This window comes from Pseudonaja textilis, chromosome 6, assembly GCF_049901715.1.
Source record: "Pseudonaja textilis isolate UNSWEBS1 chromosome 6, rPseTex1.2, whole genome shotgun sequence".
In the NCBI taxonomy this organism is placed as follows: domain Eukaryota; kingdom Metazoa; phylum Chordata; class Lepidosauria; order Squamata; family Elapidae; genus Pseudonaja; species Pseudonaja textilis.
Window position 1 is genome coordinate 6,192,489 of NC_141995.1, and position 270,314 is coordinate 6,462,802.

General features: G+C 55.1%; 17 protein-coding genes, 2 non-coding genes and 1 pseudogene across 30 annotated transcripts; 7 read left to right on the forward strand and 13 right to left on the reverse strand.

The window, feature by feature from the left end:
* Positions 1-17,399: 17,399 nt before the first annotated feature.
* Positions 17,400-22,117, forward strand: IDH3B (isocitrate dehydrogenase (NAD(+)) 3 non-catalytic subunit beta). Its single transcript, XM_026717166.2, has 12 exons — positions 17,400-17,550; positions 17,633-17,686; positions 17,769-17,852; positions 17,961-18,081; positions 18,179-18,239; positions 18,335-18,467; positions 18,967-19,100; positions 19,721-19,823; positions 20,849-20,995; positions 21,123-21,217; positions 21,351-21,411; positions 21,602-22,117. Exons 1-12 carry the CDS (start codon positions 17,500-17,502, stop codon positions 21,689-21,691), a joined length of 1,134 nt encoding a protein of 377 aa, XP_026572951.1. The 5' UTR covers positions 17,400-17,499; the 3' UTR covers positions 21,692-22,117.
* Positions 22,118-25,309: 3,192 nt separating this feature from the next.
* NOP56 (NOP56 ribonucleoprotein) lies at positions 25,310-31,814 on the reverse strand. Its single transcript, XM_026717160.2, has 12 exons — positions 31,810-31,814; positions 30,569-30,893; positions 30,233-30,437; positions 29,989-30,150; positions 29,704-29,902; positions 29,161-29,348; positions 28,595-28,746; positions 27,996-28,096; positions 27,651-27,799; positions 27,248-27,369; positions 26,896-27,045; positions 25,310-25,926 (listed from the first exon to the last, which is right to left on the reverse strand). The coding sequence occupies exons 1-12, from the start codon at positions 31,812-31,814 to the stop codon at positions 25,717-25,719; spliced, it is 1,968 nt and encodes a 655-aa protein (XP_026572945.2). The 3' UTR covers positions 25,310-25,716.
* On the reverse strand, positions 27,132-27,205 carry LOC113447185 (small nucleolar RNA SNORD57). The gene has a single exon (XR_003375581.1). It is a non-coding gene; the product is annotated as a small nucleolar RNA SNORD57 (small nucleolar RNA).
* On the reverse strand, positions 29,437-29,574 carry LOC113447186 (small nucleolar RNA SNORA51). The gene has a single exon (XR_003375582.1). It is a non-coding gene; the product is annotated as a small nucleolar RNA SNORA51 (small nucleolar RNA).
* Positions 31,815-33,670: 1,856 nt separating the features above from the next.
* Positions 33,671-33,769, reverse strand: LOC113447184 (U6 spliceosomal RNA; annotated as a pseudogene).
* A 553-nt stretch (positions 33,770-34,322) lies between these two features.
* Positions 34,323-77,981, reverse strand: DCTN1 (dynactin subunit 1). The gene is given in 31 exon segments (XM_087935741.1): positions 34,323-34,776; positions 34,877-34,966; positions 35,262-35,338; positions 35,439-35,628; positions 35,849-35,982; positions 36,371-36,385; positions 36,874-37,037; positions 38,254-38,396; positions 38,489-38,617; positions 38,842-38,973; positions 39,429-39,590; positions 39,698-39,847; positions 39,926-39,988; positions 40,173-40,241; positions 40,333-40,501; positions 40,602-40,762; positions 42,439-42,591; positions 43,491-43,607; positions 43,893-44,023; positions 44,026-44,083; positions 44,257-44,361; positions 44,471-44,630; positions 44,845-44,923; positions 45,529-45,733; positions 45,956-46,153; positions 47,338-47,529; positions 50,684-50,704; positions 67,256-67,287; positions 69,943-70,021; positions 71,820-72,068; positions 77,934-77,981. Coding segments are annotated over 31 exon segments (3,798 nt in total). The 5' UTR covers positions 77,967-77,981; the 3' UTR covers positions 34,323-34,638.
* A 9,369-nt stretch (positions 77,982-87,350) lies between these two features.
* On the forward strand, positions 87,351-94,345 carry LOC113453492 (uncharacterized). The gene is made up of 4 exons (XM_087935742.1): positions 87,351-87,705; positions 88,065-88,217; positions 89,101-89,267; positions 92,980-94,345. The coding sequence occupies exons 2-4, from the start codon at positions 88,067-88,069 to the stop codon at positions 94,264-94,266; spliced, it is 1,605 nt and encodes a 534-aa protein (XP_087791868.1). The 5' UTR covers positions 87,351-87,705; positions 88,065-88,066; the 3' UTR covers positions 94,267-94,345.
* A 3,181-nt stretch (positions 94,346-97,526) lies between these two features.
* LOC113447158 (retinol dehydrogenase 11-like) lies at positions 97,527-109,000 on the reverse strand. The gene is made up of 6 exons (XM_087935743.1): positions 108,736-109,000; positions 106,056-106,295; positions 105,331-105,420; positions 101,417-101,608; positions 99,827-99,933; positions 97,527-98,059 (listed from the first exon to the last, which is right to left on the reverse strand). The coding sequence occupies exons 1-6, from the start codon at positions 108,890-108,892 to the stop codon at positions 97,766-97,768; spliced, it is 1,080 nt and encodes a 359-aa protein (XP_087791869.1). The 5' UTR covers positions 108,893-109,000; the 3' UTR covers positions 97,527-97,765.
* Positions 109,001-117,151: 8,151 nt separating this feature from the next.
* On the reverse strand, positions 117,152-118,929 carry C6H2orf81 (chromosome 6 C2orf81 homolog). Its single transcript, XM_087936832.1, is given in 4 exon segments — positions 117,152-117,495; positions 117,498-118,161; positions 118,330-118,533; positions 118,686-118,929. Coding segments are annotated over 4 exon segments (1,374 nt in total). The 5' UTR covers positions 118,911-118,929; the 3' UTR covers positions 117,152-117,214.
* A 135-nt stretch (positions 118,930-119,064) lies between these two features.
* On the forward strand, positions 119,065-122,899 carry WDR54 (WD repeat domain 54). The gene is made up of 9 exons (XM_087935740.1): positions 119,065-119,329; positions 119,416-119,478; positions 119,565-119,631; positions 119,823-119,879; positions 119,993-120,120; positions 120,331-120,431; positions 120,616-120,778; positions 121,798-121,872; positions 122,182-122,899. The coding sequence occupies exons 1-9, from the start codon at positions 119,111-119,113 to the stop codon at positions 122,311-122,313; spliced, it is 1,005 nt and encodes a 334-aa protein (XP_087791866.1). The 5' UTR covers positions 119,065-119,110; the 3' UTR covers positions 122,314-122,899.
* Positions 122,900-123,203: 304 nt separating this feature from the next.
* Positions 123,204-130,534, reverse strand: LOC113447134 (rho-related BTB domain-containing protein 2-like). Of its 6 annotated transcripts, none has more exons than XM_087935736.1 (11): positions 130,153-130,534; positions 129,833-130,011; positions 129,130-129,340; positions 128,949-129,052; positions 127,870-128,055; positions 126,745-127,661; positions 126,518-126,636; positions 125,241-125,391; positions 125,027-125,110; positions 124,495-124,600; positions 123,204-124,291 (listed from the first exon to the last, which is right to left on the reverse strand). In XM_087935736.1, exons 3-11 carry the CDS (start codon positions 129,319-129,321, stop codon positions 123,841-123,843), a joined length of 2,310 nt encoding a protein of 769 aa, XP_087791862.1. In that variant the 5' UTR covers positions 129,322-129,340; positions 129,833-130,011; positions 130,153-130,534; the 3' UTR covers positions 123,204-123,840. The 6 variants fall into 6 exon arrangements, with proteins under 6 accessions (XP_087791862.1, XP_087791865.1, XP_087791860.1 ...); XM_087935739.1 differs by having other exon boundaries at positions 125,027-125,115; XM_087935734.1 differs by having other exon boundaries at positions 126,509-126,636.
* Positions 130,535-148,659: 18,125 nt separating this feature from the next.
* LOC113447138 (drebrin-like protein) lies at positions 148,660-157,919 on the forward strand. Of its 4 annotated transcripts, none has more exons than XR_015744029.1 (13): positions 148,988-149,318; positions 151,242-151,294; positions 151,534-151,646; positions 152,490-152,564; positions 153,133-153,285; positions 153,711-153,788; positions 153,875-154,026; positions 155,263-155,317; positions 155,561-155,623; positions 155,947-156,046; positions 156,366-156,892; positions 157,318-157,409; positions 157,666-157,919. XR_015744029.1 is itself a non-coding variant. In XM_087935749.1 (12 exons), exons 1-12 carry the CDS (start codon positions 149,227-149,229, stop codon positions 157,696-157,698), a joined length of 1,059 nt encoding a protein of 352 aa, XP_087791875.1. In that variant the 5' UTR covers positions 148,660-149,226; the 3' UTR covers positions 157,699-157,919. The 4 variants fall into 4 exon arrangements, 2 of the variants coding, with proteins under 2 accessions (XP_087791875.1, XP_087791876.1); XR_015744030.1 differs by having other exon boundaries at positions 149,012-149,318; positions 155,950-156,046; XM_087935749.1 differs by lacking the exon at positions 156,366-156,892 and having other exon boundaries at positions 148,660-149,318.
* Positions 157,920-158,341: 422 nt separating this feature from the next.
* On the reverse strand, positions 158,342-178,158 carry RTKN (rhotekin). The gene is given in 14 exon segments (XM_026717154.2): positions 158,342-158,745; positions 158,748-158,819; positions 158,822-158,956; positions 159,628-159,732; positions 160,694-160,859; positions 161,248-161,373; positions 161,578-161,684; positions 161,829-161,923; positions 162,009-162,230; positions 162,581-162,698; positions 165,224-165,277; positions 167,239-167,300; positions 168,025-168,224; positions 177,909-178,158. Coding segments are annotated over 14 exon segments (1,749 nt in total). The 5' UTR covers positions 178,020-178,158; the 3' UTR covers positions 158,342-158,569.
* Positions 178,159-186,380: 8,222 nt separating this feature from the next.
* On the forward strand, positions 186,381-189,741 carry INO80B (INO80 complex subunit B). Its single transcript, XM_026717200.2, has 5 exons — positions 186,381-186,761; positions 186,838-187,024; positions 187,179-187,297; positions 188,154-188,329; positions 188,810-189,741. Exons 1-5 carry the CDS (start codon positions 186,701-186,703, stop codon positions 189,272-189,274), a joined length of 1,008 nt encoding a protein of 335 aa, XP_026572985.2. The 5' UTR covers positions 186,381-186,700; the 3' UTR covers positions 189,275-189,741.
* Positions 189,742-191,087: 1,346 nt separating this feature from the next.
* On the forward strand, positions 191,088-192,947 carry WBP1 (WW domain binding protein 1). The gene is made up of 4 exons (XM_026717170.2): positions 191,088-191,321; positions 191,399-191,501; positions 191,603-191,764; positions 191,861-192,947. Exons 1-4 carry the CDS (start codon positions 191,121-191,123, stop codon positions 192,457-192,459), a joined length of 1,065 nt encoding a protein of 354 aa, XP_026572955.2. The 5' UTR covers positions 191,088-191,120; the 3' UTR covers positions 192,460-192,947.
* Positions 192,948-195,525: 2,578 nt separating this feature from the next.
* MOGS (mannosyl-oligosaccharide glucosidase) lies at positions 195,526-198,978 on the reverse strand. The gene is made up of 4 exons (XM_026717149.2): positions 198,574-198,978; positions 198,222-198,442; positions 197,514-197,704; positions 195,526-197,433 (listed from the first exon to the last, which is right to left on the reverse strand). The coding sequence occupies exons 1-4, from the start codon at positions 198,605-198,607 to the stop codon at positions 195,717-195,719; spliced, it is 2,163 nt and encodes a 720-aa protein (XP_026572934.2). The 5' UTR covers positions 198,608-198,978; the 3' UTR covers positions 195,526-195,716.
* Positions 198,979-200,632: 1,654 nt separating this feature from the next.
* On the reverse strand, positions 200,633-206,990 carry LOC113447139 (programmed cell death protein 4-like). The gene is made up of 11 exons (XM_026717163.2): positions 206,875-206,990; positions 206,273-206,564; positions 206,075-206,172; positions 205,536-205,649; positions 204,173-204,394; positions 203,977-204,074; positions 203,741-203,855; positions 202,985-203,092; positions 202,673-202,783; positions 202,400-202,539; positions 200,633-201,473 (listed from the first exon to the last, which is right to left on the reverse strand). The coding sequence occupies exons 1-11, from the start codon at positions 206,962-206,964 to the stop codon at positions 201,422-201,424; spliced, it is 1,440 nt and encodes a 479-aa protein (XP_026572948.1). The 5' UTR covers positions 206,965-206,990; the 3' UTR covers positions 200,633-201,421.
* A 2,439-nt stretch (positions 206,991-209,429) lies between these two features.
* CCDC142 (coiled-coil domain containing 142) lies at positions 209,430-216,945 on the reverse strand. The gene is made up of 11 exons (XM_026717147.2): positions 216,917-216,945; positions 215,900-216,174; positions 214,222-215,520; positions 213,365-213,451; positions 213,077-213,235; positions 212,817-212,974; positions 212,394-212,534; positions 211,741-211,855; positions 211,278-211,455; positions 210,995-211,203; positions 209,430-210,728 (listed from the first exon to the last, which is right to left on the reverse strand). Exons 1-11 carry the CDS (start codon positions 216,943-216,945, stop codon positions 210,466-210,468), a joined length of 2,913 nt encoding a protein of 970 aa, XP_026572932.2. The 3' UTR covers positions 209,430-210,465.
* A 519-nt stretch (positions 216,946-217,464) lies between these two features.
* On the forward strand, positions 217,465-234,494 carry TTC31 (tetratricopeptide repeat domain 31). 3 transcript variants are annotated; one of them, XM_087935746.1, is made up of 15 exons: positions 217,465-217,680; positions 218,899-219,149; positions 219,539-219,622; positions 219,708-219,770; positions 220,040-220,182; positions 220,486-220,624; positions 222,331-222,382; positions 224,720-224,810; positions 230,137-230,278; positions 230,385-230,489; positions 231,359-231,428; positions 231,603-231,696; positions 232,866-232,940; positions 233,111-233,213; positions 233,779-234,494. In XM_087935746.1, exons 1-15 carry the CDS (start codon positions 217,626-217,628, stop codon positions 233,887-233,889), a joined length of 1,578 nt encoding a protein of 525 aa, XP_087791872.1. In that variant the 5' UTR covers positions 217,465-217,625; the 3' UTR covers positions 233,890-234,494. The 3 variants fall into 3 exon arrangements, with proteins under 3 accessions (XP_087791872.1, XP_087791871.1, XP_087791873.1); XM_087935745.1 differs by having other exon boundaries at positions 231,359-231,427; positions 231,596-231,696; XM_087935747.1 differs by lacking the exon at positions 217,465-217,680 and adding an exon at positions 218,573-218,612 and having other exon boundaries at positions 231,359-231,427; positions 231,596-231,696.
* Positions 234,495-250,625: 16,131 nt separating this feature from the next.
* Positions 250,626-255,825, reverse strand: LBX2 (ladybird homeobox 2). 2 transcript variants are annotated; one of them, XM_026717171.2, is made up of 3 exons: positions 254,743-255,825; positions 251,359-251,837; positions 250,626-250,977 (listed from the first exon to the last, which is right to left on the reverse strand). In XM_026717171.2, exons 1-2 carry the CDS (start codon positions 255,062-255,064, stop codon positions 251,365-251,367), a joined length of 795 nt encoding a protein of 264 aa, XP_026572956.2. In that variant the 5' UTR covers positions 255,065-255,825; the 3' UTR covers positions 250,626-250,977; positions 251,359-251,364. The 2 variants fall into 2 exon arrangements, with proteins under 2 accessions (XP_026572956.2, XP_087791877.1); XM_087935751.1 differs by having other exon boundaries at positions 250,626-251,837; positions 254,743-254,834; positions 254,868-255,300.
* Positions 255,826-270,314: the final 14,489 nt, after the last annotated feature.

Here is a 270,314-nt window from a genome sequence, read left to right on the forward strand (position 1 = left end):
AAGAGGCGCCTGCTCCTTGAGTGAACTCTGGCCTGTTGATTTCCACATAAAATGGGAAGGTGAGGTTTTCCAGCTTCCCTGCCTAGCCTACAACCCTGGGATCTCCTAGTGGTCTCCAGTCCTGCCTAGCTTTTCTGAGAACTGCCAGGGTCTGCTGGTTGTGCGCAGTGTGGAGCCCATCCACCCTACAGAAGTTGGAGGGCCAGCATGGCAGGAATGCAGCGCGAGGGTGTCAGTCTCACAAACTGCCTTCTGCGTGGCCTGGAGGGGATGTCCTTGTGTCCAGCCAAAGCAGGGGCTTTCTTTAGGCCCAGTCCGTCTGTGGTTAAGCTGGGAGCCTCTCTCCGGAGATGTGGGGGCTTCGGGACGGCAAGGACCCAGGAGGAGGGCAGTGGGACAACCATCCTGGCAAGAGTCTCCTCTTTTCACAAACATCTGGTGTGTGTGTGGGGGGGGATGTTTACCTCCCTCTGGAAGTGAGATGTAGGTGTTGCCAGTCCTTTCCTTTGCGGGGGGGCGGGGGGCGGAGAAAGGGGGCACTGAAGGTGTGAAATTTCTCAGGGCTAAAGAAGTGAAATGAACCTGCAGGATGTCTTGTGCAAAAGGGGGGGGGGAACCATAGGAGGGCCCCCTTTTTCTCAAAAGCCCGGCGGGAGAAGGATGGAGGAAGGAGTCCTTTGTGTGGAGCGGGGGACCGTAAAAGCCGCGCCCCCACCCCCACCCCCACTCCAAAAGAAGGCCCCGTTCCATCTAATAGTCATTAGCATCAATTAGGAGCCTTTGAAGTGGCCCGGAGCTTTGTCCAGCCCGCAGAAAAAGGAACCCTCCTTTCGGGCAGCCCATAATAATCACATCTGCTTTCATCTCTTCGCAAGGTGCTTGGAATGTTAATGGGGGGCGCGGGGAGGGGGGAGGAAGAATGGAGAACCAGGAAATGCTTTTCCCTCCTGGAGACCTGGGGGGGTGGAGTGGGGGGGTGGGGACGACTCCAAAAGCTCCCCCCTCCCCACAGAGACGCCGTTCCTCCGCCGAGGGCGAGCTTAGAATCTCCGCTTTCCCACGCAGCCCACGAAATCAGCGCCGTGGCTAACGGGTCCCGAAAGGGCAGCGCAACCGCCTGCCCGGGCGCCGAGCCAGATTGGCCGCAGCACCGGAGCCAGCCGCCAAAGGCTGCCCCGCAACACCGCCCCCGCCCCGGGTTAGGGCAAGGGAGTCTGGCCAGCCTGCCAGGGCTTTCCCAGCGAAGAGCTCCGACTGAAGCGAGAGGATCGGTGGGGCGCTCGGGATTCCTCAAGTCCCGGAATCTAACCGGGGTGGCTTTGAACCGTTTTCCCTCTGCCCGGCCTGCTTCACAGGGTTGTTGTTAGCATACAATTGGAGGGAAGGCCGCCTACCCCGCCTTGAGTTCTAGGGGCCAAATGGGGTTCTAACGACCAGGGAATAAAGATCCCAGCTGACCCCAGATCCAGCCATGGATCCCCCTGGAGCCGATTGCGATCATTGGGTCTCAGAGGATGTGGACAGACCGGATCCACTGATCTCATGAAATCAGGAGGTTCCCAATTTGGTTCGGCAATAGAGCCTTTTATCTTTTTTTTACTAAGTGTCTTACTTATTTACAGTAAGATAGGAAGTTGAATGTAAAAAAATGAATAAATAACTATTGCCATATTTACACGTAAAAGTGGTGACTGGGAAATATGTTGTCCACTAAAAAGAGCCTTTTTGTTTTGTAATTCATGTGAAATACTGAATAAAACTTGTTTTTTTAAAAAAAAGAGTTGGAGGGGACCTTGTAGGTCATCTAGTCCAACCCCCACCCCCACCGCCCAAGCAAGAGACCCTACACTATTTCTTCAATAAACTGTTTATCAAGCCACGATTTCAACTGTGGTTTGATTTCTCCTGCATATGGTTTTCCTCTGCGTTAAGCCACTTTCTGGCTGGGTTTTAAGCGACCAGGTTATCCAAGATGCTTGGTAGTGCACAAGGCAGGAGGATGGGTGCGTTCTGGCTGAGGAGATGGGATCAGCATGCTGGGACCACCTTCCCAAAGTGGAGGAGACCTTCCTTTGGGGCCAGCCAGGAGAGCTCTGGGCCAGCAGCGTGGCCTCTGTGGAGGGCTGAGTTGGAGGTCCAGTGTGTAGAGAAAAGTGGTGCCTTCTGCCCACTGGCTGGCACCTCTTCTCCTTGGGGGAGGCAGAGGGGGTGCTTGGGAGTGGAAGGCCAAAGCTTCAGCCAAGCCACAGACCCCTGAAAGCTCCCCGTTGGGAACTTCAGGTTTGCAGGGCTTTGGCGACAGGCAGGAATCCACGATCGTGCGCGGTTTCTGCCTGGGCTCACCGCTGGAGCGCCCCGAGCCACCTGGCTTTGGGGCTAAGCCACCCCGTAGAGGTGGTCAAGAGGGGGGAGATTCCAGCAGGGTCGAGGAAAGCCGCATCTTTCCTCCTCAGCTGGCTAAACTCCCTTTCCCGAAGGCGGTAAGAGCGGCGGTCCAAAATGGCCGCCTCAAAGAAGCCTTCATCCGGAAAAGAAAGTGCAAGAGGAAGTTAAGAAGTAAAAGTTTGGGCTGACCGGGATAAGAAGCAACGACTAAGGTATCCTGGAATTTAAATTTCAAAAAGAAACCTCCCGGTTGGTCCACTTTACGCAGCAAGAAGAGACTGGACTACCATCTGTCAGAAATGGTGTAGGGTCTCCTGCTTGGGCGTGGGGCGTGGGTTGGACTAGATGACCTACAAGGTCCCTTCCAACTCTTAATCTGTAAGCAAGTAAGGAAGCAGCCCAGGAAGAGGAGTGCTTCACAAGACACACACACACACACACACACACACACACACACACACACACACACACGAAGGTGGGGGCCACCAAGAGAGCACCTGGCATAGCTGGGGACCCTAAGGCTGAACACTGATCGGCCTCTCCTGCCAGGGGGGAAGAAAGGAAAGTGCTACTCACAACCACCAAGAGTAGGCCTCACACACACACACACCCAGCGCCCAGGTGGCCCTTGGGGATAGCAGCTCCCACTTGCCCCCAAGCATGTCCAGAGAGGCCCCAGTGATGTTTGCCGCTTTGGGTGGGGGGGGCTCCTCTCTTGATCCAAGAACCATGTGGTCTGCACCCCCAGATTTTTTCCACTGGAGAGTTAGCCAAAGGAGGCAGTGCAGTGGGCCTCAAACTTGGCCACTTTAAGACTTGTGGACTTCAACTCCCAGAATTCTCCAGCTCAGCTGGCTGGAGAATTCTGGGAGTTGAAGTCCACAAGTCTTAAAGTGGTCGAGTTTGGGGAACCCTGAGGTAGTGCCTGGTTTTTTGGGAGGGTCAGATTGATGGGTGAGGGGGTAGCCCCTCTAGAGGAGGAGAAAGCAGCCTTGAGTTCTGCGGGAGAAGGAATGATCTGACTTCCCTGACCTCCAAGGCCGGCTGTCTTTGGGCCAGAAGACCGTGTGTGTGTGTGAGAGAGGAATGGCTGCCATCTTGCTGCCAAAGGGAGCCCTTCCAAGAACCAGGAGAGCATCGGGAGGGGGTTCCCCCCGCCCCAATTGCCCTACCTTGGTGTATTAAGTTGCATTTCCCCTTCTGCATTCCCCACCATTGTGGGGGGGAGTGGAGGGGAGAGGAATCTTCCTGCAGCACCAGAAAAGGATTTAGGAGGGCTAACAGAATCCACTTGGGGTGTATTTTGACGCTGCTTTTGTTTCTTCGTGTTGATCTTTTAAATGATCTGTTTTAATCATCGTTACAGTCAGGCGTCATTCATTCATTGAAAAAAAAATGGATGGGATTGATTGGTTATGCTACCTTCTTCCCCCAGGATGCTTATCCGGCTTGTAAAGAAAACTGAAATTCTACAGGCCACTCAGAATGTGTGTGTGTGTGTGAGAGAGAGAGAGAGGTGTCTCCATGCCCCGGAGGGCAGCAATTAGCATGGACAATGACCTTCATCATCAAGCCTGGACTTGCCCAGCTTTGTGGATTGCCATGTCTGGGCCTACAGGGCTCCAAGCCGATGCCTCCCCTCCCCCACAGGCCGGCATCACCCTCCCCAAAATTTGGCTGCCATTCCTCCCCGCACACCCTTCCTGCTTATGGTGGCTCTTCTGAAAGTGGCCTGCAGAAGCTGGCCTCCAGCCCCTCCCCTCCCCAGCTTCTCCGTGGCTGCAGGTCCCTTCCCCATTTGGGAGGGGGTCCGGTCGGGGGCTATAGAAAAGAAAATTGTTTCATCCATGCCCTGCTGATGACCAGCTCAGACTCCCTAACTCAGGAGTCCCCCAACTTGTCAACTTGGAGAGTTATGGACTTCGACTCCCAGAATTCTATGGGAGAATTCTATGCTGGCTGGAGAATTCTGGGAGTTGAAGTCCACAAGTCTTAAAGTGGCCAAGTTTTAGAGACCTCTGGCCTAGATATTAAATATTTTTCACAGCCCTCTTTTTAGACTCGTGCAGGATGCAGGTCCTTGATGGAAGGCCGGTTGGTAGCCATTGTTTCTTCTGCAGTCCTCATTACTCTCTGAGTGACTTTATATACCTCAGTAATGTCCCCTCTTCCCCCACCCAATCGCCTCCCCCCGCCCCCGGCTTCAGTGCAAGTAATGAGGATGAGAGGGATCCTCACACACCAACGGGGTTCCCCCTTGGGAAATGGAAGGCCTGCAAGCGAACATGCCAGCTCAGACAGCCCCAAGGACTCCCTCCCTCCACTGTCCGGATTCTCCCAGGGTGACCCTTGGCCACAGAGGGCTTGCTTGTGCTCAGACCTTTCAGCCAGGGGTGGGCTTCAAAAGTTTTAGCAATGGGTTCTCTGCCCGGTCGCTGGGGGGGCGTGGCCATGGTGGGCGTGGCCTAGTCGGCCTCCTGCACCATGGCAAGGGGGGCCATTTTTGTCCTCCCTGGGCTCCGGAGGCTTTCCTTGAGCCTCCAGGAAGGCGAAAACGGCCTCCCGGGCTTCAGAGGCTCTTTGGAAGCCTAGAAATGGGCCAATTTCTGGCCTTCACGAACCTTCCAGGAGGCCTGTTTTTCACCCCACCGACCCCCGAGACTCCCCGCGCGCCCTGCACTTACCTGGCATCCAAAACAGGCTTCGTGGGGACTCCTGGGAGGGGAAGGGTGGGTGCGGCCAGCCAGGAGTGGGATTTGGGGGTCATCCAGGGAATGGGATCCGACTGGTGTAACTACCGGGTTTGGTGATTTATGTTTTGCGTGCGTATGTGAAACATCATCAGCTTGCAGCCTGGACAGTTGAGCAGCACTGCACACAGGTGTAAAGCATTTGAAACGGCACTTTTCCCCTGCTTTTTCCACTGCAGCTGTGCCCGCCCAAAGCAGCCGAAGTTGAAAAAAACAGGAAATAAAGGACAGGTAAGAGCCTGGGTGGGCAGGTGGGCCAAAACAGCAGCAGACATAGAAATGGTTCTATGTCTGCTGCTCCTCGGAGCTACTGGTTCTACAGAGCCGGGCAGAACCGGTAGAATCCCACCCCTGGGGTCATCCAAACTGCGCAGAATCTTAGCTAGGGGATCTCGAGAACCCCCAACAGCCCAGCCCTGTTTTCAGCCCTTGGCTGAAGACGCAAGGGGTGTCTTTGTGTGAACAGCGTGAGGGTGTCTCTCTCTCTCTGCAGTCCCTCTTCCTGTTCTACCCCAGCCCCTCCCTTGGAATACATGATGGATTTCACTTTACGCCTAAGGAATGAAAGGCGGTTCAGAATGTGAGGGCTTGGACAGGGGTTTCCATGGCGCACTGCCCACATTCAGGGTGGGGGCAAAACTGCTGATCCCATTGTGGAAAGAGCAGATGGGATCTGCCTGGCTCCCTCGGTGTGCAGTGGGATCTTCCAGTCAGGAATTAAGAAGCGGAACTGATTAAGCCTGAAACAAGATTACCTGTCAAAGGGATGGAGCGGGGGAAGTGGCTGGGATGAGCTCCTGGCGCTTCCTTGGAGAAGAATAGAATAGAATAGAATTCTTTATTGGCCAAGTGTGATTGGATACACAAGGAATTTGTCTTGGTGCAAATATTCTCAGTATACATAAAAGGAAAAATGCATTCGTCAAGAGTCAAGAAACATCAGATACAACGCTTAATGATAGTCATAGGGTACAATAAGCAATCAAATCATACTAGGAAACAGTCAATAAAAACGTTAGGATACAAGCAACAAAGTTACAGTTCACATAGTCACAAGTGGGAGGGGATGGGTGATGAGGAGTGATGAGAAGATTAATAGTAATAGTAATGCAGACTTTGTAAATAGTTGAACGGTGTTGAGGGAATTATTTGTTTAGCAGAGTGATGGCGTTCGGGAAAAAACTGTCCTTGTGTCTAGATGTTCTGGTGTGCAGGGCTCTATAGTGTTGTTCTGAGGGTAGGAGTTGAAACAGTTTATGTCCGGGATGTGAGGGGTCTGTAAATATTTTCACAGCCCTCTTTTTGATTTGTGCAGTATACAGGTCCTCCGTGGAAGGCAGGTTGGTAGCAACTGTTTTTTCTGCGGTCCTAATTACTCTCTGAAGTCTGTGTCTGTCCAGTTGGGTTGCAGAACCAAACCAGACAGTTATATAGGTGCAGATGATAGACTCAATAATTCCTCTGTAGAACTGGATCACCAGCTCCTTGACCAGTTTGAGCTTCCTGAGTTGGCGCAGAAAGAACATTCTTTGTTGTGCTTTTTAGATGACGTTTTTGATGTTAGGTGTCCATTTTAGGTCTTGTGATATAATGGAACCTAGAAATTTGAAGGTCTCTCCTGTTGATATGGTGTTGTCTAGTACTGTAAGAGGTGGTTGTATGGGAAGGTTTCTTCTAAAGTCCACCCCCATTTCTAAGGTGATTCTCGGGGCTCCCCCATCACACCTCTCTCCTTCCCAAATGGAATGCAAAACCAAATTCCCGAAACAAATCCAACTGGAGCCGCTCTGTGTGCGTGTGTTTATGTGTGGGGAGCGACGAAGGGCAAATCCATTAAAAGACAGCATTTTCCCTTCCGGTCCAATTCACTTGTGGCATCTGGAGATAAGGGGGTTGGTCGGGGATGGTGGGGAGAGGCATTTCCTAAACCTGTCCCTCCCAAGTTACAAGCCGGGAAGGATCTAGGTTCACTCTTGTTTTATCTGCTACAACAACAGAACAACACGTGGGAAATGACCTCCATTCCCGAGAGATATTTTATAAAACCCAAAGTCGGAAGCCACATCCCGGGGCTGCAGTGAAATTTATTTGTCCGCTCAGTTCTGTGTTGTCCTAGCTTGGCTGCTGAAAGCCCATGTGATGTGAGAATAACCTTGGGAGGCGGGAGGAAGCTGGGACAATGGCTTGATCAATGGAATCTGGGATCTGAGAATCTGGGATCTGGGATCCAGGGGATCTGCGTTTTCCAGAGTCGAAGGAGCGGAGTCCTTTGGGACAGGGGTCTCCAACCTTGGCAACTTTAAGCCTGGCGGACTTCAACTCCCAGAATTCCCCAGCCAGATTTGAAGTTTGGGAGTCGAAGTCTGCCAGGCTTAAAGTTGCCAAGGTTGGAGACCCCTGTTTTGGGAGGAATCTGCTGCTGGAACCTTGCAACAAAGGCAGCCACAGAGATGGGCCTCCCGTGACCTCTGGAGGTGCAGAAAAGTCAGAGAGGGGAGAACTGGGTCCCTTCTCCCATCATTTTGCTCTTTAACAACAACAACGAAAATAAACCATCCATGTTGCTGGAGGAGAGCCTGAGTGAGGATGCGAGAAGCAAAAGGAGGTTTCTGGAGAGACAGACCCCGAGAAGAGGTTGAGTAGCAGGCCTCGGTTTGCCCTTCGGGAGGGTTCAAAAACGGGACATACAACCTGCCCACCCCCAGAAGGAAGGAGAGGAAGAGAAGCACGCCTGGCTGGGCCAGGACAGCAGAGCCCCCTCCATGCTGAGCTCTTGGGTGGGTCTTTCCACGCAGCCCCCGCTCCCCCGAGGTTTCCCCTCTCCGACATGGCTGCTACTGCTGGAGCTGAGCCCCGGGGTTCTATCTAGAGGGTCCTTCCCCCCCGCTTGGTGGGTTTGGCATGTAGGACTCTGCTAATCCTGAAGCGAGAGGAAGTGCCCGGCCCCAGCAGGACGAGGCCTGGGCAGTGTAATCCCCCTCATCAAAGTGGCAGAGAAGGAGGCCAATGGGATTAGCTGAGGGAGGGGGGGACAGAGCGGGGGGACCGGCAGCAGCCTCAGCCCAGCTGCCCTTTGTCCCTCCCGCCCTCCCAGCTGGGATTAGCAGCGGCCTGAAAGGGCCGAAAGGCGCTTCCTTCTTTCAGGGGGATGATGGCATGCTGGGAGCCCAATTTGGGGGAACAGGCAGCCCGGGAGCCACCGGAAGGGCTCAGCTGAGCTGATAAGGCTCAGAGGGACAGGGTGACACAGAATGCTTGCACAACATTCAGGCAGGGGTGGGGGCAGTCGAAGGCCGGCTTCCACTGCCAGGGGGTCTAACCAAGGCCCCACCTCTGGAGAAAGATGCTGGCTTTGAAGAGCACAGGGGAGGGGGCAATGCCCACCCTGGAGGGGCCTTTCACGGCCAGTGCAACTCTAGATTCTGTCAGTGAGGCAGAGATCTCCAAACTTGGCCACTTTAAGACTTGTGGACTTCAACTCCCAGAATTACTCAGCTAGCACGACAGCCATGTTGTGGCCTCAAGCAGGGGTCTCCAAACTTGGCCACTTTAAGACTTGTGGACTTCAACTCCCAGAATTCCTCAGCCAGCTTGACAGCCATGTTGTGGCCTCAAGCAGGGGGTCTCCAAACTTGACCACTTTAAGACTTGTGGACTTCAACTCCCAGAATTCCTCAGCCAGCTTGACAGCCATGTTGTGGCCTCAAGCAGGGGTCTCAAACTGGCCACTTTAAGACTTGTGGACTTCAACTCCCAGAATTCCTCAGCCAGCATGACAGCATGTTGTGGCTCAAGCAGGGTCTCACTTGGCACTTTACTTGTGGACTTCAACTCCCAGAATTCCCCAGAAAGCTATGCTGGCTGAGGAATTCTGGGAGTTGAAGTCCACAAGTCTTAAAGTGGCCAAGTTTAGGGACCCCCTGAGTGAGGGATCGAAGCAGCTCTGGCTCCAGAACTGGGGGGCAGACCCCTTTTCTGAGCAGAGACCATTATCCTTAGGGGGTAGGCACACACATGCCAGGGGAGGAATTCCTGGTTGGTCCCCTGTGCCCCAGATCTGGGCCAACATACCCTTATGCTGGTGTTAGTGTTGGTGGCTGCCTTGGTCTGACCCAGATGGACTCCTTGGGAGCATTACAAGCTGCAGCTCCTTTGGCCTGTGGTCTGGAAAAGCCCCCAACACCTATCAGAGGCTGGCTAGGCTTATTCTAAGAGGAAGCTGCAGCCAGCCTGGCTCTGATCGAGGCCCACAGCAACTCAGAAAGGCTAGCTGAGTGCCCCACCCCCACCCCCACCCCAGGCTTGTATCCCAGAGAGCAGGTTGGGGAGCAGCTGCAGAGCCTCCCCCACCCTCCAGCCCATTTCAAAGGAGCCCGCAGAGGCAGCTCTGCAAATAAGACCCCTATAAAGTGGTTAAACATGCTTGCCCAAAGAACGCCTCCTCCCCTAGAAAGCAAACAGATTTGTTTGTCCCAGGATGGGGCCCAGCACAGCTGCCCCCCACCACCACCTCACACCTATCAAAGGGCCGAAGACAACCGTTGCCCTCCATGTATCTGTGGGGTGGGGGGTGGGGAGATTGCTTCCTTCCATCCTGGTTTGTTTGTGGAGGACACCCACATGCTAGCGGTTTCTCCCACACACCCCAATCTCAACTGAGGCTGCCAGGGAGGGAGGGTGGCCAGCTGCCTCGGAGTGACCAGCACACCGATACATACAAGCCCAGGCAGCCCGCCAAGCCCAGCTGAGCAGAGATGGAATTTGCCCACCTGCTGATGCCCACCTGGGCAAGAGGGGGCTGGGGGCCCTATTCCAAGCTCCTTGACTAACTCAGGGTTCCCTCCCTGGGGACTTTGGGCTTAGGTGGCCTGGCCCACTTGCCATACACCCCAGGGACCGAATCCAAGGCGGAGACCGACCCTACGGAGGGTCCCCGGGAGCATCATTCAGGCAAGGACAGGCTGCTTCCTGGACCAGCTCAGCTTCTCTGCTGCTGCCAGTGCTCCAAAAGGCCTCTGACCAGGGGGAAGGACAACCCCCCCCCTCACCTCTTCAGGCTCCCTTTTGGTCCAGGGAGGCCTGGGGGGAGGGGCTGAGCCCCGGCTGAGCATTCTCTGGAAGGCAGTGGGTCTTGAGGTAGCTGGCTTCAGGTGTTTTCCTGGTCCTTTTCACTGCAAAACCATAAATTGGGAACCATGTCTAGTTGTTCTGCCATGCCACCTTTAAAGCACAGAGGGCCTAGTTAGAAGAAAACCCGTCCTCCCGGGTGGGAATGTCTGCATTTCGTTTTGGCTAGCTTGCCACTGCCAGGACAGGAGTCTTGGGGAGTAAGCAGGCAAGTATTTGACTCAACTGCCCCCCCTTCTATATCCGCATAAAATTCTGAGTAGGTTGATCTCCAACCTTGGCCACTTTAAGACTTTAAACCTTGGCCACTTTAATTCCTCAGCCAGCTTTTCTGGGAGTTGAAGTCCACAAGTCTGAAAGTGGCCAAGGTTGGAGACCCCTGATCTAAATGCTCAGCAACCCTTTAACTGCTGCCTTGGATGAAGGGGTGGTGGGAGGAAAACAGACAATTAAGTCTTTCGAAAGGCAAGAACAAAATTCTGAATGCTGGAAAAATAACTTTGCAAAGTTCCCACTTGGAAGGAGCACTGACTTGAAAATAGAATAGAATAGAATAGAATAGAATTCTTTATTGGCCAAATGTGATTGGACACACAAGGAATTTGTCTTGGTGCAAATGCTCTAGGTGTGCATAAAAGAAAAGATACATTCATCAAGAGTCAAGAATCATAACACTTAATAATATTCATAGGGTACAGTAAGCAATCAAATCATACTAGGAAACAGTCAATATAACTCGTTAGGATACAAGTGACAAAGTTACAGTCATACAGTCACAAGTGGGAGGGGATGGGCGCTAAGGAGTGATGAGAAGATAGTAATGCAGACTTGTAGATAGTCGGACAGTGTCGAGGGAATTATTTGTTTAGCAGAGTGATGGCATTTGGGGAAAAACTATCCTTGTGTCTAGTCGTTTTGAGGGTAGGAGTTGAAACAATTTATGTCCGGGAAGTGAGTGGTCTAGATATTTCCACAACCCTCTTTTTGACTCGTGCAGTGTACAGGTCCTCGATGGAAGGCAGGTTGGTACCAATTGTTTTTTCTGCAGTCCTAATTATCCTCTGAAGTCTGTGTCGGTCCTGTTGGGTTGCAGAACCAAACCAGACAGTTATAGAGGTTTAGTGATTCCCCATTTATTCTTACCTTTTTTCTGTATCCTTACTCATGCTTATACTTACACCTATTATCTTGTAAGCGATTGACAAATCAAATCAAATTAAATTAAAATTACATTAAATTCTGCTGCGGCTGAAGGCCCAGGATGGCCCTTGACCATAATTACATCAGACTAGCAATCACCTTAAAGACAAGCTTATCTCACGGTCATGAAGCATAGATAATCTTTGCTGAAGTGGGAAGGTTCCTCATTGCCTTGTTAGTTTTTGCAAAAAGCTTTTCCAGAATTTGCATTGCAAGGCATCACTTAATTACTCAGGGTAATTAGGAGGCCAGTGTAAAGTAAGGAGTCATATTGTAACTTATGAAATCTCTGGATTTGATTGCACATTGCATGCATTGCCGGAAGAAAGTTTTCTGAAGTAATTATTTCTTGCATTGTTGCAATCAGTCCCTCATCTTTGTCCTTTAGATAATTATCTACTTTTCCGTGAATGGGCCAGTAAATGTAATCATCAATGTTGCCTCCTCATCAAAGGTAGCGTGTGAAGTACCCCTAAGAATCCAGGGGCCATTAAGCTTCCCTGGAGGGAGGGCAGAGGGGTGGGGGCTGCCAGGCCCGGAGAGAGCTGCTCAAGGCCATGGGGATTCTGGCTAAAAGTGGCCCATTCAAGACTTGAGGCTCTGTCCCTTTGGGGGTGGGGTGGGGGAGGAATCAAAGCCCTCTCCAACAATGGAGGTCATTAACAGCGGAATCCCCTTTGGCTCAAGCCCTGTGTGGATTCCCAGTCTGGGGAAAATGCACAGCCAGCCAGGCAAATTTCCGGAAGGGACCCAACCTTCTTCAGCCTCCCTGGAGAGGGAGGGGGTCTGCCCAAAGAGCCCCTCCTGGGACCCAGCAGGTAGCAATTCTCCAGGGAAAGCTGGAGCTTTCATCCTGTTAAAATACCTGCTGGACCCCCGAGTGAAACCTGCCATCTTAAGGCCCAGGATGGGTGTGTGGGGGGTGAGGGTGCATTGGGGGGTGGGGTAGGGGGTCTCTCCTCCCTGTGAGAGACAATGCCAAGCCCCTCTCGGCACCTTCAGATGCTCAGGGACACTTGGCTCCCAAGATGCGGCTGATGGAAAGGGGTTTTATTGGCTTATTTTATAAGGTATTTATGTTATTTATTTTATATTTTATTTTATTAAGACTGCCAAAGCCAAATCTGAGGTGTATTTTAATTTGGCCACAGTGGTAGGGAATGTAATAGAAACAAATAGAATAGAATAGAATAGAATAGAATAGAATAGAACAGAACAGAACAGAACAGAACAGAACAGAACAGAACAGAATAGAATTCTTTATTGGCCAAGTGTGATTAGACACACAGGAATTTGTCTTGGTGCAAGTGCTCTCAGTGTACATAAAAGAAAAAATAAATAAATTCATCAGGAATCATAAGATACAACACTTAGTGATAGTATAGGTTACTAATAAGCAATCAAACAGGATAAAATAGGTAGAATAGAATAGAATACTTTATTGGTCAGGTGTGATTGGACACACAAGGAATTTGTCTTAGTGCAAATGCTCTCAGTGTGCATAAAAGAAAAGATGCATTTGTCAAGAATCATAAAGTGCAACACTTAATAATAGCCATAGGGTATATAAATAAAAATTAGATTTTTTTTCTAAAATGGAAGGTTTCTATGATAAATTGACTGCTTTAGATAAGACTTTGACAGGTACTGATGAAAAGGTGATTTAAAAATTGTATGGATATTTATTAGAAATTAAATTAGAAGAAGAACAAGTTAAAGAAACTATGATTGCTTGGGGGAAGAATTTTGGATATGGGATTGATTTAGAGAAATGGCAAAAATTGTGGTCCCAAAATTATAAAATGACAATGTTAACAGCATATAAGGAAAATACGTATAAGATGTTTTACAGGTGGCATTTCCCCCTGACAAGAATAGCAAGAATGTTCAAGAATAAATCCGAAAAAAGTTGGAAATGTCATCAGACACCTGGCTCATATTACCATATGTGGTGGATTTGTGCGGATGCTAAAAAATACTTGACTAAAATCCACACATGGTTGGGAAAAATGACAAAAAAACATATAGACTTGAAACCAGAGTTATTTTTATTGGGAATTTTACCTGAAATATATAGTAAAGACTTGAAATATCTGATTGTAAATGTATTAACAGCGACTAGGATTGTATTTGCCAAAAACTGGAAAAATGAGAAAACACCATCACAGGAGGAAATCATTAAGAAAATCTTGGAATGTGCTGAAATGAGTAGATTGACATTTGAAATGAGAGAACAAGAGGATAAACAATTTTATAAAATTGGGAATCTGTTCTATAAATGGTTAGACAATAAAATACAGTAATGAAATATGTAGACTTTTAGAAAATAATAAATATATAAAGATGTACTTATTTCTTATTATATCTACAAAATGATTTTAGGATAGATTTGGGATGATAATATGAACTGTTATAAAACAAACTAAGTAAATTATGATTATCTTGTAAAACATGAATGAATAAAAGTATAGTTAAATGATTGACTAATAATGATACTAAGGTATTTAATTTTTGATTGAAAATACGAGATTATATGCAATGTAATTGTAATTGAAGACTACGAAATGGAAGCACAAACAATTTGTAAACCAACTGGCACACTGTATGTATACATATGGAAGATGGCTTGACGTTTTTATGTTCTGTTTGTTTATGTTTGTTTTTAAAAACCAATAAAAACTTTTTTTAAAAAGAAAGAAAGTTCAAAACATCCTCAAAGATCCATATCATCCTGGGCACCCTTTTTTTAAAAAAATATTACCATCTGGGAGATGGTACAGAATAATAAAAACAAGGACAAATAGGCTGAAAAACAGCTTCTATCCCAGGGCAGTAATTCTACTGTAATTCTAATGTATAGTGCAATATTAATGCAATACCAGGGGTTTTCAATTCAATGTGTGGAGTGTGAAGGATGTGTGTTTGTGTTTATTTTCATAGTCATGATGTACACTGAAGATGGCATTTAATTTTGTTGTAGTGACAATAAAGTAAACTAAAAACAACAACTATGGCACCCCTCTGTGCTAGGTACAAAGGCAGCCATTAGTCTTATGGGAGACTGGCTTAATGAGATGCAGGACAGCCAGGAAGTGGCATCATCATAATCATCATTTCTCAGATTGAAAGCCCATCTGGGGGTAGGCTGAATGATGCATAAGCTACTTCTGAACGTTAAGACTTGTGGACTTCAACTCCCAGAATTCCCCACCCAGCCAACTGCCTTTAAAATGCACTAAAATAGAGAGCCCAAGGCGGAGTCCTCCGCTGACGGATCTCTTTCAGTGACCATCAACACGTTTTGCAGGAATTAATTCCACAGGTCAGCAATGAAAGTCCACAGTCCACAGGTTTGCAAAGAAAGGCTTTTTCTGGGCTCAGGTCTCAATCTGCTAGCAACTGGCTTTCTTGGATGACCTCCTTCCCAGGAGTTTGAGTGGGGTGGGTGGGCAACAAGACTGCTCTTTTGACATGCTGTGCCAGCTGCCTGGTTCAGTCTGGGTCCCAAGGGGAGCTGTTCTCTTTGCTCGAGCGGGAACGACTTTCCTGCTGCCACAGCCCTCTTCTCAGTCTTCCTTTAGACCAGAGGCCTCCAAACGTGGCAACTTTAAGACTTGTGGACTTCAACTCCCAGAATTCTCCAGCTAGCTATGCTGGCTGGAGAATTCTGGGAGTTGAAGTCCACAAGTCTTAAAGTTGCCAAGTTTGGGGACTCTTGCTTGAGTCCTCTCGAAGACCTGACCGACATACAACTGCATTACCTTTTCTGGCCGGGGAGATTAAACCTCACAATCTGGTCTACAGCCTGGGGATTATTTCTTCTTCTTCAACCACATCAGGCCAGCCTTTCCCGAATTCAGCAAGGATGGAGAGGTGCAGGAAGCTGCTTGGGAACAGCATGGTACTATCGGCCTTTGGCTGTGCAAAGGGCCTGCATGGGCTGGTAGAGCCCAGCACAACCTGCTCTCTGGGCCTCCTGTGGAGCCTCCCGGAGAGACCTCACTGGCCCTGTTGAGTGAGGGCTCCATTGCTGAGGCGGAACGGGGCTGCCACCTTTCCTCTGGCCAAGGAGAGGCGCTTCCTTCAAATAGGAAGACAGGCCAGCTTTTTCCTAGGTGTGTGTGTATGTGTATGTGGAGCAAAGACCCAAAGATCCTCAAGCCCCTGTCTCCCAGGCAGCCTGTCCAATGGGAAGGCACCGCTTCTCCTTCACCTCTCTCCACCCATTAACACCTCTTCAGGCTCAGCTCATTAGCACCCCCAGGGCTGCTAATGGGAACTGGGGGGAGGGAGATGTGTTGACCTTGGGCCTCTCCACCTGCGGAAGGAAGGAGCCACATCAATAAATCTGTTTCCCAGCCGTCAACTTCTTTGGCAGCTTCCATTTCTGGATGGAATGTTTTAGTGTTCCAGAACAGGGGTCTCCAACCTTGGCAGCTTTAAGACCTGTGAACTTCAACTCCCAGAATTCCTCAGCCAGCTGGGAGAATTCTGGGAGTTGAAGTCCACAGGTCTTAAAGTTGCCAAGGTTGGAGACCCCCTGTTCCAGAAGGTTCTGGGTGAGAAGGCTGCAGCCATTTGGGCAAACTGGTCGTTTCCTAAAAGTTGCTTTGCAAAAGTTGTCCCTGGATGGAGGCTGGATGACCACCAGCAACCTGGCTGGAGTGAGCTGCTGTAGAAATGGAAATAGTCTGCATAGGGACAGATGAACCGGACAGAGCACCTTAAAGTAGCACTGAGCCCCCCCGACCGGCCCCTCACCCCGAGGCCGAGGGTGCCCCTGCCGCCCCACTGCTCCTCCACAGCTTGCAACTTCAGGGTTAGGTGGCGTCCCTGGGTGGAAGCGAAAGCCTAGCTGGCCACAGGAGTAACTGCAGCAAAGGCCACCCCTGCCCAAGTGGCGCCTGGCCGGCAGCCACAGTGCCAGGAAAGGGGCTTTCCAGAAAAGCCCAGGCCGAGACGAGGCCTTTGCCTTCTCCCCAGTCACTGGAGGAATATTTTCATTTTCTGAGTCAAAATGTCCCTGTAGGGCTAAAATGGGGGGCTCGTGAGAGCTTAATTGCAACACCCTAAAGCTGAGCTTTATTCACGGTTTATTTATTGTTTATTATTGTGTTTATTTACCGTAACTGCATCCAGACGACCCTTGCAGTCTGACCACATCCAAGTCAGCTCTCTGCAGCCGAGACCAGCTCAGAAGCCGCTGGGGATTCTGGGAGTTGAAGTCACTACCTGATTCTGTTGTTACATCCTCAAACCCCCAAAACTTTAATCTTAAACTGTCTCCCATGGACCTCACTCCATTCCTAAGAGGCCTGTAAGGGGGCGTGCATAAGCGCACCAGGGTGTGTACCGTCTCTGTCCTACAGTGCTGGCATTTTCTGGTTCCACATCTTGACTTTTCCTTCTGTGTGGAATGACATTGGTAATAGGGAAGGAAGAGGAAGAGGAAGAGGAGGAGGAGGAGAAGGAGAAGGAGAAGGAGAAGAAGAAAGAAGAAGAAGAAAATCATCTCCCATGGACCTCACTCCATTCCTAAGAGGTCTGTAAGGGGGCATTCACAAGCGTACCAGCATGCCTACCGTCCCTGTCCTACTATTCCCATTTATTCGTACTCGTACTTTGTTATGTATATACTTAAACCTGTTTATACTTATATGTTTATAGGTTATGTTCATACTTAGACTTGTTTTCTCATACATGCTTGACAAACTAAATAAAAATAAAATAGATAAATAAGTCAGCCCTCTGCAGCTCAGAAACCGCTGGGGATTCTGGGAGTTGAAGTCCTCCCTCTTAAAAACACAAATAAATCTGGGTTTGGCCCCTCCTCCTCCGAGTGCACTGAAGCCCGGAAGTGCCGCATCCCCCCCACCATCCAGTGCCCACTGAAGGTGCAGGGTGGGGCTGTGAGACCGGCAAGGGCCAATCAGAACAGCCGCCCGTGGAAGCTGAGAGCCAGCCCCTTCCGGTCGCGTAACCGGAACACCGGACGCCGCTCTTCCCCTACGGTGCCCGGAGAACTACCGGGACTGCGATGGCGCTGGCGGGAGCGCTGAAGGGCGTCCGGGCGGCCTCCGCCGGCGGGGTGAGCGGACGGGTCTCGCTGTGCCGGGGTGGGGGGGCGGGGGGCGGGGGCGGCGGCTCACTCGGCCCTCCCTGTCTTGCAGCGGTTCCTGCGGGGCCTCTCGAGCTCGGCGGCGCTTCTGCAGAAGCCGGCGCAGGTGAGGCTCCCGTCGGGGCGGGGGGGGGGAAGAGGAGGGGTTCTCGCGGGGAGCCCTTCCGACCCTCCCGCTCCCGTTGCAGGCGGACGGCGCTTTCCCGGTGACGCTGCTGCCGGGGGACGGCGTGGGCCCGGAGCTGATGCACTCCGTCAAGGAGGTCTTCAAGGTGAGCGTGTGTGTGTGTGTGTGTGTGTGTGTGAAGGGGCGAGGCAGGATTGGGGGGTCGCGGGGTCAAACTCACCCCCTCCCCTCCGTCACCGGCTGTCCCGTGCAGGTGGCGGGCGTGCCGGTGCAGTTCGACGAGCACCACCTGAGCGAGGTGCAGAACCTGGCCTCGGAGGAGATCCTGGACCAGGTGCTGGAGTCCATGCAGAAGAGCAAGGTGGCCCTTATCGGTGAGGCTTCTGCCCGGGACCCCCAGGAGGGGGGTAGGGGGCTGGGAGCTCGCTGCCCTCCAGCCCCCTCACTGCCTGGGCTCTCTCGGCCTTGCAGGGAAGATCCACACCCCCATGGAGTACAAAGGGGAGCTGGCCTCCTATGACATGAGGCTCAGGTATGTTTCCACCTCCTGCAGCCCTTTGGTTGGGGTGGGGGGGTCAGCAGGAGGGATGCAGGATGGAACCCTCCCACCCCGTCTCCTCCTTGCAGGCGCAAGCTCGACCTCTTTGCCAACGTGGTCCACGTGAGCAGCCTGCCTGGCTATAAAACCCGGCACAACAACCTGGACCTGGTCATCATCCGTGAGCAGACGGAGGGCGAGTACAGCTCCCTGGAGCACGAGGTGAGCGTCATGGTCCCTCTGACTAGCAGCAGTTACTGGGCTTCCAAAGCGGGGTGGCGGGTGGGGGGGCATCTCCAGTGAACCTGGAGTGTGGCTGCAGCAGCCCAAAGGGACCACTGAGGACCTATAGATTGGGTGCAGGGCGAGGGGGTGTCAGGTCAGTTTTCCAGCAGGGTAAACGTCAACCAGCTTAACACCTGCCATAGGCTGAAGGGAAACCTGGGAGTGTCCTTTCAGATCTGCAGGTGAGCAGGAGGGCTTTGCTTCAGGCTTTAAACCAAGGGTATCCAAACTTGGCAAGTTTAAGACTTGTGGACTTCAACTCCCAGAATGCAGTACCGAGCAAAGCCTTCCCTGGGTTTTTCTTCTGGGCCACGCTGCAGTTGGAGGGAAAGCAGACTCCTGATCCAAAATGTGGCTCTCTGGAGCGGTTGAGCTTTGCTCCTTTTAATGGCCAGCCGAAGCGAGTCGGACAGCTTGTGCTTCTTTCTGTGTTCAGAGTGCAAAGGGGGTCATCGAATGCCTGAAGATCATCACGCGGGCCAAATCTCAGCGCATTGCCAAATTTGCCTTTGATTTTGCCACCAAGAAGGGGAGAAACAAGGTCACTGCTGTGCACAAGGCCAATATCATGTGAGTAAGCCTCCCTCCCTCGGTGGGTCGGGGTGGAGTGAGGGGTGAGGATCTTCCTATGACCTCTTCGGAGCTTTGGGGAGCCAATGGAAGCACCTGCTTTGCAGCAAAATTGACACAAGCCCAAGAACCTGCTGTAGGCCACTATATGTTAAAAAACAAAAATGTGTGTTGTGATTGAAGAAGTTGGGGTGGACTGGATGAAGCCCCCCCCTTTCTCTTCCTTTACCTTGGTACAGAAAGGCCTTGGAAAGTTGGACAGGCCTTGTTCCATCTGCTTAATTTTGGGCCTGGGAAGAAGCACCAACCATGGGGCACGAGGTGGTCAGAAGCTGCCCTTCATGGTCCTTTCTAGGACCATTTGTGTCCATGCTGCTGCCCAGGAGAGCCACCGCGGCAGCTTCCAAGGCCTTCCGATTCCTTCTGATTCTGCTGCTTGCCAAGAAGCCGCTGTGCTCTGGGACTCTTCAGCCCCTTTGATTCAGGCTGCGGCTGGGTCATTCTTGCCTGGAGGTGGCGGGGAGGGAGAGAAGGCTTGGCCGTCTCATGGAGCACACCTGGCTCTACAGGCCATCCAGGTCATTGTGAGAACTTGTCCCTCTCGTCCGTGGTCCTTCCAGGAAGCTGGGGGATGGGCTCTTCCTCCGCTGCTGCGAGGAGGTGGCCGAGCTGTACCCCAAGATCACCTTTGACACCATGATCATCGACAACTGCTGCATGCAGGTAGGGCTGCCCCGCTTCAGGCCTGGCTGAGGGAGGGGGCCTGGGAGGGAGGGGCTCTGCAGGGTGCCTGCACCAGCGAGGCCAGGACCTCTTCCACAGAGGCCAACCTGGGCAGCTGCCAGCAGTTGGGGGGGGCGGGGCGGAATATAAGACAGTCTGTTTAGAATCCCAAATTACATTGGATAATTTGTGGTTTGGGTGCCAGCCCTTCTTGCTCCGGTTGGATCTGGAAGTCAGAACGGGGTCTCTGCAGACTCAGCAACGGTGGCTTATCATCCTGGCTCAATATTAGCCCTAGTTAGTTGGGGCTTTGAGCAGAAGCAGAGGAGCCCCTTCTCTGAGAGGCTTTGGCAAAGGGCCGGAGTCCCAACTCTTTAATTTTATGTGAAGGGAGCCCAGATAATTTTTCAGAAAGAAGGAAACGGCGTTTTTGGTTCTTGCAGAAGAAAAGAACAAATCCAGGCCCCCAATTGGTCAGCTGCCCCCCCATTTCCCCACATGTGGGGCCTTCTCAGGCCTTTTAAGCAGCCACTGCAGATCCATCCTTTAGCCCCCTCCCCCAATGGGGCTGCTTAGGGAGGGCCTGAAGACCGTGGAAGTCCAGGATTGGGGTGGGGCCCCTTTCCTTGGATACCCAGCACACAGCATCCTGGGCTGGCGACAAGGCCACAGCTTCCTGGGGGCTGCTCTTTGGAGGCCACGCCCGGGCTGTGGCTGAGCAACATGGGTAACCGGATTGGATCCTCCCTGCAAAGGAGAGATTGGAAACTGACAAAAAACTGAATTGCTGTGGCACGCAGGCCTTTGGGGAGCCCAGGGGGGCTTTGTTGTTAAGATGCTTCCTAGGGGTGGGTGGGAGAGGGAGGAAGGGAGCTGGACTTCTTCCAGGGGCTTCAGAGCGGAGCCCCCCCTCCTCTTCTCCAACGGCCCCTCAGGGGAGAGCTCTGCCCAGGTGGGGATGCCCCTGGCCTGATTGGGCCCAGGCAGGCTCTGGAGCCTGAGGGATATGTGGGTGTGTCTTCCAGCTGGTGCAGAACCCTTACCAGTTTGACGTCTTGGTCATGCCCAACTTGTACGGCAACATCATCGACAACCTGGCAGCCGGCCTGGTGGGAGGGGCTGGCGTGGTCCCAGGGGAGAGCTACAGCGCCGACTTCGCTGTGTTCGAGATGGTGAGGACCAGGCTGGGCCTGCCCCTTCCCCTCCCTGGGGGGGCGGGATGGCCAGGGCCAGCGGGGGGTTCAGGAGGAAGAGGAGGAGGAGGCGGCCTCTGCAGGGACCTTTCGGCTGCTTTTGCAGGGCGCCCGTCACCCCTTTGCCCAGGCGGTCGGAAGGAACATTGCCAACCCCACGGCCATGCTGCTGTCCTCGGCCAACATGCTGCGCCATCTGAAGTAGGTGCCCACGCCAGGGCCGCTGGGCTTGAGTCGGGCGTCCCAGAGGCTGCTCCCTGCCCATCCCTGCTGTCCTTCCCCCCCCTCCACCCCTTGCTGAGATTGCATCCCCTCCTCTCTCTCTCCCGACCAGCCTGGAGCACCACTCGGCCATGATTTCAGACGCGGTGAAGAAGGTGATCAAAATGGGCAAGGTGAGAGGCCTGGGAAAAGAGGGAGGGGGCGGAGTTGGGGTGGGTCCCAGGGCATCTGGAGGCAGGCTGGAGCGGTTTCTCCTGGCCAGGTTGACCGCTGCGGGCGGAAGGCCTGCCTGGGCTGCCCGGGTGCTTCTGGCGTCCTGCTCCTGTCCCGTCTGTGATGGCTGTTTCTCTCCCTCCCCTGTAGGTGCGGACACAGGACATGGGCGGTTATTCCACCACCTCGGACTTCATCAAGTCTGTCATTGACCACCTGCATCCCCACTATGGCATCTAGCTGGCCCCCCACACACACACCCCCTGCAGCCCTGGCCCCTCCCCAAGAAGGGAGAAGAAAGCACCTTCCTCCTCCTCCTCCTCCTCCTCCTGCCCCTTGACCCCTCCAGGCCCTCCGGAGGTCTGGTCGTCTCCAGCTGGAAGAGACTGGGGCAGGGGTGGGGGAAAGGAAGGGCCTGCCTGGGGCCTGGTGCTCTGGGGTGCCCCCTTGGAAGCTGGCCTCCGTGGCGGGAAGGGTGTGTCAAAGGGAAAGTGCCTCCAGGAAGAGCTGGCTGGGGAGCATGGGCCTCGTGGGAAAGTCCGGAAAAGCAGCAGGACTTTGGGGAAGAGTCTTCCAGGGCTTGTTGGGGGTGCTGGGGGCTTGTGGGTGTGACGTGTAACCTAGGACTCCACTCCGTTTCCTGAATAAAAGGGTTTTTTTTTTTTTAGCCGGTTCTCCTTCCGGCTTGTCTGCATTAGCCGGTTCGTGGCAGCTGCCATGAGGCTCCCAGAAGGATCCAGGCTGGAGGGTTTGTGACGGAGAGAACCGGCCTGGATCCCCTGAGCAGCCACCGTTCCCCCCTGTCTTTGGTGGGGGGGGCTGCACTCTAACCCACCCCCAAAGCAACCCCTCCATTAGCCCCATCATCTCTGGACCGGAAAAGAGGCTTCCCCCAAGTGGCAGAGGAGCCACCGAAAGCCTCTCCCAGCCTTTCCCCCCCCCCAGCTCCTCCCGTGGTCTGCCTTGGAGGAGCCCCGTGTCCACGGCGTGGCTGGCGATCTCCTCTTTCATTGCCTTCTGGAACTTGGCAGAGCTGAGCCACTTAAAATTATTAGATTTATTCTCAAGAAGCCGGAGGAAGATCTATCTCCCCTTGCCATCTGCGATGGGAAGCCGAGGTGGAAAACAGAGACAGGGGACTCCTGGAGCTTCTGTTGGTCTCCGGCAAAACATCTGGCATGGTTTCCCCTAAGCTCCCCTCCCCTGGGGTGTCTCTTGGCTGTGCCAAGGGAAGGAGTGGCTCCTTTAAGGCAGGGGGGTCTCCAACCTTGACAACTTTAAGCCTTGGGGGACTTCAACTCCCAGAATTCCCCAGCCAGCAAAGCCGAAGTCCACCAAGGCTTCAAGTTGCCAAGGATGGAGACCCCTCTGCTTTAAGGCAGGGGTCCCCAACCACCTGTCCCTGGACCGGTACCGGTCCGTGGAACAATTTCTACCGGGCCGCCGGTTTGCTGGGCACCGCCATCTTGTTTTGATGGAAAAATGTTTCCGGTGAGCTTTTCCGGGTAGAAAGCGGCGTTTGGGTGCTGAAGGAATCCTCGCGCCTTAGTTTCATCGAGGGGTGGCGGCTTCCAACAAAACTAAGGCGCGGGGATTCTTTCAGCACGCATGGCAAGGCGAGCCGAGCGACCGTCCCGAAGCCGTCGCGAAGCCCATCGACACAGGTACAAAGGAGGAGTTGAAGGTGGCGGGGAGAAGCGGGGGACGGCTGGCTGGCCGGTCGCTCGGCTTGCCTTGCCATGCGCGCTGATGCCGGTACCGGGCCATGGATCATTTTGTGATGCTGGTACCGGGCCGTGGCACAAAAAAGGTTGGGGGCCACTGGTAAGGCACAGGGAGGATGCCGCATACGCTGAGGGGCCTAATAGGGAAGGAAGAGGCGGCTTGCAAGGGGCCTTGGTGCTTTGGACGGCCAAGGTGGGCAGCAGGCGGAGAATCCGCCCAGGGTGAGAAATGCTAGCAGAAACGACGCTGCCTCATTTGAAGGCAGAAGCGGCTCTGGGTGTCACATGTGGGCTAGATTGGCCACTAAAGGGAGTCCTTGAGTTAAGAGCTGCCGTGGAGGGGGGGTGGTGTGTCTCCCTGTTATGGTTGCAAGCCACGACAGCCCTCCTGGGACCGACCCAATTTCGGAAGCTTATTCAGGGTGGCCACAAAGCAACTGCTGCCGTTAAGCGGCCCTTGGGTCGGCTCTGGGCCGCTTGTGCTGTTTGTTCCTCACTGGAAGTCGGCCAGGCAAGAAAAGTTGTCACGGCCACAATTGCAGCTGGGTTGCCCAGCGCCTGGAACTGTGTGTGTGTGTCAACCCATCGGAATTTCAAAAGAAATATCCCCCCCTCCCCCCCCCCAGGTAGGTCACCATTGGAAAGGTGACTCAGTTGTAAGTTGAGGACTAGCTGTAATGGAAACAGCAGGTGGTTTTGACAGGTGCCTGTCTCTTCTCTCCTCCCACCCCACCCAAATATCTTTTATCCATTCTGGGCAAGGCTGATGGGTCTGTGGGGCACTGGCTTCTTCGTAAACCTGAAGCAGCTCCAGTGGCCTAGAGGTGGAGCTCTTCCCTCACAATCAGGAGGCTGGGAGTTTGAGGCTAGTATTTAGAATATTGACTCCTGCTCGAGCAGGGGGTTGGAGTAGATGACCTCCAAGATCCCTTCCAATTCTTGTCATTCTAAAGTTGCCCCATGTTAGCCTTTGCCAGCCCCTGAGGTTACTGGCAGCCCCCGGGTGCCCTCCCACTCTGCTTGGGGAGTTTTCCCAGAGGGGGGGCTCGACCAGGCGCCTCCCATCTCCCAACCGCCTTCAGGCTGCCTTGACCAGCTCATAAAAAGGGGCTTGCAACGTGCATCGCACAGGATGGCTCTGCTTTGAAAAGGCCGGTGTGGGAGCAAAGCCATTTCCAGCCCCACCTCCTCCTGGAGTCCCCTTTGAAAGCGGGAGGTATTTTTCTCAGCTGAGATTTGGGCAGCTCCCCCACCCCCTCCCCGGCTGTGGGAAGACCCCTTCAGGGTCCCGTTGCTCTCCATGCTCAGAGGCCGGTCCCTGCTCCGCCAATGGCAGCCTCCCAATCTTTGGCAAGGCCTCCGAGGCACAGAAAAGTTTACGGCAACTGAACCGCCGCGATGGGAACGCCGGAGCGGATCAGCCCAGGGGTTTCCTGCACCTGTGCTTTTTTTTTATCTTGGCAGGTGCGGACGGGCAGACATGGGGGGCTACGCCACGTCCGACGACTTCACCCACGCCGTGATTGCAGCTCTGGCGGAATGAAAGGGGATTCTTGCTCGCCGTGGCAGTTCCGGCTGCTTGGCTTTTTCTTCCTTTATTTCTTCCTAATTTATGGTATAATTTATTGCATGTAATAAAAAGGAGCCACTGGCTCTCTTGTGAAAAGATCGCCTGTGCAGCTGCTGGGAGTAAAAAACGAGAGAGAAACGATGCCACGCCTGGGGCTGACCGCAAGCAGGAGCATCTTGGCACAAAAAGGCGGGGGGGGGGCAGGGAGTTTTCTGGAGTGATGCAGCACCGCGCTGCCCAGGGCTGTGCAAGCTGCCACAACCCGCAGCCTAGTATTTGCTGAGGCGCAGAAGCCAAGACCAACCGCGGCTGAGAAAAAGGGTGGGGAGAGAAGGAGCAAACGGCTTCCACCATCTTGTTCTTCCGGGCAAGGGTCGGGAGGTGTCGAGTCGGCCACCCCTTTTGGCTCAACGGAGCAGCACTTCTGGTTCTTGGGGCAGCCATTTCGGGTGAGCCGAAAGCTACCAGCTCAGCCCTCCCTCCCCGGATCCCAAATTAGGGCTGCCTGAGAAAGCCGACGTTCCCTTCTGGTGCCCCGTCCCCAAAGAGCCCATGGAAGGGAAATGCTGTACAAAAAAGTAGCGCATTTTATTACTACATCACGTGAGTTAAAGACCATTTGGGTTTCCAGTCCTGCAGCAGGCGCTCCTGCTAGAGCCCCATATCCCCACTGATGGGACAAGCGCAGGGACCTCGTGGGCGGTCTCGGCCCGACCCGCTTCTCCTCCTCCTCCTCCCTCTGCCAGAAGCCCAGAGCATTCCTGTCTGCCTTTGGGGAGAAGCCTGGCCGTCCATAGCTGCCTTGTCTGGTCTCCCTCAGAGCAGCCTTCCTTCCACACGTCAGAGATGCCCAGTGGGCTGCCGTCTCGTTGCTTTAAAAGTTCTGGGTTGTGGGGAAAAAAATACCCCAAAGCTTTGCTTGAAGAAGCGAAATTGGACGGACTTTGCATCGGCTGGATTCCCTGTGTGCTCTAGTTGTTGTCCTCTTCCACCCTGGCTTTCTTCTTCGTCTTCTTCCCCTGGGGGGCTGGGGACTCCTCTGCCACCGCTACCACCGGAGGCTGCCGGTGCTTCTTCTTCTTGGGCAAAGGCGCTTCTTCGTCTCCCAGGCCGTTGTTGGTGGGTTCTGGCTCCACCTCTTGGGACTTCCTTTTCTTCCTCTTGGCCTTCCCCTCGTTCTCCTGTGAAAAAGGAAGGCAACCTCAGTGCAGCCTCACACTCACCACAACCACCACACTACAAAACACTGATTTTGTAGCTTTTGGGACGGCCTTCCCAGAGGAGGAGGAGGCTGGCTCCCCTGGGCCTCTTCAACGCTGGCAGCACTCGCAAGCTGCAACCAGGAGTGGTGGGAGTCATCTCGGGAGGGGGATGAGTCTGCCTATGAGGTGGACCGGTTGCTTTCATAGTGTGGAGACAATAACTTGGTCCTCAACATCAATAAGACCAAGGAGCTGATAGTGGACTATAGAAGGAACAGATCAGACATCCAGCCCTGGCTTATCAATGGAGACTGAGTGGAGCAAGTGGCTGGTTTTAAGTTTCTGGATGTTACCCTAAAAGAGGACCTGACCTGAGGTGCTCACCTTGCAGCCCTGGTCAAAAGGGGCCAGCAGAGATTATACAACCTGAGACTTCTCAGGAAACAACTGGATGAAAAACTGCTGGTGACCTTCTACCGCTGCACCATAGAGTATCTTAATTTACTGCACCTCTGTATGGTTTGCCAATTGCACAGGGGCAGATAGGACAGCACTCCAGAGGGTTAACGTCATTGCCCAGAGGATCATGGGTTGCCCTCTCCCCTCTTTGGAAGAGCTTTATAGCTCCTGCTGCTTTAAGAAAGTTCAAAACATTCTCAAAGATCCATCTCATCCTGGGCACCCCCTTTTTTTGAACTATCTGGCAGACGGTACAGGATAATAATAAAAACGAGGGCAAATAGGCTGAAAACAGCTTTTATCCCAGGGCAGGAGCTCTGTTGAATTCTGCTGTATAGTGCAGTATTGGGGGTTTTCAGTTCCATGTGTGGAGGGTGAAGGTTTGTGTGTTTATGTTTGTTTTCGTGGTCATGACGTGCACTAAAGACGGCGTTGTGATTTCCTTCTACGAGGCGCAACGACAATCAAGCAAACTAAGATCCTCCCCACCTGTTCGGGAGACTCCAGGAGCGAGGAGTTCTGCATCTCGGCTGCTTCTGCAGCCGCCGCCAAAGCCTCCAGGCGCTTCTTCTCCTGCTTCAGTTTCTTCTTTTGCTTTTTCTCCAGCTTCCTTTTGATGGCAGCTGCTACTTCCGAAGCCTGTGGAGCGAGAGGACGGTCACTGGGGCTGGGCTCCACCACCCTCGCCAGGAAGGCCCTCAGCATTGTGCGAAGGGCGCTTGGTTGGATCAGGCTCATTAAATCAGCTTTGGCCTCCACGCATAAGGTTGGTCAGGCTCTTGAGTTTTCATCACTCCCAACAGCGCAAGTCCACCCCCCGCATGCCCCCCACGGCCCTCACCTCCTCCACAGCCTCCTTCATGACCTCCAGGTTCTTGCGAGGAACCTCCCCGGTTTCATAGAAGGCCAGGCGCTCCTCCACTTGTTCCCGCAGCTTGTCCCCAAAGACAGAGGTTGGCACTTCTGGAAAGGGAAGAGAGAAGAACGGCCGACTGAGCTAAAGCTGCTCACAGTATATCCGGAAGTGCCGCCACTGGGAATTCCCTCCAGCTGCTGCCTCGGCTCAGATATTTCTGATGTCAACATTCGCTCGGTGCGCGAAATGCTGATGACGAAAAATGTAACCATCATGGCCAAGGCAGAAAGCTTCTTGGTGGGTTGCACCCGTCCTGGCTCCCTTCCCCTCTCTAGCCAAGGGGAGAAGGCGAGGGGGTGGGCGGGCTCTGGAAGCTCCTGCAGCCCACCTGAGAAGCAGTCGATGCGAGAGGCGATGGTGCACTTGTTGGCCAGGTAGCGAGAGATGCGCCCTTTGTTCTTGGCCGCTGCTCGCCCAATGAAGGTGGAGTGAAATATCAGGCCGTACTTGGGGGTGTTTCCCCGGGTCTTCAGGGCCCTGCAGGGCAGGAGACAACCATGCAGACAACCTCCTTGGCACCAGGTTGGCCATCCCCATGGGAGGAGGGAGGGAGGGAGGGAGGGGTCTGGCTGCAGGCCAGGAGGGGCCTGGCCAGCAGCAGTTCTGGGTCCCTGTTAAGCTCAAATGCTTTGGGGGGGGGGCAGGCTGTGCGCCGGCCCACCCAGCGGATTACCTGAAGAGGGCCTTCTCTGCCCCCAGGATCTGAACTGTCGAGGCTGGGTACTTGGCCAGGTTGGTCAAGCTGCCTGCATGGGAGATGAGACGAGCCCCCACCTGTGCAGGGTACAGACCGTAGATTTATTTCTTTAGCGCAATTTGCTAGTGCCCATCTTGCACTAGTCAATCTAAGTGGCTGGCTACAAAAAATTAAACTCTTGATCAAAGCAATATGAAAAAACCTGCGAGTGCAGAGGCAAACAGCCAATCAAAAAGAACTGCAGCCACCGCTCTGCCCACCCACTCCCCAAGCCTTCTGTATCCTAAACCCCCAAATAACCCCCTTCTCCCTTCTGTCCAGCCAGCCTGGGCTGGGAGCAGAAGTGAGGCTTGTTCCTTCTGCCTGCCTGTCTTCATCCAACCCCAAGGAGCAGCCTGCCTCAGCCCTGGCCCAGATCAGTATTTATAAGTTTCAGCACTGAGATTCAGTGGATTGACAGATTCAAATGCACATCATGTCTGCGGCCAGAGCAGCCCACTCCACACAACGTAGGTACACGAAAACTGCCCCATTCACCCCTTACTTACAAGCCCAAAGGCCCCCAAACCACTCACCACTTCTCCAATTAAGGCCGAGAGGCTGGGAGCCACCTGGTTCATTTTGGAGCGGAGATACTCCTGCAAACCTTTGCGATACTCGGAGAGGGAGATGACTCGGCTGGAGAAGCTCTCGATGTTGATGAGGTCAATGGGCGAGATGTCCATTCCTGTAGGGAACCCAGCATTGGGGAGAGGGGATAAGGGCCCTGACCGGGAGCAAGCAACTGTCGTCTGGTCTTTTAGCCGGGATGTAGCACATGGCCTGCCAAGAAGGACCCAGGACTGTGACTTATATTACAGCTGAAGTTGGAAATGGCCACGGAGAACTCTAACTCTTGGTCTGTGTGTGTGGTGTGTGTGTTCAAATAGGCAGGCAACTGAGTCCTTTATAGGACAACCTGCATGCTTTTCTACACACAGCAAAAAGTCTTTAAAATTCGTATCACAACATGCTGACCAACCACACGGTCGTGTAAATTACTGACCACTCTTCTAAGGTTTATTCTGGAATGGCCTCCCTCTGACAAGCCCCAGTGAAATGCCACCTCCAGCCTTCTCTCCTCCCCCCTCTTGCCACTGACCCATGGAGGAGCGGGAGGCATCCAGAATGGCTTGAGCCTTGGCAGAGTCCATGACAACTTCCTCCAAGGCCTCCAGGCTCTCCTCGCTCAGTTCCTTGCGATTCCCGATTAGCTTGGCCAAGCGGCAGTAGGTGTAGTTGTCGCTCACGATCTTGATCAGCTCTGGGAAGTGATAGCCGTACCACTCTCTGCGCCGCCACAAAGAGAGACAAAGCACGTGAACCAAAAGGGAGCCACTCCTGGCTCCGCCTTTTCCTCCCCTGTTGCGCAAGGGAAGGCTGTGCCCGCACAAACCAAACAGCTCAGGCACGGGGGTGGCCCGACTGGGGTGCACGGAGGGCCTTTTGCTGTGCCTCCTCTTTCTATACAGCCAGCGGTGGGGTCCCAGCTGCCTGTGGTAAGCTGAAGGAGGCAGGAAAGCCCAGCCTACCCCACAACCACAGGGACCAAGGGTGCCTGGAGGGCAGGTTCAAGTCCAGCCAGACACACTGCAGAAACACACACACACCCCCACAACCTCCAAAGGGAGGGCAGCCGGCTCACCTGACCCGCATGGAGAAGGTGTTGATATCCTTGTCCAGCTGGTCCAGGAGGCTGATGGACTGGATGATCATGTTGTCCACCCGGTTGACGTTGAACTTCACCTTGGCGCGGGAGTAGCTGTGTCCGAGCCCGAGCTGGGCCTTGGAGGCCGCCTGGGCGGTCAGGCCCTTGATCAGGCTGTGGAAATGCAGGCGGATCCCTGCGGGGGAGAGAAGGGCGTCAGAGCTCGGGCCATGCAGCCCTTCCTCCCCCGCGCGACCCCCTCCCAGTCCGCTACCCGCTCACCTCGCAAGAGCTCGGCCACCACGCCGCCCGTCTGGCACGGGTAGCCCAGCTCCTCCTGGATGGCGGCGCCAATCTTGGGGTCGCCCACGCCCAGCAGGACCTTCTTCTTCTTGGCCGGCAGGCTCGTCTCCAGCAGCAGCCGCAGGTCTTCGTGCAGCAGCCCTGCGGGATGGGCAGTCGGTCAAGCGCGGAATATCCCCACACACGCCCGGCCCCAGCCCAGCCCTCCGCCCACCGCTCTCACCCTCCGAGACGGCGTTCATGTTCTCCAGCGCAGCCTGGGCGGAGCGGAAGGGCGAGAAGGCCTCGAGGCGCACCAGGGTCAGGAAGCGGCCCAGGCTCAGCGCGCTCTCCTCCACCTGCGGCTGCAGCAGCTGCACCTCCTCCGTCGGCCGCACCGCCAGCAGCGCGTAGCCCGCCGCGTGCTCGAACAGCACGTGCAGCTGCACCTGCGGGACGCCGGGGAGGGTGGGGGGAGAGTCAGGCGTTGGAAGCGGGGAAGGGAAAGGGAAGGGTCGGGGAGAGACCCGCTAGGCCCGGCCACGCCGCCCGCCCTCCCTCCCTCCGACCCTCCGCTCACCATGGCGGCTGCCGAAGAAAAGGCCGCACGCGCCCGTCCCACGCAGCCGGAAACGCTCCCCGACGGGCCGCCCGCCCCTTCCGGCCTGTCTCGGGCGCGCCTGCGCTGAGCCAGCCGGGGTGCGGGTGGGCGGAGACAAAGGTGCTTCGCCGGCCAATGGACGCCGGCCTCCTCCGCGCGCTGGGGTGAGGTGCGGGGGGTGGCAGCTCCTGCCGGGAAACCCCGTGCCTCGTGAGGCCTTTCGGGAATCAGCCCGGGGAGCGAGGGGGTACTTGGGAAAACCTCCTGGCGCTGCGGAGCCTGATCTTGACGGAAGGGCCCGGTCCTGCTTGGGCGAGGGAGAAAAGGCCGCAGGGGGAACGCCTCAATAGATGCGCAGAGACTTGAGCCACTGGCTGAATTCTCGGCCTAGGACGGAGGCCTCCAAACTTGGCCACTTTAAGACTTGCAGACTTCAACTCCCAGAATTCCTCAGCCAGCTTTGCTGGCTGAGGAATTCTGGGAGTTGAAGTCCACAAGTCTTAAAGTGGCCAAGTTTGAGGACCCCTGGCCTAGGAGACACTGGAGTGTTGCTCCAGTGGCTGAAGGGCTTCTGAGAAGGTGCAGAGTGTCTCTCCCCTCCTCCCTCCCCCGTGGCACAGTCTCTGCACCTGCAAGTGGTGCCCAGCCAGGCAAAGGGAGGGAGGGCAGTTTGGGTCTCTGGGCATTTTCACATCCACCCCAGGTTGAGAGAGAGCAGCTGTTCAGTTATTAACAGAATAAAGGAGTTGGAAGGGACCTTGGAGGTCTTCTAGTCCAGCCTCCTGCTCGGAGGGGGAAAAAAAAAACACCCTTTTCAGGCAAATAGCAATAGCACTTTACTGCTTTATAGTGCCTTACAGCCCCTCTCTAAGCCGTTCACAGAGTCAGCCTCCTGCCCCCAACAATCTGGGTCCTCAGTGGACTGTCCTGGGAAGGACCGAAGGCTGAGTCAACCTTGAGCCCTGTGAGATTCAAATTGCAGTCAGCTGGCAGTTAGCAGAAGTAGCCTGCGGTGCTGCACTCTAACCCAGTGGTCGCCAACTCGTGGTCCGCAGAGAAATGTCACCCCCCGACACCCCAAAGCAACTAATCCAGGTTGTGTGGGAACACAAGGCTGTGCCGCCCACATGGCCCACGGGAACACAGGGCTTGCGTCGCTTGCATTGCAAACAAGATGAGGTAGTGAGGGGAGGGGGGAAGGGCGGAGGAGGGGAACTTGCCCCATGCATCCCAAGCGCTTGGCCTGGCCACCGGGCTGCTTCTTTCCGCTTCTTTCTTCTGCTTTTGGCTGCATGCAAGGAAAGCAGCAAAAGTCTTTCTTTTCCCCCAAACTCTGCCAGAAATGAGTCTTTCTGGGACCCTGCAAGGCATCCTGCTCCACAAGGCTGCGCTGGCAAAAGACTCATTTCTGGCAGAGTCTGGGGGAGTGAAAGAAAGACTTCTGCTGCTTTCCTTGCATGAAGCCAAAAATCTCTTTCCCCCCAATGAAAACGGAGCTGGAGACGGTATCCTGCAATCCCAAATAAAGAACGATTGATCGGTAGGAAAACGGGGTGGGATTTAAAAGGATGAGTTTGGTGGTCCAAAAGGTTGGTGACCCCTGATCTAACCACTGCTCCACTGAGGCTCGTATCTGTCTGTTCTTGTAAACCAGTGACGGAGCACCCACAAGTCCCGGAGCTTCAGCTCCGAGAAGCTTCTTAGATGAGAAACGAAACATCTTGAAGGAAAAAAACCAAGAAAGTCCAGTTGCCCCTCCCAAAAAAAGCACCTCTGGGACAACCGTGACCTGGATGGCTGAGAATCTCCAGGATGGGTGGTCACCAGCTTGGCCAATGCGCAGGAAGGAGATCCAGGGGTCAAACCCCACAGCCGGCAGCGGGGTGGAACTGCCCAGAAAAGCCAGTTGGGTCTGGGGTGCAGATTAGGGTCCTGCATCCGGTTCTTGGCCCTGCTGTCCAGTGAGGGTTTGCTCCATAGGTGGACCAGTCAGGGTGCTGAATGAAGGGATTCCCTCTGCTCTTCCAAAGCTTTGAGCAAAAGCGGCTGAGAGGTGAGATATGGGACCAAGCTTCAAAAGCCAACTGCTCCTCCTGAAGCAGTGGTGGGATTCAAGTTTTTTTACTACCAGTTCTATGGGCGTGGCTTGGTGGGTGTGGCTTAGGCATTCCCACTAACCTGCTTTCCAGCTCCGTTCTCCTGTGCAGGGCAACCAAAGGAGACCCAGCCGATCAGCTGGGACTCGATGGGAGGCAGAGAAGAGATGGGGGTTGGCGGGGCCAGTCAGAGGTGGGATAGGCCAGTTCTCCGGACTACTCAAAATATCCGCTACTGGTTCTCCAGAACCGGTCAGAACTGGCTGAATACCACCACTGGGGTAAGCCCTAACTATTTCTGCATTATTATGCTGGTCAGTGAGTGCCGCAATTACTACAGCGGAGATAAAAACATTTCGAAAAGCAAGGTTTCTTGGTGGTTTATTTTCCAATCATGGTAGCAAAACCTGACACCCACGTGACCAGTTGGGGTTTTTTTTTAGGGTAAATTATAACTCCTGCTACTACACCATTGTGTCTTGGCAGCGTAAGCAATGCAGAAAAGCCAATTGACCCTGGCGCTGGATGATGGAACCAGGCAAAGTGGAATGAGGTGGGTGGGCCTGGGGTACAGGACCTACAGCTCCATTCAGGTCCTGGGTGGGGGCCTCGGTGACTCAGGAACAAGGGCCCCCTCCCCTCCAAGGCAAATGGCAGCCAGCCAGGCACCAAAAGCGCTTATACACTCAGTGGTATAGAAAGCAGCTGAAAAGAGCCGCTGGCTTCACCCTGGAGAGACTTTGAGGGCCCCTGGAATGAGGGCGACCACAGAGCCGTTTCCAGCAGCCTTAATTGGGGCCCGGCTGCCTCCATTTCCTCCCCCACCCACAAAAAATTCAACATAGGAAGACATCTCTTTGGAGCAGCTCTTGCTGGAATTGAGGTGGGCTTAGGAATGGCAAAATGCCTGGCTGCCTTCTGTGGTTGGCATAAAGAAGTGGCCCTAAAGCAGCTTGAGGTCAGTTCAACACAACTCCCCCCTCCCCAAAACCAGTTGTGTATAAAGAAGAGCTACTTGCGCAGGGGCCACGCTAATCTTCTCTGTATCGTTCCAATTTTAGTATGTGTGCTGCCGAAGACCTACTTGCTAAATTATAGCTATCTCGTTAAAGTGCGAATTAACAAAATTATAGTCAAATGATTGCCTAGTAATGATATCAGGTTATATAATTGTTGATTGATAATATGAGTTATTATGTAATATAACTATAATGGCGACTAGGAAATGGATGCACAAAAAAAAGTGGTAAACCAACCGATACACTGTTTGTAAATCTATGAAGGAGGATGATGCTTTTATGTTTGATGTGTTTTTGTTTGTTGTTAAAATCAATAAAACTTTTTTTTTTAAAAAAAGACGACCTTGCAAGTACCGCCCCCACCCTCAGCAAAGCCATAAACTGGGCCAGGCCACCCTTGGCCAGGGTTAATTGCAGCTGTGTTTTCAGGTGCACCAAGACGCTTTACTGAATGAAATGTGGGGGCTGCCACCCCCAGCAGACCTCCAGAGCAGCGGCCCCCTACCAAGGCCCCTTCCCCAGAGGGCCCAGCTGTGGCCTGGAGGAGTCAAAGCAGCCAAGGGGGAGAGCGAGGGAGAGCCTCTGCAGTCCAGCGCCTGAATGAAGCCACGGCTCAGGTTGGGTTGCAGAGAGCTTTATTGATTCACCTCCAATCTCCTCCAAGGAAGTCAACATGCAAGTAAGGACCCGTTCTTGTAGTGCTTGTGGATCCCTGGGCTCTTCCCCCCAGGGACCCCCGTTTGGGATCCTTAACCGAAACGGCAGAGGAAAAGGAAGGCCGTGAAGAGAAGGCACAAGGAAGCATCCCTTCTCCGTCAAAGCCGCCCTCCCGTCTCACCACGAAGACCGACTCCCCCTCTGGCCTCTGGGAAGGGGAGCCGTGGTGGGGCAGCGGGCGGGTACAGGCAGGGCACCGCAGAGGCAGGCGGCTCTCCTAGGAGTTCAGGCGGCTGTGGAGTTTGTGCAGCTGTTCTGGTGTCAGCACCAGCTTGTACCGCTGCCCATGGCCCGGCTGGCAGGGGAAGGTCACGCGGCCCACGTAGATGGCGCTGTCCTTCTCCTCCTCTTTGGCCTGGGGGGAGGGAGGAGAGGAAGAAGAGCGGGTGGAGGAATGCTGGAAGGGCTGGCAGCAGCTCACCCCACCGCTTCTCTTCCTGGCAGGAGAAACCCACCTTCAGGAAAGGCACGGAGGGGAACGTGCCGAAGTCGGTAGGGATGCTGGCCCCGGGGTGCTGCAGGATCGTCTCCTTCCTGACTTCATCCTGGAGCAGAGGGGAAGCACAGCGGTCGCTCTGGAGCAGCCTAAGGCCTAAAACTGGGGGTGGGGCTTCCAAGGAAGCCTTGTGGACTTCAGCTCCCAGAATTCCTCAGCCAGCTAGGCTGGGCACTGAAGTCCACAAGGCTTAAAAAGTGGCCATGTTTGGAGGCTTCTGATCTAAAGCATTGGGTGGGTGGGGCCTCCCGCAGAGCGAGAAGTGACCCTCTCTCCCAGACCCCCTTAGGAAGAACCGCACCCACAGATACACACACGCCCCACACCCCCACGGCAGGCACTACCTTCAGCTTCTCGATGTCTTCGCTCAGGGATGCCAGGCGGGTGGTCTGCTTCAGGAGCTGAGCTGCTGGACTGCCCACTGCAGGAGGGAGGGGAGACCGTTGAAAGAGAGGAAGGAGGAGAGTCCCACCCACCCAACCCCCCAACCCCATCTGCTGCTCCCAGCCCCCGTGGCGCACCTGCCTTACGCCGTGTTACGTCCACCACCTGGGCATTGGCACTCATGTGGTAGAGGGTCTCCAGCAGCTCGCTGGTCTTGTGATACAGCGAGCTGGACACCACCTCCTCCCCTTGCCTGTCCTTGGGCAGCGAGAGCTTGGGGACGTGCAGGGGGGGCAGCGAGGCCAACTCCCTCCTCATCTGGGCTCCCTGAGAAACAAGGTTGGGGGCAGGGACGTCTGGGTGCAGCTCAAGGGGACGACTTGGCCGTCCTCCTCCTCCTCCCCCCACCACCATTTCCGAGAAGACGGCGAAGGAAGGGAAGGGGAGTCAGAGTCGGGGGGGTGGGTGGGTGGCCGGAGAACCAAGGCCACCCTGGGGGGGAAGCTTTTGCTCCGGGCATCTCGGGGGGCCACCCAGGGCTGCTCACTTTCAGGCGGTTATTCTCGTTTTTCAGGTGCTTGATGGAGAGCTGCATGGCCTCGATCTGCTGGAGCAGGAGAGGGGAGTCCTTCACCTGAACGGGGCCGGAGCCCCCGGCCATCACCTGGCTGGCACCCACACCTGCAGGAGAGACGGGCAGGCGGAGGTGGCCGTCAGCAGGGGTGGCCTCCCGGCAGAGGCCGCCTGGGCCTTGCCGGAAGAGACTCGGCCAAGGGGAGAGCCTTCGGGGGGGACCAAACACCGCCCTCGGCCCGTATTAGGCCCCCGCTTCCTAGGGGAGTCTCCCAGATTGGGGGCTGCCCTTCAGAGCCCGGGTTTCTCCGATCCCAAGGACAGGTGGTCAGGCTGGGGAAAACATTGGCCAAGGGGACGGAGGCAGCTCATAAGACTGAACTCCCTGGCCGGGACAGGGGGGAGGTTGTTTCGCAGGGCTCCTGACAGCCTGACCCGGAAGCCCCCTCGCCACCCCCCCTCCGCCTTTGCCCTGCCCCCTCTCAGCCCCGTGTACCTCTCTGCTGTTCCTCTGCAGCCCAAGCATGAAAGAGACCAGAAGGAGCACCGTTAGAGAAAAGCCCAGAAATGGCCCCACAAGCAGGAAGAGGGGACAGCAGGGGAGGGAGGGAGGGAGGGAGGGAGGCGGCCGGGAGCTCCTTTCACAGCCTGTTTTGTGCCTGGGGAGTGTTTATTGTGCAATGGGTGTGTGTGTGGGGGAGTCTGCCCCCTGTCTTGGCGCTGTGTGGAGGCATTAAGCACGGGTGAAGTCGGGACCGGTCCCAAACGGGTGTGCCTTCGTCCAAAAGGGCCTCCATCTGATGCTCCGTGTCCAGCAGGGCTTCCGAGGGCACCCAAGAAGCCCCCCTGAAGCGGCACTGCCCTTTCTCCGTGGCCCCCTGCCCGCCCCCACCTGATGCCGGGGCCTGAACAAGCAAGCAGCCAACGGAAGGCGCCCCGGCCTGAGCGGCTGGCTTCCCAGCCCCAAGGAGGCTCTGGATCAGGCTGCCCCGGACCCACCTCCTGCGATGCTGGAGATGACCGAGGCGATGCCCGAGGGGGGCGCCCCACGCAGGCCCTCGGTGCGCTTGGGCTGGTTGTTGAGCCGCTGCTTCAGTTCCCCCTTCTCCGACTCCAGCTGGTCGATGTCCGCCTGCAGGGCGTCCATCGTCTCCTCAAACTCCCTACGTGAGAAAGAGACCGGCTGATCCCTGGGCCTCCCCCTGCCCTCTCGGGCCCTGGGATTTGGGAGGGGGGAGCTTGAAAGACCGGCTGATCCCTGGGCCTCCCCCTGCCCTCTCGGGCCCTGGGATTTGGGAGGGGGGAGCTTGAAAGACCGGCTGATCCCTGGGCCTCCCCCTGCCTCTCGGGCCCTGGGATTTGGGAGTGGGGGAGCTTAACACTCTAAATTTTTACGGTTTCTTCCCAGGTGACGGACAAGGGTGGCAGGGACAGATCCCCAAATCGCTCCTGCCCTGTTTCCCTGCCCCCCAGGGGAAGGCTGGGGATGCAGCCGGTGCCTGAGCTGAGGGACACGGAGTGTGAGGCGCCTGCAGGGCTCCGGGTGCGGCTGGATGGCCGGGCTCCAGCCTTGTTTGCAGAGTGGGCTGCCCAGACTGGGAGGGGCTGTCGTTGTGCACCAGTTGCCCTGCTGCATAGCGACACCCCCCACAACCGCCTGAGCTGCTTGAATTATTGGACTGCCAGGTGGCAGAGTCCCCCAGATTTAGGGTTCCTGGGTCCTCAATCTAGAGCCCCCAGGTGTGGACTGGGAGGGGGCCCAGGATGCACTGCCACAACCCAGACCCCAGCCCAGTTTTTTAGAGGAGGCGGTTGGTCTGCCGAGCCCAACCCGAAAAAGCAGCTTATCTGGAAGCCCCCTCAGGCCAGATTCCTCCCTGGTGACAGCCCCAAGATGGCGCCGAGCGTGGCCTCTGGAGGAGGGGTCCTCAACCTCGGGCCACTTCAACGCCCAGAATTCCACAAGTCTTAAAGTGGCCAAGTTTGGAGACCTTTGCCTGGAAGGCTGCCTCACCTCTACTGCAGAGAAAAGGCCCTCTGACCCAGAGATGCTGCCCAGGATGCCATCGGAGGAAAGAGGCGGGATCTCCCCCCACCCCCCGGTGCTCATCGGACAGAGAAAGAAACTGAGGAATTCTGGGAGTTGAAGTCCACAAGTCTTAAAGTGGACACGGTTGGAGACCTCTGCCTCTGGAGGGCTTGGGATGTTGGGTGGGGGGGGGGACAGATCTGCTCGCTTGATTGCTACTTCAGGTCGGCCTCGGTTTCCGTCTCCTGGGTTCTCCCTCCTCCCATTGGTCATTTTAGGCAGTTAAGTCTGAAATGCTTCAGGGATGGATGCCCCCGCCCCACCCGAGCTTCCAGAGGCCCCTCGCTTACTTCTCCTTCTTCTTCAGCAGCGCCTGGGTGTCGCTCAGCTTGCTCTGGATCTTCTCCACCCGCTCGTCAGCATCTTTGGAGGCGCTGTCCAGCTTCTTCTCCAGGAGGCTGAGGCGCACGTTGGCTTCGCTGAGCTCCTCGCCCTGGACGGCAGGGAGGAGAGATAGGCGTGCGGCCAGGGGGATGAGGCTCCCCTGGCGCAGGCCGAGGTGGCGGACGGGCTGGCCAAGCGTACCTTGATTTTAAGAGACTTCTTCAGCTCTTTGATGACGGTCTCTCGATCCTCCAGCTTGAGCCCCAGGCCCTCGGCGTCCGTGATCTCGGCCCGAAGCGCGGCTGCCCGCAGCTCAACCGGAGGAGGGGGCTGCCAAAAGAACGGACCGGCCGTTCACTCAGGAGATCCGGAGATGACCTCTCCAACTCAGAGCTGCCAACGGTGACCCTCCCTCTCCAAGCTCTAAGGGCAGCTCTTAAGTGGGAAGGCAAATGCGGACAGGCTCGTCGGAGCTCCGTCTCCCGTCTCCCAGCCCATTCCTAGCGCCAGCCGGGAGCTGCCGGCAAACGCTCGGCAGCCGGCGTGGGGCTCACCTTGGTCTGGGGCTTGTCTGCGTCGTATTCGCCCTCCTGCATGGCGGTGGCCATCTTGTTCATGGTGGCGATGAGGATGTTGCAGGACTGGCGCAGGCACTCGTAAGGGCTGATGCCCTGCGCGCCATAGATCTGGGAAGGAATCTTGGACTCAGTCCTTGCCTGACCTCCCGGAAGGTCTGCAGCCACGAGAGAAGGGTGCCATGCCCACTTCCCGGGAAGCTTTGGAGGACCGTGGACAACGTGGCCTTTCTTATGAGTGCCCCACCTCCCAGGACCATGGCAGCAGCAGAAGAGGCATGAACCGAAGCGGCCTTGGCCACTCCAAACTGCTGGCAGCCCTTTCCCTCACCCCCTTCTCAGAGGTACAAAACGAGGTCAGGAATCCCACCCCCGCGGCCAGATATTCTGCTCAGGATCCCAGGCCCGAGTAAGCAACCAAGGCCTGCAGCCGCATCTCTGCAAACCGATCGGTTCCAGCCCTGTCCGGGGAGCCGAGATCCTATCCCATCTGCACTGGAATGAATCCACTGAGCGGATGAGGGGGGAGGGAAGGGAGGGGCAAGCCTGGATCAGCTCCTGCTAACCTGCTCACTGGCCTTGAAGGCCAGGTCCTCCAGTTTCACGGCCTGCAAGCCCTCGTTCTCGGTCAAGGGGGCGATCATCTGAGCCCCTGCAGCCGCCACCTCCTGCAGCACCGCCACCACCCAGGTCAGGTGTTTGCGGCAGTCCAGCAGGGTCTCTGAGACCTAGGAGAGCGAAAAGCAAAGCGCAGCGTCAAGTTCTCAGCAGAGGGAGGCAGGGGAGGCTTACTCCCCACCGGTTTGGGGTGGGGGAGGCTGGACGGGCCGCTCACCTGTTGCCCAAAGCCCAGGGCTGCAGGGATGCCGGGAGCCTCGGTGCCCGGCATGCGCCGCCTGATCTTCTTGCAGAACTGGCGGATGTCGCTGCACGAAGTCTCCAGGTCCTTCAGGAGGATGGCGAAGTCGGAGGCCTCCTGTCCGGTCTGCAGAAGAGGAGAGGGAGGCTCAGCCGGGTTCGGCCCTCCGGGGTACTGGCCGGTCGAGTCAGGCAAGACTCTTACCTGGAGAAAGGAGCGCAGCCGGCAGACCTCCACGCCCATACAGTCCAAGGCACTCTGCGTGAACTGCAAGGGAAGACGGCCGTGCTCAGAGCAGGGCGAAGCCAGCGCCACCATGCAGCCCTCTTCTCTCTGCCCCCCCGGGGGGTGGGGTGGGGGTGTCAGCCAAGAGAAGAGAAGCCTGACACCTCCCCCTCCCATATAGCAGCCCTCCCTGCAGGGGCTCACGCGGGAACCTGGCTCCCCTCACCTTGATGTGGTCAGCCAATTGCACCGTGCAGTCCTCGGCCTGGTCAGCCAGGTGGATGCTGTACAGGTGCTGAGAGGGGAAGGAAAGACCTTCTCAGCTCTGCTGAGCTGCGCTCCCGCCTCGCCCTGGCCTCGCCCTCCCTACCCCGCCCGGGCTGCACCTGGTAGTACTTGATGGCCTTGGTCAAGGGCTCCACGTTGACCGTCTCGTCCAGCTGGTCCTTGTGCAGCAGCTCAATCAGGAAGTCCAGGGACCTCTCGTGCACGCACATCTCCGGATAGAGCAAGCCCACTTTTCGGTAGACTTCCACGCTGCACTTACTCAAGGCCCTGGGAGGGCAGGGCAGGGCGTCAGGGGAGGAGGCCATTGGGCCAAGCCCCGGGCCTCCCCCAAGACTCCCCAGGCCCGGCCATGCCCCCCCCCACTCACTGTTCGTATTTGTGGAGCGTGGCTTGCAGAAGGAGCAGAGAATAGACCAGCCCAGCAGCGAAGCTCAGCTGCTCCCCCGGTGCTCCCCGGAGACCGGCTCTCTCGGCACAGTTCTCGCTCAGCTCAAACTTCTCTTGCGCTTGTCTGCTGATCAGCTCGGCCTGTTTCAGAGAGGAAGGAGCTGCTGCGGTGGTTGGATTCAGCCGGTTCACACTGGATCAGGCGAACCGGGAGCAAGAATTTGGCGTGGGTCGCCGAACCGGTAGTAAGTTCTGGCTAGCCACGCCCCCCCAACCCCAGCCCCGGTCGCCCTCCCGCCCGATGCTCGCTCACCCGCCTGCCTGCCTGACATTCGCTTAAGGCAGGGGTGGGCAAACTACGGCCCGGGGGCCGCATCCGGCCCGTTGGTCTTTTTAATCCGGCCCGCCGAAGATTGGTACAGAATTCAGGTTTGATGTGAATGATTGAATGATTGCATTCATTTGAGTTTGACTTGTAATGACAGGCATTTCGACACCGGGTGGCGGCCCGTCTGTCAAATTTTAAAAGTCAATGAGCCCCCCCCACCACCACCACCACCAGCCAAAAAGTTTGCCCACCCGTGGCCTAAGGTATTTCTTTCGTGTTTTTTTTCCCTCCCAACAATCAGCTGTAGATAAGACCAGCTGTGCTGGGATTCCTCTTGCTGAGGCCCAGGAAGGCAAAAAATGGAGAGAGGAGCTCAGCCCCCCCCCCCTCCATTTTTTGCCTTCCAGAGCCCCGGAGGACCCTTAAGGGAGCAAAAACACACACCCCGAGGCTCCTCTGAGGCTAGGAAGCTCCCAAAACGGAGCTTGGGGGGGTGCTACATGCCTCTCCCATGCTCTGTGCCTTTTCTTCCAGAGCCCCAGAGGAGCCTTAGGGCAGGGGTCTCCAATCTTGGCAACGTTAAGCCTGGAGGACTTCAACTCCCAGAATTCCCCAGCCAGCAAGGAATTCTGGGAGTTGAAGTCCTCCAGGCTTAACGCTGCCAAGGTTGGAGACCCCTGCCTTAGGGGAGCAAAACGCCTCCCTAGAGGCTCCTTTGTGGCTAAGAAGCTCCCAAAACGGGTGGGTGGGTGGGCCTGCAAAAAAAAGCCACACCCACCCAGTCACATGGCCACACCCACTAAGCCACGCCCACAGAAGTGGTAGTAAAAGTTTTTGAATCCCACCCCTGGGCTGTCGGGGCCTCAGCAGACGGGCCCCCATTTCCACCCTCTGCCTGGGGGAAGGGGGCTAGAGGCGACCCTGCCCTCCAGAAGCCCCCCCTGCACCTCCAGATCTCGGTGCTGCTGTAGCCAGATCCTGGGTGCTGGAGGGAGACCTGATCCGACTCACTCGATCTCTCCCTCCTAAAAGAGCTGCTGCCTCTGACTGGGGGGGGTGGGTTGGGTTGGGGGGGGCTGTCAGCCCTAAATCACAGCTACAAGAAGTCGCTGGGCATAATTTACTACCGGGCTATTCATAATCTTCTTCTGCCTTACGAAAATGTCAATTTTTGCACAGGGAAAGGATATTCTTTTGCCTGTTCAAAGCAGGTGGAAACCTCACTGATTGTGATTTTTAAAAAAAAAACAGGGTTCTCCGCTAAGCGGAGTCCGAGTTTGATCGCAGACGGGAGTTCAAACGAGAAGAAAGCAGGCCAGCGATCGGAAGCGGAGGATTTTTGAAGGTGAACTCGGCGCTCAGGGACTTCTCCAACCGCTTCCAGGAGGAGGAAGAAGGGGGAACGCTTGAATGGCAAAGACCGCCTCTCGCGCCACACAAGCCGGGATCCCAAAGGGAGGGAAAGTTAGCGCCAGGCGCCCTCGGGTACCTTGCCCACCAGCCGGGGAAGCAGCAGCAGCACCAGGACGCAGTCGTGGTCCCCGCCGTGCCGCAGGAAACTGTCGGGCAGGAAGGAAGTGAGCAAGGAGACGTGCCGGTTGGCCTGTTGCACTTCCATCTGGCGCAGCTCCATTTCGATGGCCTGCAAGGCAAGAGTGCTCCGATGGGGCCCAGCCTGGGGGATCCCCCTCAGCCCCGGGGATGGCCAGGAGGAGGGGGTCCCTGGCCCCCAGGGGAAGGCCTTCGGGCGTTCCCTCTCCGTTCAAATGCCCCACGTAGGTCCCAGCCTACCTGCTTGGGCTTCTTGGCCTCACCCTCCCTCATTTAAAACGGGCTTTTCCCCACAGCAGCAGATCCGGGTAAAGAAATGCCCCACCGGGTGACCGGAAAGGGCGGAGGGGGGCCATGAGGCAGGAGAGGGACGGGGAAGAGGGCCAGAGCTCAAGGCCAGGAGCAGAACAGGGGCCGCCTTGGCTCCAGACTTAATGCACCTGGGCATCCGCCACAGAAAGGGAAGCAACAGAAGAAAGAAAGTCGGAGGACAGGAGGCGGGACTGGAACGATCGTGGAGGCTCACAGCCTGCATTAAGACACGTTACCGGGGGGGGGGCTGAGGGCCCCCCCTGAGCTGTGGGCGCTGCTTGCAGGCGCTTCATGTCCCAACTGCCTCACCCCTTCAGTGCAGGGGAGTGTGAGGTTTTCAGGGCCGCTACTCGCACTGATAGCCTGACCTAGGTGGGCAGGGAAATGTCGGCCAGCAGGCCAGCGGCTCAGGGGGCATCGGAGAGTTCAGCCCTGAGCTGTGGAGAGTCTCTTTGGCTGGAGAACTGGACCAAGAGAAAGGAGGAGTTGTTTTGACCAGAGCAGAAGGAACGCTGCGGCCCCATCAGGGTCACAGGTCAAGCCTGGAGCATGTTTTGGGGTGCCTTAGCCCCCCAGTTGAACAGTTATAATGGAATCCTTCTGGCCCCTTCCGCCCAGCGACCGCTACGTGAGCCGCCAGGAACAAGAGGGCAGCTGCTGAGGCTGAGGCCGTCCTACCTTGGCGTGAGCTTTTGTCTCGGCAAATTTAATCTTGAAATCAAACATTTCGGGCGGCGGCTGCTGCTGCCTCTCCGCAGAGGCCTCTTGCTGGCTCATCAGGTCTCGGTTAACGTCCTGCGGAGCGGAAAGGCAGCGTCAGCGAAAAGCGGGGCCAGGGCCGAGACCCTCAGACCGTCCCAGGCGAAGGGCTGTTCCCCCTTGGCTAGGAGACCCCTGACGGGGTGGGCTTAAAGCTGGCGTTCTGTGTGCGGCACCCTCAGCCTCCCTTATTTGGGCCACGTCAAAACGTGGGGGGGCAGCTGATGGGCAGAAACCAACCCTGGATCCGGGCACCTCTTCCTGGGGGCTCTCTCCCTCTGGGTCACCCCGGCTTGCAGCCGCCTCTGCAGCCGCCGGTACCTGCAGGTGGGCCGTCAGCTCTCGGTATTTCTTGATGGTCTGCTGGTAGTCGGCCACCGTCTCCTGCGCTGCCTCCACCCGCTTCTCCGACTCGCGGACTCGAGCCGTGGCCATGTCCAGCTGCTCCCGAGCTCCAACTCCGTCTCCCGGGCGTTCTCCTGCAGCTCGTCATTCATCTCGTTCATGGCTTCCTAAGGGGGAGAAGGGGGTAGAAAGGGGGCCGCCCAAAGAGCAGATAGCGAGGCGTCCCGAGCAAGACCCCACCCCTTTTCTCAAGGGAGACCAAACGTGGCGCGCTCCCTCTGGCGCCCAAGCCCCCTATGGGCACCGCCCTCAAGCCGGGCTCCGTCCTCCTTGCTCTCACCAGATCGCCCACCGTCTCGCGGAGCTCGCGGACCTTCTCCTCCAGATCAAGGTTCCTCTCGGTCAGCGTCTCCACCATCTCCTCGGCCCCCAGAGCAGCATCCACCTGGAACGGGAAGGAGGGTTAAGGGGGCGGTGCGGGAGAACCACCGCTAGTCTCTGGAGCACCGAGGGAGCCGGAGCTGGCCCGACGACGCCCCTGGCCGGCGACTTGCCTGCTCCTTCAGCTCATCGATGGTCCCCTCGGTCTGCTTCAGCTCCTCCTGCAACTTGTCCTTCTGCTGACGCAGGGCCTCCAGCTCCGTGTTCTTCTTCTCCATGTGTTTCTGGAGCTTCACGTGTTCCTGCTTCTCCGAGGCAGACAGGTCCCGCATCCTTCCAGGGCACGAAGAGGGGGGAGGGAGCTGGAATCAGCCCCCCCAGGCCAGAGAGGGGAGCAGACTCTGCCTCCCCCGCGAAGCCAAAGGAGTGGAGGGGGGCAGCTACTACTTGCCCCGGCGCCTGGGCACCCCACCCGGCCCCCTCCACCCAGGCAGCTTCTCTGCGACCCCCCCTTCCTGCTGTCCTCGCCAGCGGCCGGTGCGCCTACCTCACAAGGGCCTCCTTCAGGCGGCCGTTCTGCTCCTCAAGCTGCTTGACGTGGTAACTGGAGGCAGCTCCTTCAGAACCTGCAGAATTGGAAACCACACACAGACACACACACGCAGAGGGTTCACAGAGAACGTATGAAGTGGTGGATGAAACAAAAATGTGGTGTCCCTGCCCTGTCTGTCTGTCTGTCTGTCTGTCCACCTATTTAAATTTCAGAGTCTGGATCGTTTTGATGTCCGCCGTTAGTCTGTCGCCAGCTCTGGAATACGCCTTCCTCTAGGGCCACGTGAGGCAGAATCCATAGATTTGTGCAAAACGTTTGTGATTTTGGAATTTTCTTTTGAATCCTTTGGTATTTTCATCAAATTTCTCTCCTCCCGTGACCCTTCCACCCGCTCCTAGCTGTGGGTCAGGCGGTCCGGAGCCCCCAGGCCACGTCAGCTGCCCTCATTGCCTAGGTGCTTCCAGATGGCCCACAAGGGGGAGAAGGGGAGAGAAGCCCCCCCCCGCCCCCCGAAAACACCCCAATTGGGGAAAGGAGCTCCTGGAGGCATAGCAGGGACCGTTTCTGAGGCTGCAGCCCAGAGGTCAGGTGGTGGCTCTGCCCTCAAGGCACTCGCCATTCCAGTCCCCACACAGCCTGCCTGTCGGTGTGTGTGTGTGTGGGTGGGTGGGGGCTCACCCTTCTCTTCGATCTCATGCTTCAGGATCTCCAGGTCCATGGTGAGATCCTCCACCTTCTCCTTCAAGGAATCCACCTCCTGCTGCAGGGACTCCGCCCGCTCCTCGGCCATCTCCTTGTCCAGGGTCGCCATCTCGATGGCGTCGGCCGTGTCGGCCATCTCCTCCATGTAGCGCTCTTTGGCCTCCAGGGCCTCTTTGGCTTCCTGCAGGGGCCGGGAGGAAGCAGACGGGGCTTGCAACGTGGTTGATACCCTGGGGCCCGATCCCCGACTGGCGGCTATCAATCAGGGCGATGTGGGGAGAGAAGGCCGCCAAGCAAAAGGAGAGCCGGGCGGCGCGTCCCAAGGTGGCTCCGTCAAGGGGAAAGTCCGGCGGGGTCTCCTCCCTGCCTGCCTGCCCTCCCCTCCCGAAGCGGAGCAGCCCACCTTCTTGGCCTCCTTCAGGCGCTTCTGGAGCTCCGCCTGCTGCTCCTGCATTTTGCTCTTCCACTCCTGGACCTGCTCCAGCTGGATCTTGTACTTCTCCAGCTCCTTCAGCTTGGCCTTGTCCTCGTTCCGCTTCATCTTGAGGGTCTCCAGCTTCTCTTCCAGGTCTCGCACCTGCCCTCGCAGAGACTCCTCCTCCTGCCGGGCAGAGGGAGGGGCCCTCTGAATCACCCTGGCCTCCCTTGGGAGGAAGGGCTCCCTCCACCCCCTGGCTACATTCCCCACCCACCCCCTCCCCCCGGCAGCTCCAGATCATCCACTCTTGTCCAATTCCTGGTTCTAGCGAGGGGTGGGATCGTTTCTCAAATGAAACCAATGCCACGAGCAAAATGAAATGCATTCATTTTTGTGGGGAGGGGGAATGCCATCTTGCCCCCTGAACTGCCATCCTGGCACGGTCGGTCACAGGATTAACGGGCCCACCAAACGGTGCAACCACCTTTAGTCGCCAAGTGACGTGTGATTCTTCTTCGCAGCAAACCTGTCGCCGTCCTTCTGTCCCGGCTGTGGGTTGTGCTTAATGCAGGGGGTCCCCAAACTTGGCCACTTTTAAGACTGGTGGAATTCGACACCCAGAATTCCTCAGACAGGCATTGGGTGTCGTGCTGGCTGAGGAATTCTGGGAGTTGAAGTCCACGAATCTTAAAGTGGCCAAGTTTGGAGACCTTCTGGCTTCGTGCTTCCTTTGGCGTGGATTCTGGACTTCCGGGGTGGGGCAGGCCAAGAGCTGAACTGAGCTTGAAAGCAAAGGGAGGGCAAAAGGCCTGCTCACAGGAGCCAGAGTCTGCCTCGGAGGAAGGAAGGGAGCTTAAGGAACGAAGGGCGGCCTAGGCAGCCTTTCGACTTGCAGGACCCTCAGAGGGGCCAATGCTGGGATTTGGGGATTCTGTGGGAGGGTCCCATCCTGACTGGTGGAGCCTTGGATTTCACTGCAAGGATAGTCTGTAAGAAAAGGCCGCAATTCCGTGGGAAGAGATCCTCTTCTTTCCACCCTTTGGCCACAGAGAAGACGTGGGGGGGGTGTCTCTTGAGGCTGCTACCTGTGGCCTGGCTTGGCTCGACCTTAGGAAAGAGGGCTGTGTTCCCATAATGCTGAGCCCCAGTTCAGGCCCTTGGCCTCGGCTGCCCCCCTTGCAAGCCGCCTGACTCCACAGGAAGCAGCCCTTCCGCACCCAGGATCTCACCAGCAATACCCAACACCTGCAACCAGGGCATCTGGAGGTTGCAGCCCGTCCCAGGTTCCCCAGATGCCTGTTGCAAATGTGCAACCGGACACACACACACACACACACACACACACTCTTCCTCCTCCCCCTCCTCACCTTTGTTGGCGACAGGATTGCTGGAGGAGCCACTGGGGATGCCAGAGCCGGGACGGGCACCATGGGGGCAGCCAAAGGGGTCTGTGCCGGGGTGCTTGGTTCACTGCTGCTCATTTCCCCGGCCGAGGCTGAGGCCGAGCCAGAGAGCCCCGCCGTGCTGCTGGATGTGGCCGAACTGCCGGTTCGGGTAGGCTGCAACGACAGAGGATGGGTGAGAGAAGAGCATTTTCACCCGAAGAGATCTTGCCAGGCCTGACGTCTGCCTCGGCCTTTGTAAGTGGCACCCATGTAAGATGCACAACCGCTCACGGCTCCTGGAAGAAATGCCAAGGAAGTGAGGAGTCCGGCTATCTGCAAAAGGCAAAACTTTTTAAATTTTACAGCTGGCCGCTCAAAAGGAGGCAGCAGAACAGCCTGCAGAAAGACCTGTGTGGCCACCGGGGAAGTGGGGGGGGGGGAGCTGGCAAAATGCCTACAATTCCCAAAGGGGGCTGCTCTCCCCCGCTTTGAAGCATCATCTCGCCCAGACTGACAGGGATGCTCTGGGGGGGGCCCAGGAGGGTCCCACTTCACACTTTGAGGCATTTCCCTCTTCCATAGTTTTTGGTGGGGCAGGGGCAAGGTGGTCTTAAACTGAGCCTTCAGGTTGGTCCTTCTGCTCAGAGCTCTCATCTCCTCAGACCCCAGCATCCGTCCACCCTCCCACCCCACACCTATCCACTCCGGTATAGCAGGAGGAAATTATACAATATAAGGAGAGTAATCGTATCAGCTGTATTATGTAAGAGCACGAACCCTAAATCAAAGGTCACTGCTCCCTTCTGTGTCCTTACTAAGGGCTTGGAGGAAAAGACGGAAGGAACGCTTATCAAATTTGCAGATGACAACCTGGGTAGGGCAGTTTAACCCCCAAAAGAGAATAACATTTAAAATTGCTCTTCGAGGTTATAAAAAAATAGACTGAATACAATGGGAAGAAACTGAGAATGCAAATCATTTCACCGAGGGAAAAAAAAGAATCCAAAGTCCAGGAGAAGGAGAAGAGCAGCCGCACCGAAAATAGTCGGGGTGGGGAACGGAGGCAGAGCAAGGACCATTTGCCTGCAAATTGGGATTATGAGGCCACGGGGTTGGTGGGGTGGAAAGGGAAGGTAAACACAATTTTAGGCTGTCTTTTCCAAACTGGGGGAGTTAAATCCTTCCAACTTTATTTACTTTGCTCAGCCCCCCCCCCCCCCTCAAGGGCCAGTTCCAGATCAGGGCCTCACCCTGCATGTATAGAGAAAGCGGAAGAGGGCAGAAACCAGATCCTAGAGAAAGTGGTTCTGGGCATGTTTGGCCCTGAGAAAAGAGGGCAGGCTGAGGTGGGATGTGATAGGACTCCGGTGGGGGGAAGAGGAGGGGAGGAGGGTCCTAAAGGCAGAGGCAGTCTTCCCTCACAGGCCCCACGGGGAGGTGAGGACACAACCTGGACTGAAATTCCTCAGGAGATGCCGGGCCCTGGTCCCCAAGGAGGGAGGAGTGCAGCAGAAATAGCTGATTCCTGCAACAAGGAAGTGGACACTGGCCTGGCCAACTGCCCGATGCGGAGGCCATTTATTTTCCTCCCTTTCCCCCAAATAGATCTAGTTTCCCTCTAGAACGGGGGTCCTCAAACTTGGCCACTTTAAGACTTTGTGGACTTCAATTCCCAGAATTCTGGGTGTTGAAGTCTACAAGTCTTAAAGTGGCCAAGTTTGGAGAACCCCTGCTTGAGGGCCACAACATGGCTGTCATGCTGGCTGAGGAATTCTGGGAGTTGAAGTCCACAAGTCTTAAAGTGGCCAAGTTTGAGGACCCCCTGCTTGAGGGCCACAACATGGCTGTCGTGCTGGCTGAGGAATTCTGGGAGTTGAAGTCCACAAGTCCTAAAGTGGCCAAGTTTGGAGACCCCCTGCTTGAGGGCCACAACATGGCTGTCATGCTGGCTGAGGAATTCTGGGAGTTGAAGTCCACAAGTCTTAAAGTGGCCAAGTTTGGAGTACCTCTGCCCTGGAAAGCTGCCTCACCTCCACTGCCGAGAAAAGGCCTTCTGACCCAGAGAGGCTGCCCAGGAAGCCACCGGAGGAAAGAATTCAGGATCCCACCCACCCATCCATGCCCATCGGACAGAGAAAGAAACTGAGGAAAGGCCCACCCTCAGGGATCAGAGAGTGACGAGTGGTAGCGGGGAGGTTGGGACTTGCACGCTTGAAAGGCTCTCTTACTGCAACCCTACAATAAAGTTGTTGTGTTGTTTTTTCCTGATTTACCTAGGAGAGCTGAGGAAACCAGAAGGAACTGAAGATTAGAATTAAAGGTAAAGGAAGGGGGAAAAAAACCCTTAAATTAGACTTACTAGTACAGAATGGAGCAAAGTATTTTAACACTGGAAATATGCAAGGATGTGTCTGAACAATGGAACCCTAAGTTAATTTTAAAAGTGTCTGCCTCTAGAGACAGTGTAAAAGAAAAAAAAGGACAGGAAAAGGTTTTACTAAACAAGATTAAGCTTGATCTGAAAGTTAGATTTAAAAAATCACAGGCTAACAAGAATAACACGGAAAAAAAATTGCCATGTTGGACATACAAATCACCTTGACTAACGTCTGAATAATTAAAAGAGATATACGAACAACAAACCAAGGGAGAGACCTGGGCAATATTCCCATATTGGACTTACAAAAGAAACTTGTTAAAGCTTTGAAGAACTTTGGGAGAAGAGACGAGGAATGAAAAGAAAGCAACTTCTGGGACATTATTTGAAGGGACTGGAGACCCAGGTTGTTTAGAAGTAAAAGGGAGGAATATAAAGTTGGCTTATTTGATCAAGGTTAATGAGGCGATAAAGCAACCAAACCAACAATGATCTGAGCGACGTGGGCGGTTGAGAGATACGAAATATAAATAAATAAATAAAAATAGCTACATTGTTATCTCTCTGATAAAAGGACCTTTGCTGGTTAAGACTAAAACGGGCTTTTAGGGATTTATTTACAGATGGGATATGGGAAGAGAGAGTTTGTTGTATTTTAAGAGAGACCGGTTAATTTACTTTATACTTGTCATGAAGAGTAATTTGTTTTCTTTTTCTTTACTCTTATTGCTCTTTTTTTTCTTTCTAGTTTTCCTGCACTTTCGGTTTTTCTTCTTCTTATTTGCTTACTTACTTACAGATTTAAGAGTTGGAAGGGACCTTGAAGGTCATCTAGTCTAACCCCCATTAAGTTGGTATAAAATTACTATTTTTTAAAAAAAACAAAATCACCAGGGCGCGCGCGCACGCACACACACACACACACACACACACACACACACCCTTTCTCACCTTGGGCCTCCTCGTTGCGGTCTGGAGGCCGGCAGGAGCAGAAAGCAGAGGAGGAGAGACAGTCACACGGGGAAGACAGGAACAGAGAGACACAGGTGGCGGCAGCAGCAGCAGTGGCAGAAGGGGAAAATAGAGTGAAGGGACGACAAGAGAGACAGGAGCGAGATTAGTGCGTGCAGCATCAGCCCACAAACCTCTGCGCTGGGCCCTCTCTCTCTCTCTCTCTGCCCCGCTGGCTACCGGCGAGGCACCCACCTAGGGCTCCTGGTCCCCAGAAGTCCCAGCCGCAGCCGCAGCAGCGCCTGAGAAAGGCATGAAACGCTGCCTCGCCGGACTCAGGACTAGGCCAGGAAACCTGCCTCCCCTCCACAGACCGCGATGTGTTTGCTGATGCCAGCCTGTTCCCCAGGGGGAGAGAGCCAGAAACACTTGGCTGACCCACTGCCTCTCCCCAAGGCCAGCTCTGAAGCGTAGGCTCTTCGGACGACCAGCAACCCCAGAGCGTGGTTGCTGCCAAACAAGGCCCCGGGTGCAAAAAGGAGGTTGGTCTCTCTTCTGCCTGGCTCCAGGCCTATTGGGCTCTCAAGATCGTGGAGGGGGAGGGTCTAAGGACTGACTGGACCTCTGTTGACCTCCCAGGACCAGAGGACCAGTGGCCGAGTGCACTCTTCCAGTGGGAGAGGGATTTGGAAACCCGGACTACCTAGAGGGAGGTGGGATTTCTCTCTGGGGGCAGGTAGAAGGGTCTCCTAACTTTCCCTGGCATCTTGCCCCCTGAACCCTTTGGGAAGCCATCCCGAAGGGTGGATCGGCTCCGCTAAGCACACCCTGGCATTTAGGCCAAGATGCCAACCTAGAGGCTGCCGCCAAGATTCGGAAAACGCCCTCGTTTTGCAAAAGCTCCAGAGCTCATCTGCTGAGTCTGGATCGGCACACGGGCTCATTAAGCCTGAGCTGAGCCCGGCTGTGTTTATCTGGGTTCGGCTTATGAAAAAAATGGGGCCTTCCCAGTGCTAGGCGCTCCTAGGCCAGCTCCCAACCGAAAACAGCCAGAGCCTGCCGGAATAGGACAGGGAAGACGAGTGGAGGGAGTCGGAAGGCTGCTGCGTGCGTGACAAGCGCAGGGGGCTCTGACTCCCGGCCGGTTGCCCATCTTGGGGAAAGCTTTGTTCTTGCTTGCCCCAAGGCTCTGCCCCCATCCCCAGGACACCTGGATAGGAAGGAAGGGCAGAGCTTGGGTCATTCCTGGCTAGCGCAAACCGATCCGAAAACCCTTTGCAGCCCCAGGAGGAGAGGGAGAGCCAACTCCAGGGTGCAGGTATGTGTCCTTGGAGGCGACAACTGTGACTGGCATTTGCTATCCACGCCACAATTCAGCCCACAGATATTCTAAGCTTTACCTTCTTCCAAAAACAACAACAACTACTACTACTTCTGGTTGTTGATGATGCTGAGAAGCACCTGAGCAGGTTGCGTTAAATCTGAGAAGTTATGCGATGGGGAAAAAGGGAGGGGGCCTTTGCTCCCGGCTGATACCCTACTCAGCAGCCAGTCCTCTCCGCAGCTCCGCCTGGCTTCTTATGGGCTCTGCAGCACCGTGACCCACCTGGAGCCCTGTCCCCCCCAGTGAACCTGTATCCCTCAGGGAAGCTCCCAGCCCCGAAAACATCAGCTAGCACAAAAGAGGGAGTGGCTAAGCAGAGAAAACCACGTGAGGAGGAGAGATCTCCCACAAAACATTCACGTGCCAGGCCAGGCAACCTTCTGGGACGAGAACCGGCAAGTCAAAGCAGAGGAGAGGTCAGGAGAGAGAATCTCATCTACTCCTCCTATGTGGTGACCTTTTCCTTTCTCTCACCAGCCGATCGTGCAGAGGGTCGATTCTCATCAGAGAAGAACCATCCAGGCGGCCTAGAACTTGCCGCCACGATGGCTGCAATATTTCGCTCTCTCCCCAGAAACAGAGCCCCGACAACCGATGTCACAAGCTGTCAAATCCAATTCTCCCTGGAGAGAGGCCTTCCGTGATCTCATGATACCAACGGCTCCCCTGACGGGATCAAAAAAAAAAAAAAGGCCACTGTGTGAGCTCCCATGGAGGCGGGGATATGCTCCAACCCTGGATGCTCGCCCTGGGGGCTCATAAAACAACATGGAAAGCAGAACATGACTGCAGGGCGGGGGGAAAGGACACAAGAAAGAAAACGGATCTGGTGTCCTCGATGCAGTTCGTAGCAAGGATGAAATTTAGTTTAGTCCAAAGCTCATCCAGGATCCTGACCGAGACGGGCCCAGACGATCTGCTGTGGCCAGCTGGGAGACCAACGCGATCTTTGAGTGCTCCCTGGGCAAGAAGTGACTCAGCATCAGGAAGGAGTTTCAGTCAAGTGCCTGAAGGCCACATCTGACTCTGAGGGACAAGGAGGGAAGCTCTGGGCGCTGACCGGCTCCTCCCTGATGGGAGTCCAGCCTCCTCCGGTGCTTTCGGACCACGCATCCAGACCTTGCTTCCATCTTTCAACCAACCACGTAATCTGAAACACGTCTTTCGTTTTAGGGACAAGGGGTGCTGAAAGCAAGACATCTAAGTCGAGGCAAGCTGAGCAATGCCATGGACTTTCCCCAGAATCTGCCAACAGTCCGAAGATCCACTCGGGAGCAACTCGGTAGGATGACTCCACGTGAAGGCAACAATTCGCCAAAAGAGCTCCATTCAAACAAGCTTCGCTGACTCATCTGGAATCCAGCCCACCTCCAGTTCCGGCCTTCCTCTCCATTTGAGCGAGCCCATTTTAAGGAGGAACAGGGGATCCAGAGGCAGCGCAGAGCGATGCTTAGGGCAGCCACTCTCCTTGCGATGCCCAAAGGGAAGAGAGGCAGCTGAAGCCTCAATGAGCTCATCGTTGGATAGATCCGACCTAACCTCACACTCGGAGCACGCGCCAAGCCTGAAATCCAGTGCATACGGCAGGGAAGGGCTCAAGGGCCCACAAGATGCCACAGCCACCCACAAGCATCCTAAGTCACCAGGCACAGCTCAACATAACACATCTGGGTGTGTGTGTGGGAAAGCAATTTTGCTGCAACGAGCAGACTATCCCGCCTGAGCGTGCAGCTTCAAGACAACAACCCCAAATGCGAAGCTTTGTGTTCATCGCAGCCTGTTGCAAGCTAGGACGCCACAAAGAGGCCATGTTCCTGGACTTCCTTCTGAATCCCGCCGCTTCCCTTTCGCAAGGCTCTTGGGCCTCTCCCATCATTTCAACAGGGCTGAAAGGAGGAAGATGAAATGCTCCGAAAGGAAAAGTGCGTGGACAGGCAGCTGAGAGCAAACTTTGGGCTGCAGTGAGGATCAGAAGCCCAGAAAGGTTTCCAATCCCAGAATACGGCTGGTGAGGAAGAGACCAGGCCCGGCTTCAGGATTCGTAGCACCTGGCACCAATTGTGAGAGCCCCACAGGACGTGAGGCAGCTCTGTGAGCAAAAAAAAAGTGCAGAACGTGGGCTTTTTTTTACAGACGTTACTTACTTACAGATTAAGAGTTGGAAGGGACCTTGTAGGTCATCTAGTCCAACACCTGCCCAAGCAGGAGACCCTACATCATTTCTGACAAATGGCAGTCCAGTCTCTTCTTGAAAGCCTCAAGTGATGAAGCTACCACAACTTCCGAGGGCAACTTATGTTCCATGGGTTGATTGTTCTCATTGTCAGAAAGTTTCTCCTTGTTTTCAGGTTGAATCTCTCCCTGTTCAGTTTCCATCCATTATTCCTTGTCTGGCCTTCAGGTGCTTTAGAAAATAGCTTGACCCTCCCCTCTTCCCTGTGGCAGCCCCTCAAATATTGGAAGATGCTCTCCTGTCTCCCCTGGTCCTTCTCTTCACTAGACTAGCCAAGCCCAGTTCCAGTAACTGTTCATGATATGTTTTAGTCTCCAGTCCCCTAATCAGCCTGGTTGCTCTTCTCTGTACTTTTTCTAGAGACTCAACATCTTTTTTATAGTGTGGTGACCAAAACTGGATGCAGTACTCTAGATGTGGACTTACTAAGGCTTTATAGAGTGGTATTAGTACCTCCCTTGATCTCAATTGTATCCCTGCGTTAATGCAATTTAGGATTGCATTGGCTTTTTTGGCTGCTGCTACACACTGCTGGCTCCTATTTCGCTGGTTGTCCACTAGGACTCCAAGATCCCTCTCACAGTTACCACTATTAAGCCTGGTTTCACCTAGTCTATCTGGGTCCTTTTGGTTTTTCTTGCCTATTGAATTGAATTTTATTTTGTTAGACAGGGCCCATTGTCTAGATCCATCTGGATCCTGAGCCTATCATCTAGGGCTGTGATGGTGAACCTATGCCATGCGTGCTGGAAGTGGCATGCAGCGCCATCTCTCTGGGCACACCAGCCGTCGCACATTGGTCTTCTGGGCCTTAGCACGCGCCGGCCAGCTGGTTTTCATGCGCACAGGAGCACTGGAAACCGGAAGAGCAGCTCGCTGGAGTGCATGCACACGCATGCATGTTAGAAACCAGAAGACCAGGTTACCAGCATGCATATGCGTGTTGGGGAAGCTAAGCCAGTTTCCGGCCCTTCCATGCACGTGCATCAGGGAGCTGCTCTTCCAGTTTCCGGTGCACATGCGCTCCCGGTTTGGCACTCGGTGCTGAAAAGGTTAGCCACCACCGATCTAGGGTGTTGGCTATTCCTACCAGCTTAGTATCAGCTGCAAATTTGGTAAGTTCCCCTTCTATTCCCTCGTCTAAGTCGTTAATGAAGATATTGAAGAGTCCTGGGCCTAAGACGGAACCTTGTGGCACCCCACTGCTTACTTCCCTGCATGGAGACTTAGACCCATGAAGGACTACTTGTTGAGTACGGTTTGCCAGCCAGTGGCGAGTCCATCTGATGGTGATGCTATCTGTCCCACTTCTTTCTAGCTTACCAAGAAGTGGGTTGTGGTCGAATGCCTGGGTGAAGTCCAAGTATATTATGCCCACCCTATTTCGCTGGTCTGCTAATCACTCTATTGAAGAATGAAATAAGGTTGGTTTGGCATGATCTGTTTTTAACAAACCCGTGCTGACGGCTAGTTATTACTTTACTTGTTTCTAGATGTTGGCAGATCTGTTTTTTTTTATTCTCTTTTCCAGTATCTTCCCAGGTATTGATGTTAGGCTGATTGGTCTGTAGTTTCCTGAGTCTGCTTTTTTTTCCCCACTTTTTTGAAGATGGGAACCACATCAGCTCTTTTCTGGTAGTTCCCCAGTGCAGCCTTCTCACAAAGGGTCAAGCAGACTTCTCTTGCTCTGCACACTGGGAACGCAGTGGTTCTGTCACATGGGGGCAGCTGCACAGGGGCTCCATTCAAATTTCTGCCAATGGAGAATCCTGGCTGGGGTGTCCCCTCAAGCAATAAAGCGTGGACGTAGTGGGATCAACCCACTGGAACACAGGATGTGCAGCTCCGTACAAGGCGCAGCTGGGATTCAGGAGGTGCACACGTCGGCCCTTCTGCAGCCACCTGCAACCTCCGTTTACCCATCAAGCCCAAGGGCAGGTATGTGGCGAGGCCATTCTTTGGAGGAGGATCAGGCCTCACGGGCTGTGATAATATTGGCAGCTTCCTTCTGCAATCCAAGCCAAGATTAATCCTGATGCAACTAAGGTCTGTTGCCACATCTTGAACCGCTGATTTCACCTGTCTCTTCGGCGACAGAATCATGCTCCCTAAATTGTCCAGGGAGCCGAGTAAACGGTTTCCCAGAAAAGCAATTCAAGGGGTGCCCGAGGCCTTCCTTGGACGTGGGGAAAAGCACACAGGTGAGAAGGTGAACCTCCGTTCCTTCCCTCCGAAAGACGACAACAGCCCTGCTTTGCTTTAAAATTATACTCAGGAATTTGGGGCAGCCCTGGAAGAATAATTGTCTCGCTGGTTTTTTTTTTTTTCCTTCTTTCTCTGAGTTGAGGCTTCTTTGCTGGTTACAATTCACCCAGGATGCATTTCTCTCCTGTCTATGGTGCGTCTGTTTCCAGAGGGCCCTTGCCACCTCTGTAGAAGACCACTCCCCTGGGGCAGGCGGCCAGAGAGTGGCCCTGTGCCTTTGGGAGGCGGTTTCTCATTGCAGGGAGAGGCTGGAAGGAAGGACTGGGTCCCTCCTGTCTCTCTGACCTCCCTCTTTCTTCCAGCCCAACCCATCCCATCTCATCTGCCCTGAAATCACGGCCACACACACACAGCTGTTCCCGACTGGGAAACAAATATCGGTTGTCCTGCCTTGCTGGAAAGTAACAAATCAGAAGCAAGTCACGGCAAGAGATTTAAGGGCATCAAAACCTTAGACGAAAATAACCAGGTAAAAATAAGGCTTCCGCTAAGGCATGAATGATCTGCAATGAGGAGTAAACACAATGTACTTAAATTGAGTAAGTGCAAATGTAAATGAGAAACAAGGCAACTCTGGTTACCCTAAACTTTGGACCTTATAAACTGCATTTCAATCTTCTTTCAATTTCTGTTTATTCCAAAGGCATGGGAAGTCCAAATTTCTTTCAGGGTTTCAACCTTGTTTTTTTTAAAAATGGGCTGTGTTCTTTAGGTGTCCTTTTTAAACAATAAAAATACACAGAAGGCATCTCCAGACGAAGATTTGTTATCGTTTTTGATTTCAGAGATTGTGGAGCTGATCCGCATGTTATTCCTTAACAGATTCTGAGCGAAAGAACAGAAGTAGGCTCCGCAAAATGGAAGATTTTAAGAGGGAGAGTTTGCCTTCTGGACCTCCATCAAATTCTGTGAAGGAGGCCGTGGGGCTGCCCCATGGAGTGACTTCGACAAAGTGCTCCCTCTTCAGCGATGAAGGTTTCCTGAGATGAGGGCAGCTCTGCATTCTGGTGGCTCATCCACAGCTAGACTTCCACACCCAAGCCAAAGCCGGCTCCTAGGCAACAGTCTCAGAGCTTGTTTTTTCAAAGGTTCCCATGAGAGCAAGGAGCAGATAACAGAATAACAGAGTTAGGAGGGCCCTTGGAGGTCTTCTAGTCCAACCCCTTGCTCGGGCAGGAAGCCCTGACTGTACCATTTCAGACAAGCGGCTGTCCGATCTCTTCTTGAAAACTTCCAGCGTTGGAGCATTCACAGTTTCTGGAGGCAAGTTGTTCCACTGATTGGTTTGTTTAGATGTGGGCATCCTGCACTTACTCCCTTTCCACACAGCAGCTTTTCATCGAAAGTCTGATTTCGAGGGACGATTTTGAGCATGCGGAAGTCTCTCCACCACCACCACAGGCTTCCTTAAATCCCGGGAGACGTTCCCAAGCGTTCCCTTTCCTTAAGCAAAGGAGACCCAGAACCGGCAAGAGGCTTCCTGCCAGGAAGAAGGCCAAATCTCCCAGCACCAGGAAGGTTAACAGCAGTTGGCCATAACAAGAGCGGAGGACGGCAAAAATCTCCAAATGGAGGGGAAGAGCATCCGTCCCAAAGGAACTAACTGAGCAGGGGATCGGATGAGACCGATGGAAAGTCCCTTCCAGCCCGAGGATCCCCTGGTTCCTCTGCCACATGCAAGGAGCAAACGGGGTCCTCACCGTCCCTCTCCAATCCCTTCTCCTCTGCCAGGTTCCTTCCCAGCGCCTGGGCTCCCTTCCTGGGGCTGAGCTCGGCCTCTTAAGGCTGCTGCCATCCAACCCTCCTGCGGCCCTCTTGGTAACTTCCCCGCATTTGGACTCCTTCCACCTCCCGGGAGAGCAGAAAAGGAAGGCCCTTCCAAAGCTCTTAGCAGGATCTCGAGAAGGGGCTGCAGGTTTTGGGCTACGGGGCCCCCGGAGGGTCAGTCGGCTCCCCGAAAGCCGCCTCCTTCAGACAACACGCAGGCCAAACATCCAGGGAGACTTCCAAGGCTACGACAAGCACCACTCCAGTCCTTGGGTTGAGGCAACGCAAGGGAAAGCTTGCCCCTTCTCGCCCCTAAGCCTCAAGCCCACCCGCTCGATCTGTCACCGGGGCTGGACACGGATAGTCCGGCTGGGCCAGCCGTGAAGCCAGCGGCCTCTTGGAAAAAAAGAAAGCAGCCCCCGAGAAGCCCTGGCCGAAGGGGTTGGGAGAGAAAATGGCTGATGGGGAAGCCTGGTTCGAGAGGGGGGAGAAAAGAGGGCAACTGGCATGCGGCTTTCCCAGGATGGGCCCACTCGTGCCCACCCCGGCGGCCTTGGCAGCTGCACCGCTGCCCTGCCCGCTGCTGCAGCAGGCAACAACAGGGGTGGGGGAGGAGGAAGAGCCATCAGCGGCAGGAGGAGAGCACCAACTCCTACGCACGAAGAAGGACGGGCAAACACAAAACGCAACGGGGTGCCTCAGAGTCAAGCATCGCCCCCCTCCCACCGCCTCCATTCCTGTTTCCTCCCCCACCCCCAGCCAATCCCCCCACCCTCCCCAGCCCCAGCTGTGCCAGGCAGGAGGAGCAGCTGCCCGCTTTAAGACTGTACCTTCCGTGTGGTGGCAGCCTGTTTCATGGTTGCAGAAGGGAAGGAAGGAAGGAAGGAAGCAGACAGAGAAGAAGAGGAGAAGGGAGAAGCAGACAGAAGATTAAACCATTCGGTCAGTCACGGCAACACACAGCCCCTCCCGGAGAGCCTGCTGCAAAGGGCTGCAGCCCCCCCCCCCCCACAGCCCCGTCTTTGCTTCCGGAGCCTCCTAGATCCCGGACTTGAGTCCTGGGGCTGGACAGCAGCCGGGGAGCATCTGAGCAGCAGCCAGAGCCACGGGCGGGCGGGGGGAGGGGGGAGGTGGGGGGGGATGGGGGCGGGTGGGCAGGCGGCACGTCCCCTCCGCCAGCAGCCTCCAACCACCGCCCCGCTTGCTGATTACATCACCACGCCAAAGCCCTCCCCCTCCCTTCCCCGGGCTTTCAGGCAGCTTCTGGGTCCAGAGCTGCGGCGTCGGCGTCTGGGGTGGCTGCACCAGAGATGGGGCAGGTGCTTTTCCCCAGAGGGAGGGAGGATGGGGAGAAAACGGGGGGGCAGACGTGCACCTGGAGTGTGGACGCCTCCCCTTTCCCCCCCTCCTCCATCCGGCTTGGCCTTTTTTGCTTCCCAAGGCTCCCTCCAGGAGCTTCCAAGGAGCCAGCTGGAGCGTCCTTCCTTGCAGGGTCGGTGCCCAAATGCCCCCCCGAGGGTTGCTTCCATTCACTCTTCAGTCTAAGGCTGCATCTCTATGGGGGAGTTCCGGCCTGGTCGTCCCCCTCCCCCCCCCAGGCCTTCTGGGAAAGAGAAGGACCACCAAGTCTTGCAACGATGGCCCTCGGGAGACTTTCTTTCTACCTGGAGTAGTGACTAACTCTTGGTAGAAGGTAGTGGCAGAGAGGGGACCTGCTGGGTTTTATCCCCGAGGCCCCCTCCCTCCCTGCTGCAGACCCCCCCGCCTCCAGTGTGCAGCTGGGCCTGCATTCAGGCTCGGGGGCTCAAGGAGTCCATGAAATGGAGGGTGGGGGGCGGGAGCAAGGTGGCTTTTAAGCAGACCAGAAGGTCTGGGTCTGGAGGAACTGGGGGGAGTCTCCCAGACTGGGGGTCTCTGAAGGAGACAGAGTGCACGACTGGACCAGGAGAACCTGCATCCGATCAGCATTTTTCCCACAAGCCCCTTCCCCAAATTCTCCTTGGCGCTTTCAGGCGTATCTTCCAAGCCCCGAGGGACGACAAATCGGCCATCGGGCTGAGAATAAAAAGGGATTTTGCTGCACGAATAAAAATGCTCACAGTAGGGTCCAAGTAGCCCTTGACTTACGACCAGAACTGAGCCCAAAACTTACGTTGCTGAGCAAGACATCCGTTAAGTGAGCTCTGCCCCATTTTACGACCTTTCTCGCCACTGTTCCTAAGTAAATCACTACAATTCTTAAGTTAGTCACCTGGTTTGTTTAAGGGAATCTGACTTGCCCCGTTGACTTGGCTAGTCTGAAGGTCGCAAAAGGGGACCGCGTGACCCACAGGACGCTGCAAAGGTCATAAATACGAGCCGGTTGCCAAGCGCCTGGATTTTTGATCACGCAACCACAGGGGATGCTGCAACGGTCCCAAGTGTGAAAACCGGTCCCAAGTCCCCCCCTTTTTTTTTTTCACTTTGTTTTGTCACTTTTGAAGGGTCACTAAATGAAGTGTTGTAAGTCCAGGGCCACCTCTGTCTATTCCCATTCAGGAGCCAGAATGAAAGCTCCTATGGCTTGCTCTGACTTGCAGCAGGCCCACCGCCGGCTCCTCCGAGAGGAAACGTGGCCTCCCACGTGGCCGGGTGGCGAGTAGCCGAAGGCGCAAAAGAACAGCCGGCGCAACTTTGGCTCCACGGGGCCGCCTGCCTTTTTAAATTTGATTAGCAACGCTTCCCAATTTGAAGGGCTAATGTCCTCCGCCACCATCTTTCTAGAGAGGGAAAGAAAATCTAGGGGCGTTGGGATTGGGGCCTGCCTTGTGAGCGATCAGATGAAACCCTTCTCCCTTCGGAAAAGGGCTGAGGGAGTCACGGGGCAGCCGGAGCAGCCGCCGCTACCAAGGCTGAGCTGGCAAGCAGAGACGGGGGACGCCAGGCCCCGAGGAGGCTGCTCCCCAGAGAGGCTGCTGCCTAGAAACAAGGCCCATTATATGCAGCCACCGAGAGGGAGGGGTGAGGGTGTGTGTGTTTGAGACACGATTCCAGGCTGGGGGAGGGAGGCTGGGGGAGGAGACATCCGAAAGGCGACCATTGTGTCTGCTCCAAAGCAGTTTATCCTTGGAGAGCCCCCACTTCCCTCCCCCCGCAGCAAAGGGCTCTGGTCTGCCAAGGAGGGCAGAGACGGGCCTCTTTCCCTGCACAGGTGGAGCCCAGGGTCCCGCTGGAACCCCACAGGCGCTCAAGGGAGGCCCCTTCCTTCGATCGCGACACCCCCAAAAGGTTCCTCCTTTGAAACCAACCTTCCTGCAGGGATTCCTCTCGGGATGGCCACTTGCAGGATCGAATGAGAAAAAAACCAAGGGGTTTTTTGGTAATTAAATGGCATCCCACCCCAGGCTGCCCTTCAAACATCCACACCACCCCGACTTCCGTAAGGCACAGGCAAGCAGGCTGGGGCTGAGCACCCAAGGACCCCCCACCCCCCTGCACCACCAGAGAAACACGACTCTGGCCGGGAACTCGCCTGCCCTCCTCTGGCCTTGCAATACCCCTGGAGCCTCAGCACCTGAGCTTCTCCCAGACCGGAAGACAGATGGCAGGGCCCGAGTGGGGAGGGAGGGAGGGGCCTTTCCCCCCCACCCCACCCCACAGCCACCTGTCACCCACAAGGACAGCCAGAGGTTCCAACTAATCCAATCAACAGCTTGCCTGGACCCAGAGAGACGAGCTACAAGAGCCCCCCCCCCACAATCCCAGCCCCCCCTGGACTCAGCTCGGTTTGGATAACATGGAGTTGGGGGGGACGGGGGGGCTGCCCTGAGGCGGAGGACAAAGACCGGAGCCGCTCCCAGCCTCGCTTTCCCTCCCGGGGTTTGCTGGGGCCGCCCCGGGGCTCTCAAGGGCACCAAAGCCACCTGCAGCCCGGCAAGCCGAGACCTGTTGCCAGAAGCCAAAACAGGGGAGACGTCACAGCGTGCCGGCAGGTGGGGTGGGTGGGGGGGGTCTGCCAGACACTCCTCAAAGACGGGCAGCGACAGAACCAGGGCCAGATTTCGGACCTCATGCAAAGCCAGGCGGACGGAGGGAAGGCGGTTCTGCAAGCAGCGGGCGCAAGCAAGCGAGGCATGCAAGCCCGGGCCTCAGGCACATGCAGCGGCGGGGAGGAAGCAGAGCTGGAAGGAGGAGGAGGAGGAGGAGGTTCTCCCCCACCCACCCATCCATGATCCCCGCTGAGTTCGGAGCTTCTGTGTCCGGCCATGGAGGATGGAGCCCCCTCCCCCTGGAAACAGGTAGGACCTCTCTTCGGGCAGGCTGGAAGCCAAAGGAGGAAGGGGGCAGGGGAATTCGGCCGCCTGGTTCTGTTGCTTCTACCTTAGAAACGGGGCTGGGACTTTCCGTCCATGGGGTTCGGGGGGGCTGAGCAGCCTGGCCTCTCCCCCTCTAGCCTGTTCTCAGCCTCTGCTTCTCCTTCACTATCCAGGGCGGGGACCCCCCCCACCCTCCCCCCAAAGGGCTCCTTTCCTTGCTGGGCAGCGTGAACAGCGCTCCAGACCCCTTTGCCTAATTCTCCTCCAACGGCGTCTTCACAGCCCTCTCTCCCCATAGCCCCGCAGTAAAAAGCCCGTCCTCCCTACTGCTTTGGGGCAGAGCAGTGGACGGAGACTCTAGGCTGTGGGGGAGGGGTGTCTCCAAACCTGGCAAATTTTAAGGTTGGGTGGACTTGAAATCCCAGGCCGCCATGGGTTCTGGGAATTGGGAGTCCACAGGTCTTAAAACCGCCAAGTGTAGAGACCCCTGCTCTAGAAGACAGTTAAAGCGGGGAGCAGGGGGCGGAACAGGGGGGGGAGACGGTCTTGATCCCCACAGCCGTTCCCCTGCTCTAGAAGACAGTTAAAGTGGGGAGCAGGGGGCGGAACAGGGGGGGGAGACGGTCTTGATCCCCACAGCCGTTCCCCTGCTCTAGAAGACAGTTAAAGCGGGGAGCAGGGGGCGGAACAGGGGAGGCGACGGTCTTGATCCCCACAGCCGTTCCCCTGCTCTAGAAGACAGTTAAAGCGGGGAGCAGGGGGCGGAACAGGGGGAGACAGTCTTGATCCCACAGCTGTTCCCCTGCTCTAGAAGACAGTTAAAGGGGGGAGCAGGGGGTGGAACGGGGGAGGCGACGGTCTCGATCCCCACAGCCGTTCCCCTGCTCTAGAAGACAGTTAAAGCGGGGAGCAGGGGGCGGAACAGGGGGAGGCGACGGTCTCGATCCCCACAGCCGTTCCCCGCAGCTGGCTCTGACCCTGGGAGACAGCCCAGCTCCTATTCCCAGGGCAGCCCCCAACTGCTGCAGGGATTAGCAGGGCAAAGGGGGCACTGCCATGATGTTCTTTCCCCCTCCCCTCACGGCCAGCTCAGGCGGAACGGGGAGGGGGGGGGGGGGCATCTGGTTTTACAGCTTCCTAAGAAATCCTAAGCCGGCTGGAGAATGAGCAGCCGGCTCTTTCCGGGGCACCGCTAGGCAGGAGATGGACAAGGATGTGCCCAGGTGTCCCGGGGAGCCCTCAGCCGGTCAGGGACCCCCGTCAGACCCTTCGGCTGCCCTGACGGGAACATCCATGCAAGGGGCGGGGGCGCATGCGTGTATGCAGCCGCTGAGGCCACGGCAGCCCCCCGGTGTGGCCTTGGGCACAACTGTTTCATGCGCACGAGAAAAAAGAGGCACCACCTTTTTAGGTTTCACTCCGCGCTGCATAGAAAGAGGACAAAAGGACAGGTTAGATCGGAGGGGGTGGGTGGGTGGGGAGAGGGGGTGGGGCTCGCGCACCAGGGCCCCTGAATGGAAAGGTGTTTTACCAGGTGTTCCTGCTTTGAGAGCGTTTTGTGGAAAGCTGAAAGAAAAGCCCCCGTGTCCTGGATCACCCGTAACCACCACCCCGCCCCCCAGATCAAGGGCAGAATCGAAGCCCAGCAGGGGAAAGGCCCCCACTTAGTGGCCGGAGTTCACGGCCCCTTTCCCGGGTCCTCATTCTCTCCCGGGACAGAGAGAGCTTCACTCTTGGGCTGCAGTTTGCAGGGCAAGGAAAGCGCCCAATTCATCGTCCCTGGACAGGAGACTCGAAAACGCTCCCCTCCCCGTTGAGCAAGGCCAGAAGGACCCATCGGAGGCAGCCATGGGACGGGCTGGAGGACCCCCCAAAGCCACCCACCAACCTCTCCCCACAACCACCCCGTACAACCTAAAGCCCAGCAGAGCAACGTCCCCCCCCCCCCAGGCAAAAGGGGGAAAGAGTGTCGTGGGTTTGTGGATTCCTTTGCAACGCAGCGCAGTCCTTTCCCAAAACTCCCCGTTCCAGTTTTTGGCTCCAAAACAAAGAAAACACCAAAAGTGCCAAAGATGAGCGCGGCAAACAGCAGAACTCCTGATCGCTTTGTGGGGTATTATTTCGGCCTTTCTTTTTTTTTCATTTGTACGGATGAATCGCCCTCTGGCTGCGCAACGTTCACACGAGCGAACACCATGCAAAGAGGAGACAGAACCCGCTGCTCCATTTGCCTCTTTTATTCACGTTCTGCGACTGCAGAACGACAGACACGGCCGCAAGCGCTTCCCAAAGAAAATTCTGCCCAGGGAGGAAGGAAGGAGAGGCAGAGCTGCCTGCGGACAGTTAAGGCTCAAGAGCCCCCCTGGCCCGGATCCCTTTTCTGGAGCAAGCCCAGCGCTGCAGCGCATGGGCCGGCCTGAGCAGGGGTGGGATTCCGATTTTTTAACAACCGGTTCTGTGGGCGTGGCTTAGTTGGTGGGGGTGGCTTGGTGGTCATGTGACTGGGTGGACATAGCTTGGTGGTCATGTAACTGGCTGGGCGTGGCCAACTCAACATCACTCACACTGAGGCACGCATCTCCTCGCCTGGCCTCTCATGACTGTGGGGATGCTGCAACAGTCGTAAGTGTGAAAAAGGGTCATAAGTCACTTTTGTCAGTGCCACTGTAACTTTGCACTCCACACAAGCAAAGAACCAGCAAAGGAAGGGAAAAAAACTCCAGAGAAGTTCCAGAGACAGGAAGTCTAGTCCTGCCAAGAATGTAATCAGGGTTAATGGAGAGGCAGCTTCTGTAAGCAACACCAGAATGTTTCCTTCCTGCCTTCCTTACAGGACTAGGCCAGTAACTTCTTCTAACAACCGGTTCTCTGAACTGCTTAGAATGTTAACAACCGGTTCTGGAGAATAGGTGCAAACCTGTAGAATCCCACCCCTGGACCTGAGGAATGGCAGGAGAGCAACTCTCTCTTCCTCATTCGCTCTGCCCTCCCACTCCCCCCAGGCCTGCCATGGTGGGACCAGAGCCGGTCCCCAACCCCAGGCTCAGTCCGGCCCCAGGCAGACACAAGCAAAGCGCTTAACTGACAGCAGCCACATCCCTTCTGGGACCCCTGTGTTTCCAAGCTTCCCCCACCCACCCCCAACCGCCAGTGGAGCTGTCTGCCGCTTCAGATTGGGAGTCCCCAATTCAGGCTGTGATTTGCTCCTCAGGGCAGGGGAAAGAAACCGCTGGCCTGATGGGGGAGGCGCCAAAGGCCCAGAGGGAGCTCCTGTGATGGATGGGGGTGGGGAGGGAGAGGGGCCATCCAGGATGAAGGGATGCTCAGATCTGGGCAGGCAACAAACAGGCCCCGAACCACGAACAGCACAAGAGCCAGGACAACGTGAGGGGTCAGAGGGATCCCAGCATGCAGGAGCCTCAGTGGCGCAGTGGTTAGAGTGCAGCACTGCAGGCTACTTCTGCTGCCTGCCGGCTGCCTGCGATTTGGCAGATCGAATCCCACCAGGCTCCAGGTTGGCTCAGACTTCCATCCTTCTGAGGTGGGTAAAATGAGGACCCAGATTGTTGCTGACTCCGTAAACTGCTTAGAGGGGGCTGTGACGCGGTATATAAGTCTAAGGGTTATTGCTACTGCTATCTCAGCCACCATCTCACATGTTTGCAGGGCGGAAGCAGGTCTCTTTTCTTCTGCAACACTGATCAGGGCCCCGTGACTTCAGAGGGGGACAAGGGGGGGGGCAAGAGCTTTGGGGCTGAGGCCATGGGGCAGCTGCTTAAGGAAGGGCACAAGCCTGGCCAGAGCAGAGAGAACCAAGAGGAGGAGAGGCCCCCCAAGGAGAGGCTGCAGAAGTCGGGGGGAGAAGTCCGAAGCTCCGAAGAAGGCCGAGAGGAGCAGCTGCCTCCCTGCAGCCCTTAACAGGGAGAAGCAGCCTGGCTTGAGGACAGACTGGACGGAGGGAGGGAGGGAGAACCAAATGGCCATTCGATGGACAGAAGGAGCAAAGAAAACAGCTGAGCCGGACCTCGAGACGGAGGAGGCCCGTTGCCTATTTCATCCCACGGACGGTTTACAAGGATGGATAAAGCCACAAAAATATAAAAGCAGAAGAAAAAGTCTAAACCCTCACAAAATCAGAATTATTTTACATCCCCCTGGAATCACAAAAGCAGGGAAGAGCCTGGGGCCCGAACGAAGCCACCTGGCCCGCTGGGTGGGGGTGGGGGGAACCCGGAAGGAGAGGCCCTTTTAGGCCTCTTGGATCGGCACAAGAAGACGTGTGAGGGGCTGCAAGGCCACCCAGGTGGGCTTCGCTTCGATGGGGCCACCTGAGCTCATGGGAAGAGATCTTCCGGACGCTCAGTCCTTCTCCTCCAGGGCCGATGGAGACGTCCCTCGCCAGCTGAGCACAGGGTGGTGTGTTTTAGGTGGTGACGAAAAGGGTCAGGGTGGAAGAGGTCTTAGGTAAAGCAAGCAAACCCCTCCCATCCACCTCCAAATAATACGCAGTGGGCCCCATTGCAAAGCATCTCGTGGGAAAGGGGTCTGGCCACGTTTCCCTTTTGCAATGAACACCAGGCCGGTACAGGCGACATCGAACGATGATACGGCAGAAATAAACTACTTACCAGTTTGCTGGCTTTGGGGCCTTCTGAAGAATCTGGAGGAGAAAAATGAAAACAACAATGTTTTTGAAAGTGATTTTATTGGGGGGAGGTGGTATTTCCTCCTAAAAAGGCTACATGCCCCACAAGCCTGCACTTTGTGAGCTCCTGGAGAATTCTCTGAACTCGTTTGGAAAGGAGGAGGGAGGAGGAAGAGGAGGAGGAAGAGGAAGAGGAAGAAGAAGAAGAAGAAGAAGAAGAAGAAGAAGAAGAAGAAGAAGAAGAAGAAGAAGAAGAAGAAGAAGAAGAAGAAGAAGAAGAAGAAGAAGAGCAGCAGCAGCAGCTTTGAAGTAGGACCGTCCGGCCCTGACCCTATCTCTAGGTGTGGCCCTCGGGGTGTGGCCCTTGCAGGGAATCACAGAAGGTTTGCACCAAAAATGTGTGCCAATTTATGTCTTAAGAGTCCTGGGGTGCTTTTTGTTCCATCGCTGTCCTATTAGTAGCCTTTCCTCTGAAACTCAAGACTTCTTTATTTATCATTTCTTCCATGTGTTGTGATTATTCCTTTCCCCACCCTCCAGAGTTAGGGTTCGGCTGTGTCCATCGTGCTCACTCCTTCCTCCCATTTTTTTCCTCTACCATATTCCCCCTACCACCCCCCGCCCCCCTGTGAGGCAGCTTGGCTAAGAGAAAGGGATTCCCTGGGGCCTCCTTGGTGGCTGTTCATCCCCTCCACTCCTACCCTACCCACCCTGGCTCCTGGACTGGAGAGGGAAGGGCACTCAAAGCCCCCGGAGCTCCTGGACCTGAGGGAATCCTGCAAATGGGTCTCCCAGTCCCGGTCTAGACCTTTCACCCCACAGCCCCACGCACACCCCTCCCACCAGGTTCTGCAAGGCAGCAACCAGTCCACCTGCAGGGCGGAGAGGCCGATAGTCACAGGGCAGCTACCATAAACCTCGTCCCCGTCTTCAGCTGGACCCGGCCTGGACTGAACGTCCTGCTGGAAGCAACGCGGGCCAAACCACAAAAGGGAATCAAAGGGCCCAGCAAGGAAGAGAAAAAGCGACGCGGATTCCCCAACTCTGCCCCCTGCATTCTGGGCTCCGGGGGTGGGTGGGTGGGATGTGGGCAGGAGGTTCTTTCTCTTGACCTTTTGGGGCCCCCACAGTGATTTCCCCCAAGCCCTGGGGTCAAGCTCTCCTTCTCTGGCCCTCTGCCAGCCCACCCTCCACTAACGGCGGCTGGGGAAGCCATGGCCGAAAGAGGGGAGGCCAGCAGGCCATGAAAAAGCCTGCAGGGGCCTGTAGATCGCCTGTGGCGGTTTCCAAGGAAACCCTCCGGCAGAAAGCGATTGTCAGGGAAGCCGAACCCCCTCCAAGATGAAATGCCGCTTGGAGGCGGCTTCCCTGCCGCCATCTCTCCGGCATGCCGGCTCCTCTCTATTCCCCTTCCTTAACAACCGTCTCACTTTCTGCTTCAACCCCTGAGAACCAACTGCTTTTCCAGGCCTGAAGTGGGCCCCTCCCCTTTCCTTGGCCCAAGGGGGGAGGGCGGTCCTGGGGGGGCCCAGCTCAGCCAGCCCAGGCTCCCCTGGGACCAAGTAGATCCATGGAGGGCCTCAGCATCCAGCCCCACGAGAGCCAGGATCCGTGGGGGATTCTGGAATGCCACCATAAGCCGCCTGCTGGGAGCCCCGTTACTTATGACAGCCGGAAGATGAAAAGCAAAGGGAGAAAATCTTGGAAGGCTGACAGGCAGCCCCTCGTGGCCAGAACTTTTGTTAGGGTCTCCTCCTCTTGAAAGGCAAGACACGGCTGCCCAGAGGCAAAGGACCACCTTCTCGGAAGGGGTCTGGCCCCATTCCATGGGGATTTCACTCTTGCCACCTGCGCTGGCAACCTCTTTTATTCCTACCTAAACCGCTTCAAGGGGCAATGCTCAGAATCGGGGCATACAAGACAGGCGGCCACCCAAGGTTCCCAAAGGAAGAGACTGTTGTGGTCCGCCGGCGGCTTGTGGAACTGGCAGCAGAGTCGGACGGCGAGGAGGACCATGGGCCAGTCCTGGAGTCTGTGCAGGGCTCAGATGAGGGATCTGCGTACAACACAGAGATGGGGCCAGGGCCATCTGAGAGTTATGTGCACATCAGTGGGGCAGAGGAACAGGGGGAGCCTGTTCCCAGTGCGCGCTTGCACAGAACTGCCAGAAGGCAAGAAGAGCTAAGACAAAAGGGGCGACTTGGGAGTAAGGCTTGGAGGTGATTGGCCCCTCCCCTAAGACATAAAGAAAGAGCAAAGGGACTGGAGCCTTTGCAGGAAGCAACTTTGTTCGTACTGGTTGGTTTGAAACCTGAAGCTCTGTGTTGAATTTGTGCTCCGTTTTGGGCTTGTATAACTAATTGGCAATTTAGTTGTTGGCAGCATTTCAAGGAAGATAGAGGTGCGTGCTTAACAGACTTATCCCGAAAGACTGTAGCAGACTTCTGTGGGACTATTCATAAACAGTTTGGGACTCATGACGGGCTGTGAATGCATATAATTCACAGCCGTTGAAATAAAAACAAGGTTTTTGGGAAGAGCGTATGTCATTGTTACTGTCTCAGGAAGCCTTGGTCAGAACAGAGATAAATCTGGGGACATTTTCCATCGTAAATGGCCACAGTAAACAGGCAGGGAACCCCAGGAGGCTGAAAAAGCCGAAAACCCTACCTCTCTTGGGGACTCTTGATGCCGAAGCCTCCGGGGTTTCTGGGGAGGTGGTGTCTGCGCCATCCTCAAACACCTGGATCTAAAGAGAAAGGAAAGGAGGTGAACAAAATGGCCCCTTCTTCTTCCTTCCCAGCCTCTTCTGGCCGCAACGCACCGAGACAAACTCCTTGTGTGTCCAATCGCACTTGGCCAGTAAAGAATTCAATTCAATTCAATCCTAAAAGGCTTTCCCTGCATGGCGCTGCATCCACCCGCGTGGTCAGCGTCCCCCAAGGCTGCCCTCTGTCCTTTGCCAGCCCAGAGTTTCAAGGACATTTCTGTGGAGCTTCCCAGGCAGGAAGGGGCCAGCCAGGCCCTTCTTCTTTGGGGCTCTGGCAGATCCCCCGAGGGTCCCCGAGGCAACGAAAGGTACAACTGGGAGATTCTGGGCTTCGGCCTGCTTTGCAAACGCCCTCTGCAGCTGACGAGGAGATCAGGATTGCGGGAGCCAATCCTCGTCTAAAAGCTGCTGGTTGCTTACCTGTGGCTGACTGCCAGTCCTTTCACAGGGGGGGCAGGTGAATTCCTCACAGGGGAAGCACCTGCACATTCGGCCTCATTCGGAGCCTTTTAGAGCCGACTGCCCACCCTCCACGCCTTTTGGGCCACGATTCCTCGGATCCCCAGGGCAGAGGCAAGGAAAAGCAAGACCACCTGAGACCCCCTGGGAGGAGGCTGGTATGCTTCCCAGAGGGCCGCTTGAGGGTTCGAAGCAACCACTTCTTCGCCACAGATTCGCACCCACCCCGGATACCCCTTCCAAAGCTGGCATCTCTTGAGGAATGCAACCCAGCCTGAATGTTGGGTGAAGTTGGGGAGGCGCTCCAGCAGGAGAAGAGCTGGGGGGACCCTGCCCTGGCTGCCTGGGCACAGAGGCTCAGCCAGAAGAAAGGAGGACTCCAGAAGCCACAGCTACCTAGCATCCTTCTGGACAAAGGGCAAAAAAGTCCCTGGGGCCCTGAACCCTGGACTGGGGGCCATGGGGAGGGTGGCTTCCACAGGAAGCACTGAAATGCTTGGGACTGAAATGCATCAGGACACCAAAGAGAAACCACAGACCCCCCCCATCCAGCATTACTCTTATACAGCGGCCAAGGAAGGAATTGAAAATAATGTTATATATTGCCATGTGATTTTAATGACCGGCTCCTTTCTTTTAGACCGATAGTTACCTTTATTTATTCATTTATGACCCACCTTTGCTCTTTTTTATAAACTCAAGGTGGCGAACAAACCTAGCGCTTCCTCCTCCTCCTCCTCCATTCCCTACGAGAACAGCCTTGTGGCTGAGCTGAGAGAGGAGGACTGGCACCCAGTCACCCAGCCGGCTTTCACGCCTACGGTAGGACTAGCTGCCCAAACCAACTAGGCTAAGCTTAAATGCTTATGGATGGAAAAGGCAGCGTGAAAATCAAAATCTTAAATAATTCTAGGAGTCCCAGCAAGCATGATATCATGCCTGCTTGGATGTCAGAATTTGGATGGATGGAATGGATCGATAGATAAGATAGATAATCATTGGGATCTTCTTGTGTAATTTTGCAGCCGAGACCCGGGGAAGAGAGCAACATGAATGGTCAAAGGAAGACCTTGACCTCTGCCCCTCCCCTTGGCTTCCTCAGGCCCCTTCAAGCAAGCAAAGACCTAAAGGAGTTTTCCCCCTACACCAGGGGTCCCCAAACTTGGCAATTTTAAGACCTGTGGACTTCAACTCCCAGAGTTCCTCAGCCAGCAAAGTTAAAGTCCACAAGTCTTAAAGTTGCCAAGTTTGGAGACCTCTGCCCTATACACACATACACACTCTTCCTTCTTGAGGGGGAGGAGCATTCGGGGCTCACCTGCGACTGTCTCACAAAGATGCCGTGGTTCTCCTCGCAGGTGAAGTACCGCCTGCCTTGCACCGTCCCGTCATTCTTGCCTTTGGCTTCGTCCAGGATGACGCCGACCCATTTCCCTGTGGCAAAGAGGGTGGCCCCCACGTATGCCACCGTGCCACGGTGCCCCTTGCCGATCACTTCCACTCGGGCACCCACTTTCAGGGGCTTGCTGCCCACTTCCGCGCTCATCCTGGCACTGGCGCTGGAGACCTAGAAGAGGCAGCACAAGAAGGAAAAACGGTGAGCCAGCTGCGCGTTTTTTTTGCTCGTAGCTTTTCCAGACCAGCTTTCCTGCGGGAGCTCAAGGCGACCCGTTTGGCTCTCTGTTCTTATTCCCGCCCAACACTGATCCTGTGGGGCAGGCTGGGCTGAAGGAAAGTAACCGGCCCCAGGTCACCAGACAACGACTATGCCTTGGTGGGGGTGGGGTACTGGAACCTGGGCCTGCCAGCCAAACAACTTAAGCGCTAACCGAGATGCCAACAACGGCCGCAGGGAAGGCCTTCCGCCCACATGGAGACCCTGAGTCCCAGCCCCTGCCCATCTGGGTGAAAGCTCTGCGCCTCCTTCTGGGACATCGGAGCCTCCTCAGGACCTTCCGGGTTGAGGATTCCCAGAGCGACTGCTCGGCCACTGATGCTGGCTCTTTCAGGCTCCAGTTTTGACTCTGCCCCCTTGGGCACTGACGGGAGGCCTCTGGAGGAAAGGCCTTTCGGAGCCCCTGGCTCTGCGCCTTGTCGCTCGGGGCTCCTGAAGGTGGCCAATGCGCCAGGAAGGGGATAAATCAAGCGGAGTCCGAGCCTCTCTGGGCAAACTCCAACCTGGTCTGGCCAGGAGGGGCCCTGGCACCAGCACCATCACATCCAGAAGGGACCTGGGCATCCTGCCCCGTGTGGGGCCTCTGTTGCCCAGCAAAGAGGACAGGCAGACCGGCTTTCCAGCACCACAAACATCTCTCCTTAATCGAAGATGCGGAAATAAATTGCAGAGGGAAGCTTCTCCCAATTGGTTCCCTCGGCGAAGCTCATGACAGTGTCATGGAAAAGGGCTCTGGATCCGAAGAGAGGAAGACCGCTGTCTGTTTGGAAACCTCAACGGGGATCAAGAGGCCCCCAAGGACCCCTGCCACTGCCTGGCACTTGGGAGAGCCCTTGTCCTAGGCCGGCTCCCTCTCCGGGCCCCACAGACACTGCCCTCGTATGAAACCCCAGAAGCCTTCCGGAGGGACCCGCACCTGGCAGGGAAGACCTGGTTCCCCTGCCCCCGAGTTTAAATTCCTGCAGCCAGCCCAGACCCTCATCTTCCCCGCCCCAGCCCAGAAGCCTCACAAGGGAGCAGGAACAGCCTAGCAACTCCTATTAATCCATTTATGTCGCGGCCTGATCTTCTTGCCCCAAAGATCTCAGGGCAGCGGGCCTCAAAATCAAACTCCAAGAGGCCAAAGGGTTCCAAAGGGAACCCCTTGGCTGTCCAGCCAGATCATGGAGGGAGGGAAAGACCCCAGGGGAGCTGCTTGGCCCCCTCCTCTTGGCGTATAGGCACCTTGGCAAGACCCAATGGGTGCCAGTTGATTGACAGCTAAGGTTATTATCTGTAATTCCCCTCTTATTGATTTCATTATTCATTTATGTATTTAACAGTCTTCTATGGCCGCTCATCGGATGAAAACGCAACTCTGAGCAGCTCAAACAGCAATGCAAGCCAAACCTCTGGTACTTGACCAGCGATCCCCAGTCCGTCCAGCAGCCTAACCCCTCAGGGTCTAGTCTCACCTCTCCCAGGGCCTGGGGGAAGAGCAGCCACTGCACCTTTCCACAAGGTTAAAAAGGAGGAGTGGGGGGGGGAGGAGGCTGGATCCCAGGGTGTCCCACAAGACGAGGCCGTGATGTAGAGGAAGGGAGCCAAATGTAGCCAGGGAGGGTATGTGTGCTCTGACTAACCCATCTGCCCCCTCCAAGATGCTGGCTGACTGGTTGGGGCAGCTGCATCCCATCAGGGTGACAGCCTGGACTGATGCCACGAAAGGCTGTCCAGGTGGCAACCCGCCCCGTGAATTGGGCCTGGAAGCAAAGTGGCAGCCGGTGGCGTAGCCGCCCTGCAGCTCGCTTCTGTAGCAGGTGAAGCGCCTGGATACTCTTCAAGGGTGGCTCCGCGTGGAGCGCGTTGCAGTAATCCAACCACGAGAGCGCCAGAGTGACCGAGCGCAGGGGCTCGTGATCCAGGAAAGGGGAGCAACCGGTGCACAACGCAGAGTTGCACCAGGGCTCTCCCAGCCGCAACTGCCACCTGCGCGTCAAGCAGGAGTTGCGAGTGCGTATGGGGTCCATTTGGAGCCCCACCCAGAACCAAAGCCCATGACTATGTGTGCTGTTCCATTCTGGACCAGTGGCCTTCAAGAGCAGCCCACCCCCTTCTGGGCACTTGGTGAAGCTTGGACTGGCTGATGCACCAGGCAGGCGCCGCTTCCGTTGCTGGGCCCCTGGAGTGCTTTGGGGCAAAGGCTGCCCGGCTTGGGTCGTGCCCCGTAAGGTCAGCCTTGTTTAGACTGGAGAGAGCAGCCGGGGTCACTTTGGCCTCTGCTGAAGCTTCCAGCCTGCGTTTACCCAGAAGGGACTGAAACCACTCAAAACCAGGGCGCCAGGAGATGCCAGAAGGGCAGAGAAATATGTGCATTTTACCACCCTTGTTGCCAAAAGGCGGCCTTTAATACAGGCTCTGCCTCCCTGCAGCAGCACTCATGGAGTCTCTCAGGCCACTTCCGCCCTGCAGCTGACCCAGAACCTGGGGCCCATCTGCGACCCAATCCGAGGCTGCAGTCCCTGGCTCCTTCCAAGCAGCGGCTAAGGCCGCTTCCACTGAGCTGTGCCCAGAGCCACCCCAGAGCTCCCTCTGGAGCGCCACTGGGTCCAGCGGGGTCCTTCCTCCTTTCCACCAGCCGGGCCAGCAGGAAGGGAGGCGTCCGTGGAAGGGACTGAGGACAAGGTCTCCCCATTCTAGATCCCTCTGCCTCCATCCCAAGACAAGCACCGGCTGCAGCGAAGGCCACCGACCTGACGGTCCCCAGTCGCCTCACCAGGCAGATTTTCAGCTGCTCTGAGAAGCTCTAGGAGGGAGGAGGCTGCCCGGCTGGCCTTCCTTGGCTTCAGTTAAATGCTTGGCTTGATGTTAGGCTTGAATCTGAGCTTACACCCACATCCGGTCAGGTTCCCTCATTTCCTGCCAGCATTACTCCAGGTGCCTCTTGCACCCACTCCACCTTCCAGAATAGCAACACCCGCCCACCCTGGAGAAGCTCACAGCATCCACATGCAAGGAGAAGCTCACAGCGTCAAAATCACTTTAAAAATTAACATTCAGTAAAACCACGTCGTGAAAACACCCGTGAAAATTAATGCCCCGGTAATTAGGAGCTGGCCCAAATCAACGAAGCAAACCTTGAGGTTTGGCTCCCGGGGAAAGAGAGCCAAACCCCGGGAAAACCTCCGGAGCAGAAATGCTTTCTCCTCTCCTGCCAGAGGCGCCATGTGCAGAACGTGGGAGGACGCCACGGCTCTGCAGGCCACGACAGCCGGATGGCTTCACCTGAAAGCCGCCTGCCGTTTGCGCCTTTGATCCATCCCGCAAATCTCTTCCCTTCTTATCCCCCCAAGAATTTTGGTCTTGAGCCACAAAAAACTCCAGACTGCAGCGATGATGCCGGGGAGAAAAGGGCCTGCCTGGCCAAACCCCTGAGCCTGAACAGACAGACATCTCAGGAGAACGCAGCCTGCGGGTGACATACCCCTGGGCCCTCCAAACCTCACCAGCCCTCCAGAAAGAAGTGGGCTCCGCCACTGACCGGTGGGTGACAGGAAGGGCCCACTTGGGAATGGACCTGGCTTTATGGCTGGAGCAAGGCGGAGGAACCAACGTGGAGTTCAAAGGCAACCCAGGCAGAAGCCCAGATGAAGGAATCAAAGCGAAAATCCCCCGTGTCCGAACTGAGGTTTGACAAAAGCCCAAAACGGCCTGGAAAAGGAGCTGCCCAGGCAGCCTGGGATTTGAGAAGGCTACCAGGGGACACCGAGGTCGGGGCCCGTTCTGATTTAATTACTCCGCAAGGAGCAGCAGCCAGCCCAGAATAAGCACCTGCGTTGGCCGCCGCTCCTGTCCTGGAGTTGCGACTCCAAACCTCTCCTCAGCCCCTGTAGCAACCGAGGAGGGCCTGCCTGGGCCCCCTCCCTTTCCCAAGCCCCACTCCGGGCCTTCTCCTGAGTCACTCCCAACTGAGGGAGCTGCTCCTGCCGGCCCTAATCCTTCCCCTTTCGGAGCCAAGACATCTATTCATCTCCTCCAGTCAGGCATTTTCAGCTTGGGTTAACTGGAGGATGACTGGGCTGGCCTAAAAAAGGTTTTTAAGAGGTGGGTTTTATTTTCTGCTGTGAGTCACAGGACAAAGAACAAAAAGCCAAGCATGAATAAAGGTAGGAATGTGGGCCAGGCAGGCAGGCAAGCAAGCAGGCTGGCCCAAACCACACTTCGTTGCCTTGCCTTGCTTTGCCTTGCCTTGCCTTCCCTTCGCTCATAGCCCCTGCCTTTCTTTCCCCTCTTCAGCCATTGTCCTCGCTTTATACAGCACTGTTTCCTCCGAGAGGGAAATGTGGATGATCAGAAAGGCGGGATATAAATCTTGGGAACAAATCAAGCCAGCCAGTCTCACCTCCTTCCAAGGACATAGACCAATTCTGCAACCGCTTTATTAGCAACCATAAACGGAAAAGTCTCGGTTATGGTGGTCAGCCAGGCCAAGCCACAAAGTTCCTCTTGGGAAGGCCCAAACAAAGAAGCCACCGGCTATGATCGGTGTTGACTTTTCTAAATCCAAATGCAAAGCAACCGGCCAAATGCTGCTCAGCATCTTGTGTCTAGTCCCACAATCTCCCTGTATTCTGAAAAAAAAAAATTGGAAGGAAAAGCACCGTGCAACAGGGGAGACGCTGCCCTTCCGTTTTCCAATGGTCCATCTCTTCCGAGAACGTCGTGCCCAGAGACACCACCTGTCTACACATTCCGGAAAGGCACCTACAACACCCCAAGGTTTCTTCATCCTGAATCAAACAATCGGCACAACGTCACAGCTCAGAACTGGCCAGGGATGGGTGTCTGGGGTCATTTCCCAGGCTACCTGGTGATGCAGCCAAGGAGTGACAAGGGATCTCCTACCTGAGAAACCGCTCTTGACCGCCACTGCCACCCTAAGCTCAGGTGCACAGCTAGCACCGAGGCTGCCTTCAGACCTGGACCGTGGCTAAAGGAAGGTGCCCTGATGAGGGAAGCGGACACCTCTGGGAAGCTGACCGCATTTTGCATTCGAATGGTCAGATAACTTCCTCTGGCCTCAATTCATCGGGCAGTGTCGCTGCAGGAGAACCGAGGAACGCTCTCGGGGTGGCTGACGGAGTAGCCGGGGCAAGAGAGACACAGCTGGAAAGCTTGGGAATGTCGGGTCTTCTTCCAGCTGCTTTGCACAAGAGAAGGAAGAGGAAGCTGCTCCCAAGTCCCCACAGCTCCAAGCACATTGTCACGCCATTCCTCTGACGGCCTCTGGAGGTGGGTGGAGAAAGGGATCCGAAGAAAATGGCCAAAAAAAAAAAAAAAAGGCCCCCACTGAGTGTGCAGGGGACACCCAGGCCACAACGGGCTGGCAGCCTGGGCTCTCGGGGACCATCCACAGCCCTCTCAGTTTCAGTGGAGACCAAGAAGGGGCAAAGAGCCGAGAATGGGAAGGGTGACCCAGGTGCCCAGCTGACTGCCAAGAAAGCCAGAGGCAAATCCCAACTACAGAGGCTTTTCCGGCAGAGAATATTGGCCCACCTCCCTCCTCTGGACGCACAAAGCGAGGCGAGGGGCAAACAAAACATAGTACCTTTCTCCTTGTTTTCTCTCTCTCCCCCCTCCCTCTCTCTCCCTCCCTCCCTCTCTCTCTCTCCCCCTCACCCACCCAACTGCTGGCATTCCCCCCCTGCCCGGAGAGCCACCCAGCACCCAGCAAAGAGCTCAGGGTCACCTGGTCCTGGGCACCTTGTTGTCACTCACCTGGCCATAGGAGTGCCGCTTGACCTGGGCCATACTGATGCTTTATTCCTGCCAATTTTGCTCCGGAAAAAGGCAGCCTCAGCTCATAGCCGGGACAATCTGGCAGGATCCTGCTCTTAGGTCAGAGAGGAAGCGACCATCCCTGGGCGCCGGGTGGAGACCCTGGGGAGGCCCGAGGCGAAAGAGGCCTTTTTGTGGGAGAGGTCCCTGAGCCTCACACACACACACACACACAATCCTGCCCAGCTGATGGAGACTCACTCTGCGCTAGTGCTGCTCCAGACTCTTGTCACAGGAGCTGCCAGTCCACTGGGTCCTAATGCTAGATTGTTCTGCCCCGAGACCCACAAAAGCAACGCCGGGAGGCTTGGTGAGGCAGGGCAGGGACCCAGAGAGCCCCCAGCTCTGGGACTGACCCAAAGAGCAGCACAGGGCAGGAACTGGCAGCCTCAGCTCAGATGCAGGAGGCTCCATTCACCCCAGGAAGCTTCCAGAGAACCACATGATGACAAAAGCATCATGCCCAGGTCTGTGGCTTTCAGCTCCACTCTTCACAGGAACAGCACCCATACCCGGAGGGAGGGAGGGAAGGAGGGACGGAGAACAGCCTCCCTTTCAACTGGTAAGGCATTCATCTCCCACCCTTAATTGCTCTCTCCTGGGTCCTCGTGGAGACGGGCTCCTCCCAGTAGATCAAACGGGAATGTCCAAATGGAAAACACTCAGGCCCCACAGAGGCTGCCCTGTTCTGAAGGCCTGCAGGGCCGGACCGGCTGGGGTCCAAAGATCCCACCAGGACTCCTGCCAAAGTATCCCTCTCCCTGCAGCCATGGAGCCACTGGATGGACCCATGGAGGATGATCCCTGGGCCCTCTGGAAAAAACCCCTGGCAGGGCTGGAATCCTCCCCCTCCCCAATTGGGCAGGGCTCCCTCAAAGGACACCCAGGGAGGCCAACAGTGAACAGATCCCACCCCCAGGCCTCACTTCGGCTTACCGAGATGACTCTCTCCAGCATGAAGTGGGATACTCTGAGATCAACAAGATCACCCTGTCTCTCTTATAACACAATGAATGCACAATTCTGACTACTCATGACTCCATCCAAAACCAGGTTGAATTCAGATTAAAAATGCAGGCATAATTGAACATCCCTTTCTCAAGCACTGTGTACAAAAGGGAGCATTTACGACCCGCTGGATGTACCAAGCAACGGGGCCCCCTCTGCAAGCGACAGGGCCATTTTGTCACCTAAGGACCCCCCGGCCATTGGCTGGGGTCCTCCTGGCCAACCTCCAGATGGGCAGGGGTCAGCAGACACACACACACACACACACACGGCCAGGGCTCGACCAGCCAAAAGGTGTTCCGTTTCTTTGGAACGGAACCTCAGCGTGGGCCCCCATGGGAAGAAACATTCGTGGCAGCAAAAGGCTATGTGATTTTTACCCTCCAGGCGCTTCAGAAATCCTTCAGAGCCTCGGGGGGGCTACAATAAGCCCCCGATGCGCCACACAAAGCGGGTGACTGCAAACGCCAGGAAGGGAGGCCACCAGGAAAGCTTCCCTGGCAGCCTCTGCGGCCCTGCCGCAAAACTCCGTACGCTAACCGGCGGGAGCCTGCCATGGTCTTCCTTGCCCTGCTCCGCCCCACAAGCTTTTACAACACTGAGCAGAACAGTGTCTTTACAGAAAAAAAAGGAGGCAGAAGCTGATAACAGCAAAAAGGCAACATTTGGCAAAGCTTAGCAGAATCAATAGGGCTGAACAGAGAAAAACGGCAGGATTTGGACCTAGCGAATACAACCATTCTGGCAAAGAAACTAAGCCTTGCCCAGGAAACTCGGCCACCTCCAGCTATCCGCATCTATGCCGAGGAGAGAGAGAGAGAGTGACTGGCTCCTCCTTTGGCCCAGTTCTGCGAAAAGAGATCCAAGTAGAGCCAGGTTCTCTGGACGGTGCAAACGGGCCTGGAGTCTCTGGGGGAGGCCCTCCTTGCAGGGGTCTGGAGGGGCCACGGCTGCAGAAGACGTGGCACCCAAGAGTCAAGGCCTACGGCCACCGCATTAGTGCCCCTCCGCTGCAACCGCAACTGCAGATGTTAGTCGGCCAACATTCTGGCCAAGCTTCAACGACGCAATTCTGGGTCATGTTCACCTTATCAAAAAGGGTCCGGATAGAATCTGCCTACGCCTGTATTTGGTGACATCACAGCCCTGGGTGGCCTCCAAGGAATTAGGAGGCCCAGCTGTGGCCCTTCCCCACATCCGTAGTAGGCAAACACGGGAATAATTGGGTGCCGCTAGAAAGGTGCATTTCCAGGAGAGATGGGAGACATACAAATCTAATAAATAAAATAATAAGGAGCCCTGAACCTCTCCAGCGTTCTGTACGTAAGATATGGAACAGAATACAAAAAGGAGCATGAAATTGAGTTTTGTGTCTGTGTAAAGAAGTTCAACCCGGGACCATTCTATTTTCAAAAAAGATGTTTTACTTGTACTTTGTATGTGTGAAAACCCAAATAAAACTTTATTAAAAAAAAAAGAACTCCTCTGTGACAAATGAATTAGCTTCCATTTCACTTAGGGTTTTTTTTGTTTTTTGGGGAGAAATTTTATTTTCAGAATTCTGACCTTGCAGGGTGGGGGGGTGGGATTTAATAGACCAAGTGTACCCAGAACTGAATAACTTTGCACCATGGTACCCAAGAAGCCATCACATCTCGCAGGAAACCTTCAGGGCAAAAATCTTTCTGGATTCAGTTTTAAACCTTCCTCTCTGAACAGCCAGCTACTCCAAGGGACCATCTGATTGCATTCTTTCCCTTTCTCTTAGCACAACGACATTATCCATCTAAGGTGATCCAAAACAGGATGATGAAGAAACCACCACACAAATAATTTAATCGAACCAGGGTATCAATAAACCAAATACAGAAAATATTTAAGAGAAAGCATTTGGTGGTTGTTGTGCAGAAAAGAAAAAGAAATCTCTGGGGAGAGGCTGGCAGCTGACTGGACAGAATTCTTCCTCTATTCTTGGACTTGGCTAGATCCAGCCCACCACCAGAGCCACCAGGGAGCAGAGGACACAGGCTGAAGCCCCAAACCCCTTGAGTGCATCTTAAGAGAGGGAGACCCCCCAGGGGAATGGTAGACTATCTTTCCCCAGGCATCTCTCAGGTCTGTAACCTCCAAGATACTTTGGCTCCCAGAGTAAGAAGGAATGCCAGACTGAAGACAGCTCTGCTAAGCGAAAGCAACGGGCGTGGAGGGATGAAGAGCCAGCGAGTAGACCGGCCCTTCGGAACCTCTCTGAACAAGGAGACACCAACCCATGTGTGTGGGTTGAGATCACCCATTACTGTCTACTGACAACTGCTCCTTGTGAAGAGATTGCAAGATGATGAGTCTCCAGCAGGTTTAGAGCTCTAAAGAAGAAACAGCCATCTTGCTCAATCCACGGATGGCACCTTCAAGGGTTCATATATATTTCCTTTTATAATCACTTCCAGAAAGAATTGCTTTTCAGCCATTAGGAGCCTTTGGATCGATAAGTTGGGTAAGCTTCCTTCAGTTCCGACTGAAAGCAAGTTTTAACTACAAGTTTAAGTACTTAAGGGGGGGAAAAAAACAGAGTAAACACCAAAAGGGTGATTAAAACTTTTGATTTTAGACTAAGGGCTCAAATAAATTTGAAATATTGGCAGTGCGGATAGTTCTTGGGCCCCTTAAGGTGGCCTAGTTACACTGCTGTTCTGCCAAGCTGCACTGGTTGCAGGTTTGCTTCCAGGTGCAATTCAAGGTGTGGGCTACCACCTTTAAGTCCCTGTGCTGGCAGAGGGTGCATGCATGCTGCAGACTCCGTCATCGAGGCATTTCAGTTGGCAGGGTGCAGGAGAAGGGTTTCTTTTCTGCCATAGTTCCTGCCCTTTGGAACATCATACCCACCAGCCACCCACTGGGAGTACCTGAGGCTCTTACGGAAGGTCAGCAGGATGGGCGCAGCTCTCACCTCAGAGGTACAGTGTTCTAAAGGGGAGATCTGCGCCCACCCAACTGGCCTTCCGTAAGGGCCTGAAGACCTGGTTCTACCAACGGGGGTGCCCCATTCTGGAGGTGGCTGTTGGACTAAGAAGGGCCTCCATCCTCTCCACGTTCATGTTGCGTTCCCCTCCTCCACATCTTTTAACTGTACTTGCTTTATGGTTATTTATTGTTTTATCATTTTAACGTCTACCATTTTTAATGCTTGTAGGCCCCCCAGAGTTAGGAGTGGCATATAAAGAAAGACATACATAAAAGAGTTTGAAATTATAAAGAATCCTTCTTGTGGGAAAATGTTTTTGTTATGAATTAAAAAGAATGAGGTTTTTAAAAATGGACACTAGAGGGAGCCAGAGGGAAGTAAACACATACATTTCACTTACAAGTGAAGTAAAATCTTCTAACATTGGATATATCAAAGGACGTTTTTTGAACAACAATGGGCTCAGGAGTTAATTTTCATAGCGTCATCTGCACAGAGATTGTTTCTAAAAGATGTTCTGGAAGAAAAACAAGTTTTACCTAACAAGACCGAGTTGAAAATTGGATTTACAAATGACAGTCTACAAGAACGAGATGGAAAAAGATATTACACAGAGACTGTTTCTGGAAGCGCTTTGTGCGTCCTCAGCTGACCGCTCGGGAGGGATGCTGACCTGGGAGGGTGTGGGGGCCACATCTAGTCATTCAACCCTCCCCTTAAAGGGTGTTCTCGTTCACAACTTTCTCAAAATTGGGGCTCAAAAGTGGTTATATATTAATCCCTTCAATTACTGCTGAGGAAAAAAAAAGATTTGTCATCCAAGGTATTACTAACAATCCCCCCAAGGGCCTGTCCGCTGCCCCTCCAGTACCCCCAAACTCCAGGCCCACCTAGTGGCCGGTTTAACTTCCAGCCAAAGGGAAACTGGAGCCCACCAGGCGTTAGGACCCTGAAGGCGTTAAGGGTGGGCATCTGCGCATTGGCAAATGCCACCATTTCAGGGCTTCGGCAGCAGGTGAGAGAGGTGAGGAGGGAGGAGAGCAGGGGGACTGCAGCAGCACAAAGGGGGCCCTGGTGCAGCGGGGGGGGGCTGGGCGTCATCCTTCAGCTGTTTTTTTCTGCCTTGTTTTTTTTTCAGCAACAGCTGGAGCAACTGGGAGGGGCAAGCCGAGACAGCTGAGGATGTGCTTTGCTGAAGGGTAACCATAGCAACGCCCAGAGCGCCCGAGGAGGATGCTGGCTGGTACCCAGGTGAGCTGCTTTTGGTGCAGGGTGGTCCCATCCGGCTCAGTCCGTCAGCCCAGCTCCTTCCCTTGGGGTGGGGGTGGGTGGGGGGGGCCGTGGCTTCCTCGTTTTTTCCTTCATTTCACCTTCCCTAGAGGCAGCCCGGGAAACCCCCAAACTTGCTCCCGAGGGTCTGGTCCCCTGCCTTCTTCCAGCCCTGCTGCCGTCACCTGCCTTTCTCCCACTCCCTGATACGTAACAGAAGAGTAAGGCAGCTGGATTGAAAGCACCCAAAGGAAAGAGCCTCTCCGTTCCATCCAGCTGCCTCGGACCAGGCACCCTACCTCCACCATTCCCAGACCCTGAGCCACTGTGGCTACTTGAGAGGCTGGAAGCCACCAAGCCTACCTGTGAGGTGGGGTGGGGCGGAGATTGGGGAAGGCTGCTGGCAGTCACAAGGCCTGGGCCAATTCAGGAGCCGTTACTCCACAGTCCAGCTGTTAGAGGAGTTTTCTGGATAAGAGTGACTCTCCTTTTGACTGGATATGCCCCACCCACAAAAAAGCGGCAGCAGGGCATCCGAAGATGCTTTTTCCCTGCTTCTTCCAACTATAAAGGGCCCCATCCGCTCTCCTGGCTGGCCCCCCTCAGGGAGATCTCCCTCTGAAAGCCATGGGCTGGAAGAGGTGCCAGAGCCCTCTCCCCTTCCCTTGGCCTAAATATACCGCCCATCAATGCCCACAGCACAATTCAGGACTGGACCTGTAGGAACCCACAGCCACGGGAGGCTTCTTCAGCCAACCATGACTAAACAAGTCATGCCTTAAGATGACCAGAGCTGAGGGAGATGCTATGGTAACACTGTCTTCAAATCCCACTTGACATTTAACTGTTTTTTATTTATATCCAAGAGAGATTGTTCTAGGTGGAACATGGGGGTTTCTTGTGTATTAAAAATCAGGATGCCTCCATTGTAATCACCAACCAGAATGGGGGGGGGGGTAGGGGGGATGATGGCATGGAAGCGCATTTGTCTTTCCCAAGGAATCAGTACAGTAGCTGCCGGGAAGGAAAATGGCTACTTCTCCATTAGGTTAGTGTTTGCTTCTCCTGTGTTTGACCTGCATTTTTAATTAGCGCTTGAAAGAGAAGCTGTTTAAACAAACCAGTTCTCCCTATTTACTTTCGTGAGCTGCCAGGTAACAAACTTTCCGCTCTAACTCCAATTGGATAATGACTTCCCTCTTTTGTCTTGTTTATTTGCCTCCTTTATTAATTTTACAAATAACTCAAGGCAGCGAACAAATCCAATGCACCTCCCTCCTCCTAGTTTCCTCACAACCCAACTCCATGAGATGGTGGTTGGAGGGGAGAGAGAGACTGGCCCAAAATCATTTAGGTGGCTTCCATAGCTAAGGCAGAACTTGAACTCCCAGTCTACTTTCTAACCTGGTGCCTTAACCACTAGACCAGGGATCACCACACTTTTGGACCTCAGGGACCACTACATTCATAATCTTAAATCCCCCGGAACACAAAATACGATCTGCCTAATGTCCAGCTGGGTGGGTGTGGGTCATGTGACTAGTGGGCGTGGCCAACTTGATGTCATTCACTTCGAGGAGTGCCTCGCTGGCCTCTACTCGCCCCTCCCCTCCCAGCCATTCCTCGGCTTGCCTGCCTGGGCTCCTTTAGGGCCCCAACAGGAAGCAGTTGTTGGCACTAAGCAGCCACCCCAGGAAAGCAGCTGGCTCAGTTCAAATTGGATCTGACCAAGGAGGAGGCTCAGCAGAAGCACCTCACTGAGGACTACGAGCATAGGCATTCCAAGCAGAGGGAAGATTTGTGGTAGTGCAAGGACAGGTACTGACACCTGGGAGGCTCAGACGGCTGAGATGGCCAGCCAGTTCCAGGCCACGATGCAGTCCCACTGGAACGAAGCCCCCCGGCTCTTCGCCACCAGCGGCCCTTCCCTCCAGCCTTCGCCCAAAGCCCCGTACCAGGAGGCTGAAGCAGACCCCAGGTCGGAATTTCTACCCCCCTCTGACCCACACAAAAAGACCCCGAAGGGGGAAATACTCTGCAGCAACACAAACGTTCATTGCACGCATCCAGCCCCTGATTTAGTGCAATGTAAAAATGCAAATAGTTTTTCTGTGGACCACCAATTTTTGTCATGGACTACCAGTGATCCACAGACCACCAGTTGATGACCGCTGCACTAGACCAGGGGTGTCAAACTCGATTTCATTGAGGGCCGCATCAGGGTTGTGTTTGACCTGGGAGGGCGTGGCCAGAACGGGCGTGGCCAGCTCGACACCACTCCTGGAGGGGGCACCTGTGGTGGCCAAGTGCTAAGGACTTCCCTTAGACCCTCCCTCACTCTCATTATAATCTCCTTTCTTTTCTTCTTTCTCCTTCCCTTTCTTCCTTCCTCTTTCCTTATTTTTCCTTCTTCGCTCTCTTCCCATCTTTTTCTCTGTCTTTCCTCTTCCCCTTCCTCCTTTCCTGTCCCTTCTTGCATGCTCAAAACGTTTCTCCTTTTGTTTTGCTTTTAGTGTGCTTTGCTAGCGCTCTGCCAGTGAAAACGGAGCTCGGGGGTGGGGGAGGGGACGCTCCATTTTCACTGGCGGAGGCACCGTCGGTCGGTCCTTTGCTGTTTCCAGGCCAGATCTAAGCACTCCATGGGCCTTGAGTTTGACACCACTGCACTAGACCAAACTAGCTCTTAGCAGTTGCCAAGTGCCTGCTGGACCCTTCCTCAGCATTAACGTGTAACCTTCCTTGCTGAGGAACTCCAGGAGTGGAAGGAGAGATACTGCAGGGCAGAGGTCTCCAAACTTGGCCACTTTAAGACTGGTGGACTTCAACTCCCAGAATCCTCCAGCCAGCATAACATAGCCGGCTGGAGAATTCTGGGAGTTGAAGTCCATCAGTCTTAAAGTGGCCAAGTTTGGGGACCCTTGGACCAAAGGGTGACATGAGAGCATTCTTCGAATATTTGAGGGGCTGCGACAGAGACGAGGAGGTAGACCTTTTGACACCAGGAGCTCAGCCTTGGAATTTTTTTTGGCTATCTTAAGTTGCCAAGGATATTTTTCAGCTCCCCAGTTTACAGCTAACAGCCTGTTCCAGGGTCTGTGGAAATAATCATTTGCACTGTTAACCAAGAGTTTTCTAGCCACAAGATCCAGGACTTTATGTCTTGGGCCAGTGGGCTCCTCTCTCTAGATCAGGGGTCCCCAAACTTGGCCACTTGAAGATTGGTGGACTTCCAACACATATGCTGGCTGGAGAATTCTGGGAGTTGAAGTCCACCAGTCTTGAAGTGGCTAAGTTTGGGGGCTCCTGCTGTAAGGTTATAAAACTTCCCCAGCGAAAGTAACCCCTCCGCGAGTCAAATTCTGGAGACCATTCCCAGCACTCAGGCTCACTATGGCAGATTGGGGAAAGACCCCAATAAGAAATGAACAGGGAAAATGTGAAATAACCACGACTCGGTTATTTTGTTCCTAGCGCCCTCTTTAACATCCTTCTGTTTTACCTGCTTCCCAGCAGCTCTGACTTAAAACTGGACAATCCATTTCATCAGATGCCGGAACAATCGCAGCCTCTCATGCTCCCCCCCACACCCTTCAAGGCAGTTAAAGCTGCATATAAATATTGATGCCGATTAAGGGGAACTGAATGCTCCTCTTTGTCGGGGCCCATCTGGGTTCCAGACTGGGGACTGGCGGGTCAAAAGGGCAAGAGACAAGTAGGGGTTCCCGAAAAGGCCAAAGCCCTGGGGACCCCCCCACTTAAAGGAAAGAGTTGAGGAACTACAGGGGAGGCAGCTGAGGGGTCCCCACATCGCGGGAGAGATGGGAGGGAGAAAGCCCCCAAGTCCCCCCCCCACCTCGGGCTGAACCCGGGTAGAGGGAGGAGGGGGGCTTCTCCGGGGTCCCCCTCCAACGCCGAGCACCTGAGGTGGGTGGAGGAGCTTTGCTTCCCAGAAGCTCAAGGCGCCTCCACGTCTCTCCCTTGGCTTCCACACACACCCCGCTCCACGACAGCCTTGCAAGGTAGGCCGCCCCAGGGAGCGAGAGCAAGGGGCGCCGCCGAGAGAGGAGAAGCCCCCACCCTCCCCGCCCCCTCACGGCTCCTCTCTCCACGCAGGAGCCGCTCCCGCAGCAGCCGGACGGATCCCGCCGCCAGGACTCCGCGCCCAGCCCGCCCCATCAGCAACCGGGACCGGCGGCGGCGGCGGCCGCTCTCTAGCCCAACCCCGGCGCCGGGAAGGGAGACGCCGGGCCTGCCGGGCTCCGGGAAAGAAGGGCAGCCGCCGCAGAGCAGCAGCCGGGCGCTCCTCCCGCCGCCGCTTCCCGGGACGGAGCCCCCGAGGGTTCAGGCGGCGACGCGGCTCCTTTGGGCCGCGCGCCCCCGCTCCGGGTCTCGACCGCCTCCCTCCGCCCAGAGGCCGCGCAAGGGTCGGGTCCCTGAGTTCGGCCAAGCCCTCCGGCCGCGCAGCCTTGCAAGGTAGGCCGCCCGGGGCCTCTCTCGCCTACCCGCCGCCGGCGTTTCTTCCTCCTGCTCCTCCCGCGGGATCCGCCGCCTCAGCAAAGCCCCCGGGCAGCGGCTGCCCTTCCGCCGCCGGCCCCAGAATCCGTACCGGGGCTGCGGCCTCCGCTCTTCAGGCACCGCGGGCAGCCCGGCCGAGGACCCCTCGAGGGCGCAGGGGAGGGCGGGAGCAGCGGCACTTCCGGCGGGCGCCCCCTGGCGGCCAGAAGCGCGCCAGTGCAGCGGGCGTTCCCGAGGGGGCGGGGGGAGGAGGAGGAGAAGGCGGAAGCGGAGATCGCGGCTCCGTCTCGCCGATCGCTCACACCCTCTGGCTGCAGAGATGCCGAAGAGGAAAGCCGCGCGGCCGCTGCGGGCGCTCTGCCTGGAGAACGTGGCCGCCAACATGCAGCTGCTCTGGGCCAAGGACTACGCCGAGCGCTCCCCGGACGAGCAGCGATTCCGATACCTGCTGGGACCCTTCAACGACCTGGGTGAGGCGCCTGGGGGAGAGGGGAGAGGAGAGGGGCTCCGGGGAGAGGGGGACTCGGAGGAGGAGGGGGGATCGGGAGGAGAGGGGCGCGTAGGGGAGGGGCTTGGAGGGGAGAGGGGCTTGGAGGGGGGGATCGGAGGAGAGGGGATCGGAGGGGAGGGAGGTTCCGGGGGAGAGGGGGACTCGGAGGAGAGAGGGGATCGGAGGGGAGGAGGTTCCGGGGAGAGGGGACTCGGAGGAGGAGAGGGATCGGGAGGGAGAGGGGCTCGGAGGGGAGATCCGGAGGGGAGAGGGGATCGGAGGGGGAGAGTGGGGAGAGGGGACTCGGAGGAGGAGAGGGGCTTGGAGGGGAGAGGCTCGGAGGGGAGAGGGGATCAGGAGGGAGAGGGGCTTGGAGGGGAGAGGCTCGGAGGGGAGAGGGATCTGGAGGGAGAGGGGTTGGGGGGAGGGGGCTTAGAGGGGAGAGGGGCTCTGAGGGGAGGGGCTCGGAAGGGGCTTAGAGGAGGGGCTCGGGAGGAGAGGGAGGCTCGGAGGGAGAGAGGGGATCGGGAGGAGAGGGTCTCGTGGGTGGAGGGGAGCTCAGAGAGGGAGAAGGGGGCTCCAGGGGGGGGAAGGCAGACTCCGGGGGACTGGGGTCAGATGGGGAGAGGGGCCCGGGAGGCAGAAGGGGGCTACAGGGGAGAGAGGGGTTCCTGGGGAGAGAGGGGCTGGGGAGTCTGGGGTGCTGCCCTGGACCGCTGGGCAAAGTGGGGGGCCCTCGAGCCCCTCCGCTGGCCGGGCGTCGCCCTGGGAGGTCTACCTCCCGCCTTAAGAATTCCTTGGGCCGGGCGGGGGAGCGGCTCTCTTGGGCCCCGCCTGGGCTGACCCTCCCCCCCCTCTTCTAGCCGGCTGCCTGGTCCGGGAGCTGATCGACTTCATGGGGATCAAGCGGCGTGTGACGCGGCCGGTTCTTCACTTGTTGCTGGTGCCGCAGCTGACGGAGCTGGATCTGGGCAGATGCTCCCAGCTGGTCACCAAGGACGTGGCTCAGATGATCTCCAGCCGCTGCAAGGTGGACGGTGGGGCTGTGGGTGGGGTGGGGGCTCCCTGGGCCGGCATCGCCCGGTTTTTCAAGCAGCTCTGCAGCCATCGGGCTTCCCTCTTTGGCCTGCCCTATTGGACAAGCACGTCTCTTTGCTGGGTCCTACCTCCTTTCTAGTTCTGGTACCTCTTGGACCGAATAAATGAATTGGGTAAAATGGCAGTCTTCTGTGAAACATTCAGTTCTTATTTCCAGCTGCACTAGGAACTCTGAATGCCTAATAATTGTCATCATTGAGCCAAATCAAGCAAAGAGAATTCAAGATAAAAGGAGGGTTTGTTTTTTTAAACCAGTTTTATTGATTTTCAAAGACAATACACAAACAAACAAAACATAAAAACATAGAACATCTTCTCTGAAAGCTGCTTGATCCCGGGTTACAACTCTTCGTACAGACACAAATTCAAATTCATATTCATTTTATATACCACTCCATATCTTATTACCACTTTCAATTTTCTATATAACTTCTCACCTCTTTTAACTTTCTTAATTTTATTTTATTTATCTCATCTCAATTCAAATCATAATACTTATTATTCTTTGTTCTATTTCCAGCTATCCATTTATCTTTTCTCTTTAAACAAAATTTCTCCTGTACTCTGATTGGAGTATGACGCCTTTAACTCTTTCCCCTAAATTTATAACACTTAATATAATACATGACTTCCATTGGGATTCTGTTTGGTACATTCTAAAATTACCCACTATATTTTTTAAAAAAGGAAAAAATTATAAATGTATAATATAATTAAAACAACAATCCATACCAATTCAATTCTATCATTAATATTCATTTAAATCTTAACATTTTACACATTACTTTTCAGATAAGTATCATACTTCTGTGGGAACACTTATAAACTTTCCATAGTTAATTCCTCCCTACTTCACTTATATTTTATAAAACATTAAGTAATTAAAATGTTCCCGTTCCTTGCTAATTCACTTTTCTCATTTATTTCATTCCATTTATTTTATTCACAATTTTATTCTCTAAAATTACACAAGGTTTTTTTATAAAGGAAAAAGGAAATTATAGGTATATGATGTAATTAAAACAGCTATTAATGCCAATACAGATATAATCATTAATATTAATATTCATTTATATCTTAAATACTTTACACGTTACTTTTCAATTAAATATCATACTTTTATGGGAACACTTATACTTTCCATAATTATTTCCCCCCCACATCACATATTTTAAATCATTATTTCATTAAAATGTTCCCATTTCTCCTACTTCAATTCTCTCATTTATTTCATTACCTTCTTTTTCCTCACAAAAATTTCACTAAATTACACTAAATATTTTATCCCATTTTTGATTACATGTTTCCAATTTTCTAACACTATTTCTAAATACAAATATAAGAATACAATCTAGTGTACCTTTACAGAATCCCTTTTTCAATTAAATTTACCCATCGTCTCTAAAATTTTTTTGTTTCTTTACATCCTGCTCCCCACCGTTGAGGCTTCTCATCCCTTCCATTCTCCCTTGCTTATTCTTCTCCTTGCCCTTTTTACCCCCTTGTCTCTCCACCTCCCTTTTCTTCTTCTGCTTTCCCCCTTTCTGTTGTTTTCTAACATTGTATCCATTTTTCACCTTATTTTTCTCTTTTTGGGTTGTTTTTTCAAGTCTTAAAGTCCCCTTTTTCTTTTCCTCTTTCTCCTTTCCTTCCCCAAATAGAATCACTTGTTCATCAAAGATGGCTTCTTCTTTATCCCAATCACCCTGTTGCACAGTCAGCTTTTCATAAGTACAAACCGCCATTTCTAAAAATTGAAAAAGAGCGCCAAGAGAATCTTTCCCTTCTTGTTCTTCTTTTTTGTATTTTTGGTATTCAGTTTTCAATTCATCCAGAAGTGATGCGATTGTAGAGAGAAAAGGTTTTTCCAAAACAACCACCCAAGTGCTTTTAATCAAAGGTAATTCCCAAAAAAATTCCAAAATCACCAAACAATCCAAATATGCTGTTTCTTTTAGTACTTTCTTCTTTCTTCCCTTTCTCTTTCTGGGGATACTGTTTAGTCACAAAGTTCCAGTTAAAATGTATCTTTTAGAAGTCTTGTTAATATTTAATAGCTCTTTGAAGTTCTAGCCAATCTCCTCCTTACTTTCAAATTCTGCTCCAATTTTTTTCCTCTCCCTTCCCACTTACAGCAAAGGTTTTTTTTTTTTTTTGAATATTCAGAAATCCTGATCCCTTTAGCATTTGATTACCTCCAATGCGGGTTTTCCGATTTCTCTTGTGGTTCTGTTCGCTGTCACGTTAGGAAGGAGCGTGAAAAGAAAGAAAAACTTTCCCTTTTAAATTTCCATTCGCCGCTTGTAAATCTCTGGAAACGATGTATCTTTGGCAACTTTTAAAATCCAGGATACTTTCGCTGTTACTTTTCCCCTGTCAGTAAAAAACACTTTTACTTCTTCACAACTCCTCCTGCACTTTCTTTTTCCGGCTGAGCACTTCTATGTGGCGGACATTTCCGACCGCCGCTCAGCTGCCTTCGGAAAAGGGGGTTTTGCTGGCTAGGGAAGAGAGGTGCGATATCTCTCGACCCTGCCAGGTCCCCCCTATCTTCTCCACCTTCTTTGGAGGTGGCTGACCCTGAAGCCGGGTGGCTCAGGGCACTCGGGCAGAGAACACAGGCAGAAACCGTGCACAGTCGCAGATCCCTGCCTGCCCTGAAGCGCTGCAGAACGGCACTCAGGGTTTATTTTTTGATATATATGCTTTATATCCCAACATCGACCCTGGCCACTCTTGGCACCGTACGGAGGATTAAAATGTGAAAATACCAACATACAACCTCCCGGCATCTAAGATTATAACCTGATCGGGGAGGGAACGGAGAAAGGGGGAGCCCTGAGCCAGCCAACTCTCACCTTGAGATCCAAGCAGGATGGGGCCAGGAGCTCTGAGATCTGCCCCTGCCTCTGTCACTCAAGGGGCTTCAAGGTTATTTCTGGGAAAGAGAAGCAGTTTTTCAGATGCGGCCACATTGTGGTTGCGATCTAATTCCCTTGTGGCCAGATAGGATCCCAAGGCCACTGCACCATGAAAAGTTCTGCCCTGCCGTAACCTAGTTCAGGCTGCGGCCTCTGAAAACACCGATGGAAAAGGCCTCAGGGAAAGGCTTCATGGAAGGCAAAATAGGCTTATGGTTTATATAAGGCAAAGGTGGGGAACTGTGGCCCCTTTAGGACTTAGGAGTTGACTGGCTCAGGAATTCTGGGACTTAGAAGTCCACAAATTCCAAAAGGGCCATCATTCCCCGTCCCTGACTTAAGGTTTTACATACTTATCTTTCAAAACAGATTTTCCAGAGCTGCCTACAGCTAGTATAAAAAAAAAAACATTTTAAAGCAGCCTCTTAACAAGTTAAATTTAAAACATTAAAAAGGTTAGTGACATAATTTTGAAACCTTTAATTTTAAAGTTATTTAAAATGTTAAAATCTGTTAAGGGCACCCAAATTAAAATCAGGGAACAGGTACAGCAGTAAAAGTTAAGAATCAAGTGTCCCAGGAGAATTAAGATGTCTGCCTGAAAGTCGAGACAGGCGGGGAGGCCAAGTGGGGCTGCTCCACACGATGAGCCCAGGGTGTGCACACCGAGAGCCGCATTTCCTTGCTGACCTGCCCACTTTTCGTTTTTCCTCCCTGGGACAGAACCTGTCCCTGCTGTATCTCCAGCGCTGCAGCCGGATCCCCAGCAACGCTCTGGTCGACCTGATACAAAGCTTGCCTTCCCTCAAGAAGCTGGACCTGTCGGACACCCAGTGCAACACTCAGGTCTTGTCGGCCGTGGGCTCCACCTGCCGCCACCTCTGCGAGCTGAACATCTCCGACTGCAAACGGCTGTCTGCAGACTCCCTTTTCCACCTGGTTTACGACGTCACGGCCGGCTCCTTCTCTTGCCAGGGCCTGCAGGTGCTTTCAGTTGACGGTTTGGAGCCCAGTGGCAAAAGCCGGGACCTGGTCTGGGCCCTGGTCTTTGTTCTGCTGGCCCTTCCCAGCCTCCGGTTCTTAGAAAACGAGTTTGTTTCTGAGGCTCTGCAGGAAATCCTCGGGCAGCAGTTCGCGGCGGCCCAGATCGACCCCCGCTTTCCCTCCCTGGAGGAGCTAGCCCGGCGCAGGATGGCCATGCGTGCAGACCAGGCCGGCTCCAGGCTCACGTTGCCCCTCAAGGAGCTCCTGGAGGTGGAGGAAACTTTCTTGCCCACGGTTTGTGCCGTGTGCCCACACTTAACCAAAGCCATCGTCCTCCTGGATGACGGCTCTGCCTTGAGCCCCGCCTTCTACACCTGGCACACCCTCACCGACCTGACCTTGGACTGCAGCAGGCCCCGGAATCTGGCAGAGCTTCTGCCGGTGGCGGCCATCCTCGGCGCCCAGATGCAGTCCCTCTCCGTCGACGGCTTCTACATCAGGGATGAGTTGTCTTTCCACATGGTGCTCAATCACTGCCCAAACCTCCATAAATTCAGTGCCAGCATCTTCCTGTCCCTGAGGGGCCAGGGAAGCCCCACCCTGGAGCAGGATGCTGTTTTGACCCCCCCCAGGTTCTCCCACCTTGTCGAGTTTACCTTGAACCTTTGCCATTTGCACACTTCCGCACCTTCCCAGCCTATTCCAAGGTTGAGAGCAAACCTCCTGTCCGTCCTCCAGAACTCCCCCTGCCTGAAGAGTCTGGAGCTGTGCTACCTGCCTTTCTGCCTGGACGAGGTGTTCGAGAAAGTGCTGGAGCCCCGGGGCGCCGCCCTGGTGCACCTCCGTTATCTCTCTCTGCTGCAGTGCCAGATCTCCATCAGCACCATCCACCTGCTCCTGGCCGCCGACAACCAGCTGAATTCCCTCCACTTGGACAAATGCCCAGACATCTACCGGGGCGACTATGACGAGCTTCTCCGGAAAGTCAGCCGGGAAGGCCTCGACCTGCACATCCAGTGGGAGTGAAGGCCCAGGTAGTCCGGTTTCGTTTATACTGAGGCCAAAGTATTGGAGCCCCTCTTAATAAAGTTTGTATTCTCTCCCACAGTCTGCCTGGCTTCTGTCGACACCTGGGCCCAGACGGGGCGGTGGGGCCTCTGTGGGTGCAACTCGGGAGGCGGTCAGAGGGGGGTGGGAGTTGCTGTTTCACATCCTCCCTCCTAGAAACCAGTCAAGGGCCAGGCATTTCCAGTCCAGCCTCTCACCTGGGTAGGCAGGTGCTCCACAGTCAAATGACGAAGCAGTTCTCACACATTGGCAGAGCTCTCTGCAGGGTGCGGGTTTCACTGACGGAGCAGAGAGCAAATGGGGAGCGTTCCCAGTTGCCACAGGTGGGTGGGCCGAGGGATACAGAACAACCTGAGGGTGATGGAGGTGTTCCTCCCAAGGCTGGCTTAAACTGGAAATAGGGAACCAACAACTTGACACCAGATCGATTGGGGAACAGTTCCGAAGCTATTACGCAAAGGACCGGGAGAGGTCAGGTTACAAGCCCTCTTTGTCATCACTTCCAGGTTATTGGTTACTTCATAATTACAACTAGGAGCATTTAAAAGGGCGTTTATGTTTTTGCCCATCTCATCCAGAGGCTACTCTCAATGATAAGGCTAACTTGCTGATTGGTTTAATTTCTTGTGCGTATTGAAAATTAAGAGGTGGTGCAATCCAGCATTTACAGAAAAGCCGTAGAACCTACAAGCCACCTAACTTATTTTATTCTGGCAATATGTGGGGAAACCTTGATTCCAGCCCTCCCCCCCCGCCCACATGCCCTGGGTGGGTGTGGGGGGCAGCCTGTGTTCCTGCGATGTGGGGATGGATTCCGGGCACCTGGTGGATTTTTTTCCTGAATGATAATGCAGGATAATGTTGCAGATAATGTTAAATTAATTCTTTTTTTTTTAAGTCAAGGTTTTATTTTACTGTATAAAATACAAAGAAGACAAGAAAAAATGGGAAATTAAGGGAAGGAAAGGGAGAGCGTGTTGAATTAACTGTCTTAAATTTAGAAGACTTGTTTATTAAAACTTATAAGTATTGAGCCTTAGATTCAATCTCCCCCCGCCCGCCCATTTTTTCCGACACAAGAACAAGATGGATGACTGGCAGACAACGTCCAACTTTACAACTGTGTGTTATGAAGGACCTCAGCCTGTCCGTTCCTCGGAATTGGAAAGGAGAGTGAGAGGGCACCAGGAAAAACTGACTTCCAGCTGAGAAGGGGGTTTCCAGGCAGAAAAACCCTGCCTAGAAACGGAGTTGGTCGCCCAGGCACGCGCCCCTTCCTTGCTCGCTCTCTCAGGAAGTGGGGGGGGCTCTTCCCCCACCTGGGGGGGTCTCCAAAAGATGGACCGGAGTCTTTGCCACTCGGTCGGATCCCTGCCCTTGTGGGTTTTTAAAAATAAGAATAGGCTTGTCTGCCCTTGAAGATTACCTGCCAAGCTATCCTCTTGGTCACCTCTGGAGCTGGAAGAGGCTGCTGTTGCATGCAGTTGCACTTGGCAGCTGTGGCATTTTCAAAGTCCGTGGACCACGGTATAAGAGGCTGGGGGACAGAAGGGGGGCAGAAGAGAACCCACCAGGCTTATTATGCCCATTTACTTCATCCATTCTGACCCTAATAACCTATTTACACCACTGCAGGAGCTTTGGTTTTCACTCTTGGCATTTCACTGCAGTTGCTGGCTAACTTAGACATTTGCCTCCTGGGCCCCCAAAAACATTAAAAGAAGTGACACCAGAAGAATTATAATCAGTGAAGGATTTATCAACAAAGGAGTTTTAAGATTTCTCTGGAACCTCCAGCCGTAAGCCAAAGTAACCCTGAAAGAAGGGTTGCCTTTCATGGGGAGAATCCCACAGGCCATCTTTTGAAATGCTGTCCGTGGCCTGGAAAAGATTTATCCGAAGGAAATTAGAGCTGCTCTGCCAGTGGACTCAGGGCGGACTTCAACTCCCAGAGTTCCCTGGCCATCCCCCCGAGACTATTAACGGCATTCAGGCCAAAGAGGCCTTGTGCTCTGCTTAGGAAAAAGCTACCTGTCCCTTGGAGAGGGGGAACTTTTCCAAGGAAAGCTTTGGGGTTGCTGCTAAGGCCCTATCTTTTTTTTTTTTTTTTAAGAAGCTCTGATCTCCATTTTGCTTTGCTTTAAAAAGGGACATTAGAGCCGTGACGATCACGGAGCTGCGTCCATCAAGAGCCTCCATTCTCTGCCCTGTTCTTTGGCTTTGGGTATCTATCCAAAGGCCACAAAGTCCATGTGTCCCAGCCTTGGGTCTCTTTTCCGGTGCTTCATCCCCACCACGATGAGGCAAAAGGGAGTCCACCCTTGACAGGACTTTGAGCCGCCTTTGAGTGACCGCTGGGACTTCATGGATGAGTGACCCACCTGGGGAGTGGGGTCTCTGCAGGCAGAGAATGGCCCTCAGCCTGGTCCCTGCAAGGCTGAGCTCCCCCCCATCCCCAAGCAGGTGGGGCTATTTATGGGGCATGTTGAGGGCATCCAGTCACCCAGAATGACTGGTTCAAACCGGGCTCACGAGGGAAATAAAAATGATCTTCACCGGATAATAGCTTTCCACGCAGCTCATAGACTCTCACTGTGAATTAGAGCAGAGGTTTCCAAACTTGGCAACTTTTAAGACTAGTGGACTTCAACTCCCAGAATTCTCCAACCGGCATAACTGGCTGGAGAATTCTGGGAGTTGAAGTCTACAAGTTCCCAAGTTTGGGGACCCCTGAATTAGAGCGTGAAACAAACTTGGTTATTCTATTTCAGTAAGAAGATCCACAATTCACTCTTCCCCCCTCGAAATTAGACTTTCGATGAACAGTCGCTGTGTGGAAAGGGAGCAAATGAAAGTTGCCCTCATCTAAACAAATCAATCGGTTGAACAACTTGCCTCCAGAAACTGTGAATGCTCCAACACTGGAAGTTTTCAAGGAGAGATCGGACAGCCACTTGTCTGAAATGGTATAGGGGTTCCTGCCTGAGCAGGGGGTTGGACTAGAAGATCTCCAAGGTCCCTTCTAACTCTGTTATTCTGTTATTGTAACCGGAATAATCATGGTTTAAAGGCTAGAACCCCACAGCAGAACCAGGGTAGCAGAGAAAAAGGACCGATAAGGCATTGCTGGTGAGAGGGAGGGAGGGAGGGAGAGAGGGAGGGGGGGAAGTTGAGAGGAGCCTCAGCTCCAGAGAAAAACCATCAGGTGAGGTGAGAGGTTCCGGCCAGCTTTCCAAGAAATTTAATCCGTCATGCAAACAGCCTGGGAAAAAGAAAGTCCCAAAGCAGACCCCGGCCCCACAAACTCCAACAGACCCCTGGAGCCCCCCCACCCAGCCCCACCCCGGCAGTCCTCAAAGTCCTTCAAAGTCCAGCATGAGAGAAAATCCAGGGTGAATTTTGCTTTCCTGGCCGTGGTTCTTGGCAACTTTGCAGAGAAGAGTTCTTGGAAAGGGCGTCAGAGATCCGCGTTGCTGAGCAGCAGCTTTTCTGCTCCCCCAGCCAGAAAAGAGGGAGAAGCCCCCAAACGTCCCCTTGGCAGAGGGCCAGAGACCGCCTGCTGGCTTCCGTCCGTCTTGAGGCCCGTGGCCTTCTCCAGCGCCTCCCACAGCCTCTGGCCCAGGTCTGGGTCCTGCGCGAGGGCTTGAGGCAGCACCAGAGTGCAGTTGCTGTCAAAATACTTGCCCGAAATCCCCTCCACCTCTGGGGAGATGGCGCAGTAGAGCGTGCTGGTGGCTCCCTTTTGGGGGCTCTGGGGAGAAAGCAGGGAGAGCCCCTCAGAGCAAGCTTTGTGGGGGGAAGGGGAGGTAGAGAAAGGGGCCCAGCTGCCAAAAGTCTTCCTGAGGAGCGAGGGTCCGTCCTCGGGACAGGGGTGGGCTTCAAAAACTTTAGCAAAGGGTTCTCTGCCAGGCTGCTGGGTGGGCATGGCCATGGTGAGCGTGGCCTAGTCAGCCTCCTGCACCACAGCCAGGGGGAGGGGGCATTTTTGCCCGCCCTGGGCTCCGGAGGCTTTCCCTGAGCCTCCAGGAGGGCAAAAATGGCCTCCCCTGGGCTCCAGGGGCTCTCTGGAAGCTGCAAACGGGCCCATTTCCGGCCTTCCCGAAAGCCATCACTCTGCTAAAGAAATAATTCCCTCAGCACCGTCCAACTATTTACAAAGTCTGCACTATTATTACTGTTAATCTTCTCACTACTCCTTATCACTCATCCACTCCCACTTGTGATTGCAGGACTGTAACTTTGTCGCTTGTATCCTAACGATTTATATGGACTGTTTCCTAGTACCGTGTTTCTCATATAATAAGGCTAGGTCTTATGTTTTTCTGAGCCCCGAAAAAATAGCTAGGCCGTCTTTTCGGGGGTGACTTAATTTCCCCCCTACCCCTTGCATCTTCGGGCGGGCAGGCAGCGATGGTTTGGATGTTGACCTCAGCATTGGTGGGGCACTTCATATTGGGGTCAATGCAGACAGCACCATATCCGGGTGTGCAACAAAAGTACTTCCTAACGGCAAGCCCCCCTCCACCATTCCCCCCCATTTCTCATGTTTTGATATAGGCCTTAATTTGGGGGGAGGCGCTTAATTTCATTTCATGCCTATAAAACATGCTGGGACTTCCTATTGGGGGAGGCCGTATTGTTGGAGAAACAGGGTATTTGATTGCTTATTGTACCCTATGACTATTATTGTTGTACGTGATGATTCTTGACCCTGGACAAACGTATCTTTTCTTTTATATATATTGAGAGCATTTACACCAAAACGAATTCCTTGTGTGTCAGTCACACTTGGCCAATAAAGAATTCTATTCTATTCTATTCTATTCTATTCTATTCTATTCTATTCTATTCTATTCTATTCCTTCCAATATCTATTCTATTCTATTCTGTTCTATTCTGTTCTATTCTATTCTATTCTATTCTATTCCTTCCAATATCTATTCTGTTCTGTTCTGTTCTATTCTATTCTATTCTATTCTATTCTATTCTATTCTATTCCTTCCAATATCTATTCTATTCTACTCTGTTCTATTCTATTCTATTCTATTCTATTCTATTCTATTCCTTCCAATATCTATTCTATTCTCCTCTACTCTACTCTACTCTACTCTACTTTATTCTATTCTTTACAAACTTCTGGGAGGCCCGTTTTTCACCCTTCCCAAGCCTCTGCGCGCACCTTGCACTTACCTGGCATCCAAAACGGGCCACGTGGCGACTTCTGGGAGGGGAGGGGTAGGTTGGGCCATCCAGGAATGGGATTTGGTGGTTCTCTGAACTGCACAGAATCTTAGCTAGGGGCTCTCCTGAACCCCTGCGAACCCGCCAGCAGCCCAGCCCTGCCTCCGGGGCCCCGTTGAGCAGGCTACCTGAACAGCCGTCAGAGAGCTCTCACCTGTGCTGCAAGGAGCTCCAATTCCCCCCCCCCAACTCCCACCCAGCCCCGAGCAATTCCCAAAACCTCCCCCACCCCAGTTCCTCACAGCAAGATCTGCTGCTGCCTGACAGCCCGACTCACCCTCATGAAGGGGCTGCAGAGCCAGTAGAGCATGCGGCTGGCCCGACCGTAGTGGCGCAGGATCTCCGTCCGGACGATGCCTGGGCTAAGCACGTTGGCCGACACGCCTGTGAAGGAGATGCCCTGCCTGAGTGAATCCCAGCGAGAGGAGTCTGTCGCTCATCCAGCCCCCAAGAGGGGCAAGAGCCATCGGGCAGGGCCTCTGCTGGGAGCACCTGATACTAAAATGGCCCCAGCCCCTCTCTGGTGGGCGGGGAGCCCTGCTTGGAGTTCCCCCCCCTCAGGTCACAGACTCTGAGAAGGGGCTCACACCACTCCCAAAGACCACCAGGACATGACAGAGCCTGGAGAAGAGCCAGGAGAACTTAGAACTTAGAAAGAGCACTGGGGAAGCAGAGGGAACGGGCTGGACCTAAACCCGTGATGGCGAACCTATGGCATGCCTGCCAAAAGTAGCACACAGAGCCATTTCCCCCGGCACGTGAGAGCTTGCCCAGAAGAGCCCCACTGCACATGTTGCATGTGCTGCCACCACCCGACAGCTGATTGTTGGGTATCTGGCACGCATGCGTGGGGGGGACCTGAGAGACATGTGTGCATGTGCAGAGATGCGCAGCGCACGCTGTGGGTCGTACGTGCATGCACAGATGTGCGGCACATGGAGGGGTGATTGCCCGGGCATCCCCAGATACATGGCGGGTGGCGGGGGAATTGCACATGCATGCACAGACTCACAGTGTGCAGCAAGGGGATTGTGTGCGCGTGCGCAGATGTGCAGGAAGGGGATTGTGTGCGCATGTGCAGATGTGCAGGAAGGGGATTGTGCGTGCATGTGCAGATGTGCAGGAAGGGGATTCTGTGTGCATGTGCAGATGTGCAGCAAGGGGATTGTGTGCGCGTGCGCAGATGTGCAGGAAGGGGATTGTGTGCGCATGCGCAGATGTGCAGGAAGGGGATTGTGCGTGCATGCGCAGATTGCGATGCACTGCAGGGGGATCGTGCACGCATGCGCAGATATGCGGTGCGTGGCAAGGGGATTGCGCGCACATGTGCACGGTGGGGCAGCATGCATTGCCTTCTGGGCACACGAGCGCAAGCACACGAGCGTGCGCACAATTATCAGCACGGGAGCCGGAAAAGGTTTGCCACCACTGATCTAAACTGCACACAGGTGTAATTTCTGCCCTAACTTTCTTATGTTTGCAACTTCTCGTTCTGTGATTTTGCGTAGCAACGGGGACCCCACCAGTGGTGGGATTCAATATTTTTTACTACCAGTTTTGTGGGCGTGGCTTGGTGGGCGTGGCTTGGTGGGTGTGGCAGGGAAAGGATACTACAAAATCCCCCTTCCCTCCCCATCCCACTAACCTGCTTTCCAGCTCCGTTCTCCTGTGCAGGGCAACAAAAGGAGACCCAGCCGATCAGCTGGGAGTCAATGGGAGGCAGAGGAGAGATGGGGTTGGCGGGGCCAGTCAGAGGTGGCATTGGCTGGTTCTCCGAACTACTCAAAATTCCCACTTCCGGTTCTCCAGAACTGGTCAGAACTGGCTGAATACCACCTCTGGACCCCACAGGCAGCCATATGCTTACCGGTGCCCTGCAGCCTCCGGGCCAGCTCCGTGGTGAAGATGACGTTCATGAGCTTGGTGCAGTCGTAGGCCTGGCTGGCGTTCTTGGTCCGCTCCTCCCCGGTCAGCAACTTCAAGTCCACCTTCCTGACACAGAAGTGCCGGAAGGAAGACACGTTCACGATGCGCGCCGGAGCAGAGGCCACCATGGTGCCTGCACGGAGGAGCAGTGAGGGGAACCAAAACCCTCTGGGGGAGCTCCCACCAGCAGCGGGGAGCCCACCCACAGCCTCCCCTTCCCACCAGCATCTCCCTCCCCTCCTCTCTCTCTCTCTCCCTGTCTATTTCTTGACACCAAAGGCCGGCCCAGTTGAAGTCTCTCCTCATTCCTGGATTCATCCTCTTGGTACCCATGTTTTCAAGGGGGCGGGGCTTAAATTTTTTTTTTAGCAGCGGGTTCTCTGCCCAGTTCTGGGTGTGTTTGGCCATGGTGGGCGTGGCCTAGTCAGACTTCTGCACCATGGCGGGGGGGGGGGGGCATTTTTACCCTCTCCGGGCTCCAGAGGCTCTCTGAAAGCCGGAAACGGGCCCATTTCCGGCCTTCCTGAACCTCCATGCGCGGCCTGCACTTACCTGCATCCAAAACAGGCTGTGTGGGTGTCTCCTGGGAGGAGCGGGAAGGGGTGGGCAGGGCCAGCCAGGAGTGAGATTTTTTGGGGGGTGAGGTTTCTCCGAACTTTACAGAATCTTATCTAGGGGCTCCCCTGAACCCTGGCGAACCCCCAGCAGCCCAACCCTGCAATGATAGTTGCACCGTGGCCCTAAATAATGGCTGGCAGTTAGGTCTCCTTTGAGGTCCCACCGTTTATTCAGTTCTTTCTTTGCTGATCTATTTAAAACAGTTGGTATCCTGTAGCTGCTTCTCTTCAAAGCAACCTGTGCAGCTTACAACCAGTAAAACAGCGCGGAAGGGTAAAAGCGACAATAAAACCAGTAACGGAAGAAACTGGTCGCCCAGCCTCTCTTCTCTAGGGCAACCCCCACCGTCCCGCCTTGATCTCCCCATGTCCCAATGCCTGAGGGAAGAGCCAGTCCGAAGTGCTCCTGGAGGGGCAGAAGGTTGGGGGGGTGAGGGCTGTCAAGATCCTAAGAGGGAGGGTGTTGTGGAGGGCAGGGGCTGTCAGGGCAAAGGGCCGGCTTCCCAGGAGACAGAGGATGACAAGGGGCCTGGCGCATGGCCACCCTCCTATCTACTCTGGTGGGATGGGCAGAGGTCCTCCAGGAGAGGTTCAATGAGCTGGAAGGGACCTTGGAGGTCTTCTAGTCCAGCCCCCTGCTGAAGCAGGAGAACCTATGCCATTTCAGACAAGTTTGGCTGTCCAGTCGCTTCTTAAAAACCTCCAGTGTTGAAGCACCCACAACTTCTGGTGGCAAAACGGACCCACCAGTTAATTGTCCTCACGGTTAAGGAAGTTTCCCCCTTAATTCCAAGTTGCTTCTCTCCTGGATTAGTTCCAATGGTCTCTATTGCCATTTTCTTGTTGTTAGTTTTGGGCCAATTTCATTACTGGGGTTATTGTAGTTTTCCTTTTTTTTATGAGCCATGAGAGATGCCCTTGGAGATTCTCAACCACCCAGGGTGCTTTGACCTGCAGCCTGCCTGGTCTCCACTCTGTAGGACTTTAAAGGTGCGGGAAAGGAGAAAGGAGTTTGTTTTTAAAATAGAAATTGTAGCAGGACATACTAATCCTTGAAAAGGAAACACTGTGCATTTATCTAATCTCATAAATGTTGCTTGAGCTCAAAGCTGCACCCAGAGGCAGAGGTGAGAGGCCCTCGCTACACTCAAAAACTGGTTTGGGCTGGAATTTGCCCGGCAACTAGAGAGAAACTTCAGAAACTGAATAGTTATTAGACATAAGTTGTAAATAAAGGGCAGGGGAAAATGTATCCATTTTAGGTGCCTCAGATAGATTGTGACGGCCGAGTACTCAACCAATGAGGAAAAGGGAGGCAAACTTTGTGAAGGTGATATAGGGAATATACAGAAAGTATATTGATGGCTTAAGGTGCGTCCACTCTACGGGTGTGAACGTGATACACCCTCTTTGCAAAGTAGTAAATAAAATTCCCATTGTTTTATAGGTAAACAGATAACAGATAATCAGAGTTGGAAGGGATCTTATCGGTCATCTAGTCCAACCCCCCCACCCAAGCGGAAGACCCTACACCATTTCTGACAAAATGGCAGTCCAATCTCTTCTTGAAGGTCTCAAGTGATGACGCTCCCATAACTTCCGAATGCAATTTCTGTTCCATGGATTGATTGCTCTTACTGTCAGAAAGTTTCTCCTTATTTCCAGTTAAATCTCTCCTTGTTCAGCTTCCATCCATTATTCCTTGTCTGGCCTACAAGCACTTTAGAAAATAGCTTGACCCCTTCCTCCCTGGGGCAGCCCCTCAAATATTGGAAGACCACTATCATGTCTCCCCTGGTCCTTCTCTTTACTAGACTAGCCAAGCCCAGTTCCTGCAACTGTTCATGGTATGTTTTAGCCTCCAGTCCCCTAATCATCCTGGTTGCTCTTCTCTGTACTTTTTCTCAAGTTTCAACATCTTTTTAATAATGTGGTGAACAAAACTGGATGCAGTACTCTAGGTGTGGCCTTACTAAGGCTTTAGAGAGTAGCATTAGTATCTCCCTTGATCTTGATTGTATCCCTCTGTTAATGCAACTTAGGATTGCATTGGCTTTTTTGGCTGCCGCCGCACACTGTTGGCTCATATTTAGCTGGTTGTCCACTAAGACTCCAAGATCCCTCTCACAGCTCCTGCTATTAAGCCTGGTTTCACCCAATCTATATGTGTCCTTTTGGTTTTCTTGCCTAAGAGTCGGACTTTACTTTTCTCTATACTGAATTTCATTTTGTTAGATAGGGCCTAATGTTCTAGTCTGTCAAGATCCATCTAGATCTTGAGCCTATCTTCTTAGGTTTTGGCTCGCAATCATTTTAAACTAGACAACAAATCCCGCAAAGGTAATGAGCAGGACCTTGAATTGCCCCTGGAAGAAAACCGGAAGCCAGCGTACCTGCCACAAGAGGGGCATTATAGGTGGTAAGCCAGCGGCGGCCAGCGCTCAGCATGTGGCTAGCTTCGGACCTGTTTTAACTTCCAGGTGGTTTTCAAGGGCGGCCTGAATGATGGAGGGCATCAGGGCAGAAGAATTCGCTGCCCCCTTCTTTGGGGCTGCATTTCCTGCTGCGCAGCCCATCCTGATTTCCGGTCATTTGTCCAAGTGCTTTTTCCAGGTCCGCCCAGGTAGATCAGAGCTACTGCCTGGCTGTGCAGAGTGGACGGTGGGAGTCTTTCGATTTCCTTTCCTAATTATCCTCAACATTGGCCTTCTGTCCTTCTGGTTCCAAAGGAATCGACTTCTTTTTGGCTTACCCACCAGCTGCTTCGCTCCCTCTCAGAAAGGAGCTAGGGGGGCATCTTGTGCCCGTGTGCGTTTCCTTCACATCTTGGCAACTCCCCGATCTCTCCTGGAAGTGGCACCATCAGAACTGGAGGCAATTTGGGAGGGATTCCCCTCTTTAGAACGGGCTGACCCCCCTCAATATCTGGCACTGAGAGAGGATTTAGAGCAGGGCTCCCCAAACTTGGCAACTTTTAACACTTGTGGACTTCAACTCCCAGAATTCTCCAGCCAGCCATGTCTGTTTCTTTTTTCTCTTAACCTCCCAAAGTAGAGAGGTTGCAGAAAAAGGGATTGCAAGAGAGTAAGCTATGCTGGCTGGAGAATTCTGGGAGTTGAAGTCCACAAGTCTTAAAGTTGCCAAGTTTGGAGACCTCTGATGTAGAGGGTTTCAGGTGACGGGGGAAGTCGAGGTATCAACAACCTTCCGGTTGCGTGCAGGAGAAGCTGGTCCTTACCAAGAAGCAAGTGGGTGAGGAGGAAGGCCCCCGAGACGTTGGTGGCAAATGTGAGCTCCAAGCCCTCAGCCGTCACAGCAAATGGCAGGCCTAGACAGGAGAGAGGATGGAGGAAGGCAGCTGAAGAGGTTTTGGGATTGGGTCTCTGGGCTCTTGGAAGGAGCCACCCGTCTTGGGGAAGGGTCTGCCTCTTTCTCAGCCTTGGTGTCAGGTGAGTGGTGTCTCAAGAGTCGGCTAGCTCTCAGCATTCCAGCACTTAACCCCATTTAAATCATAAGTCTCGAGCTAAACTTCCAAAACTTCAAAAGAATTTATTGGGAACTAAACTGTCCGGCATTGCCTGGGTGTAGCCAACTCTGAGACACTTCATTCACTGTCACCCTTGACCCTGCTTTTCCCCCACCCCCTGGGTGTATCGTAATCCATATTCTCCAATGGGACACCTCCATAGCCAAAAGTCATCAATCACGCTCTCCAGTTAGAATTTTGCGTGGCAGAAACTTCAGTCACCTAGTTACTATCTTTGAAAACATTTATGGACTGCAGTTTCGGTTTTGCAAGCGGCCGCACTGCTCCCCCCCCTCCCTTTCTGTTGGCAACTCTAAAAAGACCATAGAAATACTTTATGAGTTGACACTTGGGTCCTTAGGGGTGACGCTTCTGCATCTCTGGCCTGCTCGTCTCTGACCCAGGCAAACAGGGCATAGCTGCCTGGTGCCCATTACCTGAGACACCTGCATTGTTCACCAGGATGTGCAGCTGGCTCCCTTTCTCGAGGAACCTCTTGGCGAAGGCACGGATGGAGGCCATGGAGCTGACATCCAGCAGACCGAGCTGCACCTGGGGGTTCCCCGTGGCTCTGCGGATCTCCTCCACCGCAGCCTGGCCTTTCTCCCTGCAGCGGCAGGCAAGGATTGTGCGGGCGTTCCGGCGTGCCAAGTCGAGAGCGACAGCCTTGCCAATTCCTGCAAAGGACGGGCATCAAGCACCTGCCCACCCCCCACCCACCCATCCATGGGGCCATGGATCCTGAGGCCGCCAGAAAGGCCGCCAAGGATTGAGCTGCGTGCTGTAAAGTTGGAGAACTGCAGCGCCAACTTTGTCTCCGCCACGGGCCTTGCACCTGGGTTGGGATTCAATTTTTTTAACAACCGGTTCTGTGGGTATGGCTTAGTTGGTGGGAATGGTTTGGTGGTCATGTTATTGGCTGGGCGTGGCCAACTCAATATCACTCATATTGAGGCATGCATCTCCTCGCCTGGCCTCTCATGACTGTGGGGATGCTGCAACAGTCGTAAGTATGAAAAATGGTCATAAGCCTCTTTTTTCAGTGCCATTGTAACTTTGAATGGTCACTCCACACAAGCAAAGTACCAGCAAAGGAGGGGGGAAAAAAACTCCAGAGACATTCCTGAGACAGGAAGTCTAGTCCTTCCAAAAATGTAATAAGGGTTAATGGAGAGGCAGTTTCTGTAAGCAACACCAGAATGTTTCCTTCCTGTCTTCCTTACAGGATTAGCCCAGTAATTTCTTCTAACAAACAGTTCTGCTTAGAATGTTAACAACCGGTTCTACCGAATAGGTGTGAACCGGTAGAATCCCACCCCTGCCTTGCACACTAAGCACGTTCAAACCAGGTGGCACAAACTGGGTTGGGAACCGTCCCAACAGTGGTGCTCCCTTGCCAGTCCCCTGCAGTCAGCTGCAGCAGGGCCACCCCTCATCAAGGCCAAAAGGGGCCCCAGGAGACATGATGGGCGCATTCCTATGATGGGAAAAGGCCTCTTGAGGCAGGAGGGGAGGGGAAAGGGGGTTGCAGGGGGCTGGGGGACTGAAGGATTCTCCTCCAGCAGGTGGCCACTGGGCACCTGAGTGTGAGCTCTGAATGGGGGGAGGGTCGGGTCCAGGGGACTCGATTAAATGCCCTCCGTGAGAGCCCTGCATTGGCCGGGGCTGCCCTCCCCAGGGCTCCCTGCTCTTCATCAGGCAGCGGCTGCCACTTTGGCTGCCCTTATCTCCCAGTGGGCAGGGAGGCTGCAAGCAAAGATGGCCGGGTGGACTTCCCAATTTTCCTCCAAGAGAGAGAAAAACCATCAACCGTTCAGGACGGGCCAATGGCGGGTGACCGGGGGGGCGGAGCTGGCATCGGGTGACCCAAAGGAAAACCCTCCTCTGAGGGAGACAAACAGGCTGGCATCCCCACCCACCCACCCCGGCCCCTCCCCCAAAGCCTGGAGACTTCCATAACTTACAATCAATTTATGACCGAGAAGCGTCCTAAACTGGGAGCCTTATTAAATATCAGAGAGCAATAATGTATATACAGTTCATCGTCATTCTGAGAAAATGGAATGAACCGCGTCTCGGTCCCCGGGGTGCAACTCCTGGCACACCACCCATAAGTGGGTGGGTGGGGGGGGGCAATGGTCTGAAAGGAAGGGGCCATTCCCAGAGGGAGGAAAAGGTGACTTTCCTGGCACAAGGTTCCCCCCCCCCGCCTCCCCCAGGTGCCCTTTGCCTTTTCGTGGGCAGCAGGAAGACAAGGCCCGGCCCCTCCCTCCACCAGCTGGCTCTAAACAGGGAGGGAGGGAAAGTGTGATGATCAAACAAGGTAAGGCCGAAGTTTTCTCCCTCTGCCATTTCCCTGCTCCAGCCCACCTTGGGGACAGAAAGGGTTCAGTCCCGGCTCCCAAAGGCTCAGAAGGAGTCCCTGCTGAGCCTTTGGGAGCCGGGACTGGACCCTTTCTGCGGGGTCTCCTTCGCCCCAGTGGCTTCTTGGGCCGCCATCCTGGCTGGCATTGGAACGTCCTCTCTACCCTCCCAAAAGACAGGGGTCCCCACCTGCCCTCAGCCACCCTCGACAGCAGCCATTCTTTAGCAGCCTGGCTGACCGAACTGGCCGGCCTTACTTCACTTACTTATAGATGAATAGAGTTAGAAGGGACCCTGTAGGTCATCTAGTCCAACCCCACCCCACCCAAGCAGGAGACCCTACACCATTTCTGACAGACCGTAGTCCAGCCTCTTCTTGAAAGCCTCCAGGGATGAAGATCCCACAACTGCACACACACACACACACACACACACACACACACACACAACACCAACATCAAGACTGTTGCCCCCCCAGGAATATTTGGGGTTGCCGGCCTCGGGGATGGCCCTTCTTCCCTCGGACAGAGGTAAGGGAGCCTCTTTCCTCCCAGGTCCGCCAGGCAACGTGGCCAGAAACACCAAACCAGACCGTCCCTTTTCTGGATTCCTTTAGAAACACCGACCACATTTGAAGGCTTTGTGCCATGTGCTGCATCACCAAGCAAAAGGCCCGAAACCCAAACGCACCGGGATTGTGGAAACGCATCCGCTAAGGCCTGAGCCGATGTGGCTCAAGAGGCTCAGACTCACCGCTGCTGGCTCCGGTGACAATGGCCGTCTTGCCGGTCAGGTCTACGGGACAAGCGTCCGGCCTCCAGCTCTTCCTCCTTTGGACCCACAGCAGCGCCAGGAGGGCCAAGGAGCAGATGAACCAGAGCGGGTGGCAGAAGAGAGCGGCCGCCTCCATCGCAGGCAGTCTTTTCTGGAGCAGCTCTGGAAGAGGACTGCTCGGCCGGAGGCCCGAATGAAAGAAAGAGCCGGTCTGGCATTCAGACAGAGGAACGCTCCCCAAAGGTCAGCCAGTGTTCTCTGGGCAGAGTCCACTTTCAACAAATGGCCTTCCCATTTCTTGGACTGAAGCCATGCTATAGGACTTTGGGAAGGCCAACGGGACAGGCCAGGAGAGGTCAGCTGAGGAAGAGGAAGAGGAGGAGGAAGAAGAGGAGGAAGAGAAGGAGGAGGAGGAAGAGGAGGAGGAGGCCTCCTAAGGAAGTAAGGTGTGTTGTGTAGCAAAGGTAGCATTTATCCCGTTTTGCCAGCTGGAGGGGAGACCAGCTCCTTGGAGAAAGGCAAGTGAGGGCAGAGAAGCCCAGGTTGGCTCACAGAGTCCTAGAGAGACGTGTCAAATCAGGGCTGGGCGACCTCCATTCTGTGTACCCCCCTCCCCCCAGGTTATCTTGTGATCCTACAACATCACTCCACCAATGCTCCTGCTATATTGAATGCATTTAGGTAAAGGTAAAGGTTCCCTCTCTCACACACGTGCCAGTCGTTCCTGGCTCTAGGGGGCGGTGCTCATCTCCGTTACAAAGCCGAAGAAGAGCCAGCGCTGTCCGAAGACGTCTCCGTGGTCATGTGGTCAGCATGACTAAACGCCTGAAGGCGCACGGAATGCTGTTCCCTTCCCGCCAAGGTGGTCCCTATTTTTCTACTTGCATTTTTTTACATGCTTTCGAACTCGTAGGTTGGCAGAAGCTGGGACAAGTAACAGGAGCTCACAGCATTACGCGGCGCTAGGGATTCGAACCTCCCAACTGCCGACCTTTCTGATCGACAAGCTCAGCGTCTTAGCCACTGAGCCACGAAGGCATTTAATTGAGCGTAAAAAGAAAATGCTGGGTCAGATTTTTTTAACAGACAAAATGCAGCTCCTGGTGAAAAGCGTGGCCCGCCTTAGAGAAATCAATATGGCGAAGAATCCACACATGTTTATTTTTGTTAATTTTTCTGATTTTTTTTCAGATTTGATAAGAAGATTCCACACGAGTAATGATACCAAAGGCAAACAGACAAAAGCTTTGCAGGAAGCCGTCTGGGTCACCGTGACTTTCAGAAAACTTAAGCAACTGAGACCGACTGCTCTTGAATTATTTTGCAATTCATCAGGGAAAGGAAGGATTTATTCCTTCGAGGAGGGGATCAATCTAGACTAGAGGAAGGAGCCCACTTGCCCAAGACATAAAGTCCTGGATCGTACGGCTAGAAACTGTTCGTTAACGGTGCAAGTGTTTATTTCGGCTGGCCCTGGAACAGGGGCTGTTAGCCAATGAACCGGGGGCGCTGAAAAATATCCTTGGTAACTTAAGATAGTCAAAACAATTTCCAAGGCTGAGCTCTGGAGAAACAGAAAATAAAGGAAATTACTGTACAGGCAAATGACTTGCAGCTGGGAGAGGAGGAGCCGGTCCAAGACTGAGAGAATTTGTGGCAATTCCTATCGTTTTACAACCCCGATCATTTATTTAGGACAATTAATCAGCGGAACAACTTGTCACCAGAAGTTGTGGGTGCACCATCCCTGAAGTGTTTTTTAAAGAAGAGACTGGACAGCCAGCCATTAGTCTGAAATAGTAGAGGGTCTCCTGCTTCAGCAGGGGGGTAGACTAGAAGACCTCCAAGGCCCCTTCCATCTCTATTCTGATTGATTGATTGATTGATTTGGTAAACAAACCCACATGGCCATCCGTTTACCAGAATAAAAACTCTGGGCAGCAAACAGAAATAATAACACAAAGCAGCCAACAATGAGTAATGAGTAATCCATGGTGAGGTTCCCATAAAACTTCCAGATATCCCCCAGCCATCCTGCACCATCGGTGCAAATCTCCTGGCCGGGGCTTGGGGGAAACAGTAATGGGGTTCAGAGGAGGTGCTTCAAATAAGGGAAGGGGGCAGGCAAGCCACGAGGTGCCCCCGTTTTTCAGGCCCGGAGGTGTCAAATCTATCACCTGGGGCTCCCAATTCCTAGGAATTGGAAATAAGCGTCATAAGATTCTCCCATTTTACCTTTGATGATGAATAGAATGGGATGCTTTTGAAGAGCTTATGAGCCAAATCTAGGTCTTCTTTACGTTTAGAGGATGTATGATCCTAGAATGGTTTGATTGCTTTTTGTACCCTGTGACTATCGTTAAGTGTTGTACCTGATCATTCTTGATGAACGTATCTTTTCTTTTATGCACACTGAGGACATTTGCACCAAGACAAATTCCTTGTGTGCCCAATCACACTTGGCCAATAAAGAATTCTATTCTATTCTATTCTATTCTATTCTATTCTATTCTATTCTATTCTATTCTATTCTATTCTATTCTATTCTATTCCATTCCATTCCATTCCATTCCATTCCTTTCCATTCCTATTCCTTTCCATTCCATATTTTCTATTCTATTCTGTTCTGTTCTGTTCTGTTCTGTTCTGTTCCATTCCATTTCATTTCTATTTCTATTTCTATTTCTATTTCATTCCATTCCATATTTTCTATTCTATTCTATTCTATTCTATTCTATTCTATTCTATTCTATTCTATTCTATTCCATTCCATTCCATTCCATTCCATTCCCTTCTACTCCACCCCACCCCACAATCTATTCTATTCCATTCCATTCCATTCTTCCATTCCATTCCATATATTTTATTATGTTCTGTTCTATTTCTATTTCTATTCCTAATCCTAATCCATTCCATTCCATATTTGCTATTCTATTCTATCCTATTCCTATTCCATATTTTCTATTCTATTCTATTTCATATGGGGGGCACAGAATTCACAGAGGGTTTTCGAAGATGAACTCGTCGTCCTTCAGCAGCTGGAAAACCACAATGCAGCACGGAGGGAGGGGGGAGGAGGGAGCGGAGCTGCCAGGTTTCCTCTTCAAGGACAGGAGATTGAAAACCTCCCCAAGAGAAGAAGGTCAAGGCAAAGCAACAGAGGCAGGGGGGGTTGGAAAGGCAGGCAGGATGTGAGGCTCTCCCAAAGGGAGCCCAAAGGATCCTCCCCGGGTTGAAGGGGCTGCCGGGTTGCCTCTGAAGGAAAGAGGTTGGATCTGGGACAGGATCAGGACGAGGCAGGCCTTGTGCTCAGCTGCATAAACAGAGGGATGGAATGGAGACGAGGTGAAGTGTTCATTACCACTTCATATCTAAGGCCTTGGTAAGGCCACACCCGGAATTTCGGCATCCAGTTATTAAAAAAAAGATGCTGAGACTCTAGAAAGAGTGCAGAGAAGAGCAAGAAAGACAGAGCGGGCGGGAGGCTAGATTATATAAAAAAAAAACCCGCAGGAATTTGTTATACTTTATTGTCATTGCACCTCGTACAACGAAATCAAACTTCATCTTCAGTGCACATCATGACCATGACCATGAAAATACACACAAACACACACCCTTCGCACTCCACACATTGAATTGAAAACCCTGACACCACACCAACACTGCACTATACAGCTGAATTCAATAGAGCTCCTGCCCTGGGATAGAAGCTGTTTTTCAGCCTATTTGCCCTTGTTTTTATTATCCTGCACCTTCTGTCAGATGGTAATAGTTCAAGAAAAAAGGGGTGTCCAGGATGAGATGGATCTTTGAGGATGTTTTGAACTTTCTTAAGGCAGCGGGAGCTCTAAAGCTCTTCCAAAGAGGGGAGAGGGCAACCCATGATCCTCTGGGCAATGACGTTGACCTTATGTCTGGTTTAATGAAAAGAAGGACTAGGATTGATAGGGTAGCAGTGCTTCACTAAGGTGCTGCCCCAAAGAAGAGGAGCTCTCAACCAGTGGTGGGATTCAAATATTTTTACTGCCGGGTCTGTGGGCGTGGCTTGGTGGGCGTGGCAGGGGAAGAATACTGTAAACAATTCCTCCTCGTTGTAATGACGAGGCAGTCGAGGTGTTTGATCATGATCAAATGAATCATGATGAACTTTACTGGTCTAGTCTTGCATTTATACACATTTTTAGTAATCCTCCAACATTGGTTAACTTTGGTTATTGCTTAACTTTCGCTGCTGTTTAGCATAATAATTAACACAATTAATTATCTCTAGTTAAAGTCTAACACATGTTTACTTCCTCTCTCTAATCCTACTTTACATTAGTGACTTTGTTTGCCTGAGTTGTATTTGCTTTGGAACCTTCATTACCTGAGGTTTGCCATCAAGATAATGACATTCCTGCAATTACAACTCTACACCTCCTCCCTCCTGGGTGAAGGACACTGCAAAATCCCCCTTCCCTCCCCACCCCACTAACCTGCTTTCCAGCTCCGTTCTCCTGTGCAGGGCAACCAAAGGAGACCCAGCCGATCAGCTGGGAGTCAATGGGAGGCAAAGGAGAGATGGGGTTGGCGGGGCCAGTCGGAGGCGGCATTGGCCGGTTCTCTGAACTACTCAAAATTCCCGCTACCGGTTCTCCAGAACTGGTCAGAACCGGCTGAACGCCATTCCTGCTCACAACCTATTCTCCAAAGCGCCTGAAGGCAGGACAAGAAGTAACGGGGGTGGTAGATCGTTAGAGGGAAGCAACCTGGAAATAAGGAGAAATTTCCTGACAGGACAATTAATCAGTGGAACCCCTCCAGAAGTTGTAAATGCTCCATCAATGGAAGTTTTTCTCCAACCTTGGCCACTTTAAGACTTGTGGACTTCAGCTCCCAGAATTCCTCAGCCAGCAAAATCCACAAGTCTTAAAGTAGCCAAGGTTGGAGACCCCTGGTCTAAGGTTTCCTGCCTGAGCACGGGGACAGTCTAGAAGACCTCCAGGGTCCCTTCCAAGCCTGTTATTCCGTTGTGTTCTCTTTTGCCCCTCCCAGCAGCGCAGGGGCTCGAGGAGAGGCCATCTGAGGAGGGAGCAGGATTACTTCGGGCACTGCCAGGGGGGCTCCAGGGGGTCTTGAGGCCGGTCGGTGCCCTTGCATTGGGTGCCTCTGAAAAGCTCACAAACAGCCTAAGCTCAACCGACTCATTCGGTCCCCTGCAGAAGTTACAGCGAGTCCTCAACTTACGACCACAATCGAGGCCAATTTTTCCGTGGCTAAGCAAGGGAGCTGTGGAGGGAGTTTCCCCCTCCCGTATTTTACAATCTTCCTTGCTACAGTTGTTCAGTTGAATCCATGCAGTCCTTAAGTGAGTAACACCATTGTGGAGTGAATTTGGCTTCCCCATTGACTGTGCTTGTCAGAATGTCACAAAAGGGGATTACGTCAGTGGTGGGATTCAAAAAATTTTTTACTACTGGGTTCTGGTACTACTGGGTTCTGTGGCTTGGTGGGCGTGGCATGGCTTGGCGGGCGTGGCAGTGGAAGAATACTGCAAAATCCCCATTCCCTCCCCACCAGAGGGGGTATTCAGCAGGTTTTGACCAGTTCTGGAGAACCGGTAGCAGAAATGTTGAGTAGTTTGGAGAACCGGTGGCAACCTTCCCCCTGGAGTGGAGAGGGAATGGAGATTTTACAGTATCCTTCCCCTGCCATACCCACCAAGCCATGCCACGCCCACCAAGCCACACCCACAGTGATAGTAAAACAAAATTGAATCCCACCTCTACTCCCCACCCCATTAACCTGCGTTTCCAGCTCCGTTCGCAAGAAAAGGAGACCCAGCCGATCAGCTGGGACTCAATGGGAGGCAGAGAATAGAGGGGGTTGGCGGGACCAGTCAGAGATGGGATTGGCCAGTTCCCTGAACTACTCAACATTTCTGCTACCGATTCTCCAGAACGGGTCAGAACGTGCTGAATACCACCTCTGGATTTCGTGAGCCCGGGATACTACAACTCTTATAAGCCAGTTTGCAGAGTTGTAATTGCAGGAATGTCATTATCTTGATGGCAGACCTCAGGTAATGAAGGTTCCATAGCAAATACAACTCAGGCAAACAAAGTCACTAATGTAAAGTAGGATTAGAGAGAGGAAGTAAACATGTGTTAGACTTTAACTAGAGATAATTGTGTTAATTACTATGCTAAACAGCAGCGAAAGTTGAAGAACAACCAAAATTAACCAATGTTGGAAGAGTACTAAAAATGTGTATAAATGCAAGACTAGACTCTAATAAAGTTCATCACGATTCATTTGATCATGATCAAACACCCCGACTGCCTTGTCATTACAACACCAGTTGTCAAGTGCCTGAATTTTGATCATGTGGCCATTGGGAAGGCTGCAACCGTTGTTAAGAGTGAAAAATGGTCAAAAGTGACTTTTTTCAGCTAGTTTAACCTCGAATGGTCCCTAAGTGAATGTTTGTAAGTCGTGAACTGCCTCGATTAGTAGATTTCCAGAAGGGTAGATCTCACAGGATGGTCCTTGGCCGAGATCATGCCCCTTCGCACATATAAATGTCCAGACTGGTCAGAAAATATCCGCTCCTAGCTGATGAGTCAGCAGGCCTTAAAGAGCCCCCATTCAGTCCTAGACGGTGCCTTAGTTTTACAACATCTACTTGGAAAGGAAAGCTAGGTCAGCCCTATATGTTGTCTTGATTGATTTTAGAGTTGCATTTGATTTTATTTTTAGATCTAAGATGTAGGCAACTTGGAAAAAATATTGTAGATTCACACTGGCTCTAATAATGTGCAAACTTTATGAAAATTCTGCATTAGTTTAGTGCAGCATGCAGGAAAATCACAGCTAAGAAATTCCTACCAGGTTAGGCATCTCCTTCAGTGGTGGGATTCAAAAAAATTTTTACTACCGGATCTATGGGTGTAGTGTGGCTCGTGGCAGGGGAAAGAAAATCCCCATTTCCACCCCACTCCAGGGGAAGGTTACTGCAAAATCCCCATTCCCTCCCCACCCCACTAAACCTGCTTTCCAGCTCCGTTTTCTTGTGCAGGGCAACCAAAGAAGACCCAGCCAATCAACTGGGACTTGGGAGGCAGAGAAGAGATGGGGTTGGCGGGGCCAGTCAGAAACGGTATTTGCCAGTTCTCCGAACTACTCAAAATTTCCATTACCGGTTCTCCAGAACTGGTCAGAACCTGCTGAATACCACCTCTGAATCCGGCCTTCCATTATTGAACCCACATATCTTGGGTGAAATAACCTTACACAGCCATCCTCTAATAAACACCCTGTGAGATACCACAGCACGGGTGTGTGTGTGTGGAAACCCTCTTATCACACCCACCAACTCATTTAAAATGAAGTTTGTGCGGTCTGTTTCTTATAAGGAGGAAGTGCTTCTTTTCAGAAATTCTTGGGTGTCGGCCGATTTAAAATTTCCTGTGTCTATCAAGGCAGTTCTCCCTGCTACCCCACATCTCTTCCTCCCCCTGGAGATTTCCTCTCTCACTGGCTTATGGTGGCAGTGCTGAAACCAAACTGAGGACAACCGAAACCAACGCTTAGAAAAAAAAGCGAAATCTTTGCCACTGGAAGCTACCCAAGGAAGCCAGAGAGCTGCTGGAACCCTCCAGCCAGCTCTACAAGCTAACGTGAAGAAAGCGGGCAGGGGCTGCTTGGTTTGGGTCATTTTGTGTCACGGCTCCTTCTGGCTCTTCTGGGCCTTTGCAGGATTCTGCTGAACATGGCAGCCGCTGGTGGCCTCTGCCCAACAACACCCCCGCCCCCTGCCCCTAAATCCTAGAGCCACGAGAGGCAGAAAATGCTCTAGGATGCAAGGCCACCCTCACCTACCAAAGCTCCCTGGACAACTTTGCCCAATCCTACCAGGGCCTGCCACGCTTAGGGACTTCTGCAGGAGAAGAAAATAGATAGGTACATCTAGCTAACAGAGAAATATCTGTGCAATTTCCTTTCTGCTTCTTGGCCCCTCTAGGCTTCAGTGTTATTTCCAGGCTGTCTTTCCAATAAAGGGGACACAACGTCCTTCTCTGCCTCTCTCACCCTCCCCGGTAAGAGGGGGGGACATACCCTTTCACAGCCCCACCGGGCGATTATACACCCAGCTGACCATGGAAGGACCTTCCCACCTAGAATGTCAGGGGGAGCCTTTCAAAGGGTAGCAGGCGTGGGTGGGGGGCTTTTTCAGTTGGGGTATAATTATCTGCTGGCTGATTCCTTTACTGCAAAGTGTGTGTGTGGGGGGAGACTGATTCCACACAGAGCCCCTCTCTTCTGCAGGATAACCACAGAAGCACAAGTGGGTTGGGGGTGGGTGGGGGAGGATGATTATCATCCAGAAAGTCAGGGGTTTGTAGAGAAGCCATAGCGTGCCACATCCATTTTATTTCAGGACAGTGTGAGGCTGGGGTGTGGCCGGTGAACATCCTCATCCCAGCACAGCTTTGGGGCACAGGTTTGGCAGAAGCCGTGGCTCCTGAAGGAAGGGCCCGTCCGCCTCCTTGACATCTTCTGCAGGCTGCATACGTGCGCTCAGAGAGCCACTGCCGGCACGGCGCAGGCTCACTCCCGGGGCCAGGTCAACCGTCTCCGCCAGCAAGTTGGGCTTGACAAACACAAAGCTGGTGGGCTCCAGGGTCTTTCCCGGTAGGAGAGGAGAATAGGCCGCCTGCTCCGGGCAGGCCTTCCGCCTGGACTTCACGGGGTCCTCCTCTGGCCCCTGAGCCCGGAGGCTGCTTTGATCTGCAGGGGCTCGCTTAACAGAGCCACTCGGGGATGGCGCTGTTTGCAGCGGCCCGAGACCATCTTCAGCGTCTCCTGGCACCTCGACTCAACGTTGGGGTCCACCACTTCCACGGTGGGCTTGATCCACCGCTTAGGCAAGCGGCTCAGATCCAGGTGAGGCACCAGCGTGACGTTGCCCATCTCGTCATAGAAAACATCCCTGATGTTGGGCGGACGGCCCATCTGGATGCGGAGGAGGTTGCTGCAGGAGGAAGGCAGCAGGGGCTGCGCGCTGCCTAGCAGGGAGCTCACTTCCAGGGGGCCCTGGGACACCTTCGCCCGAGGCAGCCCCTTCTTCCCAGAGACGGTCTTCGCGCCGGCATCCATTTTAACCGAGTGCTGGGGGAGCGGCTGGCAGGACGGCCTGCTTTTGAAGGAGAGCCTAGGAGAGGCAGCCCTGGGTGGGGACTCAGCCTGGCCCTTCGGCAGCCCCCTCCTTGTCTTGGGCTTGGGAGGCTTGGCTTCCGACAGGGGCCGTTTCCAGGTCAGTTCCTCTCCACACTGGAGGGGCACCTCAGCCTGGGTGGTTTCTTCGCCTGGCAGCTCCCAGAGGGCAGGCGCTTCCTCCTCCGGCACTTTGACGGCAGGAACCTGGAGGAAAGGGTGATCAGCAAGGGAGTCCCGGTTGGGTCCTTTCACCGCTGCCAATGCAGAAGCGGGGACTCCACCCGACCCCACAAACTTCCGGGGTACAGGCCAAGCCGACCCGGCGTCGAGGCGCCCTTCGGCCCCACTTTACGCAGCTGCACTTCGCCCTACCTCCAACTCCGGGCTGGGCACGGTTTGCAGCAGCGGCACAGAGCCCTGGGCCCAAGAGTCGGGGATGGAGGCGGCCGGCTCTTCGTCTTCCTGCCAGGCCGGGTCTGCAGGCACGTCGCTCTCGCCCCCGTCCCGCACCAGGAAGCGCCACTCCACGATCTGCAGCATCGCCTCCCGCGCCTGGGCGATCACGTAGGGCACACACTGCGGGGAGGGGTCGGGGGTCAGCGAGGGGGCTCGGGAAGCGCCCCATCTGCCCCCCTCCAGCACCCCCTCCCGCGCAGCAGAGAGGCGCCTTCTCTCCCCCGCCCCCGCCCCGCTCCGGTGGGGCCGGTGCTCGCGGCGGCCGGGCTGACCTGCCGGGCCAGGTAGACCTTGTAGCACTCGGCCAGCGCCTGGTCCAGCAGCGCCGCCAGTATGTCGCCCGCCACGTCCTCCCCGTCCTCGTAGGCCAGCAGCGACAGCCATTCTCCCTCCGTCAGCCGCCCCGGCACGATCTCCACCTGCGGCACCGGCACCGTGGGCGGCCGGGCCCGCTCCGCGCGCGCCTTGGCCTGGGCCACGCGGTCGCGGGTCGCCATCCCGGAGACCCCCGCCGAACCCCCCCCGCCCCCTGCCGCCGCCGCCGCCGCCGCCTCTGCTCCCCGGGCGCCCCTCCCTCGCGACGCCGTCGCCGGGCAACCGCCCCTCCCGCGCGCGTCTCCTGGCAACGGCCGCCCCGCCTCCTCCGCTTTTGCGCGCCTGCGCCTGCGCGGACCCGGCGGCGGCGGCGGCGGCTGCGATGTACCGGCGGGAGCGGTCGGTGCCCCTGCGCGGGAGCAGCCTGGCGCTCTACAACAACCTGGCCGTCCTGCCGCTGCCCGCCAAGCGGCTCAGCTACTTCGCCAGCGTGCACGGCGCCTCGGTCGGGCTGGTCAGCGCGGCGGCGGACGGGGCGGGCTGCGCGCACCGCCAGCTGCAGGCCCGCGAGGGCGGCCTCGGGCCCCCCATCGTCACGCAGGTCCGGAGGGGGCGGGAGACGCGGGGAGAATGGGGGGGGGCGGGGAAGCGGCGGCCGCCCCCGCCAGAAACGCTGTCCTCTTGCAGGCTGCCTGGTGCGCGCTGCCCTCGCGGACGCTGCTGGTGCTGGCCTCGTGGAAGGGCATCCAGGTGAGCCCTGGGGAGTGCGGGGGAGGGGCAGGGGGGAGGGGGAGGGGAGACCTGCGCCCAACCGGCCCTTCCGCCTCTCCCGGCAGATGTACGAGCCCGACGGCTCCGCCATGGTCTACTGGCACGCGCTGGACGGCATGGAGTCCTCGGCAGGTACTGTCCCCACGCTGGCCATCCACGCACCTGCACTCTCCCCCACCTGGCTGCCCCAGAAGCGGCGCCTGGGTAGGATCCTTCCGAATTCCACCCTGGGGGGCCTTCCTGGGCCCTGGAATTGTCCGAAGGGGGTGGCGGGGGTGCTTCCTCCCTGCGCGGTCATCTCTGCCTCTTGCCCCACCCCCCAGGAATGCTGCTGTTTGCCCGGGGCATTGCAGGGACTGGACTGCACTTCGTGTGTGTAGGTGAGTAAGACTTGTGGGGGGGCATTGTGGCCAGGGCGGGGGCAGCCTCATTGGACAGCGTGAGGCTGCTGGTGCCTCCGCAGGCAACCCTGGTTTTCCCATCCCCCTTGCAGGGACATCCACCGGTTCGGTCCTCGTCTTTGACGTCCCCGCCAAAGGCACCAACATCACACTGAGCGAAGTCCTCGAGCAGCACAGCAGCCCCATCACGGACATCGGCGCGGAGCTCTGTGAGCAGCCGGTAAAGCCAGGCTGAGCCCCCCCAGGCCCCTTCTGGGCTGCCTCTCCTGGGCCTGGGACTCTTTAAGCTGTTGGGGGTGGGGAGCAATGCTCAGGCCTTTGGCCTTTCTGCGTGGCTGCCTGGGTCCCTCTGGCCGCCGTTCAGGCCGGCCTTCGAGAGGCCACGTGCCTAGGAACTGCAACGGCCATCCTGTCTATCCCCCTGCTGCAGGAGGGAGCTGCGGATCTGGTGACGGCTGATGACTCCGGGGCGTTGTGCGTTTGGGGCTCCGGAGAGACCTTCAGGCTGATCAACAAAATCCCAGCTTCTGAGTATGGGCCGGTGGGGGAGAGGGGGACCGGAGGGGAGGGTGGGTGGGGCGGGGGCAGGTGCAAGTTCTGCGCAGCAAGAAGGCTAGGTTGGCTGTGCAGAGCGGGGGGTGCCCTCTCCTCGTGGCAGAACCGGCCCTGCTCTGAGCTCCAGCAGGGCCCGATTCCTCCCCTTCTTGCTCGCCAGTTGCACCTGCTCCTCCGTGAAGCTGTGGAACGGGGTCATCGCAGCTGGCTATGGGAATGGGCAGATTCGCCTGTATGAAGCGGCGCACGGGACCCTGAGAGCCCAAGTCAATGCTCACGCCCGCTGGATCTATGCCCTGGACCTGGCCCCGCTCTCGGGGAAGGTGAGCCCATCCTGACGGGAGAGGGGCGAGCCAGAGTTTGGTAAGAGGCCTCTGTGGGGCACTGGTCAGCTTCCTTGGTTCTCCATCCCAACCTTTGACAAGGGAGGACTCTGCCTGAGCTGCTGCCTTGGCGCAGGTGGTGGGCAGACTCTGCGGAGGTGGTGGAGGTCCCCACCCCCAACCCCTGATGGACAAACGGTTATTTATTATTTATTTATCGAATTTATATTGCTGCCTATTTGCCCATGGCGACTTGAGGCGGTTTCTAGAACGTAAAACCATATGTAAAATAAAAGAATAAAAATTAACAAAAAAAAGAATCAAATAAAGTAATAAAGTACAACAGAACAAAATCTGGGAAAGTAAATAAATTAAAAATCGCCACCCCCTACCCACCTCGCCCCAACGACAGCAGATCCAACGAGCCATTTGATGGGCTCCATCCCACTCGGGGTTCCCCAGGCCCGCTGGCAGAACCAGGTCTTCAGCACCTTCCGGAAGACAATCGGAGTGGGGGCTGTTCTAATCTCTGGGGGAGTGATATTCCAGAGACGGAGCCACCACGGAGAAGGCCCTTCTTCTGGGTCCCACCAGGGGTATCTCCCTCGGGGATGGGACCCTCATCATTCCCTGCCTTTTCGCTCTGGTGGGTCAGTTGGATGTGACCGGCAAGAGGCAGTTATCCCTCAGGTCACCTGGTCCCAAGCCATGAAGGGCTTGAATAGGTGACAGCCAGCACCTGGAATTACACCTGGAAGCAAATGGGCAACCCATGCAGCTCCTGCAGGAGAGGCGACACACGTGCACACTTGAGGTCTGCACAAAACCACGCGGGCTGCTGCATTTTGTTATGTGTAGGTCACCACAATCACAACCTGCCTGGGGCGCTCGGCCCAGCTGGGAGCTCCTCAGGCGCGCTCCCGGAAGAGCCGCCTCCCGTGGGAAGGTTCTCCAGCCCAAAGCTAGAGATTCCCCCTCCCCGGTTGAAGGCCTTGCTTCTGTCTCTTCCTCCTGCCCAGCTGCTGTCTGCCGCCGAGGACTCCTTCGTGCGGGTCTGGGGGCTGAGCCACAAGGCGGACACCGACAGCCTGGAGGTAAACTCAAGGGCCACTCGGTTGAGGGGAGAGGGGGAAACAGCCGTCTTTCAGAGCCTCCCTGGTTCACTCTCCGGGGAGTTTGGTGGTCCCCTTGCTCATCTGGAATGGGCTCACATTGCCCCGTGCCTGGCTGGGATCGAGTAAGGGTCAAGGTTTCTGGGCCTGGGGGAGGGTCACTCTGGGGAGACCCCAGAACGGACTCCCTCCGGTCGGGCCCTTCTGGGCTTCCTAGGGCAATGGGTCTCTCAACGAGCAGGAATGCCTGAAAGGGGGACACACACATACACACCGCCATTTCCTTGGCAGATCACGCATTGCCATACGGAGTGTGTGACCGACACCCAGATTTGTGGCGCCCGCTTCTGCAATCCGGAGGGCACTGCCTTTGCCGTCACAGGCTTCGAGCTGAACGAGATCATCCTGTACCATCAGGTGTAGCCCTTCGGGGAGCAGGTAGCTACTACTGGAGGAAGAGGAAGGACTTTGCGTGGCGTGATGAAACCAACTTGGCCAGAGCGGGGCAGGACGGCACATGGAGGGAGTTCTTGCCCCCACCCCAAAAAAAAACCCTTGTCTGAAAATGACACCACCCCCCTCCCAAAAAAAAGGCCCTTTATTCTTTAGGCCCAAGCTTCCCCGGGGAGTCCTGGTATCTCCGGTGCCAGGGCGTCTCCTTTGGGCCAGTAGCTCTGGGTGCCCCCTCTGCCAGGGATAACCCCACCGACAGTGGAGCTTTTAAGCAGGGAGGCCATCCTGCCTCTTGCTCGGCTGTCTCGCAGCCCCAGGGCCGAGGGGCAGCTTGGTTGGGCTTGCAGCATAGCCCTTCCTTGGGGGAAATGCTGGCTGCAGCCCCAGAGCAGCCCGGTGTGGCTTTGCAGAGTCCTCCTGCCCTACCTGGGCTTGCTTAAAAGTCCAAAGGCTCCAGCGTAGTCAGGCTGCTGTTTTTTTAGCTTTTCAGAGAGCAAGCAGCTCTAATTTGTCTTATTTTCCTGATGAATAAAATATAGTTACGTTTGGATAAAGAGTCTGGTGCGGTTTGCCTTTTTCTCGTGATTTCCTGCATGCAGCCGGAGGGCCTGCAGAGCGGATCACCTCCTGATCCTTCTAGGTTGCTGGTTGAGAAGGTGAGCCGCCCCAAATTCCCCCTCCTGCCCCCCAGTTGTGAGGTGAGCAGCAGGAACGCAGGGCGGCTCGTTTGCCCCCCGGGGCCTCTGAAATATGGAACCAAGCAGTGCTGTCCCCCCCCCTCAGCCCCGCCCCCCCCACGTGTCCTCCGCAGGTCAGGGAGGTGCCTTCCTCCCCAAGACAGGTATTGGCAAACTCCGGGGTGCACAATACAAAAGGCTCTTTATTAAAGAATTCCAAACAGCTCAACAGCAAAATGTGTAAGAAACAGGGGTGGCGGGCTAGCCCAGCTCACAGTGGTTTTGCAGATGCGCGCAGGCCACGAGGCGCGGGGGCCTGGAGGCATCAAAGCCCTTCAGTCCAGGGTGGGAAGGTCACACTGGCCCACCCACCCCAGGTCAGTTTGTGCTTGGCTGACATGTTGAGGGGAAAAAAAAGGAACAGGTAGAAAAAAGTGAAAAAGGTTTAAAAACTGCAGCTCTGCAGGACAAACCCCGCCCCCCCTTTTTTTTGCTAAAGTTATTGGCAGCGATTTCCCTTAATGCACCAGGCGGGGTGGGGGGCAAGAGGGGAGAGCAGGGGCTCCCACCTCTTTGCCCCACCCCAAAAAGGCCGATTCTGGGCAGAGGCTGCCTGGTACCCGAGGCGCAGCCCCAAAGCTGCTTTGCACCGCCCCTCTCTCACGGACACGGAAGAGGGAGCCCTACCGCTAGCGCCCACCCACCCTCCTCCAACTTAGGGGGTTCTGGCTCCTCCGCTCATGCACCCACCCAGCCTCCCCAAATCCCCCACCGATCCCCTTCCACAGCACATAGTCACACCACAACACTCCCCCTCTCTTTATCCTCCATCACCTGCACAGTCACTTCCCCCTCTCTTCCCACCCCCACCCCCGCCAAGGTCAGAGGTAGCGACCGATGCTGGACCCCTGCCCCCACCCCACCCCGCCTCCCCAGGTAAAAAGGCATGGCAGCCGGCAAGAGGCACAGAGCTGGGAGCACTGAGGCAGCTGGTAGACAAGGCAGAGGTGCCTCCCCACAGCAAAGGCACCAGCAGTAGGGCAGCCCCCTCCCTCACACACACACACACACACACACACTCCCGGTCCCTGCTCAGGAGATGTGGCGGGGCTGGTGGGGGCGCCAGAAGCACCACTTGCTGCGCGGATGCTGCTTGCGGAGGGCTTCCTCCTCCTCTTGCGCCCGCTCCTTCTGCATGCGCAGGTAGCGGTCTTCCTCCTTCAGGTACCAGATGGGGGGCCAGCGGTGGCTCTCGAAGTAGGCCTTGTTCTCTGGGGAGAAGCCAAGCCCAGTAGGCACCAGGTGCTGCTGCTGCTGCTGCTGGGGGGGGGGGCACCCTCACGCCACCCTTAAGGGAGCCCCACCCCCACCCCTCCCCAGTTCCTCCCTGGCGTGCAGACCGGGATGGATCTGGGCCAAGGGAGGCAGAAAGTGGGTGAAAGGAAGTTGGCAGCCGAGCGAGTGTAGGGCTTACCGGGAGACAGGGCCTTCATCTCGCGGGGGAACCGCCGGCAAACACTGTTGTAGTTGGTGCAGATGTAGTGAAGGCACCAGGCGGCCAGCTGGAGCGCGTTGTGGAACTGCGTTATGGGAAGGAGCACAGTTAGGCCACCCAAACCCAGTTAGGCCACCTCTTTCTCTCCCTCCCCCTGCCTGGGGAAGTCCATAGCCACGAGAGTCACCTGAGGGTGGGGTGGGGAAGGAAATCCGGCCCACTTTTGGCCTAGTGGGTAAAGGCATCAAGCTAGACACTGGGCGACAGTGAGCTCCCGTCCTGCCTTAAGCATGAAAGCCGGTTTGGGGGCTTTGGCCCAGTCAGTCGCTCTCTCAACCCAGCCCACCTCACAGGGCTGAGAAGAAGAGGAAGAGGAAGGAGTATTGCCTTCGCCACCTTGAATTGTTTATAAAAATAATAAAAGTGTGGGATTTAAAACCTAAACTCGCAGGGAGCCTCCCCTCGGATTTCCTGCCAGGTGGCAGTCAGTCCAGGTGAGGCTGCAGCATACCTGTGTCATTTCCAGGTAGAGGATCACCTGGGCATCGATTTCCACCTGCTGAAGGCTGGCACGCACCAGCTCGTCCACTGCGTACTGCTCTGGGAAAGGAGGGGAAGCAATGCCACTCAGGGCGGAGCGGTCTTCCTCGCGGCCCCGTGAAACGCCTGCTCCCTGCCCTTGGTGACCAGAAGGCCTCCCGGAGGGGAGCCCCGAAAGGACTCACCGGTCAGGGCTTGCAGGCGGGTCAAGCAGAGGCGGTTGGTCAGCTCCAGCAGCTCCATGGCATCCAGGTCGGGACTCGGGACAAAGAGCTCCGTGTACAGGAACTCCAGCACAGCCCGAAGACAGGCGCAGTTGGTGCCCGGCAGGGAGACCTGGGGAACAGCAAGAGTGAACGCTCAGGGAGGCGTCAGATGCTGCTGCCCTTCACCTCTGGCAGCTGTTCTTGGCAGTTCGGGAGGTATTCCTCTTGAAGCAGAAAACTGCCGGCTCCATAGTCCCCGGCAAGCGAGGAGGGTGGGGTGGGGTGGAGGCAGTGCTGAAGAGCAGGCTAGGGAGAAGGTTGGCCTTTGGGGGCAGATATTTTTTTTCCACAGTGTTGGGGGGGAGGAGTGATGGGACTGGCTGTCCCTCCCCTCAGAACCGGGGACAGCACCAAAGCCCCTCCTGCTCCTCTGCCGGGACACTGGCCCTGGCAGCCTCCTCCAGGGGTGGGATTCTACCAGTTCGCACCTATTCGCTAGAACCGGTTGTTAACATTTTAAGGAGTTCGGAGAACCAGTTGTTAGAAGAAATTACTGGTCTAATCCTGTAAGGAAGGCAGAAAGGAAATATTCTGGTGTTGCTTACAGAAACTGCCTCTCCATTAACCCTTATTACATTCTTGGCAGGACTGGACTTCCTGTCTCAGGAACTTTTCTGGAGTTATTTTTCCCCCTCCTTTGCTGGTACTTTGCTTGTGTGGAGTGACCAAAGTTACAATGGCACTGAAAAAAGTGACTTATGACCATTTTTCACATTACGACTGTTGCAGCATCCCCACAGTCATGAGAGGCCAGGCGAGGAGATGCGTGCCTCAGTGTGAGTGATGTTGAATTGGCCACGCCCAGCCAGTTACATGACCACCAAGCTATGTCCACCCAGTCACATGACCACCAAGCCACGCCCACCAACTAAGCCACGCCCACAGAACCACTTGTTTAAAAAAGTTGAATCCCACCCCTGGCTTCCTCCTTTTCAATTGTCCCCAAGAAAGAGTGGGGTTGGCAGGCCCTGTGGTCTCCTGCCACCCGGGACCCTCCACATGGCAAGGGGTCTCTAGGGACCAAGCTGGGGCTTCCATGCACCCAGGCAGGGAAGACACTCCTCCCAAAAGCCACCTAGGAGACACCATTGAGACACACCTGGGGAGCCCCCCAACGGCACACGCACAGCAGCTGAGGCTGCCCCCCTGCACAAGCCTGCCTCCTTATAAAGCGACAGCAGGGTTACCTGCCTCACCTCAGCAGCACAGCTCTCCCGGAAGGTGCCCCCAAACATGGCCACCATGAAGTCGCAGCCGGCGAGCAGAAGGGGCTTGTGCGCTGGCACTGAGCCATCATCCACCAGGAACACCACATCTGCCAGGGGTCAGGGGTGGAGAAGAGAGGGGAGGTCAGTGCTGGGGAGGGGGCCGCCCACGGGAGCTACTCTCCAGCCTCCCTCCTCCTCCTCCTCCTCTCTGCTACCTGCGAAGGAGCCTTTGCTCAGGCACTCCTTGATCCGGTTGGCCCGGCGCACATGGAAGGCCTTGGTGATCTCGCGATTCATGAAGCTCTCCTTGTTGAGGACATTGGCCACCATCATGCGCAAGTCAAACACCTCCAGCAGCTCGGCCATGGCGGCCACCTGCATGAGGCTGGCCTGGGGCTGATCTAGGCGCCCGGTGTACAGGTACTCCAGCACCACCTTGAAAGGGCCCAGCTGCACCGGCTCCTCCAGGTACACGGCCGTCATCGGCTTCTCCTGCTGCGTGACTGGATCCCGCACTCTCTCCTGCTGCACGTCAACGATGCCCCGGCCCCAACCAGAGGCCGGGCGAGGCATCCGAGGGGCGCACAGCGGCTCGTCGCTCTGAGAGGGACGCAGCGGCACGGCCTGCGTGGCTGTGGCCAGGCATCCCTGGTCCGCTGCGTCCAAGCTCTTTGTCCGCCCGGCGGGTTCCTTCCCGCCGGCTGTCTCGTCCCCCAAGTCCAGCGCGAAGAGGTCGTAGAATCGGGAGCAGGCCGTGGCCAGGTAGACTCTATGCGCAAAGAGCTGGTGGCCTCCTGGCAGGCGGAAGACCACATCGGCACAAAGGGGCTCGTGGAAGAGCGCGCCGGGCCCACGGCCTTCCCCAGCAGCTGGCTCAGGGATGTGGATGATGGGCGGGGGAGGCTTGGGGGGCAGGAAGGGGGCCTGCAGCAGTGGCCGCTGCATCTTCTTCAGGTGGGATTTCCAGAACTGGAGGTGGCGGCGGGAAATGAGGGCGGCCCGAATGGCATTGTCGAAGACGTCCTTGATGCCAAATTGGGCCACGACGCTCGTCTCGTAGTATGGGATGCCCAGCTCCTTGGCGACCTCATGCCCGCACTCGGGAGGCAGGATGTCCGAAGGTTTAATGGGTCTGAAATGAAGCAGGAGGGGACGCCAATTAGTGAGGAACGCCCAGGAAGGCTCCCGCGAAGGGCAGACTAACCGAACTGGGGCACAGAGTGGAGGGCACCCCCCTGGGAACAGGCAGGAACCAATCTGGGATGCGGGGGGGGCTGACCACACCTGCCAGCTCCCCCTGCCCAGAATGAGTGGCCTCAGACAGCGGGACGGGGCCCTACTTGGCCAAGGGACGACGCGCCCGGTTCACTGCCTCAAGGTCTGCATAGCGCAGGTCCAGCTGGCAGCCCACCAGCACGATGGGGGTACGTGGGCAGAAGTGCTTGATTTCTGGGTACCACATGGTCTTCACATGCCGCAGCGAGTTGGGGTTGGCCAAGGAGAAGCAGAGCACCACCACATCGGATCTGTCGAGAGAAACGGGACGGCATCAAGAGGACGACGTCCTCCCGCAGTGTGGCAGAGGCAGCTGCTGGTCCCAGGCTGCTAGTCTTCAAGGGGCAGAGGCGGGGGGGGGCACAAAGGGCCACCCTGAGCATGGGCAGGCCAAGGCCAGGATGGAAGGCCGGCTCTGCTCCTCTGGCAGGGCCCCAGAACCCTCTTCTTCCCTGAGCCCCATCTGTGCAACCCCCTTTCACCCAGGGGCTACATAGACCAGGGGTCTCCCAACCTTGGCAGCTTTAAGCCTGGAGGACTTCAACTCCCAGAATTCCCCATCCAGCTTTGCTATGCTATGCTATAAACTATAATATATAATTATATAATAGGAGCTATATCTATATATCTATATCTATATCTATATATCTATATCTATCTATCTACCTACCTACCTACCTAAATAAATAAATAAATAAAAATATTCTGGGAGTTGAAGTCCTCCAGGCTTAAGGTTGCTAAGGTTGGAGACCCCTGGCATAGACCACTCATGACTGCTCCCCCTCAAACCCTGGAGGATGCAGGGATCCCTCCCTCACATCCTCCTCTGGGGGAGACCAGGAGACCCCGACCCTCACACACAGTCCCCCAGAAGGGCTTGGAGACCACCTAGGGCTCCTGTGGCCAGCAGGCTCTCTCCAGGCAGGCCAGAGAGAGGCTTCCAGGAAATTAGCTGGGCGAAGGTATGGCCCCTCCAGGGGTGGGGTGCTGAAGGGCCTGAAGCTGCCTTGTTGCTGCTGCCTCCTCCCACCCAGGATGAGGAAGGGGCCAGGCTAAGAAGAGGGGGAAGGGCCCCCGTGCTGGACGGGGGTCCATCGGGAAAGCGGGTGTCTGCGAATGAGGACGCCCCGTCCCGCCCCCTCACCTGCCATAGGCAAAGCGCCGGTCCTTGTGGTGGTCCCCGAAGGTGTCCCAGAGGCGCAGGGAGATGCTGACCTCGTCCACCACGTCGCGGGAGCGCTCCAGCACCTGCGGAGCGGGGAGGTGTCAGAAGGCGGGGCGGGGCGGGGCGGGGCAACCCCCGCGCTCCCTCCGCCCGGGCTCACCTCCTGGCACACGCGGTACTGGTCGATGGCCCAGACGGTGGGCACGTGCGTGGCCAGCAGCTGGTACTGGGTGAGCGTGGCGTTGCAGGCCCGCGCGCAGATGAGCCGGGTCTTGCCCACCGCGTTGTCGCCCACCACCACGCATTTGATGGTCTCGACGTTGGGGCGCTCGTAGTCCAGGTCAATATCCATGGGGGCGCCGCCGTCGTCGCTGCGGGGGGAAGCCCGGGATCAGGGCGGGGAGGGCGCAGTCGGGCCACCGCCCCTCCCCTCCCCCCCCGCCCCCGGGAGTCCTCGCCGAGCCCTCCCTGCGAAAGGGGCGCTTTCACGGGGCCCGGGGGTCCGGCCGAGGCCCTTCCCCGCCCCGGGGGACGCCGGCGTCCCGGGCGCCGCATCCCATCGCCACCCCGAGACGCTCGGCCGGCAGCCGCCGCTGCGCTCCCGAGCCCGGTGCCCCGCCGCTGACGCCGCACCCATCCCCGCCGCCGCCGCCGCCTCCCCGTCCGGCTGCCCCGCGGCGCCGCCCCGCCAATCGGCGCCCGGCCGCGCCCCTCCGCCCGAACAAAGGAGGCGGCGGGGGCCCGCGCGTCGCAGCGCTACCGGCCCCGCCCCCGAACCGCCCCCCACGTGACGGGCCCCCGCGGGCGGGGCTGGGAGGGCCGCGGAAACAGCCCGGCCGGAGGGTCCGGGCGGCGGCGCTTACCTCGCCCGGGGTCAGCTCGCTTGGCAGGCGCGCCGCAGGGAAGGGCGGGTGCGTGGAACGGAGGGCGCTCTGCACATGGTCTTGGGCGCGCCGGTCGTCCGCAGTTCTTCCCCGCCAAAGCCCGGCCGGCGGCGGAGAGCGCCCAAGCGGCCCCGCGGCCTCATTCCACTTGAGCTCCGCTGCAACGGAGAGGAAAGTGCCGCCTTCAAGGCACCGCCGAGCCCCTCCGCCCACCCCGCGGGGCCGGAGCCTCGGAGGGCGGTTCAACCCCGCGGAAGCCCCGCGTACCCCATGGGGCCGCCCGCCCCGCGCCCGTTCACCTTCGCTGCGGTCCCGTCCGGCCCCTCCGCCCGGGCTCTGCGTCCGGGGACCGGGCGCCTCCGGCCCGCTGGCTTCGACGCGGCCCCTCGGCTTCCACTTCGCGGCGCTCCTGATGTCTTGGGGCGGAGGCAGCGCTGCTGCGGCCGACCCCTCCAGGCGGGCCTTCCGACGGGCGGGGCGCCGAGCTGGCCCCGGTCACGCTCCGGCCGTCCCGGAGCCGCCAGGCCGACGGGCGGGGCGCGGATAGGGGGCTTTTCCCCGGCGAGAAGCCAGGAAGAAGGGCGCTAATTTCCCCTCCTCTTCTCTGGCCCGGAGAGGAGGCGCAGCCGCGCAACCCGCCGAGCCGTTCAGCTTCCTTCCCCGGTGCCGCTTGATCAGCTCTGCGGCTCGGACTCTAACCGCCGCCGCCGCCGCCGCCGCCGCGGAGTCGAGCGCTCTTGGAGCAGCAGCGGGGTGGGTGGGTGGGTTGGGGGCCGCGGGCGCCCGGCACCTCCGCGAATCGGACTGGGTTGGGTTCGGGTCACCGGACGGGAATCCCGCCAACTGGCTAGCTGATGCAAGCTCCGGCTGGTGGGCGAGCAACGACCCCGGAGGGCAGGTGGCCAAGGGCAGCATTGGGGTTTGGGGCGGGCCGTCCCCAAGGAGGGTTACTGACAAGCAAACAAAACCTGAAAAGCACCCACCTGTCTGTCTGTCTGTGTGTGTGTGTGTGTGTGTGTGTAAAGCTCAGAATCCCTCTCCACAAATGTCCCATGTTGCTTATCAACCTCAAAGCCGAAACAGCCAGTGACCCCAATGGAGCTCAGCAGGGGTGGCCTGGAAGGGGGAGGGGGTGCTTCCTCAGGGCCAGCCTTCTTTCCAGTCCTTCCACTGCTACCAGTTCTGACAGCCTTCTGGAGGCCTCTCTCGCAGCCTTTCCAAGGGCCCTTCCCTGGGGCTGAAGGGCCCAAGGCCCCTGGCTGGCCAGGAAGGCCCCCCCTGAGGTTGCAGGGAGCAGCCATGGCTGAAGAGCCCCCTCCCCCCACCTTACCTTCTGGCTTGCTTTGGTTCCATGTAGACACCTCCCCCACCCCCACCCCCGCCTCAGTCAACCCAACTGGATTTCTGTCAACTGGTTTTGGGTTTCCTCGATTTGCTTTGAAAACCACTTGCCTTCCCCACCCCCACCCAGCCCAAGGTACGTGGGGCCTCTCTTCTTTGCCCAAGGTGGGCATTCCTGGCCCAACCTGGGGAGCGTTGGGAAGCCCTTCCATCCCTCGGAAAGGCTTCGCTTGGTTCTTACCGTGGCATTGGGAGGTTCTGCGGGGCGGCCTTTCCCTTCGAACGTTTTTCTCGTCTCCTCCTCCTCCTCTATGCGTGGGGGCTATGGGGTTGCCCCAGCGTTGATCCCAAGATGGACAAGCAGGTAAAGGTGTGTGGTGAAGAGAAGGCCTGTGGCCTGAAGGGAGGGGCTGGCCCCTCCTTGGCTACCTACTGAGGACACCTTCTCTTTGTGGCAGCCCCCCTTGTTCTCTGGGAGGGCAGGGTGAGCGTTTGAAGTAAAATCTCACCACAATGTTGAGAGAGAGAAAACCCCAAAACAAATGAAGTTTTGTAAAAAAAAATCTTGTAGGTACAAAGGAGAGGGTCACCAAGATTTGTCAGCGCTTAGGTGAGACTTAATCTGCCACTGGGTGGGATATTTGGAGGCTCTGCGTCCCATCTGCCCAGCAGCCGGGCAGGATCTCCAGCTAGCAGATCTCTTGGTGCTGGGGCGGGGGGGAGGCAGAGATGGCGGTGGGGCTCTCCTGAGCTTCAGCCTGGTAGCAGGAAGGTTGGAGAGCATTTGTCAAAAGCAGTTGGGTCCAACTGGAGAGGAGGGGGCACAACCCCACCTCTTTCAAGGCAGCAGCTAACCCCCCCTACACTCAAAGACAGGGGTCACCAACCGGTGGGCCGGGGACCACTGGTAGTCCGCAAGAAAATTTGGGTGGTCCACAGAGAAATCTCCTCCCCAAAGCAATTAATCCAGGCTCCAAGGAAAGACAAGGCTGCACTGCCCAATGGCCCACCCACCTGCTGGCTCCCATCCTTCGGCCGAGCGCAAACCTTACCTTGAGTAGAGCCACACGAGCTGGAACTGGAAGATAAGACCAACGGCAGGGGAGGGAAATCTGCCCCAGGGTGGCTTGCTGGCATTGGTGGGAAAGTCAGTCCCATATTCCAGAGCTGCAGGAGTCACAGGACTGACCCTTTGGTCATCCCGGAGCAGCTCCTCCAGTCCATGACAGGCCAGTGCACCCCGGGTGGAGGAGTAGCTGCTCCGGGACGACCAAAGGGCCAGTCCTGTGACTCCTGCAGCTCTGGAATATGGGACCGACTTCCCCACCACTGTCAGCAAGCCACCGTCAGTCAAAATTCATAACAGTGGTCCGCGGGATTTAAAATGATGAGTTTGGTGGTCCCTGAGGTCCAAAAGGTTATCGAGCCCTGCTCAGAGAGATTGACACCAAGGCATGGGCCCAACCACAGCCACCTCCCTTGACATGTTCCAGGAGGGCCCCACCCACCCAGGAAACTGGTGGCTGAACTGATGGAGGGAGACCCCTGCCCCTGGCTCAGATTCACCCTGGATCCATTCCCAGACTGAGCTTTGGATGATCCTGCTCTGTCCCATCGGTCCTGGTCCAAGTGAGCAACTTGATCCATTGGAGACCCCAAGCAGTCCTCACGGCAGCTCAAGGGCCATTCTGAGGGGCCCACCCTGCCCGCTAGGGATGGGGTTCCCTTAAACCAAGGGTCTTCAAATTTGGCAAGTTTAAGACTTGTGGACTTCAACTCCCAGAATTCCTGAGGTAACATGACTGGAGGAGGAATTCTGGGAGTTGAAGTCCACAAGTCTTAAAGCTGTCAAGTTTGAAGACCTCTAATTTATCATCTATACCGTCTGTCCATCCATCCATCCATCCATCCATCCACATCTATATCTTTCTGTCTGTCCGTCCGTCCATCCATCCATCATCTATCACAAGGGTCTTCAAACTTGGCAAGTTTAAGACTTGTGGACTTCAACTCCCAGAATTCCTCAGCTAACGTGACTGGAGGAGGAATTCTGGGAGTTGAAGTCCACAAGTCTTAAAGCTGTCAAGTTTGAAGACCTCTGATTTATCACCTATATCTGTCTGTCTGTCCGTCCGTCCATCCATCCACGTCTATATCTTTGTCTGTCTGTCCGTCCGTCCACCCGTCGTCTCTCACAAGGATCTTCAAACTTGGCAAGTGTAAGACTTGTGGACTTCAACTCCCAGAATTCCTGAGCTAACGTGACTGGAAGAGGAATTCTGGGAGTTGAAGTCCACAAGTCTTAAAGCTGTCAACTTTGAAGACTCTTGCCCTAAACAGCTGCTGCAGAGATCAACAGATGCAAAGTGGGGGAAGAAATAGGGACACTCTGCCACCCTCCATGCCACCAGGCTGGGCTTTGAGTCTTCCTCCAGTGGCATCCGGGGTCTCTGGTGGGCCTCCCTTCTCTCCCAAAGCCCATCAGTAAGTCAAGATGTATCCTGGATTGGCAGATGAGAGAGGCTGTGTAGGAATCCAAGACCCTACCCCCCCATTGCAGCAAGCCCCCCCCCCTCAGCTCCTTCTGGAATCTGACTGGGTCCCTCAAGTGCTCAGGGGCCCTTGAAGGGACCCAGAGCAGGGGAGAGCGAAGCCAAAAGTTGCTTTGTCCAGGGCAACAGGATGAGGTTAATGGTCTCTGGCTGCCAGGTGATATCTCCACCCCCATGAGGCCTAGCATGCATGTCCTGCCGTCAATAAGAGGGAAGGTGTCCTCAACTGCTCTGGAGGCCATTAATTCCCGAGAGCTCCAGATTTCAGCCTCTTGGTTTCATTTTACTTTATTCTGCAGAATAAAATTGGATAAGCAAACTCAGTTCACCTGTAGCAACGGCTTCATTTCCCGGGTCTGCACTGGGCCTTGCAGAATATACAGAATAAGAATTGGGAGGGACTATAGAGATCTTCTAGTCCAGCTGAAGCAGGAAATCCTGGACCATTCCAGACAAGTGGGCTGTCCGGTCTCTTCTTAAAAACCTCCAGTGTTGAAGCACCCACAACGTCTGGTGGCAGGCTGTTCCACTGGTTAATTGTCCTCCCTGTGTGAGGACGTTTCTTCTTAGTTCCAGGTTGCTTCTCTCCTTGGTTAGTTTCCATCCGTTGTTTCTTTTCTTGCCTTCTGGTGGTTTGGCCAATAAGTTGACCCCCTCTTCTTTGGGGCAGCCCCTCAAATATTGGAAGACTGCTACCCTGTGTGTCCCCCGTTCCCCCCCCCCCCGGTCCTTTTCATTAAACTATCCATGCCCGGTTCCTGCAACCGTCCTTCATATGGTTTAACTGCCAGTCCTGCAATCATCTTAGCTGTTCTTCTCTGCGCTCTCTCTACAGAGAAGAGTTGTAATAAAGCAACTTATCCTAAGCCCTGCGGCTGCAAGGCACTAAGTCCCAGACAAAGGCCTTTCCCTCACCACAACTTCGCCATCGTCCCCAGGCTGCAAGTGAAGCTGCCTCAGGTTGCCAGGATCTGCACCCATTCTCACTTGTGGCTGCCTATATCCTCCTCCAGGGCAGCCATGTTTCCTTCCAGGAGCTGCTGCCTTTCCTTTGGGGTTTTTCTGCATTTGTTCCTGACAACTTGGGTGTTTTCTGCAAGGAAGAGCTGGCATCGGGTGCTCTTCTTCCATTGTGGCAATATTCTGAAACGGGCAGCCTTGTTTTCCTCCCCAGAAAAGGAGGAAGGAATTTGGGTTGCTTTTGCCCCTGGACTTGGGGCTTTCGATGCCCGCTCTGGTCAGAGATGGGGCTGCCCGGTCGGTTTCTGTTTGCAGAGCTCAGCCAGTTGCATGTGGCCAGGCCAAGTTCTTCGGTGCTTCTCTCTCCCCTAATTTTAATTTGGACGATGCTTGGCCAAGTGGTCATCCTGCCCAGGGCAGGGAGGAGGAGGAACGGCAGCCAGACCAGCCTAGAGGTGACCAGGCTGTATCTTGACCAGTGGCGGTATTCAATTTTTTTTACTACCAGTTCTGTGGGTGTGGCATGGTGGGCGTGGCTTGGCGGGCATGACAGGGGAAGGATATACTGCAAAATCTCCATTCCCACCCCCCTCCAGGGGAAGGTTACTGTAAAATCCCCATTCTCCCCACTAACCTGCTTTCCAGCTCCGTTCTCCTGTGCAGGGCAACCAAAGGAGACCCAGCCAATCAGCTGGGACTCGATGGGAGGCGGAGAAGAGATGGGATTGGCGGGGCCAGTCAGAGGTGGGATTAGCCGGTTCTGAAAATTTTGAATAGTTTGGAGAGCCAGCAAAAAAAACCTACTCAAAATTTCCACCACCGGTTCTCCAGAACCTGTCAGAACTGGCTGAATACCGCCTCTGGTTTTGACACCTGACCCTCCACTGTGGGGTCTGGATGGTTGGAGGGGACAAGTGGGGCAGGGGGCAGTAAAACCAAAGGACCCCCCCACCCCAAAATGGCTCCCTTGAGAGACTGGCATACTCAGCTTGGCAGCGACCTGGACTAGCCTCCGGCAGAGAAGGTGGGGAAACCTGGTTTTGTGCTGACAAGGGCAGATGAAGAGCCGGTTGGGGAGGGGAGAGGGGGCTTCGGGTGGAGAAGGCCTGGCTAATGTACTGCCAACAAGGAGAGCGATCCAGCCGGCCGTGTGTGGGGCAGGGAAGGACAGTGCCTGTCCATGGTGCCAGGTGGGGTACAGTCCCCAGGCCTTCCTCCACTTGCCATTCAAAGCCTCCCCCAGCCCTCTGGGCAGGTTTTGCTATGAATCCAGCCTGGCGCTTTTCGTAGCTCCTTTGGGATCCCAATTTGACTGGCCTGCCCCTGTTCTGCAGGGGGTCTGCCCAAATAATGCCCGGCTGGCGATTTTCATCCTGCTCGTCAAGTTTTCAGTCGGCTTCTTATGTTTTTCTTCTGAAAAAGAGCAAGATCTGCACGGCTGGATTTCAGCTGCGTAAGCAAATCCAGTCCTGCCAGCCGGGTCAGCACTAGAGGAGGGGCGGAGGGGGGGGGCATGGCAGGTTTCCCTCTGCTTCTGCTGAATGGGGGTTTTGCGTGGCCTTGCTTCTTAATATCTTTTTATTAATTCTATGAATGTATTGATTGATTGAAACTTGGTGATCTAGTCGAAGAGCGCTAGATGTGAATTCCAGCAGAAGACTAAACAGCCATAGCGCTTAGACTTATATACAGCTTTATTGTTACGGCCCTCTCTAAGCAATTTACAGAGTCAGCCTCCCCCCCAACAATTTGGGCCCTCATTTTACCAACCTCAGAAGGATGGAAGGCTGAGTCAACCTTGAGACCTGGTGAGATTTGAGCTGCCAAATTGCAGGCAGCTGGCTGCAGCAGAAGTAGCTTGCAGTACTGCACTCTAACCACTGCACCACCATGGCTCTTATAAAGCTACTTTTATTAAGGTCATTTATAATAATCTTGCAAGGCTGATTGTGTGAGCCCCCCCTTCCTCCAGGAGGCATCTGTTTGAGCCTCGTGGGGAAAGGTTTGGGAGTTTACCTTCCCCTGCGCTCCCAGCTACCTTTTGACACCTAAGGAGGTTGGAGTCCTTAGGCTGGGCAACCTCATTTGGCCACCGTGGATGGAGGCTGAGCAGCATCTTACACAGAAATGGCTTTGAGCCATCAAGAACATCATCACGGACACCGAAACAGGCTGCCTGCCCACCGGACTCTCGGACTGTGTACTAACCCAGAACTATTTTGCCTCTGGCGATATAATGTTTTGTGCAACGCCTTGGCACAGCCTCTTGGATGGCTCCTAAGTACGTCAACATCTTCTTGGTCAGGCTAGAACAAGACCTTCTTAACTCTCACTCCCTGGAGCAGCTCCTTCATGGATGACATTTTCACCAGCCGTCATGTAGTGGTGGGATTCAAATTTTTTTTTACTACCGGTTCTGTGGGCATGGCTTGGTGGGCGTGGTGTGGCTTGGTGAGTGTGGCAGGGGAAGGTTACTGCAAAATCTCCATACCCTCCTCACCCCACTAACCTGCTTTCCAGCTCCGTTCTCCTGTGCAGGGCAACCAAAGAAGACCCAGCCAATCAGCTGGGACTCAGGAGGCGGAGAATAAATGGGGTTGGCGGGGCCAGTCGAGGTGAGATTGGCTGGTTCTCAAAATTTTGAAGTACTCAGAATTTCCACTACTGATTGTCCAGAACTGGTCAGAACCTGCTGAATACCACCACTGCAGCCGTGGACTCCTGGGAAACGAATGTCTTATCAAAATCCATTACGACGTCAACGGTTTCCATCTGGGCCTGGCTTTCTCAACCTTGGCAACTTTGAGACATGGGACCTGGCTGAGGAATTCTGGGAGTTGAAGGGTGCTATCCTTGAAGTTGCCAAGGCTGAGAAACCTACTTCCTTCATATCACCGTAAACCTATTTCTGATGGACGCCTCAACCCCATGTTGTGTAGAAAATCCCAGAGGTTGCTCAGCATGGCACAGCTCCAGCTGCATTGGTTCTGACAGAGATGCAAAGCCGATGGAACGAAACCAGGCAGACTGACTGCCCGCCGCTGACAGACAAATCAATAGAGCCGGATCGATTCCCAGGAAGGACATATTAAAAGACGGACCATAGAAGCAAAAACAGAACATCCCCCACAGCTCACAACTCACGTGCCTTTTGAATGACTCCTGGATAATGAGATGGCCCTTGCTCTGGCCCTGGGGGAGAAGCCCCCCCCCCCACTTGCATTCAGGTAACCACCCAACATGCAGGGGCTTCTCCTAAGCATCAGGGAACGACAAGAGAGGCTAACGGGAGGAGCCAGACTCTCCAGGTGTTGTCTTTTGACTCCGCATCTATGCCAACATCACAGGCGATGCAAATGGCACAAACTCTTTGCAAAAGGATTGACAGGCACAAGTTTGGCATGAGGACTCCAAAGGAGCACAAAAGGATATTGGAGCTTTCGGTCTTCCCTGGAGAGGCCCTGGCCAGCCTCGGAATGGCTCTTTTGGAAGAACTCGGCTACCCAGCAAGAAGAAGTTGCTGCCTTCGCCATCTCAGGAGGGCTGTGTTGTGGTTCGCTGGCGGCCTGTGCAGATGGCAGTGGAATTGGACAGTGGGGAAGAACAGGGAATCAAGTCTGGTAGTCTGGAGGGGATTCGGATGGTCCTGCGTCCGATGCAGAGATGGGGCCATCCGGGAATGGGGTGCTCACTCCGGAGCCTTCGGAGTCTGGCAGCAGCGAGGACAAGGAGTAAGGGGAGCCTGTTCCCAGCGCGTGTATCCACAGAGCTGCTAGAAGGCGAGAGCAGCTGAGACAAAAGGGGCAACTCGGGAGTAAGGCTTGGAGGTAATTGCCCCTCCCGTAAGGTATAAAGGATAAAGGACAGGCCAAGGTGATGAAACCTTTGCAGGAAACAAAGTCGTTCTTTTGGTTCGGATTCATTCTTGAAGCTCTTTGTACTTCGGTTGGGTTTTTCCCTAGTTCATTTGACACTTCTGTTATTGGCAGCACTTCACAGGGAAGAAAGGTAGGTGCTTAACTCGAGGGACTGTTTTGAGATTCATTTACCGGCTGGGAATGAAAACAATTCCCAGCGTTGCAATAAAACAAGGTTTGTTTTTAAAATAAGTGTGCGTGCAATTACGGTCTCGGAAGCCTGGGTCAGAACAGGCTGAACCAGCCCGAGAAGTTTCTCCGGCCTTCCCCTGGCTCTGGCTTAGCCTCTCTGCTCTTGCCCTCTCCTGCTGAGCTTCCCCAGAGACAGCAAGGAGGGGTAAGCTGCCCACCCACCCCATTTTTGGCCACCAGGCTAGTGACAAGCCCGTGGCTGTACCAGGCTGCCGGGGGGGGGGGTGTTCCACTTTTGAGTGAGTGTCCCAATGGTGCTTTTCCAAAAAGGCCACTGGCGATTCTTGGCTTTTTTTTTTCCTCCTTGAAAACGTTTTGCTTCTCACCCAAGAACTTGCAGTTTTAAAAGAAAAGAAAAAAAAAAGCAAGAGCCATGCCTCAAAGCATTGGCTGGGGTGACACACGCAGTTATGGCGGAGGCACAAAGTGAGGCTTGCAAATTCCACAGAAATGATTCATGCATCAGAAATGCTGCACTGGACAGAGTTTGGGCAAGTCTGACATGAAAGGGGCGTGTGTGGATAAGAGCAGTGATGGCAAACCTTTTTGCTGTGGTGTACCAAAAGTGCACGCCTGCGCATGGGCCAGTACCCACAATGCAATGCGTCCTGCGCATGCGTGCGCAACACCCCTACCTTACCCCCTTATCTGCACTGCGCATGCATGCGCCTCACAGCTGATTTTCACCCTGTTTGAGGCCGTTTTTACCCTCCTGGAGGCTTGAGAGAAGCCTCTGCATCCTTGGGAGGCTGAAAAATGGGCCTTCCGGAAATACTGTGGGCCTTCCGGAAGTGCCTGTTTTTAGCCTCTGGAGGGCCTCTGCAGCCTGGGGAAGACCGTTTTCGCCCTCCCGGAGGCTTGAGGGAAGCCTCTGCAGCCTTGGAAGGCTGAAAACAGGCCCGTTTAGGCACTTCCGGTATTTCCAGAAGGCCTGTTTTTCAGACTTCCAAAGCTGTAGAGGCTCCTCTCGAGCCTCCGGGAGGGCGAAAACGGCCTCAAATGGGTCGAAAACCAGCTGGGAGGTACACCCACGCGCAGTGCAGGTAAGTTTGGTTGGGGCTCATGTGCCTGCACAAATGGCTCTGTGTGCCACCTGTGGCAACGCGTGCCATAGGTTCGCCATCACGGGTATAGAGTATGGCCTTATGCAATGTTGTGCAGTATGCTCTTGCTGTCTTGTGTCTGGCATGTGTAACATATCTTAAGACCACGCTGAGTTGCTGTTTGCAGGTTGGGCAGCTGTACCGTACAGAAGGGTCAATAAATAAGGAAAGAGCCACCTGTCAATCTTTTGCGCTTTGGCACAGCTTCACCCAGAGAGTGAGAAAATGGCTTTGCTCTCATGGCCTCCTGCAGCCCAGACTTGGTGGAGCTGGAGCCCCAGCCGGTGTCTAATATTCACCCTTCCCCACTCCCCAGAGTCTCCCGCATGCTCTCCTGTCCAAGGTGGGCCCTCCCTCCTCAACCTCTGCAGGCGTAGGTACAACTGCCACCACTGGTGACCAGAGCAACTCTCACAGTAGAAAAGTCAGCGAGGACAGGATCCTTCACTGGGCCCCCCAAAGCCATCTGCATGGTCCCTCTTCCTCGGACAATGTGAGGGAAAGGCCAGTAGATACCAGGCCAGTTATTGGGGGTGGGGCTGCTTCAACTACTCACTGCCCCTCATGGGCCTCCAAAGAGGCTGGCTGGACTCCTGATGGCTTCCCATTAACTCAGGTCTGAAGCAGTGGCCACCCCGACCACAGCCTGTGGGTCCTTGCCTGCCCCTTTGGCAAGGCCACCTCCTGGGCAGGCAGCCGCAGGGCAGGAAGGGTGGCGCCAGGCCTTCTCTCCCCCTTGTCCTTGGCAGATGGGCCAAGCTCACGGAAGAGAAGTAGAGAAAAGGGGAGAAGTTAGAAAAGTGCCTTTTAATTTTCACTACCTATCCTAAGGGTCTTCAATCTTGGCAAGCTTAAGACTTGTGGACTTCAACTCCCAGAATTCCTGAGCCAACATGACTGGAGGAGGAATTCTGGGAGTTGAAGTCCACAAGTCTTAAGCTTGCCAAGTTTGGAGACCTCTGACCTATAAGAACCAGAATAGTCAACATTGGTGTAGAACAGTGAGATAACTCTTCCAAACATGGATAGTGATTTAAAAGGGAACCCAAAACCAACCTCGGTGCTCCAGGCAGAGCCTAAGATCAGCCTAGCCAGAACCTGAGGGATTATGAGTTTCACAGAAGAGGCACAGACTGGAAACTCAAGGTTTCTATAACGGACACTGAAAGTAGACAGCCAGCAGCACAAAACAGAAAAACAAGCCTGCAATCTGGCACAGGATGTTCATAATTGGATGGAAGTAATAATTTATCAAATGTATATGCTGCTGCCTGACTCTCAACATAACAATCGGATGTAGAAATGTTTTAACCAGCTCTTCCTCTTCCTCCAAAGTCCTTGGACTGGCCCACAAATTCTTGGAGCGCCCAGACTGCAGAGGTCTCCAAACTTGGCAACTTTAAGACTTGTGGACGTCAACTTCATACAAAACATTTGCAAAATAGCATACAAAACATTTGCTAGGCCAATACTCGAATACAGCTCATCAGTCTGGAATGCACATTATGTATCTGATATTAACACAGTTGAGAAAGTCCAGAAATATTTCACAAGAAGAGTTCTCCACTCCTCTACTCGTTGCAGAATACCTTATGCCACCAGACTTGAAATTTTAGACCTAGAAAACCTAGAACTACACCGCCTTTGGTCCGATCTAAGTAAAATATATAAAATCATACATTACAACGTCCTACCTGTCAATGAATACTTCAGCTTCAACCATAACAGTACAAGAGCAAACAATAGACACAAACTCAAGGTTAACCACACCAAACTTGATTTCAGGAAATACGACTTCAGCAACAGAGTGGTCAATGTCTGGAATACTCTACCTGACTCTGTGGTTTCTTCCCGAAACCCCAAAAACTTTAACCTTAGACTGTCTACTATTGACCTCACCCCTTTCCTAAGAGGTCTGTAAGGGGTGTGCATAGGCGCACCAAGGTGCCTACCGTCCCTGTCCTATTGATTCTTTTTTATTTTTCTTATATGTATCCATTTCGTGTATTCATAACTATGTTTATACTGTATTCATACCTATTATCTTGTAAGCAATTGACAAATCAAATCAATAAATAAAATAAAACAAACTCCCAGAATTCTCCAGCCAGCTATAAGAATTCTGGGAGTTGAAGTCCAAAAGTTTTAAAGTTGCCAAGTTTGGGGGAACCCCTCGTTTCCCAGCCTGGTCCAACCAACAATCTCGGGAAAGGGCCCGGGGTTTCCGCAGCACGGAAGAGCGGAGTACGGTATCCCCGGACCAGGCTGAGGAGCCCGGGGCGTAAGAGAAGCAAGGCTGACCCCAGCTCAGGCTCCCCGGGAGGCTTCTCTGCCCTTCCGGCGGCGGCGGCGGCGGGAGGCGGCCCCGGCCGGCAGCAATTCCCGCCCTCCGCCCGAGGAGCCTCCCTGCCGTCTCACGTCTGCAGGGAGGTTTCCAGAGCCCGGAATCAGCTGCGCTCGAGGCCCGCGCGTGGCCTCCGTCGGGCGAGGCAGCGCCGGGAGCGTCTTTTCCCTGCGGCTCCCTCTTCTCCCGCTGCCAGCGGGCCAAACGGCAGCTTGCAAAGGGGACTCGATGTCTTCCTTCTTGCCCCTAGGGGGCGCTCCCAACCTAGGCAAAGAAAGGAAGAGCCACCGCGATTACACCTCCTCCCCCGGCCCCTTTTCCTGCAGGGGTCTCCTCCAAGCTTGGCCACTTTAAGGCCGAGGAATTCTGGGAGTTGAAGTCCACAAGACTTAAAGTGGCCACGCTTGCCCCCCCCCCCACCCCGCCCCTCGTTTTAGTGCAGGGGTCTCCAAGCTTGGCCTCTTTAAGACTTGGGGACTTCAACTCCCAGAATGCCTCAGCCAGCAAAGCTTCTGAAAGAATTTTGGGAGTTGAAGTCCACCAGTCTTAAAGTGGCCCAGCTTGGAGAGCCCTGTTTTAGTGGACTCTGCGGCCAATGGCCTGGGCTAGCTGACCACCCACCCACCCCAGCACGGAGGGAGGCAGAGCCTGGATTTGGCAGAGCAGAGGTGGGACATGCTGGGAAGGGCTAGTGGCGGGAGGGGGGGCGGGGGTGGTGGCCTTCTTGGGACGGGGGTGGGGTCTCTCTTGTCCTCAAGAGGAAGCAGGTTGGCAGCAGAGGATCGAGAAAGGGGTCCAAGGAGTCCCAAGCAAAAGGGCGATGGCCAAAAAGGCATGGCGGGGGGGGGAGTGGCCCTGTCAATCATCAGGAGGGGTCTGCCCAGCCTCCCTCAGGGTTCAGCCAGAAGAGCAAACAAGGTGGGTGGGGGAGGGGGGAGCACAGTATGGACCCAAGTATCATTTCCAAATCAACAGCAATATTTCCACTCAGTTCTGGTGGGATTCAAAAAAATTTTTTACTACCGGTTCTGTGGGCGTGGCTTGGTGGGCGTGGCAGGGGAAGGATATACTGCTGCAAAATCCCCCTTCCCTCCTCACCCCACTAACCTGTTTTCCAGCTCCGTTCTCCTGTGCAGGGCAACCAAAGGAGACCCAGCCAATCAGCTGGGACTCAATGGGAGACAGAGAAGAGACGGGGATTGGCGGGGCCAGTCAGAGGCGGCATTGGCCGGTTCTCTGAACTACTCAAAATTCCCGCTACCGGTTCTCCAGAACTAGTCCGAACCGGCTGAATGCCACCTCTGGTTCTGCCACTGTGAGACCACATGCAACTCTGGGCACCAGCCTTTCAAAGGGAGCCAGAACTGGGGCAGAGAAAGGGAGCCGGAGTGAAGAGAGGGACGGGAAGAGCCTGGAATGTGTTGCCTGGGGAAAGACTACATGGAGGGGGGCAGTCTGTGTGTGTGTGTGTGTGTGTGTGTGTGTGTGTGTGTGTGTGTGGAGAGAGAGAGAGAGAGAGAGAGAGAGAGAGAGAGAGAGAGAGAGAGAGAGGAAACCTCTGATGGCCCTCTTCAGAGACCTGAAAAGACAGAAGGGCCAGGTTTGTTTTCTGTCTCTCTCTCTCCAGAATGGAGGAAAATGGAATAATGGATTCAAGTTACAGGGAGGAAGATCGAATGCCAGGAAAACATTTCAGTTTAAAAAGAAAGAAAGGAATTAAATGCTGCGCAGCTGTAGAATTCTTTCTTCCCTTTCCTTATTCTTTATTGGCCAAGTGTGATTGGACACTCAAGGAATTGGTCTCGGTGCAAACGCTCCGCATACAAGAAAAGATACATACCGTGGGCTCAAGTTTGAAAACGGGGATGGTGGAGGCAGGAAGAAGGGCCCAGACCACCCTCTGGGCTAGCTGGCCCTGACCCAGCTGGGCTAGGAGGCCGTGGACTGGTGGTGTCAGAGAGTGCGCTGCCTTGGCTGATCTTGGCAGGGGAAACAGAGCCTGCTCCACCAGAGATGCTGTCCCAGGGCAAGGAGATTCAAATAACAGGATAACGGTGGAAGGCACCTTGGAGGTCTTCTAGTCTAACCCCCTGCTGAAGCCAGAGAACTTATACCTTTTCAGACAAGTGGCTGTCCAGTCTCTTCTTAAATACTTCTTCCAGTGATGGAGCAATTACAACGTCCGGAAGGAAGGTCTTCCACTGATTAACTGTCCTCACTATTAGGAAATTTCTCCTTAATTCTAGGTCCGATTTCTTGATACATTTCCATCTGCTGCTCCTTGTCTTGCCTTCAGGCGCTTTGGGTAATAAGGTAACCCTGCTTTCTCTGTGACAGGCCTTGGAATAGTGGAAGATGCTATCATGGCACCCCTAGTCCTTCTCTTCGTTAGACTAGAGATACCCAGTTCCTGCAACTGTTCTTTGTATGTGTTAAACTCCAGTCCAGGGGTGGGATTCTACCAGTTCGCACCTATTCGCTAGAACCGGTTGTTAACATTCTAAGCAGTTTGGAGAACCGGTTGTTAGAAGAAATTACTGGGCTAATCCTGTAAGGAAGACAGGAAGGAAACGTTCTGGTGTTGCTTACAGAAACTGCCTCTCCGTTAACCCTTATTACAGTCTTGGCAGGACTAGACTTCTGTCTCTAGAATGTATCTAGAGTTTTTCCCCCTCCTTTGCTGGTACTTTGACTGTGTGGAGTGACCATTCAAAGTTACAATGGCTCTGAAAAAAATGACTTATGTCCCTTTTTCACACTTACAACTGTTGCAGCATCCCCACAGTCATGAGAGGCCAGGCAAGGAGATGCGTGCCTCGATGTGAGTGATATTGAGTTGGCCACGCCCAGCCAATAACATGACCACTGAGCCACGCACACCACCTAAGCCACGCACACAGAACCGGTTGTTAAAAATTTGAATCCCACCCCTGCTCCAGTCCCCTAATCCTCTTGGTTGCTCTATCTCTGCACTCTTTCCAGAGTCTCAACATCTTTTTTGCTTTTATCATGGTGACCAAACCTGGATGCACTGTGTGGCCTTACCAAGGCCTTACAAAGCAGTAGTAGAACTCCACGGGATGTTGATGCTATCCCTCTGTTGATGCAGCCCAGGTTGCATTGGGGTTGTGTTTTTTTTGCAGGCTCACATTTAAGTGATTGTCCACTTGGACACCCAGGTCTCTCTCACACTTACTGCTCTTGAGCCAGCTGTCACCTATCTGTGTGTGTGTTTGGTTTTTCTTGCCTGACCCCTGTGGGCATCTTCCATGCTTGCCCTTGGTTTAAGCCACCCCTGGGGCTGGCCCAGGACAGCACCCACCCACCCCCACCTCCGTCCCCTGCAGCACAGCCCAACAGTAGAGGAGAGAATTGTCAATATATTCATGAACTGGAATACAGCATGGTAACAAGGCCGGCCAATGAATAGGCATAGCAACTAAGTCAGCCAATGAGAACCATTTGGAAACTAAAACTAGAAGTAGCTTAGGCGTCGTCGAGGTAATTCCCCATTAGGAAAAGGAGCGCATACAGGGAGACGTGGTGAAAGTAGTGAAAAATAACACCCAAACAGCACACAGATACACTGTACAGTAAATGTAGGTTTTTAACTTCTCATAAAAAACATTTAAGCAAATTCCAAGATAAGCAGTTCAAGTCATTCACAGGTAAAGCAGTCAGTGTTCAATTCAGGGATAATCCAAATATCGAAGTCCAGTATCAAAAAACAGTTCAGTAACAGACTTACATCAACGATCAGTAACTGTCATTAGGAGGAACGGCAACTTTCTCCAACAGAAAGGAACAGAGACTCACTCACACTCTCTTCTGAAATTAATACAACCCAGGTTTCTGGCTCCATCTTATGGCCATTTGAGAAACCCACACTCAATTACAGTTTTAGGATTTTCTTAAAGATACAGTATCCTAGTTTATATATTTCCAACCCAAATAACTGTTAGGTGACTTACATTCCTAACAGGCGTGGCTCTATATTAAGCTCTGCAATTATGTTTAAGCTCTGAGTCTGCCTAGTGAAAATGAAACTGCTTCTCTCCTCTGTTGTGTGTCTTGCTTGCCTGCTGAACTAAAGTGAAACTGATCTCTGTTTCTGCTGAAGTTGAGTTGCTGCTCTGCTCTGATCCTGTAACTTGTCTGCTTCTTTTTGAGTTTGCTCCATGTTGGACAAATCTACAACTGGTATTGTAAAATTTATTTTATATGTTTATAAAGAAGTTAAATGAAGCCATGGTCATTTTTTGGTGCTGAATTTATACTGCAATGCTCTGAATAAGAATGTAAACGCACACCCAAAGAACTGCCTTCTGTCCCTATGGGGCTGGGGGAAGCTGCCTCTTCTCTGTCATTTGGGGCAGGAAAGCATCTTGCCCTGGGCCTGGCTGGGAGAGAGTGCTCCACAGTGCATTTCCACAAGGCAGGAATGACGAAGGAATCCCTCTATGGGGGGGCCCCACAGAAAGTGTCCCCAGAGAGATTCCAAGTGCCCAAGCGCCCCTCCTTCCTGGTTTTGGAAGTGGGCTCTACCCTCCCCTCTTCTGCAGACCCCCCCACATCACCACCTCTGGCCATCCAGAAGCCCCTCTGTCTGTCTGCAGAGACCCCGTGGCGAGAGTCCAGAGGGCTGATTTTGGCCCAGGAACAATTGAACAAAACCAAGCAGCTGATTTGGACCCATGTCTTCTTCCCTTCAATCAAGATCCTTCCTTCAATCGAGATCAAGTGAGGTACTAATACCACTCTACGAAGCCTTAGTAAGGCCACATCTAGAGTACTGCATCCAGTTTTGGTCACCACACTATAAAAAAGATGTTGAGACTCTAGAAAAAGTACAGAGAAGAACAACCAGGATGATGAGGGGACTGGAGGCTAAAACATATCATGAACAGTTACAGGAACTGGGCTTGGCTAGTCTAGTGAAGAGAAGGACCAGAGGAGACAGGATAGCAGTCTTCCAATATTTGAGGGGCTGCCACAGAGGGGTGGGGGTTAAGCTATTTCCCAAAGCCCCCGAAGGCCAGACTAAAGGAATAATGGATGGAAATTGATCAAGGAGAGATTCAACCTGGAAATAAGGAGAAACTTTCTGACAGGGAGAACAATCAACCCATGGAACAGAAGTTGCCCTTGGAAGTTGTGGGAGCTTCATCCCTGGAGGCTTTCAAGAGAAGACTGGACTGCCATCTGTCAGAAATGGTGTAGGGTCTCCCACTTGGACAGGGGGTTGGACTAGATGACCTCCAAGGACCCTTCCAACTCTGATTATCTGTTTCCCGCCTGAAAAATCCTTGTCGTCTGACCGGGAGGTCTTGGCCTGGGATATCCAGCTGCCTTTTGGGTCTTCCTGGGCGCTTCACCACCCCCTCTCCTCCCTCTGGCCATGGCACTGATCCCTGGTGGGCGCATCCTTGGAGAGGCTGGAGGGGGTTCTTCTCTCCATCGCCCAGCTGTGGGAAGAAGAGGGCGCCCCCTACGGCTGGAGGGGAGAAGCGCAGAGCGTTTGTTGGTGACTCCAGCTGCCTCTCTCTGCTTCCCTGGACCAGCGCAGTGGTCTGAAACAAGTAACCGAAGGGGATGGAACAGAGTAGAGATCCTGGTGAAGCCCCTTCCTCCTTTACGCCATGAAGGAGCAGCCTCAATGGGCCACCAAAGAGACTCTGCAACTGAGACAGGATCCCTTTGGGATCGCTGCCCCTTAAATGCCCGAGAGCATAGAGGTGCTTCCCCTTCTCATCTCAGGGAACCATGAAACCGGATCTCATCTGGGCCAGCCTCCTCACCCCACAGCGGCCATAGCTTCTTCTCCATAGCCCCCAAGGTGGGATTCTTGGAATAAGAGGGGGAGGGGCGGGCACTGGTTGCCAAAAGCGACCGAAGGAAGGGAGGCTCCACCTGGCAGGCCTCCAAGGAGGACCCTAACTTAGCCTTCAGGGTTCTCCTCCAGCCCAGGGCAGAGATGGGCTCCCTCTAACCCAGCACAACACTGGGGTAGCTGAGGTATCCGAAAACGGGCCCCTCCTATGCAGCTGTAAAAGGACTTTGTGCTCTGGAGATTGTTTAATTGACCAAATAAGGCAAAGGGAAGGAGCTGTGCAGCTGGTTCCCGGCCAGGCCTGCAAAAGGGCCAACCAGATGGTCCGGGGTGGGTGGGTGGAGTGGGGGCTTGCAGAATGTCCCGAATTCTCCCTACAGTAGGATTCTTGGAGGGGGGGCGGTGTAGGAACCAGAGGGATGTGTGTCCACCAGGGTGGAAAGAGGGAGCAATGGGGACATCCAAGAAAAGGCAGGTCCTACTCCAGGATCCCCTCTCCCAAAACGACCCCCACACACACAATGCTTCAAGGGGTCGACTCCTGGGAGGGGGCCAAGAACAGAGTTTGCAGCAGATCGTTTCTGCCCCTTCCAACAGTTAGGGCTCTTCCTGACCCCCACCCCCCACACACCCAGAAAGGGGCTCGGCGGGGGGGGGGGCGCCAGTCTCTGTCCAACCTCAGCTTGGCCCCGGCTCAGGAGGCTAGATCTGGATCCCGCAGGGCTGGCCAAGGAAAGGTCCGTCCCACACGCCCGGGGAAACTTTCCCACGCCGGAGGCAACGACTGCAGAGATTTAATTTCAAGAACAAGCCCCGTCCGGCCTTCCTTCCTCGCGCGCGTGTGCTTCCCCGCTTCCACTGGGCATCCCGCTCGAGACCCGCGTGCGAGGCCACCGGGCATACCCGTGAGCGCCCCGCGGGGAAGGTGCCCTGCCCCAAGTCGGCGCGGGCTTGGATTTTCAGGACGTGCTGCCCCGCCCCGCCGCGATTTCGCGGTCCCGCCGGTCCCTCCCCGCGGTGGGCTGGGGCGGAGGAGGAGGAGGAGAAGGCGGGGAGGGCTGGGGCGCCTCTTCCCGGCCCGCCGTCGCTGTCGCCACCTCGGAGCCGCGGTCCGTCGCCGTCGGGGCTCTCGCGATGGGCAGCAGCGCCCTTGACCTGGACAAGCACCGACTGGCGCTGCTGGCCGCCAAGAGCGACGTGGTGAACGGCCGAGCGGCCGCCAGCTGGTGAGTGGCGCCGCTGCCCTTCCTTCCCCCGGGCAGCGCCCAGGGCTCCGGGGCGCGGAGTCCCCCCTTCCCCCCTCAGCGGCCGGGCTCCGGATGAGGTAGGCGCACGGCTGCTGGGGGGGTGGGTGTCTCTGCAGGCCGGAGCTCCGGGGTCTCGGCTGGGCCCGGACAGAACAGGGCGAGCGCGGCTTTTCCCTCTCGGCTTTGGCTTTGGCTCCCGGACCTCCGGGAAGGATCCCGTGGCGCGTCTCGCGGGCGAGAGAAGTTGCGCGGCCCCAAGTAGCCCAGTTGGGGTTCCCGGAGTGGGGTGGGGGGCCACGGGTGGCTTTTCCGCCAGTCGCCTCGCCTCGCTGCCTGTAGCGGCTTCTGCTCTTTGCCCCCTTGGAAGGCAGCTCGGCCCCGGAGCCGCTTCGCCCCCTCGGAAATCCAGGGGTAAAACTCGGGCGAAGAGTCCAAAAGGAAAGGAGCCGGGCTGGGAGGGAGGCCCGTCGCCCCCGGCCTCGGCTGTCCCGAGCCCTCCGCCGACGGGAGAAGCGCAATCCTGGGACCTCCCTAAGCAGCCCGGCCTGCCCCACCCCCGGCCTCGCCCCTTCGGCTCCTGGCCCTCGCCAGTCTCGACCGGCCGAGGAAGCTGCTCCAGTTGGGCGTGGGCGGCTCGGGGGCCACCCTGGCCTGCTTCTGCCGCCTCCCATCAGCTTGGCCAGTCTCTCCCTTCCCCACCCACCCCCAACCGGAGCCCCAGGCGTTTCTGGAGAGGGGATGGCAAAGTGCTGTGTGCCTGGGGCAGACTGGTGGGTGACGGCTGTGCCCGCCATACCCCTCGGGCCACCATCCTCCCTGTGAGAAGCTCAGCTCAGCACTGAGTCCATCCTCTTGCCGCTGGGTGCCAGCTTCAGGAGGCGGGAGCCCAGGCGGTGTGAGGTTGGTGGGGAGGGGGGGCTGGGGCCCATTTCAAGAGCGAGAAACAGGGAGGATGGGGAGGAGGAGAGTCGGGAGCTGCCCTCCCCCATTTGGGCCAGCATTTGCCCCTTTTCCTTGGAGGGTGCTTGGCACCACCTGGGTCTCCTGTTCTTCCTACTCAGTAACCAAGCCCAACCTCAGGAAGGCAGGAGGAGGCTAGTTAGTGTGTGTGTGTGTGTGTGTGTGTGTGTGTGTCTGCCTGCCTGCCTGCCTGCCTGCTTGTGTCAGAGGATCTGCAAGATATTTGAGAGGGGATTGGGGGGGTGCACTGGGGGCTTGGCTTCTTCGGTGGGAAAGGAAGGAGCCAGCTGTGTTTTCATCAGATGCCAGCCCACTCCCACCCACCCCCAGCAGCCAGCCCACCCTAGCGAGGCTGCCGGAAGCACAGCAGGAGGGGCGTGCTGGGGTCACCTGAAGGGAACACTTCTCTCCCCGCTGCCCATCTGCAGCAGGGCGCCCCCCTCCGCCCCCTCCTCAGCCTCCATTGTCTGAAAGCGGATGTGCTTCCTCCCGCTCAGAGGGAGAGACGGGGAAGGGGAAGCAACTCCACCTGCCAAGGGCCCAAGTGAAGCTCCCCAATGCCTCCTCTCTCCTTAGAAATGCTCCCCGAAGGACAAGGGGGTGCCCGGCAGGGGAATCTGCCTCGGGTGGGGGCAGAGATCTCCTGTGGGGAAGCCTGGTCTTGCCACCCTCTGAGGCCTGGACTCGTGGCAGGGTCTCTTCCCTTCCTCCAGGCACAAAAGGGGAGGGACGTGGGAATGCCCGCCTTGCCTCATCTGGTGCCCAGACCGGAGCACTGCTGGGAGTGTGGAGCGGGGCCCAAGCAGCCTCTGCCACTGGCACAGACACACCGACTCTGGCAAGAGAAAGCAGCCGTGCCAGGCAGCCTGAGACAAGGAAGCCAAAACGCAAAACCGGCGGGTTCCTAATACCAAACCCTCCCCCCCTCTTTCTCCCATTCAGGGCCCTCTTTGCCTACGAAAAGGCCAACGAATTGAAACTCCTGGACTCAGGGGGTAAGACGGGGACCCTTCCCTTTCCCTCCCTCTTTCCCTCCAGGGGGGGGACAGGATGTCCCGGAGATGGGGGTGCGGTGTGGGGACAGCCGGGACCTTCTCCGTCTGATCAGCCTCCAGGTGAGGCAGCTCCGTATTCTGCCCACCTTGGAGGGAGGGCATCTCCCTGGGCAGGGGGATCAGGGCAGGGGCGGATGGGCTTGGTGCTCCTGTGCCTAACCCGGCCTCCCCCCTAACAGGAGGCGGCCCCGATGAGCTGGCCAAGCGCTTCCAAAGTGGGTGCATCATGTACGGACTGTGCCGCCTCTTGGAGCCCACCACAGGGGTGCCACGCATCGTCCTGATCCACTGGGTGAGAGTGGGGGAGGGGCTAGGGGCCACGTGGGGACTTGCGGCTAGAGAGCCAGCGAGAGAGATGGTGCCCATCAGATGCCTCTCGAGGGACGTCAATCTGGGCCTCGCGGTCAGTGCCAGCCAGGATGGCCTCCGGCCTCAGAACCTGCCACTCAGCCTCCGCGTATTCCAGGGGTCTTCCAACTTGACAGCTTTAAGACTTGTGGACTTCAACTCCCAGAATTCCTCCTCCAAGGCACGTTAGCTCTCAGGAATTCTGGGAGTTGAAGTCCTCAAGTCTTAAACTTGCCATGTTTGAAGACCCTTCCTCTATTCCCAGGACAGGAAGAGCCCCAGCGTCTCCCTCTTTCACAATGCCCCCCCCTTTATCGTGACTTCCCCCCCCCCCGCCTCTCCTGTTCGCCAACTTGGAGGGAAAGGCAGGCTATCTTTTTTTGGGGGGGAGGGGATGCCTTGCTTTGAGAGAATGGATGAACTGCCTCTGTGGGAGTTGAAGGCCACGGAGCCACAGCAGCCACCCAGAAGTGGCAGGTCCTGTCTCTGAGAGAAACCCCCAGAGGAGCCAGTTCTACGGAGCGTATGCGGAGTGCATTTTCTCATGACCTCCCAAGGAAGGAAGGAGGGCTGGATCCGGGCGAAGGCTTCTCTCTGATATGTCCAGAAAGGTGGGGTGGGGAGTGGGCTGTGCCTCACCTCCAATTCATTGGCGGCTCTAACTTTTGGGGAGGACAGTCCTGGGAGAGCCCAAAGGACACGGAAGGCAACAACTGGGGGCTTCTAGAAGGGCGCCGCCCCTGCCGGAGTCTTTGAGACGAGCCCCTGGATCCCTCTTTGGCACTAGGTCGGCGAGGAAGTCCTGGACTCGCGGAGAGAAGTCTGCGCTGGGCACCTGCCGGCCATCCGGGCCTTCTTTAAGGTGGGTTCTAAGCAGAGAGCGGCTCCGTGTTCCTTGCCCTGGGTTGCTCCTGGGCCAGAAATGGAGAGAGGGGGGCAGTGGTGGGATTTAATTTTTTTTACTACCGGTTCTGTGAGCGTGGCCTGGCTGTGGTGGGTGTGGTTTGGTGGGTGTGACAAGGGGAGGATATTGCAAAATCCTACTTCCCACCCCACTAACCTACTTTCCAGCTCCGTTCTCCTGTGCAAGGCAACCAAAGGAGACCCAGCCGATCAGCTGGGACTCAATGGGAGGCAGAGAAGGGATGGGGGTTGGCGGGGCCAGTCAGAGGTGGTTCTTTAGCCGGTTCTCCGAACCACTCAAAATTTCTGCTACCGGTTCTCCAGAACCGGTCAGAACCTGCTGAATATCACCTCTAGAGGGAGGGCTCTTTTGTGGATGAGAGAAGGCGGGGGGGGGGGAAAGGGGAGGAGAGGAGGCTCCGTCTGGGGCCAGTTCCTCCCTCCCCCACCAGACGAAGGGCAGCTTATCTTCCCGGATGGGTTGGGGGGAATCCCTGCACTGCTGTCTCCTCTCTCTCTCTGTGCAGGAAGCCCACCTGGTGCTGAAGGCCAGCCGGGTGGAGGACGTGAACCAGGAAAAGCTTACCTGCCGGCTGTCCCTGGTGGCCCCCCCAGAACAGCCCCCCCAAGAAGCTGCCTTCCCTAAGAAGGACCTGAGCGGAGACCCTGAGGAAGTGGTGGTGAGGAGGAAAGGAAGGGAAGGGAAGGGGTGGGCAGGGCCCTCCCCCCATGAATGGATGCTTGCACCCCAGCTCATCCAAGCGGCCAGTGGCCAGGTGTTTCCTCCGCTTCCGACAGTGGGCAATGGTAGCCAGGCCCCTTCCTCGGGGAGGACTGGGGGCCCTCGGGACTTTCCCAGGGAAAAAGGCAGCCCCCGCCTTTCCCTCCCCAGCGCACAGAGAAGGAACCGGGTGAAGGTGAGACTGGGCTGGCTCGGGTGCCCCACTGCTCTGGCACGGGAGTGGCCCTTCCGGCTGCCTGCCTGGGGAGCCCCTTGCCTGTTGGCCTTTAAGCAGCTGTACCTGGGGAGCGGTGCACCTGAGGAAGGTTCCCCCCTCCCCGATTGAGAGAGGCTGCTTTCAGGGACCCTCTTGTGCCTCTCCAGGGGACCAACTACCAGAAGACCAACGCCGTGCTGGAGATCTTGCACACCAAGAGAAGCTCCTTCTGGGCGCAGGCGGAGGTGAGGGGGGGACGGGGGCATGCCGGGCTGGCCGAGGGCTGCAGTGGGTGGGGGGGTGCCATTCTGCCTTCTCTGCCTCCCTTCAGAAGGAAGAGGAGGAGAGGCGCCAGGAGGAGAAGAGGCGAGCCCAGGAGGAGAGGCGGCACTGGGAGCGCCTGCGCATGGAGGACGAGCGCCGGGAAGCAGCAGAGCGGGAGCGCCGGGTCCAAGAGAAGGAGAGGCTCATCGAGGAGCACAGGTGGGCAGGCGGGACCTTATGCCAGGTCCCTCCCTCTCGTGGCCTGGCTGAGTTGGGCGAATAAAAGGGGCTTCTCTTTGCCTGACAGAAATCATCTCCTCGGCGGCCCTTCTTCTCAAGCTCGGCGACTTGAGGACGCAAGGACCTTCCCAGGGGGCAATTCTGGGCGTTGAAATCCCTGCGGCTTTAAGGCGCCAAGCTTGAGAAACCCTGGAAGGGAGGAGCCCAGCCTCCCTTTCCGAGGCCCCTTCCAGCGGATGATCCTTCTGCCTTCCTCCCCTCGCTTCCCCCACTCCCCTGGCGGCCATGATGCGCCTTCCCTGAAAAAACAAAAACACAGAAGCCATGCCCACCCAGTCACATGGCCATGTCCACCTAGCCACGCCTACAGAACCAGTTGTTAAAAGATTTGAATCCCACACCTGGGTGCTTCGGTCGGTTCCGAAGCACCTCAGATGTGATGCAAAGAGCCGTGCACACACGCCTATGAACCATTCACACCTGGCCTTTGAAGGATGCCCATTAAATGAAATACAGCTGTTCTCCTGCCTCCGTCTGCTTTTTGGCCTGGAAGAGACCACTAGTGGCAACCAACGACGGGGGTCCTTCCTCTCCCCCCCGTGTGCCCCGAAGCTGGTGGAATGTCCATTCCCTGCTATTCCCAGGTGGGGAGCGGGTGAAGCAACTAGGGCAAGATCTGTGCCCCCACCCAGGGTAGGATCCAATTTTTTTAACAACCAGTTCTGTAGGCATGGCTTGGTGGCCATGTGACTGGTTGGGCGTGGCCAACTCAACATCACTCACATCGCAGCACACATCCCCTCGCCTGGCCTCTCATGACCGTGGGGATGCTGCAACAGTCGTGTGAAAAATGGTCATAAGTCACTTTTTTCAGTGCCATTATAACTTTGAATGGTCACTCCACACAAGCAAAGTACCAGCAAAGGAGGGGGAAAAACCTCCAGAGAGGTTCCTGAGACAGGAAGTCCAGTCCTGCCAAGAATGTAATAAGGGTTAACGGAGAGGCAGTTTCTGTAAGCAACACCAGAATGTTTCCTTCCTGCCTTCCTTACAGGATTAGACCAGTAATTTCTTCTAAAAACCGGTTCTCCCAACTGCTTAGGATGTTAACAACCAGTTCTAGTGAATAAGTGCAAACTGGTAGAATCCCACCCCTGCCTCCACCCTGTGGGAGGTGGGGGCTTCTCCTGAGTGGCTCTGCCCCACCCTCCACAGGAAGCAGCAGGCCCAGCGGGAGGCAGAAGAGCACCGGTGGGAAGAGGCCCGGCGGGTGAGTGCTTTGCGGTAGCCCCATGAGGGCCCCCCCTCCACATCTGGGGAGTAGGGTGGGGCAGGGGCCTTTAGTTGATACCTGGGATGGGGAAGGGGGGGCTGTGGGAGCTTCATCTGCAGGGCGGAAGGAGGGTTGGCAGGCTGAAGCCCAGCACCTGTTGAACTGGTGCCTGCCCTGCAACCCCAAAGGGCATTCTGCCCCCACCCGCGAGCATTCCTTCTCTCTCCTCTCCCTTGGCAGCGGGAGCAAGCAAGGGCCTTGGCTGGGACGAGTCCTCGGAGCTGGGCCAGTGAGGCAGCCCCGGTGAGAAGACAGCAGCCAGAGGGAGGGGGATTGGGTGTGTGTGCTGTCAATGAAGCCTTGGCTTGGGGTTCTGGGGGGGCGCAGAGAGTCAGGGACACGCTTGGTGGCTCCATGTTGGGGGCCCCAGTAGAACCCCAGGGTGGGCCGGAGTGGGGGGCGTTCTGGCTGGAGGGCTGTTGTGAGAGTGACCCTCCTCCCCTGCAGCACAACCCCCACCCCCACAAAAGCCCCTCCCCTCCCTTGGCGGAAGCAGAGCCACTGCCTGGGGGAGGGGGCTGTTTAGCAGCAGGCGAGGCCCCTCACGGCTTTTGTTCTGGGCGCAGGAGGAGGCGGGGCCAGGTGTGGAGCAGCCACCTAGGAGGGGCTTCTTCCAGACGAGAGCACAGCTGGGCTCCTCCTCCGCCTTGGGAGACCCAGGCCCAGGTGAGCACCTCGGCTGTGCCCTGGCCTGCCAGACCGCAGGAGTACCGGCCTGGCTCCAGCACTCAGCCCCCCCACCCCAGCCCCATGGGAGCGGGGGGTGGGGGCAACTACTTCCTGGAGTAAGGAATGGGGGGGACTCTCTCTCCCTCTCTCTTCCCCCACTCCCCGCATTTTTTGACGTCTGAGTAATTCAGGGCTGGGCGACCTCTGAACCCTAACAGATTGGCAGGGGGGGGGCATTTTGGTCTATAGAGTGGGGGGGGGTATAGGCTGGCTTTGCTGATGCACTTTCTCTCCCCCACCCCCGCTGCCTGGATAGGACTGCCTCGGCGGCCTTTCCTCCGCTACCAACGCAGCCTCACGGAATCCGCTTACATCTTTCGCCGCCCCGCAGAACCGGACCTCCCGGGCAGCTTCGAGGCTTCAGCGGCTCCCCCCCGTCGGCCCCAAGCCCGGCACTGCCCCCAAGCCAGCCTCGCCCCCGCCAGCACCCCGCCTGCTCACCGCCAAGCCGAGTCAGGGCCACCGCCATGCACCCTCCTCTGCCCGCCCTCTCCAGCCCTCGCCTGTGCTTTGAATGGCACCCCGGCCGAGCCTCCCCACCTGGCCCCCTCGCCTGAATCAGAACACTTTCCGGGACAGGAGAGCCCCCTTTTGACTCCTCTGGGCTCCTGCTCCCCCCCTGCGGAGGGAAAATTCAGGCCCCCAGCCATGCCCCAGAGGGACCAATGTCCCCCGGCCCAGCTCAGCCCACCAATGGAAGGGCAGTGGACTGGGAGGAGCTGCCCAGCCCCACAGCGAACTCTCCCCCGAGGGCTGGTCTAGGGGAGACAGCCCTGGAAAGAGGTAAGCCCCAAATCTTGCTCAAGGGCTGCCCCTGGGGGCGGGGGAGGAATGAGGCAGCTAGCAGCCATACAGGGGTGTGTGTTTGCCTTGGTTTTTCTTGGCTAAGATTCGGGCAGTGCAGGATTGTACAAACAGCCAGAATTGGGGGGCGGGGTTGGTTAAGCTGGGATCCTCAGCCACCGCCTGCTGGGATCCTGTCTCCTGAACAGTGAGGGGGTGTCGGGGGAGGAGGCGGCTTCCAAGCCGAGAGTCCCAGATTCCATTAAAAGTTCTCCGTTTTGCTTGCATTTGGAGGAATTGCATGGCTTGACCTGTGGCTAAGGGACCAGCCCTGCTTGGTTCAAGGATTGGGGGGGTGAGGGGAGATGGACAGGTATGGGAGATGCCCCAAAGGCCAGGCTTCTGCCCCACCTATCCTTTCCCAGGTGCCTCACCAGGACCTGCTCCAGGCCAGGCTGGGTCCGTCCTGTCTTCTGGGCACAGAGGATCAGAGGGAGAGAGAGGCCGGGCCGAGCAGGTGAGTCGCCCACTCAGATGTTGTTAAATCTCCTGCTTTAAATCACTCGCCGGATCGGCGCAGGAATTTCCCTTTCCTTGATTCCAATACCACCCCTGCAAGGTAGGCCGGAGCGAGAGTGGCTGACCCAGAAGCCCTGCAAGGGCCGAGGGCTGCCTCTGGCTCTTCTAACGGGTGGCGGAGGGAATGTACGTGCGTCCCTTTCTCACAACAAACCTCCCTCCCTTCCGCTGGTCAGCTTTCTCTCTTTCGGCAGGGCAACCGGCCCCAGGATGGGCGCACGGCGTGACCGCCTGGCTTCTGCCCACTCAGCAGAGCAAAGGATTCCTGCTTGGAGAAGGTGCACTGTCCTCGCGCCCGAGGGAGGCCCCCACCTGCTCACCTGCCTGCTCACCTGCAGAACAGGCTCGCTGTGGTGCGTTCACGCTGGCTTGGGTTTGCCTGCTATCAGCACCATAGGTCGCATTAAACACACAACGTCCAAGGAAATAAAACCACTTTTTGGCTTAACTGAAGACCCAAAGGTTTCTGGGCGGCCCTGTCAGGTCACAGACACACAGGTGCCCTGCAAGGAGAGGGTGGACCCCAAAATTATCCCCCCCCACCGGTACTGGAGCCAGCCCTGTATGACAAAGCCTCCCCACCCCCCCGTCCTCCCACCCCAGGGGCTCTTCCAGCCTCCTCCACAGACCCAGCCTGCACTAGAGAGGGGACAAGTCAGTACACTTTAATGCGTATTCACAGAAAAGGAGGCCGCCGAGCCCCACAGAGAGCAGCTTGGAGGAAGGAAGGGCTGCCCACCCCAAATTCGTCCTCCATGCCAATCCCTGCAGCTTGAGAGGAGGGGTGTGTGTGGGGGGGGGTGTCAGGAAGAGGCCGGGCTGAAGGCAAATGGGGACCCTCGGCCCACGGCAAGGAAAGAGCTCGGCCTCTCTTCGGGTTCAACAGCGCACATTCCAGTTTCTTTACGAGGGAAAGCAAGGTGCGTTTCTCCTGAAGATGGAGGGGGGCCCCCCCGCCCCCCCAACTCCGTGGCCAGCTGCTTCGCTAGCCAGGTCAGCCCCTCATTGGGGGCAGGGATGGGGACTGTGGCCTCGGCTGGTGTGTCTCTGCATGGTGAAGGCCCCCGAAGAACGCAGACCCTCTGCTCTCGGTAGCCTTCAGACCTGGGACTGCAGCCACAAGCGAGGGTCGAACCAGGGCTGGGCGGGGGCCTGCAGGCTCCGCTCGGAGGAGTCTGGAGTTGAGCTGCAGCTGCTGGACGACCCGGAACTGGAACACGAAAGGCCGTGGGCCTTGGGCAGAGGGGAAGGCGGCGGGCGGCCCGCGCGCCCTTCAGCCTGCTGAGCTTGGCGTCCAGTGAGAAGGTGCGAGGCCGGCCCCAGGGGGTTGCGGGGGGCATGGGGCGGTGCCCGAGTTGCAGTTGGGGGCGATGCCGTTGGGGGAGGAGCCCTCGAAAAGAGAGAGCCAGACGGGCTCGCCTAGGTCTGAGACCCGCCGGGCCAGGATCTCGGTCACTGCCTCGATGTCATCAGCCGGCTCAATAGCTGCAGGAAAGCGGGAGGAGGAGGGGGGGGCTCTGTTAGAGGCGGCCTGGACCCCTCCGGTTCATACAGGGACCCCCTCCTTTCCCCTAAGGGAGAGTTGCCGCTCAACACAAAAACACTCGGAAGACGGGCCAGTTTGGGTCAGCTGGAGGGGTCTGGAAGGCATTCAGCCCTACCACCGATCCTTCAGCCTGGACCTCCTGCCCCTGCCCCCCATCTCCCCTTCCGAGGTTTCCGCGGCATAGCAGCCCCTCCTCCCTGCGCCTGGTGGCTGCTGGGCCCAGCCACCGGGTTGCAGTTACTTCACCTGTCACTGTAATAGTTGGACAGAAGTGCCCGAATCTCTGCAGAGACAGCGTTGTCCTGCAACAGAAGCCCCTCGCAGTTGGAGGGTGGCCCCCCAGCGCCAGGGAGAGCTGGGGCAGGACAGACAGACAAGACAGGAGGAGGAGGCCAAAAGAGAGACATGCAGAGAGAGAGAGAGAGAGAGGAGAGCAGGAGGAGAGCAGAGAGTTACAGACACAGACCCTGGATCAGGGGCGAGAGAGACCCTGGAGACGTGGAGCTGGAAAGGGGGGGCAGAGAGGACAGAGACCCTCCCCTCCAAGATTCGGGAGACCCTCAGGGCCCGCACTTCTGCCCCCAGGGATGCCGGCCCCTGTCAGCCTCACCCATCTCGTGGTACAGGGATCCCTGCTTGGGCAGCAGCATCGGAGGGCGGCGCGGAGATGGCACCTCCACCGTCATCACTTCATCGCAGCAGTGCTTCCACTGGCCTGGGGGGGGGAAACCACAAGAGGCGTAAAGAGGCTTAACAGATAATCAGAGCTGGAAGGGACCTTAGAGGTCATCTAGTCCAACCCCCCCGCCCAACTGGGAGACCCTACACCATTTCTGACAAATGGTGGTCCAGTTTCTTCTTGAAAGCCTCCAATGATGAAGCTCCCACAACTTCTGAAGGCAACTTTTGTTCCATGGGTGGATTGTTCTCACTGTCAGAAAATTCCTCCTTGTTTCCAGGTTGAATCTCTCCCTGTTCAGTTGGAATCCATTATTCCTTGTCTGACCTACAGGCGCTTTAGAAAATAGCTTGACCCCCTTCCTCCTCTCTGTGGCAGCCCCTCAAATATTGGAAGACCACTATCCTGTCTCCCCTGGTCCTTCCCATCACTAGACTAGCCAGGCCCAGTTCCTGCAACTGTTCATCGTATGTTTTAGTCTCCAGTCCCCTCATCATCCTGGTTGCTCTTCTCTGCAACTTTTGTAGTCTCAACATCTATTTTATAGTGTGGTGAACAAAACTGGATGCATTATTCTAAGTGTGGTCTTACTAAGGCTTTATAGAGTGGTATTAGTACCTCAGTTGATCTCGATTGTATCCCTCTGTTAATGCAATTTAGGATTGCATTGGTTTTTGGGCTGCTCCTGCACACGGCTGGCTCATGGTTAGCAGGTTATCCCCTAAGACTCCGAGATCCCCCTCCCAGTTGCTGCTTGCGGGTGGGGGGGTGTCCCGTGGCATCGAAGGAAGGCTGGCCTTGGAGGCCCCCCAATGTTCTTGGCTGCAGTGGGGAGTGCCTCAGATCCAGCTTGGAAGGGAAGTTTGTGCCTCAGCGCTCCCCAAACATCTGGCCTCCTTGTGTGAATCGGGGCCGTGTCCAGGGAAGCTTGTTCTCCTTATTTCTCCCCCGGACCCCCAAGCCTGCCCCCTTTGGTCATTGCCTCTCCTCCGCTCACTCATGTCGTAGAAGTGCTGCCAGAAGACCTCCATCCAGCGCTGGGCCTCCGCGGGAGACTCGGCCTGCAGCGTGTGGGTGACTTCTTCATCTCCGTAGTGGTTGGTCACTGACATGCAGCGGACGGGCCCCCTGGGGCTCTTCTCGCTGGCCCGGATGCGCGTCTCCTGCCCAGAGGAAAGAGGCTTGGCTTGTGGGGCCAGTTGCCGTGGGTCGCCTCGGTCTGGGATGGAACCGTCCCCCAAGGGGAGGGGAACGGAGCCCCCCCACTTCTACCAGGGTGTTAGTTAGTAGAGAAGGTAACCCCAGAATTGGGAGGGATTTCTGAAAGGGTGAGTTAAGAACCAGGATATTTTTCCATGATCTGAAACCAGACAAGGGAGGGGCACAGCCCCCCCCCCAAAAGAAGTATCATGGCAGGAGGGGCAGTCTGGGAAGGGTTGCTCAGCTGTCCCCTATGGACAGTGGGCAGCAAAGAGCCAGAGAGGCCCCTTGGCCTGGGTGCTTATTGGAGTGTGTGCCCGCGAGCCACGGCCTCCCCGCGCCCAGCCGTACCTTGTTGATGGCAATGGTGAAGGCAGCCTCTTCCTGGCCCTCCACATCCTGAGGGTGCCGGTAGCAGAGAAGGTTGGTGCCACGCAGGACGCAGAAGAGCCTCGGCCAGTCCAGCTGTTCCCCCTGCTACACAGATGGGGGGCAAGGCCCTTGGCACCTTTTCTCCTTCCCCGGGGGTGGAAGACTCCCACCCAGCCGCAGAAGGGGGCCCGTCTCAGCACCCCAGTCAGCTCAGGTGTAGGGTGGGGGGGTCCTGTATGTCCCTGGCCCCCGGGAGTGTGTGTGTGAGGGGGAGGGCGGCCTCCCTCCTCCTACAGGTGAAGCCCTTACCTGCACTTTCAGAAAGCCAGCCATCACCTGTTCCACCATGCAGCTGGGCTGGGCCACCAGGCGGCAGCAGAGGCTGCCATACAGGGGCAGCCAGAAGGAGCTCTCCTCTGGGGGGGAAGTGGGGGGGACAAAATTGGGGGTCCAGTAAAAGGTCTCCAGCCACTGGCTCAAGCACGCGAGAAGCTTGTCCCAAGACCCCTTGCCGCTCTGACCCCCAGGTGTGAGGGAGGCCCACAGCCATCCCTGCCTACCGTTGCCAGTGACGACGAGGTCATGGGTGCGAAAGGCGTCCTGGACGTGTGCCAGGCCAAGGTGGGCACAGGCCAGCAGCTGGTATTTGGGCCCCCTGGAAAAGAAGGGGCAGCCCGCTGGTGAGGCAGCTGGGTGTGTGTCTTGCAGGGCTCCCCCGGGGAGGTGGGGTGGCTACTCACGCCGTGGTGGGGGCTAGGGGAAGCAGCAGCGGACTGCACCCTCCGTTGCCACCTGAGCTGCTCCCATCCAGGGCCGCCCGCACCTGCTTCCCCGAAGAGCGGCCCAGGGAGCTGCTCAGGCGGCTGGCCAGCTTCTTGGGGGTGGCGCTCAGGGCCGAGTCCTCCTCTAGGGCAGCGCTGTACAGCTCGATTTTCAGCTCAAAGCCTGGACCGGCCTCCGTGCTGGGGACAGAGAAGGAGGAGGCGCCCCATGCAGGCTCTCAGCACAGACAGGATCCCGGCCAGCCAGCCAGCCAGAAGCACCGAGGCTGGATCCCAGGGGCAGCCTCTGGGCTCAGGCCCGGCCTGCAGGCACCCACCTATTGCTGGCCTCAAGGTTTCTTCCGGACCTTCCCTGGGGCACCAACTTCACCATTCCCACCTGGCCCCGAAATGCCCAGTTCCACCCAAAAGGTGAAGTGCCAGCCCCCACCACCAGTTTTGGAGTCAGGTGGGGCCCCCTCCTCCTCCCCTCCCTGCCTGGGCTGAGGCGGGATTGCCGAGCGGCCAGAAGAGAGGGAGGCGACGCTCACAACAGCACGGAGGTCTCAAAGCAGATGTCGGCCAGCGTCCGGTCCACTAGCACCATCTCCGTGTCGTAGATTTCCGTGCCAATCTGCAGCAGGCAGAACACCGCACAGCGATGCAAGTCTGGAAAAGGGAAGGGGGGGTAGAGAAATGGGGCATTTAGTGCCCCAGCTGCAATTCCTCACAGTCCTGAGGCCACTGTGGTGGGCGGGGGGTACATGTACACACACACACACACACACACACACACACACCGATCGGCTTCTTTCATGGTGGCTCCACAGGCGCTGGCAGTTGCAGAGAAGCCTCTTCCAAAATACAGGGCGTGGGGCATGGGGAGAGGGGCTGGCCAGGAGCTGCCTATCCCCCGGAATCAACCATCCGGCTGCCAAAGGAGCAGAGGCTCTTTTAACCCCAGGGCTGGGCTGCTGGGGGTTCGCGGAGGTTCGGGAGACTCCCTTAGCTAAGATTCTGTGCCGTTCGGAGAACCCCCTCCCAAATCCCACTCCTGGCAGGCCCCACCTGCCCCTCCCTCCCGGAGTCCCCACATGGCCCATTTTGGATGCAGGTAAGTGCAGGGTGTGCATGGAGGCTCGAGGAGGGCCAAAAAAAAAGGCCTGCCGGAAGTTTGAGAAGGCCAGAAATGGGCCCGTTTCCAGCTTCCAGAGAGCCTCCGGAGCCCAGGGGGCCCCGTTTTCGCCTTTCCGGAGGCTCGTGAAAAGCCTCCGGAGTCCGGGGAGGGCAAAGACCACACACACACACGGTGCAGGAGGCTGGCTAGGCCACACCCACCATGGCCACGCCTCCCCAGCAACTAGATAAGAGAACCCTTTGCTAATTTTTTTTGAAGCCCGCCCCTGCCCGAGTCCTGGGACAGAGCTTGAATCGCTCATGGCCCTCAGGCTGGCCTCTCTTCGTTGGCAGGTGCCACTTCTCTTTCCCATGCTGCCCCCCGCACCCCCCAATCCTGCTCCTGTTCAGCTCCCTTCCAAACTGGCATACAAGGAAAAAAAAAACTGCATGAGAAACAAAAGCAGCATTGACAGTTCCATCCACCAGGGGGGCCACAGGAACAGTTTCCTGGGCCCTGCAAAACTCCAGCCCGGAAGAAGCAGGCCCAGCCACAGGAGGGGTGGCGGGTGGGGGTCCATTGGGAAAAGCCCCCTTCCTGGGCCCCTGCAGGTAAATCTCCCTCAGCCACGGGGCCCACGATGGCATTGAGCTCTTCCGAAGGAGAATCCCATGGGAAAGCGGACTTCCTCCTTCCAGGGGGTCCAAGAAGGATTCACCGAGATGAAGCTTCTGTTGCCTCCAGCTTCATCGCCAATTGTTCAAAACAGGTGACGGGATGATTTGAACGATGGCCGGTGGAAGCTGGAGGCAACGGAAGCTTGATCTTGGTGAATCCTTCTTGGACCCCTGGAAGGAGAACATCTGAAGGGACCCTTCGCCTCCTTTCTACACGCCATCTTTTATTTAAAATGCACAGAAAGCCTAAAGCCAGACAGAGGACAGACTAGGTCCATGATGGCAAACCTATGGCACATGTGCCGGAAGTGGCATGCAAAGCCATTTCTGCTGGCACGCAAGAGGTCGCCTGGAGCAGATCCACTGTGCATGCGTGCGCGCCCTCCTGCCAGCCGATTGTCGGGTATCTGTCATGCATGCACAGGGAGAGATGCACGCGCAGGAAACATGTGAGCATGCACAGGGGGGCAGGACACGTGGGGGGTTGTGCATGCATGTGCAGAGGTGCGCAGTGCATGCAGGGAGAAGTGTGCATGCGCAGGGGGCAGGGAATTGCGCACGCATTGTATTATGGGTGAAGGCGTGTGTGTGCATTCCCACATGCACTTTCGTCATGCAACGAGGAAAACGTTAGCCATCACTGGACTAGGCAGGGGTGGGATTCTACCAGTTCGCACCTATTCTCTAGAACCGGTTGTTAACATTCTAAGCAGTTGGGAGAACCGGTTGTTAGAAGAAATTACTGGCCTAATCCTGTAAGGAAGGCAGGAAGGAAACATTCTGGTGTTGCTTACAGAAACTGCCTCTCCGTTAACCCTTATTACATTCTTGGCAGGACTAGACTTCCTGTCTCAGGAACTTCTCTGGAGTTTTTTCCCCACTCCTTTGCTGGTACTTTGCTTGTGTGGAGTGACCATTCAAAGTTACAATGGCACTGAAAAAAGTGATTTATGACCATTTTTCACACTTACGACTGTTGGCAGCATTCCCACAGTCATGAGAGGCCAGACGAGGAGATGCGTGTCTCGAAGTGAGTGATATTGAGTTGGCCACACCCAGCATTAACATGACCACCAATCCATGCCTATCAACTAAGCCACGCCCACAGAACCGGTTGTTAAAAAAATTGAATCCCACCCCTGGGACTAGGTCAAGTGTGTGTCTGCAGCAACACAGACCTTGGTCAAATATGGCCGCCCTTCCACAGCCTTGTGGCAGCTTTGAATTGAATGCTTCAATTGACCAAGTGCGATTAGACACACAAGGAGTTTGTCTCCGGTACACCAGCTTGTTCCAAGTTGGCAGATCCCTGGTTGAAGTCTGTTACGTAGCCGCTGAGTGAACGTGAGAAACGAACGGAAAGGAGGAGGAGGAGACAGAAAGACCATGTGGGAACCTACCCCCCTTGTTCTTGAAATATTCGGTGTCCTTCCACATCAGGGGGATCCGTAGATCTGAGGGGGGAGGAAGGAAAGAGAATTACGGGTGATGATCTGTATGGACACACAAGGCATTAAGGACGTCGATGCACAGCTTGTTTACAGTCACAAACCTTAGTCCCCCGTCCTTTAGACAAAGATAAATGGAACTGAATGGAGTGCGGTGGTCAGTTAGGCAGGGACTGGCCCCACTCGGCTTCTTTCTGAATTTCCTTGGGAAAAAGTTGGGAAGTGGATCCCCCCCCGAGCAGAGGCTGGGCTCCAGGGCTGCCTGCTGCAGATCGGGGACCTCTTCAACAGGGCATGCGGGGTGGCTGCCCCAGGCCAATCCTGGCTGTGCACAAGCTGTGCTGGGGAAAGCTTCTTCTGCCCCGCCTACCCTGGTCCCAAAGGTCTACGGCAGGGGTCTCCAACCTTGGCAACTTTAAGCGCCGGGATACAATTGCTACCAACCTGCCTTCCATTGAGGCCCTGTATAGTGCATGAGTCAAAAAGAGGGCTGTGAAAATATCTACAGACCCCTCACATCCCGGACATAAACTGTTTCAACCTCCATCCTCAAAACCACGCACACCAGAACAACTAGACACAAGAACAGTTTTTCCTCAAACACCATCACTCTGCTAAACAAATAATTCCCTCAACACTGCCCAACTATTTACAAAGTCTGCACTACTATTACTATTAATCTTCCCATCCTTCCTTTTACCCATCCTCCCACTTATGACTATAATCGTGTTGCTTGTATCTTTACAATTTATATTTCCAAACGCCATCACTCTGCTAAACAAATCATTCCTTCAACACTGTCCAACTATTTACAAAGTCTGCACTACTATTACTGTTAAATCTTCTCATCACTCCTCATCACCCATCTCCTCCCACTTGTGACTGTATGACTGTAACTTTGTCGCTTGTATCCTTATGATTTATATTGTTTCCTAGTATGATTTGATTACTTATTTGTACCCTATGACTATATTCTATTTACTATATACCCCATGACTATCATTAAGTGTTGCACCTTATGATTCGTGACTCTTGACGAATGTCTCTTTTCTTTTATGCACACTGAGAGCATTTGCACCAAGATAAATTCCTTGTCTGTCCAATCACACTTGGCCAATAAAGAATTCTATTCAATTCTCAGAATTCCTCAGCCAGCTTTGGGAATTCTGGGAGGTGAAGTCCACAAATCTTAAAGTTGCCAAGGTTGGAGAGCTCTGGTCTAAGGGCCTGGAAGCTGAGCCTGGCTGGGCGAGATTAGAGCCGGAATGGAAGGACAGGATTAACTGGGCAAAAACCAGCATCTCTGCTGGCCAAAACTCCAGTGCCATCCCTTGCCCAGAAGAGAAAGTTACAAAAACCCCAGGGGAGCTATGCTGGTTTCATAGGGTGCCTGAACGGCCTGCAGGATAAAAGGAGGGCAGCCAGGAACCGTGGTGGGTGGGCGGGTCAGTGGGTGAAGCTTTTCCCGGCTTCCTTATAAGGCTCTGTCTCTTTAGCCCAGGTGAAATGAAGGTTGGGATAGCTGGCCTCGTGGGCCAAAGTAGCAGAGCTCCTTCTTCCTTATAGTGCGATTCTTCCATTATTCCTAGCAAAAGTTTCCTGATAGACAGAGACGAACGCTAACAATAGAAATACTACCACGTTTGAAATATATGAAACTTAAATAAACTTTATTTTAAATTTAAAAAAAATAATACTGCCATTCGGACTGAATCATTCGACTACTGTCCTTTCCAACCATAAAATGTGAATTTTTTTTTTTTTAAAAAGGGGGTTGCTCTAATTCTCTTTAACTAAAATGCTACCTGAGGCCGGGAAGGTCTGAGAATGCTGCAAAATACAACGTCCCGTTGAAAAGGTAATGGGTATAAGACCCTCCCTCCCATTTCTTTTCTGGCTCCACTGAGACGTGTGAGGGGGAGCAAAGCCTCGCCAGGCTTTACCCCCGAGGACCAGCCCCTCCTTACCCGAGACACAGATTCGGCCCCGACATGGTAAGCGACTGTCCGTGGATCCAGCCTCAGAAGGACTAAATTCGGGGGGCTGGAGGTAGAGGAGAAAGTGAAACCAAGGATTATTAAAACGACGATTGCAATGATTAAAACGCTCCCGATACAAAGCACGGAATTTATGACTCTGACTGCCACCAGAAAGGCAGTACTGTATTTCTTGTGGCAACTTGAGAAAATCACGCGTGAACTGAGCGAAACAGGCGTTCAAAAAAACACTAATATCAGTGGGGATTAATATGAACAAGGGGAGTCCTTTAAGGAGTTTTCACCTGGATTAAACCTAAGGAGGGAGGGAGCGTCAGAGCAAGGCGTGTGTGTGTGTGTGTGTGTGTGTGTGTGTGTGTGTGTGTGTGTGTTGCTCTGCTTCCTGCCCAGCCTGGTGGAAGGGAGGTCAAAAACCCTGAAGCTGCCAGGAAGAGAGGCTTTCCTCGCCCCCTCGCCACACTCCCCAGAATGAGGCAGCCCCAAAGATCCTTGACGGGCTGCCCCCCAATCCCCACCGGGAAGAAGGTGAGCACAGGAGGAGGCAGGGAGGGAAAGGAAAGGACCGGGAAAGTGGCCGAAAATGAGGTGGGCCTGAGCAGGTTTCCATGGCAACAGAAGCCAGCAAAGCGTCTGCGCTCCAGGATGCTTGATTTCTCTGCTTCCGTGGCCCTCTGCACGCGTCTGCCTGCACACCAACCCAGCAAGACGGTGCCTCCCCCCCCCCCCCCCAGCTCCAGCTCCCAGAGGCCAACTCACCGCCGAGCCATGTGCTGCATCACCTGCGCCTCTTTCATGCGCTGCAGCTCCGCCATGTAGGCCAGGATTCGGTTGTTGCAGACCAGCAGGCTCTTCGTCACCTCCAGGGCCTGCGGCCGCTGAGTACAGGCCGCCAACAGCTTGCAGGCCCCCTCCCGCATGCGGATCTCATGGTCAATTTTCTTCTGGAGGTCTGTGCCCTGCGGGGGGTGGGGAGGAGGAGGCAGAGGATGCAGTTGAAGGGTCCGGGTGCAAAAATTTGGCGGTAGCAAGTGGGGGGGGGGTGAAACGGAACCTGACTAAACAGCTCTGGAGGCGGCGTATGAGGGACAGGAGACCAGTGAGCTGGCATGGTGCCCCGATGGCTTTGGGGCCGCTGGGGAGAGAAGAAGTGCCCCCCCCCCACAGCACCTCCTCCTTTATCCACTTGCACAGGTGTTTCAGGGAAGAGGAGAGCCTGGGGGTGCCAGTGCCATAAGAGCAGCCACACATCTGGAGGGCACCTTCCCCCCGTTGCCCCCCCTCCTTTTCCTCCCACTCATGAAAAGGCAGTGAAAATCCTCCCCCCACCCCCATATCTGTCAGCTGGGCATGAAGGCCCTCAGACCCCCCCTTTGCAGTCTTCATTCCCAGCCGTGGGGGGGGGGTGTGTGGGTGTGTGCAGTTTTTGCAGCAGCTGCAACCCAGAGAAGCTCACCACCCTCTGGGCCTGGAATGCTGCGGGTGGGGGTGGGTGGGAGGGAGAAGTGGGGGGGGGGCAGCTCTTTTCGGGGTGCCCCCTTGGCCCAGAGGCCAACCCAGGCCGGGGGAGGAGAGCAGGACGGATTATGACCCCCCCTTAATCGGGACCTAGGGAGGTCGAGACCCTCCCCCCACCTCCTCGGAATGCGCCCTGCCGCCCCCCCAACCCCGAGCTGGCTGTTCCCGCAGCCTCCGCCTTTCTCTTCCCCCAGCTCCCCGCTCACACTGGCTGGCTTCCCGTCCTCCATGCCGCCGGCTCATAGCCCGGAGCCGCCTCCGCTCCGTTCGCTCCGCTGCAGGGCGGTTCTCCCGCTGGCCGCAGCTGCGTCGGAGGGGAGGGGTCGCCTGGGCAGGGTCTAAGCGAGAGGGAGGGCGGTGGGGGGGGGAGGTTGTGACATCACCGCTGCCTAAAAATAGGCCGGCTGGGATCGGCGGGGGCCGGAATGCCTCGCGAGGTGGAGACAACTGCGGAGGGACCCCGGCCCAAAGCCCAGCGCCCTCGCTCTTGCCGCGGGGCCAGGCCCTGCCTTCCCTCCGGAGCAGAGACGGGGACCCCCACGTAGGGGTTGGGTGGGTGGGCGGCGGCTGACGGACAGAGAGAGGGCCCGATCCGCTGAGGGATTCAGGCCCCCGCGCGTGAGGCTGAGAAGGCAAACGGGGAGGGGTCCCCGCGGCTGTTCAGTGCCAATCGGAGCCGTTTCTGCTCCCGGGAATCCGCTGGGCTCCTCTTGGACGGGGAGCAGCCCAGGCAGGGCACCCCTCTCCCAAGGGGCCACTCTATTTCTCTCCAGCATCATCAGCCTTTATTTGCCCCCAGGCAAATGCCCCCCACCCTCCTGCCAGGGGTCCTTGGCCTCTTCTCACAAAGAGAGACGGCAAAGGGGTGTGGAAGGCTTAAGGTCCCAGCAGGAAAAGTGTTCCCTGTTTCCCCCATTCCAAGACCCTGGTGGGCAATTGCGAGAGATGGCACCTCCTGCCAATCCTGACACAACCCTCGGTTGGGCAGCCAAGCAAGAACACGCTGAGGTCCAGGACTCCGGGCTCCCGAAGGACCCAGGGCAAAGGGGAATTGGGCAGCGCCTGCCAAGCCCGCATACCCACTGACTGCTCAGGCTAACAGGAGCAGGAGACCCAACAGGTGGAGCTCACAAAGATGTAGCAACGTCACCGAGGAAGCCACGGGCAAAAAGTGCCTGGCAGGAGCCCAGCCCAGGGAGCCCCCTGCCGCGTCTCTCTGCCTCTCAAGAAGTGTGCAGGGACCAGCCGGATGGACGAAAGAAACGGGTCCCCGTCAGGGGTCGTCACCAGGTGCTACGGGCTGAGAGCAGCGCTACTACTCTTGCATGGGGACCTCACTAAGACCCAGGGGAGTCGAAAGTATATCCTGGAAGGTAGCCACACGGTTGCCACCCAAACTGCAGCGACACACCTGAACAGCCCTGTTCGACCCAGGCCGGTGCTCAGTTCGCAGCCCCTCCTTACCAACATCTGTCGGGGGGCTTCTCTCTGGCCCTCCTGGGCCAAGACACAGCCCTCCCCCACCTAAATGGGCAACCCTATACATCGAAACACACCCACCCACACGCTGACCCCCACCCACAAATGTCCCCCCCTCCACCCCGCCCTTTGAAAGCAGCAACGTCCAGCGGCAGGGTACCTCCAGGCTGAGGGCGATCTGCCGGATGTAGAGCATGTTCAGATCCTCCAAGATGTGCAGCTTGTCCTGCATTGCCCCAGGCCCCCTGCGCGGGCGGGCAGCCCCCCTCCCGAGGTCCCCCTGGAGGTGTGGCTTCAGAGCGAAGACCCCCAAACTGGGCTTCCCATGGAGCTCGACGCCAGCAGGCTCTCGGGCTGCTTTTGAGGCAGGGTGTGGGGGGTGTGTGTGTGCGTGTGTGAGGGCAGCAGGCTCACTCCTCCGGCCCCTCTGTCAGCAGATGCCGCTCTCCTGGGCCAGCTGTGGAAAGAATAGGGGCCTTTCTTTCGTGCCAGCCCAGCAGCTCCACCGCCCACCCGGAGAACAAGCGGCCACTGTGACTGAAAGGGCAGGGCTGGGGGGCCCAGAGGCTGCACCCAGCTGCCAGGCAGGGCAGGGCACGGCCCTCCCCCTCAGCCTCCAGGCTCGGCAGTGCCACCCCCCTCTGTTAGCCGGGGCCCCACTGTTTAGGCATGGCTTCCCGGAAGGGCCAGTTTGGACGGAGGGGCTTTGGGGTGCCCTGGGCAGGCGGATGCTGCTGCCCCCTGCTGACTGGCCCAGGGACTTTCCTCCCGAGAGTGGAGCGGTGGCGGCTCTGCCCCGCTGGGCTCCCCCAGCCCCTTACCTCCTACGTGAGGGTGGCTGCCTTACCCATGTCCCCTTGCCCTTCCCTCCTGGGTCGTAGGCGCTCCATGCACAGGAAATCTGCCTGGCTTCCACCCCCCGCCCCCCCGCCAGCCTTCCTGTTCCAGCTCATCTTACAAGGGCCGCCCCTCCAAGCTGGCTGCTCCAACAGCCTCGCCTCTCCTTCAGACACCTCCCTCCCTCCCTGCGATGGAAGGAAGCAGGCGGGTGGGTGGCTCCTTGTCCCCAGCACTCTTGGGCCGGGGAGGAGACCACCAACCCCAGCCAGGCACCAGTCCAGAAACTTCTCTGTTCCCTGAGGTCCAAGCCCCAGCCAGAAGCCCCCCGAGGCTATGCCAGCCCTCGGCCACCAGAGGGCAACCAACGTCCCCTGAAGGGCCGAGAGGAGAAGCTGAGCTGAACACACACACACACACACACACACACACACACACACACACACACACACACCGCAAGAGATGCCAGGGGGCTCCTGGGCCTTCTCCTTTGGCACCAACCATCGGGTGGCTCTTCCTGGGATGCCGGCAGTGTGGGAAAATGTGCCCTGGGGCAGGGGGAGTGGGATGGTGGTGGGGGGGTTTCCCTCTGGCTGAGAATACCCCCCCCCAAGGACTTTCCCTTCCCTTCCCGTAAGGCTGAGAGGATGAGGTGGGGGGAGGCAGGAGAGACCTGCCCATGGATGCCGCAGCTGGAGGTACCCCTGAGCCCCCCAAGGGGATCTGCTTGGAGACCAGTCTTCAGTTAATTTAACCTCCTTTAATAGGATCTGAGTTAATGGGCAGCCAGCGCGCTCCCCCCTCGTGGCCTGGGCTTTCCCAAGAGGTTAATGATCTGCTCCACAGACTTCCCTTTGCCTGCTGCCATTGCCTTGAGGGAGGCGTTCTGGCCCAGCCCCAGCCACTCTTTGAAGAAGGGGGAGATAAAGGTGGGTCACTGAATTGGCCTTGATCACTCCCCCCCCCAACCTCTAAAGCAGAGATCTGCAAACTTGGCAACTTTTAAGACTGCTGGACTTCAACTCCCAGGATTCTTCATTCAGCTTCGTTGGCTGGAAAATTCTGGGAGTTTGAAGTCCACAAGTCTTAAAAGTGGCCAAATTTGGGGACCCCTGCTCTAAAGGGTCCCCAAGGTTTGATCCCTTTACACGGGGGTCTGAAGGTGTCCCCCCCCGCTCCCCATTTCCTTTGGGCTGCACTGCTTGCATTTTTTTTTTCTCAGCCGGGGTGAATGGTTATCTCTAAAGAGCAAGGCTGTTCAAACTTGGCAAGTTTAAGACTTGTGGACTTCAACTCCCAGAATTCCTGAGCTAACATGACTGGAGGAGGAATTCTGGGAGTTTAACTCAAACAGTGTTAAAGCTGTCAAGTTTGAAGACCTCTGAATTCTGAATTTGAAGACCTCTGAATCTGTCTGTCTGTCTGTCTGTCTGTTTATTGTCTCTCCATCCATCCATCCATCCATCCATCCATCCATAATCTATCACAAGGGTCTTCAAACGTGACAGCTTTAAGACTTGTGGACTTCCACTCCCAGAATTCCTGAGCTAACGTGACTGGAAGAGGAATTCTGGGAGTGGAAGTCCACAAGTCTTAAAGCTGTCAAGTTTGAAGGCCCCTGCTATGGAGCTTCTCAGCCATCCAGGCCATGGTTGTCCCAGAGGTGCTTTTTCGAGGCAGCTGGATTTTCTTTTCTTTTTTTTCTTGGCTGATGTTTTGCACTTCTCATCCCAGAAGTTTCTTCCGCTCTCCTTCTCCTTCTCCTCCTCTTCTTCTTCAGAGCTGAAGAAGCTTCTGGGACGAGAAGTGAGACATCTTCTAAGAAAAAGAAAACCCAAGCTGCCTCTTGAGAAAGCACCTTTGGGGGCAGTTCTGTGACTATGAATCCGGCTTCACAGAGCATCCTCACTCCGCCCGCCCCCAATGCAGATGGAGGAAACTGTGCAATGGGGATGCAGGTCTTGCAGGGTTTTATCCTCAAGTTTCTTTCCTAAAGCGACACAGCCTGGAATCAGCGTTTCTCACAGCTTCTGGTCCCCCACAGCGCCTTTCCCCGAGTGAGAGGTGGCTCAGATCTGAGCACTTTTGCCCAGTGGTGGGATTCAAATATTTTACTACCGGTTCTGTGGGTGTGGCTTGGTGGGCATGGCTTGGCTTGGTGGGCGTGGCTTGGCTTGGAAGGGGTGGCAAAGGAAGAATCCTGCAAAATCCCCATCCCCTCCCTACTCCAGGGCGATTACTGCAAAATCTCTCCTCCCCACTCCAATAACCTGCTTTCCAGCTCTGTTCTCCTGTGCAGGGCAACTAAAGAAGAGCCAGCCGATCAGCTGGGACTCGGGAGGCAGAGAAGAGATGGGGTTGGTGGGGCCAGTCAGAGGTGGTATTCCAAACTAGTCAACATTTCCACTACCGGTTCTCCAGAACTGGTCAGAACCTGCTGAAGGCCACCTCTGCTTTTGCCTCCTCGTGGCTTTTCCCAGCTGAGATCCTCAAAGGATCCAGATCCAGAGCACAAAAGGGCCCCATTTCTCTTCCTCCACCCCACAGTTCTTTCTTCGCTTTGCCTTCTCTTTGCAGTCCACAAGGGAAGAGGCAGAGCACTTAACTGGAGAGATCTACGCCATACGGCCAGCCTCCGCTTCCTCCAGAGCCTGCTGAGACTCTCCGGGCAGAAATCCATGTTCTTTGGTGAATTTTTTCTTAGCCTTTTTCACTTTGTTCCAACAACCTTTCTTTCCACACTTCCTAGCAGCACAAATCTGCACCCCTCTCCCCGTTTTGTTCTGCAACATAATTTACTGTCTGGGGTGTGTGTGTGTGTGTGTGTGTGTACGTTTCCACATCCAATTTCCATTTTTTCAGTTTGCAGAGAGATTTCCAACCTAAATGAATCGAATAGTTATTTTGTTAAATTTCTATTGAGCCCTTCACCATATATATGTACCTACAAACAGAGGTTTGCTTAAACAGAGAATTTTCTAAACAGAAACCCGCTCTTTTCAATCAACCTGATCTCTCAGGGCCCACTAGCTCTTCTTCCTTCCTATCCATCCACTTAGGTCACTTTCCACAAAGTATTTTTCTTTTCACGTAATTTCTCCCCAACTCCTTCCAGCTGTTTCCTAAAATGCAAGTATCACCAATGTGCATGTTCCTATGTTACAGCGATTTTATTCATTCATATTGTTTAGACCTTCCCTTCAATTCCTCACCTGGATCAGCCCCCTCCCACTGCCGCCCCTCCCCCCCATCTATCATGCTGCTCCTCTTTATTATGCACCAAGACAAATTCCTTGTGCGTCTAATCTCACTTGGCCAATAAAGTATTCTATTCTATTCTATTCTATTCTATTCTATTCTATTCTATTCTATTTTACTCTACTCTACTCTACTCTACTCTACTCTACTCTATTCTATTCTACTCTATTCACTGTTTCCTAGTATGATTTGATTGCTTATTGTACCCTATGATAATCATTAAGTGTTGTACCTGATGATTCTTGACTCTTGACGAATGAATTTTTCCTTTTATGTACACTGAGAGCATCTGCACCAAAGACGAATTCCTTGTGTGTCCAATCTCACTTGGCCAATAAAAGAATTCTGTTCTGTTCTATTCTATTCTATTCTATTCTATTCTATTCTATTCTATTCTATTCTTCTGTTCTGTTCTATTCTATAAAAGCTGGAAAAGGAGAAGAGAGAGCTAAATTTTCAAGATCAGGAAGAAAGTGTTGTACCTGATGATTCTTGACTCTTGATGAATGTATATTTTCTTTTATGTGCACTGAGAGCATTTGCACCAAAGACAAATCCCTTGTGTGTCCAATCACACTTGGCCAATAAAGAATTATATTCTATTCTATTCTATTCTATTCTATTCTATTCTATTCTATTCTATTCTATTCTATTCTATTCTATTCTATTCTATTCTATTCTATTCCATTCCATTCCATTCCATTCCATTCCACTCCACTCCACTCCACTCTTTCTATTCGTTCTACAGGCCAAAGGATTCTTCTTTCTTCCATCAGTTAATTCATGCTGTTTACTGATGACCCACCCAATCTTCTATAGTCAGTCATCATGGGATCAGCCAGAGATACTGGCCTCCATGCCCAGAGTGGCCCTGAGCCATGGAGGCGCTCCCATTATCTTCGGTAGGGAGTCAGAAAAGATGCAGGCCAAGTGATTTGTCTTAGCTGCAGCTGGGAACACGCACATCGCGCATACTTTCCTGCTACAGGAGGGATAATGTCCCTCCTCTGGTCTTGAACCAGCAAGGCACAAGCAAGTTTTATCCCAAGAACACTGACATGCCTGAGGCAAGCTAAATTCTCTAGTTTACAGGTCTCCAACCTTGGCAACTTTAAGACTTTTCGACTCCCAAAATTCCTCAGCCAGCTAATTCTGGGAGTCCACAAGTCTTAAAAAGTTGCCAAGTTTGGGGACCCTAGTTTAAAGAGACTACCTTGCAAGCCAAGATACGCTGCTTGCATCATCCCAACTGGTCCCAAATGGGCTTGCTGGGCTTCCTTGGCTGTTAATCTACAAAGATACCCGACTGACCAACCCTGGGGCGCAGGGAGTAGGACTCATTGGTTTCTACAACATTCAAATCCTGCTCCATTTTATCGGGGCTTCATAGGAACTGCCGGAGAAGGCTAGGCCTGCCAGCCCTCCAAGGCTGCCTCCGTGGTGACATTTTGCCCAAGGACAACAAACCCAATGGGACAAACGAGGAGGCCAAGAGCTGCACCGTGGCCTCATCTTGGACAACAGCAGGCATGTCCTTCTCCATCTGTGTGTCCGGGAACTGGAGGCAGCAGTGAAACCTTGGCTAAACGTTTCGGGAGCCCACAGCAAGGCCTCCACTAATCTCCCGCTTCCCAGACACCTTGGGCGGGGGAAGGATTTTGTCTCTCTCTCCCTGGGTTACACTAATCCTGCAAAACAGACCGTGGAGTCTTGGGCACTGAAAGTCCCGTCACCTGACCCTAGTTTTGAGGAAACCATCATTCAGGCATATGAAACAGAGGTTTGGCTTGGTATTCAATTTTTTTTAAAGAAACGTGCTAACTCTGTAGAAGACCAGAATCTTGTGATAGATTAGACAGAATAGCTTTTTCACAATTATGGAAAGGAGCGAATATCCCCTCAGAAGATTTAGTTATACAAAAAGTGCTAGAAGGCGCTGAAATGGATAAGCTGACATTGGGAATGGAAAACGAAGAAGGCTCAGAATATTATGTAATGTGGGACAAATGGCATGAGTGGTTAAACAACAGATTTAAAGACAAGGATGAAGGATTATGGAAACGGTATCAAACTTTAAGACTTGGACTTCACTCCCAGAGTTCTCAGCCAGCAAAGCTGGCTGAGGAACTCTGGGAGTTGAAGTCCACAAGTCTTAAAGTTGCCAAGGTTGGACACCCCTGTGGTAAACCAAGCAAGAGACCTTAATAGATGATTAATATATGTATATATGTATGTATGTATTTAAGGATATATGTTATTTGTCATGCCAAAACATTGTTACGAATATGAGAGTGATTTGTATTTTTGAAAACCATAATAAAAACATACATATACATATATATATATAAGAAGACCAGAATCTTGATCAGGGAAGCTTATATACGTGTTTTCCTACAGTCAGAAGTGAACAACCTGCTACAACTGGATTAGATGTGCCTGGCAGAGGGAACTGTTTTAGCCTTGGAAGACAGCAGGTGAGAAAAAGAAGTACCAGAGAAATTTGGACACAACTACAAGTAAAGCTCACATTTAATACGCCTCTCTCCCTCCCTCCCTAGAATTCTTTCAAAAACGGCTTCAAGAGTTTTTACAACAATGAATCTGCTTCTTTGGCCCTTCATGTCTGGGGAACTGTCCCCGCAGCCTTCTGCTGACCAAGGGAGAAAAAGCAGAGGAAAGAAAACCAAGAAGGCCACACCTGGGCAGCGGGATCACAAAGCCACCTCACAATATCCCACATTGCTGGTCAGTGCCCCCCCCCCCCCAAGGCCTGGGAACTTCAGCCAGTCACCTGGGCAAGAGCCACATTCTTTCTGCCCCATCCCAGAACCGGAAAAGCAGCAATTCCTTTTGCAGCCCCCTCTGGCTACCAAGAGCCCCAGTGGCCCTGCTCACCTTGGTCAAGGCTCAGCCTCTGGGTCAGGGCTCTGGACACCTTTCCAGGTGGGGGGGTGGGGGATGGGGTCACCACACAAGACTTGGTGGTCACCTTCCTTCCAGATAACCTCACCACCACCACCACACCGCCACCAGTCTAGGTGGGAAGCTGAGAGCCGCTGCATCTGCCCACGGATGCACGCACCAAGTTCCTCTCCGCCCGCAAAAGTTCCCGGCCCCAGGACTGGAGCCGCCTGGGAGGCCGGGGCTGCAAGGAGCCTTGGATACCCACCCAGAGACCTCCCCGACTCTGACACGCGAAGTCTGGGCGGCGCTCGGCCGAAGTCGCTGTTTTAACCAGGCGCGGCGAGTTTGGGGTGCGGCGCGGGGTTCCCTTTTCAGAAGGGGAGGGGGAGCAGCTCCCGAGGGTCCCCAGAGGGGGAAGCGAGCGAGCCCCCCTCTGCCTCCCGGACCCTCCCCTCTCTCGGGACACCTGCCCGCCTCCTGGAGCCCAACAGGTGGGCCCGGCCGGGCGGCCTCTGCCGGCTCCTCCGCGGCCCTAGCGCAGCCGCCTCGGCCAAAGCAGCTCCGTGCTTCCCGCCCGCGCGGCGGCTTCAAGCGCTTCCCGGCCAAACCGGCCGGATTCTTCCACCCCTCCGCCGCCGCCGCCTTACCTGCTCGGGTTCGTCCAGGAGGCTGAGGCGGAAGCGGCCCCGCCGGATCTCCATCTCCAGCGCGGAGCCCCGCGCCACCGTCACCCTGCTGCGCTGGTGCCGCTGGAACATGGTCCGGCCGCGGGGCGCTCCTGGCGCCGACCGGAGCGGTCTTGCTCGGCCTCCGCTAGCCGGCGCAAGACCTGGGCTTCTGGGGCGGCGGCTCCTCGGACAGTCCTCGGTTGCGCCCGGTTGGGCGGGGTCGCGGCTCCTGCCCGCCGCGCCCCACCAGACGGCGCCGCCCCCGCCCCCGCGAGCCCGGCCCGCAGCAGCTGAGCGGCCCCGCCGGCCGCGCCTCCTTGCCTCCCGCCTTTCCCTCCGCGCAGATCCTGGCGCGGGGCCGCCTGCGGAGCGGGTTGAGCCGCTGCCTCCTCGGACCTTTGTGCCTGAATTCGCACGACTTGTAAATTCTGATTTCCCCGCTTGGCGCGAGCACTGACCGCACACGCAGCTTAAGCCTATCGGGCGGATGAGGTCCTCGGAAAGCGGGGCGGGCAAGGCTCACGCCCGGTGCCTGCAAGGGAAGGATCGGGCCGCCTGCCCACAGCAAGCGGTGGAAACCACTTGCAGCTGGCGAGGAGCGGGGGGCGGTGGCTAAAACGCGGTGGAGGCCCTGCTGGAAGACTCCAAATAACCCCGTGGACAGTTGATAAGTGCCAGGCGGAGGCTGGCCTGCTCCCCCCCTTTGACCTTCCCTGCAAGGCCAGCCTGGGGCAAGGAGATACAGCTGGCTTCTTTGGCCTTGAGGAGGGAGGGAGGGCTGGTGGGCTGGCAGTTGAGCCATCACCCCCACGCAAAGACAAGGGCACCAGATGGCAGGCTGTGGATCCTGCCTTATTTCTGAATTCCAGTTTTGTTTTGTTTTTAAACTGCCAATTTGGCTGCAAAGGAAATTAATATGCAACGAAGGATCGGGGTTCTTACAAATGCCCCGAGTTCCTAGCAACGGTGGCTTTAAGAGTTGCAACTGTGACTCTTAAAAACTTTTCAGGATAGGGCCCGTTCGTGGGATGAGCCGTCCCTGTCCGTGATGTGGAAACTGTTGTGGTTCGCCAGCAGCCTGTGCAGATGGCAGTGAAATCAAGACAGTGAGGAAGAAAGGGGACCAGTCAGGGAGTCTGGAGAGGACTCGGACGACGGTCCTGCATCTGATGCAGAGATGGGGCCAGGACCATCTGGGAGTTGGGGTGCTGCCTTTGGAGTCTGGCAGCAGCGAGGCAGAGGACCCAGGGGAGCCTGATCCCAGTGCGCGTGTGCGCAGAGCTGCTAGAAGGCGAGAGCAGCTGAAACAAAAGGGGCAACTCAGGAGTAAGGCTGGGAGGTGATTGCCCCTCCCATAAGGGATAAAAGTCAGGCCTCAATGACGAAACCTTTGCAGGAAGTAAAATAGTTTGTTCTGTTCCGATTAATCCTTGAAGCTCTGTGTGGACTTTGTACTTCGGCTGGGGTTTTTTATAGTTCATTCGGCACTTAAGTTGTTGGCAGCAATTCAAAGGAGAGAAAGGTGGGTGCTTATCTCAAGGGACTGTTTGGGACTCATTACAGGCTGGGAATGCACATAATTCCCAGTGCTGAAATAAAACAAGAGTTGTTTTAACGAAGCGTGTGCTTAATTACGGTCTTGGGAAGCCTTGGTCAGAACAGAAACCTGGAAATCAAGGCAGGGTCAGGATTGCAGCCTCTTTTACCCCCTACACCCAGTCCAGCTGTTGGGATGCTCTTTATCCTGAAGCTTTCATGCCCAAACCTGGACACGTTGACCCCCTTTGGCCTCCGGACACCAAGAGGAGCGGCTTGAGAAAGGCTCTGCTGGTTGTCTTAGGATCACAGGATAACAGAGTTGGAAACGACGGAGGTCGTCTAGTCCAGGGGTGTCCAACCTTGGCAACTTTAAGACTTGTGGACTTCAACTCCCAGAATTCCTCAGCCAGCTGGCTGAGGAATTCTGGGAGTTGAAGTCCACAAGTCTTAAAGTTGCCAAGGTTGGACACCCCTGGTCTAGTCCAACCCGCTGCTTGAGCAGGAGAGTCTATTCCAAATATTAGCCTCTACCTAGGATCAAACTCACAGCCTCCTGATTGTGAGGTGAGAAGTCTACCTCTAGGCCACCGGAGTTGCTCTCCGGCCTGAAGGAGGAAAACGAGAAGCAAAAGTAGAGGGGGAAAAAAGGAAAACAGCATGGAAGGGATCCAGCAAGGCTGCAGTGGAGTCCTGGATCAGCCCCTCTGCCCCTTGTTCACCTGGTGACAGGCTGCCCAACCCGCTGCTACCCACCTGGTGTGGAGAGCGTCAGAGAGCGGCCAGAGCTCCCATCTGGCCGTAATAGACCCCAAAGTTGGCAACTTGAAGATTTGTGGACTTTTAACTCCCAGAATTCCTCAGCCAGTCATGTTAGTTCAGGAATTCTGGGAGTTGAAGTCCATAAGTCTTTTTTTGGGGTGGTGGTGGTGGTAAACTTTATTGGTTTTTAAAAACAAACAAACAAAACATAAAAACATCAAACTTTCTTCCATAGGTATACAAGCAGTGTGCTGGTTGGTTTACAAATTATTTTGTGCATCCATTTCTTAGTCTTCAGTCACAGTTACATTGCATAATAGCTCATATCATCAATCAAAAATTGAATACCCTAGTATTATTAATCAATCATTTGGCTATAGTTTATTCATTCATATTTTATGAGATAAGCATAGTTTACTTAGTTTATTTTATAACAATTCATATTATCCTCCCAAATCTATCCTAAAAGCATTTTGTAGATATAATAAAAAAGTACATCTTTATTATTTTCTAAAAATCTACATATTTCATTACTGTATTTTATTACCTAACCATTGATAGAAAAGGTCCCAAATTTTATGAAATTGTTTATCCTCTTGTTCTCTAATTTCAAATGTCAATCTGCTCATTTCACCACATTCCAATATTTTCTTAATGATTTCCTCCTGCAATGGTATTTTTTCATTTTTCCAGTTTTTAGCAAATACAATCCTAGCCGCTGTTAATACATTTACAATCAAGTATTTCAAATCTTTGCTATATGCATCAGGTAAAATTCCCAGTAAAAATATCTCTGGTTTCAAATCTATATGGGGTTTTTTGTCATTTTTTCCAACCACCTGTGGATTTTAGTCCAGTATTTACTAGCGTCGAAGTTCGTAAGTCTTAAACTTGCCAAGTTTGGAGACCTCTGGTTTAATGTATTGCCCCAGACCCAGAAATGGGGTTAATCCCACTGGGCAAGTCCTTCAAAGGGGGAACCTGCCCTCCCCCCAAACCCTGCCAGACCTTCCTGGGTGTCAGGCAAGGAAAGGAAGCACCTGGGAGGGAAGAGCTGGGCTCGCCCACACCGCTCAGGGAGGTACAGGGAACGTGGCTGCACCTTCCCTCTCGGACTGTGCCGAGCTGGGAAAGCTCCTCCAGTTGGGAAACATCTGGGCCCAGGGCTGGGGGTGGGGGAAGGACAGGCCTGCCACAACTTGATCTTGTCTGCCTCACACCAGAGGGGAACAACGAGGAAAAAAAGGGTGCTGCTTTCTGGGTGGTTTCCTCCCAGTCTTTGTGGGGGTGGGGGAGAACCTGTCCACTGCTGCAGCCTGACTAGGGTATGTGGGGGTGGGGATGTGTCCCTGGTGGAGAAAACGGAGCCAGGATTGGCCAGGGCTGAGGTCTCCAGTGCTCCTCCTGCGCCCAATCTGATGTTTCAAATGGAATCCTCTGGGGTTCTGATCCACTCAGGCAAGGGTCAGCCTCAAGCAGGATCCTTGTTTCTCAGGATACTCCTGAGGCAGGCACTATAGACACACACACACACACACACACACACACACACACACACACACACACACCAGCAGCAGCAGAAGGGGCACATTTTGCCAGGCCAAAGAGAGCAGTCCACTGAGAAGGCCTCCCGGGAGCACAGAGACAATCTTGCTCCTCTTGAGCAATGAGGCTTTGTGTCAGGATGGCCGCTGTGTGAGGGTGCCTATTACAAGCTAGAATAGAATAGAACAGAACAGAACAGAACATAGAATAGAATAGAATAGAAATAGAACAGAACATAGAATAGAATAGAATATAGAATATAGAATAGAATAGAATAGAATAGAATAGAATAGAATAGAATAGAATAGAATAGAATGCAACGCAACGCAACGCAACGCAACGCAATAGAAGCAAAGCTGGCTGAGGAATTCTGGGAATTGAAGTCCACAAGTCTTAAAGTTGCCAAGGGTAGAGGCTCTGGAACTGAAGCAGGCTGGTACTTCTTCATCCTCACAAGAGGGCTGTCTGGTTGGGGAGGGGCAGAGACCACCTTTGTGGCTCAGATTAAAAAGGGCAGAATGGTTACCCAGTGGCCTTCCTCTCACGAAGAGAAAGGTGCCCTGCACAGAGGCCAAACACCGGCCCTTTCTCAGCAGCAGAAGGAACTGGCTCCTCTTAAACCTGCTCACCGATTCCTGTGACTGTCCACGAGGGCAGCTATCCTGGCTTGGACCCCTCTTGGCCAAGCACCCTCACCCAGGCCCTTTCATGCCCCCCTCCCCCGCTCTCCAGCTGCTTATACCCTTCTGCACTGCCTTGATCCATTGTGCGGTTCATAACACGCCTGCTTTGTATTCTAGGGTGCCGGGCCTCAGACAATCCAGCTGGGGGCTTCACCAGCTGGGGAACGGGGAGGGCACTTCAGAGCACAAAGCCCAGACTTCAGGAAGTTGGGATTCTGCTTGTTTTAACATGCATTTTTTACTTGGCAGGGAAATGACTCTGGGGCTGCCTCTTTTGCATCGGGGCATGTTGCAAGTAAAACACTGAAGTCAAAAGAGATCGTAAAAACAGATCGTGCGTCTCTTCTCCGTCTTTCCACGTCTGTTCGGACTAATCTTCTACAATCTAGAATTCTTTTCTAACTAGGTAAGCAAGAAAGGCTCCTGGTTTCCCCTTTGTGCATGCCTACCTTGACAGTGCCCAAGGAAAAGGCAGGTGTAGCTGCTTGCCACGTAGCGCCGGAATCTGTCTACTCCAACCCTACTACTATGGGAACGAATGGGCGAACAACCTTATAGCAGTCAGTTATGAATAAAACATATCTACATCAAAACACAAAAAGAGTTTCTGTAAGATGATAAAACAAGACAACTCCAAGTAGAAAAATAGCCAAAACCTGTTAAGAATCAAAAAATGATTGAATGATAAGATGCTGGATCTATAAAATGCTTGATTTACTGAAATGCGTAGGTCCTTAAATACTATTTTAATGTATCAGCGTTTTAATATTCTACTAGATTTTTAAAAGGTGAAGGCCTGGAATACTTCACGATTAAGACCTGTTAATTGAGAAGATCTGTACCATTTCAATATATTTATTACATATTATTACATTGTTGATAAACACCTTCTTAAAATCCTAGAATCTTGCTATCTTGGTCCTCTGTATTCAACATGCCATTAGTATGCTTTCTGTTTGCCAGGTGATTTTTGAATCCTTATTTTCAAGAAAATATTTTAGACGGATGCTGTTGTGGTTCACTGGCAGCCTGTGCAGACGGCAGCGGAATCGGACAGTGGGGAAGAACGGGGACCAGTCCGGGAGTCTGGAGAGGACTCAGACGAAGGTCCTGCATCCGATGCAGAGATGGGGCCAGGACCACCTGGGAGCCTCCGGAGTTTGGCAGCAGTGAGGCTGAGGAACAAGGGGAGCCTGTTCCCAGTGCGCACGTGCACAGAGCTGCTAGAAGGCAAGAGCAGCTAAGACAAAAGGGGCGACTCAGGAATAAGGCTTGGAGCTGATTGCCCCTCCCATAAGTTATAAAGGACAGGCAAAGGTGAAGAAACCTTTGCAGGAAGCAAAGTCGTTTGCTCTGATCAATTAATCCCCTTCTCCCTGCCTGCCTATCAATGCCAGCAGGACCACGTCTCGTGGCAGAAAATTGCACTCTAGCCAAACATGATGGGATTCTCACCTAAGCACTGGCCTCCCCTTGGGCAGGCCTGCATCCAGGCAGTGCCACGTTAGGTGCCCTCTCGGTAAGCTCAGGCAGAGACATCAGAGTTCATAAAGAAATTGGGCTGGAGGAACTGCCTGCAGGGCTCAGAGACAGGATTATTGCAAGGCGCAGATTTGGGGAAGGCTACCATAAAATTTCTGCTGCGTTGAGGGTTCCTAAGAGCACAGTGGCCTCCGTAATTCTTAAATAGAAGAAGTTTGGCGCAACCAAGAACCGGTCACCCAGTCAAACTGAGCAATCAGGGGAGAAGGGCCTTAGTAAGAGAAGTGACCAAGAATCCGATGGTCACTCTGACTGAGCTCCAGAGATTCTGTGTGGAGATGGGACAGAAGGACAACCATCACTGCAGCCCTCCACCAATCTGGGCTTTGTGGCAGAGTGGTTAGAAGGAAGCCTCCCCTCGGTGCAAAATATATGAAAGGCCGCTTGAATTTTGCAAAAAAAGCACTTGAAGGACTCAAGACTACGAAGATGATGAAACCAAGATTGAACTGTTTGGCCTCAATTCTAAACAATGTCTTGAGGAAACCAGGCGCTGCTCGTCACCTGCCAATGTCATCCTAACAGTGAAGTGTGGTGGTGGCAGCATCACACTGTGCGGGTGTTTTTTCAGCTGCAGGGGCTGGTAGACTGGTCAGGGTTGAGGGAAAGCTGAATGGAGCAAAGGACAGGCATAGCCTCAATGAAAACCTGTCCCCCAGAGCTGAGGATCTCAGAGTGAGCCAAAGGGTCACTTCTGAATATGACAACGATCGTAAGCATACAGCCAAGACAGCCCAGGAGTGGCTTAGGGACAACTGTGAATGTCCTGGAGTGGCCCAGCCAGAGCCCCCCGTGGCTTGAACCCTACCGAACATCTCTGGAGGGACCTGAAAATGGCTGTCCACCAAGAGTCACCATCCAATCTGACTGAGAGGATTTGCAAGGAAGAAGGGAAGATAATCCCCCAATCCAGGGCTGCAAAGCTTGTCGCATCCAACCCAAAAAGATTCAAGGCTGTAATTTCTGCCAAGATTCTTCAACAAAGTCCAGCAGAGATTATACGACCTGAGACTTCTCGGGAAAACAACAACTGAATGAAAAACTGCTGGTGACCTTCTATCGTGGCACCATAGAGAGTATCTTAACTTACTGCACCTGTGGATGGTTTGCCAATTGCACAGGGGCAGATAGGAAAGAGCTCCAGACCAGGGGTCTCCAACCTTGGCAACTTTAAGACTTGTGGACTACAATTCCCAGAGGATCATGGGTTGCTCTCTCTCCTCTTTGGAAGAGCTTTATCGCTCCCGCTGCCTTAAGAAAGTTCAAAAGATCCATCTCATCCTGGACACCCTTTTTTGAACTATTACCATCTGGCAGATGGTACAGAATAATAAAAACAAGGGCAAATAGGCTGAAAAACAGCTTCTATCCCAGGGCAGTAGCTCTGTTGGATTCTACTGTATAGTGCAATATTAATGCAATATCAGGAATTTTCAATTCAATGTATACAATGTGAAGGATGTGTGTTTGTGTATTTTCATAGTCATCATGTACACTGAAGATGGTATTTAATTTCATTGTACGAGGTGCAATGCCAATAAAGTAAACTAAAGTAACTGAGCGAAGGGTCCGAATACTTATGCCAATGTGATATTTCAGGTGGGTTTTTTCTTCTTCTTTTTAATAAACTTTACAGACATTTCAAAAATTCTGTTTTCACTTTGTCATTATAGGGTACCGAGTGTAGATCAACAAGGGGGAAAAACTGAATTTCCACGACTGTAGAATCAGGGTTCAGGGTAACGAGATTGACGGAAGTGAATATTTGCACCCCCCTGAGTGCAATGTATATTGTGCTCTTCTTGCATTGGAAATGGACCGAAGGGGCGATGGACCTTTTGCACCTCCCAAAAGGGATGTTCAAAAGGAACGAGTCTGATTAGACAGAAGAAGCCTGTCAAGTAGATAAGGGGCCCTCCAGAGCACAAAGTCCTTAGAGCTGAGTTGTTTACGCCAGAGGTCTCCAACCTTGGCAACGTTAAGACTGATGGACTTCAACTCCCAGAATTCTCCAGCCAGCACAGTTGGCTGGAGAATTCTGGGAGTTGAAGTCCACCAGTCTTAACGTTGCCAAGGTTGGAGACTCCTACTCTATGCAGGCCTAACTGGGGGAAACGGGCGCCGAGAGGCTCAACAGCCGGAGGACCAAGGCGCGGCCCTCGGAGAAGCGCCTAGTGGGGACGAGGAGCCGGCAGCTGTTTCTGGGGGCCGATTTCCTGCCCCCCCCCGGGAGCCCCGCTGTCCTGCTAGAGGACGGGAAAGATTCACACTCCCCCTCTCCGCCCCGTGCAGAAGCCACGGACGCTGCGCGGTTGCTCGCTTCGGTCCCTCACCGGCCGCCGTCTCGATCGGCGTTTTCCGGCGATTCCAGGCTTCGACTCCCGAGGCTCGCTGGGAATTCTGGGAGTTGAAGGCCAACCCAACTTGAAGTGGCCGGAGCTGCGAAGCTGAGGGAGCTGCCCCGCGGGGGCCTCCCCATCAGAAGCCGCTGGCCCAGCGTCTTCACGGGCTGAAGCGAACCCGCCCGCCCCGACCACTCGCCAGCCGCAGCCGAGGGCCACTGAGGCGCCTGCGCCGTGCCTCTCCTTTGCCTTCCGTCCTGGTGGGCGGGGCCGTCTGCCGGGGAACTTCCGGCTCCGGTTCCTTCCGGCCGGCCGCTTCCGGCGGGAAGGAGAACGGCGGCGCTCCCGCCGGCGGCCCAGGATGAGCAAGGCGTGGCGTCGCGCGGAGGCCCCGGGCAGCGGGATGGAAGGCGGCCGGCGGGGTAAGCGGGACCCGGCGGGGCGGTCGGTCGGGGGCGGCGCTGCCTGGCGGGGACCTGAGCGGCTCGTTCTTGGCAGGCGAGGCGGAGGCGGCGGCAGATCCCCTCGGGCACGGCGCCCACAAGAAGAAGCACAAGAAGCACAAGAAGAAGCACAAGAAGCGGCACCACCGGGAGGAGCCCGGCCTGGACCAGGCGGCCGCCCTGCCCAAGCCGCAGCTGAAGCTCAAGATCAAGCTGGGCGGCCAGATCCTGGGCACCAAGAGGTAGGCTGGCGGGCGGGCGCTGGGCTCCCCTGGTGCCCGGCTGGAGACGGCCGCCACGTCCCGGTCGGTGGCCGGGGGACTGAGGGAGGGAGGGACCCCGCGGGGCTGAGCCAAGCGGCCGCTTCTGAAGCCTCACCTGCTCTTCTTCCTGCAGTGTCCCAACCTTCAGCGTGATCCCCGAGAGGCCCCGGTCCCCCTCCCCATTGATGGGGGCAAACGACGACGAGGAGCCCATGGAAGGCGTGCCCATCGAGCAGTACCGGGCATGGCTGGGTGAGTGGCACCGGCTCTGAAAAATTCTCCTTTGGGTGGGAAAAGAGCACAAGCAGCAGCTCCCTTCTTTCCCTCCAGCCACCCAGTTTTGGGGCTCCCTGCTCAGTGAGCGGCTGGGCCCTGTCCTTTTCCCAGCCTCCCCTGCCTGGCTCTCACAGGCCTGAGCAGTAAGCAGTATTTAAGAACCTCCCTTTGGGTGGGCCCATGGTCCCTTCGATGTTAAAAAGTCTGTTTTTAGGGCTGCGAAGAGAGATTGCTTAGCCAAACCAGCTCTTCCCATTTACTCTGGAGAGGCGCCAGACAAGCTTCCAGGTCTAACCCCAGTCACACAATTGTTTCCCTCTCTTATCCTAGCAGGTGCCCAAGACCTGCTAGAACAGGGGTCTTCAAACTTGACAGCTTTAAGACTTGTGGACTTCCACTCCCAGAATTCCTCCTCCAGTCATGTTAGCTCAGGAATTCTGGGAGTTGAAATCCACAAGTCTTAAAGCTGTCAAGTTTGAAGATCCTTGAGCTAGGATGTGGCCATTGTTTGCTAACACCTAAAACCAATCAACTTTGAGGGTTGAAAGGGGCGGGGAGAGAGATTGAAGGGCTATACAATTTGCCCAATGAAAACAACCCCTTTTAGAGTAGAATTCCAGAGGATGTTATTGCTCATTGCAGCTGATTGACGATGAATCACTGATGCTGTTACTTTCTTAATAAACTTTCTCAAAGGTTTGCTGGCATCTCCTTGTTCTTTGGAGGTCATCCCGCAAATTCTGAATTGGATGCCAACATGCAAATTAGCATCAACAAAGGAGATGTTCCACTTCCCTGGCCAGACTCAAGGCGAATCCTCTTCTCTCCGCAGATGAAGACAGCAACCTGGAGCCGTCCCCGTTGCCAGAACTTGATCCAGAAATGGTCTTCCCAGCACGTGAGGAAGAAGAGGAGCAGCGGTGGCTGGATGCCCTGGAGCGGGGGGAGCTGGATGACAATGGGGAATTGAAAAAAGAGGTGGACGAGTCCCTGCTCACTGCCCGGCAGGTGGGGAAACTAGGCCTAATGCAGGGATTTCTTGTAGACCACTGGCAACGAAGTGACCCTTTATCCAGGGTAGCTTTACTCTGCTGCATGTCCCCCTCTGCCTCCTAGCAGCCAGGCAGGTGGCTTTTCTTCAGCCAAGCCAGGTGGGAAGTCAAGCCTCCTTCCTTCTAAACTTCAGAACCTTCCTGTCCACATTTGATCTATAACACCCCCTCCGCAGCCCCACGATCCTAGTTGCTGATTCTAAGAGCAGAGAGGGCGTCCAATCTGGGTTGGGACCAGAGAGGAGGATGTAGGGTCAGTAGCCAAGGAGGACCTCTACTGTCTCAAGATGGCTTTGGGGAGGCCCTTTGTCGGGATGGCATAATTTCTCTGGTGCCTCCTGGCTGCTGGTGGTGCCACAAGGCACCGAGGCTTTCCCCTTGCCTCTGCATCTAGAAGGGTGTTGTCAGCCGTCCCTTCTCCTCTTCCTGTCCGCAGAAAGCCCTCTTGCACAAGCAGCAGAGTCAGCCCTTGCTGGAGCTGCCCATGGGATACAAGGCCAAGGAGCTGACAGAGGAGATGCTGGTGAAGCGAGAAGAACGGGCTCGTAAGCGGCGGCTCCAGGCTGCCAAAAAGGCCGAGGAGAACAAGAATCAAACCATCGAGCGCCTCACCAAGACCAGCAAGGCCAAAGTGAAGACGCTGCGTGAGCGCAAGGCCAAAAGCACAGCAGTCCCCACCGTGAGCTACCGCAGTGCTGCCTCTGGGGTCACCATCTCCTTCCCGCCTGGGACTTCCCTGCCTGTGTTGCCCTCCCTCCCGAGGGTAGTGCCGCCCACCATGCCGTGTGGGGTCATTGGCTGCCCCAACCTCAAGCGGTACTCCTGTTCCCGCACTGGGACCCCCCTTTGTAGCCTGGATTGTTACAAAAAGAACCTGCTGCTTCAGGAGGTGCCAGCATAGTCACACGGGTGGATAGTCGGTACCCAGCGGTCACCCTGAAGGCCTCTGTGGTCTGGAAGAGGCGTGCCAGCCCTGTTCCCAGGTGTCTGAGGTGGGTGTCCAAACAGCCTTGGGATCTGTTCAGCAGCAGTGGCTGGTTCAGCAAGAAGCACATCTCTGGCTGTGTACAGTGCGAGCCCCTTGGACATCTCTTGCTGCAGCGACGGTGTGGAAAATGGAAGGTTCCCCCTGCATGGGGAGGAGAGGGCAGGACCATTGTGTGTGTGTTTGTGTGTGTAGATGGGAGATGGTGGCATTGTTTCTTGCCTTTCTGGGGGCTGCTGCTTCTCAAGACGGATGAAAGCAGTAGTACCCTTTTTCATTTGTACAGGATGCAGAGAAAAGTGGCTGGTTGCAGGTCTTCTCTAAGTCAGGCAGCCTGCAGGAAAATTGATTTATTGTCGACATTAAAGATACCCTGAAACTAACTTGACAAGCCCAGATGGCCGCCTGGTTCCTTCCTCAGTTTTTCCTACTGACAGGGAGCTCTCCAAGGAGAAGCTGGGAAGATTCAGAGGAGATTTTGGCAAGCGATTTCAGAGAAGATGGCCGTAGCTGCAGGGCCATCTACTTTCCTTTGATACTGCCCAGCCCCTTAGCCTAGGATCCCTGCGACTGGCCAGGATCTATGCATCCAGGTACTGGTTTCTGTCTTGTGAGGGGCTTTGGACAAGGACTCTCAGCCCTTTGGGTGCTGTTATGTCCTGGGTTGCCCGTGAAGATGCCAAAGAATGCTTATGGGGAAGGAAAGGTTGAGCTCGGGGTGCCCCATGTCAATCCACACCTTGAACTGTTGCCCAAAACTGGGGACAATGAAGCAATCCATGGGATTGAGAAGTGGGTCACCTGAAGTCCAATGACAACTGTTTATGCATTCTGACCAAAGGGCAGCTATGTGTGTGTGGGGGTTCAGGCTGAAACCGTGTCAGGTTTACTACATCTGCAACAGCACAACTTTGTCTCAATAGGTTTATGTGCCCCCCTGCAATGTGGTACCCTTATGGCTGGTGCTGCTGGCATAATTAGGTGCTCTGGTCAGAAGGGCTTTGTCCCAGCATCCTTGGGTGTGGATCGTGGCCATTCCTGGAACAAGAGACGGACGTTCAAGGCCCCTGGAGTGGTGGTGGCCTCACTTGCTCTTGAGCACCTTCTCCCTCTCTGGGAACCTCTACTGCAGGAACAGGAGCCCACCTTGCCACGCTGTTGGTCCGCTGCCCGTTGGTTTCCAAGAGCAATTTAAGGCAGGATTCTCCCCACTTTGGCAACTTTTTAAAGACTTGTGGACTTCAACTCCCAGAGTTCCTCAGCCAACTTTGCTGGGAAGTTGCCGAGGTTGGAGACCCCTGATTTAAAAGGCACTGCCAATCCCCATAATGCCCCGCGCTGCTTGAGGGAGAACTTGCTTGCTGGGACTGCTCGCCCACCAAGGCTGACAGGAGGCCCCCCAGCCAGAGGGCCGGAAGTGGTGCTAGACGGAAGTCTTGCTTTCTCCTTCCCATTACCGGCCCCCTGCGTCTTCCTCTTTTTTTTTTTAATTCGTCCCTTCCTATTGGTCCACAAAGAGGTCGCGCGGGTCAATCTTCCTGGCCCAGCCCAATTCGCGGAGACGGTTGAGTGGTGCTGGGGTGGGTGGGTGGGAATCAGCAGCCGCGGGGCGGGCCCTCCGCTTTGTCTGCTGTTGTTAGGGTCGAAGACGGCGCCTGATTGGCTGCCGGGCAAGGTCGCTGCGCAGCTGATTGGGGACCAGCCCCGCGGGAGAAACCCATTGGTGGCGGCGGCGGCGGGGGCGGGAGCCGCGCCGGGAGCTATGGCGGCGGCGGTGGCAGCATTGGCGGCGGCCACCTGGGGGCGAGGGGAGCGGGGAGGAGGCGGCGGCGGGGCGGGATGGAGGCGAGGCGGTGCCCGGGCCTGCCGTAGGGCCGCCATGGAAGCGCCGCGGCCGCCTCCGTCGGGCAGGGAGGCGCAGTCCGGGTGGGGCGCGGCGGCGCTGCTGGGCCGCGAGCGTCAGGTGAGGCGCAGCGGCGGCGGCGGCGGCGGGAGAGCGGGGAGGCGGGGCGGGCTGATGCTGCTGCTGTGTCCCGGCAGGCCCGCGAGCTCTGTCCCGGCGTGAGGAGCCAGCCGTACGTGTGCGAGACGGGCCACTGCTGCGGCGAGACCGGCTGCTGCATCTACTACTACGAGCTCTGGTGTAAGCGGGGCGGGGCGGGGCAGGGGCGGCGACGGCCTCCTCCTCCTCCTCCTCTGCTCCCGTCTCACCACCGCCCGTCTCCCCCCATCCCCTCCCCGCAGGGTTCTGGCTGCTCTGGACGGTCCTGATCCTGTTCAGCTGTTGCTGCGCCTACCGGCACCGCCGCGCCAAGTTGCGCCTGCAGCAGCAGCAGAGGCAGCGCGAGATCAACCTCATTGCCTACCACGGTGCCTGCAACTACCCGCCCTCCGCGGGGGAGCTCCGTAAGTGGCCTCCGCGCCCAGGAGGGGTGGGCCGAGCGACCCTCTCAGCCTGCCCCCAGGCCCGGCCCTGAGCTCCGCGCCTTTCTTTCCTTGCAGGGATGCTGGCTTCCTTCAAGCTGCCGGCCTACGAGGAGGTGGCCCGGCGCCCCGCCACCCCACCACCCCCCTACAGCGCCGCCGCCACCTCCGCCCTCCTCGGGGGCTCCAGCACCTTCACGCTGAGCGGCAGCTCCGAGAACTGCACCAGCTGCTCCTGCGAGTCCAGCTGCCTGACCTCCCCCGGCAGCACCTCCCTGTCGGCCACCGAGTCCAGCAGCCCCAGCGAAGCGGAGGCCGAGGAGGGTGGTGGTGGCGGAGGAGGAGGCCCCGCAGGGGACAGCTGGGAGCTCCCGGCCACTGCCACCAAGAGCGCCCTCTTCTCCTCTCACGACGTGGAGCTCTTCGAAAGCGACTTCCAGCGCCTCTCGGAGGAGGAGGAGGAGGAGCCCTATGCCCGGGAAGAAAACGCGCGGCACCGGCACCTGACGGGGGACTCCGGGATCGAGGTGGGCCGAGGCCAGGATGAGGAAGAAGCTGCGAGTGAGGAGGAGGGGACGACCCGTTTGCTTGGCAAAGGGGCGGCCTGCAGGCAGCAGGGGGAGCCCTCTGAAGGGGCCACCGAGGAACTGGCCTCCTCACCAACGTTGCCTGTCTGAACCGGGGCCTCTTGTGCTCGGCTGCCCCAGCCACCTGGAAGACTGAGCTGCCTTTTGTTCACTGCGGAGAATTGCGCCTTATCCTCACTTCCCTGCCCAGAGGGACAGACGGACACCTGCTTGATCCTCTCCTGCTCTGCCATTTCCGCTCCCTCCTTAGTGCTGCCTTGGGAGCTTTCTGGGGACAGGAACCCAGAGCCCTTGCTGGCAGAGAGGGGAGCTACGTGCTGGATCTTAACTGTAGTGATAGCTCTGTGTGTGTGTGTGGTTCCTGCTGTGCTCCAGCTTTGATGTAAGGCATGGCGTAGTAGGTGAAGCCCCTCCCCATTTCCAGGTTGCATTGGGGTTTGCTGGTTGCATGGAGAGATGGCTGTGGCCAACACCGATTCTGCCCTGGGAGCGGGGAGCTGGCCTTCCTGTTGGCCAGTGTCCTACAGGAGCCTGGTCGCACTGTGTGCTTCTTATTAAACAGACAAGGAAAATCCTGACTCTTGGAGGCCCTTTCCATTGCGCGGTGGGGGGGAGGGAACCAATGCAGTAGTTCCCAAACTTTCAGTCCACCCCCCCTTGGTGCTACACACTCATCCTCTGTGCCCCCCACCTGGGGGTGGGATTCAAATTTCTGGGGTATGACCTAATTTGAGGGTGTGGCTTGGTGATCACATGACTGGCTGGGTGTGGCTTGGTCACATGACCAGGTAGGTGTGGTTTGGTGGGTGTGGCCAGGTGACTGGCAAACCAAATACAAGTGGTCCTCACTTCATGGCCGGTTGTTTGGCAAGTGTTCTAATTTACAAGTGGCCTTCCCAGAGCTGCTTGACCCGTTTTTGGATTTTTGACAAACATGCGCGTGCACATACACACACACACACACTCCCAACCCTGCTGGAGCAGGTCATTGGACTAGAATCGGCAAAACATCTCTGATTAGATACTAGTAGTGAATAAAATCGAATCAGAGATGCTTTGCTGAATCTTGTTGATTTATTTGTATTTATTTTATGTTGCTGAATTGCATTGACGCGTGTCCCTTCTTGTGCACAGCCCAGCCTTTGTGATTGTTTGCAGCAAAAATTACCAGCTTTGCTCTACTTTTCAAACCTGCCGGCACTGCCATGTTCTAGGTGCCGGCCCCGCAGGTCCACCCCATTGAGCCCGCTGCACTGAATCGACCTGCCCAAGCAAGTCTGAGCGGAGCAGTGCACCAAGTCAATGGGGTGAGCCTGAGAGAAAGAGAGAGAAAGAAAAGAAAGGGAGAAAGAGAAGGAAAAAAAGAGAAAAAGGAAAGAAAGAAAAAGGGACAAAGAGAGGGGGAGATGGAAGGGACAGAAAGAGAAAGAAATGAGGGAGGAGAAAGATATCTATTCTAGTCCAATCACCTGCCCCAGTAGGGTTAGGAGGGAGTGTGTGTGTTCTTGTAATTTACCAGTATATTTTGGTTTTGCCTTCTTCAGAATTGGCACTATAATTCATTGGGGAAAAGTAATTTTTTTAGGATGGAGGTCTGGTCCAATGGATCCTGTTTAAAGCCTCAACAAAATGTGAGAGCTTCCTGATAGTCTTGACCATGTTTCGTCCACAAAACCTTTAATAGAAGCCAAAGATGTTTCAATGTGTAAAAGGGCCTCAGTCTAAGCTAGGCCACATTTCAATTGGATGCTTCAGGTCCCCCGACTGGCTTTGCTGTACTTTCCTGATGTGCCTTGGAGCTGGCGCCTTGAACATGGATGGATGGAGAGAGACAGATAGGTAGGTAGATATATTGATAGGTAGGCAGGAAGACAGAGAGACAGACAGACCTTTTGGATGGATAGATGGATATATTGGTAGGTAAATATTGGTAGGTAGATATATACATCAATCCATCTATCTTCCTACCTGCCTACTTAACAATATATCTAGCTACCAATTTCTGTGGATGGGTAGGTAGGTAGGTAGGTAGACAGAGACCTTTTGGATGGATAGGTAGGTAGATAGGTAAGAAGGCTTTGACCACATGCCCAATATCCAGGATCCTGATCAACCGAGCCCACCCCTCTTTGTAGCTGCCGTGCCTGACAGCAAGTTCACAGGCTGCCCCTCCCACCAGGGATCAGCCTCCCAAGTGCCCCCCCCCCCGGCCCTCACGTCATAGAGGGCGGTGCTGTTCCCTGCTTCCTGGAGCCAGTACAGGGCAGGGCTGAGGAAGCCCAGGGCAGGCAGCGGTGCAGTGTTGGAAAAGTAGAGCAAAGGTGTGCCACCGCCGCTGTGTTCGAGGTCCCGGCCCCGCAGGCACATCTGGAAACATCAACTCCAGAGTCGGCACTTCAATGGGTGAACCTGCAGGGCCGCTTGGTGCCTCAAATGCCCCACCACCGCCTCTTAGCACCTCTCTGCCGGCCTCCTTGGGGATGCTAAGGGGTGGCAGTGGGGCAGCGCGTTGAACGCGGCCGCTGTGGCGCGTAACGTGCCACCGCTTCTGCATTGGAGGCACCAGCTCCGGAGTGGTGCTATAGTCAATGGGTGAACCTGCAGGGGCAGCGGCTCAAACGCCCCCCTGCCAGCCCCCTTGCCTCTTAGTGCCCCCCCCAAGGCATCCCACCGCCCCCCAAGGGGTGGTACCACTCACTTTGGGAACCACTAAACCAATGTAACATCCAGCCGCTGTGCAGATCTTCCTGCCAGGTTCACCCATCAAGTGAACCTGCTCTAAACTGGCCACGGAGGCATTCCTTTCACCTGGTGGGGGAAGCAGGCCATCGGCTTGAGCTGGGTTAAATGCGTCAGTCAGCACACCCTTGCCCTTGGCCCCAGTTTAAGCATCTTTGACATGGTCATCGGTTTAAACCTTCCCTTCTCTCAAGATGGGGCTTCTCCCTAGTCTTGCCTTTCCCCTCCTCTCAAGGTGCCAGCTAGACTGTGCCACAATCGGTGAGTTGCGCTTTATGCGCTTGAGAGATTCTGTGGAAGAGCGGCTTTTACACCGAAGGGGTTTTTATCTCCTTTGGTGGGGGTGGTAAAACACCCCCCAAATTTCTATAGGGCCCACCCCCCCTCCTGTCCAGCCGTCCAAAAACTAGGGATGCCTTTGCTGCCCAGGCTTCCAAAGCTTTTAAGCTTTTGGGCTTTATTTCAATAGAAAATTTCTTACATTCAGGCACCGCCCACCTCCCCGAGTTGAAGGCGAAGCAGGGCAGGGGGAAAGGTCAACGCCTGCGTCCCTTTGTCAGGATCCTGCGGCTGAGCCTCCCAGGGAGACAGGAGCATCAGCGGGCCAATCAGTATTCTTCGGCCATCATGAGCACAACCAGAGCTGACCAGCCCGTGAAGGGGTAGCACCCTTGCCCTCGGCCCGTGCTGTCGTTATACTGCTCCCAAACGTAGCCAGAGTGCAGGTACTGTCGGAGAACGTTGCCTACCACATTGGCGCGCAGCTCGTGGTACAGCCTGGTTACCTCCTCCCGGTAGGGCCCCTCCACTCGGCTGTAGTGGTGCAACGCCCGCACCGCGAGGTAGTTCATGTTGATCCAGATGGCTCCCCTCCAGTAAGGGGGGTCATGCTCCGTGTTGCGCTTGAGGTAGAAGGGGCTGCTGCGCGACAGGGAACGCAAGCCAAAGGGTGTCCACAGCTTCTGCTCGTTCTTCATGTCGGCCAAGAGGCTGCCCAGCTGCCGGGAATCGGGGGGCAGGAGCTGCAGCAGCAAGGGGAAGAGGCTCACGTAGCCGAGGGCCCCTCCCACAAACTGCAACCGCGGCATCTTGCGGACCACCCGTACCAGCCTTGGAATGGGCGGGGGCTGGCCAGGAGCGGGCCGAAGGTGCTCGCGCTCCAGGGCCACAGCCAGGGTGTGGTTGCCGTAGTCGGCAAAAGCACCCATTGTCTCCGACCAGTGGTGCCGCTCCAGCAGTTCACTGTCCGCCAGCCTCTCGGCCATGTGCGCGTAGTCGCTCCCTGGTTCTCCCACTCGCGTGGCCACCTCGGCCATCACAGCAGAGGCGACGGCCATCCAACAGCGCAAATCCAGGTGGCGCTCCTCCTCCGAGGGGTGGGAGGCCCTGGGATAGTCGTCCAGGCCAGAGGTCAAGGTTTTAGGATTCAGGAAAAGCTGAGTGTCCCGGTCCCGGCCACGCCATCGGAAGGTGTAGGGCAAGGCTCCCGCCTGCGTGCGATTGTACCAGTCATACCAACTTTGCAGGCGAGGATAAATGCGGCGGAGGTAATCCTGCTCCACTGCCCCTTGCCCAAGCAGCTGCTGCAGCACCAAGAAGAAAGTGGGGGGGTTGCCCGCCTGGCTGTGCTGCACCACAAACTCCGGGGGCACCTTTGCCAGGGCTTCGTCCCCCAGGATCTGCTCCCGCGGAATCCATCCCTCAGCGTTCATGAGGTCAAACCAGTGAGCCATCACCTCCTGGCTCAGGGCCGGGTCCCAGCGGGCCAGGAGGAGCTGGTGGAAGCCTTCATCCCACAGGAAGCCCCGGGGAAAGAAGGAGCGGGAGGGCACGGCGGTGAAGAGAGCCCCCGCGGGGTACAGCTGGGGGACTTCCGTGTGCGGGGACTGCACCAGCGAGCGCCCATAGAAGTAGCCCATCCCACCCAGCATGTTGCTGAGAAGAGCCCGGGCGAAGTGCTGCTCCTGGCTAGAGAAGCCCTTGCGGGAGAGGCCAAAGGTCTCCTCAAAGCGCCGCTTGAAGGTGGCCGCGTGTTTGTCCAGCTCTCGCGTCAGCGTGTCTGCCAGGAGCCGGTCTGGGCGGTCAGGCACGCTGCCTGACTCAAAAGCCACTTCCACACGGCAGGGCACAGCCACCGTCACCTGGTGGACTAGGAGCTGGCTGCGTAACTCTCTGTCCCCAGCTCGGCCGTGGTAGACGTCCACGCCAAAGTAGTGGCGCTTGGGAAGCCCAGGGGGAGCGTAGGAAAACCGCGGGGTCAGGCTCGATTTCACCACGTCAGTCAGGTGATGCAGCCCTTCTGCCATCGCCTGCAGGTGATTGTACCTAGCGGGAGAGAGAAGGGTGTGGGAAACCTGTGTGCCAGACTCTGCCCCCTCGCTTCCTGAGTGGCAGTGTTCCCATACCTGGCATAAAGCGGGGTGCCGGACTCCGTGGTGGGTGGCTGGAAGGTCACAGTGAAGTTCCCCAGTTCTTCCGTCCATCCTCTTAGCAAGGCCAGCCGACTCTTTTCCTCTATCACAGGCTGCAGCGTTCCTTGCCCATCGGTGGCCACGTAGAAAAAGAGAGAAACGAAGGGGGGCTTGGGCTGCGTCCTCTAAATGCGCAAAGATGACACAAGGAAACAAGACAACACCCGTTAATGTCTGGCTTCCCTACAGCTGTGGTTGTAACTGGACCGCAGAGAGAGGAAGAGGAAGGGAGGGAGAGAGGGAGGGAGGGAGAGAAAGAGAAAACAGCCTTTATTTGCTTCTTTTTGTCACAATGAGGACAAAACTGGAGAGGCGGGGACAGAATCGGAGGTCACACAAAACCCTTTCCAGTCCCCAGAGGCTGCAAGCTGAACTTCCAAACTTGACCTGGCAGGGCAGCCACGTTGCTCAGCCAAGCAGCCTGAAGGCCACGCAACCCTCCTTGTCCCCACCAGTAAAGAAGTGGAACAGATGCACCATCACGAGAAACAAGTTTCACTAAGGCAGGGATGTCCAAACTTGGCCACGTTAAGACGCGTGGACTTCAACTCCCAGAATTCTCCAGCCAGCTTTGTCTTAAAGCGGCCACGTTCGGGGAGCCCTGGACTAAGGAAATCGGGGCCCGCTTTCTCCCCAACTCACTTCTGGGCGAACCGTCACCCTCCAGCTCCAGTCTCCGCCATGCTCCCCGCCGGGACGCTTCACCATCTCCGTCTGCAGGCTGAAGCCCAGGTCTTGGATCTCCTGCACCCCGAAATGGGCGCCGTCGTGAAGCAGCCAGCCGTAGCGAGGGAGGCCGTCGCTCTGCTCGCAGGTGTGCCGCAGCCGCACGTCCCCCTCCAGCTGCTGCAGCCACATCAACCCTGTTGCGGGAAGGACCCACACAACTGACGCCCGGCAGCAGCAAGCGGGGCGGGCAGCCGCTCGGAGGCCTCTCCCCAGCCTCCATCCCACCCCACCCCGCCACAGCCCCGGGCGGGCGACGCTCACTTACCGACCACCGGCGAGCGCGGGCTGCGCGTCTTCATGCCGAAGTAGACCTGGGGCCGGTAGGAGCCCCAGAAGCGGGCCGGCGCGGCGTCGGGGCCGGTGCTGCCCGGAGGGAGGGCGCGGGGCGCGGCGTGCGGGGCCACGAGGCGCGCGGCGGGCCCCCACCGGGCGTAAAAGCCCCAGCCGAGCGCCAACAGCAGCAGCACCACCGCCGGCAGCGCCAGCAGCGCCGGCCCCGCGCCCGACCCCGTCCGCTCCCGCCGCCCCCGGCCCCGCGCGGGACCCTCTCCTGCGCCCGCCCGCCCTCCGGGCCCGCCCGCCGCCGCCGCTCGCGCGCCATCCGTCCTCGTGCTCCCCGGCCGGGCGACCGGCCACCAACGTGTCCCGGGAGCCTTTCCCGGCAGGCCCCGCGCCGCCTTCAGCGCCCCGGGGCGCTCTGGGAAGGCGAGTACCTGCCGCTCGGGGCGTGGTCCCGCCCCCGCAGGGAAAGGGGTGGAGCTTATTTGTCCGCGCCTCCCCGCCCCTCAGTTGCGCAAGAGCGGGCCCGGCGGCTGTCCGCTTCAGGCCGGAGGAGCAACCGGCGCTCGAGACCGACAGCCGGCTGGCCCCAATGGGGGAAGAGCTGGGAAGGCGAGGCTGCGCCCGGGCACCCGCCTTAATCGGGAGCGAGGCGACTCCGCTTTGGGCTTGCAGGGCGGCGCCTCTCCTCCTCCGGCTGTTGCTTAGGAGGCGAAGGCGGCTTGTTCCGAGAGCGGCCCTGCCTTTCTTGAGCACGATCCTCCCCCGTTTTCTCCTCATGATGTAAAAAGAGGCGAATCTTATCGCCGCCTCTGACAAAGCGACTAAATCGGTCAACCAGGGAAATGACAAATTTGGAAGGGACCTTGGAGGTCCTCTAGTCCAACCCTCTGCTCAAGCAAGAGAACCATTTCGGACAAATGATAGCAGTCTTCCAATATTTAAGGAACCACAAAAAAGGAAGCCGACCTATTCTATGAAACAGCCGAGCACGGAAGAGAAAGCAACTGATGGAAATTAATCAAGGAGAAATTAGCAACTACCTGTGAAAACGATCAGTGGGACGACTTGCTTCCAGAAGCTGGGGCTTCTCCAACACTGGAGGGTTTTAAGAAGAGATTGGACCGAAATGGTATAAGGTCTCCTATTTGAGCAGGGAGTTGGATTGGACCTCAAAGGTCCTTTATTATTCTGTCAAAATCTCAAGTGGATAATACTGCTTTATATCACAATGGTGATAGTTCTGGTCACAATACAAAAAAACAAAGAGACCCGCAGGGTGCAGAGAAGAGCAAGGGAGATAACGGGTCTAGAGGCTAAATTGTATGAATGGTTGAAGGAACGGGGTTATGTGTAGCCCTGAGGTCTCCAACCTTGGCAACTTTTAAGACTTGTGGACTTCAACTCCCAGAGTTCCTCAGCCAGCTGTCAGGAATTCTGGGAGTTGAAGTCTACAAGTCTTCAGTCTCCAAGGTTGGACATTCCTGGGCTAGCCTATTGAAAAGGAGTAGGGTAGGGAGGGACATGACTATCATCCAGTACCTGAGGAACCATCACAGAACATGGTCTTCAAAAAATAGACTGGACAATAGTTTGACCACAGTGGTTTAAGGCTCCTGCCTTGACCAGTGGGTTGACTCGGATATCCCTTCCAGGCCTATGGTTTTGTTCTGAATCAGGGGTCTCCAAACTTGACAGCTTTAAAACTTGTGGACTTCAACTCCCAGAATTCCTCCTCCAGTCATGTTAGCTCAGGAATTCTGGGAGTTGAAGTCCACAAGTCTTAAAGATGCCAAGTTTGAAGACCCTCGTTCTAAATCTATAATTTCGCAATTGAGCATCTCATGTGAAAACAGCTCTTCCCTTGAATCTGTTCAGGAGTTCCAGCTGCACGTTGAATCCTGTTCATTTTGGGGGGTTTGCTCTTCCTAAGACACTCTACAATCCGTGTTTTTGCGAGCCAGATGCCACTCTTACTTCAAAAAAAAAAAAAAAAAAGCCAAAGAGCTATGCTGTTTGCAGCCGGAGACAAGAAGCCGGAGTCCTTTTGAGTAAAATCATTTATTTTCATTTCCCATTAGACTCACCCGTCCCTACCACCTTTGCCTGCAAGACCACTAAGCAGTTTGGCACAATTCCCTCCCATGACGATGTCCACTTGCTCGGCCTCTCCGCCAGTCGTGGGCAGCGCCAAGCAGAAGCAGCTGCCCTCTTTAACTCCGGCAGAATTAGCCCTGCGCTGCTCAGCTGCTACTCCCTCAGCCCTCAAACCCAGCCGCCACCACCACACACCCCGCGCCTGCATCTGTGGGTGGCATCGGGGCTTCAAGGGGTCCCGGGATCAGGAGGTTCTTTGGCTGCAGGGAGTCCAGCTGACTTCCTTCCCCACAGTACCTTGGAACTTAGCTGCACAAGGCAGGAACCGACTGCTCTGCGCTAGCCAGAGGCTGTGAGGGAGGTGCCCGTCCTCTGCCTCCTCAGCCCTGCTGCCCAGCAGGCCCAAACAGCCCCAACATTTACCCCTGCAGCAGTTCCAGCTAGCCTGAGGCTTCCTGAGATGCATTGCTGGTGCCCTGCAGGAGAATTCTCCCCCTTCTATCGAACCACCGGCCCCCATCTGTCAGGCAAAAAGTGCAGGCTTCCCCAGCTCGCCTCCCTGATAAAGCTCGCCCGCCTGCCCGCTGGACACGCTGTTCGGGGGTGGGGGAGGGAATGGTGGGTGCTCAGCAAAGGTTTCTGGGCTCCTCTGTTGACTGGCAGGTCTGGCTGAGTTGAAGGCATTGCTGGGGAGGGGGAGGAGCAGTGGCGGGGGGGGGGGTGCTGAAAGCTTCCAGTTATTGCTTGATTTGGCCGCCGTCTCCTTCACTGACAAAGCGCTTCCGGCCCCTGAGGAGGAGGAGGAGAAGGGGAGTTAGAGGCAGGGTAGGATGACCAGCATGTCCCTGGGGGCTGTTCGTATAGGCCAGGCGTTGCCAAACTTTTGGACCTCAGGGACCATCAAACTCATTATTTTAAATCCCGTGGACCACTAATGTGAATTTTGACTAGCGGGGCTTGCTAACGTTGGTGGGAGTGTGAGGGAGATCTCTCTCTCTCTCTCTCACACACACACACACACACCCCTTTCACACACACTCAACCCCTCCAAGGCAGCCACATTCCTAGCCTGCTTTTGAGCTCTGTTCTTGGGGGGGCGGAGAGACTTTTGTCTTCATGCAAGGAAAGCAGCAGAAGCAGCAGCCGTTTTTCTTTCCCTCCCCCCACAAACTCCACCAGAAAGGAGTCTTTGCGCAGCCTCTGGGAGCAGGATGCCTTTGCGTGCAGCCAAAAGCAGAAGAAGAAAGAAGCAGAAGTAACACCCCAGTGGCCAGGCAAGTTCCCACCCCCCCACCCCCCTCCGCCCTTTCCCCGCTCCCCTCACTACCTCGTGTTTTCCTAATGCGACACGAGCCTTGTGTTCCCACAGGCCACGTGGGCAGCGCAGCCTTGTGTTCGTCCGCAGCCTGGATTAATTGCTTTGGGGAGAGTGCTTTGGGGGTGACACTTCTCTGCGGACCACCAACATTTTCTCACGGAACACCAGTGGGCCGCAACCCACCGGTTGGTGACCACCGGTACAGACCACCTGATCTTCTCGTCCCAACCTGCTGCCTCTTGGGCCCTCAAGCGTGAGGAACAGCCCTCAAGGAGGAACCTCTGGACACAACACCTTTCTAAGGTAGCCATTTGGGGTGCGGGTGGGAAGGTCAGTCCTTCTCTGAAGCCAACAAGGTGTCGTTGTCTCCCCACCCACCCGCTTGGGTGGGACCTACCGGGCAGGGCAGGTCTCTCTCAGCTGCCTGGTGATGACACCCTCCTCGAAGCAGAGGTCCACCATCCGCTCGAGGATGCTGTGAGCCAGCGGCACGTCCAAACTGATGTCTCCAAGCTCATCGTAGACCCGCTGGAAGCCCTGAGAGAGGAGGAGGGAGAGAGAGAGAGAGAGAGAGAGAGAGAAGTGGGGGGGGGGGAGGCGCTTGCTGCAGGCGGGAGCCAATGCCAGCTCCCTCTACGGCCCTGCAGGGTGGAGCCCCTCCGGGCCTTACCCGGTTCATCTGATCCAAGGTCACCAGCCCTGTCTGCCACAGCACTTTCAGCAGCTTCACCATCATGGCGACAGCCGTATCTCCCGAAGACTCCATCACCATCACCACAGCCTGGCACAAACACCCCCGGGGGGCGGGGAGAAGCACCATGAGCACCCAGCGAGAGTGGGCAAGGCAGGGGTTTCCGAGGGCAGCCAAACAGGCCCAGGATGCCAAGGGGGCCAGAGCTCCCTGTCCTGGGCCGGGCAAGCCTGATCGTGGCCTGTTCCCTTCCCACCAGCTCCAGCAGAGCTCCCGCCCCCCCTTCTTTACCTCATAGACAAGCTCATGGTGGAAGTGGGGCACCTCGAGTTGACGCAGGCAGCGCTCGGCCTCGGACACCTCTCCGGAGAGCAGGTATTCACGCAGGAGGAGGTTCATCTGCGGGAAGGGGAGTTGTGGGGGTCTGCAGTCCAGTCAGGCCTCTGGTGCAGCTGCTCAAGACTTTTTGGAGGGCGGAAGAGCTCTGCGCCAGGACCTCCCCGCCCCGGGGGTGTGTGGATGGGTTCTGCCTTCAGGATCTGACTGCTGGTGTCTCACAGCTCCCTCCTCCCTTTACAGTTCCTGTGTCTAAACCTCATCCCCACCCCCACTTCACAGCACACCGCCCAGTCCCTCCTGAGGTCCCCAAGGCCCTTCTAGCTTCCCCCGCTCCTTTATTCTACGGATCTGAGCAGTCCTTCCTAGGCAGAGAGCTGCTCTGTGTTTCCCCGGTGCATTTTAATATGTCTTCTAAACTGCGCCAACTGGAATTCATTAACTTAAGATTAACGGTTGCTGGAATTGGTTCCTTCTTCTCCTGCAGCAGCTTTGGGTGCTTGCTTCCCTCCAGCAGACCCCGGCACGGAGCAGCCTCCCTCTCTCCCTCCCTCTGCATGCTTGGCCCCAAAGACATCCCTCGGTCAGTCGCCCCATCTCCAACCCCATGCATCCGGGCAGACGGCCGAGCATCCAAGGGCCGCTCAAGAACTGCCGGAGGGGCAGTAGAGGGCAGACCGAGCGCCCCCCACCCCACTTCCAGCTCTTCACCTCCTTGATCAGGTGCTTGACTGGCCTCTGGCCGCCCCCCACGCCCCACACGTTGTCCAGCCGGTTGACGTCTCGCTTGATGCGCAGCAGGACGGCAGCACAATCCAGGGCAGCCCTGCAGGGAGAGGAAACGCGTATCCAGCAACTGTGTTTCTCTCTCACACACACTCCCTGTTAGCCCGGGGTGGCCCTCCCTCTCCCCCAGGGCATGGCATGCACCAGGCTGGCCCTCTCACCGTGCATGCTCACAGTCCACGCGCCCCTTGTAGCGCTCGAGGAAGTTGAGGGGGAGCGCATGGTCAGCCACAGCCCGGGCGATGAACTGACCCAGCATCTGCACAGGCAAGACAAGGGAGGCCACAAGGTCAGGGGCCACGGTGTCCAGAAGAGAAAAGCACCTCCCCTTTCCCCTCCTTCCTGGGCAGGACTGACCTGGGGTGCCTCGGGCGTGTCCAGAATCAGCTCGGGGAGGTCGTGCAGCATCCCGTCGAAAGCAGCCGCGATGTCCTCGGCACTCAGCACCTTCCCCACCAAGTCCGAGAGCAGGCGGGAGGTCAGCTCCCGGTGGCTGGCCTTCCCCTCCAGAGAGAGAACCACGGCCAGCGAGGACACGGTTGCCTTGTGGCCCCCCAAGTTCAGGTTCCGAAGGAGCTCCTGGCGAAGGAGGGAAAAGGGGCAGCAGGTGAGAGCTATGCCTCCGACAGTTGAGGTGCGGCCTTCGTGCAGGCAGTAAACAAGCAGCGTCTCTGCTGCCTGGAGAAGCCCTGAGAAGCATGGGATGAGACCCCAGAGCCCACCCCATGCTTCCCAGGGCTTCTCCAGGCAGCAGAGACGCTGCTTGTTTACTTGCCTGCACGAAGGGCTTAAACCTTAAAGGCAAGATTGTCTTCAAAGATAATCACATGGTTTAAAAGGCCTGTACAACGCAGAGGTACCCATTCCAATAAAAGGCCAAAATACACAGCAGGTCAAACTGCTCCAGAGAAGGTGACCCAATTAAATAAACCATCTATGTTAAAACTTCTATTACATTTTCAACGTAAAAAAAAGAACTTAACTTTTAAAAAGAAACCAGTCAGCTTTTCATGAAGCTTTAACTTCATCTGTCCCTATATAACTGTCTGGTTTGGTTCTGCAACCCAACAGGACAGACACAGACTTCAGAGAGTAATTAGGACTGCAGAAAAAACAATTACTGCCAACCCCCTATCCATGGAGGACCTGTATCCTGCAGTCAAAAAGAGGGCTGTGAAAATATCTACAGACCCCTCACATCCCGGACATAAACTGTTTCAACCTCTATCCTTAAAACCATGCACAACAGAACAACTAGACACAAGGACAGTTTTTTCCCGAACGCCATCACTCTGCTAAACAAATAATTCCCTCAACACTGTCCAACTATTTACAAAGTCTGCATTACTATTACTATTAATCTTCTCATCCTCCTTATCACCCATCCCCTCCCACTTGTGTATGACTGTAATTTTGTCGCTTGCATCCTAACAATTTTTATTGTTTCCTAGTATGATTTGATTCCTTATGACTATTATTAAGTCATGTACCTGATGATTCTTGACTCTTGACGAATGTCACTTTCCTTTTATGTACACTGAGAGCATTTGCACCAAGACCAAGCAAAACTGGCCGAGGAACTCTGGGAGTTGAAGTCGACAAGTCTTAAAGTTGCTACGGTTGGAGACCCCTGGTCCAGAGGCTCCCTCTTGCAAGGGGGGTGAGGTGTTCCCTGCCTGGAAGTACTGGGGGGTGGATTCCACTCTTTGCTAAGACTCACCACGACTTCCAGGGTGTCTCCATGCTCAAAATATTCCAGCACCATCGGCTGCACCGTCTTCTCCAGCTCCTCTTCCTCCAGCTCAGGCACTACCGTGGCATAGACAGTCTTCCCCTAAAAAAAAAAAAAAGGTCCAGTGGCCATTAAAGCCCCCCCAACTTCCTGGGCTTCCTCTCCGGCTCCTCCTCAGCCAGGGAGCCCATTCCTCAGACCAGGCCCTGGGGGAAGCTGCTGGGCCATTGCCACGGCCCAAGTCTGCTTCAGCTCGGACCGCCAGGAGGAGAGGCTGGGAGCACCAAGCCTGCTGAAGAACTAAGAGGCAAGTAGGGGGGTCTCCCCCCTTCCGATTAAAGGGACCCCACAAGGCAGTGCCTTTTCCAGGCAGGCCAAGGGTGGGGGGGGCTCAGGAAGGAGGAGGAGGATTTGGGATGGGGGTGAAGGCCGACTGGGCCTTCTTGTTCCTTTCACCCGCTCAGCTGGGACTTCCAAGCTTTGCCTGGGAGCCTTCAGGCCTTCAGCCCAGCCACCCCAGGTGGTACCTGTGCAGCCTCGTCGTAGTTGGGGTCGCGGGCATCCGGCTCCTGGTAGCTGTAGACCACCCCAGGCGCTCCCCAGACGCCTTTGCCCCCTGCCCCGCCTGGAAAGAGGGAGGGGGCTGTCAGGCCTGCTCCCCCGGGCAGCGCCGCCCCCAGAGCTCCAGGGCCGCCCCCGGCGAACAGGCCCGGCGGCCGCCCTACCTTTCTTGGGCAGGCCGCGGCCCTTCCCCATGCGGGACTTGCGGTCGTGGTTCTTGCCCTTCGGGCTGCTGGGCTCCGGCTCCGAGGGCTCGCCCTTTTCCGGGAGGGCTTCCCGGTGGGAATCGCGGGAGGAGGTCCGCCGCAGCCGCCGCTTCCCCTTGGCCTTCAGCCGGGCGTCGTGCAGCGCCTTCTCCTGCAGGCTCCACGGCTGCGCCTCTCCCTCGATCCCTTCCTCCAGCTCCTCGGCCAGCGCATCGTCCTCCTCCGCCTCGCCGCCCGCGCGACCCGGGACCTGGGGGGGGCAAGCAAGGCGTCACGGTGCCGCGGGGAAGCTCCCGGGGGCCGGGCGGGGCCGGGCGGGAGGCCGGCGCTCGCCTTCTGGGCCCGCCGCGGGGAATCGGGGGCCCGCCGGGCAGCCCCTGGGCGGGACGGAGCAGGCCGGGTCCCGCCTCCCTGCCGCGCCCGCGGAGTTCCGGCCTGGCTCGGCGCCCGGGGATGGGGGGAGGGGACGGCCAGGAGGGCGGCCAATGGCAGCGCCGCGGCCGGGGAGCCGCCCCCGCCCGGACGGGCCCAATGCGCGGGGTGGGGCCGCGGGTACTTGCCGGCGGGAAGGGCCCGCTGTCGCCCCGTAGCAGCTCCCCCGAGTTGGTCGGGATGGCCGAGGCCGACACGAGGCGCGCGAGAGAGGCCATCCAGCCAACCGCCACCGCCCCGCCCCGCCCCGCTCAAGCCCTGCTGCCGCCGCGCCGGAAGGGCGCCCGGAAGAGGCGGGGCCGGCGGCCGCCGAGGCTGCCGGACCTCGTAGTCCGGCCAGCGTGGCGCTTTCCCGCGGGGGAGCTTCTCGGGCCGTGGCTGCCCCGAGAAGCCGCTCTCGCTGCGGGGGCTCCTTGGCCTCAGATGGGTGGGGGCGCTCCGCCGGTTGCGGCCTGGCCCGGTTGCGGCACAGCCCTTTTCCCAGTCTGCGTCGTCCACTGTTTTTTTCCCTTCAAGAGGCAACTGGACCTTTTTTTTTTTTCCCTTGAGGGCGTTTTGCTTCTCATCCAAGAAGCTTCTTCGGTTCTTCAGGCAGAAGGCCAAGGGCTTTTGAAGGACTCGAACCCCCGCAATTCCCCGCAGCCAGCCATGGGGGAAGCCTGGTGGGCAGCGCTCGAGACCCCCAACCTCCCCACGGCAGCTTTTCTCCACGGGAGGGTCAGGAAAGCGGGGCCGCTTCGTCCGGCCACCATCTCCGGTTTCTTCACGGGCTTCGCTCCCTCGCCCTCCCTTAATGGCATTAATGGTGAATGCTCCAACACTGGAATTTTTTAAAAAAATATATTGGATAACCATTTGTCTGAAGCTGTATAGGGTTTCCTGCCTAAGCAGAGGGTTGGACTAGAAGACCTCTTAGGTCTCTTCCAACTCTGCTATTCTATTATGGGCCGCAGGCAAACCAGAATTTACTGGGGGCGCCAAGACAACTATTCACAGGAATAAACAGGTAAATGGTTGATAAAATTAAACATATTTGCATATACGTATCACATATTTATATGATACAAGGTGCATTGAAGGGTTAACAATACCTTACTTGAAGTGCTGCCAACTGCTAAAGTCCCAATTAGTCTTTCCAAAACCAGAGAACAAATTCACCATGGAGCTTTCAGAGTCCAAACCAATCAGAGTGAATGAGGTTGCTTCCTGCAAAGGTTTTTTCACCTTTTCCTGTCTTTTATACCTTATGGGAGGGGCAATCACCTCCTAGCCTTACTCCCGAGTCACCCGTTCTAGCAGCTCTGTGCACATGCACACTGGGAACAAGCTCCCCTTGTTCCTCGGCCTCACTGCTGCCAGATTCTAAAAGCTCTGGTGTCGCCACATAACTCCCAGATGGTCCTGGCTCCATCTCTGTATCGGATGCAGGACCCTCATCTGAGTCCTCCCCAGACTCCCGGACTGGTCCCTGTTCTTCCCCACTGTCCGATTCCACTGCCGTCTGCACAGGCTGCTGGCAAACTACAACAGGTAGCCTTGCCACGTTCAGTCTTGCTGGATCAACTTCTATCAATAATATTCAGGAAATTTACTAGGTTCAGACTCAGATTGAATAGGGCTGCAATTGCAGCGCATACATTTAACCCATGTTCTGTGTCTGCACGTTGCACCAAACCATAAACTAACCATAGGCTTGTGAGAAACAGGAGTTGTATTGTTACAGAACTGTAAGAGGTCATGTTGGGCTGTGAACAAAATACATTGTATATCTTCCTAATCTCATGAGCTAGGCTGAATCTCGAGAATTGTGTGTAGGAGCTAAGATTAGAGGCCTTTGCTGTGCCAGAAGCCAGTCATAACAAGAATTTACTGATATGATAGTTACTCTAGAGACAACCCGCTAGGAACTAGGACCATAAAAGGAAATTTATAAGTAAAGGGAGGGGAAGATGGAATTAGAGAAGTAATCAGGAGTTGAAATAATGTATTCATTTTAGACACTTTGGATAGAGTGTTGTGGCATCACTAAGAGGACGTGGGAGGTAAATTTGGGCTAGGGAATATAAGGCAAATGTATTGATGTGTGTGCATGGTCCACCCGCTTTGCAAAATGAAGAACAAAATTACCATTGTCTTCTCTTGGAAGTTTTGGCTGCTGATTGCTTATTTCCAAACAAACAATGAATCTAGGATTCAAATAATTTAACCGGTTCTCTGCCCTAATAATTGGCTGGATGGGCATGGCCAGGGGTGTGACAGACACTGCACCCCCCTGGGAGCAAAAATAGGCCACGGGGGTCCATGCCACACACACCCGTGCCCCACTTTGGGCCTAGTAAGCCTCCCTGCAGCCTCCTGGGAGCAGACACAGGCCGCAGAGGGGCTGTGCCGCACCCTACCCCCGCATGCCCCATTTTGGGCCTAGTAAGCCTCCCTACACTTACCTAGGAGCCAAAACGGGGACTCCTGGAAGGGGCGTGGCGGGGCCACCCAGAGGTGGTATTTGCTGCTTCTCTGAACCAGTCAAAATTTCCGCTACCAGTCCGCCAGAACCGGCTGAATTCCAACCTCTGAACGAATCCCACAGGCTGACTTCATATAACAAAATCAGCCGGGAAAATAAACCCCCACCAGATTTCCCCGGGGAGAGAGATACTATAGAACAAACCACCTTGGGAAGCTGTGAGGTATATAATGGCCTTTATTTCTTTTAGCCTTTCGTCTTTCACACGAGATGAATGTAGAAATCAGCAATCCGCTTCTGCCTGGCCAAGGCCTCCAAAAATGTGTCCCTGACAACCAGCCCCTGGAGCCTTCGGGGCAGGAAGGGGCTTCCCTAAGTCCCCCACCCCGCTCCCGAGGATCGGGACACCTGCCTGGGCTGGCGCCTGCCTCCTCCAGCAACCCAGCGAGAGCGTAGAGACAAACTGCGGCCAAAAACTTCAAAAAGACCAGCAGCCACCCAGGGCTTTCTGATGTCCGAGTGGCAACAGCTTTTGTTAAGGCCTCAAGAGGTTGGATAGTCAGACGCCGAGGGGCCAAAGCGAGGAAAGGATGTTGAGGGTTGAGGACAAATGGCGCACCTTCAGGTCCCTGCCTGAGGAGAGAGAGCCTGGCCTCACAGAAGCCAAAACAGGGACCAAGGACGTAGCATCTGCCTGTCTCTTTCAAAGCAGGCTGGGCAGGCGATGGAGGTGGCCAGGGCTTTGATTCACCTGTGCAGGCCTCCTCTTCCCCCACCTCCCAAACACCCCAAGAAATGCCCCAATTGCACTTACTAGCACCCCAGTCCCAGGTGCCCCCTAAAGGGGAGTGGGTAACAGAACCAAGAGGATGGGGGGGAAAAGGGGGGTCCTGCAGGAACAGCCCCTTACCTGACTTCCTGCTCTGCTTGAGAACCAGACCAGTTGACCCCACTGTGCACCACGGCCCAGCCGAGCCTCCCTTGTCCTGAATAAGGCTCAGCCAGGACGAGGAATGGCTCCAAGTCAGAGCAAGAGGCTGCTTCCTGTGGCTCCTATACCAAATCGGGGTTGCCCATTGCTGGGGGGCAGGGGGGGCTGTTGCAGAATGTTGCCAAGCCAAGGAAGGCCTTTGTGGGATTGGGCTCCTTCCCACCCGCCCCAGCCCCCAGCCCCCACTACTAGGGTGGCCGGAAGGCCCAGCAGCTCAGAAGGAGGGAGGGCAGGCCGAGATCAGGGTCTGGAGGCCCAGTGGGATCAAGCCTCCGAGGGGTGGTCCATGCAGGAGAGGGCGGGCATCCTCCAGCGGCGGGCCCCGTGCAGCCGCAGCGCCAGCCACTCCTGCTGGGCCAGGCTCAGGTAGGTCTCGGAGCTTGTGCCACCTCCCGGGGCACGGCTCAGCAAGTCAGCCGCCCAGCTCTCTGGCCCAGCTCGAGCACGGACGGGCAGCCCTTCCAGGTGTTCCAGGTTGCTCAGACTGCCTGGGCTGCCATGCCAGGACCGCATCCCATCACGTGAGCCTGGAGAGCAGAGGAAGAGGTGGCGGGGAGGACTCAGCTCAGAGGCAGCAGGACAAAGGGCACCAACCCTGGCAGGCATGGAGTGGTGGGCACTTAAGGAGTCCTTGCACCGGGACGCCTGGTCCCACACAAGGGAGGTTCCAAATCCCAGCCTTCGACCACTCCACTCTAGCCAAGCGAGCGCCCCCTTCCACAGGGCCATGCGGATGAGAAGGAGGGGCCCACCCCCACAGCTCTGCCTCTCTCCCACCCCTGGCATCACTCACAGCACTTTTGCAGGGCGTCCCAGCTGCAGGAGGACAAGGTGCCCTTGCTGGGCTGCTGGAGGAGGCAAGCAACGGCGTTGTCCGTTTGCTGGAAGGCCCGGAGAGAGGAAACCAGCTGCTTCACCTCGGCGGGCAGCTCGTACTCCTCCGACTGCAGGGTTTCCCGCACCAGGTCGAAGTCCCGCTTCAGCTGCAGGGCTCCCTGGAGGCTGAAAGGGGTCAGTCGGCAAAGGGCCCGACTGGCCGGCCCAGCCTGAGGCCCCTCTGGCAGGGGCCAACTCACCTGAACTTGATCTTCTGGGCCAGGATGTGCTCCATCCAGACTTCCAGGAAGGCCGTTGTGACCCGGCTGAGGACCAGAGCCTGGGAATCCTGGGAAAGCCACCGGACACCTTGCAGGACCGGCGCTAGGATGGCTTGGGCCGCAGCCTGGGCATACTTGCTGCCAGCGGAGGGTGGTTCTGCAAGGGCGGGGCAGGGGAGGACAGAGCGACAGTCAGAGGTGGGCAAGGGCTGCTGCCCCTCTTCAGTACCCTGCCTCCCCCTCCCCCACAGCCTCTTGGGGTGGTCTGCAACCCCCGTCCTCCCCCCACCACTGTTTGAAGGAGAAGCGCACATGCCAGGAGGTTCACACCCTCCTGCCAGCTCAGAGGAACAGGCTTGGCCAGCCTGAGTGAACCGCCAGTGCCTGTCCTTGCAAGGAGGGGGCCTGGCCCTCTGCCACCTCCACCCCCCTTCCCGCGTACCTGCCTGCAGGGCAAGGCGCCAGTATTTGCCAAGCGGCATGGCCTGTCCAAAGACCTCGGCTGACACGCGTCTGCAGTCCAGACAAAACAACTCCAGCACGTCATTGGCAAAAAGCTGTGGGTGAGAAAAAGGTGCCATGTGCAGCCTCTCATGCCCCTAATCCGCCCCGCCCCTAGATTACACACGGATCACGGTTGCTGTGCCGTGAATTACAAGGTTGACGACGCTGGTTACCGGGGACGGGAGGGCACTCTCATTCTGGCCAACCAGAGGAGCCGAAGATGCCATCGGATTAAGGGCATCTCCGGAGGCCCTTCGCCCACAAATAACTATGTGAAGCAGACCCTGCTAGGCAGACTGCCCCTCTGCTGCCCTGAAGAAGAGGAGAGGTTGGACGGGAGCAACGTGGAGTTTCTGACTCCGCCAAAATAGCGGAGACTCGTTCAAGCAATGGAGACCCGAGCTGACTTTCAAGCATCCTTGTGGGCCTGCTAGGGCGTCCTAGGACCAGGGTTCTTGCACAACAGGGTGGGGAAGCCTATGGCGGCATCTCCTGACCTTGTTGGACTCCTCAATAGCCCTAGTAGCCTTGTTCGACAGCCTTCCTGGGCCACGGGCTCCTCGCCCCGGCTCTGCCAGGCCCAAGGCTTACTTGGATGCTGGTAGTTGCCGAATGGACTCGCAGGCTCAGTTCCCGCTCCCGATGAAAGGCCAAAGGGCTCTGCTTCCACCTGTCCTCCAAGAAGGCCCTGCTCACCAGCACCAACATCTTCCTGGCTTCCGTTTTCAGCAGCTGCAAGGAAAAAAAAAAAAGGCTTCTGTCCTTGCAGGTGACAACAAGGAGCTTCCTTTGGGGCGCCCAGGCAGCCTTCTCGTCTCAACCCCCAGAACCCCCGCTCCACTTCTTCAGGGACCCTTGCATGGCAAGGCCCAACAACAACCCCTGCCTTTGAGACGATGAGTTCTGGAAGGCCTTCTTTCCAGGCTCCGTTGGATACGATACAAACCAAGGGAGACGGAGGCTGACTGCTTGTGTCAGCTCCAGGCCAGGAGGGCTCGGGTTCAAGGTGCTTGCCTGCAAATCCCCTTGGGCCACAAGAAGGAATTGGCTGAGGGACCAGGAGGCCAAGTACTGGTAGGCTTTGCTCATGGTCCAGTAGGAAGAGGCATGGCAGGTAGCCACCGCGAGGGAAAGCAGGCACAGGTGGAGGCTGGCAAGGACCAGGCGCTGCCCTGGGAAAGAAGAACCAGCTCAGCTGGCAAAGAGCCCACCCACCCACTCACCCCGCTTGCCTCCCCTCAGCAGCAAGGCCAGGAACAAGCTGAAAGGCCTACCTGGGCCACCATGGAAAGGCTGCCTCTCCAGGCATCTCATGCAGAAGGCCAGGAGCAGGAAGAGGCTCTGCAAAACTTTCCCTGTCTGGCTGCAGGCCACAGTCGTGGGCTTGGGCAAGCACCTGTCCACAAGGCTGGTACCCAGAGCATGGCAGAACCCTGGGCCGAGAGGGGGTCAGGATGCAGGTCTCCCTGCCTCAGTCACCCGGGTGGCTCCCAAACAGGGTGGGAATTGAGCCATCCCAAGCCCAGAGGGCCCACAGCCCCCCCTCCTGACGAGGACCCTACCTGGGTCCCATTGCCACAGGGCATCACGCCTGAGCAGGCGAAGGGCCACGTCCTTCAGTTCCTCCGCAGCCTCTGCAGGCAGGCAAGCTAGAGAAAGAGACATTCCCGGGGGTTTCAGTCTCGCAGGAGGCAAAGCCTCGGCTCAAAAGACGACAGAAGCCACTTCATGGGGCAGGTGGAAAGTCTGAGAGCAGGCAAGGTTGGGACCAGAGGTGGGATTCAGCCAGTTCTGACCAGTGCTGGAGAACCGGTAGAGGAAATTTTGAATAGTTCAGAGAACCGGCCAATGCCACCGCTGACTGTCCCCGCCAACCCCATCTCTTCTCCGCCTCCCATTGAGTCCCAGCTGACTGGCTGGGTCTTTTTTGGTAGCCCTGCAACAGGAGAATGGGGCTGGAAAGCAGGTGAGTGGGGTGGGGTGGGGAGGGAAGGGAAGGGGGATTTTGCAGTATCCTTCCCCTGCCACGCCCACCAAGCCACGCCCACAGAACCGGTAGTAGAAAAATCTGAATCCCACCACTGGTTTTGAGTGTCACGTACCGAGCAAGGCCAAAATCCCCTCAAGAGAGAAAAAAAAATCCCACAAAATAAGTCCACTGGCAAGAAAAAAAATCCCTCCAGAAAATGGGAACCCTGCTGCCCACGCTATATTTCTTACGCGGTCCGAATTCTTGAAGGTCCAACCTTCACCTGGCCAGGTCAGACCTCAGAGGGCAGAGCCAGGGCCCAAGGAGGCATTTCAAGGTCCTGCAGAAACCTCCGGAGCTGCCTACATCTGACCACCACCATCCCGCCGACCCGGCCAGCACCCGGCACTCTTCCCTGCCCTCCCCCCACCCCCCCCGTGCCTGACCTACCCTCCACCAGACTGTTGGTCACCCGCTGGCCCAGGGCAGCCCCGGCTCCCCTCTGACACTCAGCCTGGTTCGCTTGGAGCTCCAGCTGGCGCACCCAGGAGGTCGACGCCACTTTCCAGAAGAGGGGTCGGTATTCAGTGCAGAGCATTGCAGCTGCTTCGGCGAAGGAGGCATCCAGCCGATCAGAAGACTTCCAGCTGGGCAGTGGGGTAGGGGCCAGGCCCTGGGCTGCACCGGGGGTCCCCTGGGGTTGGTCCTGCTTGGGCCGGTGCAGGAGGCGATGCTTCAGGCCACCAGTGGACGCAAGCAATCCTGGCAGCAGCTCCATGACCGCCTCCTCTTCCTCTCGGCACAAGGCCTGCAGGTGTGCAGGGAGATCCTCGCCCGCCCCGGAAGCGTCAGCGGCTGTGGGCCTCGGGTCGCTGGTCCCTGCCTGCTGCCAAGGCAGCAGCAGAGCCAGCCTGTCACCAGCCAGGCGTCCTCTTTCGGCAGCCAAGACGGCCAGCACCCTCTCCACAGAGAAAGCCTGTACCCCCTGTTGCCCTGGAGCTCCAGGCCCCGGCTTGGCTCCCTGCAGGCCCCACTCACTCAGCCCCTGGTTATAGCTCTCCAGGCCCCGGAAGGCCTCTGAGAGCAGAGGGAGTGGCCCACAGGCCCAGTGCTGCAGAACAGCCTCTAAGCATCTCTCCAGCAGGCAGAGCGCCTGCAGAGCCAGCAGCCCGAGGGACCGCTTCATGCGCTGCACCGCCTCAGGCTGCCGAAGCAGCAGGGGCCTCAGCCAGGGGTCCTTGCGCAGGTGGCACTGCAGGCAGCCCCAATGAGAGGTGTGCACCCGCAGCTCCTGGCAGAGTCCCCGCAGCAGCCAGGCCCCGTCAGAGCTCTGCCTGCCAGCAGGCGCCACAAAACGTCGCTCGGCTTCCATCAAGCGGCGCACAAAGTCCGAAGCCGCCTTCAGGCGCCGGCAGTAGTGGCGAGCCAGGCACAAGCAATGTTGTTGCTGCAGGAGGCCCTCCACTGTCTTGCGCTGACGGGCCACATTGCCCCACCTGGCCCAGTAGAAGAAAGTACCCCTGGCCGGGTCTTGGAGGCCTGGTGTGCGGAGCCTGGAGCTCATCCCCAGGTAGGCGTTGTCCGCTTGGGCAAGGCAGGGCAGGCCACCGGGCACCTCCTCCTCCTCCTCCTGAGCTGGGCTGCCAGGCTGAGCCAGAGGCAGGGGATGCTGGCTTGGGTGCACATGGGCGGGGAAAGGCACTTCAGCCCCCGGGAAAGGTCCGGCGATCTCTGCCCACAAACCCGACCCTGTGGAGAGAACAAGGGGTGCTTACAGCCCCTCCTGGGGTTTCCCACCCCCTCCCCACCACAAAGCAGCTGCTTTCAAGACCCCGCACCCTCCGACCCGCCTCTCCCCGACTGTTGATGCTCTGGCCGGGGGTCTGCAGGGAAGGCCTCCCGGACAAGCAGTCTTCCCGGCGGGGGAGCCAAAGGAGAAAACAACGGGAGCCCCGGGGCAGCAGAGACCCCCCACCCCGAAGGCGGCCAAGGCAACCCGCGCCGGGGCTCTTCCAGAAGGCGGAAGGGTCCCCGCCGCGCTTCCAGCCGGAGGTTTCTGACCGGCGGCGTCGGAGCCAGCGGAGACCGGCGCGCAGCCCCCGCCGCTTCCCCACCTCGGCCTACCTACCAGGCTCGGGGTCCCGCCAATGCTCCATAGTCCGGCGTCCTCTTCCGCGGGGGCTCCGGGGAGAGATGGGAGGCGCTGGGGAGGCCCCGAGGGGCTGGGAGATGCCCCTTCGGCCGGAGGAGCCGGGAGCGCCGTTGCCGGGGGTGGGGTGGGGCTCGGCTCCAGGGGCGGGGCGGCCGGCAGTCACGTGGCGGAGAGCCGGGCCAAGGCGAGCCGAGCCGGGCGCGGCCAGCGGGAGGCTCCCCCTCCACCCTATGTGGGGGCCGGAGGGTGGCCTGGGTCAGCACGGATGAACGAACCCCCGCCTGGCGGCCCGGGTGCTGCTTGGCTGGTTTTCCGGGAGGTTTCGTAGCTTCTGCGTTTTAGAGCAGGGGGTTCCCCAAACTTGGCCGCTTTAAGACTGGTGGACTTCCACTCCCAGAATTCCTCCCCCTGTCATGTTAGCTCAGGAATTCTGGGAGTGGAAGTCCACCAGTCTTAAAGCGGCCAAGTTTTGAGACCTCTGTAGATTTTATTGTTGCCTTTCGTGCCCCGAGAGAAAGTTTCAAACTGGAGTTGCGGGGCGTCCAGCCAGGGTGCAGAACCAGGGAGCCCCCGTTAAAAGCAGCAGAAGCTCCCTCCTGCCCCCATGTAGTCCGAAGAACCTGCAGCCACCTTGCTCATCTTACATCAGGGGTCTTCAAACTTGACAGCTTTAAAACTTGTTGACTTCAACTCCCATAATTCCTCCGGTCATGTTAGCTCAGGAATTATGGGAGCTGAAGTCCACAAGTCTTAAAGCTGTCAAGTTTGAAGACCCTTATGATAGACAGACAGACTGACACAGACAGATGGATGGATGGACAATAGACAGACAGACAGGTATAGATGATAGATCAAGGGTCTTCAAACTTGGCAGTTTTAAGACTTGTGGACTTCAACTCCCAGAATTCCCGAGCTAACATGACTGGAGGAGGAATTCTGGGAGTTGAAGTCCACAAGTCTTAAAACTGCCAAGTTTGAAGACTCTTGTCTTACATGTTTAAGCCGCTCATGTTCCCAAGCATGCCGCTTCCTCCCATCTCCCCTCCATCCACTCCCCTTGTGCCCCCATTCCCTTCCCCACCGCTGCAAGAGCAGCAGCATCTCATGCCTGGTGCAACCCCCCCCCCCACCCCGAATGTGGTGCCAACTGCAGAACGCATTGGGGGGAAAAACACCCTTGCTCCTTGCAGTGGAAGCCCCTCGGGCAGACACCAGGGGCTCATTCCACCCGCTCGTTCCCCTGGTTTTCCTGCTGGCGGCCGAATGGGTCAGGGAAGCTCTCCCTCGCAAGCCCCTGATCCAGTTTGCTAGGCAGAGCCTTTCAATTAGGAAAGGCCCCGATCCGCCCTTCGGCTCAGTAGTCTCCAAACTTTGGCACTTTGAGACATGTGGACTTCAACTCCCAGAATTCCCCAGCCAGTGCTGGCTGGGGAATTCTGGGAGTTGAAGTCCACATGTCTTAAAAGTGGCCAGGTTTGGTCAGAGGAATCCCGAGAATGGTTGAAAGCCCCGCCTCTCACGCAGTTGGCCCCGCCCACGCGGTCGGCCCCCGCCCACCCAAGATGGTGGCCTGTTGCTGCCTGCCGGAAGGAGGCCGCTCATTCCGCTTCCGGAGGGAAGGCCGTCGCGGCCCGCGCCGTTTATCTCCGCCAGAGGGACCCTCGGGAGGCGCCGCAGCGGCGCCGCCCACCTCGGCGGGATCATGGAGCGGCTGGCGGTCGGGGAAGAAGAAGGAGAGGAGGAGGAGGAGGAGGAAGGTGAAGGAGAGCCGTCTATGTCCGGCAGTGGGAGCGGTCGTGGCGGGGCCAGGCTTGCCCCTGTGAGCGGCGGGCGGGGCGGGGTGGGGGGAGACGTTCGCTGGAGGCAAGCGGGGCGGGGGGCTTGCGGGGCTGGCCCGTCCGAGACAGGCGAGAGACGCTCGCCGGGAGCAGGGAAGCCACGGAGAGCCCCGGGCGTCGTCTTTGGGGCGGACTCGGACGCGGGGGTGGGGGAAGAGGCGGCGGGTCGGCAGCCTCGGGCTCGGTCGGAAAGCCAAGGTGGAATAGAAATCGGTTCGCTTTGAACCCTCCCTGCTGCATAAGGTCGACTGGCAGCAGGCTGTGAATGTGGCCCTGGGGGGCTCCCGGACCTTTTAGAACCGGAGAAGGGGAGGGAACAAGCCAAAGAATAACTGGGATAATCCTGGAGGGGGCGGGGAGGTAACCCAGGTGCAGAAAATGAAAGCAGAAAATGCCTTCAGGGGGATCTCATTCACAGGTGAGCCCAGAAGAGTGTTTCAGTGCCCAGTTTTGGGAATTGCTTGGCTTGTTTCAACAACCCAAAGTAATAAAGGGGTTTCTTGGTGCCGAGAAACTATACCAGGGGTCCCCAAACTTCTCATCTCACAAGGTTGTTGTGCAAATAGGAGAAGAAAGGAGTATTAAATATGTCCTCTGCCTCAAGTTATTTATTTAAAAATAATAATAAAGGCAGGATAAAAATAAAGAAGTAATCATAATCCTAGACAAAGAGTTCCCAACTTAGCAACTTTAAGACTTGTGGGACTTCCAACTCCCAGAGACTTCAGCTTCAGTTCTGAGAGTTGGAAGTCCACAAGTCTTAAAGTGGCCAAGTTTGGAAACCCCTGGACTATGCTGTTTCATTCAACTTTATGAATAAGGCTTTATGAATGTTCATACAGACTTTCCAGGTTGGTGTCTGCCCTTCAAGCACGGCCGAGAATCTTGCCCAAGTTTCTGTCTCCCATAGTCCGCTAAACAAAACAAAAGAGGCAGGATTATTTTGACCGATCTTCTTTCTCAGCCTTTCCACTTTCTGGGAGGGCGGGGGAGTCTCTAATGCTTGGACCTTGCCTTCCCTGTCCAAGGTCAGATGCACATTTTTTGTGCAACACTGGATGGCTGAGGATGGCCTCAAGATTTCAGTCAGATAAACTACCGTCTTGCTTACTCTAGCCTCTTGTGGTCCCCTTTCAGATTTGAATGAAGAGCTCTACTGGCGTAGGATGATTAACTATGCCAGGTATGAGATCTTGGAAGACATCATTGAGGAAGCAGAAGAAGACAGCGACAACGACGAAGTTCAGAATGGTCCTTACACCACATTCTCTGGTTTTCAGAGGGCCTTTCTTTCCCCACCTTCCTTCCCTCTCCCTCCCCAGAGCAGCAATTTGGACCTTGCTCTTTTGGGCTCGGCATTGCCCCAGAAACCACAACTTACAGCTGAGGTGAGTCAGTGCTTATTTGAGTTGCGTCCCCTTTGTAAAGCTCCCGGGTCGGAATTACCACATTCCCTGATAGCTATTGATCGAAGCAAGGCCACTTCCCAGAGGGTTCCAGAAACTGCTGTTGAATCAAACATTTTTAAAACGTGAAACATCGTGGCCTTCTTAAGGAAGAATCCCATTCATTGTTGTGGTTTTTCTTTCGTGAAATCTGTTTCTACGGTGGTGGTGCTTACTTACTGGCAGGTTATCCTTGGTGCCAGTCAATGGCCAGGTGTAGCCCTTGGCCCACGGGGTCCTTCCCGTCGGTTCCTTGTTTGGCTGCTCCTGGGAGTCAGTAGTGTGCCAGGAGGTCAGGTTGAGTGAGGAGGCTGGTCCCTGTTCTCTTCCAGGAGGCTGAGCGGAATGCAAAATTGCTGGTCGCTGAGGAGGAACGCCTCAAGAAGAAGGCTGAGAAGAAAAGGATGAAGAAGAAGGTAGCCGTGCCAGTGCGGCTTGTTTGCCTCTTGGAAGGGGGGAGCTGAGTGGCTGGGGAACCTGATGCTGTCTGCTTATCCTCAGAGACAGAAGGACCGGAAGAGGCAGGAGAAGCGGAACTTGGAGCTAAAGGCCAAGAGTGAGACAGTGAGTGAATCCCCTGGCTGCGCTGGCAGCTGTGCCCAGTGGGCACTCCTGCCTGCAGTGGGTGGGGTGGGAGCTCAACCCTAATCAGAAGAGAGTAGCCCCGATTGGGAAATCACCCTCCGTGCCAGCCTTGTGGTAAGGGCACTCCAGCCAATCGCTTTGCTCGGACAAGAGATCCGAGCAGATTGTGCTGGTTTCCGACCGTGCAAATTTGTCCAGGTGGCAGATTAATTTCTAGATCCTTCAAGGTTTTATTTTGCTCTCCCTAGAATAAATTTTCAGCCGGACAAGATGAGGGAACTTTGAGTGACGGTCTCCCTGACTCGGAGGGGAGTTTTAATGAGGCCTCCCCAGACAGGAGCCCCGGCAGCAGTATGGAGGAGGTAGAGGCGGCAGAGGTGAGGCTGGGCCGGTGAGTGGACAGGAGAAAAGCAGTCCACAAGGAGGCTGAGATTTCGACTGATTTGCGGGGTGGGGGGCGCGTTGAAGGTATCCGGTCCCGTGTGTCGTCTTTGTTTGATCCCTACCTTAGAGTGCAGCAGGAGGAAACGCTTATTTTCCACCAGCCAGCCAACACCAAGCCATTAGCACTGCAAGCGAGATGGCTTTGGCCATGCTAGTCGCAGCTTTGGGTATCCCGTAAGGGGGTGGCAGTGCTGGTTTTCCTTCCAGAGAACTGTCTCTGAGCTTGCTGCTTTCCGCCTCTTGCCCACAGGATGACCTGGATTTCTCCAGCACTTTTGTCTCCAAAGCTCGCCGCAAGGTACACGCCCGGTCTCTGCTCCCAAGGAAGGAGAAAGAAAGGGAAAAAACCCAGGGAGACTCAGAAGGCAGAGACGAAGCCAAAGGCAGAGGTGAGGACTCGTGTTCCGATGGTGGGCCAAAGCGCTCTCCAGGCCCGTCCGGCTTTTCCGAAGGGAGCCAGCCTGGCACCCTCTCCAAGCAGGGCAGGGACCCTCTTCCCTTCCTGTCTGCCACACGCTGATTTAAAGGGAGCGTCTCTGACTGGCAGCCGTCAATGCCCATTTTTCTGTGATCCCATGTGGTGGTGTAGCCGGCGCTCTTGCTTTTAGGACGTGACTCTCTTTAGTCGCTGTAAGATGTCGCCATTCGCTCACCAGTTTACTCATATGCCCTGAGCTGTAGAACAGAGAAGGGGGGGCAGGGGGAAGGCTTCTAATTTCCCCATGCCACGTGTGTGTTGATCGGCCGGCCACTCTTTGACCAAAGCTAAGTATCTAAAAAGTGTCTCTTAGGTTTCCTAAGACCGATGCTTCTCCGGTTCCAGAAGCATTTGACTTGCTCTTTTCTCTATGTTGTTCCGCGCTGTGAGATCCCTGAAGCCTCTTCCACAGATATCGCCTTTTGCGCTGTCCTTGCAAAGCAAGCCGATGGTTTCACTTGGCCACAAAGCCGGAGTGTCTCCCTTTTATCAGCTTCCAGGATTTGAAAGGAAACCCATGCAGGGGTGGGATTCAAAAATCCCACCGCTGCCCGGGTGCTGGGTGGGCGTGGCCTACCGGAACTTCCGGGGAGGGCTGTTTTTTCGCCTTTCCCGGGGTCCGGAGGCTTCCCTCGGGCCTCTGGGAGGGCGAAAGCAGCCTCCCCCGGGGTCCGGAGGCCCTCCAGAGGGGCGGGGTGGGTGGGGCCAGCCAGTCGGTCGGTTCAACTATCAGGTCAGTGAACCAGATGTAAATTTAACATCCGGCACGCCCGAACCGGTAGAATCCCACCCCTGAACCCATGTCTGCATCAGGGAAAGGCCAGCTGAAAAGAATGCAGTCCTTTAGATCCTTCGTGGCCAGCCCTCACTTCCCACTCAGGTCTACAGCTGGTTGGCAGAGTTTATGGTGGGTGGGTGTACCTCCCTATCCCACTAGGGCTGGTTCATAAGCTCCTCGTTTACGCCTTGATTCCCCATTAGGGACAGAAGGGATGCGGGCGGAGGCATCAGGCTAGAAATCGGGAGTGTTCCACCTTAGCCAAAGTCAGCTGGGTAACTTTGGGCCAATCCCGTTTTTCTCAGATGAACCCACCTCACAGGGTGGTTGTTACAGAGAAAATAGCAGGAGGATTTGGTAGGTTGCCTGCCCTGAGTAAAGCATTAGAGGCGAGATAAAAATGAATTTCAAAACCCGGCATTCGGCGGATTATTTCCCGTCTTCTGGAAACCAGCCTCCTTATCTGATGGCCTCCAGATGTGCCTGGACTACTCAGCTACCCATCCGGCGTGAAAATACTCAAGTCTTCCTTTTCTTTGAGGGCGCCTCCCATGGAAATTCTGGGAACGAAACCCTCAGCCGTGAATTTGAGTCACTGCCCAATGGGGTGTGCGTGGTTATTTTCCCCAGTTCTGTTCAGCAGAACTGGAGAAAGGCCTGATTTCAAAGGTTGCTGCCAATGCATACACATGACTCTGCATGACTCACAAAACGGAATAAAGCCCACAAAAATAACATAAAAATAGTAGCCGGGGAAGCTTGCAACCTCTCGCCTTAGCCATGGGGCAGGCTGGATGGCGATGTCAGGCGTCTCCTTTTCTCCCTCCTTCCATTTTCAGAAGCCTTCAGAGCTCCACTTGACTCCAGTGCAGCAGAGCCTGGTGCTGGCAGGTGAGCGGCTGGAAGCGCCTTCTTCCCACCAAAGCTGAGCTGCTGTGGCCTTTCCAGGCCTGCCCAAGCGGGCCGTTTCCTGGATTTGGCAGTGCCTCGCCCTATTGGAAAAAGTGTGGTGCTGCAAACTTTAATTCGGGGCCCCTTACTAAATAGAACGAAGCAATAGGTTGTGCTTATCGTGTTTTCAGGCGGCGTAAAATTGAGGGATAGAATCCCCCAGAAGACAGAATGAAGTTTAAAATTACTTAGATGGGGTAGGGCATGGCTCTTCAAACCTGACAGCTTTAAGACTTGTGGGGTTCAACTCCCAGAATTCCTCCTCCAGCCACGTTAGCTCAGGAATTCTGGGAGTTGAAGTCCGCAAGTCTTAAAGAAGTTTAAAGACCCTTGTGCTGTTCTATTCTGCCAATTTTCCTCTCTGTTAGAGGCACCAAAATAATCCAAATGATAGAAGGTCTCCTGCTGGAGCAGGGGGTTGGATTGGATAGCCTCCAAGGTCCCTTCGAACTCTGCTGTTCTATGATTCTGTAAGCATCTCCTGCTGGAGCACGGGGTTGGACTAGAACAGCAGACTAGCTTTAAGACTTGCGGACTTCAACTCCCAGAATTCCTCCTCCAGTCAGGAATTCTGGGAATGGAAGTCCACCAGTCTTAAACTTGCCAAGTTTGAAGACCTTTGGAGTAGGAAGATGAGGTGAATTTTTTTTTTAAAAAAATGAAATTTAAACCAACCCTCCACCGAAAGAACAAAAACCAAACACATGCTTGCAGAATAGAGGACCCTGCTCGATAACGATAGCGGTGAAAACTGTTTTAGAATAGGATTAGATATCAGAGGGAATATGAGCCAGCCATGGGGAGCAGCTGCAAAGAGGCCCATGGAGGCTTAGGCCACCTCTGCAAAACGACAGTTTCTACAATCCCAGAAAAGCTCCTGCCTCGAGTTGAGTCCGCCTCGGTCAGCTACTGCGGTCAGTTCTTGGCACCAGCTATAAAAAAAAGACTCATAGAAACATGAACTTGTTCAGGGAGGCTGATCGGCGGTGGAGGTGGGGCTCGAACCTTAAGTACCACGGGAGAGATTGAGACCAGGTGGCTGGGGGCGATAATGGCCCCTCTTCAAGGGCAGCTAGGGAGTTACTTGGTCTGATTCCCGACTCCTGGGCTGGGTTTGATTTTGAGGTAGGGGGGAGGGCTTCCCAGCCCCTTCCAACGGGAGGGCTGTGCGTTGGAAGGGCACAGGCTAACAGGGCCGCAGGTCCCTCCACGGAGGTCCTGGGTGGGGGCTCTTTTTGCTTGCAGAGTACAGAGCCTTGGTCTAGGTTGGGTGAGGGCCAGGCAGGAAAGTTTGATAAGTTGCATATAACAGATTGTTGGGGGCGGGGGAAGATCAGTCATGGGCAGGGTAGTTATTCCAAGTGGGACAACCTGGATAGGTCGTTCATTTCTTGCGGAGGCCTGTTTTTCTTTTTTTTTCTTTTAAAAAAGTCCAATTGGTGCGTCCACTACGACAGAGTTACTCTGCATTTCCTGTCTTTAAGGATTTGGGGCAGAGCATCCCAAGAACCCCTGGAGACATTTGGGGAACTGCCTAGCTTTCACCTAGACCCGGGGTCCCCAAACTTGGCAATTTTGAAGCAGCTTACAATAAGGCGTAAAAATACTTAACTTAGTATTACTTTCAGTAATCGTGAAAACGATAACAAAAAGGAATTTGTTGTTCTGCTCATCTTGACTGGATCCCTTGGGGTCATCATTAAAGGATTTCCTCGCTCTTTGGAAATAGTGAAATTATCGAAATTTTACAGGACTAATATTTTACAAAGAGTAACCCATCCTGCTTCCGATTGCCCATATTCTTAGAGGGTAGTTTAGGTCCTTGGTTGGGACTTGAATTACAAAGTTCCCACCAGTCTTAGACGGTGAATCTGACTGTAGATTACCTCCCAAATAATTAGAATATAATTGCAGCAGTAGCAGTTGACTGCCCCTTTCTAAGAGAGATTCCAGAATAATCCATTTGGGGTGTGGATGGGCGCCCAGGAAAACTTTCTCTCTGGGAATTAATAATAATCTTGATTGTCATTGTACATATATATGCAACGAAATGGATTTAGCCTCAATTTCCTTCATGGAGCTTGGAAAGATTCATACATGAAGGGACAAGAACAGAGAAAAAGAGGGTTATGCTGGCTGGAGAATCCTGGGAGTTGAAGTCCACAAGTTTTAAACTTGCCAAGTTTGGAGGCCTCTGATTCCTAGACAGTCCGAAGGTTAATTCCACCTCTGCGATCACAATTTTTCCTCGTTTGAAATCATCCTTTTCTCCTCCAGATTGTGGAAATGAAACCGCCAAGCAGGGGCTCTTCCATCAGGCCGTGCTCCTCTTTACCGAAGCTATTAAGCTGAACCCCCAGGAATACAGGTGAGGTCGGGTTGTTGGGGGGGCCTTGCCCCCACCCCCACCCCAGAAGTCTGGATGGCATCGGTGCGTCTGGACTTGAATTCGAGCGTATTCGGTTGACACACGCACACACATACACACCCTCTCAGCTCCCCCAGTACAGGCAGTTGTTCAGCCTAAATTTGGTCTCGAGAAGGAACGGTGCTCATGGGCAGGAAGAAGCTTTGGCTTCCGGGGGCATCTCGCACAAGGGGGAGGGAACGTGTGTAAAACAGTTTGTGGATCAAGTAACTCCTGTTACAGTCTGTAGACTGTTGCCTAGGCCTTCATCCTGTTTCCCACAAGCCATTCTAAGGGCTTCCCTACTGTGTCCAAGTGAGATGAAATGCCTGTGAATGGCCAGGATGAGGAGGATGGTGGCAGCCAAGTCTTCCTGACCGAAGTCCAGGTAAAGGTAAAGGTTCCCCTCACACCTACGTGCTAGTAGTTTCCGGCTCTAGGGGGTGGTGCTCATCCCCGTTCCAAAGCCGAAGAGCCAGCACTGTCCGAAGATGTCTCTGTCTGTGGTCATGTGGCTGGCATGACTAAACGCCAAAGGCGCACGGAACGCTGTTCCGACCAAAGGGGTCCCTATTTTTCTACTTGCATTTTTTTTTACATGCTTTCGAACTGCCAGGTTGGCAGAATCTGGGACAAGGAACGGGAGCTCCCTCCATGACGTGGCAGCGCTAGGGATTCGAACTGCCGACCTTTCCGATCGACAAAAGCTCAGCGTCTTAGCCACCGAGCCACCCGTGTCAAAGTATGCCTCCTCCTCAACACAAATCAATTCAGACCTTCGCTGCCTGAGGCACTCTGGGAGTTGAACTCCATGGGCCTTGAAGCTGCCAAGGTTGGAGACCCCCTGCTCCATAGGATTGCAGACAACCAGACAATGCCAAATGAGTACAAATGCAGGTAGTCCTTGACTTACAACAGTTCCTTTAGTCACTGTTTGAAGTTACAGTGGCATTGAAGAAGTGACTTCGGGCTTGGAGACAAAAACTGAGGAAGAACGGTTGCAGGAATTGCGTACGGCCAGTCTAGAGAAGAGAAGGATTAGGGGTGACATGACAGCCATGTTCCAATATCCGAGGGGCTGCTCCAATGAAGAGAGGGTCAAGCTATCCTCCAAAGCCTCAGAAGGCAAGACAAGAAGCAATGGATGGAAAATAATCAGGGAGGAGCCCCCTGTCTTGGGAAGCCTTTCTGAGCCCACCAGCCCGTTCCTTCGGCACTCAGGGCTTGGAGTGCCGGCTGCAGGGAGGAGGGTATCGGCTTTGCTTCCTGCTTCCACGCACCTCTCCCTCCGAAAAGGTGGGAAGGAAGGACTCTGGCTGGGAGGGGGCGCTGGCAGGCTGGTCCCCGCTCCCGCTTGGTGTCCCGGGGATGGGAGCAAGAGAAGGGGCGCCACACCCCCGAGGGGACCCCAAGGACCTGTCTGATCTCCCCTGAACCGTAGGACCTGATGGGAGGGGGTTGCCTAAGGGGGGACTAAGCCCGCTAAGAAGCTGGCTGCCGGGGACCAGGATGCCCGGTGTGGCCAGCCCGCCTTGAGGGTAGAGTTTTGGCTGTTTGGCAAACTATGGAATGTCTTGTGCAAGAAGCTTCTTGTTGCTTGATTAAGGTGCATTGGTATGTGCCTGGCTTCGCTACACACACACACACATTTTGTTGGAGATTTATAAAATGGTGGATCTGTTAAGAAATGCAGGGCGTTACCCTGGAAAGATGAGTAGAAGGCTTAGGAAAGTTGAGAGCAAGCGGGGCCAGCCCTGGGGCCTCTCGGGGTGTCCGGATGATCTCCAGGAGGGCGCCCAGCTGCCGTGGAGAGACGTTGCTTCTGCCTGCGTATCCTTGGCCCGGAGAAACGTCGCCTGCTTGAGCAGAGAGGTCAAGAGTCAGCCTTGTCCCTTGGAGAGCCAGCAAACTGAAACAATCAGGAATGAGTCCCTCCGCATAAAGAGAGTCAGTCAGTTAGTTAGTTAAAACTTAGTACTCGAACACAACCCTCAAAATCTTTGACTCACAGTGGTGTATGAATCATTAAGCAGACTAAACAATGTGCTTAGGGCACCAGGCCCAAAGGGGGCACCAGAAAGTTCTTCTTTATTGGCCAAGTGTGATTGGACACACGAGGAATTTGTCTTGGTGCAAGTTGGGAAGATGGCTTTGTTTGTACAGTGCTTACAAAGAAGGCGGGCGCCAAGATTTGTCAGTGTTTAGGGCACCAGTGAGCCTTAATCCACCACGGCGTTTTGAGTCCAGGCTACTCCGGTGTTTCCATCTTCAGTGCAGAGGAAGTGGAGGCCGAACGGTTCTACGGTGATTTGGAACTCTTTGTGACATCTAACAGAGGGAAATGCTTAAGTTAGGACATAAAATCATGCCTGGAATAAAAGCAATTTCAGCCTTTGGCAAAAAAAATGGGGAGAAGAAAATCCATCCAAGGAAATGCAATGCTCATAGTCAACATCACCTTCCGGCGGCCTAAAGATGACACCAGAAAGTGAGTCGACTAGCAAAGATGGAGAAGGAGCCAGCAAAAACAAGACCTGGTTCTGGCTGCAGCTCAGATTGTGAAAAATGATACAACAAAGCCTCTTCCCCAAATCTAGGGAATCTAGGAAGATAGGATGTCTAAACCAGTGGTCGCCAACCAGTGGGCTGGGGACCACTGGTGGTCCGTAAGAAAAATTTTGGTGGTCCACAGAGAAATGTCACCCCCAAAGCACCCTCCCAAGCAATTAATCCAGATTGTGTGAGAACACAAGGCTGCGCCGCCCGCATGGCCCGTGGGAACACAAGATTTGTGTCGCTTGCATTGCACACAATATGTAAGGGGAGGGGGGAAAGGGCAGAGGGGGGGAACTTGCGCCACTCACCCCACGTGCCTCGCCTGGCCACCGGGCTGCTTCTTTCTGTTTCTTCTTCTGCTTTTGGCTGCACGCAAGGAAAGCAGCAAAAGTCTTTCTTTCTCTCCCCCAAACTCCGCCAGAAATGAGTCTTGGGAACCCTGCTCCAAGAGGCTGCGCCAGCACGACAAGTCTCACAAAGACTCATTCCTGGAGGAGTTTGGGGGAGAGAAAGAAAGGCTTCTGCTGTTTTCCTTTCATGAAGCCAAAAGTCTCTCTCTGTCTCCCTCTGTCTCCCTGAGAACAGAGCTGGAGACGGTATCCTGCGATCCCAAATAAAGAACGATCGATTGGTAGGAAAATGGGGCAGGGAATTTTCCTGCAGACTTTGGGGGGGAATTTTCTCAGGGTCTCTCCTGCTTTCTGCAGAGACCCTGGGAAAACATCAGCAAGCCACCATCAGTCAAAATTCATATTAGTGGTCCGCGGGATTTAAAAGAATGAGTTTGGTGGTCCTTGAGATCCAAAAGGTTGGTGACCCCTGGTCTAAACTAGGCTCTGACATTCTTGAAAGGGGAGTTAAATGGCCCGGAGAATATCGCCAATAGCAGAGCTGGTCAGAGTTGTTGAATTATAGGCCAGAGGTTTCAAATCTTGCAGAGCAAGATTTAAAACGCTGTTGCGATTTGGGAGCAATTATGCAGCGGGCAAGGGATTGGAAAAGGATCAGTTTATATCCCAGTATGAAAAGGGACGCGGTGGCTCAGTGGCTAAGACGCTGAGCTTGTCGATCAGAAAGTTCGGCGGTGCATCCTGGAGTGAGCTCTCCCGTTCCTTCTCCCAGCTTCTGCCAACCTAGCAGTTCGAGAGCACGTTAAAAAAAAAAAATGCAAGTAGAAAAATAGGGACCCCTTTGGTGGGAAGGAAACAGCATTCTGTGTCCTTTGGAAGGCGTTTAGTCCTGCCGGCCACCTGACCACGGAGACGTCGTTGGACAGCGCTGGCTCTTCTTCGGCTTTGTAACGGAGATGAGCAGCGCCCCCTAGAGCCGGATACAACTAGCACGTATGTGCAAGGGGAACCTTTCCCTATGAAGAAGAGGTAAGTGCTAATGGGTGAAGGGTATTCATCTCCAGTTCTGCTGAGATCAAGGTTTGCAGGCCACACAGAACCACCGGGCGAGCAAGCTGGATTCTGAAGTGGCAGAGACACCTGACATCACATGGCTGCTCCCCCCAGAGATCAACAGGGAAGGGTCCCAGAGGTTGAAGGCAACCAACAGAGAGGACAGCTGAAAACAAGGCAGCTGGATCTCTCACGGACGGGACAGGCTGGGGGTGGCAGAAACTCAGAGGGGTGGGCAGGGGGGCAATCCTGGAGCAATGTTGTCAGGAAGGTTGCAAGGGACTGCATAGCCCCAGCGGGCGCCTGGAGGAGCCAGCTGCGGATTCTCTTCCATGTCACGGTTCCATCCCTGTTGGTCCTTCAAATGGAGCATGTCAGTCACCGGCCTGGCTTTTTGCTGGCGGGGAGATGTTCAGAGGCACGGGGGTGGGTGGGCTTTTGAGAGGCAGCTTGCAGCCGTTTGCTCTCCTTGGGAAGCGAGCTGCTTGCTCCAAGAGAAACGGGCTGGCCCTTTTCCGACAATGTGGGGAATGCTTTGCTTGCTAGGGTCGGATGTGAGGGGAGGGCTTAGCGACCGCCACTCGAGCGCCCTGCCATCCCTCGCTTCATTTTGTGCTGTCAACTTGCCCCATCCCCGTCCTGGGTGGCCAAGGGTCAGTGGCCAAGGGCGTGGATGTTCCCTCCAGCGCAGAAGGCAGCTGTGGAGGCAGAGAAGCTGAGCCGAATCCGCACGACGGCTGGATTGGACCCTGTCCTGAGCACCCCGGGGTCAACCAGGGGGCAAAGCTTGAGAGGCTGCTCTTGGGCCCTCCTTCCTTCCCCAAAGGAATCCGTGCCCCGGCACTGCCATTCCTCCTTTCTTTCCACAAGAACCTTGCGCTGGAGGCAGGACGGAGGGAGAGAGAGGGGCCCCAGAGGGTCCCATCGCACAGCCAGGTGGTCTTCCGAGCCTTCACACCTGGGTCCTTGCGGGGAGAGCGAACGCTGGGCTCCCCTTCCCCAGGCCCTGGGCCTCGGGGGCTTTGGGGCCTGCGCCGAGCGTTTGGAAGGTAGCCCTGAGCTGATCGTAAGAGGGAGAGGAAGGGACCGGATCGTTTTGGGCTGGATTCTGCTCCCGGCCTTGAGCCTCAGGGCTGCCTGGGGGAGGAGCAAGTTCTGCCTGGAGTGGGCTTTGGAAAGTTCCACGCCGCCTCTGTGTGTGTGTGTGTGCGTGTGTGTGTGATGCAAATTTTTCCGCTGGCGATACCGGCTGCGGGTAAGTGGCCACAGACAGGGCTCCCTGGGAGGAAGAGCGCCTGCCTGACCTCTGCCCCCCCTCCTGCCCCCAGGTTCTTTGGGAACCGCTCCTTCTGCTACGAGAAGCTGCAGAGCCACGCGGCAGCCCTGCGGGACGCGCAACAGGCCCTGAGCCTGCAGCCGGGCTGGCCCAGAGGCCTCTTTCGCCAGGGCAAGGCACTCCTAGGCCTCAAGGTAATCCAGAGGGGCTAGAGGGACAGGGGGCGGGGCGGGGAGGGCCCTGTGGGACCCCGGGCGACTCTCTCCTGTCTGTTCCACCCCCACCCCCCCAAATCCCCAGCAATACGCAGAGGCGGCAAGGACCTTCCAGCAACTCCTGCCCTTCGATGGCTTCCGCGGCGATGCCGCCATCCAGCTCCAGAAGTGCCAGATCCAGCATTCCCTGGTGAGCGAGGAGGGGCAAGGGGGCTTCCTTTCTTAGCTGGGCTCTCGAGGTCAAGCCGGGTCGTTCCCCCCGGCAGGCTTGCCTGGACGGTTTGGCCCAAGCCAGGCGGGCGTTTGGCCCGTGAGACAAACCTGTGTGCTTGGCTTCGGTGGAGGTAAACGGCCGGTTGGCCGGGAGGAGGCCTTGAGGGGGCAAGCCAGCCTCTCCGAGCGGGCCCTTTCTGTTCCCCTTAACGGATGCCCTCTGCACCCCTTGGGGGGAGCCTCCCTGTGTAAGGGACCCTCCCCTGCATCCTCTGGGGAGACCTCCTGGGCCCCTTAGCTGGTGGCTCCGGCGCCTGGTTTTCTCTCCTGCCTTCCTAACGTGGGCAGTGGAGAAACCCCCCGCCCCAGAGATCTCTCAGAGGGGTCAGTGGGATCGTTTCCCTGGGCAGCAGAGAACACCCCCCCCACCCGAGATCTCTCAGAGGTGTCAGTGGGATCGTTTCCCTGGCTCGGCCAATAAGCCACCTTGGACTGCCTTCAAGCCACAGTTTGTGAGTCTCTGCCCCGAGCAAACAAGCCCTGCTGGGCTTAACAATACTGCTATCAACCCAGCATGCTGAGCAGTGCAACGTATGATGCATGAATGGCCAGCTTCACCTGACGTGCAGGCCATCACATCCTATTGTGGTGGCATCAGGAGCACAGCTGGCTTCTCCAGACACTGAGGTATAGCACACACACACACTCCCCAATCCCACGGATAACATCTTTCGCTTGTGGCGGTTGTTGGTTTTATCCGGGGAGAGAATGGCGCCTTGTGTGAAAGAGCCGGCCAGGACTGCTGCACTACTGGCCGAGACTCAGCCGGTCCCCTTTCTTTGGCAGGAGAGCCGGCTGGACTGCTTCCGCCGTAACTGGGACACGCTGCCTGTGGAAACACAGCTGCCTCTGCCTGGTAAGTATTTTTGGTGGGGGGGCGGGGGGTTGGAGCTCAGGAGGTCAGTGCCTGGTCAGTTCTAACACCCAATGATGGGCACAGGTGGACAGTGGCTGCCTGGCAGGTGTACAGAGACCATGCCATCGCCGGCCCTCCTTACCTGTCGCTCTTTTTTTCTCCCTGCCGGTCAAGGAAAGCAGGCAGGCGGGCAGCGGTACCCAGACAGCCGTGCCCAGGCCACTGCCACCACCCAGCTGGCACTTCCACTTGCAAAGGCCCCAGGCAGGTGAGGAGCAGGAAGCCCTGGAAAGCGGGAGGAAGCATCTAACCGGAAGATTTGGGGTTTCTTCCTTGCACGTGAGCCGAGGCAGCCCCAGCAGGGTCAGGGTCCGTTTGGGGGAGTGGGCACAGACTGACTCTTAAAACAGAGGTCTCCAAACTCAGCAACTTTAAGAGGTGTGGACTTCAACTCCCAGAATTCTCCAGCCTGCTATGGTTATGCTCTGCTCTGCTCTGCTAGCTGGAGAATTCTGGGAGTTGAAGTCTGCACGTCTTAAAAGTTGCCGAGTTTGGAGACCTCCGCTTTAGGGCCACAACACACGGCTGTCGTGCTGGCTGAGGAATTCTGGGAGTTGAAGTCCACCAGTTGCCAAGTTTGGGGACCCCCCTGATCTAAAAACAGCAACGTTCGGCCAGGATCCAAGCACAATGAACGGTCGATTTCCCTCCAGGAAGAATCTGTGTCCATTCCGCTGTTCCTTCTCAACAGCTCCCTGCCTCCTTCTGGCTCTTTGTGTAGACTCTTCTCTAGGCCTCACCAGGCCGGTCTCTCTCTCTCTCTCTCTCTCTCTCTCTCTCTCTCTCTCTCTGGGCCATTTCCGCTGCTCAGGGGACCTTATTCACGGCTGGGTCTACGCCCCTTCTTTCCATAAACTCAGCAGCTGCGGAACTGGCCTTCCTGCCCCGGGGGGGGTTGGGTGGGGGGGCAGATTCCTAGCACTGAGGCAACCTTGCGGTCCCAGAGCTGCAGCACAAAGACCCAGAAAGGCCCCGGGGCAGGCAAGGCTGGATCGTCCCAGGCCCAGCTCCGCAGCAGAGGGGTGGATCGCCACTGTCAAATCCAGAGAGCGCTGCAGCTGGTCCGCCAACCCAGAGCCTGCCAGCTGCCGCTCCCAAACTGCCAAGGACGGGTTGCGGGGTTGGGGGAGGAGAAAAGGGAGCCCCCTCCCAACGCTGCTTTCCTCGGGAGGGGTGAGGGATTGGCTCAGTTGCCGCGGCTCTGCCCTCGCGATGGCCGCTGCCCAGGAGCAGGTGGGCTGGTCCGATGCATTCCCTCAGACCTTTGAGGCAGGAGTCCCGTTGGAACTGGGTGAAGGTAGAGCGGCCTAGTGGTCGGTGGAGGCTCGGGTGGGGCCTCCTGTTCCTGAGGCATGTAACCCACATGTTCCCTTGCAGGGACTGGTTTGCTGTCTGGGTGGGGAACCTGGCGCCCAGGATCACCCAGCATGTCCTGCTTCGCTATTTTCAGCCGTAAGTTGGTCTGCTCTTGGGGGCGGGGTAAATGTATCTGGGGGGGGGGCTTGTGGATCCTTCCCTCCTTATCCCCCCCCTCCCTTCTGGTGACCAGTAGTCACCCCATGGAAGTAAGGGGGCCTCTAGGGCAGACCAACTTTGACACCCAACTTTCGTGTCTGGGGCAGGTTTGGACCCATTGACTCCATCCGGTGCCTCCCTCACAAGTCCTGTGCCTTCGTCAACTACAGCCACAAGGAGGCCGCCGAAGCTGCTTACGTGGCCCTGCAGGTGAGACTCCCTCCCTCCCTCGGCCCTGAGGTAGAGAGGTGGGCATTGAGGACCTATCCACACCCAGGTTCCCCTGGGCCTCCGGCAGCGGGTTGGAGGGCCTGCCTGCCGCGGAACCAGCTGTGGCCCTCTGCCTTTCGGCTCCCAGGTGATGAGAAGGCCAAGAGCCAAAGTGTGGGGGGGCTCATTGATGTCAGGGCAGCTTGATGGGAACTGCGGTGCGGGGTGGGGTGGGGAGGGGAGGGAAGGGAAGGGGAGCGTCCCAAAGCCGGCAACTTCTCTTGGTGGCTGCCGGCCTGTTCAGGGCCGGCTTGACAAGCTGGTTCAGGCAGCGGAAGATGCAGTCGGAGGATGTGCACCACAGCGGGGAGGAGGGCGGCTCTTCCCCGGTTTTATGGAAGCACGCGGGGATGGGGCTCCGGAGCAGGCGTGGCAAGCAATCGGGGGGTAGTAGGAAAGGGACAGAGAAGGGAGGCGACTCGTAAGTGCTGCATTCCAAGCGGCCGCCCGGTCCTGCCTTCTGGGCGCCTCCCTTCACCAGAGCTTCCTCTTGCCTTTCTCCCAGGGGGCGGAAGTGGAAGGTTGCAAGCTCGTTCTGCAGCTGAAGCACCCTGCGCATGCCACTGCGCCCCCCTCCAAGGCAGCCCCCCGCTATGGCTTCTCCTCCTGTGTGTGAAGACTGGGCGGACGTCAAGGCTTGCACGGACCATCTTGGGGGCCCAGGCGGGGGGCCTGGGAGCTGTGGAGAAAGGGGAGGTTCTTGAAGGCATCCCCAGGGGGGACCGGGCCGCATGGCCACCCCGCTTTGCTTTCTCTGAAGCCCGGCCCGGCCCGGTCTGCTTTCGGGGCTAATTTGGCCCTCTCCCGTAGTCAGGAGCTGCCAGGCCAGAGCGGAGGGTCCAGGCCAGGACGGGGTTCTGCTCTGGGGGTGGGGCAGTCCGCGGAGAGGTTGAAGGGGGTTCAACTCCACCCCTCCACCCTCTGAGTGGGAGCAGAGACGGATCTGGGGACCCAAAGGGGGAGACAGTGGCTCCCCTCCCCCGCCCACCTCGAGCCATGTCTCTCCCTTGTTGGGGAGGCCTCTGCTCCTCCAGCCCCGCAAATTCTTGTGCTCCGGGGCTCCTTCCTCACGTGCGCCCCCAAGGGGACTTTCCTCGGGCCTTCATTGAGGGGGGCCCTCCGCCCGGCCCACCGGCCGGCCCGCCCCGTCTCCTCAGCCTGCTCAGGAACTGATGTCGGTTGCCTTATTTTTATACCGTTCACAATAAACCTATGAAAAGACTTGTCCGTGTCCTGCGTGGCTTCCTCCCTCCCCTTCGGGGCTGCTGGTCCTCCCACCAAAGGCTGAGGCCGGCCGGCCCCAGGCTTGGTCAGAATCTGGGCCCTCCCTTGTGGACGCCCTTCAGCCACTGTGAGACACACCCGGTCCTCTGGTGACAGTGCCCATCCTGCCCTTCCCAGATACAGGGGCTTGGAAGTGGCTCTGCCCTCAGCCCCTCCTCTCTGCTGGGGCTTCCTCTTTCACACCTGCCTCTCCTGCCCTGCCTTGGACCACCACCACCACCACCACCGCCATCTTTCCGTCCTGTGGCTTGGATGCGCGTTCTCCCTCCGTGCCCGTTGGAGCGCCTCCGTTGCTCCCGCGTCTTTCCTTGCGGCCAGCTCTCCTCTTCCCCGGCGGAACTAACTTCCTGCCCAGCCATGTTGCTTTTTTCCTCCTGGGGAAATCCTTCTGCCCGGGGGTGGGGGGGGCCCAGGAACACTTGCCACCCTTCTAATCCTCTCCGGGGGCTGCTGGTCCTTTGCCCAAAGCGCAGCCCCTCGCTGCCGCTGCCGCCGCCTTCCAGGCGAACCCAGCTGGCCTGGGAAGGAGCAGCCCTTGCCCTCGCAGGCGCTCTCTGTGCCGCCGGCGGAGCAGGGGGGTCCCACTGCTTGACCGGCCAGCAGCTGCTGCCGTCGGCCACCCCTCCCAACGGGGCCCTGCCTCTCCCACCCGCAATTTCATGGGTCTCTGTTTCAGGTATCCGCATTTCCGTTCCCAGGATGAGGGTTTCAGGCAGCTGGGGGAAGGCCGGCCTCCCAGGGAAGGCTGAGGCCGCCTGGGGTCTTGAGCCGACCCGCACCACCACCACATCCCAAGGGAGAGAGAGCAGCGGGCCAGGGGTGACGGGGTGATGGGCCACGCCGGCTCCTGAGAGGGAAATGGGGCTTCTCACTAGGGGATCGGAGCAGAACCTTCCTCCTTCAGAAAGAAGAGAAACGGCTTCTCTTTGGAGCTCCTCGGCCTTTTTTTGTTGGCTGGATCTGCACCAAGGCCAAGGGGGGGCGGGGGGGGGATCCCTGCCTGGCCAAAGCACTCTTGGCCTATTTGGGGTCCTTTGCCAGGTGGGGTTGCTGCGTCTCCCGGAACTGCTTCTCCACAACGCTCCTCCCAGGGGTGTCTTTCTGTGTCTTCCCTGAGCCCCTTTCTCGTCCCTTGGCCTGAGGAATAGGAATAGAGTAAATCAGAATAGAATAAAACAGAATTAGAATTCAATACTAGAATAGAATAGAAATAGAATAAAATAGAATAGAATAGAATAGAATAGAATAGAATAGAATAGAATAGAATAGAATAGAAAATACGGAATGGAATAGAATAGCATAGCATAGAACAGAACAGAACAAAATAGAATAGAACAGAATAGAAGAATACAATAGAAAATATGGAATGGAGTAGAATAGCATAGCATAGAACAGAACAGAACAGAATAGAAGAATACAATAGAATACAATAGAAAATATGGAATGGAGTAGAATAGCATAGCATAGAACAGAACAGAATAGAAGAATACAATAGAAAATATGGAATAGAATAGCATAGCACTGCACAGAACAGAACAATAGAATAGAATAGAAGAATACAATAGAATACAATAGAAAATATGGAATGGAATAGAATAGCATAGCATAGAACAGAACAGAATAGAAGAATACAATAGAAAATATGGAATAGAATAGCATAGCATACAGAACAGAACAATAGAACAATAGAATACAATAGAAAATATGAATGAATACATATAGCATAGAAAAACAGAACAGAATATGAAGAATAGAATAGAAAATAAAAGATTAGCATAGCACTGCACAGAACAGAACAATAGAATAGAATAGAAGAATACAATAGAATACAATAGAAAATATGGAATGGAATAGAATAGCATAGCATAGAACAGAACAGAATAGAAGAATACAATAGAAAATATGGAATAGAATAGCATAGCATTGCACAGAACAGAACAATAGAATAGAATAGAAGAATACAATAGAATACAATAGAAAATATGGAATGGAATAGAATAGCATAGCATAGAACAGAACAGAACAGAATAGAATAGAAGAATACAATAGAATACAATAGAAAATATGGAATGGAATAGAATAGCATAGCATAGAACAGAACAGAACAGAATAGAATAGAATAGAATAGAAGAATACAATACAATAGAAAATATGGAATGGAATAGAATAGCAAAGCATAGAACAGAACAGAATTCTTTGTTGGCCAGATGTGACTGGACACACAAGGAAGACAAGCTTTCTCCTCTTGAGTTTTTAATGAATTTTGAAATGTGGCTTTCGGTTGCTCTTGCAGCCATTTCATGAGATCTTCCTCTTTTCGGTCTAGCAAGGGAGGTTTTAAAGGCTGCAGGATCTGTTTTATCTGACGGCCCCTCACACACTCTGGGATTTGGACAAGACCGATTCAGGTCCTGCCACCTACGCTCTCGGTCTGTGGTCAGTTTCCCTCACGGCATAACTGGTTTCTAATGACATTTGCAAGGGGGGGTGAGGGTGTGGGGGTATTGCCAAACATATTTTTGTGTCAAGTTCAGCTGAAATCTGATAGTTCTGCCTGACTTCAGGAGACAGAATTTTATCTCTTTATTATCCCCTGGTAATTCACGTTTTCAGCTAGAGTATTAGCTATGGGGTCAGTAGTGACCTGGGAAAATCCAGGGTTATGGGTAGAGGTTCCTAAAGCCTATTTTTAAATTTGAAATAACTTCTTTAAAATTCTCACTATTCACTATCTCACAATATCCTTTGAAAAGAAATCCTTTTTAAAAAATTTGTTATTGGTTTTTAAAAACTAACATAAACAAGCAAAACATAAAAACATCAAGCTATCTTCCATATATATACATACAGTATGCCGGTTGGTTTACAAATTGCTTTGTGCTTCCATTTCGTAGTCTTCAATTAAATTACATTACACATAATCTCATATTGTCAATCAAAAATTAAATACCTTAGTATCATTATTAATCAGTCATTTGACTATACTTTTATTCATTCATGTTTTACAAGATAACCATAATTTACTTAATTTATTTTATAACAGTTCATATTATCATCCCAAATCTATCCTAAAATCATTTTATAGTTATAATAAGAAAGAAGTACATCTTTATATATTTATTATTTTCTAAAAATCTACATGTTTCATTACTGTACTTTATTGTCTAACCATTGATAGAAAAGATCCCAAATTTTATAAAATTGTTTATCCTCTTGTTCTCTAATTTCAAATGTCAATCTACTCATTTCAGCACATTCCAATATTTTCTTAATGATTTCCTCCTGGGATGGTATTTTCTCATTTTTCCAGTTTTTAGCAAATACAATCCTAGCCACTGTTAATACATTTACAATCAGGTATTTCAAGTCTGTGCTATATATTTCAGGTAAAATTCCCAATAAAAATATCTCTGGTTTCAAGTCTATATGCTTTTTTGTCATTTTTTCCAACCACATGTGGATTTTAGTCCAATTTTTTTAGCATTCACACAAGTCCACCACATATGGTAATATGAGCCAGGTGTCTGATGACATTTCCAACATTTTTCAGATTTATTCTTGAACATTCTTGCTTTTCTTGTCAGGGGGAAATGCCACCTGTAAAACATCTTAGACAAATTTTCTTTATATGCTGTTGACATTGTCATTTTATAATTTTGAGACCACAATTTTTGCCATTTCTCTAAATCAATCCCATATCCAAAATTCTTCCCCCAAGCAATCATTGTTTCTTTAACTTGTTCTTCTTCTAGTTTAATTTCTAATAGATATCCATACAATTTTTAAATCACCTTTTCATGTCAAAATCTTATCTAAATCAGTCAGTTTATCATAGAAACCTTCTGTTTTAGAATCTTTGTCATACCTTGAATGTATTTGCGCATATGAAAACCAATTCATCTTTATACCTTGTTCCTCTAGTTTTTGCATAGATTTAAGTTCACCCTTTTCATTCAGTATTTCACCATATCTAACTGTTCGTTCCTTTTTGTATATTATAGGATACGAGAATGCTTCAATAGTTGATAACCAGACTGGAATTTTCAAATAACATTGTCTTTTAATCTTCTCCCAGTTTAACCACAGAGACTCCCGTATATAATGTCTTCTAAAATACCCCTGTGTTTTAGTTCCTTTGTACCATAAAAAAGTATGCCACTCAAACAACAAATCATGTCCTTCTAATGTCAACAATCTAGCACTTCTTAGTATTATCCATTCCTTAACCCACATCAGATTTGTACCTTGGTAGTACAATTCCCAATTAGGCAAACCAAATCCTCCTCTAATTCTAGCATCTTGCAAAAGTTTTAACTTTATTCTAGCTTTCTTACCTTGCCATATATATTTCAACACAATTTTATTTAAATCTTCAAAGTAGTTTTTTCCAAGCCTAATTGGAATTGTTTGAAACAAATATAAAATTCTGGGTAATATATTCATCTTGATTGTCGAGATTCTCCCTATTAGTGAAAGTTGTAAGTTTTCCCATTTCGCCTGATCTATCTGCTGTTTAAGTTTAATATAATTATTCTCTTTTAATGTACTACTTCTTGCTGTCAAATATATCCCCAAGTACTTGATCTTATTCATGACTTGAATTTCCAATAGGCCTGCCAGTTCTTCCTTTTGTCTTAATAGCATATTCTTTGTCAAAATCTTTGTCATATCTTTATTTATTTTCAAACCAGCCACCTTTCCATATGTCTTTTCTATCAATTTTGATGCTGTTTCTAAAGGGTCTTCTAAAATAAAAACCAGATCATCCACAAATGCTTGCAGCTTAAATTCTTCCTTTTTGATTTTCATAACTTTTATATTCTTTTCATCTCTAATATTCCTGTTTAATAGTTATTACAAAAAAAAGATTAAAAAAATATAATAAAGCTGGTGAGGAGGGATAGCACAACTTAGAAAAAGTAAAAAGGGCACACTGCACTTTGTTTAATTATCCAAGGCTCTTATTATCGCTCTCTTCTCCAAAACTTATCACCTTTTTTCCCCCTAAGTTTCAACACCAGACTCCAGCTGTTGATAGAAACCTAGAAGAGCACCTGCAATAATACTTTCTCATGCTCTTCCCTCTATCTTATCAAATAGCAATGTCCTTGAAAAAAAGTCTCAGTTCTTTCTTTCTCAGCTTTGTCTGGTCACAGGGAAATAGAATATTTTCAAGCCTCTAGTTGGCAGTGTTACAAAGTTTCTTTGCTCTCACTTTCCCCCTCCTTTTCCGAGTAGGATATAATGAGAATTAATTTAAAAAATATATATATTTAAAAAAAGAAATAACTGAAAGGGAGCCTCTAGCCTAAAATATTACAAAATCAAAAAGGAGAAGAAAAAAAAAGATATGAACGAAAAAAAACCAGTCCAGTTTCAAAATAAAAGATTGTATATAGAAAATCCAGCAATGAGAAAAAGAAAACAAAACATTACTTTGACATTCCTGTTTAAAATCGCCGCTTAATCACTTCTGTCAAAACTTTTACATACTCTTTCTTTTCCTTAGGGTGTCCTTTCAGATCTTAGAGTAAAAAAAAGTTCTCACCAAACCGGCACACTCTCTCTTTCTGCTCTCTTCCGTTTCGGAGCTGTCCCAACTTCAGCAGCTTTAATGGCTGCCTCTTTGCCGCTGGCAAGAAGAGCTTCTCCTGGATCTACCAGGGACTTTGCGGTATCCCTGGGATCGACAGGATGCGCTCTTCACTTTCACTGTCTCTTTGGGACAGTTTAGATCCGATAGGACCGTCCAGGAGCAAAGATATCGGCAGCGATCTCTGACCTCCAAGATCACATGCTGTATCGTTGCGACGCCAGCTCCGCCCTTCCCTGGAAGGAGGTATTCTAAACCATCCTTTGAAAAGAAATCTTATGTCCCTACTACTATTTAGGAGAGCTGAGGAGAAGGGAAACACCTGTACGCTCACACAGAGCCCAGAGGGGGTGAGCATGAGGTACATGCGTGCACACAAGTCTTTTCTACGTGGCCCTGGGTGGGGGGAATTCCTTGTGGGTGACTGTACCTCATTGTTCACAAAGACAAATAGACCAAATGCATGCACAGAGAGTGAAAGCAACTGTTAACTTTTCTTTTTAGTTCCTTTTTTTAGTGTGAAGGGTGAAGCCTGAGTGTTCTGACCAAGGCTTCCCGAGACCACAATTAAGCACATGCTTCGTTAAAACAACTTGTTTTATTTCAACACTGGGAATTATTTTCATTCCCAACCTGTAATGAGTCCCAAACAGTCCCTTCGAGATTAGCACCCACCTTTCTGTCCTTTGAATTGGTGCCAACAGCGAGAGTGCTAAGTGAACTGTTAAAAAAACAACAACCAAAGTACCAAAGTCCACGCAGGGCTTCAAGGATTAATCTGAACAGAGTGAACGACTTTGCTTCCTGCAAAGGTTTCTTCACCTTTGCTTGCCCTTTATACCTTATGGGAGGGGCAGTCACCTCCCAGCCTTACTCCTGAGTTGCCCCTACTTTCTCAGCTGCTCGCCTTCTAGCAGCTCTGTGCACATGCGCACAGGCTCCCCTTGTTCCTCGGCCTCACTGCTGCCAGACTCCAGAGGCTCCAGAGTCAGCACCCTACTCCCAGATGGTCCTGGCCTCATCTCTGCATCAGATGCAGGATCTTCATTCGAGTCCTCTGCAGACTCCTGGACTGGTCCCTGTTCTTCCCCCACTGTCCAATTCTGCTGCCGTCTGCACAAGCTGCCGGCGAACCACAACACCCGAGAGCCACCATCTCCTACCCTTCCTAAGAAATCCTCCTGAGGAAGTCTTGGGTGCAACTGGCACAAAGCAAGAGGCTGATGCACAAGTAACAATATACTTAATACATAGTTAAGAGCCACTGTTGCGCAGTGGTTGAAGTGCAGTACTGCAGGCTGCTTCTGGTGACTGCCGGCTGCCTGCAATTTGGCAGTTTGAATGTCACCAGGCCCCAGGTTGACTCAGCCTTCCATCTTTCCAAGGTGGGTGAAACGAGGACCCAGATTGTTGGGGGCAAGAGGCTGACTCTGTAAACTGCTTAGAGGGGGCTGGAAAGTACTGTGAAGCAGTATATGTCTAAACGCTATTGCTACTTGCAGAGTAGCTTGTTCAAATTACCAGAAGTGTAACTGTACAACAGAGGTACCTAGTCCAACCAATCAGCAGGAGGCCTTCCGCCATTCATTCCTTACACATCTAGTGTTGGAGCATCCACAAGGTCTACACTGGCAAGTCATTCCACCGATTAATTGTTCTCATCATCAGGAAATTTCTCCCTCGTTCTAGGTTGGATCTCTCTTTTAATAAGTTTCCCTCTGTTACTTCTTGTCACCGTGTCAAGAGGTCTACCCCTTCGTCTCTGTCGCAGCCTCTCAAATATTGGAAGACTGCTCTCATGTCATCCTTTGGTCCAGGGATCCCCCAAACATGGCAACTTTGGAAGACTTGTGGACTTCAACTTCCAGAATTCTCCAGCCAGCTATGTGGTTGTAAGTCAGGCATCATTGCTGGCTGGAGAATTCTGGGAGTTGAAGTCCACAAGTCTTCAAGTTGCCAAGTTTGGGGACCTCTGCTTTGGTCCTTCTCTTTGTTAGACTGGATGCAACCATGGTTTCCTTGGCTTACTGTAAAGATACATTCTAGCTTTGGCTTCTTTCCAACCCACCCACCCCACTCACGGCATCCCATTTAGAAAAAGGACCGTCCGGCCCATCTGCCTGGAACTCGCAGCAGGCCTCCCTAGGAAGACGAGCATCAGGGCCAGCAACCACCATCTAAACCATGCGCCAACTACCCCAGTGCATAAAGCTACCCTGGTGGCAACCTAAACCCTTGCAGAATTCCCCCCACTCTACTTGGTCCGGTGCCGGCTGATTCATGGGAGGAAGAGATGCAAAGGATCCCCTTGGATCCATGGCCAGACCTCTCTGGATCCCACTTGATCCCACTTCTGACCCCATAAACTGCTCTGGATTCAGCTTGAAGGAGAACTTGGTTTATTGCAAGGATATTTGCAAGGCGTGTGCTGTCCAGACAGTATATAGGTAATAGGAATTGAGTTAGTTAAGTTAGAATTGGGAGCTGTCCCTTTAAGGGAAGGCCTCATGCTAAATGTAGTTAAGGCATCCTGGGAAATGTAGTCCATGTCATGTGGCCACATCTGTAACCCTGATTGGTCACTGAATTGACCCTTGGTGGGTTGGGGGAGGCTCCCTCTTGCCTGAACACAGCCTCATGGTGGCAGCTCTACCCGCTGCCTCTATGATATTTCTACACCACAATTCAGATATGCAAAGGATTGGACCTTAAGAAGGACCTCGTCATAAAGGTGAGTGGATAGGATGCCTGATGAACCAATAAAAAAAGACTTTGTATGGATGCTTTGTGGAGTTGATCCGCTTTACACCATCCACACATTAATAAGCAGAACAGATCAACTCCACAAAGCATCCATTCAAAGTCTTTTTTTATTGGTTCATCAGGCATCCTATCCACTCACCTTTATGATGAGGTTCTTCTTAAGGTCCAATCCTTTGCATATCTGGATTGTGGTGTAGGAAGATGGTTATCTCTTTCATCCCATATCGTAGTGGGAAATGATGGAAGAGCAAAGTCTTTGTGGCGGTGGAGGGCTTCAAGGCTGGCCGCTTTGTGGGACCTGGGCAGGTCATCGTCCACCTCTTGACCTACCTGGGATTATTTCTGAGGTTGGGCAAAACTGGCCGTTCAGGAGGGCAGCTAGACTGGGAAACCCCAATGAAGAAGGGTAGGGAAGGTTGGATTTCTCTAGGCCAGGGGTCTCCAACCTTGGCAACTTTAAGATTTGTGGACTTCAACTCCCAGAATTCCTCAGCGTTGAAGTCCACAAATCTTAAAGTTGCCAAGGTTGAAGACCCCTGCTCTAGGCAGCAATTCCTCGGGTAGGGCTGTCCTTTGCTGTGGCGGGCGAGGAGGCTTCTCCTGTTCAGACGGGCTCCTTGGAGGCAGGAGGGTCAGCGTTGGCCCTGATCCCCTCAAAAGATGGGCGGGGGGGATAGCTGTCTTTATTTATTGCATCTACTATTTCACCAGGGGGAGGGGCATCTTGTCTCTGCTGCCTATAGGTGGGGAGGAGGGGGACGGTGCCCTCCTGGAGGCAGGCTTAGGTGGGTCTTGCTTCCCCCGGAAGCCTCCAGGTAAGGGGGCTGGAAACCCACCCGCCCTGCCCTCTCGGGGCTATGGAGAGAATTGGATTAAGATGCACAGGACGGAGGAGGCGCGAGAAGAGTAATTAATCACCAGTTAGAGGAAATTAATACCAACCACGGAGGGTGTCAGGAAGCAGCCAGACAGCTAATCAAGCGGAAAATTGGACAAGGAGCCGGGCCTGGGAGCGGAGCCGCGGGGCGGTTCGGTAGGCAGGCAACCGGGGGGGGGGCGCCGGATCCCTCCACCCCCTCCCCGCCCGCTGCCCCCTCGAGCGGCTGGCTGCCACACTGCTGACGGGACGTCCTCCCGCGCGGCGGCCGGTTCCTCCACGCCGAAGGCAGCGATGGCTGCGCCTTGCGCTCCTTTCCGGGGCTCCGGCTCCCCCTGTCCTTGGGGAAAGCGGCGGCGGGGGGGGGGCTGCACCGAGCGGAGCAACGGCGGGCGAGGCACTGCGAACCGGGGGCTTCTCGCCCGCCGCGGACGGGAGGGCTCCGGTCCGCCAGCTCGCATTCCGTGCTGCCCGTCAGCTTTCTGCCGGGGGAGGGTGCGGGGCGTTAATGTCCCCGGGCGGGCCGCTTCCCTCCCACGAGGCACAGCAAGGACTAAAGGTGTGTGCGCGTTTGGGTTTTTCTTTGACTCGCAGGTGTTCCCGCACGCTCCCAGGGGCCCCGACGGCATAAGAGCGCCCAGAGAACAGGAGGCCTTCGGTGGGACCGTCCGGCTCTCTCTCCCTTGCTCGCCCCGCATGGAGCTGCTGGACGACCGCTTTCCTCCGCAAAGGGCTTCTCTCCTTCAGAAGCGCCCTCAGATAATCTCCCAAGCGGGAGACCCTACACCATTTCTGACAGGTGGCAGTCCAATCTCTTCTTGAAAGTCTCCAGTGATGAAACTCCCACAACTTCGGAGGGCAACTTTGGTTGATTGTTCTCCCTGTCAGAAAGTTTCTCCTTATTTCCAGGTTGAATCTCTCCCTGTTCAGTTTCCATCCATTATTCCTTATCTGGCCTATAGGAGCTTTAGGAAATAGTTTGACCCCTTCCTCTCCGTGGCAGCCCCTCAAATATTTGAACGCTGCTCTCCTGTCTCCCCAGGTCCTTCTCTTCACTCGACTAGCCAGGCCCAATTCCTGTAACGGTCCATCCTATGTTTTAGTCTCCAGTCCCATCATCCTGGTTGTTCTTCTCTGTACTTTTTCTAGAGTCTCAACATCACTTTTATAGTGTGGTGACCAAAACTGGATGCAGTACTCTAGGTGTGGCCTTACTAAGGCTTTACGGAGTGGTATTAGTACCTTCCTTGATCTGGATTGTATCCCTCTGTTAATGCAACTTAGGATTGCATTGGCTTTTTGGGCTGCTGCTGCACACGGCTGGCTCTGGGTTGCATGCTCACCAGGGAGGTCCTTTCCACTCACTGTGGGCCCAGCAGGGCGTGCCTCCCCCTGGGCGCTCCAGGAGAGGCCCGGATCCTGGCAGCAGCTCCCCAATGTTCAGGGTTTCTTGTCCGCGTGCCTGAGGGGGAGGGCAAGGACTGGTGGATGGAAGCCTGGTTGAGCGGAACCCAACTCAGGTATTTTGGCAGCACAGCCCACCTCCTCCTGGATCATGGGTGGGCGGGGGTGGGTGGGCGGAGGGCTTCTTAGAGAGGAATGCACGCAAAGGTTGGATGGATGCCATTCATCTGGGGACGAACCAGGACACCTCCAACGTCTTTTCCAACAAAGACTTTGTTGACAGGGAGATTTCCTTCCTCCTCCAACCCTGACAACCCCTTTTCATCAGAGGAGGGGTGAACATGAGAGCAGTCTTCCCATATTTGAGGAGCTGTCACAGAGAAGAGGGGGGCGGGCAATGCAGCTTCTCCAAAGCAGCTGCGCGCAGAATAAAAACAATGGAGAGACAGACATTTATTAAGGAGAGATTGAAGAGAACCAACCTAAAACGAAGAAGGAATGTCCTGATCCGGAGGAAAAAAGAAGGAATCAGTGGAACGGCTTACTTCCAGAAGCTGCGGGTGCTCCAAACAGTGGAGGTTTTAAAGAAATGGTGTAGGGTCTCCTGCTTGGGCAGGGGGTTGGACTAGATGACCTACAAGGTCCCTTCCAACTCTTCCATCTGTAAGTAAGTAACATCGGACAGCCACGTGTCTGAAATGGTTCCCTGCTTGAGCAAGGATTGGAAGAGATCCCTTCCAAGTCTGTTTTATTTACTTGCATGTTCTTATTGTATTTAGTTCAAGTTTTTTTCGAGTTCATTCCTTTAAAAAAAATATTTTTATAGGTGAAAACAAATCTCATGAACACAACAGAGAAGAAAATAAAGAAAAACGATAGGGCAAGAAAAAGAGATTTTAAAAGGCTGAAGTAGACTTCTGACATTCTTTTCAACAAACCTTAACAAACCCACCATCTCCCCTCCTTCTTAACTGTTCCAAAAGCTCTTCAGCCCTTCGGTTCTCATATTTTTCAGTCGTTGAATCTATAAATCAGCATTTCACTTTGCTCTTCTTTTAGTAAAAAGTCCAAAAAAAAAAAAAGTTCCCAATCTTTCAAACCAAGCCCTTATTTTGGTCCAGTTTGATTTTCTACAGTTCATTCCTCCACCACCTGCTTAAGCTGATAAAGAGAGATTAGTATCAGTCATGTGACCAGACCAGGCTTGCTCGATCACTGACAGATTCCCCTCAGGAGGGGGAGGGGCCATGTCTGAGAAGGTGGGGGCGGAACAATGGGTGTGTTTCAGCCAATCCAGCCTCCAGGATGGCCTATCACGGCCTCCAGGAGACATCCCTCAAGGGCTGCCAAAAGGGTCCCTCCCGAGGGAAGACTCTTGCGTAGTCTTGCGCTGGGATTGGCCTGAGGAAACAAGAGTCAGGTCCCAGCAGAAAGGCTGACCTGGCCTCCCCTGGAAGTTTGCTGTGGGTCCCCAAACTCAAAGCCAAAATGTGATCCTTGGAAGAGATGCCCTCTTCCCTCCTTGGCCATCGCAGGCTAACCAGTGGTGGGATTCAAACCATTTTACTACCGGTTCTGTGGGCGTGGCTTGGTGGGCGTGGTGTGGCATGGTGGGCGTGGCAGGGGAAGGATACTGCAAAAAAAAAACCTTCCCTCCCCACCCCACTAACCTGCTTTCCAGCTCCGTTCTCCTGTGCAGGGCAACCAAAGAAGACCCAGCCGATCAGCTGGGACTCAATGGGAGGCAGAGAAGAGGTTGGGTTAGTGGGTGAGATTTGCCGGTTCTCCAAACTACTCAAAATTTCTGCTACCGGTTCTCCAGAACTGGTCAGAACCGGCTGAATCCCACCCTTGATTCCTACCCCATTCCAGGGGAAGGGTACTGTAAAATCCCCCTTCCCTTCCCACCCCAGTAACCTGCTTTCCAGCTCTGTTCTCCTGTGCAGGGCCACCAAAGAAGACCCAGCCAATCAGCTGGGACTCAATGGGAGGCAGAGAAGAGATGGGGATGGAGCCAGTCAGAGGTGGGACTTGCGGGTTCTCCAAACTACTCAAAATTTCCGCTACCGGTTCTCTAGAACCAGTCAGAACCAGCTGAATACCACCTCTGGCTGTACCCCTGCAACCATGCCCCTTCCTTCCACGTGGACTTTGGGTCCCTGACTCCTTCTCAGCCCCACCCCCTTCGCTGGCTCCTACTAAGGACCACGCATCGGGCAAAGTGTAGCTGCCTTCCTGCCTGGGAACCTCTTGCGTTGCAGGGCCTTCCTCCCATTTGGGACGCCATGGCATTCTGGTCCCCTGGGAGAACTTGCTGTGCAAAAGCCTCAGCAGCTGTTCAAATCCAGGTAGCACCCTGGGTGGGGGGGACGGGCTCCTTTTGGGCACCCAGTCCCCAAGCCAACTGCACGATCCCTTGGGACACATCCAGTCCTGGTGCTTTTCAACATCTGTATCATCTGGCAGAGGTTCCCAGGGTTTCGGATGGCGCTCCGAAAGTCCGGCGAAAGAATTAATTCCTTGGAATGCTGTGAAATTCCACGGTGGGTGCAGAGAAACAGGTGGCCTCGGTTTCAGAGGCAGATGAAGGTGGTCCTGGCAGGGCAGACTCCTCCTTGAAAGAAGGTCTGGGATTGGGGCACATCGTTCTCTCTGGAGCAGGGGTCTCCAACCTTGGCCACTTTTAAGATTTGTGGACTTCAACTCCCAGAATTCCTCAGACAGCACGGCTGACTTAAGAACTCTGGGAGTTGAAGTCCACAAGTCTTAAAAAGTGGCCAAGGTTGGAGACCCCTGGACTAGATGACCTAGAACAGGGTCTCCAGCCTTGGCAACTTTTAAGATTTGTGGACTTCAACTCCCAGAATTCCTCAGACAGCACAACTGACTGAAGAACTCTGGGAGTTGAAGTCCACAAGTCTTAAAAAGTGGCCAAGGTTGGAGACCCCTGACTAGATGACCTAGAACAGGGGTCTCCAGCCTTGGCAACTTTTAAGATTTGTGGACTTCAACTCCCAGAATTCCTCAGACAGCACAACTGACTGAAGAACTCTGGGAGTTGAAGTCCACAAGTCTTAAAAAGTGGCCAAGGTTGGAGACCCCTGGACTAGATGACCTAGAACAGGGGTCTCCAGCCTTGGCAACTTTTAAGATTTGTGGACTTCAACTCCCAGAATTCCTCAGACAGCACAACTGACTGAAGAACTCTGGGAGTTGAAGTCCACAAGTCTTAAAAAGTGGCCAAGTTTGGAGACCCCTGGACTAGATGACCTATAACAGGCGTCTCCAACCTTGGCAACTTTAAGACTTGTGGACTTCAACTCCCAGAATTCCTCAGCCAGCAAAGCTTTCAGTCTTCAAGTTGCCAAGGTTGGAGACCCCTGCTCTGGCGCCACTCCGCTCAGCTGCTGAGGAAAGGGCGGTTTTGGCCCACTTTCACCCGGCTGCAGCCCTTCCTAAGCCCACTGGATACACCCGAGGTCCTCGCGCCTTTCAAGGACACGCAGTTTACCTGCAGGAAGACCACGGGGAGGAACGTTTTCTTCCTTGCTGAGGGCGAAACCATTGTGGAACAAAGAGAAGCCTAAAAGCTTTCCCCACACACACACCCCTCCCCACTTGCCCTTTTGGCCTCCCCTGGTCTTGGGCAGGTGACCTCTCCCCACCGCTCTGCCCCACCCTTCCCATCTTCTGGGGCAGCCATAAGCATCCGAGGGCCTCGACCCTTCTCCACGACCCCTCCCCACCGCTCCCACCCTCCGCCGGAAGGACCCGGCCCAGGCACCCTGAACGTCGAGGAAGGGCTAGGCAGCCACCTCGTAGAAGAAGAGCTCGGCGGCGGGAGCCTCCCTTTGTGTCTGGCTTGTGAAGTTTCTCCCCCAGCCGATCTGGGTAGAGGAACCGGGAAGCTTCTTCCTTCCTTGGAATTATTTCAGAACATCCCGCTCGGCTATTTCCATATTTTCGTGACCCCCAGACTGAGCCAACGACTGTGCCTGCCCGCCCGCTTTGCCTTGCAGCCCCTCCGAGAGGGTGGGTTGTCTGGACAGGCGAACTGAGCCGTTGGCTCGGGCCTTCCGGGCGAAGGGAAGCCTCCCCCCGCCCCATCTCTCTCCCCCACGCACGCACATACACGCTTCTCTTGCTCTCCATCCCGCCTCGCTTTGTTCCGCCGCGGTTTTCTCTCTCCCAGGATGAGAGGAGAGCTCCGCCCCAAGTTTTTCTTCTGGGGGTGGGATGGGGGGAACCCGGCGTTTGGAAGTCTCCGTCCCTCCCCCCCCGCAGGATTCTGCGGTCGTCCTTCTGGCGGAGGGTTGTGCAGAAAGGCCTCTGCTGTTCTGGACGAGGGATTCTCCGCTGCCGTTGGGCCTCCTGCTGTGGACGACGGCGCTCGAGAACCGAGGAGTTGTGGCGGGGGTTGGGCTCGCTGCGGCGTTCCTCCAGCCCTCCCCTCCAGGGCGATCCTTTCGATTTTGCAGCCGAGCCCCTCTGACAACCCTCCGTGGCAAAGGTGTGTGTTTGTGTGAGGCCCTTCCAGCTCCGACCTTCTCCCAGCCAGGTCGCAAGCGCGGATCCCGCAGCTCCCACCCACAAACCCCCGTCGCCTAGCCCTGACTGGGCTAAAAGCCCCTCCCGTCCAGCCTCCCGGGCAAATGTTGCCCGTCCCGAAAGCTCCGTGGGGTTCCTGGCGATCCAGTCACACGGAGAGAGGGGCAGACCAGCGGCCCTTTGGCCTTCGCGGGGTAGTAGGACCGTGCGAGTTCCGGGCTAGAGGCTACCTGGCTCCCGGCTTGGGCTGCCTAAGGTGGCCAAGCGTTCTAGTCCACGACCCCGCCATTCCCGGGGGAGCCCTTAGGAAGCCGCCAGCACCTTGGGTCATCGCTCCCTGCCTTCTCCGCCCCTCTATGGGACAAGGTTGCTCTGTTTCCCCGGCGGAGCAGATGGCAGAACCGGCGCCCGGCGGCTAATTGAATTGTTCTGGATGAAGGCGCGGCGGGGAGGAGAAGCCCCCGTCCCTCCCTCCCTCCCTCCCTCCCCCGCTCAGCTTCTGTCGGAGCCTGGGCTCGGCTCCATTTTTCTTCATTAGGGAGCCCTCCCCAGCACGGTGGTTTGGATTCCTGTGAAGCTGCTTCAGTTCGGAAACGGCTTCCTCCCAGCAAAACCCTCAAGCTGGGAATCCAGGCCAGCTCTGAGATCGCGAAGAGCCCCCCCCGAGGCCTTTTCTCCGAGGGCTTTGAACCCCCCCCAGCTGAGCCAGGCGAGATTCCAGACGTTTCCTCTGCTGACACCAAGAAAGAGTCCGGGCCCCGATCCCCCCGCTTACTCACGAAAGGCGTTCTGGCCTCCGGTATTTCTTCGACAACTTTAACTAGCCTTTCGGCTCCCCACCTCCCAAGACTTTCCCCGCCGTCACACAAATGCTGGAAGCGAGTTTGGCATCAAGTATGTCCTTTTATTCCAAATATGTACACGCACACGCGACCGAAAAAAACGCGAGGGGCAGCGGCGGAGGGGCAGAAGGCCGGGTTGCCATCCGTTCCTGGAGCGGTGTCGGTGGTCTGGGTTGCAGGCCCAGCGATGCCGGCCTCGGGTCTCTCAAGAGCCGGCTTCTTCGTCCCGCCACGGCTCCGAAAGGGCGCCAGCGGCTTACTCTAGCCCGGCCGGCCATCTGCTCCATGTCACCCGCTCTCCTGCTCCGCAGGTGCCCCGGTGGCGCCTCACCCAAGGAAGGACACGAACTCACAGACAGACAAAATAGCCGAGGCCGCAGGGACAATGGGGCGCTGGAAAAATAACGATAACGACAATAATCATAAAATCAAACTTTTAAAAATTGCACCAAAACTTCCCCACCACTGGGAAAAAAAATGGGGGGGGGGAGAGGGGAGGAGAGCGGGAGGGCACAATGCGGGGAGCGGAGCCCGGCGACCGTCCAGCACATGCGGAATTGCGGGACAGGAATGGGAGGAGCGCTTAAGGTGCGGTGCATGGTGCGGGGAGGGAGGACGGGGCTGCGGGAATCCAGGAGAGGCCGATGCAGCCGTGGGAGGCAGGGGCGATAGGAACGGTCTTGTATCCTCCTCAAGCGGCCTTGTTATCCAGAGGCAAGAAGGGGGAAAGCGGCAACTGGAGGGGGCAATTCTCCCTCCCGTCTTGCCTCTCACCGGCCCTCAGTCTCCCACGTCGATCTCTTCCTCCTCTTCCTCCTCCTCCTCTTCCTCGCCGTCGGAGAAAGCGTCCGTGGTGTGGTGGGAGGCGCTGGGTGAGGGCGGGGGCGACGAGCGGGAGAGGCTGCCCCCGCGGGCTCGCGAGGGTCCGGAGATGCCCGGGGGCTCCAACTCGGGCATGCTGGCCAGCTTCTCCAGGGCGGCGGGGGGCAACTTCTTGAGCGACTCCACGTCGGCCTTCATCTCCTCCAGGTCTCGCTTCAGTTTGGCGCGGCGGTTCTGGAACCAGGTGATCACCTGCGCGTTGCTCAGGCCCAGCTGCGCCGCGATGTGGTCTCGGTCGGCGGGAGAGAGATACTTCTGGTAAAGGAAGCGCTTCTCCAGCTCGTAGATCTGGTGGTTGGTGAAAGCCGTGCGCGACTTGCGCCGTTTTTTGGACGAAGGGCGCGGCCCGAAGGCGCCCAACTGGTCCCGGCCTGCAGGAAAGGCAAGAAGGAGCCGTGGTTGCGTCAGGTTAAATGGGCCCGGCTGGTCTGCCCTCGCTCTCGGCCGCGCCAGGGCCAACGCAAGCGGAGCTCAGAAGGGCAAGCTGGACTCCGAAGGGCGCTGGGGTGCCTACACCAACTTCCTCCTCCTCCTCCTCCTCCTCCTCCCTCCTCCTTCCAAGCCCCCGAGCCCCTTGCAACCACCGCCTCCTGGAGCTAAATTCCCCCTTCTGTTGTGTAACTGTGCATGTGAGGAGAGGGGCACCTGGGCAGGAAGGTAAAAGCACACCTACAGCACTCCTGCAACCAGAGAGGACCCCCCTCCTAATCCCGAACCTCGTGTGGAGGCCTTCGGGCGTCAAGAGAAAAAGAAAGGACCCTCGTACGCCCCTCCGGAGCCCACTCCCCTCTGCAACGCACCCCACCGCAGACTACAATTCTTTCCTGCTCCAAAGTGAAATCCCTTTTGGGTTGCACCTCCTCCGATATTGGGAGCCTGGATGCGAACATTTGGAGCCAAACTGAGGCCCGAGAAGGAAGGAGAATCCCCACCCAAGTTGCCTTTTAGTTTGGGGAGGAAGGCGGGCAGAGCCCCCACCCACCCACCCTGAAATTCACGTTTTAATTGCAGCCTCCCCTTCCTGGCAGGTCCTCGAAGGCCTCGGATTGAAAACCCTGGACAGGAAGGACACAGGAGGCGTTCAGCCCCTTCGGAACTGGACCCGGGGAGAATCCCTCGAATCTACCAACTGATCTCTGTCACCTTTCAGGCGGAAGGGATCAAAGCCGTCGCAGGCCTCCCAGATTGGCAGGGTCCCTCCGCCCCTGCCGCTACCGGGCAAATGTTTTTGTCGCCGGTCACTGGGAACCCGATTCTCCAGCGGGGAGAGGCAGGAAAGAGGAGTGGGGGTTGGCCCAGAATGCGGGGTTAGAGGTCCGCAGGGGTTAAGCCCGTCCTGGATGTGTTAAGAGCCACCTAGAGAAATTCATTTCTAGAATATGAAAAAAAAAACTCTCTCCAAAAATCAGGATTCAGACCGGCCAGCAGCTATTTGCTGGCTCGGATTTCCTTATTTTGCGAATCCCGCACTTGCTCTGAATACAAAAGGGCGCTCGAAGGGCCGGCCTCTCCCGCCGAATTTTTCTCAAATGAATAAAGGCAGAAACGCCGCCCAAGACCGCGTTTCAGTAGCGTCTAAATGAAAAAACAAAGAACTTTACAATAAGCTTGAAGTTAAAGCAATCGACTGATTTGATCGATTGAAGAAAAGAAACGCAAATCAGCCAACTTTGCCTGCCTCATTTTCAACCAAAACAAAAACCTGAGCGCGGGAATTAATTTGGGAGGCATTTTTCTATTTGCGCTTTTGAAAAAAAAAAATAGCCCAAGGCTAAATAATTATAAAAGCAGAGCTGGGAAGAAGACCGCTGCAAAATATTCCTTGGTTTAGTAAGGAAATAACGGTTTCTTGAAATGGCGAAAGAGTTCCAGTAGAAAAAGGGGAAACAATTTAAGATAAATAATGTAAGGTGAATTTAATTTAATGATTTGTAATAATTTCTTAAGATTAGATGTGTTTGTGTACTATATTTTAATATAGAGTAAAATAATATAAAATTTTGTAGAGTTAACTGCATGGTGCAAAACAATGTAATAAAAATATCTAGAATTGTACTTGTATATAGTATAACATTATTATGATTGTAATAATTATAGTTACAGGTTCAATAAACTCTCATCTAGATGACAGTTATCTTTGCAATTTCATCCTTATTTTGAGAAGCAGATTTTGCAGGGAGAAAATTTCACAATTTGACTGCCCAAACAAATTTCTAAGCACCTCTGCTGTTGTTAATTAATTATTTTGTTTTATTTTCTTAAATTGTATGTTGGCGATTTCCAAAAGATCTGAAATAATATTAGTTATTATTAAATTAAAATACTAAATATTATTTATTATTGAAATAACTCCGACGATGATTTTAAATGAAATCAACATCAGGGTTTGTTTTTTAATTACAATCAGGATAGATAGACGATTTAAATGAAATATTTTAAAATTGAGATTCAGATGGAAAATTGTTTTGGGGAACAAAATATATAAATATATAAACCGTGGCTGCAGATTCTGGCTAAGAGTTTCCCACCGAGTAGGAAGGACCGTTTTGATCCCGGCCGGATTTGGCCTGGATGGCTAGGCCTCCAAGCTGAGGCCGGGCAGCCTCCAGGCTCCCTGAATGTGGGAAACGAAAGAATGGGGGTCCTTAAAGACGCCGGCCGAGGGTCGGAAAGCGGGTGGCGGTGGGGAGCAAGGGAGGCCAGCTTCAATATAGAGCGGGACTTGCATCCGAGCTCGGCGGCTTGGATTCCCGGATATTTCCGCTGAGGCTCGACCGATTCGGTCTGTGTTTCTAGTCGCCCAGCGGGAACGAAGAAAAACCGTCCGGTAAGAGTTCCGGAGACCATTGCGACCGCGCTCTGCCCCGCTGGGAAGCCTGGAGCGGAATACCGTCGGAGCAGGCAAGGCTTCTGGGGCTCAGCGGAACGAGCAGGTACGAGCAGCGGCCTCAGGAAATCCGCGGGCTCCGGACTGGGCTTAGAGCAGGAATGAAGGCGCCGCCGGGGTTGTTTTTGTGGATCGGGGACGCGGGAGAAATTCTGCGGCCACAAATCCCTAGTGGGGCGACGGGCGACCCCCCTAAGCTTCTTCTCCACACCGAGCGCTGCCGCGATGGGGTCTTCCAGGACACTGCAAGGTGGAAGCAGCCCTCCTGCTTCCTCCAGACCCCACTTTTGCAGCAAGCGAGCCCCAGGTTCCCGCAAAGCGAGCCAGGGAGCAGCCTGGCCCACTCCGGCTTATGCCCGCACCCATTCCCGCCCGTCGACCGCCCTTACCTTCGGCCGCCTGAAGCACGTTGAGCTCCAGCCCTTTGAACATCTTGCTAGCCAGCTCTTCCAGGGCGCAGAGCGGAGAGTCGGGGGCGGGCACCCCGTTCCGCGGGGCTCCAGCCGAGCCTGCAACCTTTTCCCGAAGGCGGGAGGCAGGGGCTTTGTGCCCGGAAGGTTTGCTGAGAATGTCTTCGATGCTGAAGGGGGTGAGGGGTTTGCTGGAATTGGCAGGAGGAGGGAGGTGGTCCAGGGGGCTCCGGCGCCTCTCTTCTGCTGCGCCCGGCTGCGGCAGCGCGGGAACAGCCTTCCCTTCCTTCGCGGATGTCATTGCGGGGGGAGGAGAGAGGAGGGAGGGAAGGGGAGGACAAGCCCGGGGCTTGTCCCAAGCGCCAGAGCGGGCCGGGCGAGGATTCAGCACCCCCTGCGGGTCATTGGGAGGCTGCCCTCGGGCCTCAAGAAACCAGGCGCGTTTAGCCCTGGATGGTGCGGAGCGGCCCTGGAGCCCGGCCTAGGCGTTCAGAGTGGCACAATGCCCCCCGCCCATACCGCTTCTGGGCCGCGTCTGTTGTGGCGCCCGGGGACGAGGGGGGCGCCCGACGGGTCTTCTGCGCCTCCAGCCCCTACAGTCGCAACCAAGCCAGCTCGGGCGCTCCAGCCTTAAAGGCGCACAGGCTGGGCCATCGGCTGGGCACGGCGTAGGAGGAGCCAGCGGCGAAGTGTTAGCAAAGTTCCTGAGTCTGAGAGGGGGAGGCGTGGGGGGAACGGGGGGCGGGAAGGGGGATCCCCGCTTCTCAGGCCTACTGGGCGAAGGAACCACCGTCTCGTCGCTTTTCCGGAGCTCGCAGGCCGGCCCGGAATAACCTTTGCGCAGCTCCGGCGCCCGGGCCTTGGCGGCCCCAAGCTGCCCCAGAGTGCGTCTCCAGGGAACGAGCTCCCTTCGGCCGTCCAGTAACGCCTTCCATGCGGACTCTGCTTATCCGGGCAGTCCCGCGAGAGAGCCGGAGGATGGGGCAGCTCCTCCCTCCCTCCCTCCCTCCCTCCCAGGGAATGGGCTGCCTTCTCCGGGTCTCCCAACGCCCGCAATTCCCTCGGCGAGGCCGGGAGAAAAAAGACCCCCGAGGCTTGGCCGCTCGCGTCCCCGCCCGACCCACGCCTTTAGCTCTGCGGGAGGGGCGGAGGCCGTTCCCAAGGCCCTTAGCGTGCAGCGGATGAAGGCCCCTTTCTCCTCCCTCCCTTTCTTTGCAGGAGGGATCGGGAGGGGCGCGCCGTTGTGCTGGGGTCCTGTGATACAGCCTTCCAGCCCGGCCTATCGCCCGGCCTTACAAAGGAGATGCTTGGAGAGATCCGATCCAGTTCCCAACGGTTTCCTCAGACCCGAGGGGAGGATCGGTGCGGGAGTGTGAAGTAGACAGAAGCGCCGCTCTGGCTCCATCCAGCCTTCCAGGGCCGCACCCGGGACTCCCGCTGGTTGCCCAAGGGTCAGTAATTGCCTCTCTCCCAACCTCCCCGCCGCCGCCGCTTGTTTAACGTTTGCTATTTTTAGCCGCGCTGTTGTTTCTTCCTCCCGTGACCGACGCTTTGCTCCCGTTCCTTTCCTCGTAAGGCTCCTTCCATTCGCCTCTCTACCGGAACCTCAGCTCTTGCTCTGGCGGATCCCGGACGCACTGCGGAGAGGATCCAGGCCGCACAGATGTCTAGGCCCTGCTGCTATTTTTCGCCCAGCCTGGGGCTCCCACCGCCCTTTTTGGTTTCCTCTTCGCGCTGCCCGTTCCTTCCCTGCCTCCTTTCGGAAGAACCGCTCTTGCGCTCCTTTCAGGGCCAGGCCAAAGACTCGGCCGGCTTGCGCCACTGCTCAGGTTCGCGAGGATCAGGCCCTCCTTGCCTGGGTCGGCTCGCCGCCTGTGGCCCAGCTGGGCGCTCAGCTCCCGCCCCTCCCGCCGCTGCTAATGCAAGGCAGACGTGCAATATCCCAGTAAAAGGGAGTCATAAAAAAACGAAGGTTTTTCCCCCCCTCCCTCCTTCGCCATTAAAGAGCTTTTCAAAGTCCCCCGCCGTCCGCCTGCCTGAAGCTGAGGGCTCCGGAGCTCTTGGATGGTGAGGCCAGGCCGGCCTCCCCGAGGAAGGGGCCCCTTGGGGCGCCCCCATCCCACCGGAGGCGGCACCCCGTATTCCTCCCCTGCTCGGGGCTCTTGCCTGCCTGCAGTTTTATGGGCTCCCTCGCTCTAAATGGCCCATAAAAGCGCCGCGTCTGGGAGTGATTAAGACCCGCAGCGCAGGATTCTTGGGCAGGTTTTGGATTTCACTGTCCCGGCAGGCCGTAAAAACCTCAGACAAATAGCTCCATGATCCCGCAAGCTTGTAAACCTTGCCGGTGCCCTCCCCGGCCAGCTGTGGAGAGGCGGTTTCTTCCGGGAGCAGGGGAAGGCAGGAGAACCGTCGGGAGGGAGCAGAGCAGCCGACAGGAGGCAGAAAATTGTAGGCCGGCCCGCAGGCCCCCAGCCAGGCCCTCTCCGGGCCAGATGCACCCCCCCTTCCCGTCCTTCGGGCAAACGGAGCTTGGGCCGCTAGCTAGTGGCGGGAGAGGCCCCCCCTTCCTCCTTCCGAGGGAGATGCGGGCAAATAAGAGACGCCGGCGCTTTTTCTCCAAAGCTCCCACTGCGTGGAAGCTGCAATGCCTTGCTCCGGTATAGCCACCTTGAGCTATTGACAGGACAAGACTGGCTCGGGGCAGAGTGCCAATGGCCACCTCCCGCCCGCATTTTTCGACTCTCCCCCCCAATCCCGTAGCAGAAGACCGAACAGACCGGCAGGTTCCACCCATCCCCGTTCGTCTCCTCTGCTCCCCTCTCCGCCTCTCTATCTTCTAGAAAAGCCTTCGCTCCCTTGGGACTGGAGAGATCCGTGCAAGGGGACGGCGGGCGGGGCGGGGACCCTCTTGGGGGAGTCTTCCACAAAGACGGAAAACTCCGCAGCTGCCGTCCCGTCTGCAATGACCGGAAAGGGAAGAGTGGAAAACGCACGTGCTATTTTGTACTGTGTGACTTCTCCGATTTCTAGTGCCCGAGAAGTCCTAGACAGGCATCGGCTTCGGGTTTGGTTCTGATTCCCCGCCCCCCCTTCTAGCCATTTGCAAAAACACGCCGAGCTTTCCCGGGTTGCGGCCTAACATCTGGGCGCCAGCCTCCTGCTCTGCTGCTCTCCATCCCACAAGCGCAAGCCGGCGCTCTGTCAAAAGTTGCGGAGACCGGCTAGAGATCACCCGACCGCCGAGGCGCTCTCTCTGGGCCCAGGGAGAAAGAGCCCGTGGACTGCGGAGGCCTCGGTCCCTCGCAGCAATATACCGCTGCGCTCCAGCCCAAATGCCGCCTACCGACGTTCAAGACAGACGCGCGTTTCCCAGTCGGTTTCCCCCGGACGCCCAGCCACTGCGGCGCTCTGGTCTCAAGGTGCCTCCAGCTAGCTACACGCTTCGCTGCGAGGAAACCAAAAGGCCGCCGGCCCCGCTTGGCACCCCTCGCCTCGCCTCCTGCCTTTGCTTCGCCCGGAGGGTTTGGAGGAGGGGGAGAAAGTTGGAAACGAGGCTCTGGTCGAAGTTTTGCCCCGCGTCGAAGACGGGACAGATTCCGACGGGTGGTCCGCAGTTTGCTCCCTTACCCGGCCCTTCCCCTCCAAGAAACCCGGGCGCTTTCCTCGTGAGGCCCGACGGCATCGGCCGCGGGAAGACAGCCGTTCTCTGGCGCCGCTTGGGGATTCCTCGGCCCGCCGGCTGGCGGAGAAACGCGCAAGGGGCTCCCTCTCAGCGCCGCCCTGGGACGACTCTGAGACAAGGAGTTTAGGCCAAAGATCGTCCGGACGACCGGGCTCGGGATCTGGCGCAATACAAGGCTCTCGCCTCGGTTTCGGGTCGGGATTTCTCGCCCGCCCAAGAAGTTTGTCCCAGGCCGGCGGCGGAAAGTTCAACGCAGCTGTCACTCTCCCTGGGCTCGCAAGCTTCTCCAGGCCGGAGCCTTTAATCCCCGCGTGCAGTGATAGATGGGCCGTTTACACGAGCGATTAGGAACGGGCGGAGGCCACCGCCACTCTGGGAATGGGGGCGGGGGGAGAAGAGTGTGGCATAGATGACAACTTTCCTGCACGGACAAATCCCACCGCCCCGCTTCAGCTGCTGTGGGGCGGGGGTGGCGGAAATGTGTGGGGATTTTGGGGCCCCCTGTGCCCCATGTGGCCCCTCGAGACGCCTTGGTGGGAGGGGAGGGGGCGGGACAGAACCGCACAGTGGGATTGAGGGCGCTTGGGCATCCTGGGACCAACGGTTTTGCCCGATCCCTGACAAAGGCCAGAATGGGGGACGGCGGCAAAGGGGGATATCCTCCCCCACCCTCCAACTTCTTGTCGTTTTCTCCCCTCCAGACCCATTTTTCGTGAGGGGAAATGGCGGAGGAGCTGTAATTAGCAGTTCGTCTCTGGCTGGAGAGGCAGCCCCTCACCCCACCCCTTGGGCCAAGTCGGATCCTCGAAATGCGACGAATATTTCTGACGCTGAAGCGGGCCCAACGGATCGCATCTTTCTTCTTCCTCTCCAGGGACCTTCGTTGCAAAGTTCTAGCACCGCCTCGCAGCCCACGGCCGTCGGGTGAGGAGTGGGGGGGTGGGGGACGTTGGCTCAGACCCCTCCCACTGGCGTTTATTCCAGCTTGATGGGGGCAAAGGATGGGGCCGGGACCCCAGCCAAGCCCCAGCAGGCGCAGGGATTGGACCTGGCCGGCACACGCGTCCTGGAGGAGGCCAACGGGGCAGGAGACCAGGGCCGGATACTGGGGGCGTCCTCGCAAGGCAGCCCTCCGCGGGACCTGCAGAAGGAGGCGCTCCTAGGGCTCTCCTCCGGAAAAGAGGGACTCTGGAGAACTGTGCGGCGCCGTCGGGGCCCTGCCGTTTCAGAGCAGCGCTGCGGGGAGGGGGGTTGAGATGCTTGGGCCTCCCGTTGCCCAGTGGCCCGCTGCTGCCTTCGAGAGGCCGTTCCTCTCAGGCGCAAGGAGGAAAAGGGCCTTGGGTAGATTCGCGTATCCTTTTCGTGTTCTGCCTCAAGAGTCCCACCGCAGGTTTCTATATAGGATCAGCAATTCCCAGTACGGTCCGTTTATGAGCCATTGGAAGGACGGCCTGGATCCGGCCGCCTGTTTACAGGATTTTCAGTAACGTCCATCCCTTCTGTAAGGCGGAAGTGGCTGCCACGGTTTGCCTGGACTCCCCCCCTCCCCCCCAGGGGAACAAGGCCTTGCTTACCGCCCCGTTCTGGAATAAAGGTAAGCGCCACACACACACACACACACCCCTCCCTCCCTGCCTTCGGAGCTCCTTCTCCTGGGGTGCACCAGCCATTAACTTGCTAATTTCTTTGGTAATGGATTGTACAATACTGGTATCGTTTATTCCTATGCGGGACAATGGTCCTAATCTCCCCGCCCCCTTTTAAAATCTCAATATTTCGGCTTTCCTTTCTTCTGTGCAAATTGCTCGATAAACAAGCTGGGATCTTTGCTAGCTCCTGCGGTTGCACTCCTCCACCCCGCCCCTGCCCCGCAGCGCACCACCGTAGACAACAGGCAGTATTGGCTGCTAGTAAGTAGCCCCCAGGTTTATTGTCTTATTTAATTAAAATTATACGAGGCCCATCTCACTATCAAGCGAGTCTGGGGTGGCAAGTAACCTTCGGGTTGAAGTTGTTGCAACCTGCTCTTTGTGAGGTAGCTTTGGAAGATCCTCTGCAACTCCACAAAGGTCCCAGCAAAAGGGTCATTTTGCATTAAATGGCTCCCGGGATCCGCTGTCGCCGGGGTGGAGGAATGGGAGGGGGAGGGGTTTTGATTTTATTACACTATATTAATGCATTTTATTATTTTTTTTATTAGTTTTATTCTCAATGTTGGTTTTATATTCTGTAAGCTGCCTTGAGTCGCCGTGGGCGAATAGGGCAGTAATGTATATTCAATAAACAAACAAATAAGAATAATAATAAATAAAAGACCCTGCATTTCTGGAGGTTCCACATCACCCCTTTCCCACTTAGTGGCTGGTTGTTGTTTTCCTGTTCCGGGACCTTTCTCGGCCATCCTGTCTTGGGTCAGGAGGCTGGAAAGGAGGGCTTTGGTGCAACCCGCGAGCAGAACGGAGGCAGGCGTTGGACTCTTGAAGCTTCCTCCAGGAAGAGTTGATCGCCAAGCGCGGAAGCTTCTCCCGCGGCAGCACAGTTCACATTGTCTCCTGGAGTGGGGGAAGGACTTCGCTGTGGCCTTGTTTTCTTCTGGGATTCCTTCCGTGTTTTATGATCTCAATGTACTTAAGTAAACCGGCCAACTATTGGAGTGAGACAGCGTATAACTTTAAAAAGAAATTAAGTTATGGGCACAGTCTCATAATTTACCTAATTTCTTTAATGTGGCCAATTATTAAAACAATAATTGACCAGAGGCCATTGATGTGCTCCCCTGGATGCTACTTACTACCACAGCATTTCTTTGTCATGTGTTCGGGGAGAGGGATGTATATTTATATATTTGGACTCTTGAGTAGCCACTGTTTTATTTTTTTTTCAGGAGCTCTGCAGCCAAGAGACCTTCTCACAAATCAGGGATGGCCTACGTTGTAATGGCCAAAGAATCAGGCGCTGCTATTCTTAAATAGACAAAATAATCAAGTGTCAGTCATCTGTGGGGCATGAATTTATTTGTCAAATTACAAGAAGTGCTGCTATTAAACTGAACCAGACTTACAATATTTACGGCAACTAAGGAGGACTAAAAATTCACTACAAAAAATATACAACAGCAACTTAAATCCTAACAACCATGTTGCAGATTAAGTGGTTAAGATAATGGTTAAATCATTAGGCTAGAAACCAGGAGACACTGTTCTAGTCCTGTTCTAGTCCTGCCTTAGACATGAAAGCCCCCTGGGTGACTCTTAGCTCATCTCATCTCATCTCATCTCATCTCACAAGGTTGTTGTTGTGAAAATAGAAGAAAGGAGTATTAAGTATGTCCTCTGCCTCAAGTTATTTATAGACAAATAATAAAGGCAGGATAAAAATAAACAAGTAAGTAATCATAATCCTAGACCAGGAGTTCCCAAGCTTGGCAACTAAGACTTGTGGACTTCAACTCCCAGAATTCTCCAGCCAGCAGAATTCTGGGAGTTGAAGTCCACAAGTCTTAAAGTTGCCAAGTTTGGAGACCTCTGTCCTAGACTCATCAAAAAACAGACTGGCTTCGGCAACATGTTCTTGCGCTGTAGTCTCTCTGGACTAATTGACTCTTTGAAATTGAAGGTTACACCTGAGGGGGCGGGTTTGCAACTGCTAATGGAGGAAGCCATCCCATGGAGGAGCTGCTCCTCCCCAGGAAGGAGGCTTGTCCACAGAGGTCAGGGGAAGACTGTCCCGGCCCAAATGGGGTAGCTGAGACAGTCCTGCAAAGTGTCACGGCTGTACAAGTGAGGACCAGAGGACGGACTGAGCCAGAAGCGGATTGGAAGCCAGCCTGGGACTTGCTCTGCCACGTCAGAGAAAACAAGAATCCCTTTGGGAGCAACTGCTGTGTTCTAAGTCTCCAAGCCCCCTTTGAAGGCACTTTCCTTAACCAATGGAACTGGGGTGAGACGTGAACATTGGGGTTTGCAGCGTTCCATCTTCCCAAGGCTCCTGCAAGTCCCTTGGGCTGCAAGGCGATCCAACCGGTCAGTCCTAGAGGAGATTAACCCTGGCTGCTCTTTAGAAGGCCAGATCCTGAAGAGGAAACTCAAAGACTTTGGCCACCTAATGAGAAGGAAGGACTCGCTGGAGAAGAGCCTAATGCTGGGAACGATTGAGGGCAATAGAAGAAGAAGGGGACAGCAGAGAATGAGGGGGCTGGATGGAGTCACTGAAGCAGTCGGCCTGAGCTTAAATGGACTCCAGAAGATGGTAGAGGACAGAAAGGGCTGGAGGAACATTGTCCATGGGGTTGTGATGGGTCAGACATGATTTTGCAACTAACAACATCCATCCATCTATCTATCTATCTATCTATCTATCTATCTATCTATCTATCTATCTATCTATCTATCTATCTACCTACCTACCTACCTACCTACCTACCTACCTACCTGCCTGCCAAAGAATGGAGGCCTTTGAACTCTGGTGCTGGAGAAGACTCCTGCAAGTCCCTTGGGCTGCAAGGCGATCCAACCGGTCAGTCCTAGAGGAGATCAACCCTGACTGCCCTTTACAAGGCCAGATCCTGAAGAGGAAACCCAAAGACTTTGGCCCTCCTCATGAGAAGGAAGGACTCGCTGGGCCATGCTGGGAATGATTGAGGGCAATAGAAGAAGAAGGGGACGGCTGAGAAGGAGGGGGCCGGATGGAGTCCCTGAAGCAGTCGGCCTGAGCTTAAATGGACTCTGGAGGACAGTAGGGAGGCCTGGGGGAACGTTGTCCATGGGGTCGCGATGGGTCGGACATGCAACTAACAACGACAACCATCTTCCCATTTAGCCAATCGATATTACTTCCTGGGTTTTCCTGAGCAGGAGAGTCTCTCCTACAGTGTTCATTGTGGATCAATTCCATAGGTCCGATTTAGGAGTCCCTGCCTCTTTCCTCCCCTGTAGCCAAAGGCTCCCAGAATCAGAGGCTGCCTTTCAGGTTTCGATTTCTTTCGGGAAGCGCCACAGAGGCCCCCAAGCACCCAGGCGAGAAAGGTGCAAGGATCCCCGCCCTGTCACGCTGCTTACTTTGGAGAACAATCTTTTCTGCCAGGAATTAAGAGGTGCTGCATACGCGGCTGTGGGACGGAGGAGGTGGGGCGAGGGCCGTCAGAGATAGCCGTGTTTCCCTTCCCTCCGTTTTATTCCACGCCTCAGCCAGCTGCCTCCCAGCGCGCTGCCCTGATGAAATCAGCCTGTATAAACGTGGCAGCAGCCCACGGTGGGTCTGACAGCAGTCCTCACTGGAGATGCCACGTTGGAGATCTGGGCAGCGCTGCTGCCTGTGGCCCACAGTCTTCTCGGGTCTCCTGTGGGCAGTAGGGGAGGTTCTGCACACCCAGATGGGCTGCAATCAGCGACCCTCCCTCTCAAGGTAAAATGTCTCCAGCCAGAGGTGGGGGGAGGGTTTGGGGGCGACCCAGACACAGGTCTGGCGAAAAGGCTGTCATGGAATGGGAGCTGTAGCTTAACTAAACACAGACACACGAGAGAGCATCAGAGGTAGCATTCATCAGGTTCTGACTGGTTCTGGAAAACCGGTAGCGGAAATTTTGAGTAGTTCAGACAACCGGCAAAGCCCATCTCTCTGGCCCTGCCCCCATCTCTTCTCTGCCTCCCATTGAGTCCCAGCTGATCGGCTGGGTCTTCTTTGGTTGCCTTGCACAGGAGAACGGAGCTGGAAAGCAGGTTAGTGGGATGGGGAGGGAATGGGGATTTTGCAGTATCCTTCCCCTGCCACGGCCACCAAGCCACACCACGCCCACTAAGCCACACCCACAGAACCAGAAGAAAAAAAAAATCGAATCCCATCACACGTTTGGGTGGTAAAGGAAGCCTCCCAAAATAGAAGACTGCGGTTGACATCTACAAATTTTGTCACATATGGGTTTCAAAACGTGGCCTTAAAGGCAAAACTGTCCAAAACTTAAGAATGATAGTGGAATACATCCTTGCTGTGTACTACCCTTGCTGGTTCAACATCGAAGTAAAACATTCCTGGGATTGAAGGTCCACAACCGTGTTGTTCCAGCTGCAGCAAATCAGACTGCAAAAAGAAAAAAGATGGTCGAAGATGCTCTTTTTCCAGCCATTCAGCACTGGGCATGGTAGTCTTTCAGTAAAATGATAATCCAGATACTCTTGTGTTCAAATGACATTCAAGAGAGTGGAGCTGGTGTGCAAAAGATCCGTGACTTGAGGGGTGCAGATGATGATACACTGGGAGACTTTTCTCTATATGCAAGAAAAATTCCTTTAATCAATGCAAGAGCATCCATTCTGCTGGAGCTGATTCACAAGGTTCCGTCTTAGGCCCAGTACTCTTCGATATCTTCATTAATGACATAGATAAGGGAATAGAAGGGGAACTTACCAAATTTGCAGATGATACTAAGCTGGCAGGAATAGCTAACACCCAAGAAGATAGGCTCAAGATCCTGATGGATCTTGACAGACTAGAACACGGGGCCGTATCTAACAAAATGAAATTCAGCGTAGAGAAAAATAAAGTCCTATACTTAGACAAGAAAAACCAGAAGTGCACATATAGACTGGGTGAAACCAGGCTTAATGGCAGTAACTGGGAGAGAGATCTTGGAGTTTTAGTGGACAACCAGCTAAATAGGAGCCAGCAGTGTGCAGCAGCAGCCCAAAAAGCCAATGCAATCCTAAATTGCATTAACAGAGGAATACAATCGAGATCAAGGGAGGTACTAATACCACTCTATAAAGCTTTAGTAAGACCACACCTAGAGTACTGCATCCAGTTTTGGTCAATACAGTATAAAAAGATGCTGAGACTCTAGAAAAAGTACAGAGAAGAGCTACCAGGATGATTAGGGGACTGAGGTTAAAACATATGAACAGTTGCAGGAACGGCAAGAGAAGGACCAGGAGAGACAGGATAGTAATGTTCCAATATTTGAGGGGCTGCCACAGAGAGGAGGAAGGGGTCAAACTATTTTCTAAAGCACCTGTAGGCCAGACAAGGAATAATGGTTGGAAACTGAACAAGGAGAAATTCAACCTGGAAATAAGGAGAAACTTTCTGACAGGGAGAACAATCAACCCATGGAACAGAAGTTGCCTTCGAAAGTTGTGGGAGCGCCATCACTTGAGACTTTCAAGAAGAGATTTCAGCAGATTTACCATGCCAATCTAAACGTGCAATTGCAAAAATAAGAGCAAGATTTGAATTCTTAGTGTAAAAACACATATTTCTAGAACCCCTCACTGAAAAAAAATGCAAAAATTAATTTTCATCCTGTTAAATGACATGCCCTATAACAATGTAGCCACATGGGGTGACACCTGCACTCCTGGTTTTGAGGAATCAACCAAGTTAAAAAGCAGAAAAGAAGAGCTGGCTTGCAATGACTCTCATGCACACACGCACACCCACGCAACTGCTGCAGTACTTTAGGAATGTGACTTCAGGCTGCACAGACATCAAGTTTGAAGGAAGTGTCAGACAAAGGCAGTGTTTGGGATCCCTTGATCTGGGTTTAATTTGGATTGAATAGCAAAAGGATGCAGTGGTGGCGAACCTTTTTTGGCTCCTGTGGTGATAATTGCACACGTATTCTGCCTGTCCTGTCCTGTACAAAGGCAGATAGATAAACTCCACAAAGCATCCATACAAAGTCTTTTTATTGGTTCATCAGGCATCCTTATCAACTCACAGTTATGATGAGGTTCTTCTTAATGTCCGATCCTTTGCATATCTGTCTTTATGGGTAAAAAGATAGTTATCTCTTATCCCTTTCATCCCATATCCTCAAGGCAGGGGGTAGAGGTGCTGCCCCAAGGCTGTGTGTTCAGGCAAGAGTGAAGAAACCTCCCCTGACCCACCAAGGGTCAATTCAGTGACCAATCAGGGTTACAGATGTGACCACATGACACGTACTACATTTCCCAGGATGCATTCCCTTAAGGGGACAGCTCTCAATTCCTAACTATCCCAAATCCCATGAACTATAACTGTCTGGACAGCACAGAGCATGCTCACTTGCACGCGCTTGCATGCCACCACCCAGAAAGCAATGTGTACTGGGGGGGCCCACACCCCCTGCGCATGTGCGTACAATTCCCCCCTCATGCACCGTGCTGATCTGCACATGTGCACATGATTCCCCCTCGCACGCTGCACGTCTGTGCATGCATGCACAATTCCCCCTCACGTACCACACATCTGCGCATGCATGCAACCCCCTTGCGCACAGCGCATCTTTGCATGTGAGTGCATGTCTCCTGTGCACCCCTCTCCACCCTCTGCGCATGCACACCAGATACCCGACAATCAGCTGTTGGGTGACGGCGTGTGCACACATGCACAGTGGGGGCTCTTTCGGGCAACCTCTCACATGCTGGAGGAAATGGCTCTGCGTGCCACTTCCGGCACACGTTGCATAGGTTCGCCAACACGGGCCTATAGGGATGCAGTGGCTCAGTGGTTAAGATGCTGAGCTTGTCGATCAGAAAGGTCGGCAGTTCAGCGGTTCGAATCCCTAGCGCCATGTAACGGAGTGAGCTCCCCGTTCCTTGTCCCAGCTTCTGCCAACCTAGCAGTTCGAAAGCATGTAAAAAAAATGCAAGTAGGAAAATAGGGACCCCTTTGGTGGGAAGGGAACAGCGTTCGGCGTTGAGTCATGCCGGCCACATGACCACAGAGACATCTTTGGACAGTTCTGGCTCTTGTAACGGAGAAGAGCACTGCCCTCTAGAGCCAGAAATGACTAGCATGTATATGTGAGGGGAACCTTTACCTTTAGTGTAAGTGATCCTTTCTAATTCTAGGATTCTGGCATGCAGGCAACTCCCATCTCCAAGGGAAGGGGCTGAGCTCAGCCAAGCAGGGAAGCCCACCAAGAGCAGCCCAGCTGTTTTTGAGTTTTTTTGGGGTGTGTGTGTGTGCTGGCTGAGGCAAGTCTGTGTCCTCAGGATGCTCCTGTTTGGCTCAGGCTAGCTGTGTTTTGGCCAAAGGTGGTCTGCTTTCAAAGGCCAGCGTTCTGGCCACAAGCAGGCTAGACTGCTGCAGCAGAGTCCCTTGAAGACAGTTTTTTTTTAAAAAAAAAAAATCCGCACCCTTTGTGTGGAGCCAGGGTTTTTCATATCGATGGATCCTCATCTCTTTCGGGGGTGGGCTCCAGATCTGGGGAAGAAGCCCGGAGTTGGGGGATTGGAAATCCCATTTGTCCTTCCCAGCATGACACACACACACACACACACCCCGCAGAAGGTGCCACATCATCAGCCCACATTTGCTGCCTCCACCCTTTCGCCGTCCTGCCCAGGTGGGGGGAAGGGCGGCAGGAAGGAGGCAAGCGGCTTTGCTGAGATGCGTCTCGGCCTCCTCGGTCCATTGTTCCGCGGATCCCTTTCAATAAACGCAAATCCGCCGGGAGTAATTCAATTAAGGGGCTGAATGGAGAGCGGGCGGGCCGGTCGCAGGCGGAGGTGCTTCCAAATGAGTTCCCTTTAATAAGCGTGATGGGGAGGGGGGGGGGCGCAGAATTAAGCTGTCAAGGAGGCCCGGCGGGGGGAGAAGCCACTTTCACGCCTTCCAGACCGTCGGCCAGGCGGATCAGCTCCGACGAAAACCGCGCCGCCTCCCCGTTGCGCCCGCCGGAATCAGTCAATAAAAAGAAGGCCAGCAAAACCAAGTCGAGCCTCCGCTTCCTCCTACTGGCCCCAGCTTTTTATGGGGGGGGGGCCTTCGGCGCTTGCCTCCCGGGGCCCATGGGGGGGTCAGGGGCAGGGAACGCGGGGGGCGAATCTTAAGGGCAAGGTTGCCTTCAGAGCAGCAGGTCGGGGCTTAAGCATCCTCCGTGGGGACTGGAGGCTAATACATAGGAAGAATGGTCGCAGGAACTGGGCCTGGCGAGTCTAGTGGAGAGAAGGACCAGGGGAGACAGGATAGCATCTTCCAATATTTGAGGGGCTGCCACAGAGAGGAGGAGTGTGTGTGTCAAGCTATTTCCTAAAGCACCAGAAGGCCAGACAAAGAATAATGGATGGAAACTGAACAAGGAGAAATTCAACCTGGAAATAAGGAGAAACTTTCTGACAGGGAGAACAATCCACCCATGGAACAGAAGTTGCCCTCGGAAGTTGTGGGAGCGCCATCACTTGAGACTTTCAAGAAGAGATTGGACTGCCATTTGTCAGAAATGGTGTAGGGTCTCCCGCTTGGGCAGGGGTTGGACTAGATGACCTCCACGGTCCCTTCCAACTCTGATTATCTGTTATCTGTTATAAATCAATGCTGGGGACGAATCAACGCGTGTCATGCAAAACCATTGCTGGCAGAAGCAGCTGACAACTGGGTCAGCCTCAACCCTGCCTAGCTGGAGCCTGGCTTTGGTGCCACGGATCCTTCCATGCTCAGTCAAGCAGGTGGGCTGATGCTCTGGGCCTCTCCAAGCCCTCCTCAGGCCAGAATCAGTGCCCTGGCCCAGGGTTCCCCCACCCCCACTGGGCAGAAGGTGTGGGACTCCCCGCCCCCCCGCCCCCAGCCAGCTTGGGCCAAGGCACTGCCTCATCCTCTTGTCTGTGGGGCCCTTGCTGTCCCGTGCCAGCCAAGACCCTCCTGGGCCGCTCTGGGAGTTCAGACAGGCGCCTTTCAGGACCCTCAATTGCATCTGCTGGAGCAGGCAGGGCACTGGATGAGGCAGTGGTGGTGGTGGGATCCCTTAGAGGAGGGGGTCTCCAAACTCAACAGCTTGAAGGCCTGCAGACTTCAACTCCCAAAATTCCTCCTCCAGTCATGTAAGCTCAGGAATTCTGGGAGTTGAAGTCCACAAGTCTTAAACTTGATTAAGAGCCTTGCCTTGGAGCCCCTGGTCAAGGGGAAACTTCGTTGCAGCGATGCTTCTACCCTGCTTGTAAAAAAAACCCAAACCCTCCAAAACACACCTGCCCAACAGAGAACTGCCTGGAGGTGGTTCTCCTGCAGTTCCAGGCAGTTTGGTTGCTTTGGGGTAAGTGTTTCCATCCTTATCCACGCAAGGACCCTTCACCCTTTTCCGGTGGGCGGAAGGCCTGCAAGGAGCTGATTCTTAACATCCAGGAGATCTGCATCAAGGCAGCGGTCCACTTGCTCCCTCTGTCCTGCCACCCATCCACCCACCTGGCACCTGAGGCTGAACCACCTCTGGCTTTCGGTTCATATGTGGCCCAATTGCCTTCTGGAACATTTGCACCTGAGGAGGGGGACTGAAGGGGGAAGGCATCTTGTTGCACCAAGGATGACAAATTGGGGGCACTTCAGGGGCAAGCCTGCGCTGTGGGGAGGGGGAGAGGGCTGGAGGAGAAAGAGGACAGAATCCCACACCTTCTGCCCAGTGGGGGTGGGGGGGAAACCCTGGGCCAGGGCACTGTTTCTGGCTTGAAGAGGGCTTGGGGAGGCCCAGAGCATCAGCCCACCTGCTTGGCACCAAAGCCGGGCTCCAGCTAGGCAGGGGTGAGGCTGACCCAGTTGTCAGCTCCCTCCGTCCTCCCACCCATCCACCCACCTGCCACCTGAGGCTGAACCACCTCCGGCTTTGGGTTCATATGTGGCCCAATTGCCTTCTGGAACATTTGCCCATGGTGTGAGCATCATCCTGACCATCCAGCTTGGGTTTTGAGAGAGAGAGAGAGAGAGAGAGAGAGAGAGAGAGAGAGAGAGAGAGAGAGAGAGAGAAGAGAGAGAGAGAGAGAGAGAGAGAGAGAGAGAGAGAGAAGAGAGAAGAGAGAGAGAGAGAGAGAGGAAGAGAGAGAGAGAGAGAGAGAGAGAAGAGAGAGAGAGAGAGAGAGAGAGAGAGAGAGAGAGAGAGAGAGAGAGAGAGAGAGAGAGAAGA

Excerpts from the sequence above, each read along its gene's own strand:
- INO80B (XM_026717200.2), top strand. The coding sequence starts at position 186,701 with ATGAGCAAGGCGTGGCGTCGCGCGGAGGCCCCGGGCAGCGGGATGGAA. Across the intron at positions 186,762-186,837 it reads GATGGAAGGCGGCCGGCGGG|GCGAGGCGGAGGCGGCGGCA; the intron begins GTAAGCGGGACC and ends CGTTCTTGGCAG. Across the intron at positions 187,298-188,153 it reads GCAGTACCGGGCATGGCTGG|ATGAAGACAGCAACCTGGAG; the intron begins GTGAGTGGCACC and ends TTCTCTCCGCAG.
- LOC113447134 (XM_087935734.1), bottom strand. The coding sequence starts at position 129,321 with ATGGATATTGACCTGGACTACGAGCGCCCCAACGTCGAGACCATCAAA. Across the intron at positions 127,662-127,869 it reads GCGCGTCGTCCCTTGGCCAA|ACCCATTAAACCTTCGGACA; the intron begins GTAGGGCCCCGT and ends GCTTCATTTCAG. Across the intron at positions 126,637-126,744 it reads GAGCAAAGGCTCCTTCGCAG|ATGTGGTGTTCCTGGTGGAT; the intron begins GTAGCAGAGAGG and ends GACCCCTGGCAG.
- IDH3B (XM_026717166.2), top strand. The coding sequence starts at position 17,500 with ATGGCGCTGGCGGGAGCGCTGAAGGGCGTCCGGGCGGCCTCCGCCGGC. Across the intron at positions 17,551-17,632 it reads GGGCGGCCTCCGCCGGCGGG|CGGTTCCTGCGGGGCCTCTC; the intron begins GTGAGCGGACGG and ends CCTGTCTTGCAG. Across the intron at positions 19,824-20,848 it reads TCGACAACTGCTGCATGCAG|CTGGTGCAGAACCCTTACCA; the intron begins GTAGGGCTGCCC and ends TGTGTCTTCCAG.
- WDR54 (XM_087935740.1), top strand. The coding sequence starts at position 119,111 with ATGTACCGGCGGGAGCGGTCGGTGCCCCTGCGCGGGAGCAGCCTGGCG. Across the intron at positions 119,330-119,415 it reads GGCCCCCCATCGTCACGCAG|GCTGCCTGGTGCGCGCTGCC; the intron begins GTCCGGAGGGGG and ends GTCCTCTTGCAG. Across the intron at positions 119,479-119,564 it reads CCTCGTGGAAGGGCATCCAG|ATGTACGAGCCCGACGGCTC; the intron begins GTGAGCCCTGGG and ends CTCTCCCGGCAG.
- LOC113447138 (XM_087935749.1), top strand. The coding sequence starts at position 149,227 with ATGGGCAGCAGCGCCCTTGACCTGGACAAGCACCGACTGGCGCTGCTG. Across the intron at positions 149,319-151,241 it reads GGCCGAGCGGCCGCCAGCTG|GGCCCTCTTTGCCTACGAAA; the intron begins GTGAGTGGCGCC and ends TCTCCCATTCAG. Across the intron at positions 152,565-153,132 it reads CCATCCGGGCCTTCTTTAAG|GAAGCCCACCTGGTGCTGAA; the intron begins GTGGGTTCTAAG and ends CTCTCTGTGCAG.
- LBX2 (XM_026717171.2), bottom strand. The coding sequence starts at position 255,064 with ATGACATCCGCGAAGGAAGGGAAGGCTGTTCCCGCGCTGCCGCAGCCG. Across the intron at positions 251,838-254,742 it reads CGTGCTTCAGGCGGCCGAAG|GCCGGGACCAGTTGGGCGCC; the intron begins GTAAGGGCGGTC and ends CCTTTCCTGCAG.
- WBP1 (XM_026717170.2), top strand. The coding sequence starts at position 191,121 with ATGGCGGCGGCGGTGGCAGCATTGGCGGCGGCCACCTGGGGGCGAGGG. Across the intron at positions 191,322-191,398 it reads TGCTGGGCCGCGAGCGTCAG|GCCCGCGAGCTCTGTCCCGG; the intron begins GTGAGGCGCAGC and ends GTGTCCCGGCAG. Across the intron at positions 191,502-191,602 it reads CTACTACTACGAGCTCTGGT|GGTTCTGGCTGCTCTGGACG; the intron begins GTAAGCGGGGCG and ends CCCTCCCCGCAG.
- LOC113447139 (XM_026717163.2), bottom strand. The coding sequence starts at position 206,964 with ATGGCCTCTCTCGCGCGCCTCGTGTCGGCCTCGGCCATCCCGACCAAC. Across the intron at positions 204,395-205,535 it reads GAGACACCCTGGAAGTCGTG|GAGCTCCTTCGGAACCTGAA; the intron begins GTGAGTCTTAGC and ends CTCCTTCGCCAG. Across the intron at positions 204,075-204,172 it reads ACACGCCCGAGGCACCCCAG|ATGCTGGGTCAGTTCATCGC; the intron begins GTCAGTCCTGCC and ends TTGCCTGTGCAG.
- TTC31 (XM_087935745.1), top strand. The coding sequence starts at position 217,626 with ATGGAGCGGCTGGCGGTCGGGGAAGAAGAAGGAGAGGAGGAGGAGGAG. Across the intron at positions 219,771-220,039 it reads TAAAGGCCAAGAGTGAGACA|AATAAATTTTCAGCCGGACA; the intron begins GTGAGTGAATCC and ends TGCTCTCCCTAG. Across the intron at positions 231,428-231,595 it reads AAACACAGCTGCCTCTGCCT|GGTCAAGGAAAGCAGGCAGG; the intron begins GGTAAGTATTTT and ends TTTCTCCCTGCC.
- LOC113453492 (XM_087935742.1), top strand. The coding sequence starts at position 88,067 with ATGCCGAAGAGGAAAGCCGCGCGGCCGCTGCGGGCGCTCTGCCTGGAG. Across the intron at positions 88,218-89,100 it reads GGGACCCTTCAACGACCTGG|CCGGCTGCCTGGTCCGGGAG; the intron begins GTGAGGCGCCTG and ends CCCCTCTTCTAG. Across the intron at positions 89,268-92,979 it reads TGATCTCCAGCCGCTGCAAG|AACCTGTCCCTGCTGTATCT; the intron begins GTGGACGGTGGG and ends TCCCTGGGACAG.
- LOC113447158 (XM_087935743.1), bottom strand. The coding sequence starts at position 108,892 with ATGGAGGCGGCCGCTCTCTTCTGCCACCCGCTCTGGTTCATCTGCTCC. Across the intron at positions 105,421-106,055 it reads GAACAATGCAGGTGTCTCAG|GCCTGCCATTTGCTGTGACG; the intron begins GTAATGGGCACC and ends TCTCCTGTCTAG. Across the intron at positions 101,609-105,330 it reads CCTCACCCACTTGCTTCTTG|GCACCATGGTGGCCTCTGCT; the intron begins GTAAGGACCAGC and ends TCCTCCGTGCAG.
- CCDC142 (XM_026717147.2), bottom strand. The coding sequence starts at position 216,945 with ATGCTTGGGAACATGAGCGGCTTAAACAT. Across the intron at positions 211,456-211,740 it reads GCGCCTTGCCCTGCAGGCAG|AACCACCCTCCGCTGGCAGC; the intron begins GTACGCGGGAAG and ends CCGCCCTTGCAG. Across the intron at positions 210,729-210,994 it reads GGACGCCCTGCAAAAGTGCT|GCTCACGTGATGGGATGCGG; the intron begins GTGAGTGATGCC and ends TCTGCTCTCCAG.
- NOP56 (XM_026717160.2), bottom strand. Across the intron at positions 27,370-27,650 it reads TCGCATCGACTGCTTCTCAG|AAGTGCCAACCTCTGTCTTT; the intron begins GTGGGCTGCAGG and ends TTCCCTTTCCAG. Across the intron at positions 27,046-27,247 it reads TGAAGGAGGCTGTGGAGGAG|GCTTCGGAAGTAGCAGCTGC; the intron begins GTGAGGGCCGTG and ends CTCGCTCCACAG.
- MOGS (XM_026717149.2), bottom strand. The coding sequence starts at position 198,607 with ATGAAGACGCGCAGCCCGCGCTCGCCGGTGGTCG. Across the intron at positions 198,443-198,573 it reads CCCGCGCTCGCCGGTGGTCG|GGTTGATGTGGCTGCAGCAG; the intron begins GTAAGTGAGCGT and ends TTCCCGCAACAG. Across the intron at positions 197,434-197,513 it reads GGCACCCCGCTTTATGCCAG|GTACAATCACCTGCAGGCGA; the intron begins GTATGGGAACAC and ends CTCTCCCGCTAG.